The following is a 259,275-nucleotide window of genomic DNA, read 5'->3' on the forward strand; positions in this document are numbered from 1 at the left end:
TCTACCATCTATCCCTCCCACTTGGTCAAACCACCCGCTTCCCTGGAGCCCAGGGAAAGAAGACAGAAGCAAACAGAGGGGTGGTAGCAGGTGGTCTCTGCAGTCTCAGCTAAGGCAGAAAAGAGGGGTTTTTTGCAGAGTATCCTTCCCCAGTGAACTTCTCCCTTCCAGCACCTGAGTGATTTCAGGCCTCAGTGTGGGGAGACATTGGAACATTGAATTCTCTCAATCCCTGGAGAAGCTGGAGAGCAGACAGGCAGGGCCAGACTTAGGCAAGAGAGGGGCTCCATATCCGGGCATTTGGGCTGTCCTGTCTTGTCAGCTTTTTCCAGAGAGAATGAGGCGGCCTGGCTTCCCAAGCACTCTGTTTTCTCATCCACACATTGCAGGCAAGTCAGCTCTGGGGTTGTAGAGTGACTAAGAAGCTGAGTTTAGGCTGGAGAAATGACCCTTTGTCATTTATTCATTCATTCAACAAATATTTACCAAACAGCTGCTTCATGGCAGGTACTGTGCTGGGCACCAGGAGCACATTGGTCACTGTCCTTGTGGCACTTTCTATCCGGTGGGGGAAATAGGATCATTATTAAAATGACTGCACAAATAAGAATGAAATAACTGTGCTAAATGCTACGAAAGAATATACAGTACCATGAAAGTATATAATCGGGGGACTTGGCTGAGTCTAAGGAGTTGAGGATGAGTTTGCAAGGGAGACGGAGAAAGAGCAGCCACAGTGGTAGGAGAATTGGCAGTGACATCGCAGAATCCAAGGAGGAGGTGGTCAGCTGTGCCGAGAGATGCTGCGAGCTTGCGAGACACCTATTTGCCCTGACTCTTCACCTGCTAGTTGTGAGTACAGGTATGGAGAGGCTCTGGCATCATGCCTGGCTCACAGTTGGTGCTCTGTAATGTTAGCTCCCTTTCCCCCCTCCCTAAGCTGAGCCTCCCTCCAGGGACCCCAGATTTCTGGAACAAAGGAATTGCCTAGGCTCGGCCTCCTCTGTCAACTCAGGCTCCAAACCCCAGCCATCCAGTCCTCAGTGAGGGACTCTGGGCCTTTCCCTGCTTCTCCACATTAGTCCCGTCGCATAGAGCTCCACCATCCCCCAACCTGCTCTTCCTTTGCACTGGTCTTCCATGAAGAGCTGCTGGGGTCTAGGTCTCAGAGAAAGATGCTGTCTGGTTCTGCTTCTGGGGCTGAGTCTGAGAAGAGAGCTGGAATCCTCAGCAGCTCCCAAAGCTGCCCGGGGTGAATCTGAGTGTCTTAGGTAGGGAGAGGGAGTAGTTGGGAGATGAGGAGGGGGGCTGCCCACCCAAGGCGGCGTAGAGCCCAGAGCCTTTTCCATTGCAGACACCCCATCTGTCTCCCACAGAAGGCTTGGGTTGGAGGAGGTGCTGAGAAGGGGGGTATAGAGGGTGAAACTGTACAGTCTGTAAGCCAGAACAATGGCAGTGAAGGTGCTGCCGGGGGAGAAGGGAGTGGAGGGTCAGCCTGGGGTATCAGTGGGAAGAAGAACTAGAGGTCAGAGGTTGGGAATGAAGATCCAGGAGGCGGGTACGAACACTGGGCCACTATTCTCCCCAGACAGCTTTGTGTTTGATTTTGATTTAAAGCTCCCTACCAACCAGAGGGCAAGGAATCACATCCTTCTGACCCAAAAACTAATGGCCTTTCTAAGCCCAAGGCCAGGTTCGATTCATGATGACTCCCTCTTCCCAGCAGTCAGACCTTTGCCAGACCTTAAAATGATATTTTAGTCAAATCTGATAGCTTCCAAGGCGTTTCCTTTCATATATTACTTTAACGGATGCAGCTAAAGTCCAGGGAGGTGAATGTTATTACTACTCTTGATCTACAGATGAAGCAACAGGGGTTTACAAGATTAAGTGAATAACTTGGATCACAGGAAAGTAAGGAGAGGGCCCCAAACCCGGGTCTCCTGACCAGACCGGAAATGGTCAGGTCAGAGGTGTAGGGCAAGGTGTCGGGAGGGAAGATACCAGTCCGGGAAGCAGCTCTGTTGGTGTCCATTCTGGGTCCTGAGTAGACCCTTTGGGAATCCCCGTGGACATCTTCTCCCCACATTCCAAGCTCTAAACACTATTTTTTCCCTCTACCTATACTTACGAGAATATGATCCCATAGCTTCCCTACCTACTGCAGGTTTTTTCTTTCTCCCACTCTTGTTTGGAAGTTCTTCCTCAGGTGTAACTTTATAAGGCTGCAGCTTATTCCCTCTAAAACAGATGCCAAGGGAACCCAAGACAGGGCTTCAGCTATTAAATATAAATAGACAAGGGAGGGAAACTGAATATAGAGACAGATATTATATCTCTCAGTCCCTGCGAGTTATTAGGAAGAAGGAGCTGGTGGTTGCTAAGCAACAGGTCTCCACAGAGGACAAGGCACCTAGAGGAAAAAGCCTCCTTTGACTGAATATTGGGGTGAGAGGGTAGGGAAGGTGGGGGTCAAAGGGCTACAGACTGGCAGGTGGGCCTTGGTGGTGGTGGGAAAAATGGCTCTGGCTCATTTATCCAAGACCAGCCCTATCCCCCAGGCCTCAGCAAACTCCGCCTTTGTAGCCTTCAGGATTGGTGGAAGAAGGAAGGCCTCAGGCACTCCTCCCTTCCTGCCAGGAGGAGGGAACCTGGTTTCTATAGCAACCCAGAAACAATCCTGGCCTTGTTTTACTTATGGCTTCTCTGTAACCCTCTCATGGAGCACAACTTTCGTACACTCCTGTCTCTGACCCTCAATTTCTGATTTGAGGGGGAGGGTCCATGGAGGGATCATGGAAAGGTTGGGAGTGGGGATGCCACAAAGCTAGTCACACTTGGCCCTAAAGTGACCTATTAAAACCCTAAAGGGGGAGTGACTTTTAGGGGAAAGGGCTTCCAGATGCACCTCCTAAGGGGCTGAAGAAAGCAGGGGAAAATCCTGGCATCAGATGCAAATTCTGGGCCCAGGCTTCCTTTCTGAAGGGCAAATATAAACTGAGGGGTTGGAGGTCAAGAAGAATGAGGAGGCAGGGTCTTTTTTTGGCCCTTGGCCACCTAGTCCCTCATCCTCCTAGATCTGAGGTCCACTGTCGTCAAGCCCCGAGAATGGAGATATAGAACATTAACGTACGTCAAGTATAAGTGAGTGGCACCGAGGGGCATAATCTGTTTTTCTAATATGACCACAAGCAGAGTGTTAGAAGAATTAGGCCGACAGCTGCTGGTTTCCCCCCTCCCTTCCTACCCCCCCTTCCCGCTCTCCCTCTCCCTTCCTCCTCGGCGTTTGCACACACCAATGGCAGCGGAGCCCTGCTCGCGATTTCTCTTAATCTTCCTCCGCCATCCTGCGTTCTTTCCGCAGGCGGTGCTGCGAAGCCGGCAGAGCCCCGCGTCACACCTTACTGCTCTCTGAGATTGCTCCACAGAGAGCTCAAGGAGATGGCAATTCGGCGCTGATGCCGGCTGGCAGCAGTTGGGAGAGGGGAAGGAGAGAGGGAGGAAGGGGGGGGGAAGTTGGCACAGATACCAAGTTTTTCCCTAGAGAGACATGGTTGGGGGGGGGGGGGTAGAGAAGAAGGGAGAAAATGACACAGAGAAAAGGAAACAAGGAAAAAAGAGGCAAAGAGAGAGGGCACGAGAGAATTAAAGTTCTCTCAGACATTCACATGTGGGCATCCTCAGCCCGTCTCACTCACAGCCCTCTAAAGATCACACCACCCTGTCCGGGGTTCCCACTCTCACCCCCGATCCCGGTCACAAATGCACACACGCGTATACACACGCACACACTCCCAACCAACCTGGAAGTCAAAGCGGCAGAGGCATGTTGTGTGTATCGGTGTAAGAGTGTGTGTGTGTGTGTGTGTGTATGTGTGTACGCCTGTATGTTGTCTCTGTTTTGGATCGCAGTAGAATGCAGTATGTAAATGAGATGGTTATTACCGCAATGTTCATCAAGCTGAGCCGAGAAGACATTAATAGCCTGATGAATATGCATGTGAATTTGTTAATTAAGTTAATTATTCTGCTGAAAATGCATTCGTCTTCCAAGGACATTTTCCCAATGATTTTTACATGCTCTAGCCATTAGTCATGCTATATTTTATCAGGGAAATGAGTTTGCTTAAGTTGTAAAAAAAAAAAAAAGAGAGAGAGACTGAGAGCAGGAAGAGAAATAGAGAAAGGAAGGAAGAGGGAAAAAATGAAAGAAGAGAGGGGAAAATGTGTTGAAGTTGAGGATGGGAAGGCATCTGAGGCCAGCCTGAAGTTTGAGGCCCAGCTGGGCTTTTGAAGCCTGCCCTCGATTTTTATGGGTATCTCACTTCACAATTTTTGCCCCTTTTTTTGATGACAAACTTTTTTTTTTCCAGTGCCAAATTTCCAACACATTAATTAATTGTTGTAGCCAATTAACTGTAGTTGTGCAAATGAGTTTAGCACTAATTACCATGCAGTGCCTGTAATCACATAAAAAACTTGCTGAGAGAGGGAGAGAGAGAGAGAGAGAAAGAGAAAGAAGAGAAAGGAGGAATGGGAAGGGAGCGGTGGCAGGAGAGGAGGGTACCTGCAGCAGAGGGGCAGCCAAGGAAAGGGAAGAGACAGGGATCCTGAGGCTTCCTGGTTAGGCTTCAAGGGAAGGTCTCCACATCCAGGACCTCTGACTCAAGAAATCTCAGTAGGATATGAGCCAGAAAAGCGAGGTCTCCTTTTGTCTAAGAACTTCCAACCAAAAGACCGAGGTTTAGAATGGATAGCTGGTTGTTTCAATAATGCAATGTAGTCCCTATAAATCCTGAAGCTCTCAGTGTTTATCCACCATGGCTGGAATTACTGGGTAAGGATGGAGGGCACCACTGGAAGAAGATGTGCCATTTCTGATAGGCCAGGGGAGATGGAGAAGAGTGGTACGTGCTCTCAGCCTGGTTCTGGAGCTGGAAGTAGGAAGGAAAAGTTGTTTTAAGTCCATAACCACTGGAATAGGCCAAGGGAGCAGTGGTAATATCAACTGTAAAAAATCCAGCTCCAGCAGGAGGTGGGAGGAGGCAGCCTTTGGCCAGACATAGCTCCCAGGAGAAAAGCCAAACCTCTCCTGCAAGCTGGCATCTCTGCATTCATCACTCTGGGGCTGACTCTAGGTTTCCACCTGTCAGCTTCTACCAGTGCCCAGAGGCTGAGGGATAGACCAAATGATCTATCTCCTTCTTAGTTGTCCATGATTGGTAGAGAAAGAGAAGTGGTAAAAAAAAGTCAGGAGTAAGCATGGGGAGTTCCCGTCATGGCACAGCAGTAACAAATCCGACTAGGAACCATGAGGTTTCGTGTTTGATCCCTGGCTTCACTCAGTGGGTTAAGGGCCCGGTGTTGACAAGCTGTGGTGTAGGTTGTAGATGAGGCTCAGATCTAACGTTGCTGTGAAATGTGATTGTGGTGTAGACTGGCAGCTGTAGCTCTGGTTTGACCCCTAGCCGAGGAACCTCCATATGCCACAGGTGCGGCCCTAAAAAGCAAAAAAAAAAAAAAAAAAGAGTAAGCATGAACTGGCATTTTTGCTTCCACTCTACTTTCCCCTATATCATGTTCCGGGCACTAAGCCTGCCCAAAGTGTGTCTGTGTGTGTGTGTGGGGGTGTTATAAAAATGACCTATAGTTCTTCACTACTACCAAATTTTGTTTCTAGTGCAGGTATACCTCCCTGCATCCCTCCAGAATAGAGAGCTTACTTGTCATGGGACTCAATTTCCTCAGGCCTCAACAGAAACACATTCAACTTCATATTTCCAAGGAGAACCTTGACCCTTTATTTATCCTCTAATAGATACCCAAAGGCTGAGTTCTCCCTTTCCCATTCCAGGTCCCAGGTCTGTGGCTCATGGACTCTATCCACTTCAGCCTTGATCTTCCCTGACAGAGGGGATACAATTTCAAGAGCACAAGCCATATTGCCCCCTGCTTCATGGCACTGAGCTTCTAACCTATAAACCAAAGTCAGCTGTGAGAACTTGAATTAACCCAGGCTGCTCCAGTGCTTTTCCTGCCTCTTACTTCTCTACCGGTTTTGCCCACATCTAGCAACCTTATCAAGGTCTCAGAAAGCCTGGGGTAGTAAAAAGAGCCTGAATATTGTCTTGAGTTACAAGATTTTCTTTTGCCTTTTAACAGTATGTGATAATGAAAATCAATTTTCCCTCTATAGGAAATGGAAATAATAATAGGGACTATGCTTGAAGGGTTAAAAATCACTGTAAATATAAAACAACACTCAGCACACTAAGTAAAATAAGCTACTTCACTAATTGCTACTGAGTACCAAGTGAGGGTACAAAGTGTTCTTCAATAGGTGAATAGTTAAAGTGTGGCACATCCACATCATGAAATAAATAAAAGGAACAAACTACAGATACATAACAAAAACTTGGGTGGATCCCCAGAGAATTAAACTGAATGGAAAAAACCCAATCCTAATTTACATAGTGTATAACTCCATTTTTTTTTTTTTTTTTTTGGTTTTTTTTTAAGGACCACACCTGGGGCATATGGAGGTTCCCAGGCGAGGGGCTGAATTGGAGCTGCAGCTGCCAGCCTACACCACAGCCACAGCAATGCCAGATCCCAGCCATATCTGCAACCTACACCAGAGCTCATGGAAACGCCAGATCCTTAACCCACTAAGGGGGGCCAGGGATTGAAACCCGTGTCTTCAGGGATACCAGTCAGGTTCGTTACTGCTGAGCCACAATGGGAACTCCCTCCATTTTTAAATTTTTTAAATGATTTTTATTGTTTCCATTTTTTAAATGACAAAATTTTACAAGTGGAGAATAGATTAGTGACTGCCAAGGATTAAGAAGCAGGTAAGGCAGCATCATTATTAAAGGGTAAAATGAAGAATCCTTGTGGTGTTGGAGCTGTTGAGTATCTTTTTTTTTTTTTTTTTTTTTTTTTTTTAAGGGCTGCACCCACGGCATATGGAAGTTTCCAAGCTAGGGGTTGAATTGGAGCTGCAGCTGCTGGCCTACACCACAGTTCATGGCAATGCCGGATCCTTAACCCACTGAGCCAGGCTAGTGATCGAGCCTTGCACCCTCTTGGATGCTAGTGAGATTTGTTTCCACTGAGCCACAACGGGAACTCCCTGTTCAGTATCTTGACTGCATGGCAGATGTAAGAATTTACATAGGTAATAAAATTGCATTGAACTTAACAGACACACAAACACAGATAAAACTGGGTAAATATGACTAAGACTGGTGGATTGAACTAATGTCAGTATTCTGGTTGTAATGTCATACTATAGGTTTTTTTTTTTGGTCTTTTTTAGGGCCACAACCAGCAGCATATGGAGGTTCCCAAGCTAGGGGCCCAATCAGAGCTGTAGCCGCTGGCCTACGCCAGAGCCACAGCAATGAAGGATCTGAGCCTTGTCTGCGACCTACACCACACTCACGGCAACAATGGATCCCTAACCCACTGAGCAAGGGCAGGGATCAAACCCAAGTCCTCATGGATGCTAGTCAGATTCGTTAACCACTGAGCCATGATGGGAACTCTTGTTATACTATGGTTTTACAAAATGTCACTACTGGGTGAGAGTGGACAAAATGTACAAGGGCTCTCTGTATTATTTCTTACAATTGCATGTGAATCTACAATTACCTCAGTTTTTTAAAAAAGGCTATGATAGATTATTAACGTCTCTGCTGGGTATAGGAGAGAGAAGGGGCTGCTCTTGTGTTTCCACTGCAGAATTCCAAAGAGGAAGATTAAAAATATTATTCTCATTATGGTATACCAATAAAATGATCATAACTATGGGGAGGGGGGAATATTTGTATCTGTTGATCCAATAATTCCACTTCCTGGAATTTACTATAAAAATGCATGAAGTTTTATGTGTTAGGATGTTCATTTATTATAGTATTATTTATAAGAGTAAACACATCTAACAATTAAAAACAGTGGATGAAGAGTTCCCATCATGGCTCAGCAGTGACGAATCTGACTAGCTTTCATGAGGACGTAGGTTCTATCCCTGGCCTCGCTCAGCAGATTAAGGATCTGGCGTTGCCGAGAGCTGTGATGTAGGTTGCAGACAGGCTTGGATCCCATGTTGCTGTGGCTGTGGTGTAGGCCGGTAGCTGTAGATAGGACTTGACCCCTAGCCTGAGAACTTCTGTATGCCGTGGGTGCGGCCCTAAAAATAAATAAATAAATATATAAATAGTGGATGGGCTTTATAAGTTATGGCATATCTACGTGATGAAATAACCCTATAGACTTTAAACACACACACACACACATATATATATATATATATATATATTTTTTTTTTTTTTTGGTCTTTTTGCCTTTTCTAGGGCCACTCCTGAGGCATATGGAGATTCCCAGGCTAGGGGGTCTAATCAGAGCTGTAGCCACCAGCCTACACCAGAGCCACAGCAATGCGGGATCTGAGCCTCGTTTGTGACCTACACCACAGCTCACGGAAACGCCGGATCCTCAACCCACTGAGCAAGGCCAGGGATTGAACCTGCAACCTCCTGGTTCCTAGTCAGATTCGTTAACCACTGCGCCATGACGGGAACTCCATAAAACATATATATATTTCTAAATATACTGAGCACAATGCCTGGCATTCAGTAAATGGTAGTCCACTTTACTGAAATGTTCTGGGTATTAAAAGAGCTAATGTAGGTAAATGCACTTGACAAACTGTAAAGTGCTTGGCAGGTGCTGTGCTGCTATCTAAGTAACTGTCTCTCCCAGCTCCACTCTAGATGAACTATACTTCCAGGTAGAACACTGCCTAAGGAGCTCCTAGCTTCAAGCATGGGCATGGGAGGGTGAGTCAAAGAACTGGGGATACTTCTTTTCCAGGAGACTGCCACCCCCCCCCGCTCCAAATTATCAATAAAACGCTGGACATCCTCCTTAGCATAGGCACATACGCACATTTGGCCTATAATTCCAGGGGACCTAGAGTCTTTGAAACAGTATTAGCCCTGATGACTCCATAAAAGTACCAGACTACTGTATGAACCACTGAGTACCTGCTCAGTATCAGGCACTGTCCTCAGTACTTTACACACATTATTTCACTAACTTCTCTTCGCCACCTTAAAAGGTTGCTTATCTGCATTTCACAGACAAGGAAACTAGGGCTAAAAGGGGTTAAATGACTTACCAGATAACACAGCTGGTAGATGGCAGCAGTGGCACTGGAACTCAAGGCTGTCTGCCTCTGAGTCTTACAATCTAACTATCATACTTTCTTTCTTTCCTTTCCTTCCTCCCTCCCTTCCTTCCTTGACAGTGCCCTCAGCATGCAGAGGTTCCTGAGCCAGAGATCAAACCTGCGACTGTGACAATGCTGGATCCTTAACCACTAGGCCCCCAGTGAACTCCCACACGTACAGACAAACTGAGGAGCGGGGCACTGTGTAAGCACTGAGGCCACATCTGCAGAAGCCCCAGAAAAGTTCCCATGTTTTTTTTTCTTTTTTAAAAATGGCTGCACCCATGGCATTTGCAAGTTCCCAGGCCAGGGACTAAATCCAAGGCACAGCAGCTGCTGCAATGCCAGATCCTTTAATCCACCGTGCTGGGCCAGGGATTGAACCTGCACTTCCACAGCAACCTGAGCCACTAGAGTTGGATTCTTTTTTTTTTTTTTTTTTTTTTTTTTTGGTCTTTTTAGGGCCGCACCCGTGGCATATGCAAGTTCCCAGGCTAGGGGTCCAATCGGAGCTGTAGGAGCCAGCCTATGCCAGAGACACAGCAACGCTGGATCTGAGCCGCGTCTGCGACCTACATCACAGCTCACGGCAACGCCAGAACCTTAACCCACTGAGCGAGGCCAGGGATTGAACCCGCAACCTCATGGCTCCTAGTCAGGTTCATTTCCAATGTGACACAAGGGGAACTCCCTACAGTTGTATTCTTAACCCACTGCACCACAGCAGGAACTGTGTACCCGTGTTTTTCCAGTGCCTCTTGGGTATCTACAGACTTAAACCCATCCCAGGCAGAAGAAAAATCTCTAAAGACCAGTAGGTCTATTTGGAAGTCTTATATCCCAAGAGTAAATTTTCCCATGTCTAACCGCTATCCTTTCTACTAAAATCCAATCCCATTTCCTCACCTTTCCAGTGGGGATGGTGAATATATGACATGTTGCTCCTTCATAAAAGGTCCTGTGTTAGGTGGAAACAGAGGAGCCTCTCTTTCTCCAGAAATGTTTTTCTTTTTTTTTTTTTTGTTTTTTTTGTTTTTCTAGGGCCACACCCATGGCATATGGAAGTTCCCAGGCTAGGGGTCCAAATGGAGCTGTAGCTGCCGGCCTGTGCCAGAGCCACAGCAACGTGGGATCCGAGCCTTGTCTGAGACCTACACCACAGCTCACGGCAACACTGGATCCTTAACCCACTGAGCAAGGGCAGGGATGGAACCCAAGTCCTCATGGATGCTGGTCAGATTCGTTAACCGCTGAGCCACGACAGGATCTCCTCCCCAGGACAGTTGAGGCTTCAGTTTCCTTGAATCTTCCCCAAGGTATCAAACCAGGAGAAAATGGACCAGAAAGAAAAGCAGAGGGAGCAGCCTAACCAGATCAAGGAGGCCAGCGTGGAGGATGGCCTAGGGCTCTCTCAGGACCTAGTGCTGGGCTCAGGGTAAAGTCAAGGTGGGCAGCTCTTCCCTCTAGGCTCAGCAGCCAGCCTCATGTTTGACATCTACCCAGCTGTGGATGTCTGGCCAGTGCCCCTCACGCCTGAGCCTCTTGTCTGTCTCAATATATGTCTATAGAAGGGGGGGTCTGGGGGTTCTGCCGGTCCATGTTTATTCCTCCCGTCTCAGTACTGCCTCGCTGTACTTCCTCAGGACCAGGAAGCCCAACTAGGGGGCTTAGAATACACAGGGAAGAGAATCATCTCGTCAGGAGGATCCTGGGATCCCAAGACTCAGTCCAAAGCTCTTTTCTCTCATCATGAGAGCCAGGAGGGAGATTGGGGCCTGTGTCTAGACACGGACTGGGGAGAGGTAGCTTCCCTCCCTCCCTCCTTCCTTCCCTCCTCCACACACTCCCCTGCTGGGGGCCAAGCATGCCTACTGCTCACTTTGGCTTCCCTTGACCCACCTACCTCATGGACAGTAGAGGGTTAAAGGCATGGTATGGGCAAGCTATAAATTTCCCATCAGTGTGGGGAGAGTAGGATTGTTGGCAGGGAGGGGGTTGGGCTGGGGGGGGGGAGGGGGAGCTGGGAAAAAGCCAGGAGGTTGTCTCTAGGTAACAATAAACACTGCAAGCAAGGAGCAGCTGTTACACTTACTCTCTCTGCATCACAATGCTGAAATAACACTAATAAACCAGTGTGCCCAATGCACGGGCATATATGCATTTAGGGCCAAGCCCCACTCCACCCATGAAGCTGCCCTTTGCTTGAGGTCAGGGCCCTTGGTGCCAGTGGACATACCAGCCTTGGTCTGGCTATACTTGTGTAGAAGATGAAGACTGATGAGTCAGTCTCACAGTCAGAGGGGCACTCTCAGAGGCAGGGGGTTGTAGAGGCTGGGGATTCTGGGTTCAGATCCTGATGGCATTCGCTGGTAGAAAGAGTTCAAACAGGGTAACTCTTGGCTAGAAGTCCGGAGGAGAGAAGGGTGAGAGAACATGCAGAGAACAGACAACTACTTACCATGTCTTCTCAGACTGGAGGGCACACGGCAGCCAGGAGTGGAGTCAGCCGAAGAGAGATGGAAGAGGGGGGGTTGGTTGCTGAGGAAGTTTGAGAAAGAGCAGGAACATGGGGTATTGAGGAGTGATCTTTGGATCTCCTGGGGCTGACCTCCCCACCCATGCCTACACTCCGCCTGGTGTACCCAGGCTCCCGCTACACCACCACTTTTACACCAGAGCCAGGTGATATTGTCGGTTCTGTTCAGGATTGAGCTTTATTTCGTTTTCTTTTCTGGCCGACCCCCAGCATGTTGAGTTCCCAGATCAGATCTGAGCTGCAGTGCGACCGTCATTGCAGCTGCAGCAACGCAGGATCCTTTAACCCACTGTGCCGGGCAGGGGATCAAACCTGCGTGCTGGCAGAGACGCCAATCCTATTGCAGCACAGCGGGAGCTCCAGGACTGAGCTTTATTATGGGTGTTCTAACAGGGGCCCCTGGGTTTGTGATGCTGCCAGGGAGAGCTGGGGGAGTGGAGTTGGCCCCATCTCCCTATAGGAAGAGTAGCTAGTCTGTCCCTTTCTCCAATCAAAACTGTTCCTGGATCCCCAGGAGCATCCTGACAGACAGCCCCTCGTTCCAGCTGGACAGCAGAGCCACCGGCAGTGAAAGGAATAGAAATAGGCAAATAAAGGAGTCTTCTTGTGGCACAGTGGGTTAAGGATCTGGCTTTTTCCTGCTGTGGCTTGGGTTGCTGCTGTGGCTCAGGTTCGATCCCTGGCCTGGGAACTTCCACACGCCTCAGGTGTGGTCAAAAACAAAAAAGGAGAAAAGAAATAGGCAAATGAAAACTTAAGCTCTGTCAGAAAACCCGCCTCCTCTTAGCCTATTCTTCTCTGAGGTTAGAAAGAGAATATCCATTATGCATCTGGATATACTGATATCCAAGAACCCTATTTCCTTTGGCTGAAACAGGGAGGCTCCCGGGACTGTGGCCAGAGGCATCACTGGTTCTCCCGGTCCACCTTCTGGCCCTGTTCTGCTCGTGCTGTGTGACCTCAAACACAGTACCCTATGCCCCTGATTGAGAACGTCATCTGGAGAAGAGACGCACGTTGCCCACCTGCCCTTCGGGAGGAGGGAGTCAGCGCCTTGAAGATCGTGGTCTCTGTTTCCGGAAAAGAGAATACTGAGACCAAGTGATAAGCCTTCCAGGCTCTGGTCTTGTAATAGTGCTTTCCGTTCCTTTTCTTTTTAAATTTTAAGTCATGTGGTGTCACCTAGGTACCCAGAGGTCTGAACAGGCGAATGAGGGCAGGGAGGAAATAGCTATGTCTGCCTGGAAGGTCCCTCTCTGGGAAGGTGCCCAGAAGTGCAGAGCGGCACTTCCCCTGTGTGCAGCCCACGGACACAGTAGGGCAAGAATGACTGGCCTCTCCTACCCTTTCCTCACAAGGAAGCCTCTCCCTGGGAATGCTCAGCCTCGCCTACTAGTTCTCTTCCATTTCCCTCTCTTTTCTCTTAGCTGCGGCCTCCTCTTGCCCCACAATAGAGAGCTCAGAGTAGGGGGGATCTGGGGCAAAAGAGAGCTCCAACAGGCCTGGGCCCCCTTCCCCTCTGCTGTTTTCATGAGCCACCCCCATTGCTATGAGTCACCAGAACCCTGGATTCCGCTGAGCTGCCAGCAGCCTTCTTCCCCCCATCAGCCGCTCTAGCCAGGCAGATACTCACCCAAAGGGCCCCGAGCCCACCATCTTCCTACTCGCAGGGCCACAGCCCCCTCCTTCATCCCTAGGAATCTGTACCACAGACACACTGAGATGAGTGAGGAAAGAAGCGTGAGAGACCCCAGCATGTGCTCTGTGCTGGAGCAGGGGGCCAGCTGCCTGTACGGCAGAGCAGGAGCACCAGCCAGGAGAGCTGGCACAACTTGGGTGCACAGCCTTGTTGGCGTGTGAGAGCGGGCGCGGGAGGGGACAGGGTCTGAAGGCTGTTTCAGAAGCACGCTTCTCCTCCTGGCCCCTTCTCTGGTCACTGTTTCTTCTCCTTGGCTTCTCTCCCTGGTGCTGATGGACATCATGGCACTGCCACCTCTGAACTGCCTTCCTTCACCTTCTCCATGGCTTGGGGAGCTAGAGAGGGGATCTGCACGAGAGCCTTCGAGGTGTCAAGGTGGGAGGTTCAGACATCCAGCTCTCTCCCCAACCAATGGGACACACTGGGGGAGGAGGAGGAAAGGAGTCCCATCAGAGCAAAAGCTAAACCCTGGGCCAGTCCTGAGCTCCTCAACAATTCCCTCCTCTCTAGAGTGCAGGGGGTTCTGGGTACTACTGCCTTCCACTTACCTCAGGTCTATCCCTCTTTCCCTGCAAAGGCTCAGAGTTTCTTCTGGACTCCAGAGCAGGCTCCAGGCTCTGACTCCAGCACTGTAGTCATACCCTTGGCTAAACCTTGAGAGTATGAAGTGGGGCTGGTAGGGGTCGAGGGGAAGGAGGGCTTGTTCCTTACAGAAACATGGAGAGTCTAGATTGAATGCTTTAAGGGCCTTTTAGCCCCTCCAGTATACCTCCAGTCTTGGAGTAGGGACGGGCAAGGGGTGAGAAAGAGGGCTTACAGGAAGCCTGACACCTCCTCTCTTTCTTCACCGCATGCTCCTCCACGGCTCTCTATTTCAGAGGAGAAAGAGTAGCTCTGTAAGCAGGAGCCATCTAATAAGGCCCTTGAATAACACTCAGTGAGAATGGCCTGTCTTACATTAGGTAGGCAGCCCCACAGGTGGGACCACAGGTCCCCGTTTATCTTCTCCCCTTTTACAGGCTCCTCTTCGATCTCCCCCTATAAAAGAATCTTCCTTTTCAGCCCCCTGGCACAGTTTTCCTCCCCCACTCTCACCCCTGCAGGCCCTTGGAAGCAGGGCGTAGCTAGATGGATTCCATCCAAGCTGTCTTGGGACAATGCAAGGGGGTCCTTCTCATCATGTTGGGAATAGAGAAGGCAGAGGATCAAATACCAAGGAGATGACCCTGAGGGTCTAAGGACAGGCAGGGTGGGTCTGGGGCATATTTTGCTCTTCCCTAGGGGCTCTGAGGATATTAAATGGTGTACTAAGACAGAGAAAAAGACCATTTTGGGAGTAGGGGATAAGTATTTGAGGCTTGGAGAGTGTCACAAAGTTTCTACCCACACTGCTTTCCAAGCTCTGTGCCCATCCTTGCCCTGACCTCAAATGAGTCTCATGAAACACAGAACAAAGAATGCTGAATTTTTTTTTTTTTTTTTTGTCTTTTTGCCTTTTCTAGGGCCTCTTCCCCTGGCATATGGAGGTTCCCAGGCTAGGGGTCTAATCGGAGCTGTAGCCACCGGCCTATGCCAGAGCCACAGCAACTCGGGATCCGAGCGGCATCTGCGACCTACACCACAGCTCACGGCAACACCAGATCCTTAACCCACTGAGCAAGGCCAGGGATCGAACCCGCAACCTCATGGTTCCCAGTCGGATTCATTAACCACTGTTCCACAACAGGAAACTCCAGAATGCTGAATTTTTTGAGGAAGGAAGAAGCCAGGAAATGCCAACTTTGGCAACGGGGTGGGCAAGCCACTTCTCTCCATCATTCTTTCTTAACCCAGTGGAGGAGGTGGGGGTGGGACGGGGACAGCTGGAAATGTGCCCTTCTCTCCAGTGTGTACTGACACCACATAAAGCCAAGTGGAGCTTACTGAGAGCGCTGGACATGGCACCAGATGAATCCAGGGGCATTTCCTACCACTTTCGGGGCCTCGAGTTTTATTTCTCTCTTTTTGACTTAGACATGGGATAAAACCACTCCTTGCTGGATTTTTTGGCATAATTTTCTCCAGTAGCTAATATTGCAGCAGAAAAACTTGTGATAAGATCTCATAAAAAGCTTAATATTTAGTCACCATTGGGGACATTTATTTCTTGGTTAAAGGACTGGGGTAGTTGGTGTATTTCCTTCCCTGTAGACCTTTTAGAATATGGTAAAGCTTCATGAGAGTAGGAGGTTCCGGGGGATCTGCCTACTTGGAAGCAAGGAAATGGATGAGATGATCTCTGGAACGGGGAAAGCGTCTCCCAATAACGCACCTGACTCCCCTGAGTTGCTTCCAAGACTCAGGGGCCAGAGATATGAGACTCCAAGCAATGGAGAATAGTATCCTGCCGGAACTCTTGCCTTGACTTTCTTTCTCGCACCCTACCTGCCCCTGTGTTCCCAGGAACTCTCCAAATCCAGACACACAAAGCAACTCCAAGACAGGATTCAACTGACTTCCCTTCTCTGAGTCTCCATTTTCACATCTGCAAAATGAACGGTTGGGCAAGATGAGTTCCAAGTTCTCTTCTTTGCAGCAGTAAAGGGTCTATGATTCATACCCCAAAGGCATCAGGCCTCATTTGCATGCTGTTTTGCATGTAATCTCCATGGCACTTATTTTATGCCTAAACACACAGAAATATCTCTGAACCCTGCCCTTCTCCCTCTCACCACATCTCTGGCTCTCTGGTCCCTAGGTCTTGTCCTCTCTCTTCAAGGTCCTCAAAGCTCTGTCCCCACCTTCCTTTTACAATTTTAGAGCACTTACTAGGACAAGCCTAACTGGACAAAACCCCAGGAGCAAGAAACCAGCCTTACCTAGTATCTTGGCTGCAATTTTGGGCCCCAGAATGGAGTCAACCACTACAGCTCCATTCTTTCTGAAGGTCCTGGCGGTTGGGGGGAAACCTGGCACCTCTCCCTAGCGCCTCACCTCCTCTGCCGCCTCACTATTCTCCGTGCCAGAACGCAAAGTGGCCAGTGATTGATGGGCCTGGGTTCCCAGTAACCGCACCCAGTGGCCCAATCCTCCTCCCTTACCCAATCCCTCCCCTGTCCCTATTCAGAGATCAGATTGTCTCATGTTGGTCCCTGAGGTCCCATTAATTAAAAATACATCCAATTAAATGGCAGGTGAAAACGTGCTATTGGAGCTCTCCACCCCCCTGCCCCAGCTTGGTTCCCCCCCACCAACCTTTTAAGGCTCAGCTGTGCTTTGAGCTGAGAAAAAAAAAAGGGGGGGGGAGGAGAGGGAGAGGAAGAAAGAGGGAGAGAGAAGAGGAAGATTCAGGAGTGGGGGTATGGGGGGCTATTTGAATCTCTGCCAGGGTAGCATGTGCCAGCTTGGGAGGGTGGCACTGTGCCCTGGTGTCTAATTTCTGGAGGTGTGAGTAGGTTCAGTCAGCTGGGTACCCACTTTCATTTCCCTTAAAGGGGCAGAGGGAAGTCAAAGGGTGTGGCTAGTTATGCTGCCCACCTTCTGGGCTTGGGGAATGAAAGGGAGAAGTGTAAACGGGAGAAGGCCCTTAGGAGGGGTTGTGATGTTCAGGGGTTGGGAGAATCTGAGGCCTCCGTTCTCGGCATATCCCGGCTCTTCCCCAAACTGCAAAGATAACGAGAAGCCAGTTGGGACCCAGGTGGCAGGGCATGGCAATGCTCCCAAGCAAGGCTGTGTCTACCCCTGCCCACAGGAAAGCTGTGAAAAAAATGGAGAGAGGGAGGAAGGAGCCATAATTTGGGTGGGAGCAGATGGGTCAAAGAGGATAAACTATATAAGCATGGACATTTGTGTGGGCAGTACCTTATGGGTAAGAGAATCTGGAGGGACCTGTCCTATTTGCCCTTTCTCTAGGCAAAAGGAAGCAGCAGTAGTGTGAAGTCACCTCAACCTGGCAGACTGTGAGTAGGGCATCTCCCTGAATGAGCACTGATCACTCTCTTTCTCCTCCACTCTTATGGTGTCCCCAGCATTTTGTCAGTTAAGTTATTTGCCCCACCTCCCACCCCTCTGAAGCCCTCTGGCTCCAAGCAATGTGAAGCTAACAGGCACTAAGGGCTGTTGGGAGAGCAGCTAGGATAAAAAGGGGCACTAAGGGTGGTGCTCAGAATCCAGGCAGCAGTGGGGGTATCTGCCGACTGAGGGCCCCCGCCTGGCCTCCTTGGCAGCCACAGTACCTCCTCACTTCACTTTAACGCTAATTGGAGATTTTAATCTGCGCTGCTGCTCTGCTCGGGGTGCTGGGGGGAGCGCCAGCTGTGCAGCAATTCCAGCAGCACCGACTGTTTAATCAAGCTGTCCTCCTGGGGAGGGGCCCTCGGGCATGAGGGTAGGAGGGAGGAGCAGAACCTCTGTCATCTCCCTTAGCCTGTTCAGCCTGGAAGGGCTTCATGGAGACGGAGGATCAATTGTGGGCTACCTCATCCCCATAAGGGCTCCATGGCCACTTGGATCCCAAACAGACCTGTTATATGATACGGGGGTAGCGTGAAGCTCATGGGCCAGAGCAGCCCCCATCCCCATCCTGCTTTCTGACACCTTTTGGGGTGCAGAGCTCCAGAGCATCCTGGGTTCCTCTAGCCACTCAAGCTGCAAAAATCCTCTAGACGGTCTTAAGCTCTGCAGATTTGCGCTGGGGGAGGTGATGGGGGCACAAAAGGTTCATCTTTCCTACTCTCTGCCTTCTCAGTCCTCTCCCCAACACCCTCTCCTAAGAGAGCTACTTCTTTAAGAGCTACTTTTCTTTTTTTCTTTTGTTTTTTTTTTAGGGCCACACCCATGGTATATGGAGGTTCCCAGGCTAGGGGTTGAATCAGAGCTATAGCCACTGGCCTACGCCACAGCCACAGCAATGTCAGATCCAAGCTGTGTTTGCGACCTACACCACAGCTCATGGCAATGCCGGACCCTTAACCCACTGAGCGAGGCCTGGGATCGAACCCACCTCCTCATAGATACTAGTCGAGTTTGTTAACCACTGAGCCACAACGGGAACTCCAAGAGCTAATTTTCTTAAAACAATTGTAAGAGATTTTTTTTTTTTTTTTTTTCCTCTCTGAAAAACCAGATACTTCCACCCTCTAGGTTGGAAAGTAACTGTCTTAGAGGCTGAGGACAGTGAAGGGGACAGCTGGAGCTTGATACACCCTGAAGGAGAGAAACACCTGTGCAAGGCGTTCGGTGCCTAGAGCTAAGTAAGGGGCTTCGAGAGTTCAGCTGCGAACTTCCTGACATGTCAGTCCACTAGGGCAGCACATTCAGGGTCTCAGGCCATTTTTAAGAAAGAACAACTAATTGTTCATCTAGCTCCCTGGGCTCCTGCTCTCAGGCGCTGTGGGAGCATTTCTGACCCCTGTTTTGGGGAAAGAGTGTGGGTTGTCCCCACCCTGCCCTCCTCCAAACTCTCTCTGCTGCGAGGCAGGAGTTTTAATTGGTCAGCAGCGCCCTCGTGTGGCAGAAACCAAGACTGCAGCTGCCCAGCAGCTTTGATGAATCCGACATCCAAGTTGGTGGACAGCCGGAGAGGGTACTCCAGGTCCCCCACACATACTGCTTGACCACTTCCAGAGCCATTTACTACTTTCTAACACCTACTCTATTCCTCTATCCACCCCCTCTAGTTGCTTCGCCTCTAATTCTAGGTATGTGCCTACCAGGGAGAGCACCTTACCCAGAGCTGGCACTTATTTAGGCCTGCTGCTTGTACTGTCTGGATTGCAGGGGTTAGAGGCACTGCTGAGAGAGGAGGCCTGAGGTTAAAGGGTAAGCTTATGTCATCTCCAATGGCAGAAGAGACTCTAGAACCTCTGCCCACTCTACAGGCATCAGACGAGAGCTGCCACCTGAGCTGGAGAGAGTACCACCTACTGGTGGGCTCTGCCCCACAGCAATCCATTTGCTACGCCCTGGAGAGGTCTGGGGATGAATAGAGACAAATTCTCAGGGTCGGAAATCTTTGTTCTCAGGAATGGACCCCAGGTAAAAAACCCTTCCCTCTAAAAGATTCAAGTATTCCCCAAGATGCCAGGCCACTGGGCAGAGTGTACATATGAGACTTCAGGCTTCCAGCTCTAAGAGAAGGGCTGCCTGTCATTAGACTCTTCCCCTCCAGTGTCGTATATCATCCATTTACTGGTTCCTTCTTCCTACACCCACTAAATGGGTGAAATGGTTCTGAACTGCAGAAGAGGGGATGGAGATTTAACATCAGGAAGATCTCTCTAAAAATTAGGGCTGAAAGTCACCAAGACCTTCCCCTTGTAGGAGATATTTAACAACAGAGAGAAATATGACCCTGTTTGGAGTTAGTGGGTCGGGAGAAGAGCACACCTACCTGGCAGAAAAAAGGGCAGGAGTGGGCACTGTAGGTTGGTGACTTGCCCACTTCTGGGCATTGAGGATGGACGTAAGTGGGCTGATAGACCTCTACTTCTAGTGTCTTGCACAGTGTTTGGACAGGGGAAATCTCCCTTCAAACCTGGAAAGGAGGTGGAGAAGCAGATGAGAGGGAGTAACAAGGGACAGCAATGCCCTATCCTGACTCAGAAGAAAGAGGAAATAGTTTCTTGGGGAAGAAGACGAAGGCAGGGCTATGTGTGTGGATGAGGTGCTGGGTGAGTGGTGCAGTTGCTGTGAGAGAGGCTGAGCATCACACTATGGGGGAATATTCATTAGCACAGCTGGCCAAGAGAAAAGAGCAGGACCGAAATGACCGCCAGTGCCGGTGAAGGAGGTTACCCACTCCAGCCAGGAGGGAATAATTGCTAATCAGAAGGCAGGACATCATAATAGGGTCAAGTAAAAAGCTAAGGAAACTCCCATGGAGATCTCTGCAAATAAGAAAATAAGAACTTCCCTCAGATTCGTGTTTGTGTGTGTGTGTGTTTTAATCCCTTGTAAGAGCAGGCCAGTGGCTTCTGATTGGCCTTAGGTTCCTACCTGGCTTTAAAGTCTGTGAAAGAGACTGAATTTGCCAGGGCTCCAGATGTCAGGTGACTGATGGACATTACCAAATTCCTCAGGGCCATCCCTCCTGTTGCTGTTGCCACCTGGAAAGGAAAATGACAGGTTACATTAGATATGAGATAAGGGACTACACACCGGAGAGGGTCTTTGGCCATCCACCCAGGGACCATGGCCTTGGTAGGGAGAGTGATGGTGATGGTCACGGCTCTTCTAATTCACGGAGTTGAGAAGGATTCAGAAGAGCCTTAAGCATATTCCCCAAGAGAGTTACAAGTATTCTAAGATTCCTACCTCCGGAGACCTAGCTCCCAGTCTGATAAACAAAAACTTTGGTTCCTTTACTTTAAGAGAGAAGTTAGGAATTCTACAGGAATAGAAGAAGCTGTGACACCCAGAATTATAAAGGGTAGTGAAGGTTCAAGGTTAAGGCAGTTAATGCAACAAAGTGAGTCAAAGGAGGCCATCTAGTTGTAGATTAGATCATCAGCTTGTATTTGAAGGCTCTCTTGTCCAAACGGCTTCTTCAAGAAAGGCTCGGAGGCCAGAAAAAGGTCCTATGAGATAGAAAGGAGGTTTGCGGGATAGCAGACTTGATGCAATTTGGGCAAGTATTACACAGTCTGTGTAGGTTTGAATCTGCATGGAGACCAGCTCCACATTCCCTCTATGCTGTCGGTCAGGGTGTGATGGAGAAAATGTTTAGGGTGCGTACCGGGCTCTATTTCTTGGTCATCAGCACTCAAGGCTTATTTTGCAACCCCCCTGCCCCTCTGACCTAGACCCATAATCCTTTCTACCTCTAAGCTGCCCAGTGGTGCTTTCTCTTTCTAAGATTCTGCTTCCAGTTTAGGAACTCGTTAACATTCCCCTCTCTGCTCATCAGTGCCTCTCAGACACTTAGGCTCAGAAAAGAAGCATTGCAAGGGACTGTAGATATATCTGGGAGAGGTCCAAAGAGGGAAAGGAGTCTGAGCACCAGAGTGAGATGACTTCAGAAACTACCGTGCATATCAGCCCATTGAGCTCACTATTTGGGGCATAGGTCACTGTGGAGCACACCACTTCCTTCTGCCTCTCAAAGGAGAAACTTTAAAAAAAAAAAAAAAAGGAAAGCAGCAGAGCCCCCTCCTCCCGTTCCCCCCAAAAGAAATTTGCCTGTAATCTCAGAGGTGATCTCATTTTACTCAGAGTTCTACAATCCCTTCTCTCATTCAATGATCCCCTGAGTTTCGCAGCAGTTGCGCTGTTTTCCTTCTCCTTTCCTCCTGATTGTTTTTCAGTATGGCTGTATTGTAACGCCAAGGAGCCTGAGTTAAGATTTAGGGTCCATTCCTCACAAAGCCTCTGAGGACCTTTGCCTGCTATCCAAACCCCAGAGACGCAACAAGTCCCTTGTACTTTGGGGTAACTCTGAGGCACCAGGATCTTTGGCCATGGCTGCCATTGCTTCCCAATGAATTGAAGCTCTTGACTTTATTTTATTTATTTATTTATTTATTTATTTATTTATTTATTTATTTATTTATTTATTTATTGCTATTTCTTGGGCCGCTCCCGAGGCATATGGAGGTTCCCAGGCTAGGGGTCTAATCGGAGCTGTAGCCACCAGCCTACGCCAGAGACACAGCAACGCTGGATCCTAGCTGCGTCTGCGACCTACACCACAGCTCACGACAACGCCGGATCATTAACCCACTGAGCAAGGGCAGGGACCGAACCTGCAACCTCATGGTTCCTAGTCAGATTCGTTAACCACTGCGCCACGACGGGAACTCCTTGACTTTAAATAAAAATTACACTTGTACAATTTGCATGTCACTGAGAGATTAGTCTTTGAGGTAAAAAATACATAAAGCTGCTCAGTTTTTCTACCAATTTTTTAACCTAACTTTCCCTCTCAATCTGTCCTTCCCCCCTCAAAATCTCACAGCCCTACCTTCCTTTCTTGAGGAAGGACAAGGCTGACAGGAATTGATGATCTTAAAACTGGAGGCTCTATACTCAACAGGTTAAGATTCTGGGGACTCGGATTCTAGTCTTGGCTGGCTGTCACTCACTCACTGTGAGACGTGGGCAAGGCATTTCCCTTCCCTAAGCCTCAGTTTCCCGCTCTGTAAACTGAGAAATTGAATTAGGTGGTCTCTAGTTCCCTTTCTAGCTCTGGCTATCTATGATGCTATCAGGAAGAAAACACAAGTGTCCTTCCGACAGGAAGTGAGACATTCTTGCCCTTCACACCTTTCTCTGTGGCCCACTGCATAAAGAAGCTCTCTGTAGATGCCTGTTTTTCTCATGCCGGCTTAACTCAAGGGACAGACAAGTGAGTTCTAGTAGGAGGCCAAATTCCTTTTACTATGAAGAGAAGGTGTAAAAAAAGGTCATCTAACTCTAACCCTGAATCTTGACAAAGCAGATAGGAGACAGGGATGGGGACAGATAGGAGACAGGCAGGTACAGGGCAGGGAAGCGTATGATAAGCACTCCCCCACAAAAGACAATGTAGACTATTTAAGAGTCTGAGCACATACTTGGTCTTGCCCTAGGGAGCCCCATACAACCAGTGACTGGTTAGCCAACACAACCGTGTGTGGATGGATGAAGAAAGCAAGGACATGTGTAAACACTTCCAGAGTACAGACATAAATGTCCAATCGATGCGTGTACCCTCACTCCTCTTGTCTACTTTAGGCCCATACGCGTCTTGTAAGAAGCTATCTTGGGAGGGGACATCACATCCGTCTTCCCCCTCCCCAAAGTGAGAAAGGAAGAGACAGTGAGACAGGAGCTACTTGGCTTCCTATAAATTGTTTTGTCCTTCCTCACAGCTGCAATCAGAAGCTAAGGGCTCCCGCAGGCCTTGTTCTGATCTGCTGCAGGCGATGGAGGGTTTTTGAAACCGAGAGGACTTGGCTGCGGCCCCGTTTCAGCTGCCGTTGGGGCTGGCTAATGGGCTCATTCGGGAAGACCCCCGCCTGCTGCACTAAAGAGTCCCCTGCCGACCCCCTCCCCAGTCCCAACCCAATTAATAAATGGGGGCTCCCACTTTATGGCTCTGGGAGCAGGAACCAGAGATACAAATGACCCCTAGGGAGGGACAGGAAAAGGCCTTCCAAGAATCAAGCCAGAGAATTGTATATCCACAGGCACATGCTGCCACAGGCTAGTCACATCCCATTTTCAAAGCATTAAAGGGGAAGAAACTGGCAAAAAAAAAAAAAAAAAAAAAAAAAAAAAAAAAAAAAACCACCCAAAAAATAAAACTGTATTTTCTCTCCCAGTACCAGTAGGATAACATTCTTGAAGCCTGCAGGTACACCCCAGAAATAAACACTCTTTCACCTGGTTCTCCAAGCTGAAAAAGGCAGAGTGCAGGTGATCATCTGGGCACATAGCCCGCATTCAACTGTTTTCCAGGGGCCATGTCCCCTCCTAGTGTCGGCAATACTGAACATAGACAGCCCATCTATTGGTTAATAAATACTTTCTTAGAAACAAAGCAATTACCTTTTCCCAAGTCCTTATCACCATCAACAGCATAAATATGTCCTGGGGTTATCATCTTCAGTCTGTCTTTTATTCCTCCCCTCACATCCAAACTATCATCAAGCTTTGCTAATGTTACTGACCCACTTCCTTTCTTCTCAACCCCCTTGTCCTCCCCTCAGGGCCTCACATCTGGACAAAAACAATAACATCCCAGCAAGCTTTCCTGCTTCCATGACCTAGTAGAGCTGCAAAAGTCAACGTCATATTCATCTCATGCTCTGCTCTGTCATCGCTCAACAAATCAAATTCAAATTCCTCATTCAGGCCAACGAGATTGCTCTCCAACCTCATTTCCTAATATTCCTTTCCCCCACTACCCGGACTACTCCATTCATGGCCCTCTGCACAAAACACACATAAATCCTAAGTTTTTCTGCCCGTGATCACTTTCCTTTCTTCTGTTCCATGTCTTCTGTCTTCATCACCTTCAGAGAACCTTTTCTGGTTAACACCAGTTTTTCTGATTATTTCTTTGCTTTGGCTCCCTCTGAACTATGTTACGACTTTATTTTGTAACCTGCATGAATATGACTTATAAATATCAAATCCCCACTTCCCCCCAGGTATAAGACTTGTCTCTCACTAGACCCAGAATCTTCCTAAAGATGGGACCCTCCCATAATCGTGCCCAGAAGTTGCCCTGTACTCAGGGGATGATAGAGCTAGTATTACTGGCTCCTCATGGAAGCAGCCCTCATGGTATTAACTCTTGAGATATCATATCAAACATCGACAAGAAATACAATCTTACTCCCAATGTCAATTTTCAGGCTGCCACCGGTCCTTATCAACATTGAACTTGGCACTCTTACCCCTTCCAAAATCACAAGTTGTTTCAAGACTTCGAAACGTGTTACAAAACAAAAACATAAAAAAAAAAAAAAGGCACAGTCATCAAAATTTTTTATCACCTCAATGCACAGTATATAAACACTAGTTTCATTGTAGACACCTCAGGATGAGAAGCCTCATTTCGTTGTTCCCCATTTCTAAAATTAATCCTATATTCTTAGGTCATGATCTGACTTTCTAGCATGCAAGTCAATCCCAGAGGCAACAGTAATCTTGTTTTCCACCAGACTTGCCTCTAGCCTATCTCTGACCATCACATTTTTGGAAGGTCCCTCAGAATAGAAAACTTATTCATGAGTCTCCCTCACTTTTTAGCAAGCACCTTAGATTAACCTCACTCTCAAATTTCCTCTAGTTTAGTCCTGTGTGATTAGACAGGAAAAAATGATCTGCTACCCTCTTTTATCTCCTACATATTGCTCAGGACAAGGATTTGCCTTGTATTCTTTCCATTCCTTAGCCTCAAGGTGTTAAATAATCAAGGTAACAAAAGCAAAGGTACTGTGGTACCTGACACATAGTAGGTTCCAGACAATGTTAGTTTCTCATTCTTTCCCTTCTTCCTCCCAACACGTTCTCAACCCCTCTGGGTCTGTTTTTTTCACCGGCTAATGACAGCACCGAACTAGACCAACTAGTGTCCTTTTGTAAGCTCTAACACTCTGTGACTCTGATTCACACGTTCTGGTTTGTTTGCTCTTCTGTGAGTCACCCTCACTTAGATCTAAAGTGAAGGGGAGAGGAATATTGGTTTCCTAAAACATGTAAAACCACTTGCAGAAGAGTTTTAAAACTCAAAAAACAATTTTTTAGCTTGATGCTCAATCATTGATGCTCGATGCTCTATCATTCCTGCCTTATTCCTGAAATACTCTTGAACCATGTAGAGAGCAATGCTAAGCAAAATGTTCTTGTATAAATTATTTGCCTAATATAACTGTCTTCATAGCATGCCCCAACTATAAAGGTAACCCTATCACTAACATTAATCAAGGGGACAGTTTGCTCTTTAATGGGGTCTCCTTGAAATGAATTGTGAAACTTTAAGGCATTTATCCCCCTTCACTACTCCATTAATTTTTCCTTCCACCCTTACATCCCTCTCTCTTCTTTATAAGCAATCATACACTGCCTCTTTCTGCAGTCCCACTAAGACTTCTCCAGTTCCCCCTTCTTTACATTTCCTTCTCATATTGCTTCATGTTATATGAGAACTTTTGGGAACTTAGAAGTTACCGAATTTCTAAAAGGGATCAGGCTCTCTAGGTCTCTAAAGCACCTTCTTTTCTCCAGGGTTAGAAGCATGAAAAATTGTATTAGCCTCGGTGGGGAGGTTATCTGTCTATAAGCTGATCCTTACCAAGGGTGTCCCTCGTGAAACACAGGAGGGGGAAGGATGCTCTCCTTGAGACAACCCCTCAGATAGGATCCTTAAACAAAGACAAGACATTCTCAAAACTCAAGCTCTGCTCTTGGCTTAGCTCTGACTGCTATATTGTAGCCTTTTTAAAGTCTCTCTGTGCTGCCTTCCTCAGAGATGTTTTGGCTTGGGTAAAATGTCTTTTATTCCTTTAGAACTACCAACATTATCTTCAGGCTACAATCCTGCCAGAGCAAAACATCCAAAACATCCAGCTATTTCCAGGTTCTAGGGAACCTATGTCTAAATGAATTAACTTCATGGCTTATACCCTCTCATTCCAGAGAAGCACAATGTGGCTGAGGACTGGGTATTGAGAAAACTTTGCTAACAATTACCCACCTAGAGAGTATTAAGAACTAACTGTATATCAGCCTCTCTCAGCCTTGAACTATTAATTCATTCTTGAGACAGAGATATGAGAACAATCCAGTGGTCAAGTATTTGGGCAACCTTGTGATTAATCACCAGGGCATCAAAGCAGCCCTCATCTGCTTTCTCATGGACAGGAGGGCCCTCTTCTCACCAAGCTTTACTTCCCATAGACACTATCTGCAACTGAGCTTAGAAATGACAGCAGCAAAATCAAGTGTCAGGATATGAGGGAAGAGGATGAAGTGAAAGTTGAGACTTTCCTAGACCAGTAAATCTCTTAGACTTCATGCAACATGAATTAAAAGCTCCTTTCCTTAGCAGTTAGCAATAAGAAAGTGATTTTGCTTTCTCTTTCAGTTCTCATCCCATAAATTGAGGAACTGGAATAGACATTTGTCTCCTGAATTTCTTCTCACCACCCTTCAAAACTATGAAGCAGCAAAACTCTAAATACCCTTCAGGGTTAAGCAATCAACCTCCCTGGCTCGACTAAAGCATGCGAGTAGTGAGTGGGGAGGAGAGAGAGAAATAGGAAATGAAGTAGATGGACAGGAGATGGAGAGATAGCTGCACATGGTGAGGAGTGATAAGAGTACCACCATTAATTTCTTCATATTTCCCCCAAAGCCTCTCAATCCTGGCTTGGAGTAAACTCTCACTTGAGAATACTCCTACGGCTATGGGAATACTGAAAGTGTTCCTATAAATGAGAGATGCCACACCTGGACAGTAAAATTAACCAAAGCGTCCAGGAGCGCTCACCCTGCCTCTTAGGACAATGAAGATTTAGCAATTCCACTTCTCCCTTGGAATGTCTGAATATTTACTCACTTGAGGAACTCCCCACTTCCACTTCCATTCCACTAGCCCTTCAGGATGACTAAGTTGTGAACAAAGTCACTCAATACCTAAAAAAAAAAAAGCCAAGCTATGGGGTAACCTTCAGTAACAACGAAATCCCAGTTCAGCACAAAGAACATTAACTGTTAACTTTCTTGAGGCTTTGACTTTACCATACAGTTAAGAATGCCTGTCTGGGAAAAGAAATTTAGGTACTGAACGGTAAAACAACCTTGAGTGTGATAGAGAAAAAAGTCCAGATTAGGTTAGGTCTTCAGTTTTCAGGCCCAGAATTGAAGACACACATTGCTATGAAGTGGAAAACAATATTCTCTAGAAGGTTGAAGTTCACACTCCTAGTCATGAATATATAAAGACTGGAAAACATTTTCCTTTCTCTGGAGGCTAACCAGAAACACAGGACTCCAGAAACACAGGAGCTCTCCATTCTCCTTCTGGATAAAGACATGATAGCCCACAGGCAATCATACTTAAAACTGTGGGGATTCAAAATCAAGCTGGCAACCCTCATCACCACCAGGTTTTGACTGGATTTCTTCCTAGCTTCCTTGTTCTGGTGTACCCCTTGTATGATTGTTTACCCTGCTCACAACTTCCTGGTACCTACTTCCCTTCTTCCTTTGTCTCCAGATGCATTTTTCCTGTTCTCTACCTACTTATGTCATATCTAGCAGGATTGCAGCACATACTACAAGGGAACGTTTAGTCCTCATTTTCTTAAACCATGAAAGAGAAGGGACATTTTCTCCTCACGTGGAGACAAGAAAAATACCAACAGAGCTAGGAAGACTAAGCCGAGCCCATGCTGACCCTACTCATGGCAACAGGAAGTGGTGTAGGGGTGAGGGTTTCTGATTTAAGGGACTAGCTTTTATTCTAACCAGCCTCTTACCAACTTCTCTTGACGACAGTTGAGCTCAAACCCACTTACCTCTCCTTTCAGGAGGAGTCAGGGTACATGAAGCTCAACTCTTTTGATGGCCTGACACCATCATTACTTTTGTGCAGCTGCTTTCTACTTTAAAAAATCACATGGCTTCCCCCAACTCTTTATTATCTAATTCTTAGTCTAGGGTTTTGAAGCACCTCTTCAAACCCTGAAAACTTTTGTTTTTGGTAGTTTATGAGTCTATAGAGATTCTAAGACAAAGAACCCCTAAGATAAAGTGGAGGAAAAATGCCCTTCATACGTAATTAGATCTGTTCAAAGGGTACAGATTAAGAAGTAAATGCAATGGAGCAAGAGTGGTATAGTAACAGGAAATATTTAATTTTCCAATCTCCACTTTCCATTTTTATAAACTGAAAGAAAAAATTTAATATATTACAAAATATCTGTACATAGACAAGGTAAAACCTGATGGGGAGCAAAAACGAGAGAGAAAGGAATACAGTGTCAGGAACCTAAATCAGGGAGAATGAGGTGGCAACTGACACTTTTCTGATGCAGCATTCTCTCTCAAAACCTGCTGGTAACCATTTTAGTACTGTAACTATATATGCATATTAAACACACACACACACACACACACACACACACAAAGCGGTTGGGTGATGTCTATAGCATAAACTAACAGAAGTCCTACTTACAAATTTGTGCTAACTGCCCTGCTTTTAAATGTATAAATCTGATACAGTTTTCAAGTCCCTATTTCTATCGATAGTTGAAGAAAAACCTAAGGAAACTGTGTCAAGCAAAGTGGTTTTCAAAACCACAAAAATGATAATGGTCAAAGCGTTTTTGCCTCTCATTCATGAACAGAATCAGATTCCTCATCTGATCAAAATAATGTATTTAATTAAAACAAACCAAACCAAAACCATAACCACTTTTGAATATAGTTGGGTTTGTAATTTCCTAGCTGTCCAGTAGAAATTCTGCCAAACTTTTACTTTCATCACATTTACGGGTAACACAGCTGAAAAATTAACAAATACCTTTCTTCCTCCACACAGATTCCAGGATATTTGAGTTTCTGTCCCTCTGCTTTTAGAAATGGTCAAAATCACCAACTTTTTTTTTTTCTTTTTAGACTCCCAAAATGGGGGTGGGGGATGGGATGGGATCACACATAAACACACACACACACACATTCACCCTTTTCCCCAGTAGTAGGGATGGGGAAAGGAGACTTAAGTATATTATTTAGAATATTTGGCATAATTAAAAATATGCAGTGGGGAGGAAAAAACATTATTGATGACTGCTGATAACCAAAATACAATTAAAATATATAATTTTATTCATATTTGATGGGAAACCAATTTTTTTTTCACTAGATACTTTCGAAAGTATCCCAGGCTTGAGTTCTTTAATCAAAAATGGGAGAGTGGGGCCCAATGCCTCAAATCAAATATTCTAAAATACAAAGGCCCATGTCTGAGGACTAAGACAGTCAACAGACAAAAGGTTCAGATGAACTTTAATGCAATTTACCAACAGCATGTCAGTGAGCCTAGCAAATCTAATTGGACACACTGGTATAAAAAGCCATCAATGCCAAAATGGCTAGAAGGTTCTCTTTTTAATCAATGTTTGGCCCTGAGGGCAAGGCCAGACCAAAACCCAGAGAATAAAGAAATACACACACCAGATATCTGCCTATTTTTATAACAGGGGAAAATAATCTTCATGTAAGTACCAGAAGAGGGGTTCTTCTTTCATTTCTTTAAAGTTTTGTTTTCTGTTTTATTAATGCACCTCTCTCTTAAAAGTAGTGTTTATTTTTTAATATAAGAACTTGGCATTGAAACATGAAACTTTGAGTTCAAAACTATTCTCCAAAATGCTGAAGCGTATCTATCTTCTCTTTGTAAAAGGGAGCTAACCTACATTTCACAAAGGTCTAAGTCTGTGCAGGTAATTTATAGAAATGTGTATGTTTTTAAAACACATTACATGCTGGTACTCACACAGAACTGGAAGCCAAAATGAGAAGCCCATGTTATCCCCCCCTTGAAAACCTTTCCCTCCTCCATTTTTTGTTTATAGTAAGGCAAAATTCTTGCCATGCAATTCATAATTTAACCCCCTTTATCGAAAATCAAAATCAAAACCAAATCCCTCTGGAGGAAAATTCCTAAAAGAATTGGCAGGATATACATGCTGAGATGTGTATATGTCAATACTGTTCTTTCTTATAGTCTGCTCTTTTAAAATTATTTTTTAAAAAAGGTCTTAGGTAGTGATACATCTTCAGAAAAATATCCACCCTAAACTAAGTTACATTTCCATGTATTTTCAGGATGTATTTTTTTCTTTGACAATATTACAATGCTCTGTTTAAAAGTTTTTTTTTTGACAAAAATATATGTGTAAACAGTATGCTAACTGTTCTTACTAGCCCTCTAGGTATGGAGGCATCATCTCTAACCCTAGCTCAGCAGCAATGTCCTAGGCTATCTGCATTTATAAATCAACTTCACCACTCCAACATGGTTTAAAAAAAAATTTTTTTTTAGAATTGAAGAGTTACAGAGAACAATATAGGAGTTTGAATTTCCTTTCCTTTATTTCAAAAAAAAGTAAAGAATTATCCCAGGTTCTTGGGCATCTCGACAATTTTTTTCCAAACAAATGCCTCAAAAAGAGAGAGACAGAGAGAGAAAGAGCAAACTCTATAAAGATAGGGGTAAAAAAATTAAGGGATAGGGTAAAGTCCACCTACTTGCCCAAGAATGCTACTTTCTACAACCTGCTTCATGTGCAGGGAAAGGGGGCATGTCTTTTCTCAAAGTGGAGCAAACTTTAAGGATGAGCAATTTATTTGGAAAAAAAAAAGGTATGTTCAAGATGCTCAATGGGGGGAAAAAGAGTTCACTTGAAAGCAAAAATGTGAGATGGTGGAGAGGAAGGAAACATTTATTTAAATCAGCCAGTCACTCTGTTTCCCTTATAACAAAAGCCTAAGAGCAGCTCAAATTTTGTGAACACTATTCTCTAAAAAAACAAAAAAACCCACTAAATTCAAAAGTAAGAAACCATTAAAATAAAAAACTCACAAATCCAAAACTTTAAAAACCTATGGAGAGCTTCTCCTGAGCCATCTCAAAATTTAAACTGTTCTCTTCTGCTGCTGCTCAAGAAGCACAGGCTATGAACTAATAAAACATTTACTTTTCAATTTAATGACCCTCTTCATATTCTCTACTTATATTTACTAGGCAGAGTTGAAGTAGATGTTCTGGCTATGGCCCATCTGGGGGAAGTGGTGCCAACATCACTATTTTATAAGTCGCCTGCTAGTAGCAAGTGAGCAAGGAATACAACAGACAGCTTTGCAATAGCCAAATGCAGATGATTACCTCGCTCTGGCAAATGATTTCATTAAAGGTTCAGAGGACTGGATGGAAGGATGGACAGGGAAGGAATCTTTCAGGACACTGAAGTCTCTGGGTTAGTAAGGAACTCCTCTCCCTCTTCCCCCTCTTGGAGGGACTCTTGTAGGCCCCCGATAGAGTTTTCCATAAGCAGAAGACTGAGCTGGGGCCCCCCAATTAAGGCCTGCTCCTGAACTGCTGGCCCCAGTAGTTCCTGGCCCCAGCTCCCCATAGTTTTGCAATTTGGTCTCTGCATGTACCACAGAGTTGCTGCTTCCCTCAGCCTTCAGGAATGGTTGCCCGACCACCGAGTGTAATGCTAAGGGGACCCTGGCAAAACGGAGGTCCTGGTCCCCTGGGAACTGCACTGACCCTGTGCCCTGGTAACTGCTGGACTCCCCAAGGTGGCTCACAGAGCCGGAGAAGGTCCTGTTCTTCACCAGGGTCTGGGCCAAGGATTCTGTCAAGGCTGGACCAGAGTTGCGTTCATCAGTGTCAGTGGCACTGAACCCTGTTTCAGGCCCATCAGTGTTTCCGTAAGTCCTGGTGGGATGGGGTCGGGTGGAGTAATCCATTGGTCTCAAGGCCTGGTGCTCATGTGGCAGGTGGCCAGGAGGCTCTGCTTCAGGCTGGGATAAAAGTTGCAGCAAGGCGGCTGTCACAGCTGGGTTCAACTCCTGGGGGGCGCTGGAAAGATCGCCTTCAACCAGAGGGGGTGGAGGTGGCGGCGGTGGAGGTCCGGGGGGCTCAGGGGGCCTCTTCTCTGGTGGAAGAATGTGAGGAGGACATGCTGTGGAAGGGTTACTTCTTTTAAACACCATCTTAAAAATCACATGTGATTATAAACACAAACACACACACACACACCAACACACACTGCCCAACACAAATACCAATACAAGTAACCAAATATATATAAAGAATAAAACTTTGGGATCAGGAAATCGCAATTTATAAATAAAATCAAGTGATTAAAACAGTTGCATTCTAGATCTAACAGCTTGTGTAAAAAGATCGTATGTTTCAAATGATTATCCTGATTTCCTCCATTTCCTTCCTTAAGGAACCGTTCTAATACGTAGGCAGTTGGCAGCCTCCCCACCCTTTTTTGCTGTTGGATCAAAACATTAATGAAAATAAAGTAGAAAGAAGGAAGATGAGAGGGAACAATACATATGCTGTGGTCACATTTCTAGGACATAATCTTGCTGTACAACAGGAGACCTTGTGTGGACTTAGCTAACACATTTTACAGAATGTTTGATGATAGAAGGTTAACACCTGAAACAGAACTTAATGTACAGGAGAGATGAAATAAAGTAAAAACTTTTCATTACCGTCGTGTATAAATATACACTTGCTTCTTCAAACTTTAGTCCCTTCTCCTCATAATCACATTCTGAAGAAAATGATATTAACCACCATACTGTCATTCAGCTTCCTATGTTACAGTAATTATAAAAAATCACTATAGCAATGTCATGCAGAATGGGCTGTTGATAAACATTTGTTTATCTTGCAGACCTTGACAAGAAGTGAGTATTTAGAAAAGTACTGAACTAATACTATACTCTGACATTCCAAAGATCTTTCTAGAACCACTCCCTGGATTTTTCATCCCCCACTGCTGGATTAATTTGCCTAACCATGGTAATCACTGTCTGATAATGAACTCCTGCCAAGGCAAGAGATTAGAAATGTAAAGTGGTGTGAGTCTGAGGACATATAAAACCAAGTACAGTCAGAACTGTGCCCTTAGAGATTTGGGAGTCATCCTGCTGAAGAAAAGGTTTAAAGTTTTTGATATCTTCCAAATGATTGATTTTTGTTCCCTATGGAAAAGGTTTTTTGTTTTGTTTTCTTTTGTTTTGTTTTCGGGCTGCACTCTTGGCATATGGAGGTTCCCAGGCTAGGGGTTGAATCAGAGCTGCAGCCACCAGCCTACACCACAGCCACAACCACGCCAGATCCGAGCCACATCCTCCACCTACGCTGCAGCTTGCAGCAACCCACTGAGAGAGGCCAGGGATCAAACCCTCATCCCTCATGGATACTAGTTGGGTTCTTAACCTGCTGAGCCACAATGGGAACTCCTGGAAACATATTTTTAAATGTCCATATCATCAATTCTTTATTATTTCAACTAGTGAGTGATATGAAAGTCATTACTCAGGCAAGCCAAAAATAGTTTTTATAGTTATAATTAGGTATTTTGGTAGCATATTTACCACAATTGTATTTTACAAAGACAGTAAGTAAAGTATGCCCTTAGGGTACAGTTGAAAGAACTTTGAAAACACTACAAAACTGTTGTGCAGTGGGAATATAAGGTCAGGTGCTATACATATAATACAGATAAACAGTCCCGATTTGCCTGGGACTGAGGGGGTTCCCAGGTTGCTAACTTTCAGTTTTAAAACCAGGACAGTACAGGGACAAGTTGGTTATCCTACATATAGTACCCACCCAAGTTAATTGTTAAGATTAGCTGGCTGACTAGGTGGTAGTGAAAACTAAATTAAAGGACAAAAAAATTAGCTATAGAAAATTCACAATTTGAAAAGTCGACAGCCTAAAAAAGGAGGCCTAACTGGACTACAAACATTTATAGATTTCAAACTTTTTGCTGTCAATACTACATATCTCACTACATAAGAACATCACAGTACCAATTATTTTTAAAAAGTATTTTTGGACTATACATGAAATGAAACATCAGGTTTTTTTTTCATACTGAAGGCAAACAACTTCCAGCTATACTACTTTTCATATTTAAACTTTGCTTTTTTAAATAAATAGTCTAGTTGTGTTTCAACAGAACTAATTCTTGAGCTCAAATTCTTTCACATGTTATGAGGATGAAAACTATTTCAAAAATAGCAAAGGCAGATGGGTTGTAAAGAACTATTAAAGGTTAATAAAACATCTTAAGAGAATTAAAAATAAAGATCACATTAAAAAAACATATTGTTATAAGATTCAAAGTGTTAACAATATTGCCAATCCTTAACAGTCTGTACCAATGTCAGGAGGTATTAATCAAATGTACAAATAACTTAAAAACTTCATTTTACTCATTAAATTTCAACCATTACCCTTTTCCCAGTCAAGTATAGAGTAGCTAAATAGTAGCCAAAGTGATAGATTTTTTTTTACCTTCTCTGGCTTACTCAGTCTGCCCTCTGGTGGAAGTGCTAATGAACAATAAAATGGCCAAATGAGAGGTAGCAGGGGAGGGAAACAAAAACAGGAGAGATACCAACTGGATAATCCAAAAGTGACTGTAATAATTAGGAATGGCATTTTTAGTCTCCTCTGAAAAGTAAAATCCAACAATTTCTGGGCATGAGCCAGGCCTTAATTTTAGTTCAATCTCACCATTTGGCTAATAGCTTGTTGGCTCAATTATTGGGTAAATTTCTTTCAGTCACTCTGCTATTTAATTTGAACCAGTTCTTTCAGATACTGTGACTATAGCTGAGTTTTTTTTCTGCTGGGGGTAGGTGGTGGTGTGGTGGGGGAGGGTATGAGAGACGAGATAAAGAGGCCTGCTTTAATTCTAGATTTGCTTTCTCTGTTATTCCATGTCCTAGAGTCTTTCTTAAAAACAACTGGAACTGTTATGACAGAATAGCAAAGTGAATCAAGAAATACATTAAAAAGAAACACATTAAGTACAGGAATTCTAGCTCTGCCTTTGTCAACAGTATGGTTCCAGCAGTGGGACAATCAGCAGGCTTACTAAAACTCCTTGGATTGCAGTTTCTCTATCTATATAAAGTAAGGGTGTTAATTTTATTTGTCACCTTCCAGTTTTTAAACTTTACATATGATAACTCACTTATATACTTGACACCATACCAGTGGAAATAAGATATACTCCTCTCTACACCATCCCATATGAAATGTGAATGCAACACTCTAAAAGGTGAAGGTTAGTGTACCCCATCAGTCCTTGTACCTCTTCTCATCCCCCAAATTCATGGGGTCTTCATGAACCGCAAAAATTTCCAAGGATTTGAAAATACTTTCAGATAAGTAAAGATTTTGCAAGTAAAGACTGTGAATCAGAACTGATTAGAATACTGAAACTTCTTTTCCTTTTAATAAATTGCATGCTGTGGTCAGGTGAGATCAAGGTATACATATTTCCTTTTTTAAGATTTTTCCTTATATATAATGCTCAATTCTTAATCTAGGGTCCATTTAGTTATCTCTTTCAGGAACAGAGATTCAAAGGAATCATTTTTACATGCTATTTTTTTGGAAAGGAAATGTATGGTGTTAATAATCTACTTGGGAAATCTTCTCAAATTATTCTTCAGGAGATTAACAATGACATTTTATTAGAGCTTTCTTGACTATCTTTCCAGCAAAACTCTGGTATCCGACATCCACTACACTAGAGTACAACTGCTTATTTGTACAATCTGATAACGATTTTTGTTTGGAAGGCAGATTTTCAAGTGCTAGTATACTAGTTGGCCACGACACACACAGTGGTTCAAGATGCATCACTAGTACTGTTGTGGATTCCTTGGGTGAGAACACAGGGACTTTACTTACCTACCTCCTAGGAAATGGAAAAATGGAAAAACGATCAGTATATGAAAGGTGCTTTGAGAAGCTTCGAAATTTATATAAAAGAAGCTGGGCAAGAAACATATCACTTGGTGCTATGTTCTCCTGTAGACTAGGTTACAGAAAAACTGAAACTGAGGCCACTGATGTGAAAAAGAAAATGTTAGAGATTTGTAAGAGGATCAACAGCACCTGAGCTCAGTGAGATTCATGACCGGTCTGTTTACCTGCTGCCTCCTCCTGTGGCATTGTGGGAGTTCTTCGGGGCCCCTGTGGCCCACTGTTCTTGTTGTCACTGTTGTTTTCCTCCAGGTTGCCTGCTGGCTCCTGGGTTTTCATCAGTTGACCCAAGAGAACTGCCAACATATTCTGCATGTCAGCTGGTGTGCTTGAAGCTTCAGGGGTTGTCTGTTCTGCTGAAGGCTGGACCACTGGGGCAGGGGGTGCCTCCTTTAAAGACTCCTCTGGGACTATGGACTCTGAGTCCTGCTGCTGGGAAGCAGCTTCCGTTAGGGCACTGATAGACTGGTTCAGGGCCTCCAGCTGCTGTTGTATCTCTGGGTTGGAGTGGATGTTAAGCAGCTGTGCCATTTGAGGAATGCTCAGGTCGGTTTGGCTCTGCAGCAGGTTTAATAACACTGCCAATTCGCTTTGATTCAACTGCTGTGTGATGTCACCAAGGCCTGTGGAGAGACAGTGAAGCCAATCAAAGGATGAGGCAGGGTAAGGACCTTTGCCTTCTTCAGCTGGCAACAGCAACTTGCAATATCCAAAGAATGAAGCTTCATTTTGAATGTCTCATTTCTCATGCCTCAAACTGTCGAGACATATTTGTTATACTTTATATTTTCACTTAAAAATACAGGGACTAATTAAAACATATCTCTGTATTGTGAGTAAAAGCAATTTCATTTTATCTCTATTCTTCGAGGTCAGTGATTTTCAACCCTTACTATACATCAGAATAGGAAAGATTTTTTTTTTTCTTTTTAGGCTGCACCTGCAGCACATGGAAGTTCCCTGGCAAGGGACTGAACCTGAGCCACAGCAGCAACCCAAGCCACTGCAGTGACAACACTAGATCCTTAACCTACTGAACCAAAAGAGAACTCCAGGAGATATTTTAAAATTCAGAAGCCTCAGGTCCCATCCTAGAGATGTGACAACTGTCCTGGGGGTGTTTATGTTTAAAGTTTCTTAGATGATCCTAATGTACAGCCAGCACTGAAAACCACTGTTGTAAATGGACAAGCACAGAGAAGTGAGCCAAGGAAAGCACAGCTGTAGTTCAGAAAAAATTGCTGTACCAGAGAAGAATTCCTTTGTTATTTATAATTCATTATTACACAGTTTCAGATATATTTAGATCAAATAACAGTCTACAGAACTAACTACATTTAGCAATTGAGATTTAACATGATAAAATTCTAAGAAGGTCTTAACCAAATCTAACATAAACAGGGCTCCAAATTATGTGGGTAAACTAATCTTGAATTTGGATTACCTAATTCGCTGATATATATACCACATGTCCAAGTGAGATATGGTATTCAGAAAGGGAAAATAATCTATTGTAAAATTTCTAGATTACACATACAAAACTGGTTTAAATCCTTCTCTTCATATTGAGGACATCAACCTCTTTATTCATGCTTTAGTGGCTAAAAACTAAAACACACATCACACAAATCCTTGCATTTGACCTTCAAAACCGTCCAAGTGCTTAATAAAAGCACAAAGGCTCCATCCCAGCACTGACCTATTGCATCCCCAGCCCCAGGCTCCATCTTGCCAGGAGCAGGCTGAGGTGGTGCTGGGCTGCTGTTCTTCACAGGCTCAGCACTTGTCCCTGAGATAGTTTCTTTTCGAGAGGCTTTAGGTGGAGGTGGCTCTTCGACCAATACACCACTTTGTCGCTGCCGTCGCCTTTTCTTACTCCATAATTCATGGCAATCCTGCCAGTGGGGTAGGCTGGAGAAAGACAAAATCAAAGCAGAAAGGTGTTTGGGAATGCAGTAGTGAGTGAATGGAGCAAACACAGATTAAAATGGAAAGGCAAAGAGCAAGGGGAAATGGAAAGGATAAAGAAAACGTAAAAATAACCAGAAAAGTTAGTAAATAAATTGTAGCACTGTAAACCGTATTGTGGCATGTAGTAGTCTGAGAAAATAAAAATCCAAAAGCCCAAAGGATTTCTTTCTACTGTGAGAAATGAGGATCTTGGAAGTTCCCTTGTAGTACAGGGGGTTAAGGATTTGGTGTGCCAGAGCTTGGTGTAGGCAGCAACTGCGGTGTTCAGTCAATCCCTGGGCCCATGGAACTTCCACCTGCCAAAGGTATGGCCAAAAGACAAACAAAAAAACCCCACAAAGCTCGGAATTCCTATGGTGGTGCAGTGGTAACAAAACCCAACTAGTATCCATGAGGACTCGGGTTCACTCCCTGGCCTTGTGCAGTGGGTTAAGGACTGGTTCGGATCTGGTGGAGTTGTGGCTGTGGTGTAGGCCAGCGGCTACAGCTCCGAGTTGACCCCTAGCCTGGGAACTTCCATATGCCACTGGTACGGCCCTAAAAAGACAAAATAAAAACAAAAAACAAAAACTCTCCACCTGCCCCCCCCAAAAAATAAATGAGGATCTTGCTAATACCAGAGACACACCTGCTATATAAATGTCCATATTCCAGTCAAATAGTTAAGTTATAATTGTTCTTGCTTGGCATAACAAGAATAAAAGAGACCTTTGCTGGTCGAGTTTCAGTTGGGAATAAATAGGACAGAGATGACTGCCTTGTTAGTATCTACAAAAAGTCCAAACAAAGTGATAATTTAAATCTTGGAACTAAATATGCTTATCATTAAATCGTCTCTGTATGAAATCAATTTATGTGTTACTGAGTCTGTGAAGACCACAAAACCGATTTCTTTCTTCTTTATGCCACTAATTTCCAAGACTGAGTATTTTAATTTGTGGGGTTTGTTTTAATACATTTCCAGACTTTCTTATACTCAATAATGCAAGTAACTCCAATGGGTCTAACTCTACTACAATAAAGATTACCACAGTCAAAAGTTTCCAGTTTTTACTAAAAAGCTTATGTATTTCAACATATCAAAATTCAAATACAATAAATGAATCTGGATATTTCTCTGGATTACCAGATTGGTACTTACTACCTGTTCATGTACTAACATCCCAAACACTTAAGAAACAGTGTTTCTCTAAGAGACATCCCGAAACTCTTGACATGAAATCTATAATGCTATGCGACAGTCAAAAACTTTTTTTTTTTGTCTTTTTACCTTTTCTAGGGCCGCTCCCGTGGCATATGGAGGTTCCCAGGCTAGGGGATCAAATCGGAGCTGCAGCCACCGGCCTACACCAGAGCCACAGCAACGTGGGATCCGAGCTGCGTCTGCGACCTACACCACAGCTCACGGCAACGTCAGATCCTTAACCCACTGAGCAAGGCCAGGGATCAAACCTGCAACCTCATGGTTCCTAGTCGGATTCGTTAACCACTACGCCACAACAGGAACTCCAGCGACAGTCAAAAACTTTTTATCTGAGGGTTCCCGTCGTGGCTCAGTGGGTTATGAACCCGACTTAGCATCCAAGAGAACGAAGGTTTGATCCCTGGCCTTGGTTAGTGGGTTAAAGATCCAGTACTGCTGTGTGCTGCGGTGTAGGTCACAGACACAGCACAGAACCCAAGTTGCTATGGCTGTGGCATAAGCGAGCAGCTGCAGCTTTGATTCAACCCCTAGCCTGGGAATTTCCACATGCCAGGGGTGCAGCCTAAAAAGACCAAAACAAAAAATAAAACAAAAAAGCCCCCCAACTTTTTATCTGTCAAAATGTGAGATGTGAGTATAGAACCTCTGAGGATCCTATACAATACAGGAAATTCATAAGATTCTGATGGAAGACATATTCAAAGACCATATTTTCTGTGTCAAAATTCAGGACATATGACCTGACAATGAGAAAAACTATTTAAAACTAGGACTGTTCTTACCAGTGTGAGATATACATGGTCACCACAGATACAGGGAATTAAAGAAGTTTAAATGGTTATGAGCAAAAACTAGGAGGAATACTTTCAGAGAGGCTGTATGGGGCAATATGTTGGGGGATCCAAGAACAAAAGAAGATAGCCTGAGTACAATTATGACAAATATCGTATCTAAATCTATTTCTTGTTTAAAAAGAAATCAGGAGTTCCTGTCATGGCTCAGCAGTAGCGAACCCAACTAGGATCCACAAGGACTCAGGTTCAATCCTTGGCCTTAATCAGTGGGTTAAGGATCCGGCATTGCTGTGAGTTGTGGTATAGGTTGCAGATGCGGCTCAGATTCCACTGGCTGTAGCTGTGGAGTAGGTCAGCAGCTATAGCTCCAATTCGACCCCTAGCCTGGGAACTTCCACATGCTTCAGGTGCAGCCCTAAAAAACAAAATAACACACACAAAAAAAAAAAAAAAAAAAAAAAAGAAAAAAGAAAGAAAAAAATCGCAGGAGTTCCTATTGTGGCTCGGCAGTTCCCATCAAATCAGACTTGTATCCATGAGGATGCAGGCTCAATTCCTGGCCTTACTTGTGGGTTAAGTGCCATAAGCTGTGGCGTAGGTTGCAGACGTGGCTGGGATACTGCATTGCTGTGGCTGTGGCTGGTAGCTGCAGCTCCAATTGGACTCCTAGCCTGGGAATTTCCATATGCCTTTAGTGTAGCCCTAAAAAAAAAAAAAAAAAAAAGCAATAAACTTCCCCCCCACCCCATTTTTGGTCGCCCTGCAGCATATAGTTCCTGGTCCGGGGATCAGACCTGAGCCATAGTTGTGACCCTCACCACAGCTGTGGCAATGGCAGATCATTTTTACCCACTGCACCACGATGGGAACGCCACTGCAGTTCCTTTTTTTTAAAAAAAACTAGGAGTTCCCATCTTGGCGCAGCAGAAACAAATCCGACTAGGAACCATGAGGTTGTAGGTTTGATCCCTGGCCCTGCTCAGTGGGTTAAGGATCTGGCGTTGCCGTGAGCTGTCGTGTAGGTTGCAGACGAAGCTAGGATCTGGTGTTGCTGTGGCTCTGGCATAGGCTGGCAGCAACAGCTTCCATCAGATCCCTAGCCGGGGAACCTCCCTATGCCATGGGTGTGGCCCTAAAAAGACACAAAGACAAAAAAAACACAACTATTACTGGGATAGACCATGATGGAAAAGAATATAATAAAAGAGTGTGGGAGTTCCTGCTGTGGCGCTGTAGCGAAATGGGATCAACAGCATCCTGGGAGCACTGGGACAAAGGTGTGATCCCTGGCCTGGCAGTGGGTTAAGGATTCAGCATCGCTGCAGCTATGCTGAAGTTGCAGCTGTGGCCTCAGATTTTATCCCTGGCCCAGCAACTCCATATGCCGTGGGGCAGCCAAAAAAAAAAGTGTGCGAGTGTTGTATCACTGGGTCACTTTGCTATACGGCAGAAACTGGCACAAAATTGTAAATCAACTACACTTTAATTAAAAAATACATTAAAAAAAAAAGGCATCTAAGAGTTAAGAAACCAAAAACCTATTATTTTGAGTTTCTCATCTCCTGAGGCCTACATGGTTTAAGGTCCAGCACTTACTCTGGAGGATCCATTTTGCTGAGCTCGACATCTTTAAGGAAGTCACTCTGTAGGGTCTGTTCAGCTGTACAACGTTTGCTAGGATCTAGTGTCAGCATGTGGTCCAGTAAATCAAGTGCTGCTGAAGGAATGCTGTGGAAAGGAAGAGAGAAACAAGTTCACAATGACCCACAATGACCCCACAGTTCTTTTTTTTTTTCTCTTTCTTCCTTTCACTTTCGGCCACCTCAAGGTATATGGAGTTCCCAGGCCAGGGATCAGACCCAAGCCGAAGTCACAACCTAAGCTGCAGCTGTGGCAATGCTGGATCCTTAACCACTGTGCTGGGATGGAGACTGACCCGGCATCCCAGTGCTCCTAAGACATTGTCAATCCCATTGTGCCACAGCAGGAACTCCAACCCCACGGTTCTTAAACATGCAACCTTGTGTCAAAGGCCTCTGAATTTCCAACTCCATTTAAAACTATGGGAAGGGAGCTGGAACCTGGCTAAACAAGCAAGCAAATCTGCTTCTCACACAGGATTCAAGAAATACAATAATACAGGTAGAAAACATCAAGCCAGAACTTTCATTCTCTTTTTGTCTTAGAAAAATCAAAAGGACCATGAGAAAACTTACATACTGTTCAAAATAAAATGGTTTTCTATCATCTGAAGCCTTCGTATGAGAAAACTCTAAAAGGGCTATGATAAAACTCACACTGCTCAAAAATAAAATGTTTTCCTATGATATTTTGCCATAATAATTGGGACAACAGTAACTCCCCAGGATAGGAAAAGGCCAAGACCAAACAACAGCCAAACACAGAAACTAGATATACATATAGGTCAAGCTCACAAAGAGAATTCTTCTCGTAGGCGCCTTCTATACTGCTTCTTCGGTTTCATTGTATTGAAATAGGGCAGCTTGATAACATCAGGCCACACAGCTGGACAAGGGCTACCACAGAGTCGACTGAAAACAAAGCAAAAAGCAAGAACAAGGAAGTGAGTGAGTCAGTGTCATAAATTCTGGAGATTCTGGAAGCAGAACTTATTACCTCCTGAGGTCTGGGGGATCTTGGCTTATTAAATTAAAAGGCATGCAGAAAGGTAAAGCCTGACCTCACTGCTTTAAGGACAGAAGAAATAGGACAGAAAGACTGGTTACAAGACAGTGAAGAGAAAATACTGCCACAACAGTCCAAGATGATACACATATTTGGTTTTGTAAAGCATGTTTATCATCATCCACACAGATTTTAGTTACCAATTTTGTTCTGTTCAGTTAGAACCAATTTCAAAGAGCTGAGCTGGTCCTATAATGTCCCTAAAAAGGAAAACTGACAGAAGAGAGCCTATGATTGGAATTTTGCTGGAAAACTGAGTTTACCCAATAACCATAAGTTAAACGCCACCTTAAAAAAAGTCTGCATTAGTAGTTCCCATTGTGGCTCACAGTGGTTAAAGAATCTGACTAGCATTCAGGAGGACGAAGGTTTGATCCCTGGCCTCACTCAGTGGGGTTAAGGATCTGGCATTGCCGTAAGCTGTGGTATAGGTCGAAGACTCAGCTTGGATCCTGTGTTGCTATGGCTGTGGCGTAGGCCAGCAGCTGTAGCTCCAATTCGACCCCTAGCCTGGAAAACCTCCATATGCCTCGGGAGTGGCCCCAAAAAGCAAAAAAAAAAAAAAAAAAAAACCCAAAAAACAAAAAACAAAAACAAAGTCTATATAAGAGTCTATATAAGTCTTTTATTTATCCCCTGCAACCCTACTGGGGAAAAAAAAAAAAAAAAAAAAAAAAAAAGAAAAACCCCTCAAACCCCACCCAAATTCCATCCCAACACAGAACCTCACAAAATTCTCTATTTATAGGCTCTCTTTTTTAAGTATCTGTATACATGTTATATCACTTTATAAGCTCTGAGCTCTCTGAAATCAGGGACCTATCTTATTTATCTCTGAAATCTGAAGTTTAACAGAGAAAGGAACTTGTTAGAGAACAGGTTCAAAAAATGTTTGCTGAATAAAGTTGATCTTAATCCTACTTAAGTAAGAATGGAACAGCTACTTGTAAATGGCATGCATTTATATGAAGAACTAATAAAAACTATGCAAAGAAAGATGTAAGAAGTAGGTAGAATACGACCTCTTTCCATATACAATCCATGACAAAATATACAGTGAACCTGAATGAGTGAAAAGAAACTTACTTGGACATAAGGAGCATAAAATCGTTTAGTAGAATGACTGAAAAGTGTTAGAGGATGAGATTACCTATCACATCTGGGCTACTCAGAGCACATGCACAGCTGTACCTGATCAGTTCTAGCTGAGCCAGTTCCAGATTGGCTTGAAAAATAGGCTTCTTTGTGAACAGTTCCCCAAGGATGCATCTAGAAAGAGTAAAACTGAGAGGTCAGGAGAGAAATCTCTGGAGTCTACTTAAAGTATGTCTCAATAAACTTTTATAGTAGTATTATCGGGCTGCATCTGATATACCATGTTGTAATTAAGCTCCAAAACTCAGGGCCTGAGTTTCATAAAAGAAACTCTTGCAGTAAAACACTATAAAGGATTTAGATTTGCCAGTAGATCAAACTTTTGCCACCCATAAAGGACAGTCTATAATCAGAGATAAGGAGTCAAGAGTCCTTTTCTATAAATCCCACTGTAAATTAAGGAAATAACTAAACACTATAAAAATCCACTCTTCAATTTCACAAAGATGTTCAGCAGTTCCAGTAAAAAGAGTATTAGCTTTTTTCATTCATCTGCTCTGTAGAAAATGCACTATACTATAGCCCTCTTGGCACTATATCTGTAAAGGAAGTTTAGCGTCATCAGCCAGGATCAGTCACAATAGGACTTTCAAATCTATATTGTTCAAACACCTTTAACATCTCAAAAAGGCCTTTCAAAACTATATTGACAGTTTCCCTGTGACACAGTGGGTTAAGTATCTGGCTGCAGCAGTCCTGGGTCACTATTGTGGCAGGGTTTTGACCTCTGGCCCTGTAACTTCCACATGCCACAGATGCAGTCAAAAAAAAAAAACAAAAAAAACAAAAAAAACAAAAAAAAAACAAAACCACCCACAAAAAAACCTACATTGACATGTTTACATAGTTTCCAAGTATCTCTCCACAAATTACTTATTAATTACAAAAGGAAAACTGGTAACTATTTATTGGGGAAAAGACAACATCTTAACCAAGTGACCAAAATTAACATTATCAATAAGAAGGTAAACAACGTTCATTTAAGTACAAATATAACACCTTAAAAAGAACACTTATAAAATAAAAAAATGAAATTCTGCCATTTGCAACAACATGGATGGACCTAGAAGGTATTACATGCTTAGTGAAGTAAGTCAGAGAGTGAAAGACAAATACGTGTATGTTACCACTTATAGGTAGATTCTAAAAAATAATATGAATGAATACAGCAAAACAGAGACAGACTCATAGAGGAAAAAAATAATGGTTTCTATTTGGACAGGGAAGTGGGGGAGGGCAAGACACAGACAGGTTAAGGGATTAAGAGGTATAAATTACTAAGCATAAAATAAATAATCACAAGGATACACTGTACAGCACCAGGAATATAGTCAATACTTTGTAATAACTTTAGATGAATAGAATCTATAAAAATTTGAATCACTACATTGTACACCTGAAATTAACACCATAAACCAACTATACTTAAAAAAAAACAAACATGTGAATATAAAAGCAAATGTGGCAAGATGTTAAAAATTAGTGATTCTAACATGAATGATCTCAAAATAATTAAGCTGAGTAAAAGATGTCAGAGGGAAAAAAAATCATCATATACAGTATGATTCCATTTACATAAAATCCTAGAAATGAAAATGAATCTATAGTGAGCAGAACAGTGGTTGCCTGGGAATGGGATGGTGTGGACAGGAGAGGACTACAAAGGAGCACATGGACAATTTTGGAGGTGACCATTATCTTGGTTGTGGTGATGGTTTCAATGGCATATACAATACGTCAAAATTTAAATTATACACTTTAAACATATGCAGTTTATTATAAACCTCGATTGAAAGATTTTTTAAAAAATTAGTGAATCTGGATAAAGGGTATATTTAAGTTCTTTGTACTAGTCTGGTACCTTTTGTATACACTTGGAATTGTTTCAAAGTAAAACATGAAGAAATTACACGAATATTCTATACTTTTTATATGACTAAAATATTTTATTCTTTAAAAAGTGGGGAAAGAAAAAATGATGAACAATTAATCTCTGGGAGTTCCCAACGTGGCTCAGCGGTAATGAACCCGACTAGTTTCATTACCATGAGGGGGTTAAGGATCCAGCGTTGCCATGAGCTGTGGTATAGGTCCCAGCAGCAGCTTGGATTCCGAGTTGCTGTGGCTATAGTGTAGGTCAGCAGCTACCACTCTGATTCGATCCCTAGCCTGGGAACTTCCATATGCCTCAAGTGTGGCCCTAAAAAGACAAAAAAAAAAAATCTTTTCTGGCCTGTGCTTTGAAATGACATTCATTTACTTATTTATATGACATTTATTTACGAAAAGTCCTAAGACCAATGTTTACAGTCAGCTCTCCATACCTTTAGGTTCCGTATCACACAGATTGAAAATATTCAGAAAAAAAAATTCCAGAAAGTTTCAAAAAGAAAACTTACATTTGCCATGCTAGCAACTATTTACAAAGCATTTACATTGTATTTACAACTATTTATATAGCATTTACACTGTATTAGGTATAAGTAATCAGAGATAATTGAAAGCATACCAGAGGATGTGTGTGAGGGTATGTGTAGGTTATATGCAAACACTACATCGTCATATAATGGACTTTAGCATCCTCAGATTTTAGATGTAGGGGTCCTGGAACCAATATCCCTGTAGATACAGAGCCATGACCTCTGTAAACCTAAAATTCTTCAGCTTGACAATACTTGAGAAAGCAAAACAAAGCTAGCTTTTAAAGTTGCTAGTACCTTTCTTTTGGAATACTAATGTTAATCTCAAATAACAATTTTTAATTTTCTCTCAAACCTTATCCAGAGATAGAAAAGTAGAAGTAAAATTTAATCCTATTTCTAATATTAACTGCCAAATTAAATTCCAAATTCAGTGTTATCACAACTGGAAAATAAAATGCAGAAAAAACAAACCCCGGTGAGTTTTCAGACTCTGGGTATAATTTATTGTACTAGTCTTTCTTCCCTGATTTTCAAACTGACTGCTCCATCAACTGTGTCAAGAACATCCTACAGGAGTTCCCGCTGTGGCTCAGTGGCTAATGAATCCGACTAGGAACCATGAGGTTGCAGGTTCAATCCCTGGCCTCACTCAGTGGGTTATGGATCCAGCGTTGCCGTGAGCTGTGATGTAGGCTGCAGATGTGGCTTGGATCCCGCGTTGCTGTGGCTCTGGCATAGGCTGGTGGCTACAACTCCGATTAGACTCCTAGCCTGGGAACCTCCATATGCCACGGGAGCAGCCCAAGAAATGGCAAAAAGAAGAAAAAAAAAAAAAAAAAAAAAAAGAATATCCTACAAAAAATATCTTCAGCGATACCACCAATCACCAAAGTAGTAAGTGCACATCAAAATCAGGCAAAATCTCAATTCAATGAGTCACTAAGCTTTAAAGAAAGTATAATTTTCTATAGTTCTAATTTTCAATTATGTTTTTGCATTTTCTTTTATTTCAGTTTCCAGTCCTTTGGTGGGGAATATGTCATTATGTAATCAACATTTTGCTACTGCACTGAGGTGGCAGGTTGCACAGACTGAAATAGTACCAACAGAGCTATGAACTTGCCCTGTGCATCTTAATGGGGCGTTAACTTTAGAGCCTGGTTGTGACAATTTAAATGCTAATACTGTTAAAGCAAATAGTCCAGAACACAAACACGCCCAGCTTGAGTCAGTAAAATTTAACTGAAGCTTCATTTGAATTGGTTATGCTACTACAGAAATTATGTTCTCTTTCTCCATCATCTTTTTGAATTTTGAAATAAAATCCTATAGTGCTCCTTTTAAAGAATGACATTAACAGAGAAGAGAAAGAATGGGGAAAAGTGATATGTTCCCCTGGTAAGTATGTGTATCACAATCCTGAAGTATGGAGAGCAAGGTCAGTGTATACAGATAAATCATACAGCATTAAGAAATAATTACCATGATCCATTTAAAACGTCTATGCCTCTAACATAAAAATTGTGGTCTCTAATTTTCTACTAAAAGGAACTAAGATGCATTAGAGAAATGGCCAATTCCAGGTTCTGAGGCAGGAACTGAAAAGGATGAGCCTTGGGGAGTTCCCGTCGTGGCGCAGTGGTTAACGAATCTGACTAGGAACCATGAGGTTGCAGGTTCGGTCCCTGCCCTTGCTCAGTGGGTTAACGATCTGGCGTTGCTGTGTGCTGTGGTATAGGTTGCAGATGCGGCTCAAATCCTGCGTTGCTGTGGCTCTGGCGTAGGCTGGTGGCTACGGCTCCGATTAGACCCCTAGCCTGGGAACCTCCATGTGCCACGGGAGCGGCCCAAGAAATAGCAAAAAAAAAAAAAAAAAAAAAAAAAGAAAAGAAAAGGATGAGCCTTGGAACCAGAAAAACAATGAAGGTTACCAAAGACTACTATGGTTGTGTCAAAAAGTCCCAAGAAATAACATGAGTAAATTCCCACTGGTCAAAGACTACAAAAAAAAAAAAAAAAAAAAAAAAAAAAAAGGAGTTCCTGTCGTGGCTAAGCAGAAACAAATTCGACAAGGAACCATCGTGAGGTTTCAGCTTTGATCCCTGGCCTCGCTCAGTGGGTTAAGGATCCAGTGTTGCCGTGAGCTGTGGTGAAGATCACAGACACAGCCAGATCCAGCGTTGCTGTGGCGTAGGTCAGCAGCTACAGCTCCAATGGGACCCCTAGCCTGGGAACCTCCATATACTGTGGGTGTGGCCCTAAAATGACAAAAGACCAAAAAAAAAAAAGACTGCACAGTTTGAAGAGGAATAAGGATTGATAACTATAAAGGATTAAAACACACCAAATATTTTTAAATCCTGAGTTCATAAATGAAACTAAAAAATGAACCCAAAATAACTTCTCCTTGGTCATCTTTGGATGATAATAGCCACCCTATCACTTTGAAAACCAGTAAATGAAAGAATTAAAACTTTTCTCTATCAGTTATACCTAGGGTTACCTAAATAGACAAGTTATATTTCTTCTAAGAAAAAATGATATGATTAGAATATCATATCACAGAACAACAAATGAATGGATGGACATGGATCACTACTAGATAATATTTCAAAATGAGACGATCATAATTATGTAAAACAGTGTGTGTGTAAATCTGCTCCAATAGGGGTGCATATTTTATTATTAGTACTGCCTGTAAAGATGTAAAATGATTAGAACTGCCTATAAGATGATAACAAAAAAATTTTTTTAATAAAAAGCATGCTGGGAGTTCCCATTGTGGCACATCGGTAAGGAACCCAACTAGTATCCACAAGGATGCAGGTTTGACCCCTGGCCTCGCTCAGTGGATTAAGGATCTGGTGTTGCTGTGAGCTGCAGTGTAGGTCACAGACAAGGCTCAGATCCCACACTGCTATGGCTGTGGCATAGGCCGGCAGCTGCAGCTCCAATTTGACCCCTAACCTGGGAGCTTCTACATGTCACGGATAAGGCCCTAAAAAGCAAAAAGCAAAATAAAATAAAATAATTTTTTAATAAATAAAAAGCACACTAATTTTTAATAGATTGTTTCATTTGTTTTTAAATTCTCTACAAATAATGCATTCAGTTATTGCCTATATTCTGGGCAGAGGCTCCCACTACTTCCTACTCCCAGTTTTGATTGCAAGTGACTATAGAATCTGTCAGAAGTACTCAAAACCACCTGTAAAGTAGTTTCAGTGTCAGTGAGTGGCTGGGAATCAAACCTGAATTCTCTACAATTTATAGGAAATAAAAAGAACAGGGAACCATGCTAGAAAATCATCATGAGGATGCGATCAGCAAAATCCAGTCTGTGGGAAGTTCTATAGGACAAATGACCCAATTTTTTTCTAAAAGATTGTAAAAGGGGAGAAGAACCAAGAGCGAGAGAGGGAGAATCTGTACTTAAAAGATTTGAGATAATCAACTGCAATCTATGGACCTTTTTTGAATATATTTGGATCCAACTAAGCTAAAAAAAAAAAAAAAAAAAAAAAAGAGGGAATAAAAAGACTATTGGGGAGATGTTAAAAAAAAAAAAGAGGAGTTCCCGTCGTGGCGCAGTGGTTAACGAATCCGACTAGGAACCATGAGGTGGCGGGTTCGATCCCTGCCCTTGCTCAGTGGGTTAACGATCCGGCGTTGCCGTGAGCTGTGGTGTAGGTTGCAGACGCGGCTCGGATCCCGTGTTGCTGTGGCCCTGGCGTAGGCCGGTGGCTACAGCTCCGATTCAACCCCTAGCCTGGGAACCTCCATATGCCGCGGGAGCGGCCCAAGAAATAGCAACAATAACAACAACAACAACAACAACAAAAAGACAATAGACAAAAGACAAAAAAAAAAAAAAAAAAAAAAAAAAAAAAAAAAAAAAGACAAGTATATGTCTGATATTGAGAAATATTCAATAGATTCCTTTGAAATCTGGCTAAAAGTTTATCCCTATACTTTTGAACTTAAAAAAGAGCTACAAAAAGCTAAAGAAGAGATAAAACAGGATACAAGTTCAACGGTATGTGAGTTACAAACAAAAGAAAAGGTGAAAACAGCCTTACCCACAGCTCCAAACATCTATTGCTGGTGTATAACGCTCTTCTCCCAGCAGAAGTTCTGGAGGTCGGTACCACAGAGTAATGACTTTGTTTGTATAAGGACGACTGAAATGTAAAACACAACCATGAAGTAAATTTACAATGTCCTCCGATGACAAACATTTGTACAATTCAATGCACATTACAATAGCTGCCAGAGTTCCTGCCACGGCACACTGGGTTAAGACTCCAAATGCAGAGGCTCAGGTCACTACGGAGGTGCAGTTCAATCCCCCACCCAGCAGAGTGGGTTAAAGGATCCAGATCCAGTGTTGTCACAGCTGTGGCTTGGATTAAATCCCTGGCCCAGGAACTTCCACATGCCTCAGATATGGCCGTAAAATTTAAAAAAAAATGAAAAATAAAAAATAGCTGCCAACTGGAGATCATCTAAACAGCTCCTTAGCAACCTAAAAGTTCAAAAGTAAACAAGACATGGAGTTCCCGTTGTGGCGCAATGGTTAACGAATCCGACTAGGAACCATGAGGTTGCGGGTTCAGTCTCTGGCCTTGCTCAGTGGGTTAGGAATCCAGCGTTGCTGTGAGCTGTGGTGTAGGCCGGTGGCTACAGCTCGGATTCAGTCCCTAGCCTGGGAACCTCCATATGCCGTGGGAGCGGCCCTAGAAGAGGCAAAAAGACAGAAGAAAAAAAAAAGTAAACAAGACAGAAGTAGGTGATAAAGAAATAATTTGCATTCCAGCTTGGGTTGATTTACTTCAGTCTAAGGTAGATATAAGAATTTAGATTGAATTTACTATTTAAATCTAGGTGGTGGGAGTTCCTGGTGTGGTGCAACAGAAAAGAATCTGACTAGTACCCAAGAGGATGCGGCTTCAATCCTTGGGCTCACTCAGTGGGTCAGGGATCCAGCATTGCTGTGGGCTGTGGTGTAAATCACAGATGTGGCTCTGATCCCACACTGCTGTGGCTATGGCATAGGCTGACAGCTACAGCTCCCATTTGACCCTATGGGAACCTCCGTATGCGGCTTGCACGGCCCTAAAGAAAAAAAAAATAAAAGGATAAAGAAGGAGTTCCCACTGTGGCACAACAAGATCACCAGCATCTCTGCAGCACCAGGATTCAGGTTTAATCCCCAGCTCGCACAACGGGTTAAAGGATATGGCATTGCTGCAGCTTTGGCATAGGTCATAACTGTAGCTCAGATCTGATCCCTGGCCCAGGAACGTCATATGCTGTGGAGCAGCCAAAAAAGAAAAAAGAATAAAAAAGATTCTTATTTCCCACATGCAATTTTGAGAAATGACTCACCTCTCTTCAGAATTATAGAGCCGAGCAAGTCCAAAATCTGCTAGTTTGATCTGCCCACTGTAAAACAAAAGTAATTATCTTCATAAGTAACAGCAACAGCCTCCCAATTATATCTAAAGTCAAGTGCTAATTTAGGAGTTAAAGGAATTACAAAATTGAATTTAACCTCTCTTCTTTCAGTTCTACTCCTTTTTCTTTTCTTTTTTTTTTTTTTTGCTTTTTAGGGCCACACTTGTGGCATATGGAAGTTTCCAGGCTAGAGGTTGAATTGGAACTGCAGCTGCCAGCCTACACCATAGCCACAGCAATACCAGATCCAATCCTCGTCTGTGATCTACACCACAGCTCACGGCAATGCCAGACCCACTAAGCGAGGTCAGCATCCCGTGGATACTAGTCAGGTTAGTTTCCACTGAGTCACAACAGGAACTCCCCTAGTTTTACTCTTAATGGTCACTCTCCTTTTATTTGAAATTAAGCCTCTTTTGACTACTCTACTATATAAAGCTCTAGGCATTTTTTTGTTTTTTTGGGTTTTTTTCTTACTGCTACTGTATCTTTGGATTTGACTCCTTAACTAAATATTTCTTTTATTTTTTGGTAAACAACAGTGGCTAGAAAATGCTAGATTAAATACCTACTCTTGGGGAAAAAAGGAATGTGCTGTTCTAGATTAAGAGAGCTTTAAGAGGCCTAACAATTAAATCCAATTCATAATCTTTGACTGATTCTGGTTTGAACAAATTAGCTATACAAGAGATTTTTTTTTTGGGCCTCGCCTGTAGCAGGTGGAAGTTCTCAAGACCAGGGATCAAATCTGTGCCACAGCAGCAACCCAAACCACTGCAATGACAACAACGGAACTTTAATCTACTGCACAGCAGAGGAACTCCAGGAACTCCTATTTTTTTAAAGATATTTTCTTATCATAGTTGATTTACAATGTCTGTCAATAGGAACTCCTATTTTTGAAATAAGTGAAAAAACACAAAATATGGACTGTATGAATATAATAGGTAATAATTAATCTGAGGGATTTTAGGGTCAAGCATAATGATGATGTCTGTGATTTACTTTAAGTCAGGCAGAAAAATAGGAAGAAAATAGAGTAAAATGTTAACTATGTATTTTTAGTTATATTCATGTCTCAATTTCTTAAAATTTGACATCTGCCACAACAAAAAGTAAAACCACAACAATACTATGGCTAGAAAAAAAAAATATATATGGCATATGGAGGTTCCCACACTTGGGGTCAAATCAGAGCTGTAGCCACTGGCCTACACCACAGCTACAGCAATGTGGGATCCAAGCTATGCCTACAACCTGCACCACAGCTTATGGTAACGCTGGATCCTAAACCCACTGATCAAGGCCAGGGGAGTTCCCGTCGTGGCGCAGTGGTTAACGAATCTGACTAGGAACCATGAGGTTGCAGGTTCGGTCCCAGGCCTTGCTCAGTGGGTTAAAGATCCGGCGTTGCCGTGAGCTGTGGTGTAGGTTGCAGACTCGGCTCGGATCCCATGTTGCTGTGGCTCTGGTGTAGGCCGGTGGCTACAGCTCTGATTAGACCCCTAGCCTGGGAACCTTCATATGCTGCGGGAGCAGCCCAAGAAATGGCAAAAAGACAAAACAAACAAACAAGCAAAAAAAACTGATCAAGGCCAGGGATCAAACCCGAATCCTCATGGATATTGTCAGGTTTGTTAACAACTGAGGCACGAGGGGAACTCCGAACCTATGTTTTCAAACAGAGAACATACCTTTGATCTGAACAATTTTTTTGATGAATGTGACCCCTTCTATCAACATACTGCCATTATTTCCTATACCATAAAATTATACAACCCTGACCTTAAAGGGGTTCTCCTCTACCATAAAATTATACCACCATGACCTTAAAGGGGTTCTCCTATACCATAAAATTATACAACCATGACCTTAAAGGGGTTCTCAATCACCTTAAAGGTGATTCCTGAAATAGGAATCACCGAGAAATCATGTAAGTATTTCCTGGGCTCCATTCTCAGAGATGCTGACTCAGTAGCTCATGGTTCATGAATTAGCATTTCTAACAAGCCCACAGGTGATGCCAATGGTGGTGACCTTAGAACTACTCCCTGGAAGGGATCACAGCCACGTTTCACTCTAAGTATTATGTCTTTGACACTGATGTCAAATAATATATATATATTTTCATTTTGGCCTTGAGCATGGCATGTGGAAGTTCCTGGGCCAAGAACTGAACACAAGCCACAGAAGTGACCCAACCCGAATAAGTGACAATGCCGGATCCATAACCTGCTGAGCCACAGAGGAACTCAGGTAATATTTTAATAAAATGCAACACAAAATGTTAAGAAACAATTTAAAAAACATTTTGGATTAAACATATCTATCTATATTCCTGTGGAGCCTATTTATTCTCATTTACAGCTTGTGTTACCTCTTGGGGAACAAAAAGCTAGTTCACCTTTTTTTTAAGGGACTAGGAATATCACAGGTGTCCAATAGCTCAGATCTGACAGAAAGGTGAAACAGAAGGGGCAAAAAGACTATCCTAGAAGGTGCTCCTCAAAGTCTGAGCAATGGGACAGAATATCAAAACAAGGTAACTACCACCAACAAAATTTTACATTAAATCAATCTTTACCATTCCTAATAAAGATTAAGATGGCACCTTTCCTTCCTGTCCCACGCCTCATTACAAGTTTCATTAATAAGCAAATTCTAAAAAAAGCAAAAGGAAAGCAACAGCTGACCTAAGCCCTATATTGAGACAAAGAGTTCCTTAAATTTCTTGGCATCCTTACAGCAGAAATTGACAGAACACTGTAAATCAACTATAATAAAAGAAATTTAGGAGTTCCCATTGTGTTGCAGCAGAAACAAATCCAACTAGGAATAATGAGGTTGCAGATTCAATCCCTGGCCTCGCTCAGTGAGTTAAGGATCCAGCATTGCAGTGAGCTGTGGTGTAGGTTGCAGACACAGCTCAGATATGGTGTTGCTGTGGCTGTGGCATAGGCTGGCAGCTGTAACTCTGACTGGACTCCTAGCCTGGGAACCTCCATATGCTGAGGGTGTGGCATATTAATTAAAAAATTTTTTTTGGCATCCTTTGATCCCAAAGACTCAAGGCCAAGTCCTACTAAGGTAAGACTGAAAGTTAAAATGGAAATAGATATACGGATATGGAAAACTTGGCTAGACCTAAACATCACCAGCACCTAGTGTATTTCCTAATTTATCCCCTCCTCTCAGTAAAAAAACTTTCTTCACTGGAAATAGAAGTCATCAAGTAGGAGCTATTTCACATTCTTTTACCTATGAACTTCTTTGCAGCTATTGGCTTTCTTCCTTCACATACAGAAAAACTGTTAACCTCTTCTTGTTCAAAGATAATCAGTACTACCACCTGTTGCCTTGACCCCATCTCCTCCCGAATATTGCTCCTTTTCGGGTTTTTGGTTTTTTTTTTTTTATTCAATCCTTTTTCTGTCACATATGGAACATATCGAAGTTCTCGGGCCAGGTATCACATCCAAACCACATCTGTGATCTACACCACAGCTGTGGCAATGTCGGAGCCTTAACCCACTGCACCAGGCCAGGGATCGAACATCCACAGAAGAGAAGCCAGATAATTAACCCACTGTGCCACAGTGGGAGCTACTAAAACTTTGTTCTTTTAAATTACTTTGGTTCTTTCCTGAATCTTCAATTTCCCCTTCACAATAAAAAATGCTTAAACCTCTACATTCTTAATAAAAACAAAATAATTAAAGTCACACCTACAATCACCTTCCCATCAATCGTGCTACCCACTCACTTACCCTCACTGTCACCACTGGTCTCTTAATTTTCAGATTCTCCGCTTGGGTCTTAAAATCTTTCTGCACAAGTTCCCATTGTGGCTCAGCAGTGACGAACCTGATTAGCATCCATGAGGATGTGGGTTCAATCCCTGGCCTCAATCAGTGGGTTAAAGGATCTGGCATTGCTGTGAGATGTGGTGTAGGTCGCAGATGCAGCTCAGATTCCAAGTTGCTGTGACTGTAACAAAGGCCGGTGACTATAGCTCTGATTTGACCCATAGCTTGAGAACTTTCATATGCCTCAAGTGCAGCCCTAAGAAGATTAAAAACAAAAACAAACAAAAAAACTGTCTGCATCATCTGATATCCATGATCACACATTTCTTAAACCTGCCTATTTTGCATTCATATTTCCTTATTTCTATTCGTCTGACCAGTCTCTAGGTTCCATCTTCTCACCTCTTTTCTATGCTTGGTAACTCCTGAATCTACACTGCTAGCTTGGAACTCCCATGTGCCTATTTGATGTCACTACCCTGGATATATAGCAGATATATCTGAAAGGGATTTAACTCTTTTCCCCAACCACCGTGCTCTACCTCTGTATTCCCTATATTGACCACTTTGTCACCTATCTATTTTCTCAAGTCAGAAATCTGTGAGTTATCTTTAAGTACTTTGATTTATTCCCTACCATTCATTCACTCACCAAAGGCTACTGATCTACCAAGTTATTTCTGTCCATCTCAACTAGTTATGCCTTGGTTCAAGCACAGGTCTCCCTGCCTCTAGTCCACACTTCATATAGTGAGCGTTCAGTGACTTTTTTAAAACGCAGACTGTGTCTCTCCTGTATCTAAAATGATTTGGTCTCAATTATACTTGTGTAATTAAGATAAAATAAACACCATGGAGCCCAATCCTACTGTTTTCCCTCTCTCATCAATTGCTTTCTCATCCCTGTCCAGCTGAGGACTCCTTACCATTCTCTCTAGGCCATCTCACCCAGAAGTCTCTGCAGACAGAACTAAATGGGCCAGAGTAGAGGCTGTGTGGATCAGACTAGACCATGAGACTCTTGCATCCTGCTTAGCAACCTGAGAAGGAAATTCAGTTTAGTCTAGAACCTCATCAGCTTCCTCAATATGTGAAGTCAGGGACAGAGAAGGGTCTGGGCCAAAAGAAAGGACTGCAGTTACTCCCTGGCCTGACACAATCCCTGAGAAGCAAAAGGAACAGAGGAAAGCATATTAACACTCTAGTCTAAAAAGCTGCAAGATGATAGCCATCATCGTCAAGTTTTTATTCTTTTTTAGGGCTGCACCCAAGGCATATGAAGGTTCCCAGGCTAGGGGTCTAACTGGAGCTGTAGCTGCCGGCCTACACCACAGCCACAGCAACACCAGATCCGAGTTGCGTCTGTGAGCTACACCATGGCTCACAGCAACGGCAGAGCCTTGACCCACTGAGCGAGGCCAGGGATCAAACCTGCAACCTCATGGTTCCTAGTCAGGTTCGTTTCCGCTGCGCCATGGCGGGAACTCCAAGTTTTTGAAGCATCATTACTGGGATACAGATTAACCAAGCCCATTGTGGGTCACAGGAATAGTGACAGAAAGGAATGAATAATCTTTTTTTCTCTTTTTGGGCATTTCCCCCCGACCCCCACCTCGAGCATACGTCTTCCCAGGCCAAGGATCAGATCCAAGCTACAGTTGCGACCTACATTGCAGCTGCACAATGCCAGATCCTTAATCCACTGTGCCAGGCCAGGGATCAAACCTGCCTGCATTCCATCGCTGCTGATGCCACTGAACCACAGCAGGAACTCCAGGAATGATCTTTCAATATCACAGTTTGTGGGATTTTCCATTTTGCTCAGCAGTTAACAAATTCAACTAGGGTCCATGAGGACTCGGGTTCAATCGGTTCAATCCCTGGCCTCGCTCAGTGGGTTAAGGATCCAGCGTTGCTGCAAGCTGTGGTGTATAGCTCACAGAGGCAGCTCCAATCAGATACCGCATTGCTGTTGCCGTGGCGTAGGCCAGCAGCTACAGCTCCAACTCGACCTCTAACCTAGGAACTGCCATATGCCGTGGGTTCAGCCCTAAAAAACGGCTATGTATATACACATACATACATGTGTACGTATATGTATATTTACATATATATAAAATGTTTTGTCTCATAAAGGTACAAATACATAGGTATAAAATTTGAAATAAAGCATTAATTGTATAATTTAAAAACAAAAAATTAACCAAACCAGCACCCTTCAATGGCTTGCAATTTAAGCTTCTTGGCAAGATATATAAGACCTTTAAATTGGCTCCTTGCAACTGTCCAGCTTTATCTCTTGATATTACGTACTTCACTTTTCTTACCTTAGCAATATTGACTTATTTACAGTTTTCCAAACATAACATGCTATATTATTTTCACATTTATATGCTTTTGTACAAACAATCTCTTTTGTCTAGAAATGTAACCCTATGTTGTTGGTCTTTATGATAAAATTTTATGCATTCCTCAAGACTGCATCTTCCCAGGAGGAGTTCCTATAGTGGCTCAGTTTGATCCCTGGCCTTGTTCATTGGGTTAAGGATCTGGCATTGCCATGAGCTGTGGTTTAGGTCATAGACACAGCTTGGATCCCATGTTGCTGTGGCTCTGGTGTAGGCCAGTGGACCCTAGCCTGGGAACCTCCATATGCTGAGTGTGGCCCTAAAAAGACAAACACACAAACAAAAAAAAAAAAGGAATGCATCTTCCCAGATGCTCCCGAATTCAAGAGAAGAAAAAAAGGCTTAATAAATGTTTATTGAATTGAGCAATTTATTTGCTTAGCTTTCTAAATAAAACTCTGAACTCTCGAGGGACCAACCATCCCATGCAGGACTTTTTAAAAATCAAGATAGTCCTGGGTAACCCTACAGAATTGGTTATCCCTGTTGGAGACAGGAAATAAGTCACAATTACTCCATATTCTTATCTAAATGATGTTTGTTAAATAGAACTGAACAGAAATGTTTTTTAAAATGGGTGCATCAGACAAAGATGGCTATAAATAGCCAAATTACCTACAGAAACAAACACTGACCTTATTTCAATGGTACAAGACTTGCTTTTTATTCTTCAATAGGCAGGGCTATTACAAAGACTAGTGTCAACAGTATAACTGATATCACCATCACAATTTAGGCAAAAAGAGAGGAAGAAAGCAGATTATAAAAACTTCTGAAGAATTAGCACTGTTTTTCACCAAATTCCTTTCCGTCTATACTATTAAAAACTGGGAGTAAGTTCTGCGCAGAAAGGTCAGTCACCAACTACACCTGTGTTTACTCTAAAATTCAATAACTGAAAAAGTCTCAAGAGCTGCTAAAAGAACAGGCATATTTCTCTCCACTAAACAAAGAAGAATTTCATTAAGAATTCCATGTGGGAGTTCCCGTCGTGGCTCAGTGGGTAACGAATCCGACTAGGAACCATGAGGTTGCGGGTTCGATCCCTGCCCTTCCTCAGTGGGTTAAGGACCCGGCATTGCCGTGAGCTGTGGTGTAGGTTGCAGACGCGGCTCGGATCCCGCGTTGCTGTGGCTCTGGTGTAGACCAGCAGCTACAGCTCTGATTCAACCCCTAGTCTGGGAACCTCCATATGCTGCAGCAGTGGCCCAAGAAATGGCAAAAAGACAAAAAGACGGAGAAAAAAAAAAAAAGAATTCAATGTGTGCTTGAATTTTCCTAGAACAACAAAAGTATTACTATTATTGTTGTTGTTGTTGTTTTATTACTGAGCCACAGCATATGGAAGTCCCCAGGTCAGGAGTTGAATCCAAGCTGCAGCTGTGGCAATCAGATACTTTAACCTCCTGCACCGAGCAGGGAATGGAACCTGCACCTCTGTGGCAACCCAAGCCACCTGTAATCAGATTCGTTGCCCACTGTGCCACAGCGGAACTCCCCACAAAAGTATGATTTACTAACTATGGCAAAAGCTCTTTAAATATTCCTGTAGGATGTAAGTGAGTCCCTAAAATATTTGCAATTCAAAAAAACCTTTACAATCCTACCTCTTAGTTCCCTTACCAACACTGAGTGTGGAGACTCTGCTGATCAGAGTACCCCATCACAGGAGTTCCTGTCGTGGCTCAGCAGTAACAAACTAGACTAGTATCCATGATGATGTGGGTTTGATCCCTGGCCTCCCTCAGTGGGTTAAGGATCTGGCACTGCCATCTGTGAGCTGTGGTGTAGGTCACGGACACAGTTCAGATCCTGCGTTAATGTGGCTGTTGTGTAGGCTGGCAGCTGTAGCTCCATTTCATCCTCTAGCGTGGGAACTTCCATATGCCGTGGGTGCAGTCCTAAAAAGCAAAACAACAACAACAATCGAGTACCCCTATCACAAGTTGTTCCTAAGGTACAGACATCAGACATATGTAAATGTAAAATACTGCATTATTGGGTCTACCTAAAACACAATTAACTAGCTAAAACTAAGGGGGTCAAAAGAAAATGCTTCATATGGTTTCTATGTTACCTGTTGTTCAGCAAAATGTTAGAACACTTAATATCCCGATGCAGGAAATTCTTTTTGTGACAGTAATCCAATCCTTCCATCAGCTGTTTCATGAATGACTTGATATGGTCCTCAGAAAAGTGCACCAAACCAGATTCCAACAGTCCCATTAAGTCATGGTCCATATACTCAAACACAAGGTAAAAGGCTCCTACATAAGATGAAAGAAAATATTAAAAACGAGAAAAAGGATGCTAAAATCACAATGCTTCAAATTTTAATATAATTCTGGAGTTGACCATAAGCTCTCTGGAAAAAACATTTAATTTTTTTTTTTCTTCTTGGCCTCGCCCATGGCACGTGGAAGTTCCCAGGCCAGGGATCAAAACCAAGCCAAAGTCACTGCAGTGACAATGCTGACTCCTTAGCCAACTGTGCAACAAGAGAACTTCAAAATCACTTAATTTTAAACATGAAGAAACTGAAACTCAAGCAGCTGAACAATTTGCCCATTCTAATAATAAATAACAGAACTACCATTGTAATTAATCCTCTGACTCACAGTCCAATGTTCTTTGGACTACTTACTAGTTGAGGTGGGACAACTGCCCCAATTATGTTGTGTAACAACTAGTCTTTTTGTGATCTAATGTGTTGGCAAATTAGAGATCCCTTGGGCCAAATCCAGTTAGTCTACTGCTGTAAATAAAGTTTTATTTGTGACACAATACCATGCCTACTTGTTACACACTAAGACTATTTTTGTGGAAGTCTTTACCCTAGTTAATAGCATGCACATAATATGTCGGGGTGGGAGTTCCTGCTGTGACGCAGCAGAAAACAAATCTGACTAGCATCCATGAGGATGCACCTTTGATTCCGAATTGCTGCGGGTGTGGTGTACGCCAGCAGCCATAGCTCCTATTCGACCCGCAGCCTGGGAACGTCCATATGCCTCAAATGCAACCCTAAAAAGAAAAAAAAAAAAAAAAAAAAAAAAGGCCAGGGGTACATATATTATAAATTATTAACAAAATTTATAGTACATAGGAACTGAGGAGTTCCGGAGTTCCCGCTGTGGCTCAACAGGATCAGTGTCTCCAGAGTGCTGGGACAATCCTAGGCCCTGAACAGTGGGTTAAGCATTCAGCACTGCTGTAGCTTAGCTACAGGTTGTAACTGCAGCTCGGATTTGACCCCTGGCCTGGGGAACTCTGTATGCCTCAGGGCGTCCAAAAAAGGGGGAAAAAAAAAAAAAAAAAAAAAAAGAATCAAGGAGTTCCCTAGTGGCCTAGCAGTTAAATATCTGGCAGCACTGTCACTGCTGTAGCACAGGTTCAATCCCTAGCCTGGAACTTTGGCAGGCCATAGGTGGGACCAAAAAAGCAAAAAAAAACCATCTAATTCAACTTCCTAATGGCTAGGGGGTCAAACTGAAGCCGCAGCTGCCAGCCCACACCACAGCCACAGCAATGTGGGATCCAAGCACAGCAAAGACCTATACCACAGCTCACAGCAATGCTGGATCCTTAACCCACTGAGTGAGGGCAGGGATCAAATCTGTACCCTCATGGATATTAGTTGGATTCATTCCCACTGTGCCACAAACTTCTCCCTAAATTTAAAAGTAGAAAAAAGGCTAAGAGAATTGTAAAAGACTTGAAATTCACAGTATCTTTCCACTTTTGGCACAGTGCATAATAGAGGCAAATAAGAAATACTAGACCTAGGAGTTCCCTGGTGGCCTAATGGTTAAAGGATCTGGCGTTGCCACTGCTATGGTAGTTTTGACCCCTGCCCTGAGGACTTCTGCATGCCACAAGCATGGCCAAAAAAAAAAAGAAAGAAAAAGAATAGAAGAGATACTAGACCTAAGTTAGATAATGATCCTTCCCATACAAAATTCTTCTCTCAGTATCATAAAGGCAAGGATTCTTAGTCTACTGGATAGACTTTAAGGACTCTGAACTCTCTGAAAGAGCACACAACATTTTAAACACAAGTGTACACATTTTAAATGTATTTTTTTGAAGAATGGATCCATAAGATATTTTAAAAGGGCCATGACCCCCCAAAACTTAAGAACCCACTGCATTAAAGGAATGTCTTAGGAGTTCCCATTGTGCCTCAGCGGTTAACGAATCCGACTAGGAACCATGAGGTTACGGGTTCGATCCCTGGCCTTGCTCAGTGCATTAAGGATCCAGTGTTGCCGTGAGCTGTGGTGTAGGTCACGGACATGGCTTGGATCCGGCGTTGCTGTGGCTGTGGTGTAGGCCGGCAGCTACTGTTCCAATTCGACCCCTAGCCTGGGAAACCTCCATATGCTGCTGGTGCGGCCCTAGAAAAGGCAAAAAGACAAAAAGACAAAAAAAAAAAAAAAAAAGGAGTGAAGGAGTGTCTTAGCTTTAGCTAAGACCTCATACAAATTAGAAGAAAACACTAATACTGTTAAAGATGAGTAAATAAAGGACATAAAGAGACAGCTCGAAAAAGAGATAATAGGAGTTCCTGCCATGGTGCAATGGAATCAGTGGCATCTCTGCAGTGCCTCGATGTAGTTCGATCCCCAGCCTGGCACAATGGGTTAAAGGATCCAGCACTGCTGCAGCTGCTGCAGAGACTGCAACTGCAGCTTGGATTTGCTCCCTGGCCTGGGAACTCCATATGCCAAGGGACAGCCAAAAAAGAAAAAAAAAAAAGAAAAAAGAGAAAGTAAGTAAACTTACAAACATGGGGAAAAAATGTATAATTAATAAAAGGAATGCAATCCAAAATAGTATCATTCATACTTCACTTATCAGATAAGGTGACAAGGTTTTAAAAAGATAAAGAGCATTAGGGAGAATAAAGTGGGATGGGATTCACTGGTGGGACATAGATCATCACTACCTTTTTTAAAAGCTATCTAACATTAAATATGAAAATTCCCTTCACCAGATGAATTCTACTTCTTGAAAACTATATTAAGAAATAAATTAAAAATGCAAAGATTTACGTACAAAGATGTTCAATGCAGTGCTATTATATTTTTTTAACTGGCCAACTAATTGCTCAACAAGGACTGGTGAAATAAACATGGATCTGTCTTTATGTGCAATCATTAAAACATATTAATGATACATGAAATTGCTTATGACAAGTTATCAAACACTAAATACACCTTGATCTCAGTTACATTAAAATAAATACAATATAAATAACCAGAAAGAAATATGACAAAATGCTAACACTAAAGTGATTTTCTGTCTGTGGTGTACACTGGGAGGGAAGGGGAGAGAAGAGACTGCTGTTTTCTTTTACTTTTTTTTCTTTTCTTTTCTTTTTTTTTTTTTTTTTAAGGCTGCACCTGCAGCAACTGGAAGTTCCCTGGCTAGGGGTCAAAGCCACATCTGCAGACCATGGCTCAGCTTGTGGCAATGCCAGATCCTTAACCCACTGAGCGAGGCCAGGGATCAAACTCATGGACACTATGTCAGGTTCTTAACCTGCTTAGGAATGAAGAGAACTCCTCTTTTTCTTATTCCTCTATATTTTCAATTTTTCCACAGTGGGCATGTATGATGTCCATTCATTTATTCATTATTTTATGATTTTTTTAAAAAAGCATTTACAAAGCACATGGTAAATTATTTAAATAGTACCTACAGAATGGTATGGATAAAAAGCAAGAACCTCTCAGCATTCAATGAACATTTTTTTGGGTTGCCTTACAAAAATCAGCTATTCACTGTATTATTTTTATAATCAGAAGTTAAAAATATACCTGGTATCCTTAATTCTATTTCAGTCTAATTTTGATAAATCCATCTATGCAGAATTTTTTATTTTCTTTAAAACTACTTCCCCCAGACTGAAGAGGTACTAATCTCCTAATGCTAATATTATCAAGGCTTTGTAAAGAAGTTCAGCTTAACTCTATTCATTACCTTCCTAATTTCAATCATATTCTGTCTTAACATTCCAGACTATATTCAAAGATGCCTTCTTGGAGTTCCCGTTGTGGCTCGGTGGTTAACGAATCCAACTAGGAACCATGAGGTTGCAGGTTCCATCCCTGGTCTCACTCAGTGCGTTAAGGATCCAGCGTTGCTGTGAGCTGTGGTTTAGGTCGAAGATACGGCTCGGATCCCACATTGCTGTGGCTGTGGCGTAGGCCTACGGCTACAGCTCTGATTCGACCCCTAGCCTGGGAACCTCCATATGCTGCTGGTGCAGCACTAGAAAAGACCAAAAAAAAAAGATGCCTTCTTTTCACAGCTGCCCATCTATAAACTTTCAGATTTATTTTAATAAAAGTAGGCTGGGGAGTTCCCGTCGTGGCGCAGTGGTTAACGAATCTGACTAGGAACCATGAGGTTGCAGGTTCGGTCCCTGCCCTTGCTCAGTGGGTTAACGATCCAGCGTTGCCGTGAGCTGTGGTGTAGGTTGCAGATGCGGCTCGGATCCCGCGTTGCTGTGGCTCTGGAGTAGGCCGGTGGCTACAGCTCCGATTAGACCCCTAGCCTGGGAACCTCCATGTGCCGTGGAAGCGGCCCAAAGAAATAGCAAAAAAGACAAAAAAAAAAAAAAAAAAGTAGACTGGGTGTCAAAAAGAGGCAATTTCAAACATAAGTATAGAAAAAAATGAATGAACAATTTTATCCCCTAAACAGAGATAAAACTTAGAAATCCAGGAAAACAAATCACTATGTGACCTAAGAAGGTTATTTTAGAAATACCTGCTTTGGATTCCAAACCATATGAGTAGAAACTATGTAAAAATACAAATACATGTAAATGAAAAAATGATGTAAAAATGAGAGTAACTATCAAACCTGATCTTCAATTTCCATTATTGTCATTACAATTTTTTGGGGAAAAAAACTTCACAACATCGGTTGGAGTTCCTGCTGTGGCACAGTGGATTAGGAATCTGACTGACTATAGCGGCTCAAGTCTCTGCAGAGGTGGGGGGTTCAATCCCTGCCCCCGTGAAATGGGTTAAAGGATCCAGTGTTGCCCCAGCTGCAGTGTAGATAGCTGGTATGGCTCAGATTCAATCCCTGGCCCGGGAACTTCCATATGCTGCAGGTGCAACCATTTTAAAAAAACATAAGAGGAAAACCTTATATTGCTTACGTGCTGGCCTTACTAGGTATTATAACAGACTCTAATTTTAATAATTAGATTAGATTTTAATGACTTACAATGACTTCTAAAAGTTTAGGAGTAAAATGATGGAAAATGGGCATTTTATAAAACAAGCACTGTTCAGCACAAAAGGAATCTGTTAACATCTTAATTCTGATGTGGATTAAAGAAATAAACTGGATTTTAGTACAATCTGTTAAAAACTGCCAACAAGCAAAGAAGCTAAGAAAGGAAAATAAGATATACCAATCTACTCTGTAGAAATGTGATTCTATTTAGTACCTTTGTCCTTCTTGAAGTCCAGTGCATCTTGCTTATCTGTGACAATTTCCTTCATGTTAACAACACTTCGGTGGATTAGCTGGCGAAGGATTTTGATCTCACGAATGGCTGTGATTGGGAAGCCCTCTTTTTCATTGTCCAGTCTCACCTTCTTCAGAGCTACTAGCTCTCCTGCCACAACAAATTCAAACTGTTATATTATCAATTAGCATTTCTTAGCCACCATCATGAACCACCTAAAATAAGCTCTAGCTGTGAGAGACGGACTAAAGGCCTATTTAAATGCTACATGCCAGATGCTTTTCTATTGTTTTTAAAATAAAAAATCTCAGGAATTCCCACTGTGGTGCAGTAGGTTAAAGATCTGGTGTTGTCTCCATGGCGGCTCAGGTGGCAGCTGCGGCCAGATTTGATCCCTTGGCCCAACAACATCTAATGCCACCAGTGCTGCAAAAAACAAAAAACAAAAAAAAAACAGACAAAACCATGTTCACTTTCTTTGATTTTTTAAGACTTTAAATTTTTTTTTTTTTTTTTTTTTTTTTTTTTTGCCTTTTTGCTTTTTCTAGGTCTGTTCCCGCGGCATATGAAGATTCCCAGGCTAGGGGTCTAATCGGAGCTGTAGCCACCGGCCTATACCACAACCACAGCAACATGGGATCCGAGCCTCGTCTGCAACCTACACAGCTCACAGCAAGGCTGGATCTTTAACCCACTGAGCAAGGCCAGAGATCGAACCCGAAACCTCATGGTTCTTAGTCAGATTCATTAACCACTGAGCCACGACGGAAACTCCAAGACTTTAAAATTTTAATTCAATATTTGGTTAGGCCTAAAAATTTTGGATTATTAAAACATAGCAATAATTCAACTACTTCATTTTATCTTTAAGAACCAAACCTCTACCAAAAAACAACTTATACATTTTATTTTTAGCTTCTCTTATTAAATTCTCAGCAATTTGACTATAAAACATTTACAAAAGAACAACCAGAAGAAAGGTTTTCCTAGACAGTAATAATTATACTATTCTTTTGGAAAATTTTAGTCTTTTTAATAACTTTTGGAGACCAAATTAGAACTCAAAATTTACTTTTGCTAAAATCTACTTAAGACATCAATATTGCTAAATTTTTAACCTTCTGACATGAAGAATTCTGTGGCAACATTTACCTGTATCTTTGTCCTTGGCTTTATATACTTGGCCATAGGTTCCCTCTCCAATAATCCCAATAATGTCAAACTTGTCCACACAGCGTTTCCCCCAGTCACTTTCTGTTTGTCTTCTTTCTCCGTAACGAGGACAACAAATTCTAAAAAGAGCGAAACAAAATTAAAAACAGACAAAAAAGTTATTTTTAAAAATTAAGTGTATTCAGGAGTTCCCTTGTGGTGCAGCAGGTGAAGGACCCAGCATTGTCACTGCAGAGGGCTGCTGTGGCATGGGTTCCATCCCTGGCCCAGGAACTTCCACATGCAGTGGGTGTAGCAAAAAAAAAAAAAAAAAAAGCGCATTCAAAGAAGAAAACAGAATTATTATTACTATTTTTTTTAGGGCCACACCACAGCATATGGAAGTTCCCAGGATAGGGGTTGAATAAGAGCTGGAGCTGCGAGCCTGTACCACAGCCACAGCCATGCCAGATCTGAGCCAAACTTGTGACCTACATCACAGCTCATGGCTACGCTGTATCCTTAACCCACTGAGTGAAGCCAGGGATCGAATCCATGTCCTCCTGGATACCAGTTGGGTTCATTATTGCTGAGCCATGACAGAACCCCCAGAATTCTTTCACGATGATTTCTTTGGCTCCTGAGTCTTTTATCAGTTTCTTTATTAAAAAGGCAATAATCAAATGATATGAAAATAGTTTAAACAGTCTCTGACAGTGGCTAAGACAGATTTTTTTTGCTTTAGAAGGAAATAAGATCAATTAACAATAGATTTGCTGCTTACTTCTAACCTCTATTGAGTACTGGCTTCCTCAACTATAGATTGGGAAAATAATCCCTACATCATAGGGTTACTGTGAAAGTATAATATGAGGCTTTGGCAATAATATGTGATCAATAAATAGCAACTTTTTATTACTAAGATTCTACTACATTTATGGCATGTTAATTTTCGTAGTTTAGAAAAAAAAATTCTCACAGCTACTAATTTTTCATTAATGTGTACATTACTCCGAATAAAAGGCATTTTTTCTTCTTTAATACTCTAGGTATTATGAATCAAAAGATACAATGGCATCAATGTTCATGGTACATTTGCATCTGGAAAACTACTGCTTTTCTAAAAAATACAGTGAGGTATCCATGCAGATGAAAGGCTTTTAAACATTAAAATAAGATCTACATTTAGGCCTAATCTTAGATGATCCCATTGGTACAGGCTGTGGAAGAGCAATATTAAGGCCCAAAAGTAAGAAAGCTATAATTAAGGACGAGTTCTTCCAAAAACTTACTTTGGTCTCTTTTTGTATGGTTGCTGAGGTGGTGTGATTGCCTTTGGTTCTGGAGAGTCTGGGGGAGATGGATCCCCACCAGGGAGCTCTGGAGGGAGAGGGAGGTCTGTGAGTAGGTGACGTGGCCTTTGTTCCTTCTCTTTCTTTACAGGTTTTGAAGGTAGGGTTTCTTTTGGACTAAACAACAGAGAAAAGAAAAGAAAAAAATCACAATTACTTAAAGGTTGTGCAAATAAAACTTTTCAAAGATTGTAACATCTATTAAAAGATTACAAACATTTTACTTTAAAGGGAAAAAAACCCAGAAGTATAACAAATAAATGGAGTTTATCAGAGTTAGATACTTGGATCTTGCAGAAAAACAAAAAACTACATTTAAAAACAATTTAAAAATCTAGGATATTATTTGTAGATCCTTTAATGAACTTCTTCTTTAACATCCTCCCTAAAATTCTATCTGGATTTTTTTTAGTGAGATGAAATAAAATGCAGGAAATTATCTTAAATTTGCAAAGTACCACTGCAATTCATGGAACCACCAAACCTATTCTATATATTAACCAGGAGAGACTTAAATAACGATTGAAAGCCCAACAATGTAATATATTGCTAAAGATGTGGAGAGAAAATTGGAAAAAGCCAACAGTATTTCAGAATGTTTTGTAAGAAATACGGCTAAGCTTGAAATCAAAAGTAGTGGGAAATATACTGATTTAATTGGTTTGGAAGCAAAAGGCAACCACATCTGGCCAGCCAAAATGGATAAATAACCCTCAAACTAAAAACCTAAAGAGAAAGAGTCCAAGAGACTATTTCAGAATCATTAAAGCACTGGTAACAGAAGGCCTCCCATAACAATCAACAAATTATAATAGTCCGTGGGGAAAACAAAAGGGATGGCTTTTCTGAAATAGAAAATTCAGTTTAGAGTTCTTGTCGTGGCTCAGTGGTAAGGAACCCAATTAGTATCCATGGGGATGCAGGTTCGATTCCTTGACTTGCTCAGTGGGTTAAGTATATGCCGTTGCCATGAGCTGTGGCGTAGGTCGCAGACGTGGCTCAGAGTTCCCATTGTGGTACAGCAGAAACGAATGTGACTAGGAACCATGAGGTTGTAGGTTCAATCCCTGGCCTTGCTTAGTAGATTAAGGATTCGGCATTACCGTGAGCTGTGTGTAGGTCACAGATGTGGCTCGGATCCTGTGTTGCTGTTGTGGCCGTGGTGTAGGCCAGTGCCTATAGCTCTGATTTGACTCCTAGCCTGGGAACCTCCATATGCCATGGTGCGGCCCTAAAAAGCGGGAGAAAAAAAAAAAATCCCCCAAAAAAGAAAATAAAAATAAAAGGACCTGAGACTGCTAACCATGGTAGGAACCTCCTCTACTTTTTACAAGTGGTTATAGAAAAAAGAGTTTTCATGAATACTTTCATTGAACATAGAACTTTCATAAAGAACAGATCTCATAGTTCACTTTGTGGTGCAGTGGGTTAAAGGACTGGTGTTGCTGTAGCTGGGGCATAGGTCAAAGCTGTGGCTGTGGCTCAGATTCAATCCCTAGGCTGGGGAACTTCCATGTGCCATGGGTGCAAATATTAAAAAAAAAAAAAAAAAAAGATCTCTTGCAATTTATCGTTTTCATTTTTCATTTTTTGCTTTTTGGGATGTACCTGTGGCACATGGAGGCTCCCAGGCTAGGGGTCGAATCAGAGCTACAGCTGCTGGCCTATACCATAGCAACGCCAGATTTGAGCCACATCTGCGACCTACGCCACAGCTCATGGCAATACTGGATCCTTAACCCACTGAGCAAGGCCAGGGATCGAACCCACAACCTCATAGTTCCCAGTCAGATTCACTTCTGCTGTGCCACAATGGGAACGCTGCAATTTATCTTTTTAAAGCAAATGGCTGCCCTCTGTGTTTGAAACACAATCTGAAAAGCTACTTCCTACCAATTTTCATCATTTTAATTTCTTACAAGTCAGACAGAATAACAGAAGTTAGTTTGTACTACATCAACCACAACTGGGGTAGTCAAGGGAACACAAAACAATCACCTAAAACTTTCTGTTAAATTATTGATAGAGATGAACACACATCATCATAATCTGCATTAAGATTTGGGGACAAAACCTGTTACTAGAAAACTTTTTTTGAGACAGAATGCCATATAGATTTTTTAAATTTCCCCAATTTTTAAGACATTCAAGGAAAGAAAATTCCTAATTTTTCAATTACCAAGATCAAAATATTCTTTATAAATTTCAATTTCTCACAATTCATAAATAGATTGGTCTTACATCAGGAGAATCAAATTATCTGAATTCTTTCACCATCATTTCATGTAAGTTCAGTCTATGTTTTATATTTAGGTCTCATTTTCTCTGAAGTTTATGGGTTTTAATATTGTTTGCTATTGTGAAAAGGTACACTGCTTCTGAAAAATTGTATTTTTAGCATGTTTATTTCAGGAAAGAAAGAGTGACAGGGTATGTACTACCAGTTTAGGGTACACAAGTTAAACATATTATAAATTACAAATGTACCAAAAACCTTGGAAAAATGATGGCCCATAAAACTGCAATGCTTAACAACATTATGGTCTTTAGCATTTAAGGTATGGCACTCAAATAAAGCTCTACATAGTTCTGAGGACATGCGGTACATGAAAAGAAAATCTAAAATAAAGGAGCAGAAACTAAACATCTAGTCATTACTTAGAAAGATTCAGTACCAGGGAAGTGCTGATCTACACTATCAATATCAGTATTTCCTGGTTCTCCATTTATACTTGTAGATGGGTTTCCATGTGGTGAGATGGTTGCATAATGCTTGTATATAATTAAAAAAAAAAAAAAAAAAAAAAAAAAAAAAAAAGGTAGCCAAGCTCCAAGACTGCACAAATTTTAGAATCTGGAGAGTTTACTGGAACTTATGATGATGGGATTTAATCTGTAGGTACAATATAATAAATAAATAATTATATATTTTACTAAATTAATAAATTAACTATAATCTCTAATAAATCTTTATTGTTAATAAACATATGAACTTAATATTCAAAAAGAAAATTCTGGAGTTCCCGTCGTGGCGCAGTGGTTAACGAATCCGACTAGGAACCATGAGGTCGCGGGTTCGGTCCCTGCCCTTGCTCAGTGGGTTAACGATCCGGCGTTGCCGTGAGCTGTGGTGTAGGTCGCAGACGCGGCTCGGATCCCGCGTTGCTGTGGCTCTGGCGTAGGCTGGTGGCTACAGCTCCGATTCAACCCCTAGCCTGGGAACCTCCATATGCCGCGGGAGCGGCCCAAGAAATAGCAACAACAGCAACAACAACAACAACAGACCAAAAGACAAAAGACAAAAAAAAAAAAAAAAAAAAAAAGAAAATTCTTATTTTAAAAATTTAAAATAAACTACTTTAAATATGCTTATTTATCTCCTTCCCCTTAAAACATGTTGTTTAAAAGTGATTTTTTTAAACTTCTACTAAAAATGAGTTGAATACATTAAAACCAGAAATTGTTTCAGCACTGTAATAGAAACCAAGCTTTCTATCAGCAAAATCCTATATCAAATTGGAATGCTTACATAGGTTTTTTACTACAAGAGTTCAATACTTTAAAAACACAGCCTTTAAGAAAAATGCAGACTTTACTGAAGTCTGATAAAACTCCAAATGAACCAGTCTAAAAAAAAAAAAAAAATAAAGAAGAGATTTTATTTTATTCTTTTTTTTTTTTTTTTGTCTTTTTTTTTGCTATTTCTTGGGCCGCTCCAGTGGCATATGGAGGTTCCCCAGCTAGGGGTCTAATCGGAGCTGCAGCCCCGGCCTACGCCAGAGCCATAGCAACACGGGATCCAAGCCGCGTCTGCAACCTACACCACAGCTCACGGCAACGCCGGATCGTTAACCCACTGAGCAAGGGCAGGGATCGAACCTGCAACCTCATGGTTCCTAGTCGGATTTGTTAACCACTGCGCCACGACGGGAACTCCCTATTTTATTCTTTTTTAGGGCTACCCATAGCATACGGAAGCTCCCAGGCTAGTGGTCGAATGGGAGCTACAGTTGCTGGCCTACACCACAGCCACAGCAATGGCTAGATTCAAGCCGGGTTTGTGACCTACACCATAGCTCATGGCAATGCCAGATCCTTAACCCACTGAGCAAGGCCAGGGATGGAAACCTGGGTGCTCATGGATACTAGTAGGGTTTGTTACCACTGAGCCATGACTGGAACTCCAAAGAGGAGATTTAAAAAACCCTACCTGGTTAACTGAAAATTTAAAGAATATACAGATGAACTCCTTAAAAGCAGCAGATCCCCATGAATAGCTATGTTCATAAGGAATGTACTATTCCTCAAAGGTGGATGTTTGGCAGCCTTTGCTTCTTGAAACCGAGCATTGTAGGCCACGAATCAGAAAAGTTTTTGCAATACCATTAATTACATTTGCTCCTGCATGTGATACCTAGTTAATACACTCCTGACCAATACATATGTTTGAAAGAAAAGTTTCATTCTTTTTCTAAAAGGACAAATCCTATAATACAAGCTTTATGTCATCCATGTGCCAAACGATTTTTTTTTTGCCTTTTTGTCTTTTCTAGGGCCACACCTGAGACACAGGGAGGTTCTCAGGCCAGGGGTCCAGTTGGAGCTGCAGCCGCCGGCCTAGGCCAGAGCCACAGCAATGCGGGATCCAAGCCAGGTCTGCAACCTACAGCACAGTTCATGGCAACGCCAGATCCTTAACCCACTGAGCGAGGCCAGGGATTGAACCCGCAACCTCATGGTTCCTAGTCGGATTCGTTAACCACTGCGCCATGACGGGAACAATTTCTTAATTACATGCCTGAAGTCATTTCACATAAGCTCTGACCCTGGCTCCTGCAGTAGTTTTACTTATTCAAATAATCAATATTTAATGACTGGATTGTTTTATATTTAAAGCATTGCAGGCAATAAAGAGATGTATAAGTCACATTCTCAACATTTAAGCTTTTGCAGCCTCACGAGAGATAGAGAGGAATATGAGTTCCATGTGCAACTCTTAGATTCCTTCCTGAAAAGTTTCCTTACATAAAATTATTGTTCACGTAAAAGATAGGTGCAGCTAGTACATGGGTAGGGTGACACCAAATAAATATATAAAGACAAAAAAAAGAAACTATCTTGAATTTTAAATTAGTACACAGTGGAAGTTCATGTCAAGGCTCAGTGGAAACCAACCTGACTAGTATGCATGGGGATGTGGGTTTGATCCCTGACCCTGCTTTAGTGGGTTACGGACCTGGTGTTGCCGAGAGCTATGGTGTAGATCGCATATGTGGCCTGGATCCTGTGTTGATGTGGCTGTGGCATAGGCGGGCAAGTGCAGCTCAGATTGGACCCCTAGCCTAGGAATCTCCATATGCCATGGGTGTGGCCGTAAAAAGAAAATAAATAAATAAATTAGTACATAGCAAAAACATAAAACTGATAGTGGAAAAAATCTTCACTTCCATTCTTCTACTTTTAATAAGGACTATTAGGTAAAACAGCTATACTTTCAGAATCAGAATTGATACATAACAAAAACAGTCTTTCTCACTTCATTCTTTCTTACACATTCTTAAAGACAGCCACACATACTCAAATAAGCACTGAATGGCCTTTACCCTACATTTGAAATCTAAAAAATAGAAATCTCTTTGTGCCTTCTATCAAAATTATTTCAGCTCTGGTTCTGGAAATCTGCACTCTATGCTGATACATGACATGTAGGTTCAACGGCTATTTGGTTAGCACAGTATAAATTTCAAAACGAAGATTCTTTGCCTCTTTGACATTGTTTTAGCCACTATGTAAACAATTTTTTTTTTTTGGCTGCACCTGCAGCATGCCTAACAAACCTGTGCCACAGCAGCAACCCAAGCCACTTCAGTGACAATGCCAAATTCTTAACCTGTTGTGCCACAAGAGAACTCCTAAACTAACATTTAAACAAGGTTCTTGCGGCTAGACAGTGGCCTTGGATCCCTTTGGATGATACTCAATTATTTCTTTTTCCAACAAAAATTATAAAAATACATAGTTTAGAAGTTCCTGTCGTTTGGTGCAGCAGAAACGAATCCGACTAGGAAGCAAGAGGTTGTGGGTTCGCTGCCTGGCCTCACTCAGTGGGTTAAGGATTCCGCGTTGCTGTGGCTGTGGTGTAGGCCGGCAGCTGTAGCTCTGATTCGACCCTTACCCTGAGAACCTCCATATGCTGCAAGTGCGGCCCTAAAAATAAATAAATAAATAAATAAATAATAGTTTTTATCCACAAGAAGTATATTGCATACTTCAAATTTTTCTATATAAATTTCAGGTTCTGTTCTTCTCCTTTGTAGTTCTTGGGATATGGCAGAATTCATAAAATATTAATATGAGAAACAGGGGAGTTCCCGTCATGGAGCAGTGGTTAACGAATCCAATTAGGAACCATGAGGTTGCAGGTTCAATCCCTGGCCTTGCTCAGTGGATTAAGGATCTGGCGTTGCCGTGAGCTGTCATGTAGGTCGCAGATGCGGCTCGGATCCTGCGTTGCTATGGCTCTGGTGTAGGCCGGTGACTATAGCTCTGATTCAACCCCTAGCCTGGGAACCTCCATATGCCGCAGTAGCGGCCCTAGAAAAGGCAAAAAGACCAAAAAAAATTACAAAAAAAAAAAAAATTAGAAACAGCATGTAGAATTTTTCTTTAAAATGAATTAGTAATGAATAGTAATGGAGGTTTTTTGGGTTTTTTTTTACAGGTTTTTCTGCTTTTTAGGGCCACACCTACAGCAATATGGAGGTTCCCAAGCTAGGGGTTGAATCAGAGCTACAGCTACAGCAATGTGGGATCCGAGCCTCATCTGTCACCTTCACCACAGCTCACGGCAATGCCGCATCCTTAACCCGCTGAGCGAGGCCAGGGATCAAACCTCTGTCCTCATGGATGCTAGTCAGATTCATTAACTGCTGAGCCATGACAGGAACTCCTGGAGCTATTTTTTTAAATCGTCTTTTTCCTTCTCATTTATTGCACTGTGCCTTCTTAAAAAGCACAGAGGGTGGTCTTAAAAAATATAAATCTAAAGGGCTGAACTATATCACCATTCTAACCAGTGTTATCACTTGGGAAGTAATGGAAGTTGAGAACTGGTCACAAACATAAAATATTTTGTGCTTAAAATGAAAGTTTGGGAGTTCCCATCGTGGCGCAGTGGTTAACGAATCCGACTAGGAACCATGAGGTTGCGGGTTCGGTCCCTGCCCTTGCTCAGTGGTTTAACGATCCGGTGTTGCTGTGAGCTGTGGTGTACGCTGCAGACGCGGCTCAGATCCCGCGTTGCTGTGGCTCTAGTGTAGGCTAGTGGCTACAGCTCTGATTAGACCCCTAGCCTGGGAACCTCCATATGCCATGGGATCGGCCCAAGAAATAGCAAAAAGACAAAAAAAAAAAAAAAAAAGAAAGTTTGTTACAATAAATGAAATTCATATCTTCCCGAAAAAGAAGGCAGGATCTCCACAGAAAAAACAGTAACACAAAGATTGTCATGGCATTTGCTACTGCTAAATCATGTTTGTTTGGTGGTACTTGCCTAGCTAGGCCTGCCGAGAAATTAAACAAATATATTTTCTAATACTTTTCATGAAATCAGATTCATGCTTCACATCTTTTCAGTTCTCAATACTCAGAGGACTCATTAAAATTAGAGCTCTTGGGAGTTCCCATCGTGGCGCAGTGGTTAACGAATCCGACTAGGAACCATGAGGTTGCGGGTTCGATCCCTGCCCTTGCTCAGTGGGTTAACAATCCGGTGTTGCCGTGAGCTGTGGTGTAGGTTGCAGACGCGGCTCAGATGCCGCGTTGCTGCGGCTCTGGTGTAGGCTGGCGGCTACAGCTCCAATTAGACCCCTAGCCTGGGAACCTCCATATGCCGCGGGAGCGGCCCAAGAAATGGCAAAAAGACCAAAAAAAAAAAAAAAAATTAGAGCTCTTTCCATCACCCCATTGTGAATTTATATTCTAATTAGCAAAGATTCTACATATTGTTCTTTTGCTTCTTATAGAATAATTTTTTTTAAAGTAGCACTTTTCCTGTGTCAGGAGAAAAAAAAAGTTTTTATAAGACATTTTTGAGACCACTGAGAATATTTAATATTATTATTATTGTTGTTTATATGCTATTAATATTATTTTATAAAATTAATGATAAGCTTTTTAGGGTGATAAAGATATTTTGATTATACAGAAAAATGTTGGGAGTTCCCGTTGAGGCTTGGCAGTTAACGAATCCGTCTAGGATCCATTAGGATGCAGGTTCAATCCCTGGCCTCGCTCAGTGGGTTAAGGATCTGGCATTGCGTGAGCTGTAGTAAAGGTCACAGATGAGGACTGGATCCCACATTATTGCAGCTGTGGCACAGGCCGGCAGCTGTAGCTCCGACCGGACCCCTAGCCTGGGAACCTCCATATACCGTTGGTTTGGCCCTAAAAAGACAAAAAAAAGAAAAAGAAAAATGTTGCTAGGAAAGACATGCTAAAGTATATTCAGAAGTGTCATGATATCTACAGTTAAAACAAATGTGGCAAAGAGTTAACAATTGGTGAATCTAGGTAAAGAATATAAGAGTAGTAATCATATTCTCTTAATTTTCCTTCACTTATTTAACATTAAAATTTTTTAAATTTTGAATCAAAATTATCAATAAGTACACTTGTAAGAAAAAGGGTTACTGGAGCTCATACTGTAATTCTTTTTTCCTGATGTCATACATAAGGACGTTTCCACTAAAAACCAAACACTGAAGGCGTTTCCTATTCATGAAAGCATTCTAAATAGTCATTCATTAGAGCAATTTTGACAAAGCTTGAGAACAGAAAATACATTACACTTAGATAAGTAGGGTTAAATTTTTCCAGTTAACTATGGAACTTACCTATCTATGTCATCATCTCCAGGTAATAAGGGTGGGAGAGGCAGAGGAGGCAACGTTGAAGTTTTTAGATGTGGAATAGCAGCTGTTACAGATACTTGAGTCTTCACAGAAACCTGTACAGGGGGCTGAGAATTTGCCTGAGAGGACAGAGTAGATGTCCGTGGGTGAGTAGAAGGGGGCAAAGTTGAAGTACTAGAAGCAAGAACCTGACTAAATGCTGGTTGGGGAGGAGGCAGAGGTGGTTGCTGTGGAATAGCTGGTAGTGGAGGCAAAGGTGGCAAGGGGGGTGTCTGAGGTGGAGGGGTAGTAGTTGGTAAAGGAGGTGGAGAAGTAACTGTGGGGAGAGGTGGAAGGATCTCCTTTTCAGACGTCTCTGTCTCTTTTGGAGTAACAATCTCCTCTTTCAGTGCTACAGGTTTAGAGTCTTTCGTTGCCTGTACTTTCAAATCTTTTAGGACAGGATGCTTCTCAGAGTTCTCATCCGACTTTACTTTCCCTGTGTCTAAAGAATTTTTGACCTCTGTGTTTAGATGTGTTACATTCACCAGTTCAGTATCTGGGGCAGATTTTTCCAATTTTACACCCCTGGGTAACTTTTTAGACTCCAAGCCTGAATCCTTAGCTTCTACTGAACTGTTCTCTTTTCTAGGCAAAAATATAGGTGAACCCTTGGATTCCTTTCCATCCATTTTTGCTGCAGCAGCAGCTGCTGCTCTTTCCTTCTTTTTCCTACTGAGTTCAGCTCCCAAGCTGGAGTTCAACGGAAGCCTGACAGGTGAGATACTGGAATGTCGACTGCGTGACCCGGATCTCTTCTTTTTACTATGGGAAGATGAGTGTCTTGAATACACAGGACTTCTACTTCTAGACTTCATGGATTTTCTACTGGAAAAGAAAAAAGTAGTTTAAGATGAATAGATCACAACAATATAGAAGAAAATAGAACAGTTTAACTATGGAGAACTGTAACTTAAAAAACCTGCTTTGAGTATTTAGCAATCTTTTTTTTTTTTTTTTTTTTTTTGTCCTTTTTGCTATTTCTTGGGCCACTCCTGCGGCATATGGAGGTTCCCAGGCTAGGAGTCGAATCGGAGCTATAGCTGCCGGCCTACGCCAGAGCCGCAGCAACACGGGATCTGAGCCGCATCTGCAACCTACACCACAGCTCACGGCAACGCCAGATCGTTAACCCACTGAGCAAGGGCAGGGACCGAACCCGCAACCTCATGGTTCTTAGTCGGTTTCGTTAACCACTGCGCCACCACGGGAACTCCGAGTATTTAGCAATCTTAAAAAGAGATTAGGTACCATCAAATAATAATAATAACATATCAACAGCATCAGTTCATCAGTTTTAACAAATACAAGATGTTAACAATAGTGGAACTGAGTACAAGGACATAAAAGAATTCTTTGTATTATCTTCACAATTTTTCTATAAACTGTGAGTTCCCACTGTGGCACAGTGGGTTAATGATCCGGCTTGTCTCTGTGGAGGTGCAGGTTTGATCCCCAGCCAGGTTCAGTGGGTTAAGGATCTGGCATTATTTGGTATAAGTTGCAGCTCCAGCTCAGATTCATTCCCTGGCCCAGGAACTTCCATATACCGGGCAGGGGGGAATGCAAAAAAGAAAAGAACAAAACAAAACAAAAAACTGTTCTTGGAGTTGTGTGGTGGCCTAGCAGTTAAGGGTCCTGTGTCACCAATGCTATGGCACAGGTCTGATCCCTGGTTCAGGAACTTCTGCATGCCATGGGCATGACCAAAAACAAACGAACCCCCCCCCCAAAAAAAATTGTTTTTACTTTAAAATTAGATTAAAAGGAAATCCTGCATGGCAATATATACAACATATTTCAGTCTTTCTAACACTATGCCAGATCCCTCAACTCACCTTGCAGGGCCAGGCCTCAAACCTGCAACCTGGTGCTACAGAGGCGCCACTGATCCCATTGTGCCACAGCATAAACTCTACAGTGATTAGGGGTTTTTTTTGGCATATGGAAGTTCCCAGGCTCGGGGTCAAATTGGAACTACAGGTGCCACCCTAAGCCACGGCCACACCAGATCCGAGCCACATCTGCAACCTACACTACAGCTCACAGGAATGCCAGATCCTTAACCCACTGATCGAGGCCAAGAATCAAACCTGCATCCTGTGGATACAAGTTCCGTATCGTGAGCCACAATAGGAATTTCACAATGATTACTTTTAGAATTTTGGTTTAAATATGTGATAAAGGAAAAACATGATTTTTGGGTGGTCACACCTATGGCAAACGGAAGTTCCTGGGCCAGGTATCAAATCCAAGCTGCAACTAAGACCTATGCCACAGATGCAGCAACGCCAGATCCTTAACCCACTGTGCCACAGCAAGAACTCCTGAAAACATGATTTGTAAAAGTCATATTTAATGCTAAAGGTGGGTTTATCAAAAGAAACCGGCATGCTTCACCAAAACCTAATTTTACCTTTTTTTTTTTTTTTTGCTTTTTAGGGCCAACCTGAGGCATATGGAGGTTCCCAGGCTAGGGGTCGAATAAGAGCTGAAGCTGCCAGCCTATGCCACAGCCACAGCAACTCAGATCCCAGATATGTCTGCAACCCACATGATAGCTCATGGCAACACCAGATGTGTAACCCACTAAGCAAGGCCAGGGATCAAACCGGTGTCCTCATGGATACTAGTCGGACTGTTTCCACCGCTCCATGATAGGAACTCCTCACCATGACAGGAACTCCTCCAAAACCCACATTTTTTATTTTTATTTTTTTTGTCTTTTAGGGCCGCACCAGCAGCATACGGAGGTTCCCAGGCTAGGGGTCAAATCAGAGCTGTAGCTGCCAGCCTACACCACAGCTCATGGCAACACCAGATTCTTAACCCACTGAGCAAGGCCAGGGATTGAACCTGTATCTTCATGGATGCTAGTCAGATTCGTTAACCACTGAGCCTCGAAGGCAACTCCCAAAACCTACATTTTTTTAAACTGGAGAGTTATTTAATTGAAAAATCCCAAGAAAAGATTTTTGTCCCTTGTATCCTCAGTTTATAATTAAGTTGTGCCTATACTAAACAAACCCCTGAGATATAAGAGTTAGGATTTAAAAACTAGATAAACTAGGAGTTCTCTTGTGGCACAGCAGGTTAAGGACCCAGTGTTTCACTGTAGTGGCTTGGGGTGCTGCTGTGGCAAAGGTTTGATCCCTGGCCCAGGAACTTCCACATACCATAGGCATGGCCAAGAAAACCCAAATGAAAAAACGAGATAAACTGAAAAAACTGTCTTACCAAAACAATTTATTAGAACTTCTCAAAACTATGATGCTTCTAGTACTTTCAAATATAAAATTATTCCCAATCAACTTTTTAGAAACTCATACAGCAAGGTAATACTGCATGTTCAATTAATTTTATTCATCATTAAAGAATGATTGGGAAGTCAAATCTGGGAGCTTATAAGGCAGATTATTCTAAATTGAAACCCAAACCCTCATTATTTCTTTTTGCTTTTTAATAAAGCCTAATGTGGAGTTCCCGTCGTGGCGCAGTGGTTAGCGAATCCGACTAAGAACCATGAGGTTGCAGGTTCGGTCCCTGCCCTTGCTCAGTGGGTTAACGATCTGGCGTTGCCGTGAGCTGTGGTGTAGGTTGCAGACGCGGCTCGGATCCCGCGTTGCTGTGGCTCTGGCGTAGGCCGGTGGCTACAGCTCCGATTGGACCCCTAGCCTGGGAACCTCCATATGCCGCGGGAGCGGCCCAAGAAATAGCAACAATAACAACAACAACAACAACAACAAAAAAAAAAAAAGACAAAAGACAAAAAAAAATAAATAAATAAAATAAAGCCTAATGTGCTCAGGCTTCAACGTGAAGGGAACAAAAAATTGGCATGAAAAACGTGACTAGACAAAATATCATTTGCCCAGTAGTCTAAAACAAATTGTTCCCATTCCAGATCTTCAGTATTTTCTTTTACCTTTGATCACTGGTAAGAACTTACGTGATTCAAGTTCCCGTTGTGGCGCAGTGGTTAATGAATCCGACTAGGAACCATGAGGTTGATGGGTTCGGTCCCTGGCCTTGCTCAGTGGGTTAAAGGATCCGGCATTGCCCTGAGCTGTGGTGTAGGTTGCAGACGCGGCTCGGATCCCGCGTTGCTGCGGCTCTGGCGTAGGCCGGCAGCTATAGCTCCGATTTGACCCCTAGCCTGGGAACCTCCATATGCCGCAGGAGCGGCCCAAGAAATAGCAAAAAGACAAAAAAAAAGAACTTATGTGATTCAAAATGTTTCAAAAGGGAGTTCCCACTGTGGCTCAGTGGAAACCAACCCGGCTAGTATCCATGAGGATGGAGGTCCAATCCCTGGCCCTGTTCAGTGGGTTAAGGATCTGGCATTGCTGCAGCTGTGGCGTAGGCCGGCAGCTGCAGCTCCTATTCAACCTCTAGCCTGGGAACTTCCATATGCTGCACCTGTGGCCCTAAAAGCAACAAACAAAAACCCCCCAAAAACAAAACTTTCCAAAACAAATAGCATATGCATAGTAGAGGAAACAACTCACATGATGTTAGTCATGATTTTCTTATACCTATAATGTTTTCTGGAAATGTGCTTCAAAAAGCTAGTTAAAATAAAAAGTCATCATTGGAATCAAAGTACTCAAAAACAATAACAACAATGTATATATGGGAATTCTTGCTGTGGCTCAGTAGGTTAGGAATCCAACTGCATCGGCTTGGGTCACTGAAGAGGCAGAGGTTCGATTCTCAGAGGTGTGGGTTCAATCCCCGGCTTGATGCCATAGGTTTAAGGATCTGGCACTGCTGCAGCTTGGATTCAATCCCTGGCACAGGGACTTCCATATGCCATGGGTGTGGCCATAAAAAAAACAACCAAAAAAAACAAAAAGTATACAAGAATATAAGGATATAGAACAATGAAAGTAGTTAAATGAATTTACCAAATATCCATTTAGCCTCAAGAAAACTAATACCTCTCTTATAAATGGCTACCACAAGACATTTTCTCTGCTTGAATTATAGGCTGAGATAAAACTAGTATCTCTATCTCGGGATAACAGTAATGTCAGAGACCATGCATATAAACCAGTTTCTTTCATTTTTCAGCATGACTAAATCTTCCTAAGGAACTCTACTACAAACTTCAACCTCTGAACAGAAGCCTACTGTTAATAGGACATTTGGATGGCCATATACTTCCGGTATTTTTAGTTATACAAAATGTTACATTTGAGTTCCAGACCCATTATTTGGGGCGGGGGTGCGGTAAATAGGGGACAACAAATAGGTAAATGCAGGCAACAAGAAAAAATTTATCTTCAAAAAACAAATGTATTTTTCCCTGAATTAAGTTAGGTTCCACCCATTTGAAATGAAACCACTACTATTAATCACCACTAATTTGGTGGATGCAAAGACCTTGCATTTCTGACAAAACATTTTCAGTCTTTTAAATGATATTGCTTAATTTTGACTGTCCCTCTCAAAGAAAAAATACAGAGAATACCCTAAAAAGGATCTGTATGTTTGTCTACTCTGACTCCAAGAAATTTTTGTACTTATTGTTTGTACACACAACTAAAAACGTGTATGTGACTCCAGGATTATTATGTAGAGTTTATATTTGTGCCCTATACTATCACATTGTGTCTCCAATTCTTTCTTGATTTATTTTCACCATTATTGCACCAGTTCCGACTGAGTAGTGGAAGAGAGACTGAGGTCTGAATCCAAAAGGAATCGTTGCAAAACAGCAGTTTTTACTGAAACTCATTCTGGGTTTTAGCCTCAATGCAATTCTGTATTCCCAAACCCTGCAACAATAAAATATCTCAGAACAGCCTTAATGAAACTACTCCCATAAGAAAACAAATATTGAGAATATTTCTCATGTTTCCTTAAAAAACTAAGCAATTTTACAAATGGTACACTCGAGACATCCAATTCACTGTATATAAATTTTACCCCTCATCCCTCCCCCCCAAAAAAAGTGAACCCTGAAATGTTTACAGTGGAGTATACTGATGTCTGCAATTTACTTTGGGATGAATCAAAACAAATGAAAAGATGCCTGATGGAATGATGCACAGGGATGATAAAATAACCAATATTAACTGCAGAATCTAGGTAGTACATATTTGAGTCCTAAGTACAATTTTTTCAACTTTTCTGTTTGAAAAATTGTAATAAAATGGAGGGGAAAAGCCTAAGTAAGGAACATTATACTCTGAAAGCTAGGAACTCGCACAGCTTGATGAATTCAAACTAGTTTATGAATTATAATTTTAAATCAGCAAAAATTACATTGACATATAAAAGACATAAATGGATTTTTCCAATTATCATAATTTCTCTTGTGTTCAACATTTTCCTCACTCACAGAAAGAATTTACTGATAGGCACTGTGCTATGCACTTCACGTTCATCAGTTAATCCTCACAACTCTAGTAGTTACTCTCATTTTACACATACAGAAAATATTTACCAAAGTTCACAAAGCAAGACTAGGATTCCACTCAGGTATAACCCCAAAAGAGCCCAAGTTCTGCTTTTGTGGAAAATGGTAAAGTCTACAAAAAGGGAGGTGCATCTCATCACAGAGGAACAAGAACAGTTATCTTTAGACAATTCACTCCAACAATTAAGTATCAAATTAACATGCCTTTCTCACAAAAATATCACTGTGAAGGTACTACTACCATTTTTTTAACAGAAAGATACTGAAATTGCCTGTGGTCACAAGATAGGTCAACGGTGATGCTATAAAGAAAATCAAATTATCTTTGGAACCAATTTCTGTTAAGCTATACCATCAGAGGGAAAAGGACTAATCGGCTGAATTTTCACTAGAAACATCAGATAAAAGAAGATAGGAGTCCTGTATAAGTTATCAAAAAATTATCAATTAGGAAATAAACTTATGGGTTTGGAGACTCAGTGGATAACACAAATGATAGATGACCTAGGCAAACAGCCTTGAGACAATACAAATGAAAATTTGTAACTTCTTACTTCTTTTTAATCAGGCTCAATGAAGCCTAAAGCACTAATACTAAAGTGATTTTTAAAATTTTAAGACAAGGCAACCCAAATAGCTGGGAACCAGTATCAATCCGATGCAATGAAGTAAGCAGAAGCCTATGATTTTACTCACAGACGCTTACAGCTGAAGATCCCACCACTGGAAGTACCTACCTTTAGCAGCAGTAGGCATGTGAATACTCCTCCACCTCTCCAATTCTGGGTTAAGAAGAGACCAGACTCACCTACATGATGACTAGTGAAGCCAAGTGTTCTAGTCAATGATCAATACCGGGAACTTCAACAGAATGTTAACTTCTCTAATAGCTCCTCACAACCCACCGTAAGAAAGAAAGGACTGTTAGACAAGACAAACAGCTCACCTGGGGAGAGGACTCCGGCTCAGAGACCGCTTGCTCAGGAATGGGCTGCTGGACCGCCTTCGACCGTAAGGGCTTGGTGATCTCCCACTGTAAGAGCCACTCCTTTCATAGCTGGATGAACGTCGCCGGCTATAGGGACTCACGGACCTCTGTCTTCTACTGTAGGGACTGGGTGACCGGGTGCTGGATTGGTAGGCCGAAGGCTCCTTGTAAGGTGGGCTGACGGACTGCCTTCTTGAGGTACTTCCCGGACTCTTCTTGTAGGAGTCATAATTGCTAGAAGTGTGAGATCTTGGGGGACTAAGGTCATAATCTTGGCCATAAGAAGCTCCTGACGGGCTATCATCTTGCTTGGGGCTATCCAACCATTTCCGGTGGGGACTCCTGGACCTCCGTTTGGGGCTGTCCACTGTTTTGTAACTTTTGGGTGTTTCCCTTTTCCGATGACTTTTACTCCGGTCTTTGTGCCCAGACTTCAACTCACGTTCTTTCCGGGTCTTCTCCTTATGGAGTTTGGATGACCTGGATTCCTTGTTGCTGCTGCTTTTGGAGATCTGCGCCTTCCCATGGTCATCATTCTCCTCATTTGAACGCTTCGAAGTTCCTGATACCCGGTCCTTCATCGATCCCGACTTGCTAAAGGTTTCCAGGTTTTTTTCTTTCTCTGTCTGTTTAGTTTTTAGTAAGTCCCGGGAACGTCTGTGCTGATGGTGACGGTGTTTGTGCAGTCGGTCACTCCGATCAGTCCCGCGACGTTCATCATTCTCCCTCCTGTCCAGTTTGAAGGCCATGTCGTCAGAGAAGGTATCAGAATCTGAGCTAATGTCATCATACTCCACCAAAGGTTTGATAATTGTACCCAAAGGTGCTGCTTCGGGGGTCACCAACCCCATGTCTTTGGAGTGCTTGGACTTATGCCGCTTGTGCTTCGACACCAAGCGGTGACGCTCTCTGCTGTTGGAGCTGCCACCTCCCGATGACGGCTGCAAAGTTCCAGAAGCTCCTCCGCTCCCGTCCTTCTTGCCCCCATGTCTCTCTGGATTGGGCATTCCCTTTCCCCAGGCCTCAAAAAGGGGAAAAAGTTCCCCAGCACTCCAAAAAGTAACCCCCACCCTCCCCCCCAACCCCAGCCCCACGCCTACAAAATCACCCCTACAAGGGGGTGGGGAGGGAAGGGACGGTAGCCCAGGCTCCTCCTCCCTCCCGACTCCTCAGCACCCTCCTACATGAGGTAGGGGGTGAAGGAGCCAGAGAAGAAATGAGAGTTCCTCAGCAGTGGAGTTGTGAGACAACGGACTGCCGCTCGAGTCTGTTTCCCCTCCAACTCCAGCCGAGCCAATCCTCAGGCCTAGGCGCCCAGGAAGGAGGTCGAGGAAGTAGGAAGCCGGCGGCCCGGGGCTGTGGGGCCGACTCGGGCTCTGGGGCCCTGTGAGGACTGCGCGGGCCCTTCCCCTACCCGGTAGCCCGGCTCGGGGCGGCTTCCTGTCGCTGGGGTCCCGCGACCTAGGCGCCTCACACCCCCTTTGTCCCTCGCTCTTGAGGGAGCCCCGTTTCTAGCTTCCGCCTCACCTCAATACCTCACACACTCACTCGCTCCCTCACACAGACTCACAGTCACACACTAGGTTAAACCGAAACGGCACTTGGAGGAGCGGGGGGAGGGGGGTAATCCCGAGAAGTATCGCGAGAATATGCCCAACTCTCGCGGTACTTCGTGCTTCTCGTTCACCTCTCGCGGCTGCTTGCTCAAACAACGCGAGAGCAGGTCCCCGGCCAGAAACGCGTTCCGCCAGATTCTCGCGATAAGATCCCGGCTTCCCATTCGAGCAAAGCTTTATTGGGTCTAGGATGATCTTTTAAATTCAAAACTTTATTAATAACTCATTGAACAAAAACGTGTTCTCAGGCGCCAGCGCAAACTAATTTTTGCATGCTTTGTAACAACTCTCTTAAGTACCAGGATGAAAATAATGTCAACAGAACAAAGGACAAATGTGAGGACATTTCAACCCAAGTCCCTAAGTGTTAACAATTCTTCCCACTTGTATATACTACTACGTGCATTATCTCTAATTCTCTATTTCTCATACTACCCTGCAAAACACGATTTCCTTATCCCTATTTTACCGATAAGGAAACCCAGTCTCAGAAGAGCTAAATAACTCACTCAAGGTGACAAAGTTGGTCCATCAAGGGCCAAAAAAAGAGATTCAAATTCTTGTCCGACACTATACTACAAGCTCTTTCATTGTGTGGCACTAACCCTTTCAACTGCTTAAAGACTTGAATGCTCATCACCTCTTGAGATCATCTTATGACTCTTTAGGAATCATTTAGCCTTTTATTTTCACAGAGGATTATAATTACAAACAAGCAAAGCATAATATTCATGAACGAGACAAAAATCTTACACTTCCCTTCCTTTTTATTTTTCAAAACTCCTTAGCACATATTAACTCATTCCATCTTCACAACTTTCCTCTGAAATAGGGTTGTGATAGTGAGAAGACTAAGGCACAGGGAAGCTAAGTGACTTGTCCAGGCTTTCTCATTGTTTACTTCAGTAAACATGTATCTGTAAGACAAAGTTCCTTCTCTGTGTAACAGTGCCACTGAGGGTCCTCAAGTAGAATATGGACAATGTACTCATACACAAGAAGATATTAGGTGATATGTTCCCTTGTGGTGCAGTGGCTTTAGGACCTGGCATTGTCACTGCAGTGACTCAGATCGCTGCTATAGCAAGGGTTCAATCTCTAGCCCAAAAACTTCCACATGCTACTGGAATGCAAAATAATAATAATAATAATGTGATAAATGTTCGAAGAATATAAGAATGATAAACAGCAGTGTGAAGTTTCAAAAGGAGATTAGGAGTGATAAAAGAAAGCATTATAAAAGTAGGACATTTAGGGAGTTCCCATCATGGCACAGCGGAAACAATCCAACTAGGAACGATGAGGTTAGGGGTTCTATCCCTGGCCTCGCTCAGTGGGTTAAGAATCCAGCATTGCCACGAGCTGGGTAGGTCGCAGACCCGGCTCGGATCTGGCGATGCTGTGGCTGTGGCATGGGCCAGCGGCTACAGCTCCAATTGGACCCCTAGCCTGGGAACTTCCATATGCCATGGGTGTAGCTCTAAAAAGATTCCCCCCCAACAAAGAAGTAGGACATTTAGGAGTTACCTCTGGGGTGCAACCAGATTGGTGGTGTCTGTGCAGCATCAGGACACAGGTTCAATCCCCTGCCTGGCATACTGATCTAGCACTGCTTCTTATGATAGGTTGCAACTGTGGCAGGGATCTGATCCTTGGTCTGGGAACTCTATTTGATGAGGTGGCTAAACAAGAAAAAAAAATGGGACATTTGAGTTGGCCCAGGAAGAGTACATAGGATTTGTATATGCAAAGAGGGGAACACCAGCCAGTAGGTTAGAAGCCAGAAAACATTTTGAATGAAGGCAGAAAAGCTGACTCTCAAAATCACTCCCTGGAGGTGTTCATATTGCTTGGATTACATGAGTACCAAAAAAATTTTACCTAAATGTTTAAGTCCACATATCTTGATAAAAAAAAAAAACTTTTTCATGACAACTTTTAAATAATCTATGGAAGTAAAATTAATACTATCAAGAAAAAAAGAAATAAGTACTGGAACTCAAGTGTGGTAACTCCCAATTTATTGCTGCAAGAAGGCCTGGATGTAAATGTCTCCACCAGTGTCTGACATAATGGCAGATGTCATGGGACTTAATGGATAATTAGATTAAATGACTGGCCTACTTTATTAAACATTGGCATGAGTTCACCAAAATTATTCCCATTCTTTTCCTATCTTTTAAATGAGATCATAAAGCTCCAGCTGTGGCCTCTCAGGTTAAGGATCTGGCATTGCCACAGCTGTGGCTAGGATTCAATCCCTGGCCTGGGAACTTCCATATGCTTCAGGTGTGGCCAAAAATAATAAATAAATAAGATCAATTTTTGACACAGAGTGCACCCACAATCCACAGTAAAATAGAAAAGGGGGGCAGAAGATGGAATTGTGGAGTTCCCTCTGTGGCTCTGCACTTAAACCTGATTAGCATCCACGAGGACGCAGGTTCAGTCCCTGGCTTTGCTCAGTGGGTTAAGGATCTGGCATTGCTGTGAGATGTGGTGTAGGTCGAAGAGGCAGCTGGGATCCGGCATTGCCATGGCTGTGGCATAGGTGGGCAGCTGCAGCTCCAATTTGACCCCTAGCCTGGGAACCTCCATATGCCCTAAAAATACCCCCCCCCAAAAAAGCAGAAGCAGCAGATGGAATTGTGATTATGTGTCAAATCTTGAAAAATAAAATTCATCACCCATGAGCTCCTGCTGAAGTGCAACGAGATCCGTCATCACTCAGGAGCACTGGAACACAGATTCAACCCCTGACCCCACAGAGTGGGTTAAAGATCCAGTGTTGTCCCAGAGACACAACTGTGGCTCGGATCTGATCCCTATCCTGGGAGCTCCATATGCCCCAGGGGGGTGGCCAAAATATGAAAAAAATAAGTTCATCATCCAAATTAATTCATCATTCCAGAAGTGGAAACTTTCTTTTTGTGCGTGTGTTGGTTTGTTTTGTTTTGTTTTTTTCTTTTCTGCTGCACCCATAGCATATGGAAGTTCCTGGGCCAGGGACTTGAATCCAAGCCACAGCTCCAGGAATAATGGACCCACCATGCTGGGTTGGGGATCCAATTCATGCCTCAGCCAAAACTTGAGCCGCTGCAGATCCTTAAACCTACAGCACCACAGCAGGAACTCCAGAAACTTTATTTCCTTTTTTTTTTTTTTCCTCAGGGCCACACCTGTGGGACATGGAAGTTCTCAGGCTGCTAGAGGTCGAATCAGACTGCAACTGCCAGCCTACACCACAGCCACAGCAATGCCAGATCCGAACAGCACCTACAACCTACACAGAGCTCATGGCAACACTGGATCCTTTAACCCACTGAACAAGGCCAGTGATCAAACTTGCATCCTCTTGGATACTAGCTGGGTTTGTTACCACTGAGCCACAATGGGAATTCCCAGTTTGTTAGTTTAGATTTTAGGTTTCAAGAATCCTCTGAAGTCTCCCTCAAAGCTTAGTCATTTAAAATTTGTCCGTTGTCCTTCCCTTATCACACATGAAAATTATGTGTACCCTGAATGCTTGTTTCATGGGTTTTTTTTTTAGGCCCACAGGTGCGGCATATGGAAATTCACACAACTTGCAGCAACACCGGGTCTTTAACCCACTGAGAGAGGCAGAGACTGAACCCACATCCTCGTGCATATTAGTCAGGTTCATTTCCACTGAGCCACAGCAGGAACTCCAATGCTTTTCTTGTTTGTCTTTTGTCTCTTCAGGGCTGCACCTGTGGCATATGGAGGTTCCCAGGCTAGGGGTTGAATTGGAGCTGTTGCTGCTGGCCTACCCTACAGCCACAGCAATGCCAGATCCTAGCTGCGTCTGTGACCTACACCACAGCTCGTGGCAACACCGGATCCTTAACCCACTGAGCAGGGCCAGGGATCGAGCCCGCAACCGCATGGTTCCTAGTCAGATTCATTTCCACTGTGTCACAATGGGAATTCCAATGCTTTTCTTATTTAATGATATGTCTCTTCTGTCTTTACTTTTAGATTACAAATTTTCCAACAATGTCATTTCATCTGCATTTTCAGATGAGAAATAATAACTTATTCTATTCTGTGACCAAAATTTGGTTAAATTTACTCTGTTTTCAAGTCATAAGGTTTAACATTTCCTAGCTCTACTTAGTACAGATGTTATTGTTTATTTGTACAGAAAGCTTGCACAAGGAAGTGTAGCTGTGTATCCAATAGTGACACCTCAGGTAAAAGATAATTTAACAAAAACTTTTTTTTTTTTTGGTCTTTTTGCCGTTTCTTGAGCTGCTCCCGCAGCATATGGAGGTTCCCAGGCCAGGGGTCCAGTCAGAGCTGTAGCTGCCGGCCTACGCCAGAGCCACAGCAACTCAGGATACAAGCCACATCTATTGATGGCTTGGACTACATTTTCAACTTTATATTACTAGTGCCTGGAGTACTCCCTGTGGTGCAGGGTGCTGCAGTCAAACTCCTGCTGAATCTGACTGCAGGAGTACGCATGTGGCTCAGTGGAAAGGAGCCCAACTAGTATCCATGAGGATGTAGGTTTGATCCCTGGCCTTACTCAGTGGGTTAAAGATCCTATGTTATTATTATTATTATTATTATTTTTGCCTTTTTGCTATTTCTTTGGGCCGCTCCCGCGACATATGGAGGCTCCCAGGCTAGGGGTCGAATCGGAGCTGTAGCCACTGGCCTACGCCAGAGCCACAACAACTCAGGATCCGAGCCGTGTCTGCAACCTACACCACAGCTCAGCGCAACGCCGGATCATTAACCCACTGAGCAAGGGCAGGGACCGAACCTGCAACCTCATGGTTCCTAGTCGGATTCGTTAACCACTGCGCCACGATGGGAACTCCAAAGATCCGACATTATTGAGAGCGGCAGTGTAGGTCTCAGATTAGGCTCAAATCTGGCATTGCTGTGACTGTGGTGTAATTCACAGGTGTGGCTCAGAGTCAATCCCTGGCCCAGGAACTTCCATATACTATGACTACAGTCATAAAAAAAAGTATCGGTTCCTAAGACACAAGTATGAGGGACTCCATAGATGCTGTTTTGTTTTGTTTTCTTTTGTTTTTTGCTTTTTAGGGCCACACGCATGGCGTATGGAGGTTCTCAGGCTGGGGGTAGAATAGGAGCTACAGCTGCTGGCCTATACCACAGCCACAGCAATGCAAGATCTGAACAGCATCTGCAACCTACTCCACAGCTCACAGCAATGCCAGATCCTTAACCCACTGAGTGAGACCAGGGATCGAACTCACAACTTCATGGTTCCTAGTTGGTTTTGTTTCCACTGTGCCACACAGGAATTCCCATAGATGCTTTTTGAATGAAGAGCACTTTGTTTGATAACAGGAAACAGCACTTTAAATACAAACTATTTTTGGAAATTCTCACTTGGATAAAGGCTGTCGATTTTAAGGTTGAAGATTTATATTATTATAATATGTGAAACATAATTTTACACTAAAAAATATTTGTTGATTATTTGAAATTCAAATTTAACTGAGTGTTCTGTATTATCAGACAACCCTATTAATTTATCCCAATGATATACAGTGAGTCTCTCACACATCAGGAGCTGGGCTAGGCAATATTAGTGAACACATTAGTGAAAGAAATAGATGTAGTGCAGCCACCTTCCTGGATTTGACAGTTCAGCAGGGAAGACAGGCATTGAATACATCATCATGTACTTAATTTTGATGGTGAACGGGGTATTAAAGAGAAGTTTGAGGAGTTCCCATCATGGCGCAGTGGAAATGCATCTGACTAGGGACTATGAGCTTGGGGGTTCAATCCCTGGCCTCGATCAGGGGGTTAAGGATCCAGTGTTCTGTGAGCTGTGGTGTAGGTCACAGACATGGCTTGGATCCCCAAGTTGCTGTGGCTGTGGTGTAGGCTGGCAGCTGTAGCTCTGATTGGACCCCCAGCCTGGGAACCTCCATGTGCCAAGGGTGGGGCCATAAAAAAAAAAAAAAGAGGGGAGGGAGTGGGAGGGATCGGGAGCTTGGGCTTATCAGGCACCACCTAGAATAGATTTACAAGGAGATCCTGCTGAATAGCATTGAGAACTATGTCTAGATACTCATGTCGCAACAGAAGAAAGGGTGGGGGAAAAACTGTAACTGCAATGTATACATCTAAGGATAACCTGACCCCCTTGCTGTACAGTGGGAAAATTAAAAAAAAAAAAAAAAAGAGAGAAGTTTGAGGAGTTCCCTGGTGGCCTAGTGGGTTAAGGATCTGGCATTGGGAGTTGCCATTGTAACTCAGCAGGTTAAGAACTAGTATCCATGAGGATGTGGGTTTGATCCCTGGCCTCCCCTTAGTGAGTTAAGGATCCAGCATTGCCATAGTGGCTGTGGCTGTAGTGTAGGATGGCAACTGCAGCTCCCATTTGACCCCCAGCCCCGGAACTTATGTATGCCCTGGTTGTGGCCCTAAAAAAAAAATAAAAGGATCTGGCATTGTCACTGCTATGATTTGTATCACTGTTGTGGTGCAGGTTCAGTCTCTGGCCCCGAAACTTCCAAATGCTGCAAGCCAAAAAAAATTTGAAATTGTATAACAGAGTACATGATTAAGTCAGGGGTTAGAGAAGGCTTGATTTGTTACTCTAGATCAAGAGACATTTAAATTCAGATCTAGGAGTTCCCTTTGTGGCTCAGTGGTTAACAAACCCGACAAGGATCCATGAGGATGTGGGTTCGATCCCTGGCATTGCTCGGTGGGTTAAGGATTCAGCATTGCCGTGAGCTGTGGTGCAGGTCACAGACATGGCTCAGATCCCCAGTGGCTATTGTAGGCCGGTAGCTGCAGCTCTGATTCTACCCCTAGCTTGGGAACCTCCATATGCCACAGGTGTGGCCCTAAAAAAAAAAAGCAAAAAAAAAATTGACATTTAAATAAGAGGGCTTGGAGTTCCCGTTGTGACTCAGTGGTTCACGAATCCGACTAGGAACCATGAGGTTGTGGGTTTGATCCCTGGCCTTGCTCAGTGGGTTAAGGATCTGGCATTCCCGTGAGCTGTGGTGTAGGTTGCAGATGCGGCTCGGATCTGGCGTTGCTGTGGCTCTAGTGTAGGCTGGCGGCTACAGCTCTGATTAGACCCCTAGCCTGGGAACTTCCATATGCGGTGGGAGCGGCCCTAGAAAAGGCAAAAAGACAAAAAAATTTAAAAAAATAAATAAGAGGGCTTTAGTGAGGTGTGGGGAGGCAGGTTAGAAGAAGGCCTCCCAGTATTTAAAAAGTCCTGTTCAAGGAACTTGGGAGAGGAAGGAATAAAGGAATTTTGAATCAAAGGAATGAGGGTAAGAGGAATAGTTAAGAAGTAAAATTTAACTTCTTACAAGAACCATGGATATAGATATCTTTGTGGCAACAGACATATTCCCAGACATTTCTTTTTTTTTCTCAGGGCCACAGGTGCAGCATACGGAAGTTCCCAGGCTAAGAGGTTGAATCAAGCTGCAGATGCTGGCCTATGGCCACAGCCACAGCAATGCCAGATGTGAGCCATGCCTGCAATCTACACCACAGCTCCAGTGCTGGATGGATCCTTAACCCACTGAGTGGGCCCCGGGTCGAACCAAAATCCTCATAGTTGGGTTTGTTTTCGCTAAGCCACTCCGGGAACTCCCCAGACATTTCTTTTCTTTTTTATTTGTCCGAGCCAGAGACATGTGGAAGTTCCTGGGCCAGGGATGGAACCCATACCACAACAGCAACCCTAGCACTGCAGTGACAACAGAGCCTTAACCAGCTGAGTCACAGGGGAACTCCTCCCCCCCAAACATTTCTAATGTTTTTTGTTTTTTTTTTGTCTTTTTAGGCCCGCACCCGTGGCATATGGAGGTTCCCAGTCTAGGTGTCTAATCGGAGCTGTAGCTGCAGGCCTACGCCGCAGCCACAGCCACTCCAGATCTGAGCCACGGCTGCGACCTACACCACAGGTCACAGCAATGCTGGATCCTTAACCCATTGAGTGAGGCCAGGGATCAAACCTGCTACCTCATGGTTCCTAGTTGGATTCATTTCCACTGTGCCACAGTGGGAACTCCTAAAGATTTATTCTTGTTAAATTTACACTGCTGTGGCTGCTTACCGGAACTGTAGCTATCTGCTGGGATGCTTTTGGAGGATGTTTGCTTACCATTTTTGAAATATGGGAAAAGTCTGAGACTAGAGAGCCAATGGAGATCCATTGCTTAATATCCTTGCAGCCAACCGGGTAAAATCCAACTTTTCAGCAGTTATTCTCAGTGATGTGCATGAAAAAAGAACATTAAAAAACAACTTATATCCAATGATAGCGCTGTTCTATTTCAGTCTAGTTCTTCAGTTCCACTGGCCATGAACTTCTCAGCATTACTCCAGATATCTCTTTGTGAGGATTCACTGATACAAGAGGTATGACTACACAGTCTTTGTGATTTGTAATGTAGAGTATGAGCTAAACTGTTTTCACTATGATTACAAAAAAGGTATACAATCAGTTGTGAACACCTTTGGGATCTTAATAACTGATGCAAACAAGGTTTTCTTTTTTGTACACGCCCACGTGGCCTGTGGAATTTCCTGGCCAGGGATCCAGTCCACACCACAGCAGCCACTATCGCTGGTGCAGTGACAACCCCGATCCTTAACCCCATCCTTAACCCACCGCCACAAGGGAACTCCACATACAGGTTATTCTCAATCCCAAATCTCCTAGGTCTTCAAAAACATTTAATTGCTCAAGAAAAATACTTCAGTAATTAAAAAGAAAATTAGGTAATGGAAATTAAGTGTACTGGGCTAGCTTGGGACGTCGGGTTACAAAGAACCACCATCTTTTAAAAGGATATTCTAGTTTCTCAGGAAAGTGTATTACATTTAATAAGATATTTCTGACACCAACATCGAGAAAGCTAGTCTTTCAGTAAGTGGACCTGGGAATTTTAATTTGAGAGGTGCTTACACGCCAAAACGAAAGTGCTAATTTCTGCTCAGGAAGCGAGCAACACCAAACAGCAAACCCCATACCTAGCGCCAGAGAAGTCTGACAACAACCGAGAGATAGGGTGGAAAGAATCTCGCGAGATGCAACGTATTAACCATTTTTCGCGATATTTTGTGCCCAGCCCTTTTCCTCTCTCTTGCAGGATCGCGCTTAATCTCGCGATCTTTGGGAAGTTCCGTTGGGGAAGATGGCGGCGGCCGCGAGCACCCTTCTCTTCTTGCCGCCGGGGACTTCAGACTGAACCTTCCCGGGAAGAGTGGGGACTGCTGGTGCCCTGCGTCCCGGGAGCCTGCACCAACTTGGTTCCTCCATTAGTGGTGGGGAAGGGCTTATCCTCTTGTGTAGGACTCAGGCCCTCCCGCTGTCAGGATGAAGGCTCAGGGGGAAACCGAGGGTGAGTGACTGAGGGGGAAAGCAGGGGGCGGGACACAGCTGGGGGAGCCAATCTCTGGGAGGAGCTGGGGGGCCGATTCCTCCGCGGGGGCCACTCTTCCGAGGGCGCAGAGTCTAGGAGGCGGGATATGTGTGAGTTTTAGATTCTGACTGTCTTCCCTGGTGCTGATGAGCTTCGACTTTGGGGAGATGGGGGCTCCCAACTTCTGTGAAGGTTTCCAGCTTAGCTAGGGGCAATCATTTGGGCCTTAGGGCATTTTTATCCTAAAGCGATGGGAGACCTGGTGAGTGAATGTAAAACTTGCTTGTTCCGGAATAGTCTGAATGATGACATTAAAACAAAAATACAGAGCTGTATGTCATTGTACTGGAGAATGTTTTGGCGTGAATGAAATTATTGGGTCCTTATATTAAAAGCCAGCAGTTCTCAAGAGTGCCACAGTGTTCAGATGTTGGGCTATTGTATATTTTTTAAATGCGTTGAATTTCAGTCTTTCAATGGCTACACTAAGAACTGCTGAAAAACAACTTCTCTGTATAACCTTACTTAAATTCTCTAAAGTTCCACACTCTAGCTTAAATGCTTCCTTAGTCTTTTGAACATAGTTATGTTAGTACAGCTCACTGTTACTTACCAGTCTTCTCCAATTTACTCTGAACTTTGTAGATTAGGATATTATCTTAGTTATAAATGTTTGATTTGAGCGTTTTGGTAAAGATATAGATCATCAGTCTTCTCAAGGGAAAGAAGGGTGAGTATGTTTTGAAGGAGAGGAAGAAAAAAAGTCTGCTCCTTGGGTGCAGAGGAGTAACAAGTGTAAGCTGGAAATTCGTTGAGGCAGGAATTTTGTCTAGTTTGCTCACTGCTTTATGTCCAGCATGTAAAATAGTGCCTGAGTGAAAGAGTCTCAAAAGTGGGAATTGCTAAACATTTCTCCGGAACTATAAACTGGCTGAAACAGCCCCCAAATCAGTTTTCCAGAAGATGAAGGCATTGGAGGATGGAGTTGAATGTTGATTTAGAAGATGTCACTGCCTCAACCCTGATTGCTAACATTCTTTTCATCTTTCAATGACACCTTTTCTGTAACATCCCCAAAACTAATTATGAACTTTTCTTCCTTTGAATTTCAGTAGTAATGTGTCTCAGTTTTTAAGAGCATATCTCAGTTTGCTTGTCACATTAACTCATCCACACCCCCCCACTGCCCCCGCAGATGTCATCTCGGGCATATTGTGTTTTTGCATCACATATTGTTTGTGTCTCCAGCACAGGTCCTTGCCCATGCTGAGCAGTAAGAATTGGGGGAGGTGGGGTGGGGTGGGGTGGGGTTGGATGGCATAGGAGTTTCCTTCACACACTCTCTGGAAGCCATTCTTTTCTACCTTTCTCTTTGCTGGAAACTCATCCTTTAGTCATTGATATCTTGTTCATACAGTTTGAGTTGAATTCAAATAGGAAAAATTTGAATGGCAAATAAAGTCTTTTTTTGATAAGACTTAAAAATCGATGTATTAAAATTATGTGAAAAAATTAAAGTCTGTATTTTCACATTGAAAACCAACTAACCATAGTAAGGCCATGTTCAAATGTATGCTCTACATATATCTTGCAGGGGATTTCACTTGTATCATGAGATTATTTTGTCACTAAATAGTATTCTTGATCCTGAAACAGGATTAGAGATGGTTCTTTTTTTTGTTTCTCATTAAATTTGCTTGCTTTCTTTGAATAGAAAGCAATCCCGTTCTATGTTATTCGTTAGATTAGACCCATAATTTGTGTGTCTTCTTGTTATTAAAAACAAATTCTTGGAGTTCCCGTCATGGCTCAGTGGTTAACGAATCCGACTAGGAACCATGAAGTTGCGGATTCGATCCCTGGCCTTGCTCAGTGGGTTAAGGATCCGGTGTTGCCGTGAGCTGTGGCGTAGGTTGCAGACGTGGCTGGGATCCTGTGTTGCTGTGGCTCTGGCATAGGTTGGCGGCTACAGCTCCAGTTAGACCCCAGCCTGGGAACCTCCATGTGCCGCGAGGGTGCGGCCCTAGAAAAGACAGAAAGGCAAAAATAAATAAATAAATAAAAAATAAAAACAAACTGTATGTTTTGAAGTAAACGGTATTGAAAAGATGTCAACTGAGTTCTTAGCAGGGTGAAGTATGGGAGTTTCCAAGAAAAACTGTGGAAAGTCTTGATCAAAGAAGAGTTGCTAATGATGTTTTCTGGTTTATATCTTAGAGTCCGAAAAGCTGAGTAAGATGAGTTCTCTCTTGGAACGGCTCCATGCAAAATTTAACCAAAATAGACCTTGGAGTGAAACCATTAAGCTTGTGCGTCAAGTCATGGTGAGGATTGTGGTGAAGTGGATAAAGTGTGTTTAGATTTAATAAGCTAAGCTTCTTGTGTAGGCTTTTTCACACTAGTTATTGTGGTGTGTCTTCAGTTTTATTTATCATAAAACATCTGAATATATGGTGGCTTTCAACTTTTAATTTAAGGGTCTGCCTAAGAAGGAGGTGTATTTATAAAATTGTGTTAATCATGAGTTAAAGTACACTGGTACTTTAGGCAAAGGTGCTAATACACCTATAAAGGTGCTAATACACCTGGTATGGAGATTCATTTATTTTTCGCTTCGTATCAAGCTCCTTGATTCTAATGTGATAATACTCTCATTGTATCTATACTACTAGTAGAGTTTGCAATTCTTTTTTTTTTTTTTTTGTCTTTTGGGGCCGCATCTGAGGCATATCGAAGTTCCCAGGCTAGGGATCGAATTGGAACTGTAGCCTCTTACAGCCACAGCAGCACAGGATCCCAGCTGCCTCTGTGACCTACACCACAGCTCATGGCAATGCCAGATCCATAACCCACTGAGGGAGGTCAGGGATTGAACCCTTATCCTCATGGATGCTAGTCGGGTTCATTAATCACTGAGCCATGACGGGAACTCCCTACAGTTCATTTTTAATTGACTTCACCTGTTTAGTCTGAGCCCCTCTTTCTCTGTAGCACTCCTTTCCTTCCTGAGTCATTCACCAATATAGGGAGCCCTTAGTTAAATGGAAGACAGGGAGTGGAGGTGGAGGCTGGATGTTTAAAAGTTCATCCGTATGATTCTAGTGGTAGTAAAATGATATAGAGAACCTTACTTCCAATGATTTTAACCTGGGTAATATGGATATGTTCACTTTGTAATAGTTTATGCATCTCTTAAGATTCATATATACTTTTTTTCACGGAAGTTCCCACCCAGGGGTTGAATGTGCCATAGCAGCGACCTAGGCCATTACAGTGATACTGCTGGATCCTAACTCACTGCCCCACAAGGGAAGTCCTCATATATACTTTTCTATATACATATTATACTTCAGTGAAAGTACTCCTTCCTTTATCAAATCTTTTTTTTTTTTTTTTTTTTTTTTTTTTTTTTTAATTTTTACTCTCTTGCCTACTTCTTTTTTTTTTTTTTTTTTGTCTTTTGTCTTTTTTGCTGCTGCTGTTGTTGTTGCTATTTCTTGGGCCGCTCCCGCGGCATATGGAGGTTCCCAGGCTAGGGGTTGAATCGGAGCTGTAGCCACCGGCCTACGCCAGAGCCACAGCAACACGGGATCCGAGCCGCGTCTGCAACCTACACCACAGCTCACGGCAACGCCGGATCGTTAACCCACTGAGCAAGGCACAGGGACTGAACCCGCAACCTCATGGTTCCTAGTCGGATTCGTTAACCACTGCGCCACGACGGGAACTCCCCTTTATCAAATCTTACGTTAGCTCCAGAGGTAGTATATTTATTAGAGTTTAATGTATCATATTGTGGTCATATCTGTATAGCACTAGTAAAAGAACTGAATTTGCTGTCAAAAGACATATCTTAGGCTTAACTGCAGTACGTCTGTCTACGTGACCTTAGACAAATTATTCTTTCTGACCTCAGTTTCCTCCTCTGGAGACTAGAGACACAGTATCAGTTTGCTTTTTTCGGCTGCCCTGCGGTACATGGAGTTCTTGGGACGGGGATCAAATGCGAGCTGAACTTTAGACCTAAGTGGCAATGCTGGATCCTTTAACCTACTTTGCTGAGCTGGGGATAGAACTCGGGTCCTGTTGCTGCAGAGATGCCGCTGATCCCTTTGTGCCACAGCAGGAACTCCGGTTTGCTTTTTCGCATAGTTTTGTTGTAAGGATCAAATGAGATAATGGACATCAAAATGCCAAGTTTCCAAATGATTTCTGTAAGTAAATTCTCCAAATATCTTCTGGCTCATGATTGTGTACATTAAAGTCTTTTTCTTTTTTTATTTTTTTAAATAAAAAATGGCATTTTTTTTTCAGTCTTTGAGTTCTGAGGATATCATTTTTACTATAGGGAGCCATAGTCTAGATTGAAATAAGGTCTAGGAGTTCCTGTCATGGCTCAGTGGTAATGAACCCGACTACTATCCATAAGGATGCAGGTTTGATCCCAGGCCTCATTCAGTGGGTTAAGGATCCAGCAATGTCATGATCTGTGGTGTAGGTTGCAGACACGGCTCAGATCCCACATGGCTGTGGCATGGGTGGGATTCGGCCCCTAGCCTGGGAACTTCCATATGTCACAGGTACGGCCCTAAAAAGACAAAAGAAAAAGGGTGTAAAAATGATACTGTCATTAGGGAGACCTCATGAGCTAGGGGGATTCCAGGAGATTGCTGGGACCCTACCTTGGGTTATCATTATCTTGGTTTGGACACCATAGCTTCCATTGTCTACTTCTCACTTCTCCAGATTCAGAAACTTAATTTTATTGGTATATTAAAAGACTTTGAAGAGTTTTCAACAACTGACATACAAAAAAAAAAGCTCAGTAGATTAATAAAGGAATTGGAATGTCAGTTTCTTAATTTATAACAGAGGGTTTATCTTTGCTGTTACCAAAATACTGGTATCCATTGTCCAGAGCAATGGACAAGGTTCTTATCTATCCAAAGTACAAAGGAAGCCAGATTATTAATTAATCAGATGTTTGTTTTGTGAGGGTAGAATTAGAGCAATGAGAAATGGATTTAGAGCATTGAAAAGCCTGAAAATCTATCCTAACATCATAAAACTGTTCATACTTCTGGGGATTACACTGGTGCAGAGAGAAACTTCTTCCTGGATAGGGTTAGAAAAACTGCTAAATTTTTTGCTCTTTGGCTTTTTCTGGACTACGTATTCTGTTTCTTAGAGTCAATCTAGTTTGAGTAAGGTCTGGTTGTATTTCTTAAATTACACACGTATCACCATACTAGATTTGGGAATTGTCAAATATGAGCCACCACATTTAACTGAGTGAATCTTAAGATATAATCATTTCTATAGGAAGCTGATTTTATTTATTTATTTTTAAAATTAAAAAAATTTTTTTTGTCTTTTTAGAGCCACACCCGTGGCATATGGAAGTTCCCAGGCTAGGGGTCCAATCAGAGCTACAGCTGCCAGCCTACGCCACAGCCACAGCAATGCCAGATCCAAGCCATGTCTGCGATCTACACCACAGCTCACAGCAACACCGAATCCTTAACCCACTGAGTGAGGCCAGGGATCGAACCTGCAACCTCATGGTTCCTAGTCAGATTTGTTTCCGCTGCACCACAATGGGAACTCCCAGGAAGCTGATTTTATTTATTATGTTTTGATTTTTCCTAATTTTTCCTTATCTTATTTTAGATCTGGAAATAGCTTTTTCTACTTTTCTGTATATGGATGTATACATGTGTGTTAACTTTTCTTCTTTTGGATGGAAGATAGAGTAACAGTTAGGAATCTATAGATTATTTAGGATATATAGAAAGTATAGAGTATATAGACTATACTATAATCTATTGACTACCCTCATTACTAGGATAATGTGTATGTTTACCCAAAACACTATTGGCTTGGTTAATTTTTACCTCAAATGTTTTCTTACATAATACAGGAAAAGAGGGTTGTGATGAGTTCTGGAGGTCACCAGCATTTGGTCAGCTGTTTGGAGACATTGCAGAAAGCTCTCAAAGGTTTGTAAGATTTTTGAAATATGCCGATTTCTTTTAAAAAAAAAAAAAAGGCAAAAACCCAGTTTAGGAAAAACTATTTTATACTTAAGGTAGAAATACAAATTGAGATAGGTCAACCTTCTGTGCTAGGTGTTGCTTTCATTATGGAATTGAAAAAGGCTCTTACCTGAACTTTTGAAGTATTTATTTTTTATTCTGTCTTGGCAGCTCAAAAGATAATTGTTGAAGGGTAACTATAGGATAGTAGTGGAGTTCTTTTGTTTTTTTCTTCACATGTTCTCTCCTAATTTATTCAGTACGAAGATGGACTTTTGGACTCATTTTTACAGTGTTTAGAAAGAATGTTTTCAGGAGTTCCCATTGTGGTGCAGCGGAAAGGAATCCAACTAGGAACCATGAGGTTGCAGGTACGATCCCTGGCCTCACTCAGTGGATTAAGGATCCAGCATTGCCATGAGCTATGGCATAGGTCGCAGACGTGGCTTGGATCTGGCATTGCTGTGTCTGTGGCTGTGGCCAGCAAGTAGAGTTCTGATCTGACCCCTAGCCTGGGAACCTCCATGTGCCGCTGGTGTGGCCCTAAAAAGCAAAAAAAAAAAAGAAAAAAGAAAAAAAGGAAGAATGTTTTCAGGAAAATAAATAAAATTCAAGTCATCAGCTTGATTATTGAAGCTCTTAATCATTACTTCTGTCTGTTTCTGTTTTGCTTTTTTCTTTCTTTTAGGGCTGCACATGCGGCATATGGAAGTTCCCAGGCTAGGGGTCAGATCAGATCTACGCTGGCCTGTACCACAGCAACAGCAATGGCAGATCCAAACTATGTCTGCGACCTACAGCAATGTTGGATCCTTAACCAACTGAGTGAGACCAGGGATTGAACCCACATCCTCATGGATACTAGTCTGGTTTGTTACCGCTGAGTCACAATGGGAACTTCATTTCTGTCTGTTTTTGAAGGAAAATAAAAACAAAAACAGACTTTACTCTGATCAATCACAAATGAATGTGATTTAGCTGAATATTGTTTTGTGGTTGTTGTTTATTTTGCTGAGCTTGCAGCATGTGGAAATTCTCAGGTCTGGGACTGAACTCATGCCACAGCAGTGACCTGAGCCACCGCAGTGACAACAGCAGATCCTAAACCTGCTGTGCCACAAGGGAACTCCTGAATATTGTTTTTTAAATTGTGGTAGACAACACAATGAAGTGAGTGCTATGATTCACTCAAACCAAGGATGGAGTGAGAGGTCAAGGAAGCCCTTATTGAAGATAAGATAGCCAAATTTGGGGAGATAGAAGAAAAGTGCATGTGAGGAAAATGCTCCATATGAATGAAGCAGATGCTCAAAGTGTGAAAAGAAAGCACAGCATAGGGTGAAAAAATTTAAAAAATTAAAATTCTGGGAAAATATATATAAAACAAAATTTACCATTTCAGCGATTTTTAAATGTACTTTCACCTTATTGTATAACCATTACCACCATCTATCTCCAGAACTTTTTCATTTTTCCAGCTGAAACTGTATGCATTCAACAACTCCTCATTTTTCCTCTCCCTAACTCTAGATACCTCCTATAAGTGGAATCAGTATTTATTCTTTTGTGACTGGCTTATTTCACTTAGTGTAACGTCTTCAAGGTTCATCCGTATTGTAGCATATATCAGAATTTCCTTCTTTTTTAAGAAAGCTGAATAATATTGTATTGTATTTACATACTACATTTTGTTCTCACTTTCATCCATTGATGAACATTTAGGTTGTTTCCACCTTTTGGCTCTTGTGGATAGTGCCAGTAGGTTTCTTTTTTTCTTTTTTTTTCTTTAAACAGCCACATTCATGTCATGGAAATTCCCAGGCTAGGGATCAAATTGGAACTGTAGCTGCTAGCCTATACCCCAGCCACCGTAACCCCCGATCTGAGCCACATCTGTGACCTACGCTGCAGCTTGAGGCAACGCTGTATTCATGACCCACTGAGCAAGGCCAAGGATTGAACCCCCATCCTCTTGGGTACTAGTTGGATTCTTAACCCACTGAGCCACGACGGGAACTCCGAATAATGCCGCTATGAACATAGAGATTTATTTCTACACTGTTTTGATGTTAATCTTCCTCATTCTAGCATTAGCAGATAAATATGTCTTCTTTATTTTTTTTAATTTTTTAATTTTTTTTGTTTTTTTTGCTATTTCTTTGGGCCGCTCCCGTGGCATATGGAGGTTCCCAGGCTAGGGGTCCAATTGGAGCTGTAGCCACTGGCCTACGCCAGAGCCACAGCAACGCGGGATCCGAGCCGCGTCTCCAACCTACACCACAGCTCACGGCAACGCCAGATCGTTAACCCACTGAGCAAGGGCAGGGACCAAACCCGCAACCTCATGGTTCCTAGTCGGATTTGTTAACCACTGCGCCACCACGGGAACTCCAAATGTGTCTTCTTTAAATTAAAGGTAACTTGTCTCAAATGAGAAATGAAAAAGAGAGGAGAAGGATCCAATGATTTCTTTTCAAATAGATCTTTTCTTTTTTTGACCATTATTACCACTTAGGTCACAGCTAAGCCTTACCAATGAACTTTGTCCACAGATTATAAGCATTTGAACTACTGAATGTGTTTATAGCTTTAGTAGGATAGATATACTTCTCAGAATGTTTCTGTCTTTGAAGAATACAATTTATTTGGAACATCCTTTGTGATTTCCTCTTTTTCACCTTTTTGTAGTAACATCTTTACCAGCAATGACTGACCGTTTGGAGTCTATAGCAAGACAGAATGGGTAAGTAGTGTATCTGTAGGCAGAAATGTTTAACTTAGTGTTGACTTTGGGTGGCTTTATTTATGTGTCTTCTATTAATTTTTGTTTTGATTTGTTCCTGCTAGACTGGGCTCTCATCTCAGTGCCAGTGGCACTGAATGTTACATCACGTCAGATATGTTCTATGTGGAAGTGCAGTTAGATCCTGCAGGACAGCTTTGTGATGTAAAAGTGGCTCACCATGGGGAGAATCCTGTGGTATGTGTTGTTGATATTTCACTGGAATCTATGGGGTTTACTTAAGGACATTAATTTTAAAAGGAATTGTTGGGGTTTGAAATAGCTTGGGTTTAGTTTTTTTCATGAGCCACTGTAGAGATGATGTGATGGGCTACAACATCAACAGAATGGAATTTAGAATAATCTGGGTCCATCTCTGACATCATCCAAAGGCTTTGATAATAGGAAAGACCAGAGGAACCCTTTCCATTTCATATCAACAAACATGAGCCGCAATTGAACAATAATAGGTGCTGGGCATACAGCTGTAAATAATTTAAAATTCCTATCCTCAAAGAACTTATCATCAAGAAGGACAAATAATCTTGAACTCTCGTCTCTGAAAAACTTTGTAATAGAGATGAATGTAAAATATGTCTAACCAGACAGTTGGATATGGATTTCAAAGATGCCTTTAAAGAGAGGTCCTAATGTTTTAAACAAGCTACTGAAAAGTTGATTCCTTAAAAAACTATTTCATATATTTTGGTCTTGAATTTCCCAATCTAACCCCATGGTTAACCAAGTAGGAAGAAGATGTTTCTAATAATATCCTAATATAAGGACTTTTCTTTAGTTGTAATGTTTTTATTATAAAGCATGTATTATTAATAAAAGAGAAAAACTTTTGATGACTTCAAGGGTTTTAAAGTAGTTTAAAGTTTTAACATAATTTCTTTAATTTCAGAGCTGTCCAGAGCTTGTTCAGCAGCTAAGGTGAGCAAACGACATTTATATTCCCTGGTACTGGCAGATAGCACTGTCCTTTGTAGTTAGGTTTTGAGGATGGTCACAAGTTACTTTTCTGATGAACAAACTTATTTTCTTAGGTTATGATTTTTCAGAGTCTGTACTTCCTCACCTTCAGAATTGACTTAGTTTGATTTCTTACCCAACTCCACCTGTGCCAGGGTTTCACAACCTTGATAATATTAACAATTTGGATTGGGAAATTCTTTACTCTAGGGTTCATTATTGGATGTTTAATGCTAATAGTATCCCTAGTCTCTCACAATTAGTTGTCAGTAATATCTCCTGAGTTATGACAATCAAAAATATCTCCAGATAATGTCAGATGTCCCCTGGAGGGCAAAATCACTCCTGTTAAGAACTACAGATCTCATCTTAGGAATTCTGTGTGGAACAAAAATAATTATTGAATCAGAAAGCTTGAGGAAATTGAGTCTATATCAAGAAAAGAACTCAACTTTGAGAATAATTGTTTTATATTTAAGGTATATGGGTCCCATCATAGTAAAGGGCTAGGCTTGAAGACAGTGTCTTAGTAATTGATGGTTTTTCCAGCTGGCTTATCTTTTCTCCTTGAATGGCAATTTCCTTGCTTAAATTTAAATCCAGAATTAACTTTCTGGGAATTTGAGAAAGTCATTACAGCAGTGTTATGATTTAAATGTAGTAAAATTATTAGATATTATATGGAGGTATCTTAGGGTGTTAATATTGAAGAAATAAGTTTTATGCCCAGTCTTCTCAAGGATCACTTTGATATCCTTATAGGCAAATATACCATATTTGAAGCAGCTTTGAAAAATTGCAATACAGCAAAAAAAAATAAATTTTTATGATTCCATTAAATCATTAAGTCCAGCAAAGGTGTATTACCAGAATAATCCAGGAAGTCAGTATTTCTGGTTCTAATGTGACGTAGGAGACATACCAATTTATGAATTGGTGGTTTTCTAAGGTTAATTTGTAGGCAGTTTGAAAGTAGGAACCTTAGAAGGAATATTAGCCTTTACCTGGTGTTTTTAATCACTTTGTATAGATGGTAATTTTAAGCTAGGGAATATGTTTTGCTGCTGCTCTTGTTTCCTTTTACTGTCTTCATGGCACTTGGGGCAGTGTTTAATAAATTTCTTATCAGGTACCTGACATTGTCAGAGAAATTTAGCTTTCAAGAGACTTTTTTTTTAAGTTTGAAAAACAATGTAGAGCGTTAGAATGGTTGAGTTATGTTGGATTCCTAAATCTGCCCACAAATGCTCATTTGACTAGGAATCCATGCTGAATATTGTGTTCTAGGAAGCCAGGGTTCATGCCAATCGTTTCTTTTTCCTGGGATAAATCTAGTCATAGGAACATTTTGGAATATGTGGCTTGCCTCGACGGTATCCATTCCCCTTTTCCTTAGGTCTGTTATCTGTCCCAGTGTTCATTTTCCTTTTCCGCTCTAATGTTGCCATATACTCGCATTTTCTCTCAATGAAAAGTTTTTTTTTTTTTTTTCCTCCTGACACCCAGTCATCTGTTACAAATTAAAAGGAAAAGAACGTGATTTATTTAAGCCAAGTCTCATTACTTAGGAGTGAACTATACATGAATTACCAGGTCTTTTTGACTATCTTTTGTACTGCTTATTAGCCCTTTGTCCAGAAAAATGGGGAAGAGAAAGGAAAACCATTACATTTTCTTTTGCTATTTTTGATTGATTCTAGAAAACTTTGAGGGGAAAAGAGAAAAGCCAATTAAGGTTAGTTTTGTATAGCCATGATTTTTGGTACTTTGCTGGTAAGATTGAATAGTAATTGTATGTTTTTTATTTTCCTCTCTTTCCCCTCTTCCCTGAACTCCTTATAGGGAAAAAAATTTTGATGAATTTTCTAAGCACCTTAAGGGTCTTGTTAATCTGTATAACCTTCCAGGGGACAAGTAAGTATTTTTATTTTTTGCTTTTGTTGAAAAAAATCAGTATAAATCTATAATTATCTTGTGCTTAAAAATTTGCCATGTCTTCTGCCCTAGTTCATTTGTGATTTCTACTCATACTAACAATCTGGATCTCAGCTTCCAACTTAATATGTTTTAAAGGTATTTTAAATAAACATTTGCATTAATGTATTATAGTACTAAAGGATAGGCTATAATCCTTGAGATGTCTTCAACATATTGATTTTTAGGATGAAAGAAATTGTTATGAAACTGGATTATCATTTTTACATTTTTGTTTTATTTTTTTCTTTCTTGGCTGAAGCTGAAGCATGTAGAAGTTTCTGGGCCAGGGATCAAACCTACATTGCAATTTTGATTTGTACCACAACTGTGGCAATGCCAGAACCTTAACCTGCTATGCCGTAAGGGAACGTCCTATCATTTTTAGATTTAACTTACTTGGATTCTGTTAACCTGCTTGGCTCTTTTAAATAGAGATAAAAATTAGTTTTGGTGGGAGTTCCCATTGTGGCTCAGCAGTAATGAACCCAGTTGGTATCCTTGAGGATGCAGGTTCGATCCCTGGCCTGGCTCAGTGGGTTAAGGATCTGGCATTGCCGCGAGCTGTGCTTTAGGTGGCAGCTATAGCTCCCATTCCACCCCTAGTTTGTAAACTTCCATGTGCCTCAGCTGTGGCCCTAAAAAGATTTAAGAAAAAAAAAATAGCTTTGATAGATCATTACTGATTTTTTGGTAACATTTAAAGTTTTTTTTTTGTTTTTGTTTTTTCTCTTTTTTGGTTGCACCTATGGTATGTGGAAGTTCCCGGGCCAGGGATTGAATCCAAGCCTCAGCTGCCACCTGTGCTACAGCCATGGCAATGCCAGATCCTTAACCTACTGCATTGGGCCAGGGATTGAACCTGCACCACTAGGGAGACAGAGACAATGCTGGATCAGTAACCCACTGTGCCACATCAGGAACTCTTTTTTTTTTTAATATTTTAATTGCCTCCAAGGTAGATTTCCTCTCTAGGCTTTCAATGTTTCTGTGCGTGTATGCATATTTTTCAGCTATTTAATTCTTGTTTTGTTTATTTACTTCCTAGCAAACTGAAGACTAAAATGTACTTGGCTCTCCAAAGCTTAGAACAGGATCTATCTAAAATGGCAGTTATGTATTGGTAAGATTGTCTAAGATGTCAATTCTGTTTGACCCTTCAGAGTTCTTAACGGTTTTCATCTATGGGTTACGAGGCTACTTGTTTTTTTTAAAATACATATACGGGGTGTGTGTGTGTGTGTGTGTAATGTATATGTGTATGTATATGTATAGATGTATATTACTATACATTCACAATTTACCTACATTATACATCTTGTCCACCTCTTTCACTTCCCACATGATTGCATGCATTCCATTCTCTTTTCTTTTTTTGTATTTTTTTTTTTTTTTTTTTTTTTTTTTTTGGTTTGTTTTTGTTAAGGGCCATACCTGTGGGATATGGAAGTTCCCAGGCTAGGGGTCGAATTGGAGCTGCAGCTGCCAGTCTATACTACAGCTACAGCAACTTGGTATCCGAGCCACATCTGTGACCTACATCACAGCTCACAGCAGCGCTGGATCCTTAATCCACTGAGTGAGGCCAGGCTTCAAACCCACGTCCTTATGGATGCTAGTCAGATTTGTTAACCTCTGAGCCATGATGGGAACTCCCCATTTTCTGATTATCAGCACACCTTAGTTGCTGGTTGTCATCCCAGAGGCTTTGTCAGAAGACATTTCAAACCTAGCCTCCCTTCTGATAAATAATAGTGTAGTTGTAATTTTTGTTCACTGTGTTACATACTGGCATATCCTTGGAAATATCCCCTTCACTTTGGAAGTGAAGTACAATTGTTATATGCCCAAGTACAAGACTGGGTTATAAGATGTTTAAGAGCTGAACTCATTATCACACTTTGCCCTAATACCTTCAGGGTTTAAATACAAGCAAACAGATCTTTGTCTTGCAGGAAAGCAACTAATGCTGGTCCCTTGGATAAGATTCTTCATGGAAGTGTTGGCTATCTCACTCCAAGAAGTGGGGGTATGTGATCCTATCTTGCCTATTTAGAAAAATGTCTAATTTTAGAAACCTGAAATTTCACTTTGAGTTTATAGGCGAGGGATCACCAGTCAATTGTGGTGGCTTTCTTTTTTTTTTTTTTTAATTTTTAATTTTTTTTCTTTTTCATCTGCCCCCATGGCATACGGAAGTTCCTGGTTCAGGGATTGAATCCGAGCCTCAGCTGTGAACTACACTGCAGCTGCAGCAGTGCTGGTTCCTTAACCCACTGCTCTGGGCTGGGGATCAAACTGGCATCTCCACAGAGACAAGCTGGGTCATTGACCCACTGTGCCACAGTGGGGACTCATTTTCTAATTATTTAATTGAAATATAGTTGTTTTACAATGTTGTATTAGTTTCTAGAATAGCAAAGTGATTCATTTGTGTGTGTATTCCTTTTAGCTATAGTTTATAAGATATTGAATATAGTTCCATGTACTATACAGTAGCACTTTGTTGTTTATCTATTTTATTTGTGGTAGTTTGTATCTGCTGATCCTAAATTCCTAATTTATCCCTTCCTCTTTTTTTTTTTTTTTTTTTTTTTGTCTTTTGTCTTTTTAGGGCCGCACTCATGGCATATGGAGGTTTCCAGGCGAGGGGTCCAATCGGAGCTTTAGCCGCTGGCCGGTGCCAGAGCCACAGCAATGCAGGATCTGAGCCTTGTGTGCGACCTACACCATAGCTCATGGCAACGCCAGATCCTTAACCCACTGAGTGAGGCCAGGGATTGAACCCACAACCTCATGGTTCCTAGTCGGATTCATTTCTGCCACGCCACAATGGGAACTCCTCATTTGTGTATTTTCTTAATGGTTTCTGAGGTGTCCACATCCACCCTCCTCTAGTTTGTTTTTTTTTTTAAATGTGCAAAAAGTTGTTGTCACTAGAATCAGTACTTACAATTCTGTTATATTTCATAAACTCTTTTGGATCATGAGTGCTCATCTGAAACTATTTTCTTATATATAGGTTTATAGGAATGGGAATGTTTTTATTTGTAATTTACTTGACAAAAAAGTGATAATAAGTTTTATCTTTCATAGGTCATTTAATGAACTTGAAGTATTATGCCTCTCCTTCTGACCTACTGGATGATAAGACCACATCCCCTATCATTTTGCATGAGAATAATGGTAAGACTTGAACTATGAAATAACTGAAGGTTCTTACTCAGTGTTTAAAAAATACTTTAAAAAATTTGAATGCCCAGGCCTGCCTGTAGTTTATGGTTTGCTACTCCCAAATGAATTTGCCTTCGCTACCAAAGTTTTACATTTCTGCTAGAGTTTGCATCTAATGTGTACTCATATGTACACATTATATGTACACATACATACAATAAAAACAGTCTTTTTGAGTAAGTGAATGAATGCATGAATGAAAAGATATAAACCATCTGATATGAAACAATCTCCTTTAATCATTATTTAAAGGTAGAGAAATTAGCTAAGTTACCAAAGAATTAAAATAATGGATCTTACTTTGTATTTGCCCTTAGCACACTAAAACATAATGAGAAATGGCCTGATAACTCATTTGGTCACCTTTTCATTTCAACCACTGACTGTCCTATAATCATAATTCTATTTAAATATGCATTTTAAAGTTGAAGAGAATAAGATATTGGTAATGAGCCTTTAAAAAATTCTTTTTCGGGAGTTCCCATCATGGCTCAGTGGTTAACAAATCCAACTAGGAACCATGAGGTTGCGGGTTTGATCCCTGGCCTAACTCAGTGGGTTAAGGATCCGGCGTTGCTGTGAACTGTGGTGTAGGTCACAGACTCGGCTTGGATCCTGTGTTGCTGTGGCTCTGGTGTAGGCTGGCAGCTACAGCTCCAATTAGACCCCTAGCCTGGGAACCTCCATATGCTGCAGGAGCAGCCCTAGAAAAGGCAAAAAAAAAAAAAAAAATTTTTCCTTGGAGTTTCCATTGTGGCTCAGTGGATTAAGGACCCAACATTGTCTCTGTGAGGATTCAGGTTTGATCCCTGGCCCGTCTCAGTGGGTTAAGGATCCAACGTTGCCATAAGCTGCAGCATAGGCTGAAGCTGTAGCTATGATTTGACCCCTGGTCCAGGTAATTCTGTATGCTATGGGTGTAGCAGTAAAAAGAAAAAAAAATTTTTTTCCCTTTGCACTGCCTTGTTTCCTATTTTGTTTTATTTACTGACAGAGAAATATGTTTGGTTAGGAAGATAACTCTAGCATTTCTAAGTTATATTGGTATTATAGTATCTATCAACAAATTAGGGCTCATGAATTATACAGAAGTTAGCTTTTCTTTTTTTCTTTTTTTTAATTTTTGGCTGCCCTGTGGCACGTGGAGCTCCCAGGCCAGGGATCAGATCTGAGCTGCAGTCTTGACCTGAGCTGCAGCTGTGGCAATGACGATCCTTTAACGCACTGTGCTGGGCTGGGAATCGAACCCACATTCCAGCACTCCCAAGATGCTGCCAATCTTGTTTGGCCACAGCAGGAGCTCCTTTTTTCTTTCTTTTTTTTTTTTAATGTTAAGTTCCTTATGGAGTTCCTGCTATGGCACAATGGGTTAAGGATCTGTCATTGCTGCAGCAGTGGCATAGGTCATAGCTGCATCTTGGATTTGATCCCTTGCCTTGGAACTTCCACATGCCAAGAATGTGGACAAAAAAAAAAGATTCTTATAATTTTGTTACTTTGGAGAAAACCTTTTTTCTTTCCTTTTCCCAGTTCCTCGATCTTTGGGCATGAATGCATCAGTGACAATTGAAGGAACATCTGCTATGTATAAACTCCCAATTGCACCATTAATTATGGGGTCTCATCCAGTTGACAACAAATGGTAAGTTATATATAATTCTCGAGTAGTAAAGTCCAGTTTTTCAACTTTAAGCCCAGTATGAAACAGGTATTACTTTCACTTGGCTTTACCCCCAACTTGACTTTCTAGAAATGGGCTTTTTGTTTTAGCCATTTAATTTCTTTTCAGTATCTGAATGTTCCTCTTTGAAGCCTGCTCATAGAACACATTCTTATCCTAAGAGAGAAAGAAGAGAACTATGCTATTCTCACTGGTTTAATGATTGCTCTATGAGATTTTCTTTCTTTCTTCCTTCTTTTTTTTTGGTCTTTTTACCTTTTCTAGGGCTGCACCTGTGACATATCGAGGTTCCCAGGCTAGGGATCTAATCCAAGCTGCAGCTGCTGGCCTACACCACGGCCACAGAAACACGGGATCTGAGCTGCTTCTTCGCCCTACACCACAGCTCACGGCAACACCAGAGCCTTAACCCAGGCGTCAAACCCACAAGCTCATGGTTCCTAGTCGGATTCGTTAACCACTGAGCCATGATAGGAACTCCTATATGGGATTTTCTTAAGGGACTTTATGTTGATTTGGAGTTATGCTGGAGTAATAATAGAGAACATGCCTCAGGATAGATATTTGATAAAATACTCAAGGGTTAACAAATAGGGTATTCTGGAATTGGGGGAAAGAAGTTCAGAGAGTGAGTTTTTGATAGTCTTTGAGAGTATACAGATATGTCTAAGGATGGGTGTTTAGCTTTTTCATTTTCATATCAGTTCAAAAATTCCAATCCTCCACTTTTTTTTTAAGGACTCCCTCCTTTTCCTCAATCACCAGTGCCAACAGTGTTGATCTTCCTGCCTGTTTCTTCTTGAAATTTCCCCAGCCAATCCCAGTATCTAGAGCATTTGTTCAGAAACTTCAGAACTGCACAGGTGAGTTTTAAGAAGCATCAGGAGCTAACAATTGTTGTAAATGTTAAAAGCAGACTTCAGCTGAAGATTATGTTAGACCTCTTTTCACTTTTGTAGGCCTCAGAAAGCTACTGTATAGATGTCATGGTGCTTTGTACTAGTAAATGCTTAGTAACTACTTTCTGAATAAATGAATGAATGAAATAAAACTCATGAAGGGAAGACTGAGCTGTCAACATCTTCATCTTATTGTAATCATTATATTGATATTTGTCTCTCCAGGAATTCCTTTGTTTGAAACCCAGCCAACTTATGTACCCCTTTATGAACTGATCACTCAGTTTGAACTGTCAAAGGACCCTGACCCTGTACCTTTGAATCATAACATGCGATTTTATGCTGTAAGTAAGGCTGTATGGATTGTTGTAGATTCCTTTTTGTTTGTTTGTTTTTAGGGCTGTACCTGAAGTGTATGGAAGTTCCTGGGCTAGGGGTCACATCAGAGCTGCAACTGCCAGCCTGTGTCACAGCCACAGCAATGCTAGATCTGAGCTGCATCTGTGACATATGCTGTAGTTTGTGGCAATGCCGGATCCTTAACCTACTGAGTGAGCCCAGGAAATCAAACCCGCGTCCTCATGGATACTAAGTCAGGTTCTTAACCCACTGAACCACAACGGGAACTCCTGTAGATGACTTTTGAATCAGAATCTTCCTTTTATAGGATTATTGAGGTCATATGACATTCTTTTGCACTGCTGGATCATGTCCTATTTCCTCAGTCAGGTGAGAAAGTATAGAAATCTCTGAAACATGCTGAAGAAATAGCATAAGCTTCTAAGTCAGGAAACTGTACATTTCATTGTTGAAATTTCAGTAAGTATGGTATTCTGGGGAGTTCCTGCAGTGTCACAGAGGGTTAAGGATCCAGTGTTCCAGAAGCTGTAGGGTAGGTCACAGGGAAGAAAGTGTTGGAATGAATAAGAAAAATTTTAAAACCACATGTGAACTTGAATTTACTTGAATGATTGATAATAGTCTAAAGTAATAGTTCCCAAATTATGGTTCTATTTTAACTATGTAGGGTGTTTCATTAAAAATAGATTTTGTAGTTACAACTCATAGGTCTTTTTTATGCAGATTTCTGAGGTAATTTTTATGTTAGAGGTTGGGAAACCACTAGCTAGCAGAACATTTACCAAAAAAGGGACTTTTCAGCCCAGTGAATAATTGGCATTTAATATCAGCTGACCAAAGAATTCACTATGGAGCTTTATTATTCAGCAAGAAGTTGCAGATTTTTGAGGAGTAGGGTTATTTCCAGGATAGTTCGTGATTGGAATACAATGGGTGAATAAATAGCATTTATTTCTTTTCTTCTTTTTGCCTAGGCTCTTCCAGGTCAGCAACACTGCTATTTTCTCAACAAAGATGCTCCTCTTCCAGATGGTAGAAGTCTACAGGGAACCCTTGTTAGCAAAATCACCTTTCAGCACCCTGGCCGGGTTCCCCTTATCCTGAATCTGATTAGACACCAAGTGGCCTATAACACCCTAATTGGAAGCTGTGTAAAAAGGACTATTCTGAAAGAAGGTACTGCCTTTCCTTTTGATACACTTAATGGTAAATAGAAACTTAGTATTCTAATAGTTCTCTAATTTGGTGGCATATCATATCACCTATGGAGCTTTTAAAACTATAGATATTTGGTTTCTATACCCAAATGAACTTTGTTAGAACCTGTAAGAGGAATTGGGAATCTAGTTTAAGCTCCACAAATAATTTTTTTTTTTTTTTTTGCTTGGTTGTTTTTTTTTTTTTTTTTTTTGTCCTTTTTGCTATTTCTTGGGCCACTCCTGCGGCATATGGAGGTTCCCAGGCTAGGGGTCGAATCGGAGCTATAGCTGCCTGCCTACGCCAGAGCCACAGCAAAGTGGGATCCGAGCCGTGTCTGCGACCTACACCACAGCTCACGGCAACATGGGATCCTTAACCCACTGAGCAAGGCCAGGGATCGACCCGTAACCTCATGGTTCCTAGTCGGATTTGTTAACTACTGAGCCACGACGGGAACTCCTCCACAAATAATTTTAGTGGAACCAATCTGTAAATTGGCATTTGGAAACCACTGGGGAGGTTTGTTTGTTTATGTGATAGATTTATTCTTTTTCTACATGTAGTGATATAATTAGGTACCCTGAGGGCCTGAACCTTGCAGCAGATAATATAAGGTATAACTTGGGGTTCTGTAAGAAAAGAGTTCTTAATATCTGAATTTTAAGTTGTTAGGACAGTACTTCCCACTTTTTAGTCCTGTATATTTCCTCTCCCCATTCTTTGGAGAACTTAATTATATTGCTTAAAAAAGGATGAGACCTGTGTCCTGTCCTTTTTCTTCCAGAATTCTGGAATGCTGTTTTTCCATTTACCATTAGAAAATTTGATATGAATTTTGGCTGCTCTAGTTAACGATCATTAATTTTTTACTTTATATGTAAAGCACTTCACTGATAGAGATGTATCAGTACAAATGGTAGGCAAGAAGAAACAGGGAAGGTAAATAGGAGATGTCTTTTATGGGAATAAGAATTACTTTAGGAGTTCCTGTTGTGGCTCAGTGGTTAACAAACCCGACTAGTAACCATGAGGTTTCAGGTTCAATCCCTGGCCTCGCTCAGTGGGTTAAGGATCTCGAGTTGCTGTGAGCTGTGGTGTAGGTCGAAGACATGGCTCAGATCCTGTGTTGATGTGGCTGTGGCTGTGGCTGTGGCATAGGCCGGCAGCTGTAGTTCCGATTGGACCCCTAGCCTGGGAACTTCCATATGCCGAGGGTGCGGCCCTAAAAAAGACAGAAAGACAAACAAACAGAATTGCTTTAGAAACTAGAAATCTTAGAAAGTTGGAGTAATGACATAGAGCATATGCAAGTGTCTTTATGACCCTTCTATTTCATGTATTTCAGTCCTAGGAGATTTTTCCACATAGCTTCATGGCATTTAAAACTGAGTTTTTGTAAGATAGTTGTGAAATTCTATAGAGAAGCATGCTGTCATACACTTTGGCTTAGAAACTAATGATGACAGTTATTTGGCAATAAATATATCATTTTATTGTATTTTATTTTTTAATTTATGGACGCAGTTGCAGCACATGGAGTTTCCAGGTCAGGGATTAAATCTGAGCCACAGCTGCCAACTTTTGCCATGGCTGTAGTAACACTGGATCCTTTAACCCACTGTACCGGGCTGGGGATCGAACCCGCACTTCTGCAGTGACCTGAGCTGCTGCAGTCAGATTCTTAACCTACTGTTCTACAGTGGGGACTCCTAAATATATCCTTTTAGACCATAGCCCCTACATCCATGCTTATCAAACTATGGAATGTATAGCCAACAGCTGTACACTTGTAGAAAGCAGAGTTTTTGGCAGTGGTTCTGATGTCTGCTTATCAGATAAAATGAGAAACTCCTCTTGGGTATGTTTATTTTCAGAATTTATTTTCATGGCAGGGTGTTTATATCTGCCAAGGACCTTCTCAATTTAGGGATTAAATACCTTCGTTTAAAAGAACTGAAGTTGGAGTTCCCATTGTGGCTCAGTGGGTTAAGAACCTGATATAGTGTTTGTGAGGATGCAGGTTCAATCCCTGGCCTTGCTCAGTGCGTTAAGGATCCAGCATTGCCTCAAGCTGTAGTGTAGATTGCAGATGTGGCTCGGATCTGGCATTGCCGTGGCTGTGGCATAGGCCTGCAGCTGCACCTCCAATTGGACCCCGAGCCCAGAAACTTCCATATGGTGCAAGTGCAGCCATTTAGAAAAACAAAAAAAGACCCTAAAGTTTCGTTACTTTGGAGTATTTATAACACAAACTGATAGATTCTTTGGAATCTGATTCCTTCAGTCACCTGTGGATGACACAGAGGGTTATTTTGGGGTGGAGTTGGCACACAGGCGCATATGGAGGTTCCCGCACCAGGGTTCAAATTGGAGTTGCAATTGCTGGTCTACGCCACAGCCACGGCAATGCCAGATCCACGCCGTGTCTGTGACCTACACCACAGCTCATGGCGATGCCACATCTTAAACCACTGAGTGCGGCCAGGGATTGAACCCGCATCCTCATGGATACTAGTCGGGTTCATTACTACTGAGCAGCAATGGTAACTCCAACATAGTAGGTTTTATTTATTAAAAAAAATATGTGGGGAGGAGTTCCTGCTGTGGTGCAGTGGGATTGGTGGCATCTCTGGAGCAACAGGACGCAGGTTGATCCCTGGCCTGGCACAGTGGGTTAAGGGATCAGGTGTTACTGCAGCTGTGGCATAGTTCACAACTGTGGCTCAGTTCTGATCCCTGGCCTGGGAACTCCATATGCCACAGGGGGGCCAAAAAAGGAAGAAAAAAATGTGATGTGTGGGGAGTTACCTTGTGGCTTGGGGTTAAGGATCCAGTATTGTCACGCAGCAGCTTTGATTGCTGCTGTGATATAGGTTTGATCCCTGAGCTGGGGAATTTCCATATACCTCGGGCATGGCCAAAAAAAAAAAAAAAAAAAAAAAAAAAAGCGTGGGATTTAGTTTCCAACGAGGAAGATAAAGAATTTCATAGTTAATTATTACTGATTACTTGTCTCAAGTCTTAATTTTTTTGCTTATTTTCTGATCTTTTTTTTTGCCTTTAGATTCTCCTGGGCTCCTCCAATTTGAAGTGTGTCCCCTGTCTGAGTCCCGTTTCAGTGTGTCTTTTCAGCACCCTGTGAATGACTCCCTGGTGTGTGGTGAGTTATATGGGTGATTAACCACACCTTTCTCCAGGTGGCAGTTTGTTCCCTTTGTCTTTTTTTGAAAAGTCAGAAGCTGAAGCTGAATCTGTCTTAAATACCTCCTATATATTTTGTCTTTCAGTGGTAATGGATGTGCAGGACTCAACACATGTGAGCTGTAAACTCTACAAGGGGCTGTCAGATGCACTCATTTGCACAGATGACTTCATTGCCAAAGTTGTTCAAAGGTAGCACTGGCCCTTTTCCATCAGAGTCCCATTAACAGGTGTATAAGTGGAGTTCCTTTTGTGGCTCAATGGGTTAAGAACAGACATAGTGTCCATGAGGATGTGGGTTCAATCCCTGGCCTTGCTCAGTGAGTTAAGGATCTGGGGTTGCTGCAAGCTGTGGCATAGGTTGTGGATATGGCTCATATCCGGTGTTACAGTTGTTGTTGTATAGTCTGGAGCCCACAGTTCCAATTTATCTCTTAGCCCAGGAACTTCCATATGCTGTAGAGGCAGACTTAAAAAGAAAAAAAAAAAAAAGAAGTGTATAAGGAATGTTGTTTTCAGTATTCAAGTGAATTAGAAATTTAGGAGGAAAGCATTTAGTCACTGCTTTGAATTCACCTATCTCTGCTTTTTAATCCAAAAGCATTATGAGGATTGGTTTTTTTAAATGTCATTATGAAAGTAATAGGATGTAAGGTAGGTAACTTTAGGCCCAGCATTAGGGTTCTTTTATGAGGGAGGGAGCTGAAATAAGATGTAGATATTTTTTCACTTTTCCTCTGTGTCACTTTTTTAACACATGTAACATGTCAAATGGCAGTCTGTGGGAAGACACTTAAGCCAGTCCGCATCCCAAAAGCATTAATGCGGGTTTCAAGATATTTTAGAGCAGGTACCAGTTGTTTGTTTAATAAATAAATTTTATTGGAACACAGCTATGCCAGTTCACTTACATATTGTCTGTGGTGGCTTTTGAGCTAAGATGACAGAGTAGTTGGGTAGAAATCATATGATCCTCAAAAGCTTAAAATATTTTTTATTTTATTTTTTTTGTCTTTTGTCTTTCTAGGGCCACACCCGAGGCATATGGAGGTTCCCAGGCTAGGGGTCAAATCAAAACTGTAGCCGCCAGCCTGTGCCATAGCCACAGCAACGCAGGATCTGAGCCGAGACTGTGACCTATACCACAGCTCACTGCAACGCCGGATCCTTAACCCACTGAGCAAGGCCAGGGATCGAACCCACAACCTCATAGTTCCTAGTCGGATTTGTTAACCACTGAGCCACGATGGCAACTCCTCGAAAGCTTAAAATATTACTGTCTGGCCCTTTAAGAAAGGTTGCTGACATATTCTAGAGCAAACACATTTTAAATATGTTTATGAACATAAATTTATCTGTAGCATAAAATGTGCTTTGCTTTAAAATACGAAAGATTTTCAGGGAGTTCCTGTTGTGGCCCATTGGTAATGAGCCCAACTAGTATCCATGAGGATTTGGGTTGGAACCCTGGCTTCATTCAGTGAGTTAAGTATCCTGCATTGCTGTGAGTTGTGGTGTAAGCACAGATGCGGTTTGGATCCTGTGTTGCTATGGCTGTGGCTGTGGCTGGCAGTTGCAGCTCTGATTTGACCTCTAGCCTGGGAACCTCCATATGCCGCAGGTGCGGCCCTAAAAAGAACAAAAACAAAGATTTCCAATCAACAGTTTTACTTTTCACAGTATAGCTTTTGGGGTGATGTAAGCCACTAAAGTTTAGAACTTGATGGGTTAAGAGATTTTTTTGTGGAGTTCCCTTGTAGTGCAGCAGGTTAAGGATCCAGCATTGTCATTGCAGCGGCTTGGGTGGCTGCTATGGCATCCCAGGCTTGGGAACTTACACAGGCTGTGAGTGTGGCCAAAATTCAAAAGGAGAAGGAGAGATTTTTCTGTGGTTTGTTAAGTAAGATAAATCATGTATCCCATTAATCATATGTGAAGCCCCAAAGGAGGGCATTTTCTTTTTTTTTGTCTTTTTGTCTTTTTGACTTTTCTTCTAGGGCCGCTCCCTCAGCATATGGAGGTTCCCAGGCTAGGGGTCTAATCGGAGCTGTAGCCACTGGCCTACGCCAGAGCCACAGCAACACAGGATCCAAGCCGCGTCTGCAACCTACACCACAGCTCACGGCAACACCAGATCCTTAACCCACTGAGCAAGGGCAGGGATCGAACCCGCAACCTCATGGTTCCTAGTCGGATTCGTTAACCACTGAGCCAACACGGGAACTCCAGGAGGGCATTTTCTTATTCAGTTCATTATTACCAGTTTTGTTTTAGTTCAGTGTGATATTTAATTATTTAGACTCTTGTTTATGGTTGGTTGGTTTTTGGTGATACTTCAAAAGAGGTTGATGATTGCCTACTAGTCCAGATTCTTTTTAGAATGCGTTTACCCAAAGCTCTGGCATTTCATAGAACTGCATCTGCTCTTCAAGATATTTGCCTTACCTGAGAACTGCTTACTGCAAACTTTTGGCATATCTTTAGGTCGCAGGCAAAATTAAAACTTGTTTTCCCAAATGAAAAATTGGTTTCATTTAGCAGCTAGTGAAATGTTAACTTTGCTTTTTTTTCATCTTACTCTACAGATGTATGTCCATTCCTGTGACGATGAGGGCTATTCGGAGGAAAGCTGAAACCATTCAGGCCGACACCCCAGCACTGTCCCTCATTGCAGAGACAGTTGAAGACATGGTGAAAAAGAACCTGCCCCCGGCTAGCAGCCCAGGGTATGGCATGACCACAGGCAACAACCCAATGAGTGGTACCACTACACCAACCAACACCTTTCCGGGGGGTCCCATTACCACCTTGTTTAATATGAGCATGAGCATCAAAGATCGGCATGAGTCGGTGGGCCATGGGGAGGACTTCAGCAAGGTGTCTCAGAACCCAATTCTTACCAGTTTGTTGCAAATCACAGGGAACGGGGGGTCTACCATTGGCTCGAGTCCGACCCCTCCTCATCACACGCCGCCACCTGTCTCTTCGATGGCCGGCAACACCAAGAACCACCCGATGCTCATGAACCTTCTTAAAGATAATCCTGCCCAGGATTTCTCAACCCTTTATGGAAGCAGCCCTTTAGAAAGGCAGAACTCCTCTTCCGGCTCACCCCGGATGGAAATGTGCTCGGGAAGCAACAAGACAAAGAAGAAGAAGTCATCAAGATTACCACCTGACAAACCTAAGCACCAGACTGAAGATGACTTTCAGAGGGAGCTATTTTCAATGGATGTTGACTCACAGAACCCTATCTTTGATGTCAACATGACAGCTGACACGCTGGATACGCCACACATCACTCCAGCTCCAAGCCAGTGTAGCACTCCCCCAACAACTTACCCACAACCAGTACCTCACCCCCAACCCAGTATTCAAAGGATGGTCCGCCTATCCAGTTCAGACAGCATTGGCCCAGATGTAACTGATATCCTTTCAGACATTGCCGAAGAAGCTTCTAAGCTTCCCAGCACTAGTGACGATTGTCCACCCATTGGCACCCCTGTTCGAGATTCTTCAAGCTCTGGGCATTCTCAGAGTGCCCTCTTTGACCCTGATGTCTTTCAAACCAATAATAATGAAAATCCATACACTGATCCAGCTGACCTTATTGCAGATGCCGCTGGAAGCCCCAGTAGTGACTCTCCTACCAATCATTTTTTTCCTGATGGAGTAGATTTCAATCCTGATTTGTTGAACAGTCAGAGCCAAAGTGGTTTTGGAGAAGAATATTTTGATGAAAGCAGCCAAAGTGGAGATAATGATGATTTCAAAGGATTTGCATCTCAGGCACTAAATACTTTGGGGGTGCCAATGCTGGGAGGCGATAACGGGGAGAGTAAGTTTAAAAGCAATAGCCAAGCTGACACAGTTGATTTCAGTATTATAGCAGTGGCTGGTAAGGCTTTGGGTCCTGCAGATCTTATGGAGCATCACAGTGGTAGTCAGAGTCCTTTACTGACCACTGGGGACTTAGGGAAAGAAAAGACTCAAAAGAGAGTAAAAGAAGGCAATGGCACCAGTAATAGTAGTCTGTCAGGGCCAGGATTAGACAGCAAACCAGGGAAGCGCAGTCGGACCCCTTCTAATGATGGCAAAAACAAAGATAAGCCTCCAAAACGGAAGAAGGCAGACACTGAGGGGAAGTCTCCTTCTCATAGTTCTTCTAACCGACCTTTCACCCCACCTACTAGTACAGGTGGATCTAAATCTCCAGGCAGTTCAGGAAGATCTCAGACTCCCCCAGGTGTTGCCACACCACCCATTCCTAAAATCACTATTCAGATTCCTAAGGGAACCGTGATGGTGGGTAAACCCTCCTCTCACAGTCAGTATACCAGCAGTGGTTCTGTGTCTTCCTCAGGAAGTAAAAGCCACCATAGCCATTCTTCCTCATCTTCTGCTTCCAACTCAGGCAAGATGAAAAGCAGTAAATCAGAAGGCTCATCAAGTTCCAAGTTAAGTAGCAGTATATATTCTAGCCAAGGGTCTTCTGGATCTAGCCAGTCCAAAACTTCATCCCAGTCGGGGGGGAAGCCAGGCTCCTCTCCTATTACTAAGCATGGACTGAGCAGTGGCTCTAGCAGCACCAAGATGAAACCTCAAGGGAAGCCATCATCACTTATGAATCCTTCTTTAAGTAAACCAAACATATCCCCTTCCCATTCAAGGCCACCGGGAGGCTCTGATAAGCTTGCCTCTCCAATGAAGCCTGTTCCTGGGACTCCCCCATCCTCTAAAGCCAAGTCCCCTATCAGTTCAGGTTCTGGTGGTTCTCACATGTCTGGAACTAGTTCGAGCACCGGCATGAAGTCATCTTCAGGGTTAGGATCCTCAGGCTCATTGTCTCAGAAAACTCCCCCATCATCTAACTCTTGTACAGCATCTTCCTCTTCCTTTTCCTCAAGTGGCTCTTCCATGTCATCCTCTCAGAACCAGCATGGGAGTTCCAAAGGGAAATCTCCCAGCAGAAATAAGAAGCCCTCCTTAACAGCTGTTATAGATAAACTGAAGCATGGGGTTGTCACCAGTGGCCCTGGGAGTGAAGACTCAATGGACGGCCAGGTGGGGGTGAGCACAAATTCTTCTAGCCATCCTATGTCCTCCAAACATAGCATGTCAGGAGGAGAGTTCCAGGGCAAGCGTGAGAAAAGTGATAAAGACAAATCAAAGGTTTCCACCTCGGGGGGCTCAGTGGATTCATCTAAGAAGACATCAGAGTCAAAAAATGTGGGGAGCACAGGTGTGGCAAAAATTATCATCAGCAAGCATGATGGGGGATCCCCCAGCATTAAAGCCAAAGTGACTTTGCAGAAACCTGGGGAAAGTAGTGGAGAAGGGCTTAGGCCTCAGATGGCCTCTTCCAAAAACTATGGCTCTCCACTCATCAGTGGTTCCACTCCAAAGCATGAGCGTGGCTCTCCCAGCCATAGCAAGTCACCAGCATATACCCCTCAGAATCTGGACAGTGAAAGTGAATCAGGCTCCTCCATAGCAGAGAAGTCTTATCAGAACAGTCCCAGCTCAGATGATGGCATCCGACCTCTTCCAGAATACAGCACAGAGAAGCATAAGAAGCACAAAAAAGAAAAGAAGAAAGTAAAGGACAAAGATAGGGATCGGGACCGGGACCGAGACCGAGACAAGAAAAAGTCTCATAGCATCAAGCCAGAGAGTTGGTCTAAATCACCCATCTCTTCAGACCAGTCCTTGTCTATGACAAGTAACACAATCTTATCTACAGACAGGCCCTCAAGACTCAGCCCTGACTTTATGATTGGGGAGGAAGATGATGATCTTATGGATGTGGCCCTGATTGGCAACTAGGAACCTTACTTTTAAAAACAAAAACATGGCCAGAGAAAAACTAATAGGTGTATAGGCAAATCACCATAAGGGGTGAGTCAGAGAGGTCTGATTTTGTGTTAAAGAATCTTAAATGGCATGGCTTCGACACCGAGTGGGGTGAATTTAGAAAGGCATAGCCAGACCCTACTAAAGAGACCATAGGGTTTGATTCTGGTTACTAAGAATCACTTGTTTCTTTGCCAGAAAAAAGAAAAAAAAAGTTAAAATACCTGCTTATGAAAGGGAGGGGGTGGGAAGGGCTTAGGGAAAGGGAAGGGTGGGAAACAGTTTTGTGGGAAATATTCATATATATTTTTTCTCCCTTTTTCCATTTTTAGGCCATGTTTTAAACTCATTCTAGTGCATGTATTTGAAGGGCTGGGCAGAAAATGAAAAAGCAATACATTCCTTGATGCATTTGCATGAAGGTTGTTCACCTTTGTTTGGGTAGTTGTCCATTTGAGGCATGGGCAAATGAAGGACTTTGGTCATTTTGGACACTTAAGTAATGTTTGGTGTCTGTTTCTTAGGAGTGATTGGGTAAGGAAGATGATTTTAGCTATTTATTTATAATATTTTAACCCTTTATCTGTTTGCTTTTATACAGTGTTTCTTTCTAATTCTATGAGGTTCAGGGTTCAAAATGATGGGAGGCGGGAGAGCAAGGTTTATTTGGTGGTAGGGAGCTTGTAGCTTGTGCTGGTACTGTAGTATCAAGCCCAAGCAAATTAGTCAGAGCCCACCTTTGGAGTTAAGTAGAAAACCAAAATGGTATTTTTGTTTTAGGAGGTTTTTCATAGGGTTCAGACATCATAGGAATATTAGGAGTTAATCTCTTTATGGAGGTATTGGTTTGTAGTTCTTTTTCCTTTAAAGAAAGCTGGGCTGGCTTTTTGGGATGTAAACATGTTTTCAGATGCAGTAAGGTTTAAAAGTGGGACAGCCTCCCTGAACCAGTGGCATGAAAACCATTACAGAATTAATAGTTCTCCTATTGCTACAGTGTGCCAAAAGTCCACATCCCAGCATTTTGTTTGTAGGAGAACTGATGCCATTCCTATGAGCTGGGCTCCTTGTTTCCCTTCATCACAAGGATAAGGAGTCTAGACTTTAATTACTCCAGTGTATGCTCCCTTAGATAAAACAGTAAAAAAATTTGCAGCCATAGTTCACTTACAACAGTTTCAAGCTCACTTGAAGTAATGGGGGCCTGGAATGCTAGGTGGGCATAAAGATAAACCCTTGCTACTATGTAGCAACACAATTGGACCTTTTTGAAGGAATAGGTCTGAGTCTGGATTCTGGGGGACATCAATAAGAAGCCCTTCTCATAAATATAGAAATCCAGGAGACCATTTGAGTGCAACACAAGTTCTCAGTATTTGGAGGGTCCTCTCAAAATTCTGCGGCCTTACTTTGATTTTGACACCTGCACTGTGCCATTCCTGATGATTCCATTCAGGATCTGTATCAGCAGGACGGGGCACGATCCCCAGCACAACTCTTCTGGATTGAAAAAAAAAAAAAAAAAAAAAAAGCCAGGTGATTCATTTGTGTGTGTGTGTATATCATAAATGGAGTGACTTCATCAATAAGAAGATATCTATATTCAGCTCTTTCTGCAGGTTGGAGTTAGCATAGAGTTGGAAAATCAGCTTTGGCTTTCTTTCCTGACTGTCTCTGATTTCCTTTAGTGTTCTCCCTTTTCTGGTCATCAGCTCTCAACAACTCTGCCACTCTTGTGTCCTAAGGTAATAAGAAGTAGGAAACGAAACCTTGCAAAGTGGAGCAAGAAAAGTTATCGGTTACCGTATCAGAGTCAAATGTCTTGGGTGACACTAAGGAGGACATGGGCAAGGTGATACCAGAGTGCTTTATCTTGTGATGCTGATACAGTAGCAGCCTCTCAAACATACAACCAGGTTGGATTTCTCACAAGTTTCTCACCTAGTTTTGAATCCTATCCCATTGGTTTCTGCAGGAGAAAAAAAAAAAAAATTAAATGGTTTTTAAGTTTGTTTTGGTTGGGAAAAATCTTATGGGGAATATACTGCATAGTATCAGGGGCTCAGCTCCCCCAAACAGAGCCAACAAATACCAAAATGAGTAAACTGGGAAGCTTTTTCTCTCTTTCTGTCTTCATCCCAGATCAAAGAATCCCGAGTTAGGATCTGGATGAAGGATAAGCCCCTGAATTGTCGATGGGCACACCCCACACACTGACCCAGCATCTGAACTTGCTTAACAGGGAGCCGGGGCTAAACTGCTTCACCCTGCCTGAGAACCAGGGAGCACTGCATTTCTCCACAGGGTGGAGGAGAAGAGGCAGAATAAACCAAGCCTGGGACACCTCCCTCCTGTCTAGGTGTACTCATTCTCCTGTTCCAAAAGACGGCAAGGACATGAAGTCAACTTCTACCTATCTTCTGCTGCTGGTGTCTTGTGTATTCTTAGTTTGACCTGATTCCTCTTCTGTCCTTTGGCTTCATGTTAGGGGTCCTTGGTCAAAACCTGCTCTGATGTACATGAAGATTCCAGGTTCAAAATCAGTGTCTTAAAACAAGTATTGTAGAGGTGGGGGAGGGGTTAAGCAGGATATAACTGCCAAACTTAAGATTGGTGACTCTTAGAAAGATTTACCTTAAGGCCTGGGTCTGAAAATTTAGTGCAGCACTCTTGTGAATTCTCAAAAGAATCTTTCCAGGGAGCCAGTGAGTCACAGTATCCAGTTGAGTCACTTAAAGCAGACGCCAGTATAGGAAACTCATTATTCACAATCCCTAGGTAATCTCATATTTGTTTACCTTTTTAAAAATCCCCTTCCCTCCCTTATTTCTACCCTTGAGTTAGTTTTTTGAGGGGTAGGAAGTATTTAACATCTCAGAAGCTAGGTTGGGAAACATGCTCAGCTGTAAAAGCTGAGCTTTAAATTTTGAGTTTTAAAAATGTACATCAGGAGCAGTTGGGAGGGGCTTTTCTAAAAAAAAAGTAATCTTTTAAATTTGATTTTCTGTGTGTATGGCCGTTCTGTAAATACTTTGGGGTTTTTCATTTTTTTGAAAGTAGACAAAATCTGTGGGATTTTTTTTCCCGAAACATTACAGAAACCTGTTTATTTACATGCAAATAAATTTCTTTGATAAAAAGCAACATGCCTATGTGTAATAAATTTCTAACTTTTGGATAATTGTTTATTCAGCTTTTTAAAAGTCCAATCAAAAGTATTTTAAAATAACAAAGGAAAAACCTTCCTTGAAATGTGTAACTGGAAAGGATAATTAGGGGAACAGAACTGTGAAAGTTTTCTTCATTTGATTTACCTGCTCAAGCCAGTTTTACTATCTTTTACAGGCCTTAGTCACCAATTGTATCAATAGTTCTTGCTGGGAGAAAAGTTCTGTTAGATGCAACAAAAGGCTGTTTTTATATGGCTGCAGTAAAGCAATCACATTAAAAGTATCTGGGACAGGAGGAGGCTATAACATCTAGATCTGGGTTTGTGGGCCTGAGAATGAGTTACTGAAGCTGGGTTCCTGGGTTCTTTTCTAGGGAAAAAAAAAGTGCTTTCAGAGTTGGGTAATAAGCCTTCCAGCTACAATACGCCTTTTTTTTTTTTTTTTTTTTTTGGACTTTTTAGGGCCTCGCCCGTAGCATATGGAGGTTCCCAGGCTAGGGGTCTAATTAATCAGAGCTGCAGCCACCGGCTTTCACCACAGCCACAGCAATGCCAGATCCATGCCACGTCTGCAACCTACACCACAGCTCACGGCAACACCGGATCCTTCGAGGCCAGGGATCGAACCCGCAACCTCATCGTTCCCAGTCAGATCGTTAACCATTGAGCCATGACGCAAACTCCAAATATGCCTATTTTAAAAGATCTCCAGCACAATTTGCTCTTACAGAACTTTTTTTTTTTTTTTTTTTTTTTTTTTTTTGGCTTTTTAGGGCCAAACCCGAGGCATATGTAGGTTCCTAGGTTAGGGGTCCAATCGGAGCTACAGCTGCTGGCCTACACCACAGCCACAGCAACGTCTTATTCCAGCCTCATTTGCGACCTACACCACAGCTCATGGCAATGCAGGATCCTTAACCCACTGAGCGAGGCCAAGGATCAAACCCACAGTCAGATTTGTTTCCCCTGCAGAACCACATCTCTTAATCAGACAAGCCAGTTACTGAAAGTACAAAGTAACAGGGGTATGAAAATAAACTCATATCTGCTTTGAAATGCAATTGTAAGTCCAGCCAGCACTGCTAGAATTGATGATATAGTTTCCAATGTTTCATATTTGGGATATAATTCCGTAGTTTGTCGCTCTAAGTGTAAACTCATTTCTTAATTCATGGAAGTCAGATCATAAATTTTGAGACTTCAAGGTTTGAGGGCTGGTGTTACTAAAGTACATATTATCATGACACATCCAGCTTCTATAGAAGGAGCCTGAGTCAGAATGAATGTTACTACTGGGCAAGCGCCCCCGCCTACTCGTTCAGACACGCTTGTTTCTCCCGCCAAAGTGGCGTCAGGATCAGGATCTCACCAACCAGAGCCCTGATTGGAGGGCAGGCAGGCCCTAGAGCCCATTGGGTGCCAGCAGCGGTCGGAAAGCAGAGGGGCGGGAGAAGCCGAGGCCTTTCTGCCTCACCCGCCCCCACCTTCACCAAAGCGTGCCCCTCCCCCAGCTAAAGGAATGGTCGCCCAGCTCCAGCACTGCACCCCTTGACCCCAAGGCACGAGGTGCGGCCTCGCCGCATATCCCCAGAGCAGAGGGCAGCGCAATTACCCCCTGTCCTTCTAAACCATGCACAAGGAGATCCACTCCCCGCGGCGGCCCCCTAGGCCTCCCTGCAACACCCGGTAATGCAATCCACGGGGGCGGGGAAGGCGGTGGCGGCGGCGGCAGCGGCGGCGGCGGCGGCATCAGAACAGCCCCAATCTAGAGACGGCCAGAGAGGAGAAAAATGGCTCCAAGCAGGGACCGCCTGCTGCACTTTGGGTTCAAGGCTACAGTGAGTGATAGGGGAAGGGAGTTGGGTGTCTGGGAAGGACATGTGTGCCAGCGCAAGCTACCGGGAAAGCGACAAGACTGAGGGGGCGGGGGAGGACGAGACAGCTCAAGTGCTTGGTGGGTTGGTGCGTGCTGTTTGCCCGCGGATGGGAGAAGGGGGGCTTGGGCGCTGTGTGCAGTTGTCCTGCTTTCCTCTCTCTCACTGGTCTGCGAGCACGCGCACACTCGCTCCCGCCCCACAGCCCCTCCCATACACAAATACACACACAGACATATAGACACTTCCCTGCCTCTTCTTCTTGCGGTGGGCTTGGCGGCCTTGGAGGCGAGGGCGGGCTCACGCCGCCGCCGCCGCGCTCCCGGGCGGATGGTCGCGGGCTGCGCCCCGGGGTGGGGGAGGGGTGGTCCTGCGCTGCTGCCGCCGCCGCCGCCGCGCGCTCCTCCTCCTCCCCCTCCCCACACCGTTCCGAGGCCCGGGCGGTTCTGCCCAATGAGGAGCGGCGTTGCTGGCAGGTGGGGAGTGTTTTTGTTTTGGGTTGAAGTTGAGGCGGAGGAGAGAGAAGAGCTAGCGACAAGCAGTCGTCGCCACCGCCGCGGGAGGCGGAGGAGGCCCTGCGGGATTCAAGAGGTCTCCCCTCCCCGCCGACGGCTCTTGCCCGCCGTTCCTCTGCCTCCTCCCGGTGCCGGAACTCCCGGGCCTGCCCCGGGCCCCCAGTCTTTGCCCTCCACACGCCGCAGCGCCCGGCCCCGGCCGCACCCGCCGGCCCCATGAGGAGGGACGTGAACGGAGTGACCAAGAGCAGGTTTGAGGTGTGCGCTTGGGGGTGGAGGGGGCTAGGGCGGCGTGAGGAAGGCGATTCCCGCTTTCATGCCCCGAAAAATTCGCTCCGCACCGAGCCTCCTCCTTTGCCTGGCGCCGTCATCCCCAGACCGCTGGGGCTGCCAGACTTCTCTCCCCTTTCTCTCGATCTGAGAGCCCAGTGCAGCCCAGCTTCCTTCGTCCTGCGGGCCGATCGCCTCTTACTATTTTGCTGGCGGGCCGGGACCGAGGATTAGCTCTGGCGCCCTAATTCCCCCTCCCCCCAGTATCACTCAGCTTTCCATTCTTTCTTTACACAACCTTTGGCGTGTCTCCCTTCACTCGGCAGAAAAAGCATCACAGCTCTGATCGACCGGAGGGAGCTTGTTTTCTTTTTGCCACCTTCGAGGAGGAAATTATGAGCCAGGGGGCTTATTCTCCGAGTTTGAGAGACCTTGGTTAAACTAGGGAAGTGGAGGTGGGGGACTGAGATGGTGGAGACGACCACGGGTTTTCGGTGCTGTGTTAGGTTAGGGTATTGTTCTGATACTTCCTCTTCTATCCCGTTTAGTCTGTACTTTTGTTGCTCATTGTTTCTGGGAACTCTTCGTTGTGTACAGGCTTTGAGATTGGGACGAAGGTCTGAGAGACTTAAGAAAATCCATTCAAGTCTCTTTGTCTCTAAGAACTTTTCCTCTGGCGAAAGAGATTTATAGTAATGGAATTAAGAAATGGGTGAGGAAATAAAACATCTGAAAGCGTCTTGAGAGTAGTCAGCTTTAGGAAGTGACTCCTTTTGAAAGTGAAGTATTATAACGACAGATGAATTATAGTAGTATAGTAATATACGGGAAGACCCATTGGGGGAATAAGAGAGAGAAAGAAACTTCTACAGCAAGAAGAGTAAATGTTACCTGGCCTTTTTTGGCAGAAAATCAGGCTGACCCGAGGTCACTCACAGCTCAGTGTATCTCACTTGATGTTTTCCTTCATTTCCATTTTAAGGATGAAATTGTAAGACGGTGAGACAAAAGTTTTAGGAAACTTGCCAGCTAGGTTTAGAGGGTGAAATTGTTACCTAAGGGTCTTAGTCTATTCCTGATTTCGGTTAATGCTTTTGGAAAATATTTTAATTTACCCACAAAGATCGAGACAGGAAGTGTTTGGGGGAGTTTAAATTCAGAGCTTCAGAGGTATTGTTGCAGGCCAGGAGTGGAGAAAATCAAGGAACTGGTCTCCTTAGGGTTTTTTTTTTTTTCCCCCTTAGGGTTTCCATGTTTATCTTAATCGTGGGAAAAAAGTATTATAGTAGATATGTTTTGGTGTTTATGCTGCCCTTGATAGCTTCATATTCAGTATTACTGTAAAAATTTAGACGGTCCTTAAAATAACTGTATAGAGGAGTTCCTGATGTAACACAGTGGGTTAAGAATCCAGCTTTGTCACTGCAGCGGCTTGTGTCCCTGCTTTGGCCTGGGTTTGATCCCTTGCCCAGGAACTTCCACATACCGAGGGTGCAGGCAAAAAAAAAAAAATATTACTCCATAGACATTTAGCAGTTAACAAAAATCTTCAAAGGGAAACCCAAATACTGAAGTTTTGAGTGGGAGATAGTAGCCTTTTGCTATTGCAGCCTGTTCTTTATCAAGCTGACTTAATTGACATTCAATTTAAGTGAATTTTGCTATTCACTTTTAGGTTGTGTGAGTAATTGTTGAAAAGAGTTCTTTTATAGTATGTGCTTTAAAATTGCATTGCTGTATCCGGTTTTTATAATTATCTTATATTTTAATTTGTTGTTTATCTGTAATGGTGGTATTAAAATAAGAATTTATCGCTTTATTAAGCATCCCTGTTTACCTTGATTGGTATGTGTGCCTGAAAAGAAGATAAAAAAGGAGGAAAAACTCCTTCTGCAGTGTTCATGATTAAAGTGTTTATTTATAAACAAAAAGCTACTTTTTTATGATGTGAAGTGTTCATGCTGAAATACAAATGAGAAGGGGCTGGAAATATGTGTTAACAAGTTTCGTTATCAAATTATTTCTTAAAATCATTTACCCGTTAATGACCTAATTTACATGTAGTAAAACAATAAACTGGTCTCTTATGAAGTAATAAACTTATTGCTAATTCACTGAAGACATTTTAAATATTTAGTTGCAATGGATAAAAGATGTAGATAGGATAAAGCAGGCTTTTCATATCTAAAACATTCACATCAAAATTTTTTTTTAATTCTTGAAATCACAGGAGGCTTTTCAAAGGACTGATCATATTTTATGATGGTAAGCAGATAGCTCTGAGAATTTTTGTGAGTGCAGGAAATTTCTATAGCAAAAATATCACAACTAACATCACATTAGTTATAGTTAATACAAAAAGTGAAAGATTGTTTTCTTTTTCTTGGCCACATTTTTTTATGGGGAGGAGATAACTAAAGCTTTTTTTTTTTTTTTTTTTTGCCTCCCCGCCCCCCGGGCATGTGGAAGTTACCAGGCCAGGGATCAAACCCATGCTGTAGCAGTGGCCAAGCTGCTACAGTGACAACCCTGGATCCTTAATCTGTTGCACCACAGGGGAACTCTGCTTATTTTTTTAATTCGATTTGTTAAAATCTTTGTATAGGGAATATTCTGTGTATTGTGTCTTTGGATACTGTTTTTTTTTTTGTTTTTTTGTCTTTTTGCTATTTCTTTGGGCTGTTCCCAGGCTAGGGGTCCAATCGGAGCTGTAGCTGCCAGCCTACTCCAGAGCCACAGCAACGCGGGATCCGAGCCGCGTCTGCAACCTACACCACAGCTCACGGCAACGCCGGATCCTTAACCCACTGAGCAAGGGCAGGGACCGAACCCACAACCTCATGGTTCCTAGTCGGATTCATTAACCCCTGCGCCACGATGGGAACTCCTGTCTTTGGATATTGTAACTGGAGGCCACACACTTTAAATCTCACACTCAGCAGTAGAGGTGTAGAAAAATAAACTTAGGTTAAAATCAAAGAAGAGTACCTTAGTTAGCCAGCTGTGTAGCATCCTGTAGAATAGCTAAGTAGATGACTGATGGTTAAAAGAGTTAAAAAAGGAGGCAGATATGTGAAAATCATTGTCCTTTGCTGTATCACTTTGGCATTTAATCCATACAGTAATGACCCTTATAAGTTAACATAATGTATACTGAATTATTTTAGTCTTACAAGTGAAATTAATCATTCAGGAGTTCCCATCGTGGCTTAGCAGGTTCAATCCCTGGCCCTGCTCAGTGGGTTAAGGATCAGGTGTTGCTGTGAGGTGTGGTGTAGGTCACAGACTCACCTTGGATCTGGTGTTGCCTCTGGCTGTGGTATAGGTCGGCAGCTACAGCTACAGCTCGGATAAGACTCCTAGCCTGGGAACTTCCATGTGCTGTGGGTGTGGCCCTAAAAAGACCAAAACAGAAAAAAGAAATTAATCGTTCAGATACTTTTTTAATTATCTTACAGTACACTTTGTTTTGTGGCAAATTTTGATACTTCCTTTCAAATTGAATAATGACTGTTAAATGTGTCTTGTATGCTGGGTGCTCTGAGCTAGATGTTTTACCTCTGTTACTTCTAATTCTCACAATTCTATTTTGAGGAAAGCTAGGCCTTGAGAAGTATTCAAGTTGCACAGCTAGTCTGTGGTGGAGCCAAGATTCCAATCTGCTTTTTTTTTTTTTTTTTCCTCCACTCTATCATTCTGCTCTGTTTTCAGCATAACAGCACAAAAGCCCAGAAAATGTGAGGAAAAGAGCTTTCCTAAAGTTCTGCATCTAGTATTTTTTTGTTTGTTTTTGCTCTCAAGAGAATGCAGCTTTCATTTTAAATGCTATAAATCCAGTGCTGGCCTAACATAGTGAAATTAATGACAGACACCTGTAAATAGCTAGGCTAGCCCTTGAATCCAAGAGTAGATTTTTTTCAGCTAAGCCTTTACCCTTTGTCCTACTCTTAGTAACTCCATTATAAGAATGTAGTACTACTGGAGAAAAACTTCTGTCCTATTTGGTTTTATTAAAAAGTATTATGTTTTTTAAGAAAGTTATAGTGGTAACATTAATTGACATTCATATACCATTTTACAGTTTAATCAGTGCCTGGAGATGTTAAGATTCACATAGTTAGGAAGTGGTAAGTTCTAATTGGGATATATTGAATCCCTGTTCATTATTGGTTTTCATCATACCTCTCTGCTGCTCTGATAAATATATGATATTACAGTTTGTGCAATTAGATTATAGTATTTCTTTGCCTGCTTCATTTTATTGATTCACTTTGTCCAAAATAAGAAAAATCATATAAGTTGTTTTATGGCAGAAAGAACATACGACATTGGGAGTTAAGAGAATGGGTATTTGTTGATCTTGATTTTTGCTACCAACTCACCCCAACTTTGGTCTTCTCTCCACTTCTCTGGTTTGGTCATTTTCCTTCTCTGCAAGAGAAGGGAATTAGAATCAATTATTAAGATTCCTTTTGTTCCAGAGTCCTATGAATCTGTAATTTTTGAGTAAAAGCAGTGGACCATATTTTCTTTGTTGTTTCTTATGAAATAGCCATTCTAATACTTTGGTCAAGTTTGCAGGCCTAGTCACACAGTACAGTTAAGGCTACAGTAATGACCTTTTTTCTCTCTTAAAGTTTTATCTTCCAATCTAAAGAACATTCTGCATAGTAAATAACCCTATTTTCCAAGTTGGTGCATGTGGAAAATGTTATGTATATTTTCCAGTGGGTGAGAGTCATTTGTTTCACTCTATTTGAAAGGCCTTGCAATGGGAAAGAATACTAGTAGAAGTAAGCAGTTTTGTTTTTAACACTTCAGAGATTGGTTGGAATGCAATTATCTAGTAGTATTATAGAAATCTGGGTTTTTTAGACCCGTTCAGACAATTCGTCCTTTTTGAATAATGTTATTGATATTTCTTTATTATATAACCATGGGTTCTTTTAAAGCACAGTACATTATATCATGTACTTATACTGTAGTTATTCATCATTTAAAAATAAACATGTTTATATCTTGTCACTGTCTACATAAGCATTATGTATTAAAAATTATGCTTTCCATTACTTTTTTTTAACTTGGCAAAAACTTTACAAAATGTATTCTTGATATTTAAGTCATACATTCTTAGATGTAATCTATTTATTCATTGAAGATTTTCATTCATTAAATCATTTATTAGATATTGACACTTTTTAAAAAATTGCCATATGGTTGATTTATAATGTTGTGTCAGGAGTTCCCGTCGTGGCACGGTGGTTAACGAATCCGACTAGGAACCATGAGGTTGCGGGTTCGATCCCTGCCCTTGCTCAGTGGGTTAAGGATCCCATGTTACCGTGAGCTGTGGTGTAGGTCGCAGATGTGGCTCGGATCCCGCGTTGCTGTGACTCTGGCGTAGGCTGGTGGCTACAGCTCCGATTCGACCCCTAGCCTGGGAACCTCCATATGCCGCGGGAGCAGCCCAAGAAATGGCAAAAAGACAAAAAAAAAAAAAATGTTGTGTCAGTTTCAGGTGTACAGCACAGCCATATCTATATCTTCATATATATATATATGTATATATATACATATATATATATATGGCATGAGCTTGATCCCTGACCCAGGGATATATATATACTTTTTCAGATTCTTTTTCCTTATAGGATACCACAAAACATCAAGTGCAGTTCCCTGTGCTGTATAGCAGGTCTCCATTGGTTTTCTAATTTATATAAAATATGTTAATCTCAGCCTCCTAATTCATCCCTCCCTCACCCCTTTCCCCTAGAAGTATCCACATGTTCTAGGTCATTTGTCACTTTTAGCTGTTAGTGTCAGTGTTGTTTTTTAAATCTTTTTGTTTTCTTTCTTCTTTCTTTCTTTTTTTGCTTTTTGGTGTCACATCTATATAGCACGTGGAAGTTCCCAGGCTACAGGTCAGAACAGAGCTGCAGCTGCTGGCCTACACCACAGCAACTCAAGGTCCAAGCCTCATCTGCCACCCACACCACACACAGCTCATGGCAATACCAGATCCTTAACCCACTGATCAATGCCAGGGATTGAACCCGTGTCCTCATGGCTATTAGTCGGATTGTTAGCGCTGAGCCATGACAGACGGGAAGTCCCAGAGTTGTCTCTTTTTAAGTCTTGGTTGCATTTTTCTTGAAAATTAATGAGTGCTTTTGTTATTCCTAGCCCTTAGATTACTGTTTTCCACTGGTGACAAGTTAGAAACTAAATTAAAAATTTCAGTAATCTATCTAGTACTGTGGTTTTAGAAGGGTATTTTTAGATGTTCAAAATAAAATACTCCATTATACCAGGAAAATCCAAGGGAGGGAGGAAGAAGAAAGAATGCCCTTAAACTGACCAAATGTAGCTGCTTGTGCATAGTTGTCTTTACACTGTTTTCCTGTTTGATATCCCAGACTTAGTGAATTCTTAGATCAGGCTCCTACCCAAAAGTTGCCTCAGAAAAATGAAGGCATCCAGAGTTCCCATTGTGGCTCAGTGGTAATGAACCCAACTAGTATCTATGCAGACGCAGGTTAGGGATCCGGCATTGCCATGAGCTGTGGTAGGTCACAGACATGGCTCAGATCCCCACTTGCTGTGGCTGTGGTATAGGCTGGCAATTACAGGTCTGATTGGACCCCTAAGCCTGGAAACTTCCATATTCCGCACGTGTGGCCTAAAAAGACCAAAAAAAAGACATCCAACTGTGGTTTTATAGTTTGTCTTAATGCACTTGGACTCGTTTAATAAAAGATTTTAAATTAATATCTAACAATAGGTGGTGGTATTGAACTATGCAGTCGTGTTTGTGCTTGCTTCATATTGCTTAATTATATAACTTTAAAAAGATAGTTGTCTTTCTGTTCAAATGTGGTAAATACAAAACAAATTTGCATTAGCTTTTGAAGACTACTTCTGTTACAGCTTTTGGTGGATGATTATCAAATAACTATTTAGCAGGCATGTGATTTATAGCTAAAGGTAAGTCAGTAACCTCTATTCCCTAACTGTATTTCCTCTAATTTGATTTTATGACATTCTGTTGGCATTAATAAGCTTCATATCTGATGGTTGTAATTGGTTGGAAATATAATTAACCCATTATTGCTGTCTTTTTAAAGTTGCTGTGAGGTGAAATTCATCTATTAAAACATGATAGGCCAGGATTTAGTCAGTTATGAAACAAATATTGGCAATGTCTTCTGTCATATTTGCCCTTGACCCTGGGAATTTCTAGTGAAAACTCAAAAAAAGGAAATAGAATAGTGTGGAAGTAAGTAGTACCTTGATTACTTTGGTGCTGAGACAGAAATTGTATTTAATAACTTAGAGGTGAAGGTTGGCAATTAAATGCCTGCCCTATTTTATATAATCAAATGTACCCCTATTATGGTATTTGTTGGTGAATGTAACTTTCTGATCTACTGGAAGATGCAGCCGTATATAATAATGCAGTCAAATATATATATTTTGCCACACTTGTGGCATGCAGAAGTTCCTGGGCCAGGGATCAAGCTCATGCCACAACAATGACAACACCTGATCCTTAACTGCTAGGCCACCAGGGAACTCCAAATTTCACAATAATTGGAAAGTATAAAGTGGAAAGGCATTCACAGTTTTACTTTTAATTTGCAGTAATTACAATTTGCCATAGGTATAGCCATTCTGAGTACTTTGAGGTGGTTTTACTGTATACAAAATGAGAGACTTCATTTGGCAGGAAGGACAGGCGAAAAGCAAGCAGTAAAAATTCTCTATTAGGACAGGTTTTTAAATGTAGAATACCTTTTATGCTTGTCATCTTTGGTTGACAGTTTAGGCCTAGGGAAAGTCTCAACTGTATCTTGAGTTGCAGTTACAAAGAGCCAGATTTGATTTTTTGTTTGTTTTCTTTTTTCCTTTTTTGAGGTGGGTGGGGAAAAGAAAAAAGAAAAAAAGGGATTTGCAGTTCCCTGCAGATTAACAATTTAATGTTAACTATAAATGTTAGCTGCAAGGTTTTCCAGAGTTTCCTGTTAGAATATGTTATCCTGAGGGAGTTCCTGTCGTGGCTCAGCGGTTAATGAGCCCAACTAAGCATCCATGAGGATGCAAGTTCGATCCCTGGCCTTGGTCAGTGGGTTAAGGATCCGGAGTTGCTGTGAGCTATGGTATAGGTCCCAGATGTGGCTCAGATCCCTAGTTGCTGTGGCTGTGGCGTAGGCTGGCGGCTACAGCTCTGATTTAACCCCAACCTGGAAACCTCCATATGCCTCAGTTTTGGCCCTAAAAAGACAAAAAAAATGTTATCCTTTTTTTTGTCATTTTTTTTTTCTTTTTTCTTTTTGTGTTTGCCTTTTCTAGGGCCGCTCCTGCAGCATATGGAGGTTCCCAGGGGTCTAATCAGAGCTGTAGCCACCAGCCTGTGCCAGAGCTATAGCAACGTGGGATCCGAGTCTCGTTTGCAACCTACACCACAGCTCATGGCAACACCGGATCCTTAACCCGCTGAGCAAGGCCAGGAATCGAACCCGCAACCTCATGGTTCCTAGTTGGATTTGCCATGACGGGCAGTCCTGTCATCTTATTTTTCGAACCAGATCATTTGTATATTGTAAGGTCTTAATTTGAAATTAATTTAAGGAGAGAATGAAAACATTAAGATGATATCTTTGAGATTTTACAAGGGGGAAGAATTAATTTCTGAACTATGAAGTAAGTGTGTATATATATATATGTATATATATGTTTATATACGCATATGCATGTGTATCTGTGACCTTGGGTAAGTTGCCTCTTTGGACCTCCATTGTTTCAAGGAGTTCCTTCTAACATGGAAATTCTGTGATTCTCTGTAAATAAATCCCCCAATTTACTGTAGGTTAGAGATGAGATATTAAGTTTGTTTATTTTGCTTTTTAGGGCCGCACCTGTGGCATATGGAAGTTCCTAGGCTAGGGGTTGAATCGGAGCTACAGCTGCTGGCCTACAGCACAGCCACACAGCAGCGTGGGGTCCAAGCCGCACCTACGCATAGCTTACAGCAACACCAGATGGCTGACCCACTGAGCGGGGCCAGGGATTGAACCTGGGTCCTCATGGATATTAGTTGGATTTGTTTCCTTTGTGCCACTATGGGAATTCCCAGATACGCAGTTTATTGCCCTTGTTCTTACATTTTGCTTATAACTGCTAGTAAACACAAAACATTTAGCCTTTGTGACCTTACCCTATATTCTGCTTTGGATTCCTGCTGATTTTTGCCCTGAATTTTGATAAAAATGGAGATGGGTACTAGGAAAAGAAAAAACCAGAAACTGTGGTAAATGTATATATCACATGTACATGTATACTGTATATACATGTGTATGTATATACAGCTGTGGTATATCTGTCTCACACTTACCAAGGCTTGAGTGAGGAATGGATATGATTGTGTGATGTCTTAGAGTTTAATGTGGTATGATTCAATTTCTTTCTTTCTTTCTTTTTTTTTTTATTTTTGGCCACACTGCAGCACATGGAGTTCCTAGAACTCCATGCTGCATTGGTAGCCCATGCCACAGCTACATTACATTGCAGCTGTGGCAACGCCAGATCCCCCAACCCACTGTGCGGGGCTGGGGATTGAACCTGTGTCCTGGCACTGCAGAGACGCCCTGATCCTGTTGCACCACAGCAGGAACTCCTCAGTTTCTTTAGTTTTTGTTTTGTTTTGTCTTTTTAAGGCTGCACCTGCTGTGTGCGGAAGTTCCCAGGCTAGGGGTCGAGTCAGAGCTGCAGCTGCCAGTCTATACCACAGCAATGCCTGATTCTTAACCAACTGAGTGAGGTCAGGGATCAAACCCACGTCTTCATGGTGTAGGCCGATAGCTGTAGCTGATAGCTGCAACTCCGATTTGACCCCTAGCCTGGGAACTTCCATGTTCCATATGCTGCATGTGCAGCCATGAAAAGGAAAAAAAAAATAGGTGTAAAACCTACTGCACTGGATTATGAAGGTTAAAGTCTGGTTTTTTTTTTATAGCATTGAGCAAATGGTCTGTTGTAAAATCAGGGCTCAGTAAATGATGCCTATTACATTACTTTGTGGAGTGAAAGTGTTTTTAAGTAGACTGTAAAACATTGTTTTAAATGTTTTATTAAACAGGAACACCTATGAATTTTAATCAATCTTGTTGAACAGTAGTAATTTACAGTGTTTCAGTCTAGAGTTTATTTTTTTATTTTATTTATTTATTTTATTTATTTAATTTATTTATTTTTATTCAGTCTAGAGTTTATACTACAACCATTATTGTATTAATTGTTTGGCAAATGTAAATAAATGTCTTCTAAGATGAGAATTGGGCACCAAATTCTAAGTTGACATTTAAAATACTAGATCTGTCAGCTTTTACCCCAGAAACTGGCTGTTCTTCTTTCTGATTTGTAGTAAATAAAGCTCTGGCATGACTGAACCTGGAGAAGTCAGTAGAGATGCATTTATTTTTTTAAAAAGAGCACTGCATAGTTGACACCCTTTCCCCATACTCCTTGTCAGTTTTTTTTTTTTTGTTTTGTTTTGTTTTGTTTTGTCTTTTTGCTATTTCTTTGGACTGCTCCCGCGGCATATGGAGGTTCCCAGGCTAGGGGTGGAATCGGAGCTGTAGCCACCGGCTTACGCCAGAGCCACAGCAACTCGGGATCTGAGCCGCATCTGCAACCTACACCACAGCTCACGGCAACGCCAGACCGTTAACCCACTGAGCAGGGGCAGGGACCGAACCCGCAACCTGATGGTTCCTAGTCGGATTCGTTAACCACTGCGCCACGACGGGAACTCCTTGTCAGTTTTTTTGAAGATTATTTACATGTCCTTCATGTAAAGACACTCATGTTACAAAATTCACATCTTAATTTATTTCTGTAGCCCATTTTTAGGAAAAGAACTTGATAAATTTTGGAAGTCTCCTAGAATAAATTAAAGCATTTATTTATACTGTAATTTTCCTAATATATCATGAAATATTCACTTCAGGAACATAAGGGACTTTAATAGTCAGTATTCTTAGTCACAGCTGACTGGAGTTATACAAAAGCAGCTTCCTAAATCTAGATCTACACAACAACAAAAAAGGCAGTTTTACTGAGGTCAACACATTCCTTAAGAAAGAATAATTGTATTTAGATTATATGTTTCAAAAGGTGGATTATAGGCCCTAAATGACATAAATTTCATCTGAGCTCATCAGTTTCTGGTCCTGGCAGAAAAGTTTGGCCTAAATATAGAAATCAAGATCTCAAGGGACCTAATGTGGGCACTACTCTGACCCAGCGCTGAGCAATGGAGAAAACCACTTACTTTTCTTTGTCTTTGCAGCTCTAAAATCAATTTCCAATATTGATTTCCCTATGTTTGTATTAATACAAGCTTGATTAATATTAAAGATTAAACCTAATATAATGTTGTATGTCAACTACACCTCAATTAAAAAAAAATTAAACCTAAAACTCTTACTTTCGTTTTGGCCCACACCTGCAGCCTGCAGGATTCCCCAAGCCAGGAATCCACACCTGCACCACTCAGCAACCCAAGCCACTGCAGTGACAACACGGGATCTTTAACCCGAGTTACAGTGCCGCAGGACAATTCCTGTAACTTTTTTTTTTTTTTAATAGTTCTTCCTGAGTTAAATGGACATTAAGGAGGAATAAATTTCATTTATGGAAACTTATATAACAACCAGAATGGCTAATCAGAATCACCAGTTTTTTGTACAATACTAATTCTAGAACTCCATGGAGAAATAGATACATATACCATGAATTTGACGTCATAAAATCAATACCTTTTCTTGATTTTAACATTTATCCTATCCTAAATGTTTTAGCCCTAGAAATAAGAGCAATATGTAATGTACAGCACTTAAAATAGTTATTTTACAACATGTCATTTTACATGATCACGAATGAAACCACCACACTCTTAACTGCCTCTTAAGCTACCAAGAACAAATATGTCTGGGAACTTAGCAGAGCCTCTCTGACCTTGTCCAGGGCTGAGAAAAGCTCATGTATAGAAAACCAAGGCATGGTATTGGTAGGAGTTCATTTCTGTTCAAATTTTATTTAGCACCAGCTGTGTGTCAGATATTGGTAGATGTTAGACGTGCAAAGCTGCTCCAAAGCATTTTCTCTGCCTCGGGAGTTAGTAGTTATAATATAATTATTATACTTATAATGTATAATGCCACAAGAGAAAAAACAGTGGATTCTGATAAATAACAGCGATGGCTGTATGTGAGATCGATAAACAGTTTCATGAAAAACATTCACACTTTCTGTGATCCTCAAATAGCTTATATGAGATGCGTTCCATTTTTTTTTTTTTTTTTTTTTGTCTTTTTTTGCTATTTCTTGGGCCGCTCCCATGGCATATGAAGGTTCCCAGGTTAGGGGTCTAATCGGAGCTGTAGCCACCAGCCTACGCCAGAGCCACAGCAACACGGGATCCGAGCCGCATCTGCAGCCCACACCACAGTTCACAGCAACGCCGGATCGTTAACCCACTGAGCAAGGGCAGGGACCGAACCCGCAACCTCATGGTTCCTAGTTGGATTCGTTAACCACTGCGCCACCACGGGAACTCTCGTTCCATTTTATTTAGTGCTTTTAAAAGGAAACAAAGTCCAGTTGACCCCGCTTTGTAAAAATATTAACACTAAGCTATCATATAAAAATTTATTTTAAAAAGGACAAGTATGAATTAATTTATCCTTCTTTTATGGCATTCTCTCCATGTTTATCAGGGATGACCAAGGGAAAAGATAGGCATATTTTCATTAGTGATTTCTTCAGTTTTACTGATAGCTTGTTAGAGAAACCAAGCAGCAGGACTACTAATAATAGAGCTAATCAGGGTAACTACTCTTCTCCAAAACCAGACGTTCCTCAGATTTAAGCAGAAATTAAAACGGCTAGAAAAAGAGTAACAGGAAAGGAACACTTTCACCAGTAGTTCCAGGAATTCATTATATAGTATGTAGTTACACACATTGTTCCATTTGTTTTTGAAACATAGAAAAACTTTTGTTAAGGAATTTGTGAATGACTGAGTAATGCTGACGTTCCTGTACAGAGGGCGTCCTGCTAACCTCCCTTCTGCGGACGTATTTTTAACTATTTTAGCAGGACGCCCTCTGTACAGGAATGGCAGCATTACTCAGTCATTCACAAATTCCTTAACAAAAGTTATTCTATGGCTTTTATACTTAAGCTACTTAATGCTGGGAAACGAACAGCCTTTCAGAGCATCTGCTTTCTTACCTGAAAAAAAATAGCAGAGAAATATCCTCTACCTGCTATACAAGAGATGAATTAACATGAGAAAGAAAAACCACAGGACTCAGATTGGCATTAGGCTGGGAACCAAGGGAGAATATTATATGCTCCACCTTATCTTAATTGGAAACTGTTTTTCTCTTGTCGAATTAGGCCTGGTTACACTAAATTCAGGTTGAAGATGCATAGCCAGCAAATAGTATTTGTAGGTAGTTGTTACCCTTAATGCAAGTAGTAGTAAAAAGGAAATGATCAGATTGAAGTCTGAGTAAAACTTAACTAAGAACTAGCTCAGTAGCAGTTTCTGTTGTGGCTCAATGGGTTAAGAACCCAACATAGCTTGGGTCTGATGTTGCAGTGGCTGTGGCATAGGCCTGCAGCTGTAGCTACAGTTCTACCCCTAGCCCAGGAACTTCCATATTATGCCACAATTGCAGCCTTAAAACAACAACAACAACAACAAAACCCCTGTTTCAGTAAACATTCTTGTAGCTTTTATTTACTGGGGCTGAGTTGGACTATGGCTGATGGCATGCAGTCCTGGGAAGTGTACTGTTATTTTAGCCAGTGTCCACTTCCAACCTCTTGTCTTGAAGTAGCCTCAGGTCCCTCAGTTTAATGTGTTTCAGGGACATGTCTTTCTTAGGCCCACTTTTCTTTTGCAAAAACAGTACGGTTATAGGCCTATGGGGTTAAATGAAATTGTTGCTTCAGTATTCTTGGAAGAGAAGTTAAATTGTAATTTTCTATTCATTTTAAAGTCAGTCTCAAGTGAAAAGTAATTCCTTCATTCCTCTGTTCTCCAGAAGAACAGTTTTCATCTGTTTAATGTGTCATTTTCTAAATTATGTATGGATAAGTTCACATTTTATGAAGAAACAAAATTATACTGGACTTGTGATTTAGAACCTTGCCTTTTTTCTCTTTTAAAAAATTATAATGTTTTGGAGTTCCCGTCGTGGCGCAGTGGTTAACGAATCCGACTAGGAACCATGAAGTTTCAGGTTCGGTCCCTGCCCTTGCTCGGTGGGTTAACGATCCGGCGTTGCCGTGAGCTGTGGTGTAGGTTGCAGATGCGGCTCGGATCCCGTGTTGCTGTGGCTCTGGTGTAGGCCAGCAGCTACAGCTCTGATTCGACCCCTAGCCTGGGAACCTCCATATGCCGTGGGAGCGGCCCAAGAAATAGCAAAAAGACCAAAAAAAAAAAAAAAAAATTATAATGTTTTAATTTATATAAGAAATACATGACTAAATTTCTGTTTAAGGTCAAACACTTAAAGTATGATAAAAATTCTTTATATAGCTCATAATCCTGATCTTTTTCACCTAAAGAGATAAGAACTAGTTTTAAAGTTTTAAACTTGGTGAGTATCCCTGCAAGTTTTTTTCTGTGCTTTTACATAGCTTTAGTTTTCTATACGTGTGTTTACATAAGTGGCCTCATACTGTCAGGATGCTGAAACTTTAACTCCACTATGTCTTAGACACCTGTTAGGTGTAGTTCTCTTCACAACTACTTAATGTTCCATTCCTTGAATATTCTAGTTTATATAGCTAGCTATTAATGGACCTTTAGGTTTTTTCCTTTGTGTTTTAGACAAAAATGAAGTACATGTTCTTGTATATGTACAAGTGTTCCTTTAGGTTAAATACCAAGAAGAGGGTTTTCTGGGTCATAGGGACTCTATAATTATGATTATATTTATTAGATATTGTTGTACTGCCCACGTAGCTTATGTTTTGACCTATAGTATATGAATGAACTTGGTTTCTCCCCATCTTCACCAACATGTGATGTTTCCCAAATTTAAAACTTTTAGTAATAGAAGGAAAATTGTGTTTTGTTTTGTTTTGTTTTTTTGGCCATGCCTGTGGCATGTGGAATTTCCTGGGCCAGGGATTGAACCTGCACCACAGCAGCACCCAAGCCGCTGCAGTGACAGTGCTTGATCCTTAACCCGCTGCACCACAAGAGAATTCCTTATTGTTTTATTTTGTATTTCCTTCATTACCACTAAGTTGAATATCTTTGTGTTTTAGTTTTAGTCTTCTTGGGGTTTTTATCTTGTTTTGTTTTTTTGTGCCACTCCTGTGGAATGCAGAAGTTTCCAGGCCAGAGATCGGATCTTACCACCTGAGCCACAGTAGTGACAATGCTGGGTTATTAACCCACTGGGCCACCAGGGAACTCCAGTCCTTATGTTTTATTGATCACTTGTATTTCTTCCATAATTACCTATTTTATCCTTTGTGTGAATACCTTTGTCACGCATATATTTGCAAAGGTTTCCATTGAATGGGCTTGTGTCTTTGTTTATGTTTACTTTTTGTGTTTATAAAAGAAAGTGGCCCAGAGTTCTGCGCAGCAGAAAGGAACCAACTAGTATCCATGAGGATAGGGTTTTGATTCCTGGCCTCGATCAGTGGGTTAAGGATCCGGAGTTGCCGTGAACTGTGGTGTAGTTCGCAGATGCAGCTCAGATCCTGCGTTGCTGTGGCTGTGGCGTAGGCTGGCAGCTGTAGTTCTGATTGGACCTCTAGCCTGGGAACCTTCATATGCCGAGGGCACGACCCTAAAAAGCAACAGAAACAAACAAAAAAAAGTGTCCTCATCTCAGAATTATAGATATTCTTTGCTATTGTTACATTTTTGCTTTTTAGGGCCATACCCATGGCATTTGGAGATTCCCAGGCTAGGGGTCCAATCGGAGCTACAGCTGTCGGCCTGCACCACAGCCACAGCAACATCAGATCCCAGCCATGTCTTCGACCTACCCCGTAGCTCACGGCAACGTCGGATCCTTAATCCACTGAGCGAGGCCAGGGATCGAACCCACAACCTCATGGTTTCCTAGTCGGATTCATTTCCACTGGGCCACGACAGGAACTCCAATACTTTATAGTTTTTGATGGTGTTACACATGGGCTTTTTTTTTCCTGTTAACATTTTCTGATCGTTAATTCTATCAGCAAATATTTGAGCACTTTCTATATGCCTGATATTGTTGGAGATGCTAAGGATACAAAAGTGAACGAGACACAAAATTCTGCCTTAATGGAGTTTAAAATTTGTGACAGGAGATTGACACAAAATAGATAAAAAAGTACAGCCATAGTGTGTCTGATGCTGATAAGTGCTGTGGACAGGAATGAGGGACAGGAAAGGGAGGAAGGGAGCTGAGCACCATTCATATTTTATATAGAATGGTGAAAGAAGACCTCACTGTTAAGGTTAATCTTTGAGCAGACTAAACGATGGAGTAAGGTAAAACCATTGAGGCAAAGGAATGCAAAAATGAAGGTGGAAGTATATTTGATGTTTTTTGGGAACAGAGTGAACAGGTCAGTCACTGTGGCCCGATCATGGTGAGGTTGGGTAGCTGTGATGGGGAGGAGGTCGGAGAGTGATGATTGAGAATGGGAAAGGAGGGATGGATGGGAGAACAGAGCAGATAATGAATGGCTTTGTTGGCCATTTTAAGCTCTAAGTTTTATTCTGATAAGGGAGGTATAGGGGTTTTTGAGCAGAAGAGGAACATGATGTATCAGGCTTTGAAAGGATCGTTCTTGCTTTGTGGAGAAGTAGTGTATAACTGGTCTTCAAGGTTTTTACAGTAATTCAGAAAAGTAATAGTGGCATCTTTTATGAAGTTGAAGTATAAGAAGTAGTTGGATCCTGGATGCATTTTGAAAGTAGAAATGATTGGATTTATTGCCATTAGAAAGCTATACATTTTGTGTTGATTTTGTGTATTTTTATATCTGATTAAGGTGCTCTCAGCTACAGGTAAAAGAAAACCTTTTTATAGTGGATAAAGTTGTGGGACATATGTGCAGTGGAATACCTCTCAGCCATTAAAAAGAATGAAATGCCATTTGTAGCAACATGGATGGACCTAGAGATTATCATACAAAATGAAGAGAAAGACAAATACCATATGATATCACTTAAATGTGGAATCTAAAATATGGCACAGGAGTTCCCGTCGTGGCGCAGTGGTTAACGAATCCGACTAGGAACCATGAGGTTGTGGGTTCGGTCCCTGCCCTTGCTCAGTGGGTTAAGGATCCGGCGTTGCCGTGAACTGTGGTGTAGGTTGCAGACGCGGCTCGGATCCCGCGTTGCTGTGGCTCTGGTATAGGCTGGCAGCTACAGCTCCGATTAGACCCCTAGCCTGGGAACCTCCATATGCCGCGGGAGCGGCCCAAGAAATAGCAAAAAGACAAAAAAAAAAAAAAAAAAAAAAAAAAAATTAAAAAAAAAAAAAAAAATATGGCACAAATGAACTCAACTACCAAACAGAAACAGACTCAGAGGCAATAGAAAGCAGATTTGTGGTTGTCTAGGAAGAGGGGTGGGGGGGATGGATTGGGAGTTCGGGATTAGCAAATGCAAATTATTATATGTAGAATGGATAAACAACAGGGTGAGGCTGTGAAAATGAATGTATGTATATGTATAACCGAGTCACTTTGCTGTACAGTAGAAATTAACACAGCACTGTATTTTCTAATTTTTATGTATTTATTTATTTATTTGCTTTTTAGAGCTGCATCTACTGAGCCACAACAGGAACTACAACATTGTAAATCAGCTATACTTAATTAAAAAAAATGTTAAGAAAGACCAACGTGTTCACTGTCTCACATTATAAAGTGTCCAAAGCAGAGTTTTTTGCCAGAATTAAGAGCTATGGTTTAAGTTTAGAGGTGGTTTTCAAACTTCAGTTTACCTAATAGTCACTTGGAAAGCTGACAAATCACCTGAGCCCATAAGTTTACATTTCTAAAATATATAAAAGTGATGCCTAAGTAAGGACCACACTGGGTAACACTGACTTGGAGCCTAATAATTAGAAGTATTTGAGCAAAACTGTGGAGCCAGACTTGACTCAAATCTTAGCTCTGCTATTTCCTGTCTAGGTATAAAAATTTCAGCTATATCGTTCTTAAAGAGGCTATTTTTGTTGTTCATTTCTGATTTTATTGTATTACATAAAGTACACTTTTTTTTTCTAGGAGAAAAGTTTTATAAAATACTAAAATTTATATTAATCTGAACTAATTTTACATATCAGTAATCACATTAAATATAAATGGATTATACTCTTCGGAAGAAATTGGCAAAATGAATTAAAAAACAATGCAACGAATGCTGTCTGTTAGAGACACATTTTATATTAAAAGATACAAATAAGTTGAAAGTAAAAGGTTTTTTAAAATAGTAGATACAAATTAAGTGTATTAATGGCTTATATACAGGTTTTTGAAAATTTCTTTGTTGTCAAGCACATCATCAGTTTTGTAAATATTCTGTGTTGAAACAGTGAGATTTTGTTGACTGAATGCTGGGTTTTTTGTTTTTTTTTTTAAACTCAGTGAATTTTATTACATTTATAGCTATACAACGATCATCACAACCCAATTTTATAGCACTTCCATCCCAAACCCCCAGTGCATTCCCTCCGTGCCCCCCAAACCTGTCTCCTGTCTCCTTTGGAAACTGTAAGTTGAATGCTTGGGTTTGATGTGAGAAAAAAGATCGCAGGCACAAAATTTTAGAAAGAGACTGTATTGCATGAAGGAAGCAGAATAGCCCCATTTTCTTAACATTTCTCAAAATTATGTTTTTTTAAAAAATTTATAGCTGATTATGAAATTGTGATGGATCAACAGAGGAGGAAGGCCTCAGGACTCTTGAGGTGGATCTTTTATTTCTGTATTTTAATTTACTTAAAATTTTTTTTAAAGTCAGTTTAAACTTTTTTTTTTTTTTTTTTTTTCTTTTTGCCATTTCTTTGGGCTGCTCCCGCGGCATATGGAGGTTCCCAGGCTAGGGGTCTAATCGGAGCTGTAGCCACTGGCCTACGCCACAGCCACAGCAACGCGGGATCCGAGCCACATCTGCGACCTACACCACAGCTCACGGCAACGCCGGATTGTTAACCCACTGAGCAAGGGCAGGGACCGAACCCACAACCTCATGGTTCCTAGTTGGATTCGTTAACCACTGCGCCACAACGGGAACTCCTAAAGTCAGTTTAAACTTAAAACACTTCAAAAGGGCTGAAAACACTTATGAAAAGTGTTTGTACAGTAAGACATTAGGAATCCATTATTCTTTTAGCGACTTATGTTTTTCTTTTCTTTTTTATTTTGTTTGTTTTTAGGGCCGAACTTGAGGCATATGGAGGTTCCCAGGCTAGAAGCCTGGCCTATACCACATCCACAGCAAAGCAGGAACTGAGCCACATCTGCGACCTACACCACAGCTCACGGCAACACCGGATCCTTAACCCACTGAGCAAGGGCAGGGATCGAACCCGCAACCTCATGGTTCCTAGTTGAATTCATTTCCGCTGTGCCACGACAGGAACTCTAATCCACTGGTTTTTAATATGTTCATGGATATGTGCAAACTGTCACCATAGTCAATTTTGGACCATTTTCTACACCTCAGAAAGAAACTTGTACCCTTTATCTGTTACTCCCTATTCCCTATCACTCCCTTGTTCTTATCAACCACTTATCTGCTTTCAGTCTCTGTAGATTTCTCTTTCCTGGACTTCCATATGAATGGAATTGTATAGTATGTGGTCTTTTGTGACTGGCTTCTTTACTTTGCATAATGTTTTCAAGGTTCATCCATGTTTTAGCATGTTCACCATTTTATGGCTAAATAATCCATTGTATGGATACAGCAAAATTTTTGTATCCATTCATTCATTAACAGATATTTGGGTTGTTTCTACCTCTTGACTATTATGAATAGTGCTGCTATGAATATTCTTATGAATAAGTTTGTGTTTGAAACCTTTTTTCAATTTTTTTGGGTATGTACTTAGGAGTGGAATTGCTGCGTCATGTTATAATTCTATGTTTAGCATTTTGAGGAATGGCCAAACTATTTTCCACAGCAACTGCCCATTTTACATTCCCACCAGCAGTGTACAATGGTTCAGATTTCCATATATTCTTGGAGTTATTCTTTTCATTTTTTTTTTTTAATTATAGATCCTAGTGAGTATGAGGTAACATCTTATTGTGGTTTTGCTTTGTGTTTCCTTGGTGACTCATGATGTTGTTGAGCATCATTTCATGTGTTTTTTGACCATTTATATTTCTTCTTTGGAGAAATGTTTATTCATATTCTTTGCACATTTTAAGTAAAATTGGGTTATTTTTATTTTTATTGTTGAGTAGTAAGTGTTCTTATTTTGAATACTAGCTACAAATATATATATGTTACATGTATATTATTTGCAATTTCTTTGCACGCTTTGTAATTTTTTGTTGAAAACTGAACATGTTGAGTATTAAAATGTGACAACTCTAGAAATCACATTCTTTCCCTTCTTGGATTTGTTGATGGTGCTTATTGTAGTAGTAGTATTGTTTGTTCAGTGCCTTTTTCTGAACTAATTCCCGTAAAGTCTGTGGCCTTGAAATCTCTGTTGCATTAGCTTAGTAGTCAGCTAATGATTGTACAGAGATTTCCTTAACACCTAGAGCCAGAAATGTTCTCAGTCTTTGCTGAGGGCCTCTTTGTACATGTTAGGGCATGCCTTCAACACTCAGCCCGGCGGTTTACAATTATGCCTTAGCCTTTATTTCCTGTTTCTGCAGAGCCTCAAGATCAACCAGAAGTGACAGTTTAGGGCCTTCTTAGGTCCCTCCTGAGCATGCATGGACCCTTCTAGATGCCCAGGAATGTATTGGAGCTTTTCGGTACCCTTAGTGACATGTCATTCTCTCTCCCTTTCCCCTTGAGCTCTTTGGTCGGTCTTTGGTTTGCCCCAACTGCTAACTTTTCCTCACTGTTTGGCAGCAGTGACTAAAACATTTGCCTATAATTATTTTGGACAAAATGGGGTAATTTCTTTAGTACTTAGGTCCTTTTTGAGTCAGGCAAAATAAAGACAAGCCTTTTGAGCTGGTCTTATAGGGAAAAACCAGACAGGTCAAGATAAATAATTACAACACTGTGAAAATACGATCTGTTCTGGTTCCTCATTTACTAGCAATGCAAGCTGTTATTTTCAAGGCTGTAGCAGCTCTGGGAGCTGGAGTAACTTAAAATGCCACAAAGCTCTCTGTTCTTACCAAGATTCAGCCTTTGTTCTTGAATAATACTCCTTGGACTGTTGCAAGTGTTCTGTTAATTTCTGAGTTTCAAAACATTTGATTTTGCCTTTTTTTTTTTTTTTTTGGTTATGTTTATGGAGAAGTGGGATTTCAAAATTCCTCATTCTGCTATTTTTGCTGATATCACCTCTGAGTACACTGTTGATCTGAGGTTTTAGGAAAGACCTGATTCTGGCTCCCTAATTTCAAAATACTCCAATTACACTAAACATGTACTTTTTCAATTTCTAATTTTTAGTCTGTGGAGGTATGATTACAACCACTAGTTGGCCAGGCCTTCTAATTTTTTTTTCTTTTTAGGGCCTCATGTGCAGCATATGGGAGTTCCCCTGGCCTGGGGTCACATCAAAGCTGCAGCTGTTGCCCTACGCCACAGTCACAGCAATGCGGGATTTGAGCTGCGTCTGCAGCCTGCACCACAGCTCACAGCAACGCCAGATCCTTAACCCACTGAGCCAGGCCAGGGATCGAACCTGCATCCCCATGGATACTAGTTGGGTTCATTACCACTGCGCCACAACGGGAACTCCAAAAAAGAATGGTTTAAAGAAATGCTAAGTTTGGTAACCTATAAGGATACTATGGTGGGACCCCAGGGAGGGAAGAGACAGAGAGTCAGCCTCCATTTCAAAAGCGGCAAAATGGAAATAAAGAAGCCAGCTCTTTATTTATTTATTGTCTTTTTAGGGTCACACCTGCAGCATTTGGAGGTTCCCAGGCTAGGGGTCCAGTTGGAGCTATAGCCGCTGGCCTACGCCAGAGCCACAGCAATGCGGAATCTAAGCCATGTATACGACTTACACCATAGCTCACAGCAACGCCAGATCCTTAATCTACTGATTGAGGCCAGGTATCGAACCCACGTCCTCATGAATGCTAGTGGGGTTCATTAACCGCTGAGCCACAACGGGAATTCCGATACAGCAAATTTGACTGGTTGTTGTCTTTGTCCCACGTTATAGAAAAGTATCTTGAGATATCAGTTTAGAGTCAATCCATTTCATTTGAATTCATCTCCTCAGTATAAACCGAATAATTTTCAGTTTTAGATTTATAGGGTATGTAATTAGCTTTTTAAAATCCTAGGATATATACACAAAAACCAGAAATGGTGATAATGACCCAGTATAATGTAGAGGAAATTTGACAAGGAAAGATAGCATCTTAGTTGTAAGACCAGTTATAATCTAGTAATCTTGATATGTGGTTGTTGTGACTTTAGAATGAGTTGAACCTGAGATAGCAAGAAACCATAAAAATCTACACTTTCAATTTAAAGAAGTATTTAGCTCTTTAGTTAGTACAACAAATAATTTTTTTTTTTTTTTTTTTTGTCTTTTTGCTATTTCTTGGGCCACTCCTGTAGGATATGGAGGTTCCCAGACTAGGGGTCTAATCGGAGCTGTAGCCACCGGCCTATGCCAGAGCCACAGCAACACAGGATCCGAGCCGCGTCTGCAACCTACACCACAGCTCACGGCAACGCCGGATCGTTAACCCACTGAGCAAGGGCAGGGACCGAACCCGCAACCTCATGGTTCCTAGTCGGAATTGTTAACCACTGCGCCACAACGGGAGCTCCAGTTAGTACAACAAATAATTTTATGATTTGTCATGTGTAAGGCACTGTGGTCAATCCACTTTCTAAAAGCTTGCGGCCTAGTAAGATAGAAGACAGTCAATACAGTAAGGTACAATTTAAGCTCTATAACAGAACTATAAGCAAGTGCTGGACTATAGGAAAGTGGAACATATCTACCTAGAGATAGGTGGAATTTCTGAAGAGATTGCTCAGGTAAAGCATCCCTTATCCTTGCTGAAGTTCTGAACAAAGAAAACAGGAGTAGCAGATGGCGGTCAAAATATCGCTTGTATTACTAACGGAGATCAAGTTGGAGGATACAGCTTTCAGAATGTGAGCCAAATGTGCCTTTTAACTTAAGATGTCCTTTAAGTTGACCCACCCAGGTCCAAGCAGTGTTGTATTGACTCAAGGCTCCGTTTGCAAGGGAGAGTTTGGCCCTAAATAAGTAGAAAAAGCTTGCTCCACAATTTGAAAAGTAGAAACACAGAGATGAACCAAGTTTGCTCTTCATTCTTCTGAGATTAACTAGTCAGATGATTTCAGATAAGTCACTCAGTCTCTCTATAAGTAAAGAAGTGCAGAGAAGTCAGGAGAGTGTTTTAAAGAAAATTTTTTTTCATGAAAACCTGAAGTGGGAAAGAGGCATTCCCCTCTTACAGAGAGGATCAGTGGTGCTTTTGAACATGAAGTTGGAGCAGAGCATTAAAAAAAAGTATAGGAGTTTCTGTTGTGGTTCAGTGGTAATGAACCCAAGTAGTATCCATGGGGATGTGGGTTTGATCCCTGGCCTGGCTCATTGGGTATTGCCATGAGCTGTGTCTGTCGAAGACGAGGCTCGTAATCTGTGTTGCTGTGGTTGCGGTGTAGGCTGGCAGCTCCAATTCGACCCCTAGCCCGGGAACTTCCATGTGCTGTGGGTGCGGCCCTAAAAAAAAAAAAAAAAAAAAAAAAAAAGATTTCTAGGTAGAAGATTTAAAGCTATAGCGATGAGAAAGTGTAGGCTCTGTTTGAAAAAGAAGTAGTAGTCTAATTTAACTGAGCATTAGAGTTCTTGATTTCATTTGTGTTTTTCTTTGGGAGTTATCAAATGTAAACATTTAGCCCTTGAATAGTAGTTGGCTCAATTTCAAGGTTATTTACTTAAAAGATTATAAAAAGCATCCCTTTCTTGTTTTAAGATAGCAAGGTAAAATTATTTCCAAGCTCTTTCAAAAATCAACTAAAAACAGAATAGAAACTCCATCTTTGAGAGGATGAGACATCTGTAATCCGACTTGTATAGGAAGAAGGAAAGCAAAAAGAAGTAGTAAGTGACCTAACAGAGGAGAGGAAGGATGGTCAAACCCTGTAGAGGAGAGTATTGGCAAGAGGCAGGTCATTATTTGTCTACAGAACCCCTGAAAAGCTTGGGAGTGGAAGCACCATATACCACACATGGAGGCTGAGAACAAGGGGCATTGTCTGAAAATCTGTAATGGGAGATAAATCCTTATCCAACCCACCCCAGTATTCACCCCTTTCACCCTGAGCAGTTGGACAACTGTGCTCAGCCTTATAGAAGTCAGGAGATTGTTCTTTGGAGGAATTGAACTTAAGAAGTTCAGGACCTAGGACCCTAAGCCCAGAGGAGAATGGGGCTTAGATGCCACATGAACAGTAGAACCTCTTAGTCTCCTTCTCTCATCTAGTTCTAGAATTCCATCAGCCAGGTAAGAGATTAGAGTGAGTCTTCCTCCTTAGTAAGGGAACGGCATCAGAAAAAAGCTGAATTTTAAAATTCTGTTGGTGTATCAACAGGCTTGTGTCTAAAAGTACTGATTTTTTTAAAAAATCAGTTTTTTGTTTTTTTACGGCTGTTGGCAAACAATTTCATAAAGTCATTCATGATCAAACTCAGTAAAACTGTCCTAGAATAAAACATATATTCTAGGAAGTCCACAAAAGCCTTGAATTAGTAAAATGAGAGGGAAAAAGAGGAGGATAATGAATAAAAGGTTGCCAACATTATTTTTTTTAATGTATCATATATTAGGAGTTCTCCTGTGCAGTAAGTAGGTTGTGGTGCAGTAAGTAGCTTGGGTCGATGCTGTGACATGGGTTCAATCCCTGGCCCAGGAGCTTCCACATGCTATGGGAGCAGCCAAGAAAAATGTATCCTATCATTGATATTTTATAGTAAAATATAGATTAATTTTTACCAAATCTGAAGTGTATGATCCCAGCATTTAAAGGTGAAATTAAGGGAGTTCCCGTCGTGGCGCAGTGGTTAACGAATCCGACTAGGAACCATGAGGTTGCGGGTTCGGTCCCTGCCCTTGCTCAGTGGGTTAACGATCCGGCGTTGCCGTGAGCTGTGGTGTAGGTTGCAGACGCGGCTCGGATCCCGAGTTGCTGTGGCTCTGGCGTAGGCCAGTGGCTACAGCTCCGATTGGACCCCTAGCCTGGGAATCTCCTTATGCCATGGGAGCGGCCCAAAGAAATAGCAAAAAGACAAAAAAAAAAAAAAAAGTGGAATTAAGGAGTTCCCTGGTGGCTCAATAGTTTAAGGATCTGGTGGTGTCACTGCTGTGGCTCTGGTTACTCTGGAGCATCTCCATGCTATGTGTGTGGACAACAAAATAAAGTAAAGTAAAATAAAAATGGAATTCATTTAGATTTATGAAAAATATCGTTGTCCTGTTATTTTTGTTTTGCCTTGGATCACCACTGGTTTGGGGAGATAGGATTTTGCCAAAGAACAGAGTTATTAAGCCTGTGTTCTAGGCTGAGTCCTAATTTGTTTATACAAGCAGTAATGATACCAGCCAGCTTTTTGAGGGGTTGCTGGGGCAGAACCCCTTGCATGTGGAAGTTCCCTGGCCAGGGAATGAGTCTGAACCACAGCTGTGCCTTACGCTGCAGCTGTGGCAACAAACCAGGTCCTTAACTTGTTGCACCACAGTGAGAACTCACAGCCTGCTTTTCCCTCAGTGTCTACTGATTTTAATTTTGATTCTTTTTTTATGTTTAAGAAAAGTAACTGTGTATGTAAATCTATTTTAGTATATTCTATATTCCTATGTAAATCATATTTCTTTATTTCTGTTGGTTCCCTTTTTGGTTTCTTTTTTGTTTCCAGCTTTATTGAGATATAATTGACATAAAGCATCGTGTAAGTTTAAGGTGTACAACATGATTTGATACATGTATATTTTTACAAAACGATTACCACAATAAAGTTAGTTAACACATCTGTCACCTCACCATTATTTTGTTGTGAGAACATTTAAGATCTACTTTCTTAGCATTTTTATGTATACAGTACAGTAATGTTAATTATAGTCACCATATTATAAGTTAGATTATGAAATTTACTCACCTTATAACTGGAAGTTTGTGCTCTTTGATCACTTTTACCCATTGCCTCCACAACCCCAGACCCTGACACCCACCACCTATGTATGTATGTATGTATGTACAAGTTTTCTTTATCCATTAATCTGTCAGTAGGCACTTGGATTGTTTCCATGTCTTGGCAGTTATAAACAGTGCTGCAGTGAACATGGAGAAGATGCAGATATCTCTTTGAGATAGTGGTTTCATTTCCTTTGGCTATAAACCTGAAGTGGGGTTGCTGGATTATGTGATAGTTGTTTTTAATTTTTTGACAAACCTCTATGCTATTTTATTTTTAAATTTTTTTATTTTCTCATTTTTTATAAAGTTTTTTAGATGTATACTTGATTTACAAGGTTGTGATAATTTCTGCTGTACAACAAAGTGTTACAGTTATATATATACACACATCCATTCTCTTTCAGATTCTTTTCCCACATAGATTATCACAGAATATTAGGTAGGGTTCTCTGTGCTATACGGCAGGTCCCTGTTGGCCAGTCATTCCCTGTACCTCGGGGTGCTAGTCCCAAGCCCAAGTCCATCCACTTGCCTGTCCCCTTTGGAAATCAGAAGTTTTTTAAAGTCTGTGAGTCCGTTTCTGTTCTGCAGAGAAGTTCATTTGTATCCCTTTTTTATTTGTTAATTTATTTTTATTATTATTATTATTTTTTGTCTTTTTGCCTTTTTCTTGAGCTGCTCCTGTGGCATATGGAGGTTCCCAGGCTAGTGGTCTAATCAGAGCTGTAGCCACTGGCCTACGCCAGAGCCACAGCAACGCGGGATCCTTAACCCACTGAGCAAGGGCAGGGATCGAACCCGCAACCTCATGGTTTCTAGTCGGATTTGTTAACCACTGAGCTACGACGGGAACTCCTCCTGTATCCCTTTTTTAGATATGACGTATAAGTGATAGCATATGATGTCTGTCTTTCACTGTATAACTTAACTTGGTATGATGATTTCTAGGTCCATCCGTATTGCTGCAAATGGCATTATTTCATTCTTTTTTATGGATGAGTAATATTCCATTGTATATATGTACTACATTTTTTTTTTATTCATTCCTCCATTGATGGACATTTAGGTTGCCTCCATGTTTTGCCTATTGTAAACAGTGCTTCAGTGAACATTGGGGTACATGTATCTTTTCAAATTATGGTTTTCTCTGAATAGATGCCCAGGAGTGGGACTGCTGCATCATACAGTAATTCTATTTTTAGTTTTTTTAGGAACCGCTGTATTCTTTTCCATAGTTGCACTAATTTACATTCCCAACAGTGTAAGAGGGTTCCCTTTTCTCTGCACTCTCCATCATTTATTGTTTGTAGACTTTCCGATGATGGCCATTCTGGCTGGTGTGAGGTAATAGTTCATGGTAGTTTTGATTTGCATTTCTCTAATAATTAGCAATGTTGAGCATGTTTTCATGGTTTTTTTTTTTTTTTTGGCCATCTGTATGTTGTCTTTGGAGAAATGTCTATAGATCTTTGGCCCATTTTTTGCTTTTTTTTTTTTTTTTTTGTATTGAGCTGTAGGAGGTATTAGTATATTTGGGGGATTAATCCCTTGTCAGTCACTTAATTTGCAAATATTTTCTCCCATTTTGTGGGTTATCTTTTTGTTTTGTTTATGGTTTGCTTTGCTCCATGTTATTTTCCATAGTGGCTGTACCAGTTTACATTCTCACTAACACTGCACCAGGGTTCCCTTTTCTCTGCCTTCTCGCCAGCACTTATTATCTCTTGTGTTTTTGATTATAGTGATTTTAACAGATGTGAGGTGCTATCTCATTGTGGGTTTTTTTTTTTTTTTTTTTTTTTTTTTTTTTTTTTTTTTTGTCTTTTTGCCTTTTCTTGAGCCGCTCCCATGGCATATGGAGGTCCCCAGGCTAGGGGTCTAATTGGAGCTGTAGCCATTATTTTGCATGTGAATATCCAGTTTTCTCAGCACTGTTTATTTTATTTTTAGTTTTTATTCTTTTGCCTTTTTTTAGGGCTGCACCCAAGGCATACGGAGGTTCCCAGGCTAGGGGTCCAATCGGAGCTATAGCTGCTGGCCTACGCCAGAGCCACAGCAACACAGGATCCGAGCTGCATCTGCGACCCACACCACAGCTCACAGCAACGCCGGATCCTTAACCCACTGAGCAAGGCCAGGGATCAAACCTGCAACCTCATGGTTCATAGTCAGATTTGTTAACCACTGAGCCACGACGAGAACTCCTCATTGTGGTTTTGATTTGTGTTTCCCTGATAATGTTGAACACCATTTCATGTATCTATTGCCCATTTGTGTATCTTCTTTGGAAAAAAGTCTGTTCAGATCCTTTGCCCATTTAAAATAATTTTTTTTTTTGCCATCGTTGTCTAAGTTCCTTATGTATTTTGAATAATAATCCCTTATCAGTTTGCAAATATTTTCCTGTTCCATTTTATTGTTTCTTTTGCTGTGCAGAAGCTTTTTAGTTTGATGTAGGTCCCACTTGTTTTTTGCATTTCTTTCTTGTACTTTTGGTGTCGTATTCTAGAAAAATCATTGCCAAGACTAATGTTAAGGAGCATTTTCACTGTTTCCCTCTAGGAGTTTCAGGCCTTACATTTACCTAAGTCTTTAAGCTATTTCCCCCCCCCCCCACCCCGCGCTTTAATCTATTTTGAGGTAATTTTTTTGAATGATGTAATATAGAGATCTTATTTCATTATTTTGCATGTGAATATCCAGTTTTCTCAGCACTGTTTATTTTATTTTTAGTTTTTATTCTTTTGCCTTTTTTTAGGGCTGCACCCAAGGCATACGGAGGTTCCCAGGCTAGGGGTCCAATCGGAGCTGTAGCTGCTGGCCTACGCCAGAGCCACAGCAATGCCAGATCTGAGCCGTGTCTTCGACCTACACCACAGCTCACAGCCATGCCGGATCCTTAACCCACTGAGCAAGGCCAGGGATGGAACTGGCAACCTCATGGTTCCTAGTAGGACTCGTTAACCACTGCTCCACAACGGGAACTCCTGAATTATTTTCTATTTCTGTGAAAATGTCATTGGAATTTTGGCAGGGATTACATTGACTATTTGGATTACTTTGGATGGTATGGACATTTTAACAATATTGTCTTGTTTCTGATCTTAGGGGGAAAGCTTTCAGCCTCTCACTGTTGTGATGTCAGCTGTGGGCTTGTCGTGTATGGCCTTTATTATGTTGAGGTACATTCCTTCTATATCCAATTTATTGATGGTTTTTATCATGAAAGGATGTTGAATTTTGTCAGATGTTTTTTCTGTATCTATTCAGTTGATCACATTTTTGTCTTTTCATTCTATTAATGTGGTGCATCACACTAATTAATTTGCGTATGTTGAACCACCCTTATATCCCAGGGATAAATTCTTGATCATGGTGTATGCTTCTTTTAATGTGCTGTTAAAGTTTGTTTGCTGTTGTTTTATTGAGAATTTTTGCATGTATAGTCACAGGATATTGGCCTGTAATTTTCTTGTAGTTTCCTTCTCTGGTTTTGGTGTCAGGGTAATGCTGACTTCCAAAAATGAGTTTGGAATTGATTTCTCCTCTTCAGTTTTTGGGGAAGAGTTTGAGAAGGAGTGGCATTAATTCTTCTTTATATGTTTGCTAGAATTTTACAGTGAAACCATCTGGTCTTGTGGGGTTTTTGTTGTCGTTAGGAGGTTTTTGATTACTGATTACAGTTTCCATAGAAATAACAAGTAGTTATTTATTCAAATTTTCCTTATCTTCATGATTTGGTCTTGGAAGTGTCTAATAAAGAAACTGAGGAGTTCCCGTCATGGCGCAGTGGTTAACAAATCCGACTAGGAACCTTGAGGTTGCAGGTTCGGTCCCTGCCCTTGCTCAGTGGGTTAACGATCCGGCGTTGCCGTGAGCTGTGGTGTAGGTTGCAGACGCGGCTCGGATCCTGTGTTGCTGTGGCTCTGGTGTAGGCCAGTGGCTCCAGCTCCGATTCAACCCCTAGCCTGGGAACCTCCTATGCCGCGGGAGCGGCCCAAAGAAATAGCAAAGACAAAAAAAAAGAAACTGAAGCACATTAACATTTTGAAGAGTTTATTTGATTAGTAGGTTTAAGGATCTGGTATCTCTGCAGAGGCTTTGGTTGCTGTTGTGGCACCAGTTCGATCCCAGACCCAGAAACTTCTCTCTGCTGCAGGCACAGCCAGAAAAAAGAAAGAAATTATTTGATTGGCTCTATCTTAAACAATCTAATTATCTCCTTGTGAAATTAATAACTACTTTAAGAGTAAATTGTCATGTTTCTAGGAATTTATCCATTTCTTGTAAGTTGTCCATTTCATTGAGGTATAATTGTTCATAGTAGTCTCTTGTGATCCTTGATATAGTTTGTGTGTTTTTAGGGCTGCACCTGCGGCATATGGAGGTTCCCAGGCTAGGGGTCGAATTGGAGCTATAGTTGCCAGCCTGCACCACAGCCACAGCAATGCAGGATCTGAGCCGCATCTGTGACCTACACCACAGCTCATGGGAACACTGGATACTTAATCCATTGAGCGAAACCAGGGATCAAACCTATGTCCTCATGGATGATAGATTCGTTTCTGCTGCGCCACGACAGGAACTCCTTGGTTGACTTTTTATGTAAAAAATTCAGTTAAGTTATATAGCCTATTATAGAGACCTCTTTCTAGATATATATCTTAATTAATAACAGCCTAACATCTAGGTGTATCATGGACCTTTTGTTTAGCTATCTTGTTTATAATAGCACCACTGTTTTGTTCATGGCTGGCCTCGGAAGTCCAGTAGTCTTCCTTGGCCTATTAACTTGGTATCACTTTTCCCTAATGACTTTCTTACAAAGTTATTTCTTCTCTTTCACTTTAAAGAATCTTTGTTCAGAGTTCCGTGGTGACACTGTGGGTTAAGGATCCGGCATTGTCACTACTGTGACTTGGGTCACTGCTATGGTGCGGGTTCAATCCTTGGCCCGGGAATTTCTGCATGAGGTGGGTGTGGCCAAAAAAATTTTTTAAATAAAGAATCTTTGTTTTTATTTAACATTTATTTCTTTGGGTTTCTTTTAAATCTGATTTCTCGCATGCAGTTAGGAAATCTAGAGTACTATGTACTTTGTTTCTTATATTATCTAAAACAAGGGAATGCTTTTTTTTACAAATAAGTAGCATGGCTGTATTAAAATACTATTGCTTTGGAAATATTTCCATAGCAGTGAGATGATTTACAATGTGTGTTTGTGAGTGATGTAAAATTACTCTCTGACATATGTCTTTGAAAATTCCACAGATTTTGCCATTTTTCAATTTCTGGCACATTGACTAAAATTTGTACAGGAACCCTACTTTCCCTTGTTTTACCATTCCCTCTAGCATTTTGGAATATGAGATTCAGTTAAATGTTTGTTAATCCTGAGTCAAATCCCATCATTGCCTATCTACTAGGGTTTTTGTTTGTTTGTTTGTTTGTTTTTTGTCTTTTTAGGCAGCACATGGAAAGCCCCCAGGCCAGGGTTTGAATCAGAGCTGTAGCTGCTGGCCTATGCCACAGCCACAACTCAGGGATCTGAGCCATGTCTGCAACCTACAACACAGCTCATGGCAACACCAGAGCCTTAATGCACTGAGCAAGGCCAGGGATTGAACCTGCGTCCTCACGGATGCTAGTCCAATTTGTTTCCACTGAGCCACAACAGGAACTCCTACTAGTTCTTTTATAAGAATATGATGGAGTGAAGCTGGGGGTGGAGAAGGAAAGGGAAGAATATGTAATTAATTATATTGCCACCTTGGCTTTTTAATTCTTTTGTCTCACTTCATAACTTTAAAAGACATTTTCAGTAGGGCCTGGAAGATTTCCAGGATTGAGCTGTACCCACATTGAATTCCAATCCGTGGTTTGTCAATATCCAGTGGTTTATCAAAGGTCTGGTCTCCTTGGTGCTCTAGAATGTTGCTGGGGATAGCTAAAACTGAATAAGTGGAAGAGATTCTTAACAAAGAACAGAATAAAAGTATACACTAATTCTAGACTGAGAGCAATGAATTGGCAGTGGATATTGATTTTGTTTAAGTAAACAGAAGTCAGGATAAAAGACAGCTTGGAATAGTGAGTCAGATATTAGAAGGTATCCAAAGCAGAAAGTTTGATCTATTGAGTAATGTATCTCTTTTCTAAATGTATCCCTTCCTTGGTGTTTTACTCTAGGGATTTCTTTCTTAGGATAAATTTAGTCGTGAGATGGTGATGCACTGACAGCAATTTTCTTCTAAAAAGCAATTATATTTCTACTAGGGACAAGATGTTGGGTGGAGGAATTACAAACTTATTTTGTTTTAGGTTTATTTAGCCGTAAAAAATGTTTTTCCTCTTAGATTTTAGCAAAAAATAAAAAATGAAAAATAACCCAGCCAACCAGAAAAACATCTGATATTGGTTGAGTGAAAGAATGGCATAATCAGTAAAAATTACTTATAGGAAAAAATAGTTTAAAGATATTTTTCTGCTTCAACTCTAGATTTCCTTATGACAGCTCTTTCTTAATCTCTCCCAGGAATTTTCTTCCCATGAAAAAATTTTATCTAGTTTGGGCTACTTTTGTATGTCTCAGATTTTATTCATATCTAGGAAATTTAGATCGCCAAGTCATAAAATTTTTAAATGTGGAACTTGTTTTTGTAGTTTTTGCTGTCTAACTCTGAAACTTAGTGGCTTGAAACAATTATTCAGCCTGGCAGTTCTTCTGCTGGTCACTCAAAAAGGTTACTCATAAGGCTGCAATCATCTGGTGACTTGACTGGAGATTAAGTGTCTTATGATGGCCTCACTTACAGTCTTGGTGTCACTGTCAGCTGGTACTCTTTCATCATTCAGAAATTTCTTATGTGGTGGCAGGACTGTTTCAAGAGGATAAAGTTTCAGTTAAGGCTTAGCCTTGGAAATTTCGGTGTTAGTCTCACCACATTCTTCTGGTCAGATCAAGTCATCACGTGAACTCAGATACAAAGGGCGGGAAAGCAGACTCCACCAGTTGAAGGGAGGTGCAGCAAAATCCCATTGCAAAAGGGTACTGCAGCAAGAAGATAACAACTCTTTGCAGGCTCTTATTACTAAAGTTCTACCATACATAGCCTGCTTTTTTGGCTCCAATGATTCACATTTTTGTCACATGCAAACCATTCCCTCCTAAGACCTCCAAAGTCTTATCCAAAAACAGATGACCTATGTAAATATGCAAATAAACAAGTAAGGGTGAATACCTGTAATTTGTTCTCTGCATCAGATTTAGAGGTGGATAAGTGTCCTCACTTACAGTTCCTCTTGGTCCAGAGACCTGTGAGCTAAAAAAAAGTTATCTGCCCCTTGGAGTTCCCATCGTGGCGCAGTGATTAACAACTCCGACTAGGAACCATGATGTTGTGGGTTTGATCCCTGGCCTTGCTCAGTGGCTTAAGGATCTGGTGTTGCCATGAGCTGTGGTGTAGGTTGCAGAGCGGCTCAGATCCTGTGTTGCTGCGGCTACAGCTCCAATTAGACCCCTAGCTGGGAACCTCCTTTTGCCTCGGGAGCAGCACAAGAAATGGCAAAAAGACAAAAAAAAAAAAAGAAAAGAAAAGAAATGTATCACATACCTGGAAATAAATGGGCCATATTAGCCAGAACCTACTGTATAGCACAGGAAAATCTACTCAATAGTTTCCTGTATGGGAAAAAGGAATGGATATGTTTATATATATAACTGATTGGCTTTGCCTTATGCTTGAAATTAATACATTGTAAGTTAGCTATAGTCTAACAAAAATTTTTAAAAATAAGTAAATGGGCCATAGACTGAGTTTCTAAGCTTTTCTTTCTTCAGACATTTTAATTGTTATTTTTTGTAACGGTATTCAGTCTGTTGCTGTGTTGATGTCATTTGCCGAATTTAGAGTAACAGTCAATTTGGTTTGTTTCTTTTCCCTTCCCTTTCTTTCCTTTTCCCTTTCCCTTCCACTTTCCTTTCCTCCTTCCCTTTCACCTCCACAATTGCGATACAGAGTGAAAAAAAAAAAAAAGAAGAAGAAGAAGCTTGCTGGGAATTTATAGTCAAAAAGAATATTTCCTGATCCCTTTAGTATAAACAGCATTCATTGGTTCAGGAATTTCTAGGCATTGTGTTGGTTGCTGACTATACCGTGGTGAACTAAACAAGCAAAGCCCCTTTCACCTCAGAGCTTACAGTCTGCTGTAATGGACACCACGCCAGTCCAGAGTGCTTTGGGGTTTCATAGGAGAAGGGATATTCAGTTAGGGTAATTGGAAGAGGTTTCATGGCTTAGACAGCGTCTCCAGTGGGCATTGATCTATTACTGTTGTCAGAATAGGCAAGTTTGGTTGTGCGAGTGCCCTAGAGAAGACAGCGTGAACAAAAAGCACAGAGCCCGTTTGAGGAGAAGCAAGTGGTCCTTCAGTTCTACGTTAGCTCTGTTTTCCTCCTGTTGGTTATATGTATAATAACTATATATAATTAAGTAATAACCTGTATGGGAAAAGTTGCTATGAGTTATAAAATGTACCATTATCTTATGCACCACAAAAAGCTTTTGATTTTAATTTTAAGATGCTTCCTAAATTCAGAAATGTTAAAATGTGAAAAAAAACTTAAAAACTTTTTAATTGTGGAAAAATATGTATTGTAAAAGTTTGCCATCATATCCTTTTTTTTTTTTTTTTTTTTTTATTGTCTTTTTAGTGCTGCACCCACAGCATATGGAGGTTCCTAGGCTAGGCGTCAAATCAGAGCTTTAGCTGCCAGCCTACACCACAGCCACAGCAGTGCAGGATCTGAACCCCATCTTTGACCTACACCACAGCTCACAACAACGCTAGATCCTTAACCCACTGACCGAGGTCAGGGATCGAACCTGCATCCTCATGGATACTAATCGGGCTCGTTAACCGCTGAGCCATGATGGGAACTCATATCCATTTAAGTGTACAGTACACTCACAGTGTTGTGCAACCATTCTCCAGAACTGATTTCATTTTGTGAAACAAAAAATTACCTTTTAAAATAAAAATATTCTTAGCTGTATACATCAGAGGCCCAAATTTAAAATGGCTTAACTGTAATAGAAATTTGTTTTTCTCTCATATGAAAGTCCACAGACACCTCTGCAGTCATCTGCTGGCTTCTTTTCTAGTTTTCTGCTTATCTTTAAAACTGTAGCCATCAACCTCATGTTACAGGATGGAGTCTAGTCATCCTAACCAAATTTTAAGCAGCAAAATTGAGGAAAGAGTAAAGAAGGGGCACAGCCTCTCTCATTAAGGACTCTCCTGATACTGCACACATTACTTTTTCTTACATCTGCTGGCCAACACCTAACAACCTGGCCTTATTCAGCCATGAGGGAAATAAAGTCTTTCCACACACCTGCTAGCTAAAACTAGAGTATTCTCTTACTATAGATGAGTAGAATGGATATTGGGGGATTACTAGTATTCTATGCCAAAATACACATTAAATTTTTTTTTTTTTTTTGTCTTTTTGCTATTTCTTGGGCCGCTCCCACGGCATATGGAGGTTCCCAGGCTAGGGGTCTAATCAGAGCTGTGGCTGCCGGCCTACGCCAGAGCCACAGCAATGCAGGATCCGAGCCGCATCTGCAACCTACACCACAGCTCACAGCAACGCTGGATCGTTAACCCACTGAGCAAGGGCAGGGACCGAACCTGCAACCTGATGGTTCCTAGTCGGATTCGTTAACCACTGCGCCACGACGGGAACTCCATAAATTTTGTATTTCTTTTATAATGCTTGAATAATATAGACTAGACCGTTTAACTTTAACCGTTTTTGAGTTGGTAGCTATATTTTAATTTAATCAGCAGGGGTCACTGTTGAGTAAATATTGCTTTCCTATTTCCTTTGTTCAACCCATCTGCCACTTCCCACCCAGATCCTGAATTTAAAGCCTCTTGAATTGGTTTCCTCTGTCTTTTTTTGTGCATTTAGCATTTAAATTCATTGTGTTAGTAAACTAATCCCTAAAATGTGCCAGAGATTTAAAAACTGATCAGAAAGTCTAAAATAATAGCAAAAAAATTCTTCTTACTATTCAGTAGCTATTAGATGATGTATGTAATTAGTGGTTTGTAACAAGTGGTTTCAAAGTTATAGTTCAGGTGTATAATTTATAGAAAAGCAGTTACAGTTTTAATTTTTTTTTAATTTTTTTTTTTTTGTCTTTTTTGTTGTTGTTGTTGTTGTTGTTGTTATTGTTGCTATTTCTTGGGCCGCTCCCATGGCATATGGAGGTTCCCAGGCTAGGGGTCCAATCGGAGCTGTAGCCACCGGCCTACGCCAGAGCCACAGCAACGCGGGATCCGAGCCGCGTCTGCAACCTACACCACAGCTCACGGCAACGCCAGATCGTTAACCCACTGAGCAAGGGCAGGGACCGAACCCGCAACCTCATGGTTCCTAGTCGGATTCGTTAACCACTGCGCCACGATGGGAACTCCAGCAGTTACAGTTTTATACAAGCAACAATAAATGCTAATATGTGACAAACCAAATCACTTAGATTTTTAAAAACCTGAATATTTAAGAATGTCCTGGAATTCCTGCTGTGGTACAGCAGGGTTGAGGATCCAGTGGCTTCCTGCAGTTGTGGCTGGGATTCGATCCCTGGCCTGGGGACTTCCAAATGGTGCCAATGTGGCCAAAAAAGGAAAAAAAGAAGTCCTACCCCACTAAAGACAGGGCTGTTGCAGCGTCTCTTTGCTTGTCTAGGTGATGATGATGTCCTACCCCAAAACAAATAATTGAGAGAGAACAATGTACTTGCTCTCACGTTCCCCTCCACACCACTTCCTTGTAGTTGTCTGTGGATAGATTATTAAAATACGTAATGATAAATCTGCATGTTAATGTGAAACCAGATAAACTAAGAGTGTCAAATGTTTGAATAGTGAAACATCATCATTTCCAACGATGATGTTCTAAAACTTCGCAAATTTGTTACAGTTCATTATATCCTTGATCTGATTGGTTTTGACACCCTTTATACTTTTTATGCAAAATGCAGAGGTTGGGTTCGGCTGAAATAGTTAGATATCTAAACATATATTCAGTTGCTTCTGTGAAACATTTATTTCACAGACAATACCATGAACTGAAGCAGAAGCTACACATTTAAAATATGTCTCTATCTCTAGGATATTTTCCAAGCTCCATTGCTGTGTCACTTCAAATAATAAAATATCCTAATTATGTTCTAGAACTGTAATTTCTTAAGTCCCAAGATCCTCAATCTATTTTATCTTGTCCATTGGTTCTCAAACTTTAGGAAGTATTAGTATCATGTGGAAGCCTAGCACCCTAGTTCTGATTCTAGATCTGGAATATAGCCCAAGAATTTGTGTTTCTAACAAAGTCCCCTTTTTTTTTTTTAATTGAAGTATAATTGATGAACAATGTGTTAATTTCTGCTGTACAGCAAGGTGACACACACATATATACATATATACATTCTTTTTTATATTCTTTTCCATTATGGCTTATCATAGGATATTTTATATAGTTCCTAGTGCTATACAGTAGGACCTTGTTGATCTCTTTGATATATAATAGTTTACATCTGCTAACCTGGAACTTCAGTCCATCGTCCCCTACCTCCCCCTCCTTGGCAACCACAAGTCTGTTCTCTGTTTGTTGAGTTTGTTTCTGTTTCTTAGATAAGTTGATTTGTGTTGTATTTTATTTTTAAATTTTTTTGGGGGGGGTGCTGGGCCTACAGCATGAGGAAGTTCCCAGGCCAGGGCGCCAACCCTCACTACGGCAGCAAGCCGAGCCACAGCAGTGACAATGTTGGATCCTTAACCTACTGCACTACCAGGGATCTCTGATTTGTGTCGTATTTTAGATTCCACATATAAGTGTTGTCATATGATATTTGTCTTTCTCTGCCTGACGTACTTCACTTCACTTGGTATGTTAATCTCTAGGTCCATCCATCTCGCAAATGGCAGTATTTCATTCTTTTTTATGGCTGAGCAGTATTCTTTTTTTTTTTTTTTAAAGTTTATGTTATTTTATTTTTTTTGTCTTTTTAGCTATTTCTTGGGCCGCTCCCGCGGCATATGGAGGTTCCCAGGTTAGGGGTTGAATCGGAGCTGTAGCCACCGGCCTGCGCCAGAGCCACAGCAACACGGGATCCGAGCCGCATCTGCAACCTACACCACAGCTCACGGCAACGCCGGATCATTAACCCACTGAGCAAGGGCAGGGACCGAACCCGCAACCTCATGGTTCCTAGTCGGATTCGTTAACCACTGCACCACGATGGGAACTCCAGCAGTATTCTATTGTACATATGTAGCAATGTTAGTATCTTTCCACCTGCCTGTTGACTTTCTGTATGTCCTCTTTGGAGAAATGTCTATTAGGTCTTCTGCTCATTTTTCGGTTGGGTTCTTTTGTTGTTGTTGAGTTTTTTGTTTTTTGTTTTTTTTCTTTTTAGGGCTGCACCTGTGCCCTGTGGAGGTTCCCAGGCTAGGAGTTGAATCGGAGCTTTAGCTGCTAGCCTACGCCACAGTCACAGCAACGTGGGATTTGAGCCCCATCTGTGACCTACACCACAGCTCACAGCAACACCAGGTCCTTAACCCCTTAAGCAAGGCCAGGGATCAAACCTGAATCCTTATGGATACTAGTCAGATTTGTTACTGCTGAGCCACGATGGGAACTCCCTTGTTATTGAGTTTTATAAGCTGTTTGTGTATTTTGAAAGTTAAACCTAACAAGGTCCTGTTTGATGATGCTGCTGCTAATCGGGTGACCACAGTTTGTGAACCACTGATCTTACTTTTTCTTGTGATCTTGGAGTAGGATACATACGTGCAGAAAGAAGGAGGAGAGAAGTGTAAATCTGGACAGATCCTGTACACATGATATTTCCCAGATACTCTCAGGACACTGTTCCTTTTTTCTTTTTTTCCTACAGAGACAACAAGATTTGGTCCATTTAGACTGATTTAGGGGGGAAAATGATCTGCTAGGTGTAATTTTTGTTCTTTTTTTTTTTTTTTTTTTTCGTCTTTTTGCCTTTTCTGGAGCCACTACCTCGGCATAAGGAGGTTCCCAAGCTAGGGGTCCAATCGGAGCTGCAGCCGTCGGCCTACACCTTAGCCACAGCCACGAGGGATCTGAGCCACATCTGCAACCTATACCACAGCTCACGGCAACGCCAGATCCTTAATCCACTGAGCAAGGCCAGGGAACGAACCCTCAACCTCATGGTTCCTGGTAGGATTTATTAACCACTGCGCCACAACGGGAACTCCTTTGTTCTTTTTTTTTTTTTTTTTTTTTTTGTCTTTTGTTGTTGTTGTTGCTATTTCTTGGGCCGCTCCCACGGCATATGGAGGTTCCCAGGCTAGGGGTTGAATCGGAGCTGTAGCCACCGGCCTACGCCAGAGCCACAGCAACGCGGGATCCGAGCCGCGTCTGCGACCTACACCACAGCTCACGGCAACGCCGGATCGTTAACCCACTGAGCAAGGGCAGGGACCGAACCCGCAACCTGATGGTTCCTAGTCGGATTCGTTAACCACTGCGCCACGACGGGAACTCCTTTTGTTCCTTTTTTATCTAGAGTTGTACAAGTCATGTGAACCACACATAGCAGGTTTATATTTTTTTATCAATTTAATTACTGTGTATATTCAAGTGAGCAAAGCGCCTTACTGCAGGAGATAGGTAGCATTCAATTAAAAGCTTTGAATATACAAGATAAAGAGCTTAGCATTTCTGGTATAAAAATGATTACTTTTTACATTTTGTGGTTTTGAGTTGGGCATAGTCTAGGGTAATGGGTGTTGAGTGATACTATTTTATACTTACAAACTTCATTTTTGAAGTTCCCCAGGCAGGTTTCAACTTTTGATACGTTAGCTATCTTATAAGACATTGTTGTTTATGGCATCACTCCTACTTTATTTAGGGTATACTTTATGAATCTTTCATGCATTCTTTCCTATAAGTATACCTAGAGACCAATGATCATTATGGTGTAGAGTCTTAGAAACCATGAAATTTGGGGAGAACTTGTTTAGGAGGAAATGTGATGGCTTCATTTTGAAAGTTTACCTTATAGAAGAGGGATATGATTTTCTCTTACTAGCTTCCACTAATGGATAGAGATTTTAGGGAAACAAATTTTTCTTTTCTTGTCTTTTCTTTTTTTGGCAGCTTTTTAGTGCTGCATCCGTGGCATATGGAGTTTCCCAGGCCAGGGGTCAAATTGGAGCTGTAGCCACCAGCTTAGCCACAGCCATAGCAACGCCAGATGCAAGCCGTGTCTGCGACCTACACCACAGCTCATGTTAATGCCAGATCCTTAACCCACTGAGCGAGGCCAGGGATCGAACCTGCGTCCTTATGGGTACTAGTCAGATTCGTTTCTGCTGAGCCATGACGGGAACTCCAGATTATACTTTGATGTCAGATAATTTCCTAAAACATGTAATTGTCAGGCAGTAGCATTATTGATTGTAACATAGTATGTTTGCTACACTGAAACTTGGCTGATGATCCAACTTTACATCACCAAGTCCTGTAGCTTCTTCAAAAACCCTTTTCTGTAGTTTTTTTTTTTTTTTTTTCCTTTTCTTTTCCAACACCCCTGTAACCTTATGGAGACCTGCATCATCTTTTACTTCAACTGTAATTTTATTAAAGTCCTAGCTTATCGGAGTTCCCATCGTGGTTCAGTGGTTAATGAATCCGACTAAGAACCATGAGGTTGCCGGTTCGATCCCTGGCCTTTCTCAGTGGGTTAAGGCTCCAGTGTTGCCACAAGCTGTGATGTAGGTTGCAGATGTGGCTCAGATCCCGAGTTGCTATGGCTGTGGTGTAGGCTGGCAGCTACAGCTCCGATTCTACCCCTAGCCTGGGAACCTCCATATGCCATGGGGGAGCGGCCCAAGAAATGGCAAAAAGAATAAATAAATAAATAAATAAATAAATAAATAAAAATAAAGTCCTGGCTTATCTCTTTACTACCAGTCCAGAATTAGTATTTGCTTATTTCTGTGTTCTTTATTGTAGAGCATGAGCTCCTTAAGTACAGAGATAACATACTACTGCCTTTGTATCTCATTTCCTAGAAAAGTGCCTAATACTTAGAGGGTGTTCAGTAAATGTTCACTGCATGAAGTCAGGAGGCAACTCTGTAACACTTAATAGCAGAGACTGAACATATTCCTCTCAGCTTCAGTGACATCGTATTTCAATTTTTCTTGTGCTTTTTATTAGATATATAGGTATTTGTGATTTTTTTCATGTAACTTATGAGATAAGCCATATAAGTCATGATGTCCTTTGTGGAAGAAATGGTGACACTGTTTAAAAGTACCCATTGTGAGGAGTTGCTGCTGTGGCACAGTGGGTTAAGAATTCGACTACAGTGGCTCAGGTTATTGTGGAGGCACGGGTTCAATCCCTAGCCTGGTGCAGTGGGTTAAAGGGTCTGGTGTTGCCACAGCTGCAGCTCAGGTTGCAGCTGCAGCAGGAATTCAATCCCTGGCCCAGGAACTTCCATATGCCACTGGGTACAGTCATTAAAACAAAAAACAAAACCAGTACCCATTGTGAGCTATTTGATCACTCTATATATCCAGAATGCATAGGTTGGTGGTTATGAAGCATTATTAGTTTTCAGCATAATGTATAAAACTTGGAAAAGATTGTTCCCTATCCTAGGTTTCAGGACACCTCCATGAAGAATGAGTTAGATTTGAAGAATAACCTTACCTTAATGATATTTTTAAATGGTCACTCTGTAGTGATACGATTTTAAGCAAGTAAACCTTTTGTAACTCAGTTTCCTTATATGTCAAATGATGATTAAGGGTAGGATGAGGAGTCAGTACATGAGTTCATAAAATATACCTCAAGAGCACCTGGCATATAATATCCTTCTTACTGCTATTTCATTTTTTCTAAAGACAGGAAACGAATTAAATGTAATTTTTTAGCCTAGAGTCTCTGAAAATATGTGTTTGGTTCACTGTACTTGTCCACCTCCTTCTTAAGAGGATAACCATGTAACTGTTGAGTTGAACATAATAAAATGTTAAGTAATACTTGACACAATGATTTTGTTTTTACAGATGTTCTCAAATAGTGATGAAGCTGTAATCAATAAAAAACTTCCCAAAGAACTCCTATTACGGTAAGTCTAACTTTATGTTGGTTTTGTGTGTGTGTGTGTGTGTGTGTGTGTATCATATCTGCCTGTTTAAAAAATTTTAGGCTTGTTGCCAATTTCAGGTCTAGATTATCTGAATTTTAAAATTTATTGATTCTTTTGTTAAACTATCTTATTCCGTATTTTCTAGATATGAATCAAGATTTGAGTGTTTAATTTAGTAACAATTTCCTCCTACCCTGTTGGTAGCTATATATGGTTTTGTTTATTAGTTTTCCCTTTGCCCTATTATCATATATAATGTGAAAGAGGTAGTATTATTTTAAATTTTATTTTATTATTTTAATACTTTTTTTTTTTTTTTTTGTCTTTTTGCTATTTCTTGGGCTGCTCCCGCGGCACATGGAGGTTCCCAGGCTAGGGGTCGAATCGGAGCTGTAGCCACCGGCCTACGCCAGAGCCACAGCAACGCGGGATCCGAGCTGCGTCTGCAACCTACACCACAGCTCACGGCAACGCCGGATCCTTAACCCACTGAGCAAGGGCAGGGACCGAACCCTTGCTCAGTGGGTTCCTCATGGTTCCTAGTCGGATTCGTTAACCACTGCGCCACAACGGGAACTCCTGTTTTTTTTCTTTTTTTTTTTTTTAAGAATGATTCTAATCCATCCTTCCCTCTCACTTTCTATTCCTAATGTCAAAATGTGTCTGTGAAATGACTTATTTGCAGCAAAATATTACATATACTGAGGCACTGTATAGAAGAGTTATAACCTTTGAAAGATAAAGACAAGTTATTTGAAACTTTCCTATATCATGTTTATGACTTTACCATCCTTATTTGTTTTTTGGGTTTTTTTTTTTTTTTTTTTTTGGCTGCACCTGTGGATGTGGAAGTTCCCAGGCCAGGGATCAAACCTGTGCCACAGCAGCAACCCAAGCCACTACAGTGACAGTGTCAAAGCCTTAACCTCCTGCACCATCCGGGAGCTCCTCACCAGCCGTATTTTCAGTGTGTACAAACTAATTTGGGATCACCCATAACATAAAACACACAGCCTCCCATCTGACTTAGGAATCACCTAGGAAGAAACAGGTGTCTGGGAAGTTATTTTCAGTGCCCATTTGGGGGCACATAATCATATCATTCTTTGTTTACTTGTGCAGAATATCATGACTGAGAAAGGCACACTTGCTTTGCAAATGTTAAAACTTAAGTTTCTGTGCTCAGGGGCATCTACTTCTTGCTTTTAGCTGCTACTGCAGTCTAGCCCATAACCAGCCCAGTCCCTACTGCAGGGTGGAAAATAATCTCTGCCCTTTTGGTGGTAAAGAGTATTCCTGGTGTTGGCATGCTGAGTCTTCCAAGATGCTTAGAAACATAGGCTAAATCCTATAAATATTTATGTAGTACTTAGAATTTGAAGATACTAAGGAAAAAATAACTGAATTTAACTTGGAATTGAGTTTTTCCATGAAAGCAAAACATAACATATGTGCTAGTTGACTATAGGTGGAAGAACATCCTAGACTAACCAGAGCCATTGGAAAATGTATCCTGAACATCTTGCTTATCCCTCAAATTTTAGCTGTCTTTTTTTTTTTTTTTTTGTCTTTTTGCTATTTCTTGGGCCGCTCCCGCGGCATATGGAGGTTCCCAGGCTAGGGGTCTAATCAGAGCTGCAGCCACCAGCCTATGCCAGAGCCACAGCAATGTGGGATCCGAGCCACGTCTGCGACCTATACCACAGCTCACGGCAACATAGGATCCTTAACCCACTGAGCAAGGGCAGGGATTGAACCCACAACCTCACGGTTCCTAGTCGGATTCGTTAACCACTGAACCACAATAGGAACTCCGAATTTTAGCTGTCTTAAAGCAAAATATTTTTAAAACTAGTTATGTTCTTCACTGTTACCAAAAACTGAATACCCTAAGACGTACTTTAATATTTCTTAATGATAATGTCATTGTTCTCAACATTAATGATTATTTTGTGCTATATTGGTTTACCTTAAGACTCAGTAAGAGAGGGAAATATATTTGACTTTTTGGCAATGGCTGCATCCTATTGTGGTTATGTTTTATATTTTGTTGGAATTTTTCAAATTCCTTACTGTGCCCTACAAGACCTCTCATGATCTGACAGGGAAATAACATGATCTAGGTTTATATTTTTAAAGGGTTAGTCTGGGTACTTTCTGCCAACCAGATTGGGGATTGGAGAGCAATAAGGATTTTTTTGTGTGTACCCCCCCACCCCCCACACTTGTGGCATGGAGAAGTTCCCAGGCCAAGGATTGAACCTTCTCCACAGCAGTGATCTGAGCTGCTGTATGGACACCTACAGCTCCTTAACCCACTTTGCCACAGGATAACTCCAGTTTTCTGTCTTTTTTGTTTTTTTTCTTCTTAGGGCCATACCTAAGGCATATGGAAGTTCCCAGGTTAGGAGTCGAATTGGAGCTACAGCTTCCTGCCTACACCACAGCATAGCAACGCCAGATCTGAGCCATGTCAGCGACCTTCACCATAGCTCATGGCAACACCGGATCCTTATTCCGCTGAGCGAGGCTAGGGATCAAAACCCAAGTCCTCATGGATACTAGTCAGGTTCCTCATCACTGAGCCACGACAGGAACTGCTCTGTAATTCTTTGCACTGCAGATATAATTGACATAAAACCTGTTTTGACTTCACTCTAGTATCTTATGAGCTGTAAGATTTATAGTTGCAAAACTGATGGTATTTGGAGGGAGATTGGATAAGGAAGAATTCCCGTGTCTACTCATTTTGTTACCACAAACAGATCTCATTGGCTTTTTCTTACCATTACATGAAGCTATGGGATGGCTGTGGCTTTCTTTAAGGCAGTGGGTCAACTTTTTGTTTAAACCATTTAAGCCAAATAGGAAAGAGGCTTTTGTTTTATCTTTGACCTTACACTAAACAGATAACAATTGATTGGTATCAATATTAATAAATTATATCCAGGGCATTTGTAATGCTTTGAAATTCATTGAAAGTATTATTTCCTTTAAAAGTTTAAATAGCTTGGTAAATACCTTGGGGGAGCTATATGTTAAGACGATGTAAGTGTTGTTATTCATTTTTGTCCACTAATTTTAGCATCCATTGATGTTACCTGAAATACTGTCATGTTTGCCAAGATTTTATATTTTCATAATTCTGCCTTTATATATTAATCTACAAGGAGAAAAATTACATTAGTAGGGCCATAGAATTTATATTTTCTTGTAAATACAGAGCCACAGCCAAGTTACCAATGAAGTAAGAAAGTGTTCTTGTTTCTTCTTAACGGTAACTTACTTTAACTTACTGATTTTCTTACTCCCTTTTGAAGTTTATTGGTAATGCTCTAGCAAGCTGGAATCCTCTGCATGCATAGGGTGAAATTCAGTTAGCAGGATTAACAGTACTTCTTTTCAGAGCAGAACCATATGCATTTATTTAGTAGTACCCCTTGAAAAATGAACGTCAGTATTCATAAGACAAAGATTCATGTGTGTTTTCCAAGGGCTAATGTAAAGTGACTTGTTTCTCAAAGATTCCTGCTGAGGATGGTATTGATAACTGTAAAAATAATGTGAGTGATAAGACTCTTTGAGCCCACACATGCCTTTTTGGCTCTAAAACAAAGTGTAGTTTCAGAATGAGGATTATTATTATAAGAATCTGAAACTTTTTTCTTTTTTTCTTTTTTTTTTTTTTCTTTTTTGTCTTTTTGCCATTTCTGGGGCCACTCCCTCAGCATATGGAGGTTCCCAGGCTAGGGGTCCAATTGGAGCTGTAGCCTCCAGCCTACGCCAGAGCCACAGCAACACAGGATCTGAGCCGCATCTGCAACCTACACCACAGCTCACGGCAACGCCGGATGCTTAACCCACTGAGCAAGGCCAGGGATCAAACCCGCAACCTCATGGTTCCTAGTCAGATTCGTTAACCACTGCGCCACAACAGGAACTCCTTTTTTCATTAAAACGTAGATGGAAAGAATGAATTGGCTGGGTGGTTTTTTTTCTTTTGTCTAAAATAGATAATCATGCTATGTTGGAGGTCGTCAGGACCACCCCTGGGTTTGGTGATTTACTAGAAGGGCTCAGAGGGCTCAGCATATAGTCGTCATACTCATGGCTAATTTATTACAGGGAAAAGATTCAAAGCAAAATCAGGAAAGGGAAGGGAGTTCCATTATGGCTCAGCAGGTTAAGAGGGCTTAAGGATCCAGTGTTGCCACAAGCAGATGCAGCTCAGATCTGGCGTTGCCGTGGCTGTGGTGTAGGCCGGCAGCTGCAGCTCTGATTTGACCCCTAGTCTGGGAACTTACATATGCCGCAGGTGCGGCCCTAAAAAGAAAGAAAAAGTGGGGGGGAGCTATAATGGATGTTCGCCTCAAACATTATGTTATAGCAAGCTCACATGTAAGACTTTACAGCCAACATTGGAGAGTTCAGAAGATGCTTCCAAGCAAGTGAGACATGAGTTGAGTCTTAAGGGGGTAAGTGGTGGTTAACTAGACACTAAGGGAAAAGGGCATTTCAGATATGAGAGAGATTATTTCCCCTTGTGGATAGAGGCAAAGTGTCTTTGATTCAGGTGTACTGCAAGATTTGCATAATAAATAGTGTTGTAGTTGAGGATTTTTTCCCCTTATGGTTTGCCTGGCAAGCAGACAATTTGTGATATTGTTTGTATTGGAGAATTTATAAACTTTGTGCGTATAGTTAGGAAATTGGACTATGGAACTTCATCTCTTCTGATTTGATTATTTCTTCATAATTGCCATTTGCTAGTTTAATACTTCCAAGTCTAATGTTCCATACTCTGGGGAGTAAATTGGATGTTTTATTTTAGTTCAGTCAGGGAGAGAGTTTATCCTCAAATTTTCTTAGCCAGTTGCAACTCCTTTGCTGCCTTGACATTATGGTAGTAATGGAGTATTAATAAGGTGGACTATTAAGAAGATACGTATTAGGAGTTCCCGTCGTGGCGCAGTGGTTAACAAATCCGACTAGGAACCATGAGGTTGCGGGTTCAGTCCCTGCCCTTGCTCAGTGGGTTAATGATCCGGCGTTGCCGTGAGCTGTGGTGTAGGTTGCAGACGCGGCTCAGATCCCGCGTTGCTGTGGCTCTGGCGTAGGCCGGTGGCTACAGCTCCGATTCGACCCCTAGCCTGGGAACCTCCATATGCCGCGGGAGCGGCCCAAGAAATAGCAACAACAACAATAACAAAAAAGACAAAAAGACAAAAAAAAAAAAAAAAAGAAGATACGTATTAGGCACACTGCCTGTGTGTAAATCGTGCATAAATGTGGACAGACAGAGCTGTTGGTATTTTGACATAAAGAACCCCACCTAACTATGTGAAAATACTTTCTCCCCCTCAAGTCCCATTTGTCTTCCTCTTAAACATCCCAACACCATAAGCTCCCACCAGGCTCAGCTTGGCACTTTGAAGCTGGTTTAATAGCCCTAAAATCATGTCTCTGTCTAGGTCAGCTCTGTCTTGGGGACAGAGGAATATGAGTCTTCTAGGAATGTCCTGGAAGAAAACATTTACAAAATAATCTTAAGAAATCAGGTTTAATTTTGTGAAGACGATCTAAGCAATTTTGTTTTAAACGATCACTTAGTTTCCTGAAGTTTATGTGTTTCTGCATGTTAAATGTATTCAAGGCTTGAATGTAGGAGTTAGCTTGCAAAATACAAGATGACCCAATTAGATATTTGTGACTATTGCTCGTATTTTTGCTTCTACCAACTCTTTTGAGATTTTAATGTATTTTTTACCTCCTTTTTTCTAATTTTTGTTTTTAAATAATTTCAGATTTACTGAAAAGATGCAGAAATAGTTCACAGAATTTCCATAAACCTTTTACTTGGATTCCCCAAATTTTACCTCACTTGTGTTATCATTTTCTCTATTTTTTTTCTGAACCATTCAAGGTAAGTTACAGACCATACTTTCTATCCAAGACTTCAGTGTGTATTTTCTAAAAATAAAGACATTCTGTTACGTAACCACAGTTCAGAATGAGGAAGTGAACATTGATTTCATATTATTATCTAATTTACTGACCTCATCCCTCTTTTACTGATTATCCCATTCCTGCTCTTTATAGTAAAAGGGGAGAAAAAAGACTTTTCTTTCTGAGTTGGGCTGCAGTCCAAGATCACAAGTTGCAATTACCTGTCTCTTCTCTTCAGATGGCTTTAATTTTGAATAGCCCCTCAATCTTTGTCTTTTATAGCCATGATAATTTTATAGATTGTAGGGCAGTTATTTTATAGACTGTCTCTCATGATTCAGTTCAGTTGGTGCAGTTTTATAGGAATGGAATACCACAGAAATGATGTAGTAGCCTTCTCACTGTTCACGTCATAGAAAAAGGTGTCTGTCCATCCCATTAATGTTGATATAACTTTGATCATTTGGTTCGGGTGGCACGTGCCGTATTTCTCCACTGTAATATTACTATTTTCCCTTTATAATTATTGAGTGTCCTGTGGTGAAGTAGTTTGAGACCATGCAAATATCTTGTTTTTCATCAAATTTTGACTCTGTAGTTTGATTCTTGCCTGAAACAGTTGTTACTGTTGTAATTGCCAAATGGTGATTTTCTAATTCTGTCATTACTTCTACATTTTATTTACTAAAGAAGTAAATTTAAGTCCCTTCTATTTCATTTGTTTCTTAATTTATTAATATCAATATAAACTCATGGATTTCCATTTTATTCAGTGTATTGTAATCCTGGTTGTGTTATCCTTGTTTAATGCTCAAAATAGTCCAGATTTAGCCTCTGACAGTTGTAGTCTGTGTTCCTGGAATATATCCCCATTGTTCTTTGATTATATCCTTGGGGGATTTTTGTTTGTGGTTTTTTTTTTTGGCCACACTTGCAGTGTGTGGACGTTCCCAGGCTGCAGTGACATTGCCGGATCCTTAACCTGCTGCCACAAGGGAACTCCTATATCCTTGTTTTTTGACATAGCAAGATTATTCTAGGACCTTCTTACATTTTTCCTAGCCTAGTCCTGGAATCAGACATTTTTATAAGGAGTTTGGGGATGTTTTTTCATGGAGAATGGTATTTAGAAGCTAACATCTCTGCCCTAGCTGTACTTATTGCTACTGGGGCATCAGTGCTTATAGATGAAGCATAGAAATACATATTTAGAGATGGGTGGTGCATAAATGCACATCTTTATGCAATTTTATATCTGTCTATATATATAGATGGATAGATTACTAACATCTCCAATTCCAGTCTGATACCATAGGGCTCATTTTAGCTTTCTTCCTTTCCATATTTATAACTCTCTCGCTCTTTTTTTTTTTTTTTTTTTGTCTTTTTACATTTCTTGGGCCACTCCCGCGGCATATGGAGGTTCCCAGGCTAGGGGTCCAGTTGGAGCTGTAGCCACCAGCCCATGCCACAGCCACAGCAATGCAGGATCCGAGCTACATCTGCAACCTCCACCACAGCTCACGGCAACACCGGATCCTTAACGCACTGAGCAAGGCCAGGGAACGAACCCTCACCCTCATGGTTCCTAGTTGGATTCGTTAACCACTGCACCACGACGGGAACTCCTATTCATACTTTTACTATTAGTTCTACTCATGTTTGGTTGTTTCTTAGATTTTCTATATATTTGTGACCCCTGCCAGAAAAACAAAAACCAAAGCAAAAAAAAAAAAAAAAAAAAACCTCTTCCAATATTTATATTATTTCTTTCCTCATTGCTTTAGCCAGAACCTCCAAAATAAGTGTTGGATGAAAGTGATGTTATTGGTCATTCTAGTCTGGTTCCTAACCTTACCATAGTTTTCAGAATTCCTTCCTCCTTAGACTCTAGGTGTTTTCTCCAGTTGTCTGCTGTCATGGCACAGCTATTATGCTCTTTTTTCTTGTGAGTCTTTGAAACAATCCTTTATGATTTCATTAGGATAAAATCTTAGTGTGGTTTATTAAGGTGAAGAGTATTTTCTTAATCTCAAGTTTATAGAAAAGTTGTAGTGTGGTACAAAAAAACTTTTCTTCCTAAACTATTAGAGTAAATTGCAGACCTGATGTCCCATCAGTAGGTCCTTAATATTTTATTTTGTATTTTCCAATCCAGCACCACATAAGTCTACTTTCCTTCCTTTCCAGATTTGTAACTCCCTTCTGTGACGATGATAAACCGATTGTTGTTGTCCTTAATACGTTTTGTTATTTTTTTTTTTTTCTTTGTCTTTTTTTGTTGTTGTTGTTGCTATTTCTTGGGCCGCTCCCGCGGCATATGGAGGTTCCCAGGCTAGGGGTTGAATCGGCGTTGTAGCCACCGGCCTACGCCAGAGCCACAGCAACGCGGGATCTGAGCCGCGTCTGCAACCTACACCACAGCTCACGGCAACGCCGGATCGTTAACCCACTGAGCAAGGGCAGGGACCGAACCCGCGACCTCATGGTTCCTAGTCGGATTCGTTAACCACTGCGCCACGACGGGAACTCCACGTTTTGTTATTTACTCAGTCTTCCTGATGGTAGTCACCCTCAGACTGCTGCTGCTGCTGCTGCTGCTGCTGCTTCTCTCACAAGGATTCCATCTTTGCCCACACTGGGTTCACGTACCTCGTGCTGGACCATCCCCCTCCTCTTGCCATGGACACTCTTCTACTCTGTTTGGGTTCCAGAACCCATGCTGTGTTTTTCCTCTATGTAGACACCCCTCTTCACCTGGCCCAGACACTGACACCTTATGATAGGTCACTCCAGAGTGTGGACACCCTCAGTTCTTTCAGACTTCAACTCCTTATGCTGAATCACCTGCTTGGATGTGCTTCTCAGCCTTCCCAACCTGTGACAGTCCACTCCAGGCTGTTCCTTTACTGGACTTATCCAATATCTCATGTTAGGTCATCCTCCCCATGGATGCTCTTCTTGCTCATAACTCATCATTTATACTACTCTATTCAATTATGTTCACACAAAAACTTATACATGAGTGTTCATAACACCCTTATTCATAATAACCAAGAAGTGGAAACAGCCCAAATGTCCATTAACTGAAGAATGGCTAGACAAAGTATGTTATAGCTATACAATGGAATATTATTATTCAGCCACAAAAAGGAATGAAGTACAGATAGGTACTTCAGCGTAAATGTGTGATTTAAAACATGTTAAGTGGAAGAAGCCAGACGCGAAGGCCACATACTATATTGGTCCATTGATATGAAAAGTCCAAAGTAGACAAATCCATAGAGATAGGGGTTGTCAGGACTGCAGTAAGGGGGTGATGGGGAATGACTGCTAATGTGTATGGGGTTTCTTTTACGGGTGATAAGAATGTTCTGGGGGTTCCGTTGTGGTGCAGCAGGTTAAGGATATGGCTTTGTCACTGCAGTGGCTTGGGTCACAGGTTTGATCCCTGGCCTGGGAACTTCCACATGCCATGAGTGGGGCCAAAAAAAAAAAAAAAAGAAAAGAAAATGTTCTGAAATTGTAGATAATGATGATTCCACAACATTGTGGATGTGCTAAAACTCACTGGATTGTGCTCTTTAAAAAGGTAAATTTTATGGTATGTGAATTCCCTCTTAAAATATACATATATATTATATAATATATAATATATACACTTATTTTAATTTACAAGATAATATAATTTATCCTAAGTATATAATATATTTGTAAGTATAATTATATAATTATATAATTTTATTTATATAATTTAAAACAAAAAATTCTTCCTTTTATTGGGAAGAAGTGATAGCCTGAACCCCATGGTGATGATAGGCTAGAAAGAAAATGGACTCAATTGGAGATTTTTAAGAGTTATGATTGGCAACATATTTGCTGGTTGACTTGATGTGCTGATAATGGGGGTTGTATTAGAAAGGAGTCAAAGATAGAGTTCCTGTTGTGGCTCAGTGGGTTAAGAATCCAACTAGTGTCCATGAGGATGCAGGTTCGATCCCTGGTCTCACTCAGTGGGTTAAGGACCCAGCATTGCCACAAGCTGTGGTATAGGTCACAGAGAGCAGCTTGGGTCTAGCATTGCTGTGGCTGTGGCATAGGCTGGCAGCTATAGCTCTGATTCAGCCTCTAGCCTGGGAACTTCCATATGCCACAGGTGTGGCCCAAAGAAGGGGAAAGAAAGAAAGAAAGAGAGAGAGTGAAAGAAAGAAGATTGCGGAGTTCTCGTTGTGGCGCAGTGGTTAACGAATCCAACTAGGAGCCATGAGGTTGCGGGTTCGTTCCCTGGCCTCGCTCAGTGGGTTAATGATCCGGTGTTGCCGTGAGCTGTGGTGTAGGTTGCAGATGCGGCTCGGATCCCGTGTTGCTGTGGCTCTGGCATAGGCCGGCGGCTGCAGCTCCGATTCGACCCCTAGCCTGGGAACCTCCATATGCCACTAGAGCGGCCCAAGAAAATGGCAAAAAGACAAAAAAAGAAAAAGAAAAAGAAAAAAGGAAAAAAAAAAAAGAAAGAAGATTGGTAAAAGAACAAGGCTAATGGGAAGAAAATAAAATGAGTTCAATTTTGGTAGTTGCAGCTATCCAAGTAGGAATATCAAAAGGCAGATGTATATATAGGTCTAAAGCTTACCAGCATGACTTGGAAGTCATCAGCATACATGTAGTAACTAAAGGCAAGGAAGGGACTATATTGTGTTTATTTAGCTCTTACAGGATTTACCAGTACCCATGGGAAATAAGGAAGCCAGAAAGAAACGCATAGCCTCTCAGACACCAAAATGAAGAACTTTGGGTCTAAAATATCATGTAGCCTAGTGGTTATCCTATAGATTGGGCAGCCTTGGGTCAGGTGTCCGTCTAGGTTCGGTCAGATTCCAACTTGGCATCATCATCACATGGTGACTGAAGTGGTAGGAGCTCTAACACTTAAAATAATAGTGTCTAGGGAGTTCCCGTCGTGGCGCAGTGGTTAACGAATCCGACTAGGAACCATGAGGTTGCGGGTTCAGTCCCTGCCCTTGCTCAGTGGGTTAAGGATCTGGCGTTGCCGTGAGCTGTGGTGTAGGTCGCAGACGCGGCTCGGATCCCGCGTTGCAGTGGCTCTGGTGTAGGCTGGCGGCTACAGCTCCGATTCGACCCCTAGCCTGGGAACCTCCCATATGCCGCAGGAGCGGCCCAAGAAATGGCAAAAAGACACACACACACAAAAAAAATAATAATAGTGTCTAAAAAATGCATGCTTCAGGCCAGTTGAGCCAAACTTGCTTTCAGCTGCAAGTAATTCCAACTCAATTTTGGCTTAAACAGGGTGTTTATCTCATAGAAAGTGAAATATAAGGATAGGTCAGGCTACCTATATCCTAAGGATAATTGATTTAGGAGCTCTGCGGTGTCATCAGCAGTTTTCTTTCTGTATTCTGCCATATACAATTTCAGCTTGGTCCTAAAGCTGCTTTTCCTTATGGGCCCGGGTAGATGCCAGCAAATACTGCATCAGCATGTGTCTTTGTTCATGCCAAAGGGAGAGATAGCCAGCACTGATACTCCAATAAAGCCTCTTCTCAGATCTCATTAGTCCAAATTGGTTTAGGCCTGAACCAGTCACTGTGACAGGGTTAGACTAATTAACTGGGATGAAATGGATGTTGGAGAGTCAGTCACAGTGCCCAGCACAAGTGGAATGTTGCATATATACCGGGATCATCAGTGTCCTTTAGACGATTTTCCGTGAGTATCACTATAAATGTGAACTTTTCATAAGATTAAGGTAGCACAAAGACTATTTCTTTTCTGGGTCTAGAGTAAAAATAGTCTTAGTTGTGGATTGATGATTAATTCCTATATTTCAAACCGGGTGGATGGGTCGTAGATTTGTCATCCTCTGATGAAAAATGAAAAGCCTAACCATGACTTCACCCCCCAAAAAGCACTATCTACTTTTACACTTAATTTTATTTTTATTTCCTCAAGAAAAAATTATTTTAGTATGTGAGCAAATGGTTCAATGAGTTGCTCAAAATTCCTGCCACAGTTCATATCTAAGATGACTGGAAGGTGATTCTGCCAGTTGCTTACTGTGGTCAAAGCCTCATTAACATTCCCATTGCATCTCATTTAGAAAGAGAGAACTGCCCAGTCAGCTTGTCTCATTAGTAATAGTAATAGTTACTTGGACACCTAAGAAACTAAATGATTTAGTATGCTGCATGGAATTACCAGATATGAATAGATTAGGTTTGTATAATTTATGCTGAATATAATCCCTTGGAAATAAGTCCATTATAGCTACAGGTAGCATGCATTGCCTCTAGCAGAGTTCCTCACAAGAACATGGATAATAATCATAATGTCATAATTGTACCCGAAGTCCTCTTACATAAAACAGAGGCCTAGCAAACCTACATCTATAGTCTGATAATAAGAACACTGACATACAGTTATTGGGTTTGTTTTGGTTTGGTTTATTTTGGTTTTGGCCATGCCTGTAGCATATGAAAGTTCCTGAGCCAGGCGTCCAACCTGTGCCACAGCAGTGACCCAAGCCACTGCAGTGACAATACCCTAATTTCAGAGCAAGATTTAACGTTATGTGGCCAAAGATCTGAATCTAGCGCCTTAAATTTTTTTTTAACAAATAGGTACGAATTACTCATGAGCCCAATACTTTAAAAAACCGTAAATAAAAAGTAATAAACAAATGGCTTCCTTACGCCTGCTGTCTCAACAACGTTCCTGCAAAAGCCTATTTTCCCCTGCAAAGGTAACATATATCTTCTTGTATCTAGATATAGGATATTTGCAATACTTTGATGCATGTGTTCATATTTTACATTTTTCACAAGTGAAAACATGATATAAAGACTGTTCTACAACTAGTTTCTGTTTCTTTCTTTCTTTTTTTTTTTTTTTCTTTTTAGGGTCACACCCACAGCATATGGAAGTTCCCAGGCTAGGGGTCAAATCAGCTGTAGCTGCTGGCTTATGTCACAGCCACAGCAACCCAGGATCCAAGCCATATCTGCGACCTAAACCACAGCTCATGGCAATGCCGGATCCTTAACCCACTGAGCGAGGCCAGGGATCAAACCCACAACGTCATGGTTCCTAGTGAGATTTGTTAACCACTGCTCCAGGACGGGAACTCCCTAGTTTTTGTTTCTGTATTTAACAGTCATTGACATCTTCTTAGGTTGGTTCATGTAACTATCTCATTCTTTCTAATGGCTGCTAAGTTTTTGGTTTTTGTTTTTGTACCATAATATATTTAAGCATTTTTTTTTGTATTGATGCATATTAACATTATTCTCTCTCTCTCTCTCTTTTTTTTTTGCTTTTTAGGGCCGTACCTGCAGCATATGGAGGTTCCCCGGGCTAAGGGTCCAATCAGAGCTGTAGCTCCCAGCCTATGCAACAGCCACAGCCACAGCCACACCAGATCCCAGCTACATCTGCAACCTACACCACGGCTCACGGCAACGCCTGGTCCTTAACCTGCTGAGTGAAGCTAGGGATCGAACCTGCAACCTCATGGTTCCTAGTCGGATTTGTTTCCGCTGCACCATAACGGGAACTCCATCTTTACTCATACTTTTGCATCTACAGGATATAGTGTGTGTGTTTTATTTTAATGGGCACTATCAAATTACTCTTTGAAGAAGTTGTGCCCATAGATATCCCCATGATATAAGCGGAGTTACTCATTTTGTTACACCCACTCCAGGACTACATTATGCTTTTTGCTTTGTTTAATGAAAAGAACTATATTAAGTTAAAGAGGTATTGCACAAGAAGATTTTGGATATTTGTCGTAAGAAAAGGAAAGTTGGGAATAAATTCTTTTTGTAGAACCATGCCATGGGTAGCCATGTCCCAAAATATACTCAGTTTTACTTTAGCAACCAACCCTATGTTTTCCTCTGAGGATCTGGTATTAAGGGTTTGGTTTGTGGGGGGCTGGGCAGAGTGTCTTTTTTCCCTCTTTCCCTTTTTTTCACCTTTGGCATGTGGAAGTCCCAGGGCCGGGGATCAAATCCATGCCTCTGCGGAGTTCCCGTTGTGGCGCAGCGGTTAACGAATCCGACTAGGAACCATGAGGTTGCGGGTTCGGTCCCTGCCCTTGCTCAGTGGGTTAACGATCCGGCGTTGCCGTGAGCTGTGGTGTAGGTTGCAGACGCGGCTTGGATCCCGCGTTGCTGTGGCTCTGGTGTAGGCCGGTGGCTACAGCTCCGATTCAACCCCTAGCCTGGGAACCTCCATATGCCGCAGGAGCGGCCCAAGAAATAGCAACAACAACAACAAAGACAAAAAGACAAAAAAAAAAAAAAAAAATGCATGCCTCTGCAAATGACAATGCTAGATCCTTAAACTGCTGAGCCACCAAGGAACTCCTTTTTTCTTTTTTACTGCAGCAATTAGACTTATTTATAATTAAATCCTGTCTTCTTCCACATTATATCTCAGAAACCTGGCCAAAGTCATTTTGCTTGAGTGGGGAAGGTGAGGCATACTCTGCTTAAAACTGGGCAGCCTAAAGGTAGGCCAGTTTTTTTTTATAAGAGATGGAAGAGGACTTTTATTGAAGCAGCCAAGGAGGATCCTTCAGCAATAACTGGCCTTTCATTCTATCTCAGTTTTCTTCTCTCTTTGATCTTAACCTTATGGACATACATATCCTCAGAAGGAATTACGTGAAGGGTTAAAGTCTAAGGTACCAAGCCTGAAGATGATGAAAAGCAGGAAGGTGTTAAGTATACTGTAGTTTATTTATATCGTATAGAGATATCAGTATCATTTCCCCTTGATTTATCCTACAAATGCACACTTCTAAGTGCAGTTTTTCAAGTTAACGTTATCATATCCAGAAGAATAAATGCTCATTTATTCTTCCTCCTCTGTTCCCTGTCCTTCATTCTCTCTACCTCCAAAATTGCTATTGGTAAAACCCTAGCAGTTTATCCCATCAATCCTTATATTGGGGTTTCTAAAGCTAATTGTCTCTTTTGTCAAGAACATAGAATAAGTAGAAGTCAAAGGTTAGTAAATAATAGCAGACATTTAGAAAGACTGCTTATGGAGTGGTAAAAAGGATTGAAGCATGGAGGCTTATCCCATCCGTCTGACCAGGGAGCAGAATCAGGACTGCAAAGTCTAAGCTCTTATTTATTTATTTATTTATTTTAGGGCTGCACCTGCGGCATATGGAAGTTCTCAGGCTAGGGGTCATATCGGAGCTGCTGCCCACCTACACCACAGCCCCAGCAATGCTGGATCCTTAACCCACTGAGCGAGGCCAGTTATTGAACCTGCATCTTCATGGATGCTTGTCGAGTTCTTAACCTGCTGAGCCACAATGGGAACTTCGAAGCTTCTATTACTTGAATAGAGGAACGTAGCAACTGTATTTGTCTTCTCTCTCTCTCTCTCTCTGATATACCTTGATGTTAAAATCCAGGTGAAAAGCTAACTCACAGAAATTTTGACATCAAGAACCCCAGCAGTTCATTCTAAGAATGGAATTACAGTTGTTGAGACGTGTGCTTCCGAAGATTTCCTAGGTCTGCATTTGACCTCCAGTGTGAAGTTTCATGTCTATCTATTGTGCTTTCTTTTGTGGAAAACCTTGCTCTTGAGTCTAATAACCAGGATTATTATCTGAAAAATTTCTTGCTTGTGCCTCTGCCATTGTATAACAAATTTGTTATACAAATTTCCCAGGGATTAGTGGTGATTTGCCAGAAACAGGATCTTTAGATTAGGAAGCTCCACTAAAAGTACTATATTGTGGATGACAGGAAAAAGCAGCAGCATTTAAGCGATGTAAGAATGTTTGTTGAGGAGTTCCCATCGTGGTGCAGTGGTTCACGAATCCGACTAGGAACCATGAGGTTGCAGGTTTAATCCCTGGCCTTGCTCACTGGGTTAAGGATCCATCATTGCCGTGAGCTGTGGTGTATGAAGGTTGCAGACATGGCTTGGATCCCGAGTTACTGTGGCTCTGGCGTAGGCTGGTGGCTACAGCTCCGATTGGACCCCTAGCTTGGGAACCTCCATATACCATGGGAAGCTGCTCTAGAAAAGACAAAAGGACCAAAAAAAAAAAAAAAAAAGCATTTGTTGAATTAGATAAACTTATTGTTTTAGGAGTTCAGGTACCTAGATTGGGGGTATATGTATATATTGGGTGATGGAGTTGGTAATCAGTTTTTTTTTTTTTTTTTTTGCCTCTTCTTGAGCTGCTCCACGGCATATGGAGGTTCCCAGGCTAGGGGTCCAATCGGAGCTGTAGCCACTGGCCTACGCCAGAGCCACAGCAATGCCAGATCCGAGCCGAGTCTGCGACCTATACCACAGCTCACGGCAACGCCAGATCCTTAACCCACTGAGCGAGGCCGGGGACCGAACCCGCAACCTCATGGTTCCTAGTCAGATTCATTAACCACTGCACCATGACAGGAACTCTGGTAATCAGTATTAAAATGATGAGGAATGCATTAAGGAGAGCCATCAGGGTGGTAGCAAGTCTATCTCAGAGGAACAAGAAAGGCATCTGGCCTTTTCCATCTATGGGCAGATGTATAAAATGTGGTATACATAAACACTGGAATATCATTCAGCATTAAAAAGGAAGGAAATTGTGATGTGTACAACAACGTGGATGAACTCTAAAGACATTATGCTAAATAAGTCTGTCACAAAGGGTTAAATACCATATGATTCCATGTGAAGTACCTAGAGTAGTGAAATTCATAGAGTATAGTGGTGGTTATCAGGTGCTGGGGGAATGAGGAATGAGGAGTCAGTTGGGAAGATAAAAAAGTCCTGGCCCTGGATGGTGGTGGTGGTTGCACAACATTGTGAATGTATTTAATACTCCTGAACTATATACTTAAACATGGTTAAGTGGTGAGTTTTATGTTATATATGTTACCCAAATAAAGAAAAGGTTTCCAGGAGTTCCTGTTGTAGCTCAGGGGGTTACAAACCTGACTAGTGTCCATGAAGATACAGGTTTGATACCTGGCCTCTCTCAGTGGGTTAAGAATCTGGCATTGCCATGAGTTTGGCAGATGTGACTCAGATCCTGCCTGGCTGTGGCCGTGGCCTAGGCCGGCAGCTATAGCTCCAATTCATCCCTTAGGCTGGGAACTTCCATATGCCCCAGGTGCAGCCCTAAAAAGAAAAAAAAAGTTTTTAAAAAAAAACAAAACAAAAAACTTTTCAAAAAACATTTACAAAATACACTTAGCTTTCTGTCTGATGTGATTATTGACTCAGTTTATTCCATGTTCTCAAATGTGACTGATAGCTTCTAATCACTAAATAACAAAATTTTGTTCCATTAAGCTAACTCAAAGTAATAAGGGAATAGAAAATGTACCCTTCATTAATTAATACGTCCTGACTTCCGTTTTATAACATTCCGGGTATCTCTAGTTAGCTCAAGGAATGTCATAAAATTCTTAAAGCAAGCCGAACTTCGATTTCCTTAACACTTTAAAATACATGCTATATTAGACTTTTTGCCACTTGCAGAAAAGCTTCATTGTTATTCAGATCAAAATGACCTTTAAGGGGGTCCTTGAGTACGGAGAGTTTTAAAAGAAGTGACATTAATCCCGGGAGGCTGCAACCTGTCTTTACAGGCAGCTTACACTGTAGAGAGTTATCAACTATTTATTTATTTAAATTTTATGGCCACACTTGCAGTATATGCAAGTTTCCAGGCCAGGGTTTGAATCCGAGCTGCAGCTGCGACCTACCCTGCAGCTGTGGCAACGCCTGATCCTTTAACCCACTGCACAGGCTGGGATTCAAACCTGCACCTCTGGAGTTCCCGTCATGGCACAGTGGAAACGAATCCAACTAGGAACCGAGAGGCTGCTGGTTCCATCCCTGGCCTTGCTTAGTGGGTTAAGGATCTGGCATTGCTATGAAATGTGTAGGTGGCAGATTTGGCTCGGATCCTGCATTGCTGTGGCTGAGGCGTAGGCCGGCAGCCGTAGCTCTGATTCAACCCCTAGCCTGGGAACCTCCATATGCCATGGGTGCGGCCCTAAAAAAAAGCAACAACAACCAAAAAAACACCAAAAAACCTGCATCTCAACAGTGACCCGAGCCACTGCAGTCAGATTCTTAACCCACCGTGCCACAGCAGGAACTCTGAGATTTAACATTTTATAGTTGGTGTTTCTTATGTGTTAGCAATATTATTTTATCTTTTTTCATTCATAACTGTAAATTTTTTTTTTTGTCTTTTTTTTTGCTATTTCTTGGGCCGCTCCCACGGCATATGGAGGTTCCCAGGCTAGGGGTCCAATCGGAGCTGCAGCCACTGGACTACGCCAGAGCCACAGCAACGAGGGATCCGAGCTGCGTCTGCAACCTACGCCACAGCTCACGGCAACGCCGGATCGTTAACCCACTGAGCAAGGGCAGGGATCAAACCCACAACCTCATGGTTCCTAGTCAGATTCATTAACCAGTGCGCCATGACGGGAACTCCTGTAAAATTCTTTATGAAGCTATTTACCTAGCGTATTTCTTCTGATAACCAGAGTGTGAACATTGGTTTTTTGCTTTTAAAAAATTGTATCAGAAATATTTTATCATCCTTTGATGTGAATAATTGAACGAGTGTGGTACTTATACATCATCAAGGAGATGATAACTTTCCCCTCCTCTGTTTTATGCTGGCAGTATTAAGTTGCTCCGTCTTTTTTTTTTTTTTTTTTTCATTTTTTTTATTACTCAAATGAATTTATCACATCTGTAGTTGTATAATGATCATAACAATCTGATTTCACAGGATTTCCATCCCACAGCCCAGGCACATCCCCCCACCCCACAAACTGTCTCCTCCAGAGACCATGTTTTTCATTGTCTGTGAGTCAGCATCTGTTCTGCAAGGAAGTTCCGTCTGTCCTTTTTTCAGATTCCACATGTCAGTGAAAGCATTTGATGTTGGTGTCTCATTGTATGGCTGACTTCACTTAAGTTGCTCCATCTTTTTATGTAGTTGTTTAAAAGAACTTCTGCCAATTATTTACAGGCAAAAATCAAGAGAAACTATTTTATTATATAATAAACTTTTTCTCCATCTCTTTTTAGGATATTTTCTTTTCTGGATGTTGTTACCTTGTGTCGCTGTGCTCAAGTCTCCAGGGTAAGAATGACTGACGTAATTGCAAGAACGTTCCTTCCTGACCCTGATGATAATCAGCTTCTGTAGAAGGCCAGCAGTTTACTTCATAAGTTACTTATATGTTATGTTTCCAAGGATGTAGTTTACCCGGGGCATACCCAAACCCATGCAGTGGAATGCTACTGTGTGTGCTATTTCTAACTTTGATTTTTGAAAACTCTTGACTGCTTATATAATAACAACAGAGGAAATATTTTCAAGGAAAAAAAAATTCAACACGCAAATAAAAAGGTTAGGTTTTTTTTTAGGGCCCCACCCTCAACATATGGAGGTTCCCAGGCTAGGGGTGGAATCAGAGCTGTAGCTGCTGTCCTATGCCACAGCCGCAGCAACGCCAGATCCCAGCCACGTCTGTGACCTACACCGCAGTTCACGGCGGTGTCGGATCCTTACCCACTGAGTGAGGCTAGTGATCAAACCTGTGTCCTCATGGATACTAGTCAGATTTGTTTCTGCTGAGCCACGACAGGAACTCCTAAAAAGTTTAGGTTTGTAATAATACGGTGTTTCATTATGTTTTCCTACCTCATTTTATACACATACAAGGAAGGCTCTTGATATCTCTCTGTATTTTTTCCTCAAAAGATAATAGCAGAATTTAATTTTTTTGATTGTAGAGCAAACCAAATTCTATTCTCTAAGTCAGTTGCTGCATTACTCTTACTTATCCATTTTTGTCAGTTGACATTGCTGTGACAAAATAGTGAAACATCTTAATTTTATTGGTGCCACTAATATTAAGAATAGAATCACTGTTGTGGGAAAACTGCTTTATGAGCCATTCCTAGTCTCTTTTTTTTTGTCTTTTTGCCTTTTCTAGAGCCGCTTCCCGCCACATATGGAGGTTCCCAGGCTAGGGGTCTAATCGGAGCTATAGTCACCGGCCTACGCCAGAGCCACAGCAATGCCAGATCCGAGCTGAGTCTGCGACCTACACCACAGCTCACGGCAACGCCAGATCCTTAACCACTGAGCCACGGAGGGAACTCCCCCCAGTCTCTTTTGTAATACAGATATATAATAATTAACTTAAAATGAATATACCTACAACTGTCATCTTTTTATAACTTGGACAGTGGCTTTTACTTGTTTATTTTTTTTTTTTTTTTTTTTTTTTTTTTTTTTTGGTCTTTTGTTGTTGTTGTTGCTATTTCTTGGGCCGCTCCCGCGGCATATGGAGGTTCCCAGGCTAGGGGTCTAATCGGAGCTGTAGCCACCGGCCTACGCCAGAGCCACAGCAACACGGGATCCGAGCCGCGTCTGCGACCTACACCACAGCTCACGGCAACGCCGGATCGTTAACCCACTGAGCAAGGGCAGGGACCGAACCGGCAACCTCATGGTTCCTAGTCGGATTCGTTAACCACTGCGCCACGATGGGAACTCCTACTTGTTTATTTAACATATGTTTATTGAGGAACTAGCTATACCAGGTATAGTCCCAGGTGCTGAGTGTGTAATATGGTTATATATCATACAGAATTATATTTATCTTTGTAAGTGGACCCAGGTTTCCCTTAAGATATCCAGTACCAATTCCCTTAAAAACAACAACCCACAAAACTTGCCATAAAAAATTCACTTTGTCTTGCTAATTTTTTTTTTTGGGGGGGGTCTTTCTAGGGCCGTACCCACAGCATATGGAGATTCCCAGGCTAGGAGTCAAATCAGAGCTATAGCCACCAGCTTAAACCAGAGCCACAGTAACGCAAGATCTGAGCCGCCACTGCGACCTGCAACGTGAGATCCTTAACCTGCTGAGCGAGGCCAGGGATTGAACCCATGTCCTCATGGATGCTAGTCCCAAACTCCCTGTCTTGCTAATTTAATTTCTACATCCTAAAAGCCATGCTAAATCTGTGTATTCAGCTATTTAGGAACGAATCAATAGTATTTTGATGATTTCTGTTCATCACATTTTTGTGCCTGGTACTGAGTGGTTGCTCTTGTCATAGCTGGTATGAGTTAGTGGGGTTTCTTTTCTCTCTCCATGTGAATGAGGTCATCATTGAGAAATGAAATTCCCGGACAAGTGCCTAAACCGTTTAGTTACAAAGTCTCGGCTCAGGAATGTTGATTTGAGTTAGTTATAATTGTCCTTTTCATGTTCAAGTTCCTCTTCCCTCTTAATGTGTTTTAACTTAAAAAGAGGAACAATGCCAATTTTCATTAAATCTGAACAGTTGGTACACTGGTGTAGGCCTGTTATTCTCTGTACTTGAAGTAGTTAATTTGCTTTAAAAAAGACTCTAGAGAGGAACCTGTCATTCTTAATTTTAGTCTCAGTTTAGCATGTTTCCTGCTTCCTGGAGTAGATAGTATAAGGAAATGAGAAATTTCAGAGCAAGTCAGAGGTATATTTAGCCAAAGAATCTAGTTAACAAATAATCTTTAAAAGTTTTATCTTTTGTCTCTTGTGGAAACTGTTGGAAAAATAGGGAGCCACTAAAAAAAAAAAAAAAAAAAAAAACTTTGAAATCCTCTGAAAATCTTGAAGATCTCTAGAATGATAACTTTTTTTACCCTCATACCTCTGACGTATTTCTGCTGATTGTGTGACATTTACCCTGGGGTTTATAGGTGTTATCTGCAGTTTCCTTTTTAGAATTTCAGTATCGATTCTGTGGTGTTTTTGTTTTTGTTTTAGGGCCCCACCTGCAGCATATGGAAGTTCCTGGGCTAGGGGTTGAATTACACCACAGCTCACAGCAGCGCTAGATCCTTAACCCACTGAACGAGGCTAGGGATCGAATCTGCGTCCTGATGGATCTGAGGCACATTCGTTACCACTGAGCCACATTGGGAACGCCTCCAGTCTGTGTTTTGATATGTTATAGTAAGAGGTGGTATTCTGAGTTTATAACTCAACAGTATTAAAACTGTTAAAGGGAAAACTGTTAAAGGCTTTCTGATTCAAATTCAGAATGATCCCACCCAACAAGTTAACTCTTAATGGAGTCATTTTTCACCTTATCCTGAAAGATTGAAAAGTGTGGAAACTTTCTTGCCTCCTTTTAGCTTACTAAAGAAATGTAGGAGAAGTTTTAAGGCTTTCATCGTTTAAAAAGAAATTTTTTTTAATGGCCGCACCTGTGGCATGTGGAAGTTCCCAGGCTAGGGGTCGAATTGGAGCTGCAGCTGCTGGCCTGCACCACAGCCACAGCTCCCCGTGCCAGATCTAAGCTACATTTTCAGCCTATGCCACAGCTTGCGGCAGTGCTGGATCCTTAACCCACTGAGTGAGGCCAGAGATCGAACCTGCATCCTCATGGATACTGGTCGGGTTCTTACCCCACTGAGCCACAACGGAAACCCCAGCTTTCATTGTTTTGAGTTTACCACTGAATCAAGTTGAAAGGAAAGATGACCAAGTAAAAAAAACATGCCTGAGGAATTCCTATGTGGCTCAGTGGGTTAAGGATCAGGCATTGTCACTGATATTGAGAAGTGATACTGTCTTTTCTGTAAGTCCCAGGTCACAATCAGGGGCAATCAAGTGATGCTGTGGATGTGTATATATATGTGAGAGAGAGAGAGAGAGAGTGTGTGTGTGTGTATTATATACATATATAAAAACGTAGCAAATATATTGAACACAGCACATTCAGAGTACTACCTTCTTTGATTTCATCCTCACCTTTTTCCTAGTTGAGGGATAGAGTAACTTTTTATCAGCTGAATTATCTCATTTTGGGATTAGAAACTCCAGTTAGTAAACAGTTTCTGGCTATGATACTTATCACAACGTGTGCTTTCCCCATCCCCCCAATGTAAGATGTTTCTTAGCTGCTAATTTCTGTACCCACTCATTAATGAGATAATTTACTTGGACAATAAAGTATGAATCAGAAATAAGACAGACCTTTTGGGAGTTAACGGTGTTTGGGGGTGGGGGGGCTGCTGAGTAATCTTTGAGTCAATTGATCAGTCAATAGTTTGAAGTGTGAACTTGAATATTGCCGACTTTCCCCCTTTGTTTCACCTTCTGCTCATTCTTTCTCCTTTTCTTCAAAATAGGCCTGGAATGTTCTGGCTCTGGATGGCAGTAACTGGCAGCGAATTGACCTGTTTGATTTCCAGAGAGATATTGAGGTATAATTACGTGGTGTGTGGCCCCATTTCTCTTGTTAGAATGTAATTACAGCAGGAGACAGATTAGCCCCCAACCATATAAATCTCCTTTCCCTGGAGAGACAAACTATTAATTTCAGTGCACCTGAACCTCATGGGAGTCTGCAGTGTTCCCAGGAACTTGTTCAGTTTTGAGAATGAGCAGAATTATTTTACTGACGTAATACTAAATTGTTTAGTATTAACAAGACTCAAAAAGTTTTGTTAGGATTTTTTCCTGGTGGAAATGTGAACCTGTGTTAGTTCATTTTAAGGAAGTCTTTTTATATGTGCTTATTGAAAAAAAAAGTAGGGTTAACAACCTTTTGAGACATGATATTTGCATCAATTCTTCTTGAGAAGCATAAGATTTAGGGTTTTTTTTGGGGGGGTGCACCTGTGGCATATAGAAGTTCCCAGGCCAGGGAGTTCCCGTTGTGGTGCAGTGGTTAATGAATCCAACTAGGAACCATGAGGTTGCAGGTTCGATCCCTGCCCTTGCTCAGTGGGTTAACAATCCGGCGTTGCCATGAGCTGTGGTGTAGGTCGCAGACGCAGCTCGGATCCCTCGTTGCTGTGGCTCTGGCGTAGGCCGGAGGCTACAGCTCCGATTGGACCCTTAGCCTGGGAACCTCCATATGCCGCGAGAGTGGCCCAAGAAATGGCAAAAAGACAAAAAAAAAAAAAAAAAAAAAAAAAAAAATAGAAGTTCCCAGGCCAAGGGTCCAATCAGAGCTGCAGCTGCCAGCCTACACCACAGCCACAGCAACTCCAGATCCGAGCCGTGCTGCAGCTCACGGCAACACCAGATCTTTAACCCACTGAGGGAGGCCAGGAATTGAACTTGCGTTCTCATGGGTACTAGTTGGGTTTGTTACCATTGAGCCACAACAGGAACTCCAAGATTTTTTTTTTTCAATTGGTTTTTCTTTAAAGTTCTGGTGGAACTTAGTTGTCTTAAAGATCCATGTAAGACATTTAAAAAAATCTCGTGTGAACTTTCCATTATCTTCATACAGTGTTGTTTTTTTTTTTTTTTTTAATAATACCCACTACATACTAGGTTTTTATGTTTTTCACAATTTTCTAATCTTAATGGATGTAAATGTTTAAAGCACCATAGCCACAAAATCGTTCGGTGAGCTTTTGTTAAATGTTCATTGAGTCTGCTATGTTTAGAGTACGATCATAAATGCACAGAAATAATAAAGAGTTAACGTTCTTCAGTAGCAACAGTTTAACCAGAGGTGGGGGAGCTACATTAATATAGTGTGATAAGACACCTGTGGAGCACCATTTCTTCAGATACAGAATATCTTACCAGATGAACAAGATAAATAACCACATAGGGTTTAGGCATGTCGCAGGTAGATGGGGTAATCAGGAAAGCTTTCTCACAGTAAGGTGAAATTTTCCTATTGATTTAACAAGAGAAGAGGCTGCCTCAAAATTAGAATGTTATCTTAAAAACAATGTGGCTTATCTTTTTGTGTGCCTGGGGTTTTTTTGTTTGTTTGTTTGCTGTTACAGGGCCGAGTGGTGGAGAATATTTCAAAAAGATGTGGGGGCTTTTTACGGAAGTTAAGTCTTCGTGGGTGTCTCGGAGTAGGAGACAATGCATTAAGGTAAGAACCTGTTGATTAACTCATTCTCTTGACTGAAGTGAATAAAGAACAGCCCCGAACAACACCACCTCACCCAGAAAAGGCTAGAGTAGTTTCATATTCCTAAGCTGTTCTGAACCCAAATACACATTCATTGCTTGTAACACAATATCCAGTAATGGGATGTGTGGTTCTGAGAATAAAACAAGAAGTGCTCTCCCCCACCAAACCCCAAAGCCAGATTCCCCATGTTATAAATGGTTCTTTTGGAGCCTTAAGTTTTTTTCTTTCTTTTTTTTTTTAAGTGTCTTTACTCAGAGTTAGGATAATTTTAACTTTGGTTGACAAAAAGATCAATGTTTTAAGAGGTTTATGGTTGAAAATTAATTTATTCATAATTGTGAACTACTTTTGTACCGACATCTAGCATCATTGGTAACTTTTATTATTTTTTAAATGCTGAGTATTTTGCCCATTTCACTTCAAATGCTTTCTTTCTTTCCTGTAAAGGACCTTTGCACAAAACTGTAGGAACATTGAAGTGCTAAATTTAAATGGATGCACAAAGACTACAGATGCGTAAGTATCAAAGAAATAAAACATACTTCTCCGTCTTTGAGAGTTTGCTGTCATAGACCCAGCAGACATTGAAGGTAGACATAAAAACTTTCAGCCCAAAAATCTATTAGTAATAACATGTATCAAATAACATTTAAATATTATATAGGGACTGTGATGATCTATGTGGGAGAAGAATCAGAGAGAATGGATATATGTATATGTATGACTGGGTCACTTTGTTGTGCAGCAGAAATTATCTCAACCTTGTAAATTAACTATACTTCAATAAAACAAAAAATATTGTATAGGGAAACTGTTGCCTATTGGGAGGTGAAGAAGCTTATTTACAAAGGAGGGGACAGAATTATTCAGTGAATCATTCTGTTCTTCCAAAAGACCTCTTGAGGAGTTCCCTTAGGGTGCAGTGGGGCTAGCACCCATTGTTGTCACTGCAGCAGCTCGGGTTGCTGCTGTGGCTCGGCTTCCGTCTCTGGCCCAGGGACTTCCATATGCTGTATGCTCCCCCACCCGAAAAAAAAGGTTTCTAAAATAGATGGGCCCTTTACAATTGCTTGAGTGAAGAAAAGTAGAAGATGCTTCAAGCACATTGTTTATTTTATTCCTTTCTTTGAGGTCGCAAGAAAGAGATAAATATAAAATAATCAACAAGGGTCCTCTACTCAGTATTCCGTAATAACCTATGTGGGGAAAGAATCTGAAAAAAGAATGGATATGTGTGTATGCACAACTGCATCATTTTGCTGTACACCTGAAACTAACACAACATTATAAAGCAAGGATATACAATATAGAAGAATATGTGTATAACTGAGTCATTTGTGTACAGCAGAAATTAATACAACTTGTAGATCAGCTAGACTTCAATTAAAATATAAATTAAAAAAATAGATACTGGGAGTTCTCTGGTGGCCTAGCAGTTAAGGATTTAGCGTTGTCGCTGCTGTGGCTCAGGTTTGATCCTTGGCCCAGAAATGTCCACATGCCAAGGGCATGGCCGAAGAAAACGGAAAACTTTAATATCGTAAAATCATCAAATAACCACTGGTCATTCTGACTTCTACTTGTTCTGGTGACCTCAGCAGTGTTTTAGATACAGTTTAAAAAAAAAAAAAAGATACAGACTTTAAAAATCAAAAATGGAGACCTCTAATGATGACAGTCACTGCCTCTGGCTGTGAACAACTCTGAAACTGTGGAAAACAAGCTGATGGAGATGTTTGGACAACACGCAGAGCAGGACTGAGAAACAAATGAGGGGAGTCCTGTGACTGCCCTGGCTTTTTTGCCCTGTGACATTTTCCAGAAAATGGCACAAGGAGAAGGAACCCAAGCAGAGCACAAAGTTCTGGCTGATTTGAAGAGAAAGAGTTCAGAGACCAGGCTGACTCCATTTGTGTTTGGAGACAGTGGAGCTCTTCAAAAAAATCTACATTTTCTTGGCTGAATAGTAAACTGTATATCTGCGTATTGTGACCCCACATAGCTGGGCAAAGGACATGTGATAAGGAAAGAACAATTACTGAGGAACTGTGAATTGAAGAATTGCCAGAATTTAAATAAGGCTGAGAGAAGTTCCAACCACCCTGGAGAAAGTTCTTTGATCCACCTTAGGTCATTTAGTAGAGACTTCAGAAAGATCACACCTTGATAGAAGAACTCAGCAAGACCTGTCTTAATACAGGTTAAAAGGAAAAAATTTAGGACCAGGTTAATTCACAACTAATTAAACTGCCTACCAAGTCAAAACTCAGCATTCATCCCACTGTGACGCAACGAGATCAGTGGTGTCTCTGGAGTGCTGGGATGCAGGTTTGATCCCCAGCTCAGCATTGTGGGTTAAGGATTAGGTGTTGCTGCAGCTGCAGTGTAGGCTGTGGGTCAAATCTGATCTCTGGCCTGGGAATTGCATATACTACAGGGCGGCCAAAAATGGGGCGGGGGGAGCAAAGAAAAAAAACAACCACAACAACCAACCCAGCATTCTTTAAAGGGAGACGCAAAATCTGACACTTAGCAGTTCAATAAAAAATTACAATACAGGAGTTCCCATTGAGGCTTAGTGGGTAACGAACGCCACTGGTATCCATGAGGATGTGGTTTTGATCCCTGTCCTCACTCAGTGGGTTAAGGATCCAGTGTTGCCGTAGGATCGCAGACATGGCTCAGATCCTGCGTGGCTGTGGTTGTGGCAGCTGCAGCTCCAATTCAGCCTCAAGCCTGGGAACGTCCATATGCCACAGGTATGGCTCTAAAAAGACAAAAAGAAAGTGAAAGCCACTCTTGATTTGTGGGCCGTATAAAAATAGGCAGCTGGTGAGATATACTGCCCTCTGGAATAGAGGACCGCAAAAACCACACAATCATCTCAATATGAAACAGTCTCTGTCATGGCCCCCAAATAATCCCTACCTCTTTTAATTGTACCTTTGTATAACCTCTCCCCCTGAGCGTGGACTGGGCCTACTGACTCATTGCTAACAATAGAATACTGCAAAGGCGTTGGATGTCACTTTGGAGATTAGGTTACAAAAAGACTATAACCTCTGTCATACTCTACTTGCTCTCAAAGCTCCAGCTCCGGAGGAAGCTAGCTGCCCCATTGTGAGTAGCTCTATTGAGAGGTCCATGTGGCAAGGAACTGAGGTCTCTGGCCAACAGCCTGCAAGAACCTGAATCCTATCAAAAACCAAATGAGCGAACTTGAAATTGGATCTTCTAAGGTCTGCCAGCATCCACCAAAATGAGCTTGGAAGGAAATCTGTACCCATTTAACCTTTGAGATAGTTGCAACTGTGGCCAGTACCTCGACTGTACCCCTTGTGGGAGACCCTGAGTTAGAGACACCCTACTAAGCTGCTTGTGCTTGTATTCCTGAAAACTAAGATATAGTTTTAAACCATTCAGTTTTGAGGTGGTTTACTATGCAACACAATAGATAACTAATGCATGTGCCAAAATCCAGAGTTCATTCGTGATAAAAATTCTCAACAAACTAGGAATAGAAAGGAGTTTCCTTAATATGATTAAAGGCCTCCATGAAAAAGCTACTGCTGACATTATACTTAATGGTAAAAGACTGAATGCCTTACCCTAAGGTCAGGAGAAAAGCAAGGATGTTAACTCGCATCATTTCTTTTTTTTTCTTTTGTCTTTTTGCTATTTCTTGGGCCGCTCCCACGGCATATGGAGGTTCCCAAGCTAGGGGTCCAATCGGAGCTGCAGCCACCGGCCTACGCCAGAGCCACAGCAACGCTGGATCCGAGCCACGTCTGCAACCTACACCACAGCTCACAGCAATGCTGGATCGTTAACCCACTGAGCAAGGGCAGGGATCGAACCCGCAACCTCATGGTTCCTAGTTGGATTCGTTAACCACTGCGCCACAACGGGAACTCCCGCGTTATTTCTATTCAACATTCTGTTGGAGGTTTCAGTCAGTGCAACAAGTTTAAAAAAAAAAAAAAAAGCATATCAATAGGAAACAAGCAAAGCTCTTTATTTGGAGCTAAAAGAAGTGTCAGATTTCTACACTGAAAACCACAAACATTACTGAGAGAAATTAATGAAAGTGTGTATCAAGAATGTATAGAGAACTCTTTCTTACAATCAGTAATGAGACAGCCCAATTAAAAATTGGGCTAAACCCTTAAACATTTCACTAAGGAAAGAGATGAATGGCTAACAAGCACAAGAAAGAAAAAGTGTTCATTATAAAACTGCAAGATAAAACCATACCCACTAAAATTCCATACCCACTAAAATGGCTGTCATCGAAAAGAGAGACAGTGCCAAGTATTGGCAAGGATGTGGATGCATTGCTGGTGGGAATGTAAAAAGGCCACTCAAAAAAAGTTTGGCAGTTTCTTAAAAAGTCAGCCATGCACTCAGTATATAGGACCTAGCAATTCTCTTAGATATTCACGCAGAAGAAATGAAAATGTAGGTTCACATAAAGACCTAAGAAACATATCTGCCTACTAGAATGTATTGGTCGTATTTGGATCCTAATTTGAATAAATCAGTTTGACACAGGCATTTATTTATGAGACAGCTGGGAACTCTTGAACACAGACTAGGTGTCAGGTATTTATATGTATATATATATGTCTTTATATAGTTAGAAATATGTCCTGAAATATTTACAGGTGAAATAATAAGTCTAGGATTTGCTTTAAAATACTGAACCCCCCCCAAAAAATGAAGGAAATAGGTGAAATAGTAATAGTAGATTTTTTTTTTTTTTTTTTTTTTGCTTTTTTAGGGCTGCACTTGAGGCTAGGAGGTTCCCAGGCTAGGGGTCGAACTGGAGCTATAGCTGCCAGCCTACATACACCACAGCCACAGCAATGCAGGATCCAAGCTGCGTCTGCGACCTACACCACAGCTAATGGCAACACTGGATCCTTAATCCAAGTGAGGACAGGGATCGAACCTGCAACCTCATGGTTCCTAGTCAGATTTATTTCTGCTGCGTCACAACAGGAACTCCAGTAATAATAGATTATTGATAAATGTCAAACCTTAAGGATGATACATGTACATTCTCTATCACTCACTCTTAAGTGTATTTGAGATTTTTCACAATTAAAAAAAAAATTAAGGAGTTCCTTTTGTGGCTCAGTGGTAATGGACCTGACTAGTATCCATGAGGATGCAGGTTTGATCCCCTGGCCATGCTCAGTGTGTTAAGGATCTGGCATTACTGTGAGCTGTGGTGTAGGTCGAAGACACAGCTCAAATCGCAAGTTGCTGTGGCATAGATTGGCATCTGCAGCTCCGATTCAACCCCAAAATTTAAAGTGTTTTCCCTAGAGTGAAAAAATAAGAAGAATTAATACCTGACCAAAGATTAATTTTTGAAGAGAAGCAAGATGGGGAGACAAAAATCAGGCTGAACAAGTGCCACAGGGTGTGGCCTTAAAAAGCAAAAAATAAATAAAAAGTTAAAAAACTTGACCACTGTGGGAAAAGAGCCTTTAAGAAATTCATAAAGGAAAGCAGGCAATAGTATTACGTAACTTAGCTAGTTTTAGCCAACACTGGTAAATCCTCTGTACACCTTGCAAAAATCCAATTATTGCATTACTGCCATGCAAAAGGTTATCTTGAGGAGTTCCCTGATGATACAGTGGATTAAGGACCTAGTGTTGTCACCGCTGTGGCAGGGGTTTGATCCCTGACCTTCTAAGGTCATCTTGAGCAAAGGTTTAAGGAAAAGATCAGAGACAGAACTTTTGGTCTTGTTTCACCACTTGCTAGCAAGTACTAGCTAGCTTTCCAGTGTTCTTGGATTTGCAGAATGCATGTAAATCGTTTATCAGCATAAATGTACTTTGCTGTCAGTAGCTATTGACATTTCCAAATGTGAATCAAGCACCATCTTCCCCTCATGCAAATTCTCATACGCAGCACAGCTTTTTTTTGTGAACCTGCCTCTTCCTCAACATGAAAGGGATTTAAAACCGTTTTTATTTGACATACGAAAATTTTACAGTTTTATATGTATGTAAATATATATATATATACACACACATACACACATTTAATGAGAATCGTGTATGGTATTCTAAGGATGTGTTCTTATTTGTTCACTCATTATTTTCTCCTTTTTCCATTTTTCAGTACATGTACCAGTCTTAGCAAGTTCTGTTCCAAACTCAGGCACCTTGACTTGGCTTCCTGTACATCGATAACAAACATGTCTCTAAAAGCTCTGAGGTAAATTTCTTACAAGAAGAATGTCCAAGAAAATGAATGTACATGTATGTATGACTGGGTCCCTATGCTATACAGCAGGAATTGGCACAACACTGTAAATCAACTGTACTCTAAGAAAAATAAACATTGGTTTAAAAGTTAAATAAGGTGGGGTCCCTGTCGTGGCTCAGTGGTTAACAACCCGACTGGAATCCATGAGGACTCGGGCCTCACTCAGTGAGTTAAGGATCCGGCATTGCCGTGAGCTGTGGTGTAGGTCGCATACGTGGCTCAGATCTGGCATTGCTATGGCTTCGGTGTAGGCCGGCGGCTACAGCTCCGATTTGACCCCTAGCCTGGGAACCTCCATATGCCAGGGGTGCGGCCTAAAAAGACAAAAGACAAAAAAAAAGTTAAATAAGGTATCATTGATTAGGGAAGAAAAAGAATGTCCAACAATCAGAAGAAATATTTATTTTTTTTAATTACTGAAATAAAGTTGGAACTGAATAAAACTACGTCTTATAGGTATGTACTGCAGTTCAGAATTGATCTTTTATGTTACCACTCGCCCAACTTAAAGGACATGGTGAAGTGAAGTGGCTAGAGGTAACTAGGATTTCTGAACAGAATACTATAGTTTGTACATGATTGAAGTGCTCGGCAGGGTTCCTGGTGCATAGTAAGCACTTAGCAAATTTTAATTGTTCTAGTGTTAATGTATTTTTTAAATATAAAAATATATCTTAAAAGGAAGGTGAGAAGTTCCCTGGTAGCTTAGTGGATTAAGGATCTGGTGTTTCACTTCCGTGGCTCTGGTTACTGCTGTGGTGTGCTTTTGATCCCTGACCCAAGAATTTCCACATGCCATGGGCACGGCCAACAAAAAGGAAGGCGCAGTGCCCATTCTCTTTGTACTTTTACCTTTTTATCAGCCTTTTATGAGTGTATTGGTTATATTTATGAGTAGTAGAGTTAAGCCATTAAAAGAAGAAATAATAAATTTAGTGGAGTATAAGTACTTTGAAAATGTGGTTCCTTCTTGACCTTCCTTAAGAGCATTGCACACATAGGTACTTAAGGCTGTTTGCCTCATAGGATAATAAATAGGGTAGTATAAAATGTCTAGGAGTTTTCTGGTCACTCAGCAGATTAAGGATCCAGCATTGTCACTGCTATGGCTCGGGTTCCTGCTGTGACACAAGTTTGATCCTTGCTTGGCCCTGGGGCTTCTGCATGCTGCAGGCATGGCCAAAAAAACTAGTGTCTGTAGATCATAATAAATCACATAAGTGGTGTCATTTATTTGAAAACCTTGTGAGGTAGATAGGACAGACACTTTACAGATAAGAAAATCTAAAAGATTTTTCAATGCCGGGTGCTGTGATTCAACCATGCGGAGTACTGAGTAAGGGTCGCTGCCCTTAAATTGATAGCGTCTAGTGGAAGGAAAAAACACTAAGCATTTCCCACTTACAGCAGGATAAGTGCTGTGATAGAAGTGAGTGCATCAGTTGGGGGGAAACATTGAAGAGTTGTGGCTAATCTTGACCTTGGAGAGGTTCTCGAAGGCTTCTTTAAGTGAAGAAGCCTGAATTCTTAAAGTGAAGAAGCTTCTTAAAGTGACTTGCCTGGATTCTCACTATTGATGAAGAATAAGCTGGAACCAAGATTCCCTAGCTTTATTTTATAAAACAGTTAAAGCAGTGTTTTCCAAAGTATGCATAGAGCTTAGGATTCTTCCATAGTTTATACATGAGATCAAAGATCAAAGAAGAAGCTGGTGTTTGATAGAAGGCAGAGATCTAATAAAATATATCCTGAAGTCAGCCAGTGGAAACTGTACTCTAGATACCTCCCAGGAAAGAAAAATTTTAAATCCTTTGTAATTTTTTTAAATAAAAGTTGAAATGTCCTCATTATTACTTTGATAAGCATTTGAATTATGTGATAGAGAATTTGAATTAGAGTCTTACTCTTTATTAATTACTCTAACTTGAGCAAGTAGCTTCATTTCCATTTACTATCTATAGACCTTTAAATTTGTGTTAAGTGCAAAAAGAATATACTTGGAAAAGTATAAATCTCCATAAAAATCTGAATTAAGTATTTCCCTGACTAGATAGCCAATAAAATGAGACTTTGGTGCCTTTGGAATTGGATTTAGTCACGTGTTTGTTTCATTTTGTTTTATCCTAAGTGAGGGATGTCCACTGTTGGAGCAATTAAACATTTCCTGGTGTGACCAAGTAACCAAGGATGGTATCCAGGCACTAGTGAGAGGCTGTGGCGGTCTCAAAGCCTTGTTCTTAAAAGGCTGCACACAGGTAATACTCCATGTAGCACTTGTGAATGATAGGAACCATGAACTTGGCAGACAGCCCAAGTTGCTGGTCTGAGGGAAATGTAGTTGTTATGTATTACGACTAAGGACACATGCTTACCAAAAATTAAAGTGTTTTCCCTAGAGTGAAAAAATATAAGAAGAAATCATACTGAACAAGTCCCATAGGCAAGAGGGTTTCATTGAACTTAATTTGAAAAGAAAACTTATCATGTTGTCACTGCCTGAGACCTTGAAGTGGATGGGCAAGGAAGACAGTCTTGGCAATTTCCACTGCTTATTTAGCCACCAAGCACTTTTCTTAAATGTGCCAAGTATACAGCAACCTACATTTTATAGTGTTGGTGCTTATTTCCTGCTAGTCTCATCAAAAATCCCACATATTTTGTCATTAAAAATTTTAATATCTCAGTGTTTTATAGTGGAAAAAAAAAGAATTGACTTGGTAACACCTCGAAGGAAATGATCAAGAGAGTTTTAAGGGTGACTGACAGGGAGTTCCTCTTGTGGCTCAGCAGGTTGGGAAGTGTCCCTGAGGGTGTGGTTTCTATCCCTGGCCTCGCTCAGTGGGTTAAGAATCCAGTGTTGCAGCAAGCTGTGGCGTAGGTCTCAGATGCAGTGCAGCTCAGATCTGGCTTGCTGTGGCCTAGGCCTGTAGCTGCGGCTCTAATTCGACCCCTAGCCCAGGAACGTCCATATGCCCCAGGTGTGGCCATAAAAAGAAAAAGTGACTGACGGGGAGTTCCCACTGTGGTGCAGTAGGTTAAGAACCTTGGGTCACAGGTTAGATTCCCCGCCCAGCATAGTGGGCTAAGGATCTGGTTGTGGGTGTGGCTATACATTTTTTTTTTAAGTGACTGATAGGAGTTCTTGTTGTGGCTCAGCAGATTACTAACCTGACTAGTATCCAGGTTCTATCCCTGGCCTCACCCAGTAGGATAAGGATCCAGCATTTCTGTGGTTGTGGTGTGGGCTGGCAGCTGCATCTCTGGTTCAACCCCTAGCCTGGGAACTTCCGTATGCTGCAGGTGTGGCCCTGAAAAGCAAAAAAAAAAAAAAAAAAATTAGTTTAAAAAATCATGACTGAGATTAGGGTTAAGCCCTTATTTTATTAATTGTTGCTAAAACCATCTCTTGGATTGTATTAAAAACACCCTTGGAGGTCTTACTAGTATCCATGAGAATGTAGGTTCAATCCCTGGCTTTGCTCAGTGAGTCAAGGATCCCAACTTGCAGTGAGCTGTGGTGTAGGTCACAGATGTGGCTCAGATCCCTCTAGGCCAGCATCTGTAGCTCCAATTCCATGTGCCTCGGGTATGGCCCTAAAAAGGAAAACAAAAAAAAACCACCCTCATTCTCCTACCATGATGGGAGACTTTCCATTGTTTGTAACAAAGCTTTGAAACAACAGCTTGAACTTCTGGTTATTTATGGAATCCTGGAAAATATTGATTGGGATGCCTCATTATAATCAATTACTTGCCATCTGTTCTCAGCACTGTATGCATAGCACTGATCTTCCAGCAGCAGATAAATAGCAAACTGCAGATTCTTTTCTCAACTCCTGCTCTTAAAGTTTGTTATTACAAACTTTATAGGGAGTGTAGAAATGTGAAAGTTATTTTAGTTTCAAAATCCCTCAGCAAAATGCTGCATGGCATGTTAAATTTATCAGAAGAAAAATCCATAAACATTAGGCAATGTTTTATCTTTTCCTTGATTTGGTGATGTATGAATTTGATGTGGTCAAAACCGATAAATACTGATGACTGTACTAATCATGACTTCTATATTTGTATGATCATCATTCATTTATTTCTGGTTCGTTGTTCCTTTGAAACTTAGCTATATTTAGAATATATTGATGAACATATACACACTTAAATTTTAATTTATTTTTTAAATTAAGTTTATAAAGTTTTAAGATTTAAAGCAATGGCAGTAATTATTTTTTCTCTCTCTTTAATCTTTCTAGCTAGAAGATGAAGCTCTCAAGTACATAGGTGCACACTGTCCTGAACTGGTGACTTTGAACTTGCAAACTTGCTTAGTAAGCAGTCCTTCCTCCCAACCTCTTCTGTATTAGTAATTCATTGTGTGTGTGTTGGTTTTTTTTTTTTTTTTTTTTTTTTTGCCTTTTGCCTTTTGTCTTTTTAGGGCCACACCTGCAGCATATGGAGGTTCCCAGGCTAGAGGTTGAATTGGAGCTGTATGTAGCTGCCAGCGTACACCACAGCCACAGCAACATGGGACCCAGGCCGCTTCTGCAATCTATACCACAGCTCTCAGCAATGCCAGATCCTTAACCCACTGAGCAAGGCCAGGGTTCGAACCAGTGTCCTCATGGATACTAGTCAGGTTCGTTAACCACTGAGCCATCGCAGGAACTCTGGAAGTTGTTTTTTTGTTGGTTTTTTTCCAGTAATATTATTGCAAGATTTCAGTCATAAAGACAGAGCAGTTTGTCCACTTTAACCCCAGGGACACAGTAAACACAGATGATTCTTTACATGCTCAACAGTACTCACTCCTGGGGACCTGATAATCAGATAAGATAAAGAGTAGGTTATACAGAATTCCAAATAAGCTAAACTGTAACTCCACCCCTTTCTTTTCAACTTAAGAAAACACTCTCTTGGAGTTCCTTGGTGGTTGCAGCAGGTTAAAGATCTGACATTGTCACTGCTGTGGCTCAGGTCACTGCTGTGGCTCAGGTCGCTGCTGTGGTGAGGATTCGATCCCTGGCCCAGGAATTTCCGCAGGCTGTGGGTGCAGCCAAAAAATAAGAAAAAGGAATAGTTTGCAAAACTATTGCCTTTGGAATGGGTAAGCAGTGAGATCCTGCTGTATAGCACTGGGAACTATATCTAGTCAGTTATAATGGAGCATGATCATGTGAGAAAAAAGAATGTATATATGTATGTGTGACTAGGTCACCTTGCTGTACAGTAGAAAATCGACAGAACACTGTAAACCAGCTATAATGGAAGAAATAAAAATCGTTATAAAAATAAATATATAAAACCTTAGCTAATAGAAAAAGAAGAAAAAAGAAAACACTATCCTTTAGAAGTAAATAATTTGAAGACTTCAGTATTTAAAATATTTTTTGGTGAATTAATTGCATTCACACCAGTTAAGCCTATCAGTGAGCCATAACCATTGGTAACACACTGATCTTAGCAGATAACAAGTAAAATGTACTCTTTAAATTATTTTAGAGTAGGAGTTCCCGTCGTGGCGCAGTGGTTAACGAATCTGACTAGGAACCATGAGGCTGCAGGTTCGATCCCTGCCCTTGCTCAGTGGGTTAAGGATCCGGCGTTGCCCTGAGCTGTGGTATAGGTCACAGACGCGGCTCAGAATCCTGCGTTGCTGTGGCTCTGGTGTAGGCTGGCAGCTACAGCTCCAATTGGACCCCTAGCCTGGGAACCTCCATATGCCGCGGTAGCGGCCCAAGAAATAGCAAAAAAGACAAAAAAAAAAAAAAAAAAAAAAAAAAAGAAAGAAAATTACATATGTGTGTTGCCTTGGAGTGAGAGTGAGAGCAAGAATGAAAATAGTTGGTGAAGGTTTTCCTTGTTTTTCTAAGCCTTCCGATTGTTGTATTCACCCCTTCTTGTTTGGTCACCTGGAACTCTAGAGCATAGTGGTGGTTTCTTTCAAAGGTGATACATTCGGGGCCGTATTTTGTACAGTTAAGCAGCCTACTCTTCCAGCCCATAAGGGGTGGTGCTTTATAATGATCTGTTGAAGACACTTCTGGAGACTGAGTTAAAGGAATGCTAATCCTTTTAATTTTGATTCCCATAGTTACTACCAGAATTTGCCAACTCTCCTTTATGAAACTGAAATATTTGGCCTGAAAGAAAGAGCTGCTACAACTATTGTAAATATGAAACCATCATCTTACAATGTTAGGAAAAAACTTCTTGCACATCTTTAGATTTTTTTTTTTATTTATTTTTTTGGTCTTTTTAGGGCCTCACCTACAGCATATAGAAGTTCCCAGGCTAGGGGTCCATTCGGAGCTGTAGCCGCCGGCCTGTACCACAACCACAGCAACTCAGGATCTAAGCCACATCTTCGACCTACACCACAGCTCAAAGCAATGCCGGATCCTTAACCTACTGAGTGAGGCCTGGGATTGAACCTGTGTTCTTATGGCTGCTAGTCAGGTTTGTCAACCACTGAGCCATAACATTAAGAAAGAGGAGTTCCCATTGTGGGTCAGTGGGTTAAGAATGAACCTGAGGGGAGTTCCCGTCGTGGCACAGTGGTTAACGAATCCGACTAGGACCCATGAGGTTGCGGCTTCGATCCCTGGCCTTGCTCAGTGGGTTAAAGGATCCGGCGTTGCTGTGAGCTGTGGTGTAGGTTGCAGATGCGGCTCGGATCCCGAGTTGCTATGGCTCTGGTGTAGGCTGGCGGCTACATCTCCGATTTGACTCCTAGCCTGGGAACCTCCATATGCCGCGGGAGCGGCCCAAGAAATAGCAAAAGGACAAAAAAAAAAAGAATGAACCTGAGGATGCACGTTCAATCCCTGGCCTCCCTCAGTGGGTTAAGGACCTGGGTTGCCACAAGTGGCGGCTTGGGTCACAGAGGTGGCTTGGATGTGGTGTAGGCCTGCAGCTGCAGCTCCAATTTGACCCATAGCCTGGGAACTTTCACAGGCCACAGCTGTGGCCCTAAAAAGAAAAACAAAAAAACATTAAGAAAAGGCAACATGGCCCTCCCAGTATTTTCCTAATGTTATGGGACACTGACTCCATTGGCCTGTTATAAATATGCGTGTTTATGGATTGCTGCTTCTCCCTTTACATTTCAGTTACCCTTGTTTAGTAATAATGATAGTCCCTATTTTTAGGTACTTCTATATGTGTATATACCTCATCAGTTTATTCTCATGACATCTTGTATCTGCCATAGCATCCATTTTTCATCTGTATTTTGTTTCGGTTCTACGGAAACATACTGATTTAAGCAGTGACTGTTTGAAGTTTGATTTTTTTGTTTTTCCAGTTGTCCTTGCAACCTGAGAATGCTGTTTGATCAAACAGAAAGGGCAGTAGAGCTTTATTCTGAGGCTTAAACACAAAATTAGTGAATCTAGCAGGACAAATTAAAGTGCTAATCACATCCACAATGTTAAGATATTTGTACATGACGTCTTTTTTTTTTTTTTTTTTTTTTTCTTTTTTTTGGCCACAGCATTTAGTGGCTTGATGTGAGATCTCAATTCCCAGACCAGGGATTGAACCCGTCGCAGCAGGGAAAGCACCAAGTCCTAACCACCAGGGAACTCCCAACATCTTTTTTTTTTTTTTTTTTTTTTTTTGTAATGTAACATCTTTTTGTGTTCATTTTTTCATCTAAAAATAAAATAATTTGGGAGTTCCCGTCATGGCGCAGTGGTTAACGAATCCGACTAGGAACCATGAGGTTGCAGGTTCGGTCCCTGCCCTTGCTCAGCAGGTTAACGATCCGGCTTTGCCGTGAGCTGTGGTGTAGGTTGCAGACGCGGCTCGGATCCCGCGTTGCTGTGGCTCTGGCGTAGGCCGGTGGCTACAGCTCCGATTCAAGCCCAAGCCTGGGAACCTCCATATGCTGCGGGAGCGGCCCAAGAAATAGCAGAAAGACAAAAAAAAAAAGAATAAAAAATAAAAATAAAAAAATAAATAAATAAAAATAAATAAAATAAAATAATTTAAAACATACAAATTGGAGTTCCTGTTGTGGCGCAATGGAAACTAATCGCACTGGGAACCATGAGTTTGAGGTTTCGATCCCTGGCCTCGCTCAGTGGGTGAAGGATCTGGCGTGGCTATGAGCTGTGGTGTAGGTCACAGATGAGGCTCGGATCTGGCGTTGCTGTGGTTCTGGCATAGGCCGGCAGCTACATCTTCGATTAGACCCCTAGCCTGGGAACCTCCTTATGCTGAGGGTGCGGCCCTAAAAAGACAAAAAGAGAAAAAATAAAATAAAACATACAAATTTATATTTGAGTTGGACGCAACTATTTATTTCCACTAAATTAGGGTAGTATTTATATGACTAAAATTCAGATTGAAGCTATCATCCACAGGTTGTTTCACTTTTTTTCAGTAACTTAGTATCAATTTTGAACTTGTAAATATGTTTATACTATTAAAATACTGCTGTTCTTATCTGTTTTCTAGGTTTTAAAATCATTTAATTGAACCTGGCACTTATTTCACAGAGGTAACTTCTGTATCTTTTGCTAAGTAACTAATATCTATGGGGTTTTTTCTCTTGTTTTGTTTTGTTTTTTTAGCAAATCACAGATGAAGGTCTCATTACTATATGCAGAGGGTGCCATAAGTTACAGTCCCTCTGTGCCTCTGGCTGCTCCAACATCACAGATGCCATCCTGAATGCCCTAGGTCAGAACTGTCCACGGCTTAGGTAAACATTTCTTGTTTATCTCAAAAAATCAGGGGAAAGGAACAGAGGTCTCCTTCACTCTTGGAACCTTGAAATTTTTAGGGTAGACGCTACAAAGCCACTATGACCCTTTCTCACCTACTTGCTTTGTACCTCATTTTTTTTTTTTTTTTTTCTTTTAGGGTGGCACCCTCAGCATATGGAAGTTCCCAGACTAGGGGTCAAATCAGAGCTGTAGCTGCCGTCCTATACCACAACCACAGCAATGCTGGATCTGAGCTGAGTCTGCGACCTACACCACAGCTCACGGCAAGGCCAGATCCCCAACCCACGGAGCAAGGCCAGGGATCCAACCCACATCCTCATGGGTACTAGTCGGATTCGTTTCTGCTGAGACACAACGGGAACTCCATGCTTTGCACATCATTTGATTATGTAATTACATAATGGGCCTGAACCATACTAAAAAAATAAAAATAAAATATAAATAAAAGTAAAAAGATCAACCTTTTACTTCATTACTTGAGAAAAGAAATAAAAGCACTTTCTCTTATCAAAGCTTTCATGTAATTCCTTTCTGAAGAAAGTTTTTAAAGGCCCATCCTGTGGTCGTTTTTATTGTAATGTGCCAGGTACATAGCAGGTAGTATTTAAGGAGGAGAAAACAGCCGCCTCCTTTCTGCTGATAGCCTTTTAAAGCAAGCTTTATTTCTCTGTGGCTCCTCTTTACCTACATATAGGATTGGGTGAGTATTTATTATTAAGAATGCTGTGTTTGCATACATATGGTTTCAAGCCCATATTGATTCTGTCAGAATAGATATCACAGTATTTTGCAATAAATAGGAATGATTCCCCATATACCTTTTGTTTTAAAAACAAAACTTATATTGTACTTAATATATATAAACATATCAGCCATTGTTTTAAATGATTCGCAAACATTAATTCACTTAATTCTCATAACACCATAAAGCACTATTATTATCTCTATATTGTAGATGAGAAAACCAGACCACAAGTAGGTCACGTAAGCTGTTCAAGGTCTCGCAGTAAGTGTCAGAGCAGGAGTGTGAGCTCAGGCAGCCTAGCTTTAGAACCTATGAAACCGCTTGTCTTCCATGTAATAATTGTTGGAATTCCCGTTGTGGCTCAGTGGGTTAAGGACCCAGTGTTGTCTCTCTGAGGATGTGGGTTCAATCCCTGGCCTTGATCAATGGTTTAAGAAACCACTGTTGCCACAGGCTGTGACATAGGTTGCAGAAAAGCTCAGATCGGATGTTGCTGTGGCTTCGGCATGGGCCTCAGCTGCAGCTCTGATTCGACCCCTGGCCCAGGAACTTCCATATACTGCAGGTTCAGATGTTTAAAAAAATGTGTTATTGTCAGTAATATTATTATAAACCAATAAAAACTTTCTTAAACTTTTTTTGTAATCACCTGGCCATAGGCTTCAGTAATATCAGAAGCCTAGAGTAGAATACTATTCAGGAGCTAAGTCCTCTCTCTAAAAATATTACACATTTCCTTTTGTTTGTTTGTTTTAAAGAGAAGGATGTTCAGTTCCATTCTTATTCATGGTTTAGTTTAAGAAATTGGTCATGCTTTCCCATTAGATAGAGCTTTCTAATTAATTGTCAGCTGATAATAATGTCTTATGCTTTATTTTTTTTTCAGATTCTGTAGTAAGTAATTTTTAAGCAAACATAATGTTCTTTAGTACTGTCATGCAGACACCACCAAACTTTTCACAGAGAAGAGCTGCTACTTTTGATTCCTCTGATTCCCCAACCCTGTGGTCTGTATTTAGGGTGCTGGTTAGCAGTTCATGAATAGGCAAGTGCCTGCCAGCCCAGCTCCCCCTCTCTGCTGGGCCTCCCTGGGAGCATGTGGAAGGAGGCAGGAAGCTTACTTAAGGATTTTTTTTCATAAGTTTGAAATTTCATGTTTGGGACAGGCCTGTAATTAATCAGTCCCTTCCTAGCATTTTTATTTATTTATTTATTTATTTTCTTTTTAGGGCCACACTCTTGGCATATGGAGGTTCCCGGGCTGGGTTGAATCAGAGCTGTAGCACAGCCACAGCAACATAGGATCCAAACTGTGTCTTCAACCTACACCACAGCTCATGGCAACACCGGATCCTAAACCTAGTGAGCGAAGCCAGGGATCAAACCTGCGTCCTCATGGATTACTAGTCAGATTCATTTCCACTGAACCATGATGGGAACTCCCACTTTCTAGCATTTTTAAAAGCTGTTTGAATCTGAGTGAACCTACATGTAAAATCGGGAAAGAGAATAAATTACTTTAGCAACAGATTAACTGAAACAGAGTATTTATCTCCATTTCCTTTGTTTTCTAGGAGCAGGCTGCCCTCTGGGGGTAAGCAGTGTGCCATCAAGAAGGCTTTTAAATGTGTTTCTTGTGCATTTTGGCATTAACTACAAGCCTCTATTATATACTTTGATTTCATCACCCTAAAATGTGGTATTTACAGGACTGCTTTATGAGGACTCCATGGACAAGATCTATATACAGACTTGCTCAGCTCTGAATGTCACTCTTTGTTATATAGTCCTTAGGGAATAGGAGGTTGTTTTCTTAAATCCTCGCTATTTTAATAAACCTAGTTCAGGGACCAAGGGATTGACTTTGACTTTGTTTTTTTAACAGAATATTAGAAGTGGCAAGGTGTTCTCAATTAACAGATGTAGGCTTTACCACTCTGGCCAGGGTAAGTATTTTCTTTAGGTTCTATAGCTTTTGTCCAGGATTTTTTATTTGAGAAGAATGAACAATAAGGGAAGTGTTTATTGAGGGAATGAATGGCAGCAGAATTGAAGGTGTAGGATGTAGGGGAGTTTCTCTGTGGCTGGTGTCCCTGAGCGTTCTCATGCTACAGCCACAGGCAGTGCTCTGGAAAGGCAGACATAACGTTGGAGAACTTGGAACTCCTTCACGAGACATGATTTTCCATCAAATGAAAAGTAAAGCTAGTTCCTGTCATGGCTCAGCAGTAACGAACCTGACTAGTATCCATGAGGGCGCAGGTTCGATCCCTGGCCTCAATCAATGGGTCAAGGATCCGGCTTTCCTGTGAGCTGTGGTGTAGGTCACAGATGAGGCTGGGATCCTGCATTGCTGTGGCTGTGGTGTAGACCAGCAGCTATAGCTCTGATTTGACCCCTAGCCTGGTAACTTCAGTATGCCTCGGGTACAGCCCTAAAAAGCAAAGCAAAGAAAAAAACTAAGCAGGGCTATACTAGTGCTTCGTGAAAGAAACTCACTTGGTTATTTGGTTTGTAGCTGGCAGATAAGAGAAATGTTGAAAAAAAAAACATATAAGCCTGATTTAAATAGGTTTTAAGAGATTTTTCTGGTATTCTCCACAAGATCTTAATACTTGAAGTGGTTTATAAATCACTATATAATAATAGTGTCTAAAATTATACTGTCTGTGACCAGTGTAATGGAACATGGAGAAGGGCATTTGCTTTCAGGCAGATTGATGGATACTAATTGCAGGGGGCGGGGGCGGGGGGGAGCGCATGGCCCAGCTAGATGAGGACGTACAAATGGGGAATAAACATATGGAAGGGGTTCTGTGCTTCCAGAGGACTCCTTTTCCTTAAATTACTTTTTGGTTGAAAGGATCTCTATAATCTTAATTAATGCTCAGGAAATGTATTCCCTTTGACTTGTAAGATGTTAGTTACTTTGTGCAATGATTGAGAAATTTCACTGCAAGTAAAGACCTTTTAAAATGTGTTATTAATGGAATAAGGCAGGAAGTGATATTAGAATGACCCTAGCTCTGAAGCGCTTAAGATTTCATAAGAATATTTAATATTACGTATTAGTGTTCTGGCCTTGAATTTCCCCATGTGTTAAATATTTGTACTGTAATGTCTGGGTTGGTATTTTATAGAATTGCCATGAGCTTGAAAAGATGGACCTGGAAGAGTGCGTTCAGGTAAGATTGTGAATTTTTACTCAGAAATACATTATGATAGAAACTTGCACGCACCTCTCAGAACGTTTGGTTTCCTCCCCTAGTAGGGACTGCTGACTTCCCCTTTATTGAGATGTCCTCCAGGCATACCAGGCAGAGGTGCTCATGGTGTTTGTGCTTAAGGAAGTGGGAAAACACATGCCATTGGAGAGGAAGAGGGCTCAGGAATTCAGGCCATAAAGAGATTATTAGTTGACTGGGAAGAAGTTAGTTGACTTCTCCAAAGAAGCCAGAGAGAGGAATTTTTTAATGGTGAAAGTAGGGAAGAGGAGATAGCTTGCTAACTGTAGAGGTCAGTTTTTCTAAATGTTCTCTGGACATTACTCAGTCCCATTAGTTCTTACCAAGCCAAAACTTCTTCACATCCATCCGTCTCTTGCACAAGCCTGAGTGTCCGTGTGTCCTTTCCAGTGTTAGTCCTTCTGAGTGATGTGCACACCTGCCCATTCCCGTCTCCCCGACCCCCTGCCGTCTCTCAGCCCCTCTGAGGCTGTGTGTATTACAGTAATAATCTCAGAACTGGAGGCAAATTTGGAAAGAAACCCTGATTTTCTTTCCATCCTAAGATAACTATAAAAGACCGATCTTCCTCCAGGAGTTCATAGTTAACCCAGCAGCCTCTTTCTGCCACCCTTGGGCAAAATAACTGATATCCCAGGTACTAGTCCTGAGGTGGGGCATGGCTTGGAAAAGTATGGGCCAGATATCTCAAAATTTGGGGATATTCCTATCTTCCTTTTTTTTCATGGAACAGTGTCTTCTGATTCAGTTCTGCGATTGTTCTATGGGGGTCTAACACAAAGCCCAGTGGGTGGAACTTAGGAAGGACACATTTTCATTTATTTCAAAAACAGTTTTCAGTAGACCTATTCAGAGATGACTGACATGTTTAAGCCTGGCCTGAATAGATGCTCGAAGAACAGGTTTGGGTAGCTGATGGGATTTCAACTTTAAGATTCTGTTGTTTGGTGATTGATATCTGATATCAGTATCAGTCTAGGATACAAGTGTAGTGAAGAATGAGGTGTGGCCCATGAGTTTTATGGAATTACACCTAAGATAAACTTACCGCATTTCTTTCAGATAACAGATAGCACACTAATCCAACTTTCTATACACTGTCCTCGACTTCAAGTATTGGTGAGTTTGACTTTGGAAGTTTTCTGCATTTATTGGATTTAATCAAAACCCAGCTCTTACTTTCTACTTGGTGTTTGGCTACCATTTTTGGAAAATATATTTCTCCAAATTGTCAACTTACAGAGGTCCAAGGGAAGGGAGAAACTGAGATAGGAACTGGAAAAGCTAAATGCTTTCTGCATCAGTGCTTGGAGACTGAAAACTGACATGGGGAGTATCAATTCTCCTTCCCACATGAATTACACCCCTGCCTGAATGATGCTTAAATTTCTGGAGATCCAGGAGGCGAAATGACCCCATATTGGGACCAAATGTTCCTATAAAACAGAACCAGCCAGAGCTTAGGGGGAGGTCTCTCTCCTGTTTCTAATAACACTGTGGGAAAGAAAGCATTTTGGTTGACTATTCTGCACCTTGGTTTATTTTTGGTGTTTCATCACATATTAAACTATGTTTCAGTTGAGGGTTCTGAGTTTCATGTAGATGAATCAGGGATTTAAGGAGGTGGCCGCAGGTTACAGCTGTTAAGAATCACTTTCAGCCAATTAACTTTTGGGCATGCCCCTGTCCTAGGTATTCAGTATTTAGTCTAGATTCTGGAAAAATTTTTGCAGGATACGCCTGAACCCCACTTTTCCCTGTAGAGAAGAAAAGTGTTAATAACGTGTGTGGAGTGGGGGGAAATACTTTATGAACTATTTCACAGTCACTACAAGAATTCGGAAAACATGTACATATTTATTAATATACAAAAGTAAATTTTTCTTTAGAAAGAGGAAAAGAATATAGCAAGTCACAAATTTCAAAAAGTTGACAAGCACCAAAACATTACACAAGTCAGAAAAATGGCGAAACAGCACGTATATATATGTGTGTGTGTGTGTGTGTTTTGCTTTTTTAGGTCCACACCTGAAGCATATGGAGGTTCCCAGGCTAGGGGTCAAATTGGAGCTATAGACGCCGACCTATCTATACCACAGCCACAGCAACACCAGATTCAAGCCGCATCTGTGACCTACACCACAGCTTACGGCAACGGCCGGATCCTTAACCGACTGAGCTGGCCAAGGATTGAACCATTGACCTCATGGATTCTAGTCAGATTCGTTTCCACTTGTGCCATGACAGGAACTCCTGAAAAACATAAATTTAGAATCACATATAGAAGGGTTGATCATTGGTTGTCAAAAGCAGAACCCCAGCAACTCTAGTATGCCTTCGTTTTACCACATGGATCTAGTGATGGCTGCATATATATCAGAATCAAACCAGAAAGTTCTCCTTTCTGATTGCACACAGGCCTCTGGCTTGAAGAATGTCATTAAATATTTCAGTGTCCTTCCTTGCTCTATTTGGCTGCAGAGTCTGTCTCACTGTGAGCTGATCACAGACGATGGAATTCGTCACCTGGGGAATGGGGCCTGCGCCCATGACCAGCTGGAGGTTATTGAACTGGACAACTGCCCCCTAATCACAGATGCATCCCTGGAGCACTTGAAGAGCTGTCACAGCCTTGAGCGGATAGAACTCTATGACTGCCAGCAAATCACACGGGCTGGAATCAAGAGACTCAGGGTAAAGATGATAGTATCACCCTCTGGCTCTAGTGTTCTCAGCACCCTTTCCTTCTTCCCTTCTTTTCCCTTCCTCCATGTCCTTATTTCAGATTTGGATTCCTGTGGTATTTATATTTACTTGGACATTCAACAAAGAGAAAAAAAAAAAGATGGAGAGCAAATCTAAGAGTAGATAGTTTTGAAGTGTTGTTCCAGATGGAGATTTAGTAGGAAGATACCCACCGAAAGGGAGAAAAGTAGGTCTCCTCCCAGCAGAATCTAATAACATGCCCAGAGTCAAAAAAGCACAGGCCAGATTTTGGTTCTAAAGGAAGAAAAGGAATAACATAAAATAGTTAAGTGGAGTTTAAAGTTTTAATTTGTATTTCCTTTCACATCAAACTCTTTTGCTGGGGTTATTATTATTTTTTTTAAGACAACAAATGGATCAAGTAGTTTTTTACATTTCCTTTTGCCCCGTCCTTCGTAATAGACCTGTGTATAGCCAGGTGACTGAAGGACAGGTTGCTTGCAAAGTTACAAAAGGCTAGATGAATCTCTGTGTTGGATTATTCAGCTCAACAGATGTTGAAACATCTGCTTCACACCTGTGGTGGGAAAGGCACTGTGCTTATTTTGGCCCTTATAAATAAACACAATTAGTACAGGATATGTATTAATCTCTGTACATACTCATTTTTGGGGGGGGAAAAAAAGCCATTTTGGCCTGATGGCATGTGAGTGCATAAAGGAACTGCAGATTTCATCCGCGTTCCAGTAGACCTCAGTTCCACCTCTCCCTTCAGACCTAGAGGACTGAGAACATGACTGAAGTGGAGAGGCCTTGCACTATATCTCTTCTATGCCAAAAGAGGAGAGCCGCAGGTCACCCAGAGCCTTTTCTGTGGCCTGCTTACACTAGGGTCTCTTCCATCTCTGAATCCTCAAGAGTGACTTAGCACTTTTCCACTGTAATTTAACTATTTGTGTGCATGTCTAGACTATGAGTTCCCTAGAGCAGGATCTCCATCTTGACCCTCTTTGCACCCCTTTTGCATAACGAGCATAGTGCCTTGAACATGATAGGAATTTAGAAGTGATTTATGTCGTAAAAATTAGAAACATATTGTTAAGAGAGGATAATGAGGTTTTTAAAAATATCAGAAGAAACATGGTCTGCAGTAGCTTAGAAAAAATTAATTTTGTAAGCTTATATGGTTTCTTCCAGCTGTGGGAATCAAACCACGAATCCCTGTGGGAGAGGTTAAGAGACTAGCATGAAGCTTCTCCCTAGTGGTATTATTATGAGAGCCGGTACCAAAGTTACATGGGCTGATTTGGTCTGCAGAGCAACCTGGGATGGTATAGATTAGAACCCAGGTCTCTCAGCATACTGATACTGCTCAGCCTCTTCCTCCCTGCCTTCATGTCCCCTCAGTCCCTGAGTGGTTCTTCTGAAAAACAACATCGCTCTTGGTGTTTTAAGCCTTCTGTCTCGGTATATTTCTGTCTTGTTTCAGACCCATTTACCCAATATCAAAGTCCACGCCTACTTCGCACCTGTCACTCCACCCCCATCAGTAGGGGGCAGCAGACAGCGCTTCTGCAGATGCTGCATCATCCTATGACAATGGAGGTGGTCAGCCTTGGTGAACTGAGTATTTAATGACACTTCTAGAGTTACCGTGGATCTCCATTGGAAACGACCCCAGCGTTCCGGGCAAGGGTTTCAAAGTGAGGGCAGCGTCCAGATCTCCAGAGCCACACATACATACACGTACCCACCCTAACCCCCCGCCCACTCTGTCTCTGTGACCAGGGGACTGAGTCCGTGCTGGCTTTATCACATGGGTTGGTAAAACTTAACCATTCCTGTTGGATGTGCCCAGAAGAAGATCATAAGCAAGGTAGACGGAAGGGGGCATTCCACCAAACCCAGTGTTACTGCTACTGTGGTTTCTTTATTTTGTTAAGGGGTTTCTTTGGCAGTTTTGGAACGGCAACTGCAGTCCTCCAGGGTCAAGGAAAGCATAGAAAAACAATACATGTTGTATCCAGGGACCAGAGGGAAATTTTCTTTGCATCCTATAAATGGTGGCCATCCATTATGCGATGACTGCAGAGCTTCTGTGCTTCCTTGTCCCCATACCCACATGCTGAGCATGCTCACAAAGAGGCCTGTCCATTCCTCCTCCTGTGTTTTCGAATTGGGCCCAGAGGTTTCCTAAATGGTTGCACCGAAATCGCTGTGGTCCAGATGTGATTACGTATTCACTCAAGTTGTCGCTCTCTGTAGCACACTGTGTACCTCCCTGTCTCATCCTCCGTCGCTCCCTCCTGCACTCTTGCTTAGTCTGTCATCTGTTCATGGTCGGCTTACTCACACTCAATTGTTACTCCTTTGCTGTTGTTGTGTTTACAGTTTGCCTTTTGGATGATTAGTTGGGGTTACCAAACATTTTTAAAAGAGACATTATCAATAAATATTTTTTTAATTCTAAATTTTATCATTAGGGGACCCTGCCTGAATCTTTGCCAGTCTGAAGGGAAACTATAACAAAAGCAAGAAAAGTTATGAGGAGAAACTAAGCTAAAGCTATTATGATGAAAACAAACTTTCCCTTTTGGTTTCTGTTATATCTTGTGATAAAATGATAATACGCATGATACGCTCAGTATTCCCCCTGCCCGTTTTTCCTCCTATCTGACTTAATAAGGAGAGAGAAATGCTTTATTAGTAAAGCGTGGCATGGCAGATGCCAAAACTGAACCTGAAAGCCACCGCCACCCAAGCACAGACATGGTGTGTGTTCACTGAAATCTAGGTGTCATCAGTGGCCTCTCAGATACTGTGTCTGTGAGGTTCGTTCTGCTTTAGCAGGAATGCTGCTGGAGGAGTTGTGCTGTCGAGCCAGGCAGTTTCTCTTCTTTCCCCCCATTTGAACCCTTCAGGGATACAAGAATGACCTCATCACAGCTGGTCAGCTGTATGTCAGTGTTGATGGTATCATATCTAACGTTGGCGCCTCAAAGGACCAGAACCTTTTCAGAACCCGTCAGCCATGTCTCTCTCATGCTCCAGACTTTCTGTGCATGAAACTCTGGAGTGGCCAGATGAGGGCATTGGGGCAGCAGAAAGAGAACGTTGAGAGGAAGTAGGGGGTTCAGTGTCTTTGCCTAGCCTGGTCCCCAGAGCCAAGGGAAGGGTGTTCAGTATCCATGACTCAGAGTCAAAGAAGAAGCTCCCCCTCCCACCCCCCACCCCCCGCCAGAAAGGAAAAAAAAATTTAAATCATGGAGGATGAGGAAAATAAAATGAGTTTCTAAAGTACAAGAAGTAGATTTCTAAACATCAAGGTTAGAAACCTCGTGTGCTTTATAATAGGGTGACCATGTGCAGTCTGCCGTCATCTTCCGTATGATCCAGGCTGTTAAAAGGCTTGTTTCAATACTGTAGATGCTGGTTCTGCCAGCATATATAAGAAAAAAGTGTGATGTATTTTTCCACAAGCAATCGGTTGAAATGTCCTGGGAATCTATCTACCATCATTTAGCATGTAAAATTTATTTTAAATCCTGTTTTTTTATTGATGGCCTTTCAAAAGCTCAAACTATGCGTATTTTTCATTTCCCTGCCCTTCTCTTATCCTCTTTTCAAATTACCATATAAGGAATATACTTTTTAAAGTGAGACCCACTCTCCTGGCTGTGAGACCCACATATACAAATATACACATGTACGCACACACTTCCAGATGTGGTTGATAATATTCAGATCCCGGAGTTCCCATTGTGGCTCAGCGGAAACGAATCCGATTAGTGTCCATGAGGACGCAGGTTCAATCCCTGGCCTCGCTCAGTGGGTTATGGATCCCTCCTTGCTATGGCTGTGGCATAGGCCAGCAGCTATAGCTCTGGTTCAACCCCTAGCCCAGGAACCTCCATATGCCTCGAGTGCGGCCCTAAAAAGATAAAAAAAGAAAAAAAGAATATTCAGATTCCCCAGGTCTCTCGTTCAAACAAAACTAAAAAGAGAAATATTTAGGAGGCAGCCACTCTAACAAGTTTAAAAAAAAAAAAAAAAATAGTGCCTGAACAAGACTCTGATTTATTAGTGAGTGTGGATTTGAATTTCCCAGGAGTTGAGGCACCAGTATGTGACCATCTTGAGAGAAATGCTGTTTCTCTTGAAGAGTGAGATGCAATCCGTGTGGACTCATGCAGGTGATCCCTGCCTATCTGGGCCAAGAATAGCGTCAAGTTAGGGGATAAAGGCCCTGGAGTGCGCAGGCCTGACATGTATGGGTCAGGCAGGAGCCTTGTTCCTTTCTCAAGAAAATTATAGGCCCTTCGTGCTTGGAAGACCATATTTTTTTTTATACCAATCTGAATCCTAGGTCAGCTGATGCAGTGTACCAGGACTCTGAGAACCCAAAGCATGGTAAGTTTTGGTCAGGTGGAAAGGGTAATAAGAAGGTGTCCTCAGAGTTATACATCCAGATTCTCTCTTTTCTAAGCAGCCTTTTCCCCTTACATTTTCCAGCATCATTAGTATCTTTTATATCCTCTTCATTAGCTCCCATCAAAGTGATGATTCCAACTTTTTTTTTTTTTTGACTTCTCCCATTTCCTTCCTATCGTCCTTGCCCTTGATTTAAAGCTTCTGTCTCTCTCTTAATGATACTGCTAATTTATTCTCATGTTTCTAGTCTAGCTTCCTCTCGGATCCTTGTCCTGCTCTGGGCAGCCTTGAATTCAGTAACAATCACGCGGCTCAGGCCATTTTTCACTGGGTGATCTTGGATGTTTGCTGACTGAATTTGAAATCAAACTGTTAGAGGTGAAGAGTAAGGGAATCTGGCTTCATCCTTTTTTCCAATATTTGGAATATGAAAGCACATTGTGCTTTATGTAAAAAAAAAAATGTGTTCTTCTATTCTGCTCATTAGTGGATATAAAAGTATTTCTTAAGTGGTTTTTATAAATTTCCACGTTGATTAAATTGATTAACAGATGTATAAGTCAAAAACTTTTCTTATTCCTTATATCACATTTTAGAGGGAAGCCTGATAAATATTTTTATGATGCTTTATTTTGGGCTTTGCAAACTGAAGAGTTCGATATAGCTCTACTGCGATAGCAGTCGGGTTCTTTTATGTCTTCAATCTGCCTTGTAAAATGCATTGTTACTGGTTTGATGACCCACTATGCTGTGGGGCGGGGTGGTAAACACAGTGGGAGTTGAAAGCTGTTTTGGCTTGACGTTGTTAAGAAGTGCGCGAGTGTCCCTGGAAAGGAGAGGTGGTTTCCTGCCTGCCCATGGGCAGCATGTCCTTGGGTGACTGTGCTGTTCGGAAGGAGAGGAACACTTGCTAACATGGTTGACCCTTGGCCATTTGATGTTTATCATGCGGAAAGATTGCTCGTGGCACCTGCCACCAGTGAGAGAGGAGGGGTTTAAAGAAAATTGGTCAGCTCTGCCTTTTCCCTCCTTGTGTGCATGGTTTCCGGTTAGGTTTGTGCATTCTGACCGACAGACTCTTTCGGTGGTATGCTTTGAGCTTCCAGAACATTTTATAAAAAGATTGCCTTCTCTTTCTGTCCACCTGTTCTAGGATCTTTAACCACCTCAAACCCAGGCAATGTAAGGAGATGTGTAGGATGTTTAATTGGGGGTCTTGAGGCAGAACCTTCTCCCTTGCAACGATCTCAAGCCAAAAAGAACCCAAACGCTATAGGAGGGTGAAGGGAATTAAGAGTCTCAGCCTCTCCTCACCTTTATTTCTATGATAAATTTTAATTTCAAGATTAAAAGGTAACAGAAAGCTGAGTAAGACCATGTCAACAGGGCAGAATTAACCTAGGTAATTTGGGAATAAAATGTGGCTTGTATTTGCTGTATCCAGATGCCCTAACTTAATATCTCAGTTCTCCAGCCAAGAACTTGCTGCTCTAACCTTGCTCTCTTACTTGAGACAAACTTTCTACCTTCCAGAAACTACCATTGGAGGCAAATGAGTTTTCTGCAGCTCCCCCCCTCCCAAGTCTACCTGTTTTGCCCATTTTTATTCTTAGGAACATCAGTTCCGCATCTCTGAAGCCTTTGATCCTCAGGAAAGTCAGTAAAAACTTCTCAGCTGAGTCTGAGTGAATCTTTAGAGCCCAAAAGAGTTATACTTAATTTTCAACAGAAAAAAAAGAAAAATTGTTGGACAAGCTCACATAATGTGTCAAGTTCTGTAATGCATTTCTTCCATCTCTGCCTCATGTGTCTTTTTTTTTTCTTTGTCTTTTGAAGGCTGCACCCACGGCATATGGAGGTTCCCAGGCTAGGGGTCAAATCGGAGCTGTAGCTGCTGGCCTACATCACAGCCACAGCAAGGCCAGACCTGAGCCACCATAGCTCAGGGCAACGCCAGATCCTTAACCTGCTGAGCGAGGCCAGGGATTGAACCTGCGTCCTCATGGTTACTAGTCAGGTTTCTTTCTGCCGAGCCACTGCAGGAACTCCAGCCTCGCGTGTCTTTTGAGTAAGCCCTTGGTAGAGGTTGGTTCGCAGGCATTGAGACTCAGTGCTTCCTCAGCCAGGGTGGTTCACTGCTGCCCTTTAGGGAAAAGAACCATGAACAACCGCAACTGTTACCAATAGACCTTTTTTTTTTTTTTTTTTTTTAATTTTCTGTGTTTTTCAGTGTCTTATTTTGAAGGATTGGGGTGGGGAAGTGGTAGAGGAGATGCCGAGTAAAGGCGAGAATCAGTTCTGGAGCTGGGGTACTTGGCTTCAGGTACAAGCATCTGTCCTGAATATGTAAACAACTGCCTCACATATGAGATTTACTTTCCTCTCCATCTAATGAACTCCATGCCCTTCTTACTGGCAAGGAGAGCTTCTGTTTCCACACACCTAACCAGTGTCATCCAGACGGGTCTTGGCACCACTGAACTCCCACCAGTGCCTCCCAGTGCGTCCCAGAGGCTGCCGGGCGTGGTTTTCACCAAGGTCAGAGCAGGTAGGCTGTAAATGAGGAAAGCAGAAGAAGGAAGCTTTGCCTCACTAAGTTTTGGCTTGTCTCTGTCCCTTACCCTCCTTGTTCTTATTAATTCAAGTCTGTACCACACTGCTGCTCACACATATGTGTGTTTCTTACCTTGGCCTAACCGTTCTCAGCCCCTGAAGTCATGATTCTATTTTATTTTATTTTTTTTTTTCTTAATGGCACTAGTGAATAAGAACCCTACAGTCTTAGAAAATCCTAACTTGAAAAGGAGTCTCTAACTGGCTTCGGTTGATGACTTTACCTTTTCCCCATAAAGACGTGAATGATTTTCTTCCTTACTGCTATGTAATAGATCTGTAACAAGTGAAACCTTTGCTGCTACTTTTCTGGGTTTACATCAGTTTGTTCCTTCCCTTGAGAATAATTTATTACCTGTGCTTCTCCATGACTGTTAATTGCTAATAAGTACAGGAAGAGGTGAGCCTGAGAGTTCTTCTCTTACTCCCCTCCTCACCCTACCCCCAAATTACACACTAACCTCTAACATGTGCAAGGTCTTGGGATGGGGCTCATCATAAGATGTGTTTTGGGGGCGTTTTTGTTTGTTTCTTTCTCACTGTGCTGCAGCTCTCAGCCCTTGAGGATCTGTGACTACCCCGTGGAAGGGTTACTACAGGGGGAGAGAGGCCTTAAATGTTCCTTTCTCCATCCCTGTTTTCTGATCATCCTTCAGATGCCTCCCATTCTGGCTGCCTCCTTTTTCCTCCCAGGAATTGTTCCCAGTGGGAAAATGACCCGCCCTGGTCATTTCCCCACTGCTCTCCTCACCTCTGCCCACCTTCCAGTGACCCCGAGAGCACGGACCTGAGAAATGGGACCTGTGCAGAGCTCAGAGCTGTGAGGCCTGCCCCTGCCTGTCAGACTCTGCTTGGGGACAGACATGGATGGGTAGATGGTGCTGTGGGAGAAATACTTTTATCTTCCAACCAGGCTGATTCGCCCTTGCACTGTCCCGCCTCCATCCCCTCTCCCCTGAGGAGTGGGTAAATGCAGAGGATGCTCTGTAAAATGCAGGCGCCGGGCTCTGATCCCAAACCTTGCTGTCTCGCCTAAGCCCTGGAGCAAGAGCTTCGGTGTGTGGGAGCTGCTGCTTGCTTGTTTCTCCACCAGGCCTGCCCCGACTCTTAAGCCAGTCCCTGGGGCCAACACAGTCCCCTGTGTAGTGACTTCACACCAGCTTCCATTAGCTGTCCAAGTGACCTGTGTTTCCACCCAATACTTTTGGCGCTTGAGGATTGGGGGGGTGGGGGGGTGGGTATTTAAAAATAAATAAATCCAAGGTGGCAGTAGAGGATTCCTTTTGCTTTAAAATCTTTGGACTAAAAAAAAAAAAGAAAAAAGAAAAAAATGTTTTTTATATATAAATATATAAATTGTTATGTAACTATTATTGTTTCCTGTATGTTCTAATTTTTGTTTTATGATGTAATTAAAGGAAATAAGCTGTGAAGACTTTTCATTTTACTGTGGAAATAGCCTGACTTGGAGCTGTGATTTTTTAACTTCCTTGAACTCTTGAATCTATAAAGGCTCCAGAGGCTGAATGAAGGGGCTTCTTTTTGGCATTTTTTTTTTTTTTAATATACCTTAATGCCCTTTATTATTTAATAGTCTTTAGTACCTTTTCATTAGCCTCTATTTAGTAACCTGCACTCCATTTATCTCTAAGAAAAAAGATACAGTATAAATCAAAGTTTCTTAAAAAAAAAAAAAAAGCTTTGTCTTAATAGTAAAAATTCAGTCTGAGTCCCTTATCTGTACAGAGCAGTGCCTTTAGCTGGACTGGGAAGGAGTAAGGGAGTGGTGTAATGGCTGAAAAAAACAAACTCCAGGGAGTTCCCGTCGTGGCACAGTGGTTAATGAATCTGACTAGGAACCATGAGGTTGCGGGTTCGGTCCCTGCCCTTGCTCAGTGGGTTAACGATCCGGTGTTGCCGTGAACTGTGGTGTAGGTCGCAGACATGACTCAATCCGGTGTTGCTGTGGCTCTGGTGGTGCCGGTGGCTACAGCCCTAGCCTGGGAACCTCTATATGCCTGAGCTAGCGGCTCAAGAAAAGGCAAAAAGGGCAAAAAACAAAACAAACAAGCTCCATGTGACCTCAGCAGGTTAACCCTTCTGTTTCAGTTCCTCCTTGGTAGGGTGGAGGTGGCAGTACCTGGGTAGAGTTGTGGAGATTAAAAGCACTAATAGTGGCTAATAGTAAACACTCATGTGTTGCCTGGTTTTATTCCCTTCATTTCAGTAATATTTCCAGGAGTACCCTTCGTGGCTCAGTGGTAAATGAACCCAACCAGGATCCCTGAGGATGCAGGCTTGATCCCTGGCCTAAGTGGATTAAGGATCTGGCCTTGCCATGAGCTGTGGTGTAGATCGAAGATGCAGCTGTAGCTCCGATTTGACCCCTAGCCTGGGAACTTCTATGTGCCACGGATGTGGCCCTAAAAAAAATTAAAAAGCAGCAGTGTTTTGGTATCTAGTCTATGCCAGAGGCTCCCAGGTTGAGATACACAAAGGCTAATGCAGCAAGTTTCCTATCCTTTTGGTGGAGACCCCAGGGAGCCACATCAACAACCTGGACTTTAATCTCAGGGAATCTACCCTGCCCTGAAACACCCTTGTGGAGCCTGTGGAACCATAGGCCTCACTTGAAATCCACTTGTCCTGAATGGGGTAAACGCCTGAGTCTAGATCGGTCTTCTGGGGCCAACATAGGCCCCTTCCAGGGGGGCAAGCGGTACCTGCTAACTTGCCCATATGGAGGCAGCTTTGGCCTCTGAGGGAGGCAAGTTCTGGATATCTGAACTTCCCATAAACACACTTAAAGCCTGCTAATCAGTTCAGCCAGTGTTTAGAAAGGCCGCCAGGTTTTAGGTGATCAGTACACAATAGATGGGGTAAAAGATTAATAAAGGCACCTTGGCCTATCTTCCACTCCATGCAAATTTTTTTTTTCCAGCATGCTTCAAATTTTTCATCTTTTTTTTGTCTTGTCTCTTTAGGGCTGCACCCAAGGCATATGGAGGTTCCCAGACTAGGGGTTGAATCAGAGTTACAGTTGCCAGCCTGCACCACGGCCACAGCAATGCCGGATCCAAGCCACATCTGTGACCTACACCACAGCTCAGGGCAACATCGAATCCTTAACCCATTGAGTGCGGCCAGGGATCGAACCTGCATCCTCATGGTTCCTAGTCAGATTTGTTTCTGCTGTGCCACGACAGGAACTCCTGAAGTTTTTCATAATAAATTTTGAAGAGAGGGAATAAGAAAAAAATGAATAGGATAGGAGTTCCCATTGTGGCACAGTGGTTAACAAATCCGACTAGGAACCATGAGGTTGTGGGTTCGATCCCTGCCCTTGCTCAGTGGGTTAACGATCCGGCGTTGCCATGGTGTAGGTCACAGATTCGGCTCGGATCCCGCGTTGCTGTGGATCTGGCGTAGGCGGGTGGCTACAGCTCCGATGCGACCCCTAGCCTGGGAACCTCCATATGCGGTGGGAGCGGCCCTAGAAAAGGTAAAAAGACAAAAATAAATAAATAAAAGATGTTTTTTAAAAAAATGAATAGGATAAAATATGGCCCAATATCATTTATCTTTTTTAAAACTACTTAATATAAAATCAGTTTTCTACATGGAAAAAGAGAGATACAAAGTCAGTTTCAGGTAGATGATGGGTATAAAAGTGAAAACAGAAAGTCACTCAGGAAATTATATTTATGACCTTAATACAGGGAAAGATTCAGACCTTAAAATTACAACCTTAATTTTAATTCAACTACTGTTTTTAAAATAAAGCTCCATAAACCTCACCATGCAAGAATAGCTATGGCAATTCCCAGATCTCTAGAACTGAAGTTTTAAAATAAGCACAGTGATTTAATAGATGAATAATCTTTTGGAAACTTTAGTAATAAGTTTTTGTCCAAACTAATGCAGGGAAAAATCCAGTCAGATTTATTTATACCTCTGTCCCTTATAACTTTAAGCAGAGGATATTTCCCCAAGAGGACCATAACCCCAAGAGACGGACAACGCATATCTTTCTAAGTTAATTTAAAAGGGGGAGCAAGTAAAATGTTAAATAAGCATGAATTAATGTACTCTGTTCAGCAGCGCTACTTTGGGGCAAAGCCCTTTATCCGTATTGCCAGGCTGTTTACCTCCCAAGCTTGGCCATCTCAGCATAACAGGGGAGAGGCTGTGTCCTAAACCCGGGGGCTACTTGTTCCCTCCCCAGGACAAGGACACACAGGATGATTTGGCTCTTGGCCTGGAGCCTCATGAGGCAGCTGAGGATTTTAACAAGGCTTCTGGTGAGCACAGGACCCAGGAGAACCCGGCTGGCCCCAGTCTCCTCTCGCAGCGGGCACTCCTGGGCCTAGGTCAGAACCAGGTAGTAGCCATCTGGATTCTGCACTGAAAGAAGTAGAAAAGGGCACCACTGGGGTGAGGCGGGCCCCCGACCACCACTGCTGCCCTGCTCCCAAACCTCCAAGCAGCCTGCAGTGCATCTGACACACCCAGGTGTTCTTCCAGCCCCCACCTGGGTGCAGCTCTTCAGGAAGCCCCGCTGGGTAGCATGGAGGAGGGATGGGGGGCAGGCCTCGGAGTAACCAGGACACAAGCCACCTGATCAGAAGGTCTCTGCTCCAGGTGATGTCCAGTGAGCACCTGCCCTTCTGATGTATGTGATTGTAGGAGGGGAAGAGCAGGGGCCTTACCTTCCCCTCTAATAAACTCCCCTCTAAATAAAGGAGAGCGTCTTTTCCTCGTGATGATGCGTTCATTCAGTTTCCCCTGAGCAATAGATTGCTCAAAGCTGCATGGATCTGTCCCTTTGACACACAGCTGGCTTTCAATAGATGTTCCCCACTAGTTTTGGGACTCAGCACCCAACACCACCCCCCCCCCAAACACATCAAGGAACCTTTTACTCTCATTTAGGAGATAACATAAGCAAGGATAGAAACAACATCGCTCTTTGTAGGGCCTGTTGGACACGTGCCTCTGCTTCTAAAACTCCTACCTTTCTTCACCACAGCCACAAAGTAGGATTCATCCTTAATATTCTGAACCACCTGCAAGGGAGAAGGGGCCACTATGGCAATGCTGATAGAGCCAAACAGAATAAGCCAGGGCAGAGAGGGGGAGATGGGGCCTGAGGTTGGAAGAGTGACCCAGGCCTTCGTGAGGCTGCTACCCGTTTACCTGGTCACTGAGGAGAATGAGGATGCCCCCAGGGCCCTGGTGGCAAAGACGATGGATCTGATTGGCTGGGAGGGCCAGGATCTCAGCCAGTTTCCCCAGGAGCTCATCAGCACTGAGTTCATCCAGAGAGACCTCTTGATAAAAGCCTGGGGGTGGGGGCAGCACAGGGGCCATGCTCAAAGAGGGTACAGGGCCCAACGGAAGGAGAGGACAAGGGACAGCCTCATGGGGGGAGCCCAGGTTGGAGGAGGAGTGAAGAAGGAAAAAGGCTTATGAATCCACTTCATTTTCACCTCCTATTCCTCACCTTTGGGGAGGTCTCAAATTGAGAGGAACCCCCAGTTTAAAGAGGAGATGGGATACTGTATGAATGACTAAAACCCAAATACAGTAACAAGATTGTAGAGTTCTAATCCCTCCTGCTAATAGAATGACAAAATCAGACGGGGTCAGAGTGTAGAGCATGGAGGAATAAACTTAGGGAGGATCCTGTAAGGAGAGGACTCACCTGGACAGGAAGCTGGGAATGCCAAGGGCATCCCGGGCCCCAGGAAGGGAGCATCCCCCTTTCCCCCGGCTAGAAGGGGTTTCATGCAAACCTGAGTTTCTTGTCTTCTGGAGAGGCCAGAACCTCACCTGAGTCAGGGTTCTTAGGAACCTCATTCTGTTGTCTTGAGGCCGCCTGAGCGACATACAAGGTCAGCCGGTGACAGATGGGCCTGGGCCAGGAAAACAGCCTACATTTGTGCCTGAGCTATTTAACAGATCCCCAACCCTAGAGCTCACCTTCTCCCAGGTCCCTAGGGAAAGGGGTCACCAAGCTTTTCTTAGGCATTTAATGAATGCTAGAAAAGCCCATCTCTGTCCCCTGAAACTGAGTGATGTGGGTGGGAGGCCACAAAAAGAAGTCACAGGAGCCTAACTTTTAAGCCCAGCCCTGGTAGTCTTGCTTGCTCTGTGGCCTCAGGTTGGCCCCTGTCAAAGTTTCTTCCTTGGTAGAAAGAGGCAGGAGTTCCCATTGTGGCGCAGTGGAAATGAATCTGACTAGAAACCATGAGGTGGCGCGTTTGACCCCCGTCCTCGCTCAGTGGGTTAGGGATCTGGCGTTGCCATGAGCTGTGGTGTAGACTGGCAGCTGTAGCTCCAATTTGACCCCTAGCCTGGGCACCTCTATATACCATGGGTGTGGCCCAAAAAAGCAAATGGGGCTACGTGGTGCCTTTGACTTGAACAAGCTGTGAAACACAACTGCCAGCTGAGTTGGTAAGTGCCACTAGAGTGGAAAGGGGACCCTGGTTGGCAGTGTCCATCACCTGGCTCTAAGAGTATTGAAAAGGCGAATCCCGTCGGCAGCCCCACAAATTTGGATAAGGTCCTGGCGGGTAAGCTTCAGCAGATCAGTGCCTGCAGAGTCAGACAGGGCTAGATTAGGGGAAGAGTGACCTGGGATCAAGGGTGGCAAGGGCTACCGTCCAACAGCCTACGAAGAGCTCTAGTATGTCCAGACATGGGAGCCAGACTTGGGTTCAAATCCCACCTCTGCTACTTGCTAGCTGTATGTCCTAGGGCAAATTATTTAACCTCTCTGAGGTAGTATATAAATTACCAAGCCAGGACAGAGACAGGCTTCCTCCCTGACTGTCCTTCCCTCAGTTCCCTACAGGTCTGGGTCCCTACCAGACCCCAGCCTTACCAGTGAAATTGGCCAGCAACTGGCAGTAGCTGGAGAACCGGTGCCTATGTAACCACTGCTGTGTCTCTAGGATGGAGGCTCCAGGGTTCAGGTCCTGAGGCATAAAGAGAGCGGTCCAGGTAACACTATGGACCCACAGACTGAGAACAAAGTGAGGGGAGACAGCCCCTACCCTTGGGGGTTCCAAGTCTGAGAGGGGAGGCTTATCCTGCCCATGGGAAGTGCCTAGCACCATGGGGGAACCATTTTGCCATCTATGGCTGTACCATTTCTGTCCACCAGGGGGCAGGGCCACCCTCTTGCGGAGAGAGATGAAACTGCTGTGAAGGCTTTGGCACAGTGGTGGGGGTGTTGCAAAGACTCACCTGAGCTGGGCTTGCCCCCAAAGTGTCCAAGGCGAATGGTGGTGAGGAGCAGAGCCTGTGGGGCAGCAGAGAGTCAGGCTCGGTGGAGCAGTGCAGCCAGTCTGCTGCCTGCCCTTCCCCAGGCCTGTCCTGGTGTCACCCACAAATTCCCCAGAAGCTGCCTCAGCAGCACGCTCCGTCCTGCCCCTCCCCCGCTGCCTGGCCAGAGGAGCTATTCCCTTCACTCTCACCCCAAAAGGCTGACAAAGGTGCTCATCCTGCCTCACCTCTCCAGGGACAGGAACTTGCAGGACTGAGGGGAAGTCAGAGCAAGAGGGCTCAGAGGCAGGTGGGGGCCCAAACTGGGCTCTGGCCACGGTGAACACTGTGGGCAAACAAATGGCAAAGTTAGCCTGGACAAGAGTTCCCGTCGTGGCGCAGCAGAAACTGAATCCGACTAGTATCCATGAGGACACAGGTTCGATGTCTGGCCTCGCTCAGTGGGTTAAGGATCCAGCGTTGCCGTGAGCTGTGGTGTAGGTCAGACTCAGCTCAGATCCGGCATTGCTGTGGCTGTGGTGCAGGCCGGCAGCTGCACCTCCGATTGGACACCTAGCCTGGGACTCTCCATATGCCTCAGGTGCAGCCCTAAAAAGACAAAAAGAAAAAGTTAGCCTGGACATCCCAGAGGGCAGTGGTGGCTGTTGGCACTCTGACAAGAAGACCAGATGAACACACTAAGAGGAGAGTAATCAAGCCTGCAGGTCTGGGGAGTTGGGGAAGGCTTCCTGGGGGAGCTACAGCAGGAAGGGAGATGCTCCAGAAAGAGCTGAAGTGAGGTGGCCGCGACGGCAGGGCACAGAAGAGGCAGCTCCTGGGAGTCTTGAACAACAGACGGAGCTGTCTGTCCTTGCAGGGAACAGGTGGAATCAGGGAGCGGCTGTGAGGGTCCTGGAGCCATCGCAGCCCCTGAGGTCTTGACTTCCCCAGGGGTACAATGAGGATCTTTCCCCTCCCGCCCCCAGCGACCAGCACACACCTCCATGAAGACGGTGCTGTCGCAGCCAGTCTGATACTTGTCTCTCTCGTGCACAGGCTGTTTCTCAATCTTCTCCCGGTCAGTTTTCAGTTTCCGGTCAGCTCCTTTGGGCTACACGAGAGTGGTAAGGAAACCTCAGCGGGCCCTTTCTTTCTTTTTCTTTTTTTTTCCCTTTTTTAGGACCGCACCCTTGGCATATGGACATTCCCAGGCTAGGGGTCGAATCAGAGCTGTTGCCACTGGCCTATGCCACAGCCACAGTAATGCCAGATCCGAGGCGCATCTGCGATCTATACCACAGCTCATGGCAATGCCAAATCCCCGACCCACTGAGCAAGGCCAAGGATCGAACCCGCATCCTCATGGATATTAGTTGGACTCATTTCCACTGCACCATAACTGGGAACTCCCTCAGAGCACCGCCTGCAACCATCCTCGTAACCTGTCCACTTCTCATTCCGGGAGGGCCTCAAGAGAGAGATCAAGCCCCACCTCTCTGTGCAGAGAGAAGGAAACAGTCCGAGATGGGGACCACGGGCGGAGGGTCCACAGCAAAGCAGGACCAGATCCATGCAGCCAGCGAGGCAGGGTGACAGCCCTGAGAGGGAGGGGAAAGGGCCCTGTGCCACCTGTACCTTAAAAACCTTGATGAGGCAGCCAGCCGAATGCAGGTGCTCAGGCGGAAGCTCCTTGTCACCCGGCTTAAAAGTGTCGATCTGGAGGCGGAACGGGACGCCTTTCTCTCCACCTTTTTTCCGAGGAGTGAACTCGGTGCTGATGCAGTGAACCTGAGGTGAAAAACAAGGGTGACTCCAGGCCCCACCTCCATTCAAACCTGAAACCCGTTACCTGCCTGTAACCTGTCAGCCACTACTCACAGCAACTTTCCATCCCCAACCTGTGTCTATTCTTAAAGTGTAGCTTTATTAGGTTCTTTCCCTTGTTCAAAATCACTCAGCAGCTTGCCAAGGTTATGGGATGCTAAGTCCCTGACCTCGGCATTTAAGTGCCTTTTAGAGTCAAGTCAAGCCCTTCTCCCATCTGAGCCAATACATCCCATTCCAGGGTAAGGTTGCCAGTTAAAATACAGGATGCCCAGTTAAATCTGAATTTTTTTTTCTTTTTAGGGCCACACCTATGGGATATGGAAGTTCCCAGGCTAGGAGTCAAATTGGAGCTGCAGTTGGAGCTTTTGCCACAGCCACAGGAATGCAGGATCCAAGCTGCATCTGCAACCTATGCCACAGCTTGTGGCAATGCTGGATCCTTAACCTGCTGAGCAAGACCTCATGGATACTTGTTGGGTTCCTGCTGAGCCACAACAGGAACTCCTAAATCTGAGTTTCTGAAAAATAGCAAATAATTTTTTAGTATAAGTATGTCCTTGAATGGGATATACTTATACTAAAAAAAATTATTTTTTGGCCCTACCCATGACATCCCCGGGCAGGGATCAAATCCATGTCACAGCTGTAACCAGAGCCACAGCTGTGACAATGCCAGATCTTTAACCTGCTGGGCCACGAGGGAACTCCCAAAAGATTCTTTATCTAAAATTCAAATAGGAGTTCCCTGGTGGCTCAGTGGGTTAAGGATCCAGTGTTGTCACTGCTGTGGCTTGGGTCACTGTTGTGGCGTGGGTTTGATCCCTGGCCCCAGAACTTCCAAATGCCATAGGATTGGCAAAAAAAAAAAAAAGAGAGAAAAGAAAAAAAAATGTTCAAATTTAACTGTGCGTCCTGTGTTTCCTGTATTTTATTTGTTAACTGTAGTGGTCTAGTCCAGGAAGACTTCCTGGCCTGCATGCCCACTATAGCCCCTCCCCAGTCTGTGAAGAACAGCTAAAGAGTCTGACTTAAGGGAGTTCCTGTCATGGCACAGGGGTTAATGAATCCGACTAGGAACCATGAGGTTGCAGGTTCGATCCCTGGCCTTGCTCAGTGGGTTAAGGATCTGGCGTTGCCTTGAGCTGTGGTGTAGGTTGCAGACGTGGCTTGGATTCTGCGTTGCTGTGGCTCTGGCGTAGGCCGGTGGCTACAGCTCCGATTAGGCCCCTAGCCTGGGAACCTCCATAGGCCCCAGGAAGTGGCCTTAGAAAAGGCAAAAAAGAGACCAAAGAGTCTGACTTAACAGGGGAATTAAGGCTCAGAGAGATCCTGTGACCTGGGCAAGATCCATGCCAGGAAGCGGTGGAACTGAAGTTGTGCCACATCCACTCACTCTTCCTCCAGATGCTTAGACTACAGTGGACACTCAAAAATGAGACTTACAGCGGACTTTTAACAACACTGTTACAGCAGTTTCTCTTGTCAGGAAATATTCCTTAGAGAACTCATTTTAATGGCTCCACAATTTCCATTAAAAACCTGTACTAAAAACATCTCAAAGGAAATCCTCTTCTGATGGACATTTTGATTGTTTAAAATCTCTTAATATGAAAACGCTGCTGGCGTGAATGGCTGGTAAATATATCTTTGTGTACTTACTGAACACGGCTATAGAATACATTTCTTGAAATAGAACTTGTAGGTAGATGAGTATGAACATTAAATTTAACAAAATTTGCCCAAATCGCACATATTGACAGACTGGGCACACCAATTTGCATTCTCAGGGGATGAGGGTATCTGTTTCTCCAAACCTTACCAATAATTGTTTGTTTTTGGCTTTTTGTCTCTTCAGGGCCGCTCCCGCGGCATGTGGAGGTTCCCAGACTAGGGATCCAATCGGAGCTGTAGCCGCCGGTCTACACCACAGCCACAGCCACAGCCACGCCAGATCTGGCCGAGTCTGCGACCTACATCGCAGCTCACAGCAACGGCAGATCCTTGACCCACTGAGCGAGGCCAGGGATCAAACCCGCAACCTCATGGTTCCCAGTCGGATTCGTTTCCACAGTTCCATGACAGGAATTCCACCAGTAGTTTTTAAAAGGCATTGCCAAGCTGTGGCGTAGGTCTCAGCTGCAGCTGCGATTCGACCCCTGGCTCAGGAACTTCCATGTGCCTCGGGTGTGGCTGTAAAAAGAAATAAATAAGTAAATAAAAATTAAAAATACAAAATCTTTACCAGTTGTATATATATAATTTTATTTTTTATATCAAGTTAGCTTATATAGTTTCTTTCATTATATTGCTTCCCATATGTGATTTTAATTAGCATTTTTAGCATTTTGTGAGTTTGAACTGTCGACATATATTAGCAATTTATCAATTGCTTATATCCTTTGCTCTTTTGTCTTAATTTTCTTTTTATGGTTGCACCTGTGGCATATGGAATTTCCTGGGCTAAAAGTCCAGTCAGAGCTGCAGCTGCCAGCCTATGCCACAGCCACAGCCACACCAGATCCAAGCCGCATCTGCAACCTACACCACAGGCATGACAATGCTGGATCCTGAACCCACTGAGTGAGGCCAGGGATCAAACTCACATCTTCATGGACACTGTGCCAGGTTCTTAACCTGCTGAGCCACAGTGGGAACTCCCCTTTGCTCATGTTTTCTATTGAGCTTCATCTACTTTTTCTTATTGACATATAAGAACTTTTTTACATATTTATCTTTCATTTGGCTTCAGTGTGCTGCAGCTTGATGTGGGATTGAACCCTCACCAAAGCAGTGACAACACCAGATCCTTAACCTGGTGAGCCACCAAGGAACTCCACTGCCTTCATGTTTAAGAAATCTTTCCCTATGGTGAAATTGAATAAACACGGATCTCTTTTTTCCTCAAGGTGTGTTCTGGAAGTGATTCATTCTTACCCTCACCCTCTCCACCCCGACCCAAACTCCATTTGCTTTCCCACCTAGACTGCTGCCACCTCCATCTGACTTCCAGCCCCCTCTGTGTCCCAGCTTCAGACTCACCTGCAGGAAGAGGGAGGTCCTCTTAGTTGGGTCCCAATAAAACTCCACCGAGTTGAGCTGCGAGGGCAACACTTGGGGTTCTATCACCCCCACAGACAGTGGCACATCTGCAAGGTGGCAGCAGGGAGCAAGGCTCAGCCCTCCCCATCCGCAAGGGCCTCTGGGACAGAGAGCAGCCCTAAAGGGTCCCTGGTCCCTCCCCATTCACCTATGTCCAGGATGCGGTCCCCAGGCCGGCTCCACCTCCAGCCGTCCAGCTGCTGCTGCTCCATGTACTGCAGGCGCCGGTCGTGGAAAACCACACGCACTACACTCTGCGGCCACAGGGCGGCGCAGCCCACAGGTCAGAGGGTGTTCCGACATCTGGGGTAGGCAAGCCACGCCACCCTCTCCCCTACCTTTTGCTTCCCACCTCCAGGGGCATAAGAACTTGGACCCACTAGATCTATGTCCAGATGCCCACTTACCACTCACAGGCTGTGAAAACTGAGGAGGTAACCTAGAGATCCTGAGCCTCAAAATTTCCTTATCTGGATCCTTAACTGTTCGAGTACCAGGGAACGCCAAGAAATACTTTTTTTGAGAGAAGGAATCATGGGTGTAGATAATGCTATGTCAATGTATTTTTGTTTTTTTGTTTTTAGGGCTGCCCCCACAGCGTATGGAAATTCCCAGGCTAGGGGTCGAATCGGAGCTACAGTGGCCAGCCTATGCCACAGCCACGCAGGATCTAAGCCACATCTGTGACCCACACCACAGCTCATGGCAACGCCGGGTTCTTAACCCACTGAGTGAGGCCAGGGATCAAACCTGCATCCTCATGGATACTAGTTGGTCTCATTACTTCTGAATCACAATGAGAACTTCCCTGTAAATGTATTTCTAAATCCTTTTTTTGCTACTTACTGGCTCTGTGTCCTTGAGAAAATACTCAACCTCTCTGTGCGTTTTTCCTCAACAATTTCTGCCCACCACTAAGCTGTCGTGAAGGTCAAATTAAAAGATGGACTCGAGGAGTTCTCTAGTGGCTCAGCAGGTTAAGGATTCACCTGTCACTGCTGTGGTGCAGGTTCAATCCTGAGCACCTGGGAACTTCCACAGGGCAGCCAAATACATAAGTAATAAAAGGTAAATTTGAGGACGTTCCCTTGTGGCACAGCGGATTAAGGATCCGTCATTGCCCACAGCTGTGATGATGGCTGAAACTGCCTCGAGGGTTCAATCCCTGGCCCAGGAATTTCCACATGCCACAGGTGTGGCAAAAATAATAATAATAAAAAAAATAAAATAAGAGTTCCCGTTGTGGTTCAGTGAGTTAAGAACCTGACTAGTATCCATGAGGATGCGGATTCGATCCCTGGCCTTGCTCAGTGGGTTAAAGATTAGCCATTGCCTCGAGCTACGGCATAGGTCACAGACGTGGCTCGGATCTGGCTGTGGCTGTGGCGTAGGCCAGCAGTTGCAGCACTGATTCGACCCCTAGTCTGGGAACTTCCATATATGCAGGTGTGGCCCTAAAAAGAAAACAAAGAAGTCGACTTGAGAGGGTTGTTACTTGACAATGATATCATAGTGACGACACTGGCTTCCTGCCCAGAGGGACTGTCATACTCACCCAGCCTTTGCCTGTCCTAGGAGGGGGGGTACCCACCTTCAGCAGCTGGGGCCCCTGGGTGGCATCGCCCAGCTTGGGGTTGCAGAGCATCTGCACCTCATAGGACTGGCCTGAGGGAGGTGAAAGGGACCTGTGAGCCTCCCTCGGAGGGGCAGAGATGATGCCCACCACCCCCAGCCCACTCTGGTCCTGGCCTCCAGAGCTTGTACCCTACCAAGCAGCATACCCTGGTTCAGGTAGGTGAGGGTCTCCTCCTGCTGCCTCACTGCCGGCGAGGTGGCTGCACAGAGCACATACTGGAACACAGGGCAGGGTGGCTCCGCGCTGGGGATGCTGGGCAGCTCTTCCTGCTTCAGGTAGGGCAAGGGCAAGGACTCCCTGCCAGGGAGAGGTGGACAGGGCTGGCTTTCTGCCCGTCCACCCCATCTTCTAAGAGGCTTTGGAGTTCCCGTCATGGCTCAGTGGTTCATGAACACGACTAGGATCCATGAGAACGCAGGTTTGATCCCTGGCCTCACTCGGTTAGGGATCCAGCCTTGCAGTGAGCTGTGGTGTAGGTCATAGACCCGGCTCACATCCCTGTTGCTGTGGCTGTGGCACAGGCCGGCGGCTACAGCTCCGATTCAACCCCTAGCCTGGGAACCTCCATATACTGCAGGTGCCGCCCCAAAAAGATAAAAAAGAAGAAAAAGAAAAAAAGAAAAAAAAAAAGAGGCTTTGACTCTGTCTGCCAGCCTCTTCCTCCAAGGAGCCTAGAGCTTGCTGTAGCAGACACCTCAGCAGCAGCTGGAGCCCCTCTGCTGCTCCTCTGGCCTCTGGCAGGCTTCCCTTAAGGTGCAAATCCCAGATTCTACTAAACATTTGCAAACAGCTGTCATCAATTGCTTGTTTGCAACCTCAGGGCTTGCCTGATACCCATTAAATGCACAACACAAGTGTCCTGGGTGGGTAATCAGGGTGTTTTGAGGTGTCCTGGGATGCACTAAACCCCGGGAACTTTTGAGCACTTCCTCATCCCCAAAGGAACCCAAGCAGGAAGGCCACACCCTTTAGCTTGAAACGGAGGCCCTGCCCTGTCTGTCACAACTCAGGCCAGGGCCTTCCTTAGGGATGGAGTGGGGTGGGGGCAGGGAAGGGGATCTGGACCTTACCTGAGCAAGCTTGGCGGCCTGGGATACAGTTCCCCGGGGCTGGGCCACAGGTGCTCTGGCTGGTTGTGCCAAAAGAGCATCTTGGAAAGGGGGCAGGACCAGCTGTGTCACAAAGAGCTCAGCACTGGATTCTGCTAGTGAACCTAATGGGCCAACCGACTGGGACCTCAGGCTTTATACACAAAGGTAAACCCACAAAAGGGCGGGGCAAGGCTTCGGCTTCTTATTGGCTGAGCAACCAGGGCTCTAGGAGACTCAGGACCTATTAGGCAGCCCAAGTTAAGGGGGGTGGAGGAAAGCAAGAAACGATGTCCCAGGAGTTCCCACTGTAGCTCGGCTCTGATGAACGTGGCTGCATCCTTGAGGATGTAGGTTCGACCCTTGGCCTCACTCTGTGGTTTAAGGATCCAGTGTCACCGTGAGCTGTGATGTAGGTCGCAGCTGCGCTTAGATCCTGCATTACTGTGGCTGTGGAGTAGGCCAGCAGCTGTAGCTCCTATTCAACCCCTTGCCTGGGAACTTCCATATGCTACAGGTGTGGCCCTAAAAAACAAACAAACAAACAAACAAAAAAAACCCGGTCCCCAGATCCATAAACCATGTAAGACTCCTAGAGATCCACGGGCCCTGACCTCTCCCTCGACCCCATGGGGGCGGATCTGACTATACCAGGGGCCAGGAAAAGCATGCACACAGCCTCACCTTTGCTCCCCACTGGCCTCCCCTCTCACCCCCCCACTTCCCCCCACCCACAGGTGCAATAATGGCTGGACACCTGTCCTACTGCTGGGGGCTACCTGGCTAGGGGGAACTGGAGTTTACAGAACATAGTCCAGCTTGTGAAAAGGCCAGGAGAAGGAAAATCCCCCTCGTCTGGACTCGGAAGAGGCGACACCCCAAATCACTCACGAGAAGCGGTCTTGTTGCAAACAGCAAGAGGATTTTTATTTCAAGCGCGCTGGGGCCCACAGTCGTACGCCACGCAGGAGTAGAGGACTGCGGCCCCGAGTGCGGACAGCTTTAATGGGGTTCACAACAAAGCCCGCGCATCAAGAGCCCGCGCCTGGAAGACGAATCATTTTAAAGTACGCGTCCTGCGGACCAATCAGGAGGTCTATATTAGCGCGGGCTCCTGGGTGGTGTGTCATTTTGCAGTTGTGCAATCAATATTTGCAAGCAGTTTTACAGAAGCCAGATAAGCGTTTAGTCAACTCAGATCCTGTTACCTTGCTTAGGCCAGCAGTCTCACCCAAGGCCTGTTTCACGTCCTCCCACCCAGGTTCATAGAAAAAACTAGGTGAAAGGACGTAAAACAGGCCCCGATGCAACAACAAGTGTGACGTATTTACTTGGCAGGGATCAGTTTCTGGAATTCAGGGGCATCTAGGGCTTTTTCTTTATTACCTTCTTGGGGTCCTGGGGGTTTTAGGTTGCATTTTCATCCTTTCATTCCCCACGTCTTCTCTGGTTAATAGTTCTAATCTTAGAACTGGGAAGGCTGAAGATCAGTTTCTTCTTGGCTTGGGAGGCCTTGGTATTGTTGCCTAAGTACCATGATCTGGACTGCACTCACTCGCTCTCTAACAAAGGCAACAAACCTATTGATTAAACAAGGCCCAACTGTGAGCAACAGGAGCAGGGCCACTAAGGGTCCCATCAGAGCAGAAAGCAGGGCGGTCATCCAAGGAACCATCCTTCAACCATCCTGTTGAACCATCCTTCAAACCACCCCTGGTCAGCCTCTCTTTCCCTTCGACGTCTCTCTAACCTTTCTCTAAGCTTACTCATGGAATCCCTGATGGCTCCCGAGTGGTCTACATAGAAGCAACATTCTTCCTTTAAGGCTGCACATAACCCACCTTCTTTTAGGAACAGCAGATCTAATCCCCTCCGGTTCTGTAGGACTACCTCAGACAAAGGGGTCAGGGATTCTTCTAGGTTGCTAACAGATTCCTCCAATGCCCGAAGATCCTCTGTCATGGCCGCATGTGGCGCGCCAAGTCCTTTTTCTAACTGCTGTGGTCCTGTGATCAGGGCAGCTGCCCCGGTCCCCACACCGGCGGTCACTCCTAATCCAAGCATGACAGCTAGGGTAAGGGACACGGGCTCTCTTTTTGAACGGGTTGGTCGATGGTCATACTCATCGATGACTACTTCCTCAGGATGGTAGTATACCCGGGGGACGAGCTGGACCATGACACAGAAATCTTTGGATTGGTTAAAGACTGTGGTAGAAACACGGGGAGTTAACCCAGTATTGCATGCCCACCACCTGTTATAACCAGGTACTAAATACTGATTTTCTGAGGCCTGCTTATAAACCATAGTACTATTGCAAAGGTGTTGGTGGGATGGGGGAGCTTTTCCTATGCATGTCCCCTTCCCGGAAACTTCAGTGAGGGTAAGCTTATTTCGGGACCCCCGTGTACATTGATTTCTATGTTCTTTGGTCACATTGAATTTCCCTTCTCTAGCCATTCCCTCATAATAAGGAGGCCCTGAGGATAGACAAAGCCAACAGGAAGAAGTGGCATCGGGGTCGGTGGAGTTGAGGACTTGGAAAGCTCCCTGGATGAGACTGAATAGTCTCTGTCCTGTGTTAGTAGGAAATCAATCCAGCGGTACTGTTGCCAGGTGGCTGCGTTGTGTTAGGCCGCAGCGGGGTTAAGTGGGGCACCGGCAAGTTGCGTGGCTCCAGGGCCGGGGGCCCCTGTTCGGCCAGTACTTTGTTAGGTCCCACCGCCACAGGAGGTTCCGTCTCCGGCTCTACCCTAAGGCGAATGGTTAGAGTGGATCCTGCTCCCCCTCCCCATTTCCAAAAAACTATTCCCCAACTCATACCATTTATCCACTTTTGAATATTTTCCTGTTTTCCTTTTGTAATACACCTTCTCTGCCTCTTTCACTAGATCACGTAACTCAGCCTCCTGTAATCCTTCCAGTCTCTGAAGTTTCTTTCTGATATCCAGAGCCGACTGCCCTATGAAGGCCAGGGCCACTGAGGCTTTCTGGGCCTCCGAGGTAGGATCAAAAGGGGTGAACCGCCTGAAGGCTTCCATGAGCCTCTCAAGAAATACCGAGGGAGCTTCGTTCGGTCCCTGCATCACCTCTCTTACCTTAGCCAAATTAGTGGGCCGTCTTGAGGCGCCCCGGAGACCCGCCACCAGAGCCTGGCGATAGATTTTCAAGCTCTCCCTACCTTCAGCCCTGTTGTAGTCCCAACCGGGGCGAGTCAAGGGAAATCCCATGTCAATCTCATTTTGCAACTGCGTGGGCCACCCATCGGCCCCAGGAACATTTTTTTCTAGCCTCTAACAGAATTCTCTCTTGCCCCTCGGTTGTGAAGAGTGTCTGCAGCAGCTGTTGACAATCATCCCAAGTAGGCTGGTGAGAGAACATAAGGGACTCCACCAACCCCGTGAGGCGTTGGGGATCCTCCGAGAAAGGGGGATGGTTAGTTTTCCAATTATAGAGATCTGCAGAAGAAAAGGGCCAATACTGGAGGGGCTGCAATTGGCCCCCCAGCATGGGAGGGCCATAGGTGCGCAGCGGTAATGTCACGATCTCGTCTGTCCGCTCCGGGGTGGCGCCCCTCCGGCTCCGAGTCCCGGCAGCAGGTCCCTCCGCCGCCGGAGCTCCAGGAGGGGCAGAGGGTCCCCTCGCAGCACCCTGTGCCGGATAAGGGGGTGGGGGTGGGGGAACAGGTTGGGGTTCCGGCCAAGTCGGCGGCTCCTCAATCTCAGGGTAGATACGAGGAGAGGGCTTGACTTTTTCGGCGGAGTGTTTGTTTTTCTCTCCAAGAGCCAGAACTCAGGGACCTGGCTTTCTTGGTTTATTTAGCCATGGTTTAACCCATGGCGGAGGATCCTCTGCCAAATCTTGCCACGTAAGGATATAGGGCTCTTGATCAGGATGAGAGCCGGGTCCAGTCTGAAAAATGATTGCTTTAACAGCCAGGATAATTTCAGAATTAAAGGTCCCCTCTGATGGCCATCCAACATCGAATGTCGGCCATTCAGAGGCACAGAAAGTCTGCCAAGGTCCCTTCTTAACCTGAACTGACAAATTATGAGCCCTGGATTTAACTTCAGTCCAATGGTCGAGAGTCAAACTAAGGGGGGTCGTCACTGTCTGTCCCATATTAAAACTGTAGACAAGGACGCACAAGACAAAGACACATGAAACAGAAACCAACAGATCCAGACACACGCGACCCGTCCGCGTCTTCCACAAGCAGGCAAAAGAGTCCGACGGCCGCGGAGGGGGAAGTTTTCGCTTCAACAACAGAACTCGGTCCTCTGACCGACAGTAGGAGACCACCAGGCGTCCCTGGCTCTCCCCACCTCCCGGGGCGTCCCCCAGGGCGGCAGCCTGTGATCCTCCTAGCACGTCTGCTGATCACAGTCCTCCAGCTGCAAACCGAAAGCGCGCATCACAGAAAACAGACACTCAGAACAGAGACGCCGGCTGGCACACACGTTCCAAAGGGGATCCCTTTACCTCCAAGTCGGTTCTCGGGTGTGAGGGGTGGTCGCGGGGTATTCCCGGCCAACGCACCAAATGAAAAGGCCAGGAGAAGGAAAATCCCCCTCGTCTGGACTCGGAAGAGGCGACACTGCAAATCACTCACGAGAAGCGGTCTTGTTGCAAACAGCAAGAGGATTTTTATTTCAAGCACGCTGGGGCCCACAGTCGTATGCCAGGCAGGGGTAGAGGACTGCGGCCCCGAGTGCGGACAGCTTTTATGGGGTTCACAACAAAGCTCGCGCATCAAGAGCCCGCGCCTGGAAGACGAATCATTTTAAAGTACGCGTTCTGAGGACCAATCAGGAGGTCTATATTAGCGCGGGCTCGTGGGTGGTGTGTCATTTTGCAGTTGTGCAATCAATATTTGCAAGCAGTTTTACAGAAGCCAGATAAGCGTTTAGTCAACTCAGATCCTGTTACCTTGCTTAGGCCAGCAGTTTCACCCAAGGCCTGTTTCACATCCTCCCACCCAGTTTCATAGAAAAAAACTAGGTGAAAGGACGTAAAACAGGCCCCGATGCAACAACAAGTGTGACGTATTTACTTGGCAGGGATGAGTTTCTGGAATTCAGGGGCATCTAGGGCTTTTTCTTTATTATCTTCTTGGGGTCTTGGGGGTTTTAGGTTGCATTTTCATCCTTTCACTTGCTGTGGAAACAACTCAGGGGGTGGTGCTGGGAGGGAGATGGAGCCTATGAGGAGGAGGTGGTGTGCCTGGGTGCCTGGGAGTGCCCCCTGCCAGGAAAGCAGTGGGAAGGCAGCTCCAGCTGGGCTGGTTTCTTTGCCCCTCCTCCGCCCTGGGGCGTGGGGTGGACTGTGTTTATGGACAAATAGAGACCGCCTGGGGGATGGCTTCCTTCCCGGGGCTCAGCCCCTGTTGTCACTGTACACAGTCAGCCCGGGCACCCCCCCCCCCCACCGTGTTTGGTATAAACAGATAAGGGCCTTGCAGAGAGCGGAGGTGGGGCTCTAAAGATGTGGCCTGAACTCACGTTACTCCAACTATCCAGGCCTTCAAAGAGCACGCCCCATGCACACTGGACAGGGCAGCTCCAGGTACCTGGGTCCTGAACATACATTCTTCTGCCAGGAAGCCAGACAAAGGAGAGAGACGGGGATAGGAACATTCCTGCCAATGGGGGCCAAAGAAACCTAAGTCCCCCAAGAGCCTCAGTAAGATCCTGAAGACTTTTTTTTTTTTTTTTGCTTTTTAAGTGCACACCTGCAGCATATGGAGGTTCCCAGGCTAGGGGTGAAATCAGAGCTACAGCTGCCAGCCTACACCACAGCCACAGCAACACGGGATCCAAGCTACATCTGTGACCTTTCACCGCAGCTTGCAGCAATGCCGGATCCTTAACCCACTGAGTGAGGCCAGGAATCCAACCCATGTCCTCATGGATGGTAGTTGTGTTTGTTGCTGCTGAGTCACAATGGGAACTCCAAGAGATGCTTTTTTTTTTAACTTATTTTAATTTTAATTTTTTTTTTTTTTTTTTTTTTTTTTTTTTTTTGCTTTATAGGGCTGCACCTGTGGCATATGGAGGGTCTCAGGCTACGGGTCCAATCAGAGCTACAGCTGCCAGCCTACGCCAGAGCCACAGCAACATGGGATCCGAGCCGTGTCTGTGACCTACACCACAGCTCATAGCAATGCCAGGTCCATAACCCACAGAGCGAGGCCAGGGATAGAACCTGCAACCTCATAGTTCCTGGTCAGATTCGTTTCCGCTGCACCATGGTGGGAACTCCGAGATGCTTTTTTTTTTAATGGATTTTTTTTTCACGTCCAAAATACTCTGTCATTTTCTAGATCATGGCGTAACCTAAGAGCTAACTGCAATACACTTTGGGGTTCCCTAAGCCAAGGAAATTATTATTATTATTATTTTGCTTTTTAGGGCCACACCTGTGGCATATGGAGGTTCCCAGGCTAGGGGTGGAATCAGAGTTACAGCCGCTGGCCAACACCACAGCCACAGCAACGAGGGATCCGAGCTGGGGCTGCAACATACGCTATAACTCACGGCAACGCTGGATCCTTAACCCACTGAGTGAGGCCAGAGATTGAACCTGTAACCTCATGGTTCCTAGTCAGATTGGTTTCAGCTGTACCACGACGGGAACTCCAAGGAAATTATTTTTTACTTGGGAAAATTGCTGAGAAATAATTCAGTATCTTCTCCTCTAACCAGAATGTATTGTGTTGTCTTCTATGCTAGGCCACATTCCTTTTTGTGTGTGTGTGTGTGTGTGTGTGTGTGTGTTTGCCATTTTCTTGGGCCACTCCCTTGGCATATGGAGGTTCTCAGGCTAAGGGTCGAATCAGAGCTGTAGCCGCTGGCCTACGCCACAGCCATAGCAACATGTGATCCGAGCTGCGTCTGCAACCTACACCACAGCTCACGGCAACGCCAGATCCTTCACCCACTGAGCAAGACCAGGGATCGAACCTGCAACCTCATGGTTCCTAACCAGATTCGTTTACCACTGAACCACGACGGGAACTCCAATGCTAGGCTACATTCCAACCTGGAAGAGTTGGACAGTGAAATATGCCACCCCCTCAGAGAAATAGGGGCTGAGGCGAGTGGTCTCCATTCATTCATTCATTCATTCAACATATTGTGATCGACTGCCTACCAGCTCTCCCTCTCCTTCCCTCACACCAGTGTAGGTGGAATCCTGCTCTAGCCAGGGCTCAGTCACCCCTGTTTCCCCCACATTAGCCATCAAAATGTCTGGGCACTGAGTTCTAGGAAAACAATTTTTTAAAAGTAATGCGAAAAAATAAACTCAAAATGGCTTAAAGACTTAAACATAAGACAAAACACCATAAAACTCCTAGAAGAGAACATAGGCAAAACATTCTCTGACATCAACCGTACCAATGTTTTCTTAGGCCGAATTCCCAAGGCAACAGAAATGAAAACAAAAATAAACCAAGGGGGACCTAATCAAACTGAGAAGCTTTTACATAGCAAAGGAAACCATTAAAAAAAACAACAACAACAAAAAGAGGAGTACCCGCTGTGGCTCAGCGGCTAACAAACCCAACTAGCATCCATGAGGACTCGGGGTTGCTCCCTGGCCTTGTTCAAGTGGCTTGAGGATCCAGCATTGCCTTGAGCTGTGGATCCTGTGTTGCTGTGGCTGGTGGTCTAGGCTCCGACTGGACCCCTAGCCTGGGAAGCTCCATATGCCATGGGTGTGGCCCTAAAAAGACAAAACAAAAAACCAAAAAGACAACTATAGTATGGGAGAAAATAGTTTCAAATGATGCAACTGACAAGGGCTTAATCTCTAAAATAGACAAACAACTTAAACAACTCAACAGCACAAAAACCAACAACCCAATTGAAAAATGGGCAGAAGACCTGAATAGATATTTCTCCAAAGAAGACGTACAGATGGCCAAGAGGCACAGGAAAAAATGTTCAACATCACTAGAGAAATGCAAATCAAAACTACAAGGAGGTACCAGCTCACACCCGTCAGAATGGCCATCATTAACAAGTCAACAAATAACAAATGCTGGAGAGAGTGTGGAGAAAAGGGAACGCTCCTACACTGTTGGTGGGAATGTAAACTGGTACAACCACTAAGGAAAACAGTACAGAGGTACTTCAGGAAACTAAATAAAGAACTATCATATGACCCAGCAATCCCACTCCTGGGCATTTATCTGGACAAAACTTTCACTGAAAAAGATACCTGCAGTTCATGGCAGTGCTATTCACAATAGCCAAGACATGGAAACAACCTAAATGTCCATTGACAGATGAATGGATTAAGAAGGTGTGGTACATACACACAATGGAATACTACTCAGCCATAAAAAAGAACAAATTAATGCCATTTGCAGCAACATGGATGGAACTAGAGACTCTCATACTAAGTGAAGTAAGTCAGAAAGAGAAAGGCAAGAAAAAAAGAAAGAGAAAGGCAAATACCAAATGATATCACATATCTGGAATATGATATATGGCACAAATGAACCTTTCCACAGAAAAGAAAATCATGGACCTGGAGAACAGACTTGTGGTTGCCAAGGGGGAAGGGGAGGGAGTGGGACGGCCTGGGAGTTTGGGGTTAGTAGATAGAAACTCTTGGCTTTGGAGTCAATAAGCAATGAGATCCTGCTGAACAGCACAGGAAACCATATCTAATCACTTGCGATGGAACATGATGGAGGATAATGTGAGAAAAAGAATATATATACATGCATGTATGAATAGGTCACTTTGCTGTAAAGAAATTGACAGAATGCTGTAAATCAACTATTAATAATTCTAAATAAATAAATAGCTTGGAAGTTCCCATTGTGGCTCCGTGGAAACCAATCCGACTAGGAAGCATGAGGTCACTCAGTGGGTTAAGGATCTGGCATTGCCCTGAGCTGTGGTGTAGGTTGCAGACACGACTTGGATCCTGTGTTGTTGTGACTGTGGTGTAGGCCGGCAGCTGTCGCTGCAATTCTACCCCTAGCCTGGGAATCTCCATATGCCGTGGGTGCGGCCCTAAAAAGCAATAAATAAATAAATAAACAGCTTAAAAAAAAAAAGAAAAAGTAGTGGGAGTTCCTGTTGTGGCTCAGTGGGTTGAGAACCTGACTAGTATCCTGAGGATGTGGGTTTGATCCCTGGCCTGGTCAGTGGATTAAGGATCCAGTGTTGCCGATAGCTGTGGTGTAGGTTGAAGATTTGGCTTGGATGCAGCGTTGTTGTAGCTGTGGCGTAAGCCAGCAGCTGCAGCTGCGATTTGATTTCTAGCCTGGGAACTTCCAAATGCCACAGTTGGGGCCCTAGAAAAAAATGTTTTTTTAATTTAAAATTTTTGAAAGTAATGGATGAGAGCACAATTTTTCAGACACATGCACACACACAGGCAGCTGGTAATATCATACGCCAATCCTTGTGTGGTCTGTGTGTCTGTCTGCATAAACGCCCCCACCCGAGAAGGGAGGTCCTTTTTCCAGCAAACTGTCTCAGGCCTCTCCTGGACACAGCTCCACAGGGCAGCCCAGTAAACAGTGCCTTCTGGAGCTCGATGATGCAAAGGCCTGGATCTAAGCCCTAAACTTTCTCACCTTGGAAAGGTATTCTGTGCATGTTTCAAACTTGCTGTCTCCTTTGTGGGTTTTTTTTTGTTTTATGTCTTTTTAGGGCCGCGCCCGTGCATATAGAAATTCTCCGGCTAGGGGTGGAATTGGAGCTGTAGCTGCTGGCTGCACAACTACACAGCCACAGCAATGCCAGATCTGAGCTGCCTCTGTGACCTCCACTGCAGCTCACGGCAACGCTGGATCCTTAACCAGGGACTGAACCCGAATCCTCATGGATACTTGTCGGGTTTGTCTGCTGAGCCGGGATGGGAACTCCTTTTTTTTTTTTTAACTGCCTCCTTCTTAAAATCCTTCCTGCAACCCAGCCAGCTGGCGTTTCTGTTCCCCATGTCCTGGCTCTCCCCTTCCCCAAATTCCTTCATCGTGGTCATCCAATGTGCAATTTATTCTTTGTGTACTTTGCCTAAAGTCTGCTTCCCATCGGAGTAGAAGCCCCTTGCAGGTAGGGAGTAAAAGGTGTGCTAGTGTTGGAGTTATGTTGGGGAAAGACTCACAAGTGCAAGCTTAGCTTTGTGGCTTTGGGCAAGCAACAATCTTTCTGAGCTTCATACTGCAACTATTAAAAAAAAAAAAAAAAATAAGATGATGAGGGGAGTTCCCATCGTGGCCCAGTGGTTAACGAATCCGACTAGGAACCATGAGGTTGCGGGTTCGGTCCCTGCCCTTGCTCAGTGGGTTAAGGATCCGGCATTGCCGTGAGCTGTGGTGTAGGTTGCAGACGCGGCTCGGATCCCGTGTTGCTGTGGCTCTGGCGTAGGTCGGTGGCTACAGCTCCGATTCAACCCCTAGCCTGGGAACCTCCATATGCCGCGGGAGCGGCCCAAAGAAATAGCAAAGAGACAAAAAAAAAAAAAAAAGATGATGAGGAGTTCCTATCGTGGCTCAATGGAAACAAATCTGACTAGCATCCATGAGGACTCAGGTTCGATCCCTGGCCTTGCTCAGTGGGTTAAGGATCCAGTGTTGCCATGAGCGATAGTGTAGGTCACAGATGCGGCTCAGATCCTGCGTTGCCTTGACGGTGGTGTAGGACGGCAGCTGTAGTTCCAATTTGACCCCTAGCCTGGGTACCCACCTCCGTATGCCGTGGGTATGGTCCTAAAAAAGGAAACAAAACAAAATAAAACAAAACATTGAACAGCTCCCCCCAAAGTATCAGACCCTGGAACCTGGATTCCGATGATGGCGGTGACCTCTGGTCTTTCAGAGCTTCCGCCTCTCCATCTGCAAAACGGTGACAAAATAATTTCTGTTCCACTCCTGAGTTGTGAGCCCTGAGGATGAGTAAATATGAATGACAGTTGGCTAGGCGGTTTCAGGGTTTTTTGTTTTATTTTCGCTTTTTTTTTTTCCCAGCTGCAGCATGCAGCAGCTTGAGGGGGGATCTCAGTTCCCGGACCAGGGCCACAACAGACATCACTGAGGTTTTGGTAGATGGGGGTGGGGCACTTATGATGGCAGGAGGGGCAGGAAATGGATTTTTGTCTCCTCCAGTGTGGCTGTGACCTGAGAATTCCCTTGGGCTGAGTAACACTTACAGGCTGCAGGGCAGAGAGAGAAGCAGGCAAGGGATGCAGCTTGCCCTGGGGATAGGAGTATGCGATCCACTGTCCAGGTCCTGCTGCACCTTATAGCCACACCTGGAGGTAAGACGCTCCTCAATTACAGTCTAGGAGAGGGAGGTATGCAACTTGCCCAAGGTTATTGGCCCGTGAGGGTGGGCTGGAGGCTGAGTCACCTCACTGCCCTGCACCCCTGCCATGCACCCAGGCCAAGACCCAGGACTCCTTCCTGGAGTAAAGCCTTTGGCCGGAGGCCCCTAAGAGCCCACTCCTCTGGCTCTATTTTTACACTTGCTGTCCTTGGGGACCAGAGGGATCTCCCTGAGACACGGGAGTGAGCATACCACTCCTCCATGGATGACACCTGGCCTCCCACCGTGCTCAGCACCATTCTCAAGCTGGGCTGTGGAAATCCTTGGGTAACCATGGCCCATCTTCCAGGGCTTCAGAGGCATACTACGGGTAGTGCTTTAAATCATCTCTTGGGGAGTTCCCATTGGGGCTCAGTGGAAATGAATCTGACTAGCATCCATGAGGATGCAGGTTCTGTCCCTGGCCTCATCCAGTGGGTTAAGGACCCGGCATTGCCATGAGCAGTGGTGTAGATTGCAGACCCAGCTCAGATCTGGTGCTGCGGTGGCGCAGACCAGTGGCTACAGCTCCAATTCGACCCCTGGCCTGGGACCCTCCATATGCAGCGGGTTTAGCCCTAAAAAGACCAAAAAAAAAAAAAAAATCTTTTGGTAGGAAAACCAATATGGTTATTCCTGGAGTCAAACACAAGGCTTGCACAAACATTATTTATTTACTTATTTATTTTTTCTTCTTTGGCTGCACCCAAGGCATAGGGAAGTTCCCGGGCTAGGGATCGACCACAGCTTCAGCAATGATTGCTCCTTAAACCACTGTGCCTCAGCAGGAACTCCTAGAACCATGTCTTTATTTTTCATTATTCTTTTTTTTTTTCTTTTTCTTTTTATGGCTGCACTTGCAGCATATGGAGGTTCCCAGGCTTGGGACTGAACTGAAGCTGCCAGCCTACGCCACAGCTACAGCCAATGCTGGATTCCAGCTCAGGGCAATGCTGATCATTAACCCACTGAGCAAGGCCAGGGATCGAACCTGAATCCTTACAGACACTATGTCCAGTTCTTAACCTGCTGAGTCACAGTGGGAACTCCAAGCCATGTTTTTAAATTCCTTTCAAGTTCCGAGTGAATGACTTTGCCTACCTGCCCCGCACCCCACCCCACCCCGGCCCTCCATGGTACCTCTGGCTTGCTCACCTCGGCTCCAATCACTGAGTTTGAGAAGCCCCTATGTGCAGGAAAACCCATCTTCTTGGCCCAGCCTCCAAGGCTATTTGTCTCCTTTTTTCTGCCTTTCCTTCTTACCACTCCTCCTCCCCACTGGAGGAGCTTCCAGAACAGGCTGTTCTGTTTCACACACACTGTGCCTTTGCCCAGGCTGTTCCCTCTGGCTTCCAGTCCTTCTGATGGCCTCTGTCAACTCAGCTCAAAGTACACCTCTGTCCCCACTGCTCCCTACCGAACAGTTGATTCAGAGGGACCTCTCTGTCTAATTGGCACTTTCTGGGTCAGGATTCACAAGAGAGCCTCAACTGCAAGAATCAGGCATCCCCAGTGCCCAGAGCCTCTCTCGGCACTTAGTAGGACCACGTGGTTTAGCGGTCTCAAAAGTAGACCTTCCAAGGCCCCGCCTACACACTCCTCCCTGAAAGACAGGCAGTGCTGCTTTCTGTGCAGCCTGCAGGGGGCGGTGTGGACCCAGGCTGGCCCCAGGCTCCCCAGCTGCTGTTTCAACGGGGTCTAGACTCTCCCAGCCGGAAAAACCTCTCCCCAGTAAGAGTTAACAAGCTGAACCCCAAAAGAGGGGTTAAAGGCAGTCTCCATTCCCACCCCCCACCCCCACCCCCCGCTTCAACATCTAGGCATCCACGCTCGGGCTCCTCCCGCTGAGTAAACCACCGTCACCTCTAACACCCAGATCTGCTTGCTTCCAGACTTCAGCCTCCCTCTTTTCCACCAGCTCTCAGCAGCACCTGCACCTCAGTCTGTGCCCAGGGCCCCTCCGCAGCAAAAGATGCTCCTTTTAGAGTTTGGGGACCCTCAGGGTTCATATCTCCAAAATCCTAACTCCTAAGAGCACCACCCTGTCTACTGGGCTCCACCTCCTTGCTCACCCCAAAATGATGATATTGCTGTTACCTTGGTAACAGATGCTTTGTGGGTGGGGACGGGGAATGGACTAGAGAAAGAGAGCAGTGGCTTCAGGACATGCTCAGAGGCATGGGAGGTGGGGGTGGGCAAACTGGCCCCGGGCCTGGGGAGGGGCAGCTAGGGGCTATGACTTCCCCCACCACAGGCCACTCTCAGGGCCATGTCCCCAGCCTCAAGGAGGAAAGAAACAGAAAAGAGGATATTTTCTTGGAAAGAGGTTTTCTTCACGGAGGAATGTGTAGGCAGGGCCTTGGAGGGTCTGCTTTTATTCTTCTCCCAGGAAAACAGGTCTCTGGGGACAGTCTGGACTTGGTGGGGCAGGGGCGGGGGTCGCATACACTGGAGCCCAGGTTGCTCCCCTCCAGGGAGCCTGGGGCACAGAGAGAGGGAACAGCTTACTCAGGACATGTTAGGGACAGTGCCACAGGCAGTGGGAGGGCGGCTCTATGCCAGTATCCCGGGCTCCAAGGGTTGGTGGCAGCAGGAGGTGGAGGGGCCCTCCTCCAGCCCCTGGGGACCTGGCTGTCCCAGATGCCACAGCCAGGAAGTGTGTCAGGCACTTGCGTAAGAGCTTTCTATATTTCCATAAAATCATAATCACCGATGCCTGCCATGGTCCTTAGCTCATTAGAGAGGTATCTGCCTCTGGGGCCCTGGGGGGGCTGGCAGGGCAGGTAGGGGAGATGGGCCAGGCCTCTCACTGAGTTCTCTGCATCCCCAGCCCCACTCAGCCGGGCCCTCGCCCCAGCTGGGAGATGAGAACTCAGACTTGGCCTCAACCATGATGCACTCCCCTCCCCTAGAAGCCCCAGCTCTATACCTCGAGGGAAAGGCTAGCCTCTCAAGTGTTTGGCTTGGGCTGTCCTTGGCAACCCCTGGGGGCAGAGGTCACAGAGGGGAGGGGCTCGAACTGAGGATGTGCCTGGAAGAAAATTGGTCAGGCCTTATAGAAAAGGCGCTGCCTCACATCCGAAAGCCTCAACCCCTCAGAGTCGGGGGGCCCTGGGGTCATTTAGGCCAGTGGGTCCTAATCTTTTGGGGAGCACAGATTCTCTGAGGAGTAGATGAAAGCTCTGGGCTCTCCCTAGAAAATGCTTATCCTGGGAGTTCCTGTCATGGCGCAGTGGTTAACGAATCCGACTAGGAACCATGAGGTTGCGGGTTCGGTCCCTGCCCTTGCTCAGTGGGTTAACGATCCGGCGTTGCCGTGAGCTGTGGTGTAGGTTGCAGACGCAGCTCGGATCCTGCGTTGCTGTGGCTCTGGCGTAGGCTGGCGGCTACAGCTCCGATTCGACCCCTAGCCTGGGAACCTCCATATGCCACGGGAGCGGCCCAAAGAAATAGCAAAAAGACAAAAAAAAAAAAAAAAAAAATGCTTATCCTCTAAAATTTTATATAGCTACAAGGGGTTCTTAAACACCCTGAAACTCACCTTCAAGCCCAAAGTTAAAAAATCTTTCAATTGCTTTTACTCCCCTCCCCCCTTTTTTGGCCACTCCCATGGTAGATAGAAATTCCAGGGCCAGGAATCAAACCCACGCCTCCAAAGGGACCTGAGCCCCTGCAGTCGGAGTCTTAACCTACTGCATCACAATCGGAACTCCAAGAGAACACCTTTAAATTTTTTTAAATAAAATAGTAATAACTACTTATGGTGCACTTGCTCTGTCCAGCCCTTCACATATATTAACTCATTTAATCCTCAAAAGAACACTAAGAGATATACAATTATTGGCACCATTTAGCCTAACTCCCCCATTTCACACTAACCTAGTCCAAGTCTGCCAATCTGATCTGTTTCTGTTTTTGTTTTTGGCCTTTTTAGAGTCGCACCTGCAGCATAGGGAAGTTCCCAGGCTAGGGGTCAAATCAGAGCTGTAGCCGCTGGCCTACACCACAGCCACAGCAATGCCGGATCTGAACCGCGTCTGTGACCTATACCATAGCTCACCGCAATGTCGGATCCTTAACCCACTGAGCGCGGCCGGGGATCAAACCTGCAGCCTTGAGGATACTAGTCGGGTTTGTTACCACTGAGCCACAATGGGACCTCCCAACTCTGCCGATCTGAAGAGAAGGAAATCAAAGACCCTGTAGCGATGGACAGCTCTCCGCTCAAGGTCACGGAACAGGAAAAAAAGGCAGATCAGGATGAGGACCAGGCTCTCGTACGGTGCTGGACACCACGCCATATGCAGATTTGAAGTCATCTGGCCCACTGCTCTGTCCCCAGGCTCACAAGAGCCCAGCGCCCAGGCTCATTCACTCAGTTCTCCTGGTAAGAGGCCTCCCGGGCATTCTATTATGACTTCCAGTCTGGGAGACTTTCTGAGAGTGTCATTGCCACACACCCTCCTGGAGCACCTTGCCACTTGCTCTGCCCACCCCTCATTTCTGCCCTCCGAATCTAAGAAGGGACAGGGTTCTTGCAAGAGAAGTTGGCCCAATCCTTCCTGTCCCGACCCTGAGCCGCTGCAGTAGGAACTCTCGGCACTGAGACAATGACTCAGGCTCAGTTCATGAAAGACCGCTCTGAAGCACGAAGGCAACAGTCCAGAAAGGACATCCAGAGGTCATGGGATCCAGCCCCTGCCTCTTCCACATCTGTCCCATCTCCAGCTTCCAATGCCAAGTCAGTTGGGCCCTGGGCCACACCAACGTCCTGGGCTTTCCTTGGTCCCTGTACCACCAATTCAGAATTCTTTCCCACGTCTAGTTCAAGTCTCCTTCTGGCTCAGTTTTCCCAAGAAGTAACAGGCTTCCAACAGTGGAGGAAAGTGAGGGAAGGAAGCTGTTTCTTCTCTCTGTCTCAGAAAAAGACCTAGGAACAGGCAGAAGAGACAGGTCTCCCAGCAGAAAGGAGAGAAAGAAAAAAAAAGAGAGAGAGAGAGAGAGAGAGATTTCTGTGCCTGTCTTCCCTGGGCTAAATGGTGTATTACACTCTCATACATTCTCCTAACAGTGAGATGGACAAAGACTCCATTTTGCTGATGAAGAAATCAAGGCTGTAAAAGTTACCTACCCAGGGAGTTCCCATAGTAGCTCAGTGGTAATGAATCTGACTATTATTCATGAGGTTGCAGGTTCGATCCCTGGCCTTGCTCAGCGGTTTAAGTATCTGGTGTTGCCATGAGCTGTGGTATAGGTCACAGACACAGCTCAGATCCTGAGTGGCTGTGGCTGTAGTGTAGACCGGCAGCTGTAGCTCGAATTTGATCCCTAGCCTGGGAGCTTTCGTATGCCACAGGTGCAGCCCTAAAAAAAAAAAGTTACCTACTCAAGGTCAAGCGACTTAATGATGACACAGGGACAAAACTCTAAGGAGCTCGAAGCCTCTGCTCTTTGAAGCCAAACAGGAGCAGGAAGTCTCCAAACACAGAAGAAGTCCTTGTTTTCTCCAGCCCTGGATGGAAGTTTGACGACCCCATCTCAGGGTGCTCCAAGGATTCTGAAGTCAGAGTTGCCTAGGGGGGGCTTGTTGGGCTGCTCTGAGCTGGGCAGCGGGGAAGTGGGTGGCCCTCAGAGGGGAACCAGAGAAGCCTGGTAACGAATGGGCCTTTAAGAAACTTGGACCTTTGGGAAACTGATCTGAGGGCCAAGGTCCTATTGAAACTCCTTTCAGGAAGCTAGTGTTCAGAGAGCCTACAGATGTAGTGGGTGCATGGGGGTGGGGGGCTTTGTCCCCCGACAATCACAAACCCTCACAACTGCCCTTGTCTTACTTCTGCCACTGGCAAATAAATCTCTATTCCTGGACATAGTAACCTGAGCAGTGCTCCACTGGTGAGCTCATCCTCAGGATAGAAATTGCTTGAATGACTATGAGCACTGGGGGTGGGGGTGGTGACAACACAGGGTTCAGCTCCTCCTCCAGGACTGGCATAAAGTCGGGACCCTCTTGAGAGCCACCCATCCCTCATGTTATCACCCACAGCAGATGAGGAGGAGGGAGGCTTAGACCCAGAAGTCTGTCCACCCACAGCCAGGAAAGGATTCTCACAATCGCCAGCCTCTTTTCATTTTCTTGGACAGGCCTAGAGATGAAGCTAGACCTTTTGGTCAGGGCCAGAAAGGGCAGGAGATGAGGGAGTTGGGGAAATGGCTGGTAAGCAACACGCATTGGAAGAGGTACCTTCAGGGAGTTCCCATTGTGGCTCAGTGGTAATGAACCCGGCTAGTATCCATGAGCGTGCGGGTTCGATCCCTGGCCAGGCTCAGTGGGTTAAGGATCTGGCGTTGCCATGAGCTGTGGTGTAGGTTGCAGATTGGCTTGGATCTGATGTGGCTGCGACTGTGGCTATGACGGTGGTGCAGGACAGCAGCTGCAGTTCCAACTAGACCCCTAGCCTGGGAACTTCCATATGCAGCAGGTGTGGCCCTTAAAATAAAATAAAACAAATAACTAAATAAAAGGTAGCTTCAGGCCAATTGGAGGGTAAGAACGCGTTTCCTCCCACCTCTCCCTAACCCTCATCTAATTCCATTTAGGAGGGGGATGTGTCTTGGAGAGTTTTGGGGACCTTAAGTGTGGGGACTGAGGCTTCTTTGCTAAAGTCCAGACAAGACTGGAAAGCAATATAGTTGCCCTGCTTTCCAGGACAGGGCTGGCCTTTGACATATGATGTTAAATTGTCCAGTCCCTGCTGAGAACACCCCTACTTCATAGTCCCAAGGATGTGTGTCTTTGGAGAGAGTGACTCCAGGGCAGAAAGACATCCAGTTAATGGGGCGGAAGTGTTTCCATTCTTCCACTTC

The 259,275-nt window shown here is 42.8% G+C and overlaps 4 protein-coding genes and 1 long non-coding RNA gene across 93 annotated transcripts; 3 read left to right on the forward strand and 2 right to left on the reverse strand.

Moving 5' to 3' along the window:
- Window positions 1-430: 430 nt before the first annotated feature.
- On the reverse strand, window positions 431-86,369 carry CDK12 (cyclin dependent kinase 12). 49 transcript variants are annotated; one of them, XM_084984535.1, is made up of 20 exons: window positions 84,729-86,369; window positions 77,302-78,186; window positions 68,348-68,524; window positions 67,056-67,195; window positions 65,883-66,053; window positions 60,489-60,678; window positions 52,129-52,185; window positions 50,820-50,921; window positions 44,354-44,431; window positions 42,892-43,008; window positions 42,053-42,184; window positions 38,187-38,398; window positions 36,655-37,110; window positions 32,219-32,609; window positions 20,446-20,555; window positions 19,841-19,984; window positions 15,895-15,994; window positions 11,694-11,773; window positions 11,472-11,601; window positions 431-4,934 (listed from the first exon to the last, which is right to left on the reverse strand). In XM_084984535.1, exons 1-15 carry the CDS (start codon window positions 85,775-85,777, stop codon window positions 20,525-20,527), a joined length of 4,188 nt encoding a protein of 1,395 aa, XP_084840661.1. In that variant the 5' UTR covers window positions 85,778-86,369; the 3' UTR covers window positions 431-4,934; window positions 11,472-11,601; window positions 11,694-11,773; window positions 15,895-15,994; window positions 19,841-19,984; window positions 20,446-20,524. The 49 variants fall into 49 exon arrangements, with proteins under 49 accessions (XP_084840661.1, XP_084840678.1, XP_084840660.1 ...); XM_084984552.1 differs by lacking the exon at window positions 11,472-11,601 and having other exon boundaries at window positions 77,302-78,183; XM_084984534.1 differs by lacking the exon at window positions 11,472-11,601.
- A 9,187-nt stretch (window positions 86,370-95,556) lies between these two features.
- MED1 (mediator complex subunit 1) lies at window positions 95,557-127,140 on the forward strand. 15 transcript variants are annotated; one of them, XM_084984512.1, is made up of 18 exons: window positions 95,557-95,781; window positions 98,020-98,126; window positions 101,723-101,801; window positions 104,526-104,580; window positions 104,685-104,817; window positions 105,527-105,555; window positions 107,437-107,508; window positions 108,617-108,691; window positions 109,524-109,597; window positions 110,665-110,754; window positions 112,333-112,444; window positions 113,222-113,346; window positions 113,608-113,726; window positions 114,717-114,918; window positions 118,007-118,102; window positions 118,230-118,335; window positions 120,729-120,869; window positions 126,139-127,140. In XM_084984512.1, the coding sequence occupies exons 1-18, from the start codon at window positions 95,757-95,759 to the stop codon at window positions 126,167-126,169; spliced, it is 1,671 nt and encodes a 556-aa protein (XP_084840638.1). In that variant the 5' UTR covers window positions 95,557-95,756; the 3' UTR covers window positions 126,170-127,140. The 15 variants fall into 15 exon arrangements, with proteins under 15 accessions (XP_084840638.1, XP_020922708.1, XP_020922709.1 ...); XM_021067049.2 differs by having other exon boundaries at window positions 126,239-127,140; XM_021067050.2 differs by lacking the exon at window positions 126,139-127,140 and adding an exon at window positions 121,064-123,993.
- Window positions 127,141-128,661: 1,521 nt separating this feature from the next.
- Window positions 128,662-223,119, forward strand: FBXL20 (F-box and leucine rich repeat protein 20). 26 transcript variants are annotated; one of them, XM_084984648.1, is made up of 18 exons: window positions 128,881-129,003; window positions 159,370-159,443; window positions 161,115-161,234; window positions 172,402-172,463; window positions 178,289-178,407; window positions 191,538-191,592; window positions 195,649-195,723; window positions 197,272-197,366; window positions 197,856-197,924; window positions 203,550-203,645; window positions 205,825-205,951; window positions 207,944-208,018; window positions 212,267-212,397; window positions 215,053-215,113; window positions 216,308-216,352; window positions 217,475-217,531; window positions 218,894-219,106; window positions 220,608-223,119. In XM_084984648.1, the coding sequence occupies exons 10-18, from the start codon at window positions 203,626-203,628 to the stop codon at window positions 220,713-220,715; spliced, it is 837 nt and encodes a 278-aa protein (XP_084840774.1). In that variant the 5' UTR covers window positions 128,881-129,003; window positions 159,370-159,443; window positions 161,115-161,234; window positions 172,402-172,463; window positions 178,289-178,407; window positions 191,538-191,592; window positions 195,649-195,723; window positions 197,272-197,366; window positions 197,856-197,924; window positions 203,550-203,625; the 3' UTR covers window positions 220,716-223,119. The 26 variants fall into 26 exon arrangements, with proteins under 26 accessions (XP_013835267.1, XP_013835274.1, XP_084840765.1 ...); XM_084984645.1 differs by lacking the exon at window positions 128,881-129,003 and adding an exon at window positions 129,531-129,812; XM_084984646.1 differs by lacking the exon at window positions 128,881-129,003 and adding an exon at window positions 129,531-129,805.
- Window positions 223,120-229,723: 6,604 nt separating this feature from the next.
- Window positions 229,724-242,091, reverse strand: LOC100517731 (transcription factor CP2-like protein 1). Of its 2 annotated transcripts, none has more exons than XM_084984663.1 (16): window positions 241,976-242,091; window positions 241,067-241,209; window positions 240,142-240,293; window positions 239,952-240,025; window positions 238,509-238,614; window positions 238,301-238,407; window positions 235,070-235,222; window positions 234,435-234,545; window positions 233,683-233,780; window positions 233,417-233,471; window positions 233,052-233,145; window positions 232,672-232,762; window positions 231,995-232,077; window positions 231,359-231,504; window positions 231,177-231,228; window positions 229,724-230,561 (listed from the first exon to the last, which is right to left on the reverse strand). In XM_084984663.1, the coding sequence occupies exons 2-16, from the start codon at window positions 241,144-241,146 to the stop codon at window positions 230,449-230,451; spliced, it is 1,515 nt and encodes a 504-aa protein (XP_084840789.1). In that variant the 5' UTR covers window positions 241,147-241,209; window positions 241,976-242,091; the 3' UTR covers window positions 229,724-230,448. The 2 variants fall into 2 exon arrangements, with proteins under 2 accessions (XP_084840789.1, XP_084840790.1); XM_084984664.1 differs by having other exon boundaries at window positions 229,724-230,566; window positions 241,067-241,609.
- Window positions 230,995-238,166, forward strand: LOC146398138 (uncharacterized). Its single transcript, XR_014821174.1, has 2 exons — window positions 230,995-234,558; window positions 238,011-238,166. It is a non-coding gene; the product is annotated as an uncharacterized LOC146398138 (long non-coding RNA).
- Window positions 242,092-259,275: the final 17,184 nt, after the last annotated feature.

The sequence above is a fragment of the Sus scrofa genome, chromosome 12 (genome assembly GCF_054392235.1).
Source record: "Sus scrofa isolate SSC_HxYL_T2T_F1_AM1 chromosome 12, Sscrofa_HxYL_maternal_Yorkshire_Landrace_v2.0, whole genome shotgun sequence".
NCBI classification, from domain to species: Eukaryota; Metazoa; Chordata; class Mammalia; order Artiodactyla; family Suidae; genus Sus; species Sus scrofa.

What these genes read in the sequence shown, in the direction of transcription:
- LOC100517731 (XM_084984663.1), bottom strand. Translation starts at nt 241,146, where the DNA reads ATGCTCTTTTGGCACAACCAGCCAGAGCACCTGTGGCCCAGCCCCGGG. An exon ending in TCATTCTCCTCAGTGACCAG is followed by an intron (nt 231,229 to 231,358) that starts GTAAACGGGTAG and finishes TCTCCCTTGCAG; the next exon opens with GTGGTTCAGAATATTAAGGA. An exon ending in TGTGGCTGTGGTGAAGAAAG is followed by an intron (nt 230,562 to 231,176) that starts GTAGGAGTTTTA and finishes CTTTCAGTGCAG; the next exon opens with AATCCAGATGGCTACTACCT.
- CDK12 (XM_003131505.5), bottom strand. Translation starts at nt 85,777, where the DNA reads ATGCCCAATCCAGAGAGACATGGGGGCAAGAAGGACGGGAGCGGAGGA. An exon ending in AACATTTTGCTGAACAACAG is followed by an intron (nt 52,186 to 60,488) that starts GTAACATAGAAA and finishes TTTGTTTTACAG; the next exon opens with TGGGCAGATCAAACTAGCAG. An exon ending in CTACGAGAAGAATTCTCTTT is followed by an intron (nt 42,185 to 42,891) that starts GTGAGCTTGACC and finishes TCCTTTCCACAG; the next exon opens with CATTCCTTCAGCAGCACTTG.
- FBXL20 (XM_005653936.4), top strand. Translation starts at nt 128,956, where the DNA reads ATGGCTCCAAGCAGGGACCGCCTGCTGCACTTTGGGTTCAAGGCTACA. An exon ending in ATGTCTCTAAAAGCTCTGAG is followed by an intron (nt 203,646 to 205,824) that starts GTAAATTTCTTA and finishes TTTTATCCTAAG; the next exon opens with TGAGGGATGTCCACTGTTGG. An exon ending in GCTTTACCACTCTGGCCAGG is followed by an intron (nt 215,114 to 216,307) that starts GTAAGTATTTTC and finishes GGTATTTTATAG; the next exon opens with AATTGCCATGAGCTTGAAAA.
- MED1 (XM_013979755.3), top strand. Translation starts at nt 95,757, where the DNA reads ATGAAGGCTCAGGGGGAAACCGAGG. An exon ending in TATAACCTTCCAGGGGACAA is followed by an intron (nt 107,509 to 108,616) that starts GTAAGTATTTTT and finishes TTTACTTCCTAG; the next exon opens with CAAACTGAAGACTAAAATGT. An exon ending in ATAACATGCGATTTTATGCT is followed by an intron (nt 113,727 to 114,716) that starts GTAAGTAAGGCT and finishes CTTTTTGCCTAG; the next exon opens with GCTCTTCCAGGTCAGCAACA.